This window comes from Phasianus colchicus, chromosome 3 (genome assembly GCF_987193195.1).
Source record: "Phasianus colchicus chromosome 3, bPhaCol1.hap1.1, whole genome shotgun sequence".
Classification (NCBI taxonomy): Eukaryota; Metazoa; Chordata; class Aves; order Galliformes; family Phasianidae; genus Phasianus; species Phasianus colchicus.
Genome location: NC_143438.1, coordinates 26016467 through 26276981, shown reverse-complemented (window position 1 = coordinate 26276981; position 260515 = coordinate 26016467). Strand labels below are relative to the sequence as shown.

General features: G+C 37.5%; 1 protein-coding gene across 3 annotated transcripts; it reads left to right on the top strand.

Moving 5' to 3' along the window:
• The first annotated feature begins 34869 nt into the window (after positions 1 to 34869).
• On the top strand, positions 34870 to 258553 carry ADCY2 (adenylate cyclase 2). Of its 3 annotated transcripts, XM_090137122.1 has the most exons (27): positions 34870 to 34896; positions 35806 to 35926; positions 45864 to 46072; positions 71228 to 71425; positions 115981 to 116142; positions 149172 to 149321; positions 182412 to 182560; positions 183837 to 183948; positions 184988 to 185115; positions 190253 to 190411; positions 190768 to 190900; positions 191227 to 191403; positions 192758 to 192801; positions 195386 to 195466; positions 199833 to 199902; positions 203214 to 203311; positions 209849 to 209933; positions 220334 to 220471; positions 228786 to 228905; positions 233664 to 233848; positions 234939 to 235023; positions 241956 to 242114; positions 248764 to 248910; positions 250427 to 250534; positions 252553 to 252667; positions 256713 to 256837; positions 257775 to 258553. In XM_090137122.1, the coding sequence occupies exons 3-27, from the start codon at positions 45968 to 45970 to the stop codon at positions 257925 to 257927; spliced, it is 3186 nt and encodes a 1061-aa protein (XP_089993248.1). In that variant the 5' UTR covers positions 34870 to 34896; positions 35806 to 35926; positions 45864 to 45967; the 3' UTR covers positions 257928 to 258553. The 3 variants fall into 3 exon arrangements, with proteins under 3 accessions (XP_089993248.1, XP_089993247.1, XP_089993249.1); XM_090137121.1 differs by lacking the exons at positions 34870 to 34896; positions 35806 to 35926; positions 45864 to 46072 and adding an exon at positions 54578 to 54910; XM_090137123.1 differs by lacking the exons at positions 34870 to 34896; positions 35806 to 35926; positions 45864 to 46072; positions 71228 to 71425; positions 115981 to 116142 and adding an exon at positions 54580 to 54910 and having other exon boundaries at positions 257775 to 258551.
• Positions 258554 to 260515: the final 1962 nt, after the last annotated feature.

Genomic DNA, 260515 nt, shown 5'->3' with positions numbered 1-260515 from the left:
TCTGGCTTTTCATTCATAAGGACCTCCAAGTCCTTTTCGGAAGAGCTACTCTCAAGAAGTTCTTTTCCCAGTCTGTATACATAGCTGGGATTGCCTTGTCCCATATGAAATCATGCACTTGTCTTTGTTGAACTTCAGTAGGTTCACAAAGACCCAACTTCCGAGTTCATAAAAATCCCTTTAGATGGCATCCCTTTCTTCTGTCATATCAACCACACTACTCAGCTTGATGTCATCAGCAAATTTGCTGAGGGTACACTCAATCCCATCACCTGTATCATGAACTCCTGGGGGACACCACTGTCACCAGCCTCCACCTGGACATAGAGCCATTAATGACAGTCCTTTGGTTGTGACTTTCCAGCCAATTCCTTATCCACTGAATAGTTCACCCTTCAAAACCACATCTCTCTAATTCAGAGATAAGGATGTTGTGCAGGACCACGTCAAAGGCCTTGTTATATTGACTAGTTTGCAAGTTTAGATTCAGCCTTTAAATTTAGAACACTCACATTTGATTGTCCTGGAGTGGCAAGCAGTAATGACCACCACTGATGGCTGATGGCTTCAGCCCTGAATTAGATCTGTGAGATAGAAACAGTTTAGATCATTGCATGCTGTCTTTATGTTCTCAGCTGGCCCGCTGTGCTCTCATCCGTTAGTCCAGTAGCAATGTGAAATGCCTGTTTAAATGTTTACTTCTTTTGCATGTTAAAAGGCTATAATACCTCATTTTCAATCATATTTTCTGTTGTGCCAAATTAGATGTGATTTATCTGTAGGTGTTATTTCCAGATGGGATGGCTCAACCCTACAGATCAAGTGTGAAATGTAACAACAAAATTTTAAAAAAGAAAAAATACCCTAAACCAATTTTCCAGAAACTGTAAGATTTTCCTGCAATTAGGAGACAACAATACCAACTAAATAATAGTCCGGATTAATTTCATTGCAGTCCTTTTTAGGTGGATTAAATGCTTCTGTTTTGAAAAGCCTAACCAAGTTCCTCAAGCATGAAATTACTTTGACCCTATTAGAAGTGTTCTATTTCTGTAGGCAGCTATTGCTTTTCTCAGTTGTCCAAGTTCAGTGGAAATATTTTTTTCTGTTATGCAGCTACCTATCTTAACAGGTGTCTATCTGCTTTCCCAGCATTTGTTTCTCACCTCTTCCTCTCTCCAGAATCAAAGCTGTAGAGGTGGCTTAAATTCTTATTTGGAGGAGCCGGTCGTCTCTACCTGCTTCTCCATTGCTCAGATGTTGCTGTATTCTTGAATGGATGTTGTGTAGCTCTATAGTGGCAATAGTAAATATGGGGGGGGAGGAAATATATATAGGAGGCAAAGAAGTTTTGGAAGGCAACTTTTCAGTTTGTATCCTTTGACAAATTTGACAGCTTTCTGTGGGATAGTTTAAAGAACTTGATTTTTATTTACTCTCCCCACTAAAATAGGAACTTCTGAAAAGTTTAAGACAAAAAAAAAAACTCAGTTATGTAATTTCAAGGCTTTTCAAAAACACTTAAAATCAAACTATTTTCTCTTGGGTAAGTGAAATGACACAAAATGCTTAATTTCAGGCTTATATAACATTAATCTTTATCTTTCCTTGTAGCATGTGACCCTTGAGGAGCAAGGTGATATCTAGGGTAAAATCAAGATGGCAGATTTATGAAACCTCAGACACTGTGGCCAGACAACAGTGCCCGTTGTGCACCTACAATCTCAAAATTTCTGCAATTCTCTGGAACTCTTTATGGTCCCATCTGTAACTCTGGAGACAGACCAGAGGGTAGAAATCTAGCACAGGAAACATTCTAGCTAGGATTAAAAGAAACCAAAATGAAGTATCTGGCTGTGAGATTTCTGATGGAAAATCAAGACTTCAAAAATTTTCCCCAAGTAAAATGCATTTGGTACAAAGCACTTGTTGCATCAGTAAGTCATTTCAGCAGAAACACTCAGCTAGTTCTCATCACATCTGTTATACACATTCTCTGTTTCCTTCTCATGCACAAACTCAATTGTTTAAAAGGAGACACTGCTCAGGCTGCTTATTTCAGAGGAAGATATTTCAGGAGAGAACTGGAAGATCAGTAGCAACATTTCTTCTCTCATAATGGGCAAACTTAGCAAAAAGTGGAAGTTGGGCATTGAGTCACTGCTGTGTATTTCAGTATATAATTGGCCTTTGATTTGGTATGTCAGTCCACAATACAATTTTTGGTATAGGCTGGATAAGAACCAGTTAGCATTTACTAAGGCTGTAGACATGAGTTTCATTAAAATACTTTTTTTTAAAGTATTTTTAACTTCTTTTTCTTTTCTGTGGATCACAAAGTATTCCCAGCTAAAAACAAAAACAAAACAAACAAACAAAAAAACCCAACAATTTTTAGTCACTGTGAGCAATTATCTACTGTTACCAATTCCAGAGAAAGCTACATTTCCATAATTGATGAGTCTTAATAAAGCAAAAAGAGTATTAAAAGCCATATGAGTATTTCTTGCTTCAGTGTCATCTCATTTCTTGAAAAGGTAGCAGAAATAAGTATTTTTATTAAGCTTCAGTTTTCAGATTCTTTCTGCTTCTTTTAGTTAAAATACATTTTTTTCTATTGTTAACAATTGTTAGCCTTGCTAATGCAATGCAGCCGTGTGAGAATGAATGTTGCATTATCAATATATGTGCTTTTTAGTAGAACTGTCAGAGTTTTAGATACAGAAATAATTGCATTGTCCAAAAGAAAGAGAGTTCAATTCTCAGGGTAGACTACTGTTCAGAGTCATAATTAGCAAAACCACAATAATTTGCATGAAAACTAGAGAGAAGGAGTTTGGAATTTTACCATGTTATTTTGTAAGGGTTTTTTCCCTCATTCTTTTTTTCTTTTTTTTCTTTTTTTTTTCTTTTTCTTTTTCTTTTTCTTTTTTTTTTCTTTTTTTTCTTTTTTTTTCTTTTTTTTTCTTTTTCTTTTTTTTTCTTTTTTTTTTCTTTTTCTTTTTTTTTTCTTTTTCTTTTCTGAGAATGGCTTTTAATATAGCAGAAGTAACTGTACCCAACTTATTCTAAGTGGACTGAAATAAAAACACCTTCAGATATAATAACTAAAATGCATTAAATGTAGAATTTAACATTCTCGTAAGACCTTCTTGTATCTGGCGGAGGCTATGTTTATCTCTTCTGCTCTTTTTCAAATGAAAAACACAGCAGAATTGAACTGTACAGTTTCTTATTCGGTTCTCATGTAAGTAATGCGTGAATGTGGCTCTATGTCAAATCTCTTCAGTGCCAAGTCATTAGCATTCAGAAAGGGAGAACTGGGCTTTGAAAATAGTTTACTTTTCTTGACAATGCAAGCTGATAAGAAACGTTCTAGTAAAGACAGAAATAAATGAAGGAGGAAAGATCAGATGATGGCATCTCATCCTCAGAAGCAGCTTATTTCCACTGTTGTAGCCATTATCATTAAGGTACGCTCAGATAAGAACAGCTAGTAATAGAAGCATTGAACGGTTAACTAAAAGCAATGAAGAATTTAATTTAGCTAAAGTAATATTCATTTCAGTGATCTGGGAGGGGAAATGATGGGGGAAAGGGGAAGCTGTGCAAAATCACCTGTTATCATCTTCACTGTAAAAATCACAACGCAACAGCTTCTAAAGTGGAGCCACTCAATGACAGTAAGGGAAATCACAGAACAGAGAACAAGTCTAGCATTTAGGAAGGAGTGCTTTTGTTGTATTTGCTTTGAATGTTAGAATACTGGCTAGAAAAAAGGAGAGACTGGCATTTCAGTATTCCCAAGCTTTCCAAGACATGGCTGTTTACTCCATCATTTTTGTTGACAGTAAAATGCACAGATGCTTACAGGAGCTAATGTTTCTTCAGCAGTATACTCTGTTGGCACAATGAATGCAACATGATGGGTAAACACAGACGCGGTCATAAGCTTCTTTATTACAGCATCTATATATTTATAGCTTCAGAACAAATGTATGTTTATATTTATCGCTCATTTTGTTGAGCAGCTTTTCATTTTTTTCTTTCCAATTAGTGTATTTCACGATAACATAAATTTTGTTCAGACTTAACAGCTAAACTGGTGCCAGAGCACAGTTGCTCTGTAAATACTGTTTCACATTAGATATATAGTTTTACTAATATACAAACAAACACGCAAGATCAGAATAGACAAGGTACATTTCAGACTAACTTTTCCTCATACTGTAAAGAAAGTAACTCCAGAGAAAACAAAGATTGTTTTTTATCTTATTTTGTTCCATGCATTGTTTAAAATGCAAATATTGTAATTAGTTGACCATAACAATTTACATATTGGTGTTACTTTCATTCAACTCTGGGATGAAAGCTTTTAAGTGTTTTTGTGTATTTATTGACAATTTTATAACATCTGGCATTTTTCTTAATGTCAGAGTTACACGATTGCCTGAGAGTATCAGCTCTTGGGGGCTTGTTGGCTCTTTCAACTGGAATTCTTGTTCTTTAGATTTTGGAGGATAAGCTTGTAAATAAAGTCTTTGTAAACAGAAATGTTAGCAAGAAAACAACATCTCTGTCTTATTTTTGTTTGGATCACTCTTGTTCCAGCTCAGGGTGTGTTCAGAGGTGAATGAGAGAAAATGGAAAACTTTATCCTTTGAAATATTTTTATTCTGTCTGTATTACAGCCGCAGCTGTATTTGCAGCCGCAGCTAAGAAGTATTTTGGTTTAGTATTCTGTGAAGTATGTTCTGTGAAAATTAATGGTACCGGTCAGATTCAGTCAACATTTTTTTCACGTAACTCTGAAATGGCACAATCTTTCAGTATGTTTTATTTTTGATGCATGCAATTATTTTAAAGGAAGATATTATATAAAAGCAAACAAAACATACCCATTTCTGCACCTTGGCCTCAGCTATCCCCTGAAATTTTTATTGCTACCAGTGGTGAGTTATTTTGTGAAGCTCTATATGTAGTAGGTAAGGTGCATTATCATACGCTGCTTTATTCCAACAGCTCTGATTGTTCATCATCCTTTTTCATTTATTCCAGCTACAGTTGCTCCCAAATTCTTGCAAACAGAAAAAATGTTTTCTGTAGCTTTTTCTATGAAAAAGTGTAATTCTTTCATGACCAGTGGATAACTTTTCTGGAAGTTCTCATTTTGGCAACTAATGCTAAATATTGCTATAAGTGACTCACGTGTTCACAGCTGAATTGCTACAAAGAAGTATATGGAACTAAAGGAACTGACCTGAGGCAGTATCACTATACAAATATAATTTTGGGACAAGCCTAACTTCTCTTTTAAGGTGACCACATGAATTGATGCAAAAGATCTACTCGGTAAGGTCCAGGAATATTTTCACAGAGATATAGAGATGTCACCTCAAACAACATATATAAGCCAGCAAGGCACTCCAGAACTGTCTTGCTTTATTTGTATTGCTATGGTATTCTTTTGTGTTGAATTCAAACTCTTAACTAAGGTATTAGGATTATACCTCTCAATTTCAGAGGATAATAATCTAAATATCTAAATTTTTTAATTATTATTTTTAAGAAACATTATATGCTCTCCCCACAATCTTCTTCAAAAAGAGTTCCCCAGTTTTTAAGCTATTATATGGTCTGTTACATTCTATCATTCCAATTTATCTTATTTCTTTCTGTATTTGTATAAACCAGAGTAGCATGAACCACAGCCTGGAGTAGAAATGTATTTTGATTTGAGAATAGATCAAGAATAAATAAAATTCAAAACAAATAAATGACAGAATGATGGAAGAAATGCAGCCAAATCTTTCTGCTAAATTTGGAGATCATACAAAACATTTCAGACTAAAATCTGCAGGTAGATTTGCCTGATACATACAAAAATGAACTGGCAAACAACATGTTATATTTGTTGAGTCAGAACAACAAAAGCTGCATTTAAATTTAGCATTTTAGTTCTGTAATGGATAAATGACAACAGCAGCATGATGCATTATCTTTTGGTTTCTGTTTCTTTGCTAAAATCATGCAATTTTCACTACCTCCTTCTTGTTTGTATGCAGAAATTGTGTGGGCTCTGTACAAGACACGGCACTCTGCCACCTCTTCCAGCCCTGGCTGCATTCAGCCCAACACCATGCAGCTCAGATCGCAGTGCAGAAGGACCAGAAGAGGAACTAGGCTGGTAGACTCCATCCCCTCGTCTGGGAGCTTCAGGTAAGCTGGCCTGTGATATGCTGCAGCTGCATCTGTGTCTGGTCATTTCCTGCTGTCTATGGCATGGACATGAATTCCTGGCTTGAGCTTAGGCCTGCCTCATTGCTACAGACTTGTATGGCCATTGTTTGTGTGCAGGAACCTGATCGCTGCTTTTCATTTTTCTATGGTGTGAGATTGCAACTCTTAAGTGGTGCAACTAGAGCAGACACCTTGCTGTCACGCTTTGCCTCTGATTCACCTTCCCTTTAGGCAGCCCTACTTCTACTGCACCCCAGCAGTAAGAGCCAGCTGAGAGCCCATCATGTTACCAGTGATATTAGGGCTGGGATTGTATGATTGATACGGTTGAACGTTAGCCTACATTTCTCAGTGCTGAAAGATGAAAGTCTGAAATTTGGGGAAATTTAAGGAAACATAGAAGTTAGGTGGATATTCTTCATTTAGAGGATTGTGCCTGTGGTAGCACAGGCTGCCCAGAGAAGCTGTGGGTGCCCCGTCCCTGGAGGCAGGCACTCAAGGCCAGCTTGGATGGGGCCCTGGGCAGCCTGATCTAGTGGCTGGCAGCTCTACCGATGGCAGAAGGTTGGGAGTGGGTGGACTTTAAGGTCCCTTCCGGCCCAAACCATTCTGTGATTCTACAGATCTATAAAATCAGTTCTGTTCTTCATCTCAAAAAATAAAGCAGAACCGGCAAATGATTAAGGATGGTCAAAGGTATAAAACAGCTTTTATATAAAAAATGGTTAAAAGTGCCAGGACTCTTCAGCTTGGAAAGGTAATGACTTATGTGATTCAAGTCTCCAAGTTGTAAATATCCTATAGACCAACCGAGAATAGTGCTGGTAGATTAAAAAGAAATGGGGAGGAGATCGTTCTTGCCACACCATATCACTGACCTATGGAATTACTCGTCAGTAGGCTGTGGACTCTAAAAGCTTATATGTATTCAAAATAAAACAAGGGATGAAAAATCAGGTAAATAACTCTACCAAGACTTTTACTTACTTCCAATACACTTTCTTCACTGATAAAATTCACTGAGTCACAAATCACCAGATGTTTGAAGCATCGTTATATGCTTGTTCTGTTCTCATATACTTTCCTCGGCATCCGCTAAGCTCCTGCCAGACAGGATGCTGGGCTAGACGGATGTCTGCTCTGACCTGATACAATTGTTTTAATGTTCTTAGTGCCACTGGCTGACACTAAGGAGTCATTTGGGCTGTCAGGATTTGTCTATGGAACAAGAACTTTGTGTTTTGAATCTCTAGGGGGAAAATACAAAGTGTCATTTCCTGCAAAAGATTCTGTCTAGTTTTTTCATTTCTGCAGTGCCTGAAGGATGAGAGCATAGAAATCTATTTTTTTTTAAACTCTTACCTGTAGATTTTAGCTTTCAATGACAGTTTAAGATGGACATTTGTAATGCTTTGTTTTTTTTACAAGAAATAGTACTATAAGGATACATATACTTGTGCAAAGACATTTTACAAAGTTTCTCATCAATCTCAATCTCAATTCTGTCCAAGGTGCATGCATTTTGGAGTATTCAAGGTCTGGAAAAAGATATCAGTGTATTTTTTTATACTAAGAGGTAGCACTTGCTCTCAACCCCTTCTACTAAATTCCTATACTTCACTGGGCAGGCTGGAGAAAAACATGAAGGAGAGCTAAAGCTGGATGTTTGCCAATTAGTTCTTCCAACTGTCTGTACCCAAAGAGAAAACAGACGGGTGTCTGTAGAAAGGTGAAGATGAAACTGCCACTCTTGTCATCACAACTCCATTTTCTGTTTGAGTAGACTAGAATACAAATTTGTATCTTCCACTTTTTTTTTTTTTTTTTCAGTTGAATCATCCATACCCCGTGGGAAATCAAATAAGCATTTAAAAGGGGGGGAGGGGGGAGCGGGCTTATTTCAGGAAGCTATTAGAGACCCGGTACCAGAAACACACTGGGGAAGCTAGAGGGGGAAAGTATAAAAAAAAGACAGAGGAAACTATTCAGGCAGCAGTGGTGAATATAATGCACAGAAAAAGGCAGAGCAGATGGAGAAAGTAAAGGACAGTTTGGGTCCTTTAAAATGAGCTTCTTAGATAACCGAACCACGGTGTCCAATGCACTGGCACATTTGAAATAAATTTTAAATAATTATTTGTAAATAATTATTAATAAATCTATTCACATAAATTTGTGCAAATTGTCATGTACCTTGATGTAAGTGTAGTATCAACAGAGGAAGATTAAGAGCATTTATGACACTTTTCTGTCACTGACTAAAAAGATGGACCTTTTATTTATCCAGTCTAAGAAAAGAAAAACAAGCAGCTCCTGATGAGAGAAATTAAGGAAAAAGGTTTTAGATTCTCAGACTATACTGCAAATTAGACTCACACACCAATGTAAGCTTTGACAAGTGCTTATATCATGGAGTGGGTAGAAAGAATCTAGACAAATACCTATTTAATTAGGTTTAAAAGACTGCTGGAATGACACTGAATGGGGACATAAACTGCTAAGACGAGCATTAAAGGCAGTATGTCACTTCAGTTGTGTTCTTGCATTGAAGACACCAGGAGCATGACACTGCCATAGCGGTGTGTACCATCTTTGTATTTCAGTAACCAGCTGGAGAAGCAAGTTGAGTTGAGTATTTGGAAATGGTTCTTCCCCAAGAAAACTGGAACAGGATTCCCAGGGAAGTGGTTCTACTACTGTTGGGTAAAAAGATGCTACTGCACTCTGCCATTCACTTACTTTAGAAAGTAAAACAAATGAAGAAGGCTTCTTTTCATAATCTCTTACTCTTTCTCACATGCATACTATTTTATTATAAGGAGATAGAAGAAAAAAAATGTAATAAATTCACATTTGGTATAAATTGCAATCAAAACTGCTACTTGGAAAGGAAAAAAAAAAAAAAAAAGCTTCTTATTTTGCCTCTCAATAAGATGCAGGAATTCCACTGTTCGGAAAACTGCTATTTTCTCTAACTTTTTACAGTTGAGAAGGAAGCTTATCCATCTCTGCCAAAAGAAAAGTCAATTACTCAGTATTTCCTCATATAGATCAGAATATACATATATATACATTATCTACAAGTTTTCAGTTTGCTTAGAAATGTCATAAAGGCTGTAAATAGTTCTTTGTTAGGAGTTTCGTATTTGGTAGAATTTGTGCTGCTTGAGGCCATTCTAACCCACTCTTCTACATCCTTTGGAAGTCTTCTGGGTGACAGTGATTATTATAACATTATCTAGCAGTTAAATCAGATGAAAAATACTGCTGACATGTATTGCATGGATATTGAAGTTAAACATTAGCAATGCAATTAACAATAGCACCTTTGAAGAACTGTTGTCTCAGAATTTGCAAGATAAATGTTATTCACTCTAATGCACTTATTATATAGGTCACTGAAAATAATGCCTCCTATTTATTTCCTTGCAAACAACAGCAGATACAAAAAGAGCAATGCCACTGTTTGATAGAGCAAATTCTCAGCACAAAACAGTGTTTTTCAACAGTCATCACCATTGGTAAAACATTTTCACCAGCAATGAACTAGAGCCTGCATGCTGTGCTTATAAAATTCTGCATCAGTGGAGATGACCTGCTGTTTCACAGCTGCTATGACAGCATCATTATTGGAATGCACTGCTCTCCTATGTTCACATCCACTGTGTTCACATCCACTGTTTGGTCTCCACAAATGTTCAGGGGAATGAGTCTTACCTTGAGATGTGGACCCTTTTAGGAGATGATTAGTGATCAGAAACCAACAATATTACTTTATACTAGCATAGTGTTGTGCTCAGAATGACTAAAATTTCAGGGGAAAATTCTTTACGGAGAGAGTGGTGAGGTACTGGAACAGGCTGCCCAGGGAGGTTGTGGATGCCCCGTCCCTGGAGGTGTTCAAGGCCAGATTGGATGGGGCCCTGGGCAGTCTGGTCTAGCATTAGGTGGAATGGTTGGTGGCCCTGCGTGTGGAAGGGGGGTTGGAGATTCATGATCCTTGAGGTCCCTTCCAACCCTGGCAATTCTGTGATTCTGTGATTCTGTAAAATTGCTTTAAATGCCCAAGAGCTTCTTTCAGCTTCATCTACAAATTGAGCCTACCTACTGACACCTATAAGCAAAAATAAACCTGAACTTAAGGTTGGGAGTCAAATCCCTGCACTTCTTTCTCTGCTACAAATCTATCTTCATATAATATAAAGCCAAAACGAGTTTAATTAAACTGAAAACCGATATCAGTTCTGCAGTAGCAGTGTTTGACTATGGACCTTTGTAGCTGGAAATTTAATCAGTCAGAATTTCTGTCATCTCCATGCTAAGAAGTGATGTTATGTTAGTCATTCTGGTTAAAAAGAAACTGACAGTGAAAGTACTTAACAAGCAGCAAAGCATAAAGATCTTATTAGATGCTGTGGAAATGAGACTGCTTGAGAACAGTTGCATGACTCTAGTGTGTAAATAAGAAAAAAAGAGGAGTAAGGAAAAGGAAGCAAGTAGAAAGTCTTGTGGTGATGAAGAACCTGGAGAATGGAGAAAAGAAGGCCCAAACAGCCAAATGCTGTTTAGAAGAAGTACATGGCAGCATTAATATGAAACCTAGTGGGGCAAAGCATAGCAATTCTACCATATTTGTGTCAGCTTAATACCTAAAAATTAGCTATAAACTGAGTATGACTCAATTCAGTACAGCTGCCTCATCCAAGTACTATACCTCAGTTCTTAGAGAAAGAGTAAGTGGGAAATTGCTCATTTACAGAGCCATTAAACAGACACGTTGGGAGGAAAGCAGTATTTGAAAAATCTAGACTTATGCATTGATTTAGATCTGGAATCCCACTGTGGGAATGGTGTTTGCACAGCTTTGCACAGGTTTGCCCTGACACCACACCAAGCAGTATGTGCGAATGAAATGTCGGGTGTGCAGCATTGGCAGCCAGATCACAGACATGCACAGCCCGCTCTGGGACTGCAGTGCCATCTGAGAGCCCATTCTGTTTTATAAAGGAATTGCAGCTTGCTAAGCATTTTTATTTACTTTACGCTCATAATTACATTACTCACTTCATCAGCTGTTTGTACTGTGAATAAGTGTTGGCTGATACAGTACTGAAGTTCTAACTGGAATTTAGAAGGAAATTCTGGGAAAGTCAGTGGATTTACAAGTACTCAGTGGTTGCTTGAAAACCATGCGTAGTATTATTTTTAGTTGTTCTTTTCATTTATCATGGGCAATGACATTTTCTCACCCCCAGTTTCATCACTCACAGTGCCTCTAGTTTTTGAAACCTTTTTAAAATTTCATTGGAGAGCTCCATGGGGAGCTGTGGGGAGCAGTGCCTGAAGGATGGGCCCCACGGTATGGAGCCGTGTTGGGGTGGTGCTGGCAGAGCTGCAGCCTGTGGGATGCCCACGTGGGATCAGTTCACAAAGGATGGCATCCTGTAGGAGAGAGCCCACTGTTGAGCCTATTGGGAAGACAGTACAGAGGAAGGAGCGACAGAGTTGAAGTGTTATGAACTCATTACAGTGCCCATTCCCCATCCCCCTGCACTGCTGAGATGTGAGTAAGAGGTAGAAGAGTTGGAAATAAAGGAGAGAATTTGAGCCTGGGAAGAATGAGGGGTGAAGGGAAATGTTTCAGCTTTCTCTTCTATTCTTCTCCCCATCCTACTCTATTTTTAGTTGTCAATAAGCTGAGCTTATTTTTCACAATTATAGTCTGTTTTGTCCATGATGGTAATTGGTAAGAGATCTCTTCTTTATCTCAAGCCAGTGCTTCTTCACCTTATTTTCTTCCCCTGTCTAGCTGAGGAGGAGGAATGAGGGGTTGGCTGGTTATTGGTCTAGCAGTCCACTAAAGTAATAATAATAAATTAAGTCCAAGTTTAATGTGGATGCTTTTATCACAGCTATCTCAGTTGATCATAATTCAGATTTTTTTTTTTTTTTTTCCAAGAGAAGCCTGAGGAACCTTTCTTGTTATTGAACTCGGTTACTGCTGTTCTGTCATCTATGAGATCCAAAGCAGCAACTTTATCTATGGGAAGTTAAACAAAAGAAACTTTTTTCCACATGCATTTTCAAGCACTTAAAAAAAAACCCAAAACAACAAAAACCAGCAAGTGCTTAGCAGAACAACTTTTAGGGGCCTGAATGTTAAAAAATTCACTGTGGTAGCTAAAGCTGTATTAAGTGTAGTAGTAGACAGTGTCATTTAACCTCAGTATTGTACATGACATAGTAAGTCACTGAATGGATATTTTACAAAGATGTTGGACTGCCTGGCAAAAGCTCTAGGCATGTGTTTATTACCAGGCAGAAGCATTATAATATTTATCAGTCTTCATCCACGCTCTTAGTGTCTTTGCTTGTAAGCTTATTTATAGCAATACAAAGTTAGCTCAACCCTACCTGCAATCAGAGCAGGAAACAGTTTCCTAAGTAAACATGTATTAGTTTCAGTAAACTGTTCATGTTTTCTTTTACTGGCACAATCTAGTTGCTCACTCACCATCAGAATGAGTCATGAGCACCAGTTAGAACCAAGAGTTAACATTAAAAAGCTTTGGCATTTCCACTTCTGCCTCCCTTACATTTGTAAAGGAAATGACACATTGCCCATCCCTTTTCAAGTTACTTATAAGTCCAGTTTAACTAGACTACATAAATTCAGGTTGCTCGTGGCTACTGACATGTCACACAAGAGAAAGGCTGCTGGTTGACATAGAAGAAATAAATTTCAGGGAGTAGCTTGCTTGAATTTATTTATTTATTTAAAGTTTCGTTTTCCATGCGTGACTGAGAAGTTACTCCTGCTTAGAAAACAGTCTGATAACAAGGAAGGACCTGAAGCTTTTAAACAAGGCAACTTTATTCGATCAGCGGTGTTGGTAGTAATGGCCAGTAAGTTTATGGCAAGTTACCTATTGTTGGAAAGCCATTAGTTTGCTTTGCTTTAGAATGGAGTATTTCTGAGTCTGGAGGTGATTCATTCCTTTTTTTTTTTTTTCTCCTTAAGCTTAGTTCCAGCCAATGAACATAGAACCTGCTTTTCTACAGACATTACATTTTGTTTCCTCCAATGTTTCCTGCTAAACACCAAGAACTCACCTTTTCAAAACAACAGCATCAGCAGCATCTTGCTAATGTTTCACTGGCAAGCCAAAGAGGGCATTTGGTGAAAGTCTCAGAGTGTTGTAAGAATAGCTGCAAGCAGTCTTGAGTTTGCTCTGCATGCTATCAAAAAGCACTCTGTGTCAGTATAGATCTAGGTTGAGGTGAAAGAGGTCATGTACTAACTCAAGGACAGTTAATTTAGGTTATGGTATAGAATCCAGAAAGTCTGCTTCAGGAGGAGATATAGGTATATATAGTTCGTAAAGTCTATCCTCAAATGTCTGCCTGAAGGATGAAATGTGTACCTAAAAGCTTAGCTGAAATTCAGGAAAAAAAAGAAAAAAAGAAAAAAAAAAGGAAAAAAAATGTGGAAAAAAGGAAAGAAGAAATCCTTACTTGAAAGAGGCGTCATGAAGGTGTTGGAAACATCCAAATAATTTTTGTCAGGACGGTATCTCTGATAAAGCAGATTTTATTCGCGATTGCAATGGCGGGCATCCCGCAAGCAGGAGCGCACCTATGGACACAAGATGACAGTCTTTATACCCTGTTTTTCCCTTTATCCATCCCCCTGCCCTGTTTCCCCATTGGCTGGGTACTCCAGGTTCACAATCTTATCAGTTTACGTTTGTTGATTCGTGTGTTATCTGGTGTAGCCATCCTGTTGTTTCCAAGATGTCTCGGTGCTCTTCTTGTATTGATATGGTGATTGTCTCCGAAGTCTTCGTTAAACAAAGAGCACCGGGGGGGATGATGCCAGGCCTTCAGATGTCTCTTCAGGACTTCCTCGGCATACCATGCTTTGTTCTCTGGTTTGATCTCGTGCAGGATCTTCTTGCAATGTGTGTGACTAAATATACGTATATAGACCTATATACAGAGCGTGCATTCCTGGGAAGGTTTGTCTAGAGGATAAGCGATGTAAACTATCAGAGTTCTTCCCCAAGTCAAGTAGAAGGACTCCCAAAAGGAACTATGACAACAGAGTTCATGAAATAAAAATATTATCCAATTCTAATGCAGAAACAACATTTGATTCCCACAAAGGCAGCCAGTGTTTTCTGATAGGTTCAAAGAAGGCACTGATTTTACTCTTTGGGAGAAACTTGCACCAAGCCCTAATCCTAATAGCTGTTATTTCAAAACCTCTAGGAAACACCTTGTTTTTCAAATTATCAAGATAAGCCAATGCATGCTAAATAATTGGAAATCTTGAGAATTTTCCAGATTAGTCTACAAAACCAGTGGTTAGATTTTGAATTTAAGAACAGTACAGTTCTTAATGTTTATGACAGTTTGCAAATATGTCTTTGTGTAAACCTGTGCAATCTGTCACATAACTGTTTCTAAATTTACATGCTTGGAGTCAATTATCTTAAAAAGGGTCTTGATTTTTAGAACTGGTAAACATCTGTGGGTTCCAGCTGCTTCACCGTAAGTGATTCTGATTGCCCTTTAGATGTTTACAGATATTTTCAAATATTTACAGATGTTTACAGATATTTACTCTCTGCTTTTATTACAATTACAGTCAGATGAACAGTAGCTTCAAGAATTAATGAAGCTGGACATTTTTTCTTAGAAAAAAACTTAACTCTTCACTGTCTCTGGCTGTCATGTATTTGCAGATCCCTGTATACCATATCATTAAGATCATCTGCCTTTAATGTATTTCTTTTTGACCAATTTATTTGCCATCACATAGCAGTGCTTCTCTGAATATCATCAGCATGAAGTCCATTAGGAATCATAAGGAAGAATATTTCTATATTGTCTTTCAGTCAAGAAAATGAGTGTTATTTATGCATACCAAATAAATATTTTTCCACTGGGCTTCTCTGTCAGCCAAAGTTGTCAATGTGATAAAAGCAAAATTCTACATGTTGTCATTGAACTAAGCATACAGGTCCAAAATGAATTTCTGTACAGTATTTTTTAAGATTTTGATGTCTAATATTCAAAAATGTGGAAATGCTCTACAGCATCTCTAAGAATGAATTAAAAAGACAGTTCTATTTCCTTTGAGAAGCAAGGTTCATTTGTTGTAAAGTTGAAATGGATGAGGAAACAGGCTCTTCTGTCATGTTAGGGAGCAAGAATTTGAATTATAGCAAATACATTTGTTTGTTTTGTTTAAAAATAGTGTAGAGAATTTCATCTGGAAAAAATGTATTTTCCCCAACCTTCTTTTAGCCATGAAACACCCTCCTTTTGCCAATATATTGTCTGGTATACTTGTGAATAGCTTCCCGATTTCACTGTTTTGTCTTCCAAATACTTGTCATGGAAAAAGAAGAGTTGTTTAAAAAAGACATGAGATGAAAGGAGTGATTGTGGAGCAAAGTTCCTTAGATAAATTACCTTTCACACAGAAGTCAAGATTAATACTTAATTGGCAAAATAAAGGATAGATTATGAATATTTAATTAACAGGATTCCAGCACAAAACACAAGCTGAAATGGAGACAGACATATCTTAGTTTGTAATTATACTGCTCTTTCTCCTATTAATTAGAATTCTCCTCAGTGCTCTTTTGTTATGTTTGTACTGTCTTCTGTGTTAGCTGTATAGTTTTAGGCTTCCTTATGGAATTGTAATTTACATTTTATAACACTGTGTACTTGAGCCATTCATCCCAGCCCATATGCTTTGAATTAGAGTCAGTTGTAATTGGATATATCAAGTCTGCTGGAGTGTTATGGTGTTATATTCCTGCATGCTTAATTATTTTATTAAATCTTTCTCAACAAAATTAGTAATTATGTACAAGTTTCAAAAATATGGGGGAAGAAGAAGATTGATTTGGAAGACAGAGAACCTTTATAAGGGAAAAAGTCTTTCTTATCTATTTCCATGATTTTAAGCTGTCCTCTGATCCAGTGTAAGTTTTCATTCTATTCTGCTATTAACAGTTATTTTTTTCTTCTGAAGTTATTTCACAAACCAACAGCAAAACAATGAGTATTTTGTAGATTCTTTTTACATGTAGAGGGAGGCCAGCCATTTCAGTAGTTAAAAACAAAAGACAGCAAAACAAAGAATATAACAAAGCTGTCAGCAGCTGGTCATGGCTGTTTGTCAGAGGCAGCTCTTCTCAATTTACCCTCTTCAATTTTCCATGAACTTTTTAAAGATGATAGAGCCTCTCCTTGCAGTTTAATTTAGCTTCATCGATGATAATGAACAAATGTGTTTTTATAGCATTTCTTTTCCTCCAATCTCTCGAAGATTCAAGAACTTTCAATTCTGATGAATATGTGGCATAAAAACTAGATTGTTTTTTGTTCTATTTGCTCAGAAGAATCAAATGGACAGTTGCTCAAGTTTTGGTTAATCTGTAGGTAGTAATTTAATGTCTCTCTTGATGAAACAATGTGATAATTCAATGTAACAGAGTGGGCAAGGTACTATATCAAACTACAGCCCATGATGCAAAGCAGAATTTTCAAAGAAGTCCCATTTCCTTTTAAGAGGTTTTGAATGCTCTTGGAATCTTACCTTTCATCTTTAGCAAAATAAGAGCTTTATTTTGCAGCATCCATGATTACCCAAATTCTATTGCTGTCATATAGACAAACTGGTCAAACATTAACATAGACTACTGAGGCAATGATAGAATTACTGGTTAGTTATCTTTAAATGCTCTAATAGTATGAAATAATTAAAGAATCATTTATGTTGAAAAGGTACTACCAAGTCCACCACTAAAATGTGTTCCTAAGCATCACCTCCACATGTCTTTTAAATACTTCCTGGGATGGCAACTCCACCACTTCCCTGGACAGCCTATTGCTTAGAAAGAATCTAAAGCCAGGGACTGCACTTGAGAGAGAAAAGAGAAAACATATCTTGACATTTGCAATTCCCAGGAAGAAAGTCAAAAAAGCAAAGATGCAGTGCTTGTCTGTCTAAGGATGAGGAATTAAAAAGCATGGCCTTGGGTAAGGAAAAATTGAGGAAGAAAGCAACAAAAAGAATGGTTTGTAGTTAGAAAGGAAAAAGCTGGTACAGAAAACAGAGAAAAATATTTATTCTGAACTGACTGCTATATTGAAAGCAAAAAAGAGAGGAAGAAGAAGCTGAAGTAGTACAGATATACAGAATTTCTGAAAAGAACTGCACTGACTTTATCTGAAACCATTTCTTTTTAAAATCAGAATGTTATTGTTTTTTTTTTTTTTGGTTTTTTTTTTTTTTCAAATATCACAATCCAGACAACTATGTACATGATCTTATTAATATGTCACTTAAATGAAAATTTTAAGCATGGGCTTCTGGGAGAATAAGAAGTAGTTTGAAATGACAATTAATAACTACATCGTGTGTGAAAAAAGGATAGGGCTTAGAAAATGGTTGATTAATTGGATTGTTGGGTGAACTGCTTGCCTATTTCCTAATTACTGCTTATTCTTTCTTCCCTGAGCTCAGTCATAGCCACACAATACAGTGTCTGTTTCTCTAGCTGAGAAAAATGTTTTCCTACATTTTCGAGGAGCCTTCTGAAGTTGGATGGTTCCTAATTACAGAAGTATACACAATACTAGTCAATAAATTAGTCTCTAGTATGTAAACCAGAGGCATACCTTGTTTCAGACAGTGCACTTCTCTGTTGGTCATCATGTACTCAAAGAGAAAGTCTGAGAGGCAGAGTTAGAAGTAAGGGAAGTGAGTGATAACAGTCTGCTTTGAGTGAGGCTGCAGAGCTTGGTTTGATCTGGGCATTGGAAACTGCTGTGGTGATACATTTGGTTCCTTTTCCCTGTGTTCAGAGACCACACAGGGCTTGGGCTGCTTGCTGGTTGCAGGTGCTGAGCTGTGATGTCTTGCAAAGGTCAGGTGTGCAGAGCATCCAGGGGTTAGTGCAAAAGGAAGGTATTTAACACTGGGCAGGCAATGTAGGTGGTGTCGTGAGCATTTTGAAGATTTTATCATGTATAGCCTTTAACATAATGTATTTAGAAAATTTTGTCATGCTATTAGAGAAAATAAGATATTGGTTAATAATTTCAATTACACCAAAAGACAATTAGTGAGAGAGAAATATAATAAAAAACATAATAAAAAGATGTTACCTCCACTCCGTAGACTTGAAAACTAAGGAAAAGTTCTGAGATAAAAGTATTAAATTCCATACAATGTTGTCTACCTAAGACTAAGAGTCTTCCCTGGGAAGCTGAAAAATATGATGCGGCATAAGCTGGCTAGTTCAGTTTTAAATGTGGACTGACATGATTGTATCTCAAAAAAGAGGAACGAAAACTATATGCATTTCTCTCAGAGCATAGTCTCAGTTTTTTGAGCATAAAATAGAAAAATCAAGTTAGTAAAGGCCTTGTATGTATTTTATCAGATACTTCGTGTTTCAAGAAAAAAAATCATCTCCTGTGGGAGAGGTAAGTTTTAGATTATGACAGCAGTGTCAGTTTTATTTGCTAGCACTTGATCTCTGCATGATGTACCTTTAAATAGGGGTTTAGAAACCTCTAGGATCTCTAAAAACAGGGTGAGGAAAGCCTGTTGGAGATTGTCCTGGGCCAGGATTACCTTAATCTCCCCCAAAGGCATTCCATAGTGGCAGGAATTGGGAGTACGTAGGCTGCTTATTGCTACAAGGCTGTAGCTGTGACAGGTCTATTCAGAGCTCATGCGCTTTTTTATTTTTATTTTTTTCCCTCAGCCTTTACCACTTTCCATTCGTATTCCTATTTCATGTTTGCCTCACAGCCTTTTTTTCAGGCAGTCAGTTTAAAAAAGCACCAGTCTTGCAGCTGTCCATACATCACACAAACAATCTGTTGGAGATGGTTTCAGCAGCCAGTTTCCCATGGTTTCAGCATTATTCCACAAAATGTTAGTAATATTTGGGAAATTGATAGCATATGTTCCCAGAGATCTTTGTGAAAACAATGGGAGACTGCTCTGTTTAGTTTTGTGATGATCATCCAAGTGCATTTTGTTATTGACTTTCTACAGTTCTGAATATATCTGTTTAGAGCTTAGGGAAGGGTGTGAGTCTGTCCAAACCAGCAGTAGCAAATGTATGGAAATGGCCATGTCAGACTAGCACCACTTCAGCCACCTCCTTTTTCACGTATTCCACACAATGTGCTTTTCCTGTTCTGGTTCATCTAACATGTGATGTTTCACTCTTGTTATTTTGGAGACCCATGGTAGGAAAGGGAATGCATTCACTGTTTCATACTTAAGTTTGTTCAAAGTTAGTTCTATAGGAAACAGAAAGCAATGCAAGAATCAAAGCTTTCAGAAAGAAGGAACGGCATATATCTGCTTCATATGACCAGTTTGCTAACTGCAAAATGAGGTCTGTTAAGAATTAGACTGTGCTATTTGATATGCAGAATTTTTGCTACTATGATACACGCCAAGCTAAGTGTATTTATTTAGAACAAAACAGAAGTTAAAAAGATCTTTTAGACAGCCGTCTTTGGTAACTCAACTGAATACCTACATCTCCAAAATGCTGAATAAGTAAAATCAGAACAATTAGTCAAGTTGGAAGAGGCCTCTGAAGATCATCTAGTCTACCTACCCTGTTAAAGCAGGTTCTCTAGAGTGGAGAGAGGAAAGTGTTCTGGAGAGTTTTGAATATTTCCAGAGGAGATTCCACAACCTCTCTTGGTAGGGTGCACACACTCAAAAGAAGCTTTTCCTCATGTTTGTTTGGAATCTCCTGTGTTCCAGTGTTTAACCATTGTCCCCTGTTCTGTCTGTGGGGACTGGAGAAGAGTCTGGCCCCACCCATTTGACCATCGCCCATTAGATATTTATAGTCTTTTCAGAAAACAGATGCATGATTTTTCTTTTTAAAAACTTTTATTTAACATGAAATTCACAGAGAAAGTGAGGGGGCTCAGGGGGGGACCTCATTCCTCTCTACAATGACCTGAAAGGAGGTTGTGGGGAGGTGGGAGTCAGTATCTTCTCCTGGGTAACAGGAATAGGGTAGGAGATAATGGCATTGAGTTGCACTGGGGATCTTCTAGTTGGATACAAGGAAAAATTTCTTCTCAGAAAGAGTGGTGAGGTGTTGAAACAGATTTTCCACAGAAGTACTGGAGTCATGGTCCCTGGATGTGTTCAAGAGAAGCAGATGTGGCATGTCTGGAAAGGTCACAGGAATGGGTTGATGGTTGGACTAGATGATCTCATTGGTCCTTCCAACATTAATGGTTCTATGATTCTATTTCAGTATATTCTATAATCAGTAATATACCATCATGCTGTTTCCCAACGGAACGTAGTTAATTAGAAAAAGTTTTTAATTTATGTTTGATGGTGTTAACCATATTCATTTATAACTATATGAGGAGGAAAATAATGAAGCAAAGAAATAAACTTCTGAAATTTATACAAAAAGATGAATATGACATTATTCCTCATACCTCAGCATGCTCCAAGGAGAAATAAGGCAAACTGAGTTAAAAATAACATTATACATTGAGCAGTATTACATACGGTTTTTGTGTGTGGAGGGGGGGGACTTTTTCTGATACTTTTGGAGAAAAAAAAATGGGACAAGAGAAAGGAAATTGGAAAACTCTTTTTTCTGAAGCTAAAGTTCTGCTAGAAGATGGTACAAAATGTGTTTTTGTTTCCTCTCCTCTGATTCCTTCTGAAATCATCACATGTAGCTTTTGCCTTTTTTTTCTTTATATGTACACGCTTCTACAAAGAATTTACCATACCTGAATGTACAGAACTTCAGAGCTGTTGAGTGGCAAACCCCATGTTCTTCTAGATATCATTAAGAGAAAAGAAAGCTGTTTTTGGCTTGAGTCTTATCCAGTACAACTATACTACATTTTACTAAAATTGTGAAGTTTGTTGGTGGCCAATATGAAGCTGATGGTTTCTAAGATGTGTAAATATTTCTACTTTCTATGACAATACCTGAAGGAGAAACAAGTGAAAAAGTGATGTTGTGCTATGAAGTTATGATGCTTGGAAATATCTGGACATGGAACAAGATTATTTTACTAAGAGTCCAAGATCTAACAGGCTGCAGAATGTAATGCATTTACAGAGCTGTGCCCAGAAAGGAAAAATGCCTTTGGTTTTGGATGATGAGTAAGAAGAACCTCTCTGTTAAAGATTTTTCCACTCTTTTTTTTTTTTTTTTTCTGTATGTGTTTTCTTTGTCATTTGAGGGGAAGTATAGAATAGCTCTATGTAGTATTTTGGTATTTAATATTTGCAACATTTCTGCAACTTTTAATTTACTTCAGTTTATGCCCTTCTTGGAACTTTGTATAGTTTTTGAAAACCGTATGTTCTCAATTTCTTATTTTCTCCTAGTAGAAAATAATCAACTGTTGATGAGAAAAACATCTTCTCTGTCTCATAAACTCTCTTCACTACAGGATAGATACATCTTATCTGTACTTATTTCATCCATAGCTACTTGGACAAAGCAATAAATACATCTTGATAGTTCAAGTATATCTTCATCATTCATTCCCCTGAACGAAACCTCTTCCAAAATCCATTAAAGCAACTCCTGCGTGCTGCTGCATACAATTCACTTATTAGGCTGTCTCTATTTGTTCAGAATTATCTAATCTATTTGTCCTATGAGGACTCATATTTAACTGTTGCCAAACCAGTAGAATGATTTCATCTCCTGAATTTAAGGGCTTAAAGTAACTTCTTTTAATGATGGAAGAAGCCTCTGCTGCTTCCAGTATCCAATGCCTGTTTCATCTAAGGCAAATGCTTTTAGCCTGAAAGTAATACTTCCTTTTACTTGAATGTATTAATTTATCAGTCTTTTGCAGTTGCTTCATTCATCCTGGCTAGATAATGAATATTCATACTACTGGTAAAAATAAAATTTCCCTGTAAAAACCAGTGAGATGAATAGATTTAAAATAGCTCCATCAACCTTTGCTGCTAAGATTCTTCAGTGCTACTTGAAAATGAGTTTGGAGGTGAACACATGTCCAGAAAAAAAAAATATAAAAGATGCAGTATTTTATAGAAAAATATACCAGCCAGCTAAAGCTGAAAAACAAACCACCAAGAAATCTACAAGTGAATAGGAACCTCAGAATAATATACTGCTATTTTTTTTTCCTAGTGTAGACTGCTCTTTCTACATGTGACAGCATTGCTTATGTTCTTCTGCAACAAGATGTTGCAGGAGATCTCATATACATAGTGCCTGAACATTGATGTTTGCATTATTTTTTTTTTCCAGCAATACAACACAGATCAATTAAAGATTGCATTGGCTGAATTGTGGGTTTTACTCAAACAGCTTCTTGGAACATGTGGGCTTTGAGCCAGGAGTATGATCCTTGGGATCACAGGCCTCCCTTAGGAACATCAGTGACACCAGCTCCTCACTAGGCAAGTACAGTTTCTGATGGAAAATGCCTGCTAAATCTCAGAAAGAAGGTATCTGCAGTGTCCAAATTTGTGGAATAACTGCATCTTCTGAGAGGATTACCCTGCTATGATACAGATAAAGTCATTCTTCAGTACGGTAAGGTAAAAATAAAAGTTATTCATAGCCTCCAGAGTGCTTTGATTTCCGCATTCATCAGAGAAAACATTATAGCTGTAAATGTCTCAAGTTTTTGTTGAAGGAAATAGAGATGAAAATAAAATAAAGTTATTTATAGTGAGGTTAGGCAGGAGATGTTTTCTTATTCTGTGCAGTTAGGTAGCTGGTGACTTTTCTGCCTTTCACATCAGGGATTTCCAGTCTGCTCTGTGCTTTGATATGAAAAAATTTTCTCTAAAGGTCAAAACATAATAGTTTCTAATAGCCAATGTTCTAATAGCTAATGCTATAGCACCCAGACATTTCGTCTTTCATTGTGAAACTGGTTGTTCCTCCTTGTCTATGAGATGGCTTGGCCATCCTAAGTCAAAACTTTTCTGCTATGATTTCTGTATTTTGCTTTTTTGCACAAGTGCTGTGGAGCAGGAACAGACAATGCAGAAAGAAGGATGTGGTGCAGAAACACACAAACCTATTCAATATCTATTTGTAGGTTAGAAAAGCAGTCTTGGAAGAAGCATCTAACTCCATGTACTTCACCATCTGCAGCTGGCTGCAGTCAAGGTCATCAGCAGTTTTCTGTCTTGAAATGATGATGTGATTGCTAGTGGCTCAATATCCTTTCTCTACGGGTTCTTTATGGTCAGTGATCTGGTGAGCCTATAACCCATGCTCAGGAATCCAGTACTGGTGACTTTTCAAATAGGTGATAATAAGCAGATAAGTTACTCGGTCTCTTCCACGCTAAGTTCTTGAGATCAAACTGTGTTTTCTAATATGTGCTTTCCCTATTACGAGGGCTGCTCTGAAAGTAATGCCTCCTATTTTATGATGTTGGCTCATGATATCACAGGCAGATGTTGGTGCTATGGCACCTTCCCACCAATACTCTGCTACATTTTGTTGCTGTGGCAGCAGAGGGACACTGACAGAATGGCATCTGTCATGACAGTATGGCTGGAGCAAAAGTGTGTCATTGAATTTCTCAGTGCAGAAAAATGGCACCCGCTGACATTCATTGATGCTTGCTGAATGTATCTGGAGACCAAACAGTGGATGTGAGCACAGTGGGATCGCCAGTGGTGCGTTTCAGCAGTGGCATGTGTGAGAGATTATTCTGTTATGTCATTGCCTCAAAGCTTGCTGATGAACAAGTCCAAGCAAGTCCTGTGCAAGGGCTGTGAAATAGTTTGTCTGAAGAACACGGATGGACAAGGCCAGGGACAACAAGAGAGAGATAAGCTGCAGATTAATGGCTGTGAAGCGGTCTTTTGTGTGGGCTTATCTTGAGGAACATAGCTATCTCAAGAGGTACTGCACAAGACTCTTACCCGAGCGCCCAGGAATGCTATGGCAGAAGAAGTATAAAAAGGCCTACAACCATGAGGTTAAGTTTCTGACAACAGATTCCTCAAGACGTGATGCTTGCATGCTGAAGAACAAAGGTGTCTACCATCAGATTCCTCACTACGGAATGTCTGCATGCTGATGGACTCTTCTGGACCCGCTACTTGAATCCTGCTGCTTTCTCCCGGACTTACCTTGTGGTTTCTGCCTGCTACCTGCTTGCTGCCCAAGGCCAGCCATGCTGCTGCTGCTCTCCCCCTGCGCTTTTGCCTCAGACCATCGGAATGGCGTGCAATGGGACCGCTGCTGGATCCTGGTGGTGGCTATCCCCGCTTTGTGCAATTCTTGCTTATTTCCTATCTTTTCTATCACCTGCCTTCCCTTCCCTTCCCTATCACCCTAATTCATAATAGTCGCTGTCCTTCCCTTCCCCATCTCCCTGATTAAGATTTGTAATAAACTGATCAGACCAACATTTGAACCATTGCTTCTTAATGTCAGATATCAAAGAACCTCCTCTCCCTCCAATAAATTGGAGTGAGACAACATGAAAGACAAGCATGTTCCAGACAGCCATGCAGGTTTTTAAAAGCATGGCATTTGTTCACTGCTGGTGAAAATGCATAGTTAATGGTGATTGCGTTGAAAAATAGTGTTTTGTAACTGAGAATTCTCTATTAAGCAGTGTTACTGTGCTTTTTGTTTCTGTTGTAGTTTCCATGAAAAATGTAAGAGGTATTACTTTCAGACTGAGCTACATACATTATTTCTTAACTCTGGCTTTCTACATTTCTTGTACCTCCCAACCCTATTTTACTCAGCACACACTGTTCTGCTGTGAAGTGGTTTTGCTTACTTGAGTCTGCTTGACTGTGTCAGATATGTCATTGTGCACCAGTGGGTTTTGGTAGATCTCCTTGTGGTTATTCTGTTTTCTTGTTTTTAAGTTAAGTGCTCACATGCAAAATAACAGCTGAGCTGAGATTCTGTGAGTCTGTCTGCCCCTGCATTTGTTAAAATCAGTGAGCACTAGCAGCTCTTTCATAAGCGGAATGTTGGTAGGGCAGCAGACTGGGAAGGAGAGTGTGACTTGATGTTGTTCTTGCTAACGTATACAGCTTTGTATTTGTTCAGTTTTCCAGAGGTCCCTGGGACTTTCTGCAGTAGTTTGCAGGCATTGCGTCAGTTCCTCCATTAGATTGGGAAAAGTGGCTTTCAGAACACAACTTATAAATACTAACTGCAACCTGAAAGATCAGCATTTGAAGTTGTTTAAAGTTTAGCTTTAAAACGAAAATAAGCATTCCTGGATTGTATTCTGAATTACTTATATAAATGTGCATATGTTATTTAATAGCATTACACTTCTGTTAAGAAAATGGCCTGAGGATTTAAACACAGCTAGGGCAATTGCACTGAGATTTCCAACAACCTGAGAAGAGCCTGATTTCAAAACTGTTAGCTTTATTTTAGAGGCTTGCTCTCTTCCATGTGTTCATCTATTTCCAGTGTGGTATTACAGCCTTACAGTTGGGCTCTTCTATAGCAACACTGCATGCAATTGTTCTGGCTGATGTCAATCATATGTTTGGGAATCAGTTCTTTTTAAGCAAAAGAAAACAATTTTTAGATAGAATTGCTAAAATGTATAAGGTCACATTTTGTACCTTCTATTTCAGACTACAGTATTGTATTTTACTTTGTTTATGTAAGTTTCTAGAAAAAGCTGTATTTTTTAAACAAATGTACTTTCTCAGAATTTTATAAATTTGCAAACAGGATTCCTTTAGTCTTTGGTTTGTCATCTTTGCTCCAGAGTTTGTAGGGAAGGATCCCTGCACATATGAGATCCCAGGAAAAACAAACGAGCAAAACAAACAAAACAAATAAAAATAATAATAATAATAATAATAAAAAACCACAAAGATATACAATACTTTAAATAATTAAAATTATTTTAGATGTCATTCTATTATGACCAAACTGCTAAAACATTGTTAATATTTTGTTGCTTGCTCCTACACTTAAGACATTTTTGCTCGCCATTACACATTTCACACTGTTACAAGAACTAACTTTATAAAATAATCCCTTTTTCCTAGAGAGAAATGAGTGACTGTGAAATAGAGATTGACTTCTGGACCCCTAAGGGAACTTTGCTTGAATTAGGTTCACAGGTTATGAATTACTGTTTGCAAAAGCCCAAGGCCATTTTGCAGAAATTAGAGAATAAGACTGAGGTTCAGCACCTGAAGAATTACCAACTGTTAAGGACAGGCTGCTGTTTCCTTCCACTGCGCTGCTGAATTTGACCCACATCTTATTGCTGCATGGTAGTTATCGTGCTAAGTGTTAAGTTTATTTTACTCTTGTTCCCCGGAGAATATTGCTATGAAAGCCGTGAAGCTTTTTGCCACTTCTGCTCAAGTATAAACTAACACTCCAAGGAGAAATTTGAGAGAGAGTGCACACACACAGAGGTACGTACTGCATTTCTCCAAAAGGGGGATGAAACTTATGAATCTCATTTAAATGGTCTTAGCTATATTTATATATTAATTCTTAACAACATCTCTTGTGGGAAAAAAAAAAAAAATCACCCTTAATGAAAGATGGTTTTTCTATGTCCCACCTTTATATAGAAATTGTGCTCCAAAGCAATTCAATCAATAGCTTCTGTCTACTTTATATGTTTCTTTCCAAACACTTAGTACTTCAGATTCCTAAGGCTTCTCTAGGAATAAGGAGTTAGTTTTGAAGGAGCCACATATAGAAATGTGATTAAAATGTAGCTTTTGTTCTTTAATTGAGACTTCTTCCACTTGCTCTGTGGGAGAACTGTTCTGCAGCCTTCTGTGTTTAGAGAGAACTGTTGCTGTCTTCTGTGCAGAGAATCACTGGAAGGAACCTCAGCTATTCCATTACTGGAATAAAGTGCATCTATACTAGTACTTATGTCATTCACACCAGATGCCTGTCGATCCTGATCTGAAAGACCTTTAGTGATGAGGATTTAACACCCACGCTATCCCACTCTTCTGCTGTTCTTAGCAGTTGAGATCTTTTCTGAATATCTAATCAGAATCTCCTTTGCAGAAGTCCACTACTTTGTATTCTATGTGAATAGAGAAAATGAGACTTTGAAAAGTTAAATTTTAGAAAGGAAAAAAGTACAACATGATTTTGTAAAAAGTGTGGAGAAAATGTAATTCAGCAGAAACAACTGAAAAGTAATCACATATAATAATAAACCATGGCATAAAGAAAGTATGGTATCAGTGAAAGTGACTCTCCGGCAGTTATGCAGAACAGCAAATCCCTACTATGGCAAAGATACAAAGGATGATGAAATAACTTGACACAACAGTGTCAAGACAGTGTGAAAAAAAATAAACACCAAGTAACTCTTCTGTGTAGTACAAAGTAAGGTACGACTGGAGCACTGTGTTCTGTCAGAAAAGCCACAATTTCAAGAAAGATTAAAGGAAATTAATGCAAGTTCAGATGATAAAAATGGAAAAAAGGTAAAGTATAGTGCATGTAATCAGAAAAGGCAGAACAAATTTGGATATCCTACCTTACTGAAAGAGACGCTCAAGAGGCAATTAACAGTGATCATCTGATCAACAGTAATCATCACAAGTAGGTGAAGTAACAATGTTGCAAGGAGAGAAACTATAGAAAAGCTTGTCTCTGTCAGCTTGTTCTATCAGGTTTTGCATCAGGAGCCAGTGATATGTCAGGAGTTTCAGGACACACACTGAGGCTGACTTGCCATCCTTAATGCAAGCATGAATGTGCCTTAGGGGTGTCCTCAGAGTAGGAAATGCTTGAGTGAGTTCATCTTTAATTGGGCATCCACAACCTTGGTCCCTATGTGTCCTCAGGCATTTCCCATGATCCCCCCTGAATTCTGAAACCAGAACTCTTAAGCAGGTCGTTATCAAGGGCATTGGGCTGTTGGTTGGACCATACTGGCATGAATAATTCCATTATTGATTCTTTTGCTGTGTGGGTAGTTTCACACATTGTGATCCTGGCCTCACTGGAATAAACAGCTGTTAATAACACTCAAGATTGGACAAAGCCACTTAGGCAAAAGCTCATCAAAGCTTTAGTACGAACAACCAAATTGCATTCTTACTCCATTACAATGAAATACAATTTGTTTATAATACCCACTTCTACATGCTCAAATTGTGATGAGATTTATATGTCCAGTATCCTGTGCTCTCAGTACAATAGGGTACATGTGGGACATGGGACATGACATTCTTTCATCCTTTGTCTTAGAACACTATGTCAGAAAAGGAAATGCCCTTCATATCAGGCAAACTTGTAGTTTTATACCTAAGATCTCGCATACTCATTCTCTATACTATTTCAGTTTCTACAATTAAGGAAAAAAAGAAAAGAAAAAAAGAAAGTCTTTTATTTTGTAGAGGAAACAGTGAAGAATAATGTTTCAGACTTAAGAGTTAATGATGTTTAACTAAAGGTTTTGCTAATTGAAGATAAATATTGTAATATCTAAATGTCTGTATTGACCCTTTTTTCTTCTTCTTCTTCTTTTTTTTTTTTAACTTTAAACCAATGATATAGTTTTACTTTCAGACACAGCCTCTTAACAAAAAAGATTTGTTTCCTTTAGACACTTCCCAGATGACCAAGCTAGTGAAAAATCTAAAAATCTAAAAATCAGAGACTGGAAAGAAAGCTTAGAAAATAGAACCAGATGATGTCTAGAGATATCATTCATGTTTAAAGTCATTGCTGTGAATAATTCTGATAGATTAAGTGAAATTGCTCATATGAGTAAATAAAAGGATACATGTTTGCAGGTCTGTAACCTCATTTTTTAAAAAACGAAAAGCAGTTTTTGATTTTGCTTAAATACTTTAAGGTGTTGATTTGGGGAAATCTGAATTGGTCAATGCTTTAAAAACTAAAACATATACATACTTACCAAAAAGTAATACATAATACTATTTCTGAAAGGGGACTTGCAGTTATATAAAAAGCATTATTTTTAAGCATTAACAAAGCAGTACTTGTTAAAAAGATCTATTATAAGCTAAGCAGTCACTAAATAATTACAAACTTCAGAAGAAATGCTCTCTCAAGAATGGACATTATCTGTTTCTTTTTTAAAACCTGCTCTTGGGAGAGGTAATGTAATCAGCAGAATGAATTTCAATTGCAGTTTCCTCCCCAAGAAAAATATTATATCCACCTTGAACCAACCCTAAAAGTGGAAAGAAGCAATGTGATGGCGTGTCAGGATCCTAGAAGCTGCTGCCATAACTTGGATCAAAAGAAGTCAAGGAAGAACAAAGAGGTCAGAATTTGACACAATACTAATAAAAGTAGTACAGCATGTTAAAAGGACTGTGTTTTCTAGGGCAAGGTTCACCTACCTGGAAGCTTGCAAAATTTTCCCAATTATTCAGCTGGATAATTATTTCCACATGTTTATCTGGTTCTCATGGCAAAGTCAGCTGTAAACCAAGTGGGAATTGCCATAATGGACAATTGCCTTTGATATTAGACTTTCATCTTACAACTCTAGATCTGAGCTGTACTTCACACAAGTCTCTGTGTAAAAAGCTATATATTTTTAGAATGCATTCACCTTCCTCAAATCTGCGAAATAGAGTTAATAGTTAGTATCAACTGTTTCTATTCTATGACATGTTTAACCTCAGAGCTAAGCTGTGAATTCTTCTTTCATTCCAGTTGACAGTAATATACTAAGGCAAGCCTACTAAAAGCAGTAACAGTTTTTTAGAAACTTTCTTAGGGGTCTTATAAACCAAACATCAGTCTGTCAGTTCTCTAAGCTTATATTTGTAGTCTTAATATTTGTAAAATATCTTAATATTTGTAAAAACATCAAATAAACAAGTTAAAACCTTCCAAAAAACAACAACTAAAAAAACACCCCAAAACAACAACAAAAAAAACAAGAATCACCACAATTAACAAACAAAAACAAAACCCACACAAACAGATCTAGATTCTTCTCATGATACTGACCATCACAAGAAACTACTTGTTATTTTGAATAATGTGAGATGTTCCAGAAACTTCAGGTGCATTTCAATTAGGTTTTCCTGGATCTGGATAATGTACAAATTTATAATTTCTGATCTGTACAGAACCATTGTTAGGCTATTCCTATTCCAGTACCAACACTACTCCAACAGATTTGCTTTGTTTCACTTCTTAGATTTAGGATCTATTTTTCTGTGCAGACATATTCTTCCTCTTCTGTCCATCAACTGGTCCTTAACACATTCAAACTATTGGTTTTGTGAAACCTCCTTGACAGTTTGCACTACCTGATTGGCTTCTTCCAGCCTACATTACATGTGATAAAAACATGAATTGTTGCGTATTCCCAAATATTTATTTTTATACACATATTTAGAGATAAAAATGCAGGAGTCAGATTGTAATACGTGACCACATTCTCTCAGAAACAGTGGAATAGTTCACAGAAGTAAAAAAAAAAAAAATAAATTAGAAAAAAAGTCCACAACCATACAGGAAAAGAGTTGTACTGCTTTCTTGTGCTACTAAAAATGTCTGAAGACAGTTTAAAAGTCCTTAGTTACACAGCTCACAAAAATTAACAAATCTGTGAAATTTATCCTTGTGCTAAAGTACAGCACAAAAATCTGCTTTATTATTATCCCACATAAGAAATGTTATGGAAAAAAAAATATTTAAAATCATTTAGTATTTTTCAGTGATTGTGGTCATGAACTAAAATCTTGGGCATTTAGTGTGATATGTATTATTCTGCTTTCTTTGTATCCAATAGAATAGGACAACATTTTCATAAGGTGATAAAAAACATCTGAAAGTTCTAATGCCACTATGTGTATTAATTTAGATGGAGGAGTGGGATGAACTTTCACAATGAATATATATGAATAATATACTAAATTTATACTACAGCCAAATTGTAAAGAGCTGGAATTGCTAAAACTACTCAGGATTTAACAAATATGTAAAGTATTAGCAGGATGCAGTTACTTCTGAGTGGGTATTTTAGGTGCACTGAGATCATATCTGTAACACAATTAATGCCTTTAAAATCCACGTTGTATAATCAAAAAGCTAAGAAATATGTACACGCAGTTTAAACTGGTAAGAGACACAAAACTTTCAGAAATTTAGTGTTCATCTTCCCTAATAGACTTTATCTCTGAAAATCTTGCTAGGATACTCTAATCAATTTTTTCCCATTCTTTCCTAAAGAGAAAATACACAAGCTTAGTTTCCCATGTTGTCTTGCTCATTCATCTGTGCAACCCCATGTGGTCTGTTATCTAAGCGGAATTTCCAACCTCTAAATAGCTTCTAAAATTCCCTGAATGATAAGTGAGAAGCGTTCATTCATCCTAGTCCTAGAAGAAGAACCTGTCATATGAATAGAGGCTGAGGGAATGTAACTCGTTCAGCCTGGCAAAGAGGTCGCTTTGGGATCAGTTGGTACCCATGAGGTGGAGATAAGCTATTCACAGTGGTAAGAGGATGAGAAACAACAGCATAGTTGTTGAAGTAAGAGAAGTTCAGACAGAATGTAATATAAGGTTTATTCACTCTGAGGACATTTTAGCAGTGGATCTGATCACCTAAGGATGCTGTGTGTAGCATCCATTCCTGTAGGTTTTCAAGACCAGACAGGATAAAACGCTCAGAAAAATGAGTCTGAATTCATAGCTGACCCTGCTTTGAGGTTCAGCAGCTTTTGACCCTGCAGAAGCTGATCTTTTGAGATCCCCTCCAATCTGAATTGGTCTATTATCCTACAGTCCTTTTTATTTAAACCTTGAACAGAGAAACAGAATGAATAATTATTGAGTTGTCTAACTTCTGTCTCTAATTCAAAGGTTAATATGTTTTCAATACACTAATAAAGCAAAGAAAATAACACCCAGATTCTTCCTAGAAAAAAGTTAGAATGTAGATCTGCCTTTGGTGATCAATGAACGAACTAAGAAAGATGCTTTGTTGTTCAAAAAAAAAAAAAAAAAAATTGCCAGAGGGGTGAAAGGTGAAGCTTTGTCTACAGTGATAAAGAAATTTTAGTGTAAAAAACCCTGAGAAAAATGTACAAAAAACCCAGCAAGATCAGAACGACTGGCTTCATGAGATGGGTTTTACCTTGTTCAGTGATTTGTTTGTCAAAATACCACTGAAAAATGCTGTGAAGGGAAAAGGATACCAAGATAATTAGTTATCTTTAAAGATGCCCTCCTCAAATAACAACAGACTATTCAATGCACTATGCACAGGAAGAAGATCAGAATGAACAAAGACCTACAGCATGATCTCAGTCTCCAAAAAGAACTCAGTGTCAGTCAGAGGTGAGGATAGGGTACAGAGGAGGAATGTCACCTTAGGGACATGGTTTAGTGATGGACTTGTTAGTGTTAGGTGAATGGTTAGACTTGATGATTTTAAAGATCTTTTCTGACCTAAATGATTCCATTATTTTTAACATAAGGATAGTGAAGCACTGGAACAGGTTGCCCAGAGAGGTGGTGGGTGCTCCATCCCAGAAACATTCAAGGTTAGTCTGGATAGGGCTCTGAGCAACCTGATCTGCTGTAGGTATCCCTGTTCATTGAAGGGGAGTTGGACTAGATGGCCCAGGTCCCTCTTAGTGCCCTTCTCCCCTCAGGCAGATCAATATACTCCCCCTCAACTTGGTGTTGTCTGCAAACGTACTGAGGGTGCACTCAATCCCCTCATCAAGATCATTAATAAAGATGTTAAATAGAAGTGGCCCCAGTACCGAGCCCTGGAGGACATCACTCATGACTGGCTGCCAACTGGATTTAACTCCACTGACCACAACTCTTTGGGCCTGGCCATCCAGCCAGTGTTTCACCCAGCAATACAGTTAATATCTATAAGTAACAAAACTTTTTTTTTACATATTTTTTATTAAACATAAAAGAAGAGGGCAAGAAAAACATAAACTAGTGGGATATTTGACCTTGTTTTTGTAAAAGTAATGCAGCAGTGTCTGGTTTGGCAGAAGTGGTTGCAATTCCTAGTGAGTTCTCAGGGTGCTCATCAGAAACTTTAGATTTACTTTTACTATTCTTGTGCTTCATCCTTGAAAACAGTTGTTCACAAATGTACGTACTGCCAAAAAGTGATGACATGAGTAAGGTGTGGTCGTGAAGTGAGGGATATTTTTCTCTGGTAAGAGAGGGCTTGTAAAAGTCTGGTAAAGAGATGTGAACAAATTTTTTAGTTGAATGTCTGATTGCAACTCCATACATACCATTTGAAAATTTGCAGGTAATTGCTGACCAAAAAGCGAATCACAAGTATACCATAAAATTGATTTTTTTTATTTATTTTTTTTTCGATCTTGAAACCTGCTCTTAAATTTGTCAATCAAAATGATATATTTTTCACTGTTCACAGGACTGTGTTTACCATACATATTTAAGTGCATAAAATTATTTGCCGTAACTTGAGCTAGCCATAATTTAAGTTTATTTTTGAATGTTGTTATGGTTTGAAAAATAGAACAGATAGTTTATTTTCACCTTGAAGACATGCTTAACTCATTTAAATGAGCTGCCAAATCTACCAAAAAATGCTGAATCTGTAAGCTATTTTTTGTCTTCAGGTTCTGGCATAAATTTTCCTTCTGATTCTGTAAATGACTTAACTTCATTTTCTCCATTTTGTAAGCATTTGGGGGTGTTGAAAATTACAAAATCTGTCAGCACTGCACAAGTATTCTGGCTATTTCTTCTGCAGTGAACATGTTAGCTTACTAAATAATTTTACAAAATAACACAGTTCCAACTTTAATAATTAAATAAGAAAACATGTCTGTTTAGTAACAAAAACTGTGTGTCTTCACAGGCACACGTGTGCATGTAGGTGGGTTGAAATATTAACAGTAATCACTACATTTTACTCATCAAGTGGCACAAATGCATGTAGCAGGTAGTATATGCATTTCAATTCAACTGTGTATGGAGGGTGTGAGAAATGGGGTTAGCACTGCACTATGCCCTCCCTTCCTCAGCTTTCTATTGTTGTCCACGCAGTTCACGTTTGAGCTTCATGCAATTGACTCATGAAAAATATCGCTTAAAGTCTCACAAGAATGTTAAAAATTTATGATCCTGTGGGCCTGCATTGTGTCCCGTGGCCACATGTTGGATACAGCTGTTCTAAAAGACAGATGGAGACAAGACAAGATATACAGCAGGAGCACAAGCTGCATCTAAATGATGGTGCCCCATTGCAGTGAATCCAGTGGGGCTGATTAGGGGCTGGAGCTCATGAAATATCAAGAGAGGCAGAAAAAGCTGTTTTTTTAAGCCTTGAGAAGTCACCAGGACTTCTTACTGCTTTTTTAAAGTTCTTAATAGAGGAGTATAGAGAAAGTGGAGCCAGACTCTTCTCATATGTGCAGAGTGGAAACACAGGGGTGTATGGGAACTGTTGAGTACAGCCTGAACCTCTGACTGATCACCTGAAACAAGGACTGAGTCAGCCATGGGAGTACAGGTGCAGGCAATTCAGCCTCTCCTAGACCCCATTTAAGGGCTGATTGGGGAAAGAATCTCTTTCTGGAGATCCTTCCCTTTGGAGTTTTCTATGGCCTAGGACATGGGTGAGCATTTCATTTTTGATTATCTCTTTCCACCATGATAATCTAACTATAAACCTGCAAAATACCATCCTAACCACGCTACTCTTCTAACTGTACATTTGTAAATTGTATGTGGGGCAGTGGACATAAGTAACAAAAAAGCAGTTGCCATTCAGTTGAAGGAAAGCATTTTATTTGAAGGTTGTTAAACACTCAAGCAATTTGCCTAAAGAGGCTGAGAAACATTCATCTGCTCTCCAGGTTCTGAGCAGTCTGTGTGATCCTGCTCGATATAGAAACCTTGGATTAGATGATTCAGAAGTCACTTTTAGCCTGTATCTTTATTTTGTGATTTATTTTTTTCATAGCTATTATGAAAAACTGTGTAATTGTTATATTGCATATATGTTATATGTATATTTTATATCTCTCTCTATATATACACATAATAAATGTCGTGGTTTTTTTTTTTTTTTAGGAAAAAGGAAGTTTAGAAGAAAATATATTTTAAAAAATGTTTATAGAATGCAGAATCATATAGTCTCCAAAAGAATATTGTTGTTTTATGTAAGTGTAAAGCTTAACTTTGCTATCCATAAACTACAGAGGAGTTATTTATCCCATAGAATAAAAATAGTCCCTAAATGAATCTTTCTAGGACTCTTACTTCTGTACCAAAAGGCGATTGTTTAAAGCAATTCTGCCTCTACAGACAGCTTTGCACAACCCACAGATGTTTTCCTAAGACTGCCACGTGCTCAGGTGGTAGGGGAAGGTTTTGAAGGTTATGTGTTACAGCACCACCTGGTGAAATGTATTTAAAGTCTACAGAAGACACTGCTAGTGGGCAATAGCTTATGAAAAAATAGAACAATGTAGAACTAAGCTTTTCACGATTAATGTTTTTCCCCAATTTATTGCATATTTCAGAGTTGCTTGGAAGATCTCAAGTATTTAAACTACTCATTAAGTATGGAACTTGCAGTTGTCTGAATTTCATGGTCACATCACTGCAGCGATCATGATAGTACTGGAGGAGCAACCTCAAGAGGTCAGTTAGTCCATCCCATGGCTCAAGATAAGGAAATTTATCATTGTGCATATCCTGTTATCTACTCTCTAACTTGTTTCAATGGTGTAGATGTGAGAACCTTTCCACGCACACACAAAAATCCCAGAGTTCCTAAAATCTTCCTTCTTAAACCTAAATCTGCTATTTCTCTCTGTTTGTCATATTATCCAATTATTCCTTTCTTTTAAATTTTTTTGTCCTCTTCTTCCCCACCTGAGACACACAAGTTTTTCTGGCTTTTTGCTCATTCCCATTTTTCTTTCATAGGTTACATTTAATCTGGTCTGTTTTCTCCCTAAACAGCAGCGCCTGACATCGAACATTGTGTGCTAGTTGCTACCCTACCAGTGCTTAATGGAGCAGCAGAATCACTGAATATGGTTTACAGGCTGTATTTCTGCTTATAAAATCCAGCTGGTTGTGTAGCTTTTTGAGTGACTGTATCATGCATGATTCCTATTCTGTAACAACCCTTTACAGCCTTCATCCTTTTAGGTCTATATCAAACAGCCAATTTTGTTTTTTACATGAAGTGGATTACTTCTGCCTACACGTTGTAGAACTTGTTTCTCCCTGCTCAGCAGAATCCTATTTTTCATAATATGTCTTCAGTTTCTTCAGTTTTAGTTCTAGTTCAGATACATATGACTATTCTCCCAGCTTAATCTCCCTTACAGATTTAAAAAAAAAAAAAGTTCTTGACCCCAGGGTGTGCATGAAATATGATACAGAACCAGATTTAGGACAGACTTGCACAGCACCTTCCTAGATCATTCATTCAGGTACTGAGTCAGAAATAGCTATTCTTTTGGCTATTATTTTGATTTTTCTAATCTGTAGCAATTCTGTACTCACTCTATAATATTTTAATCTGTGGACTATTTCCCTAGTTTGCTATGGGAATATCATGTGGAACAGTATTAAAAAGTTCATTACATATATCTTCTTTCTCAAGAGTCTGTTACTCTGACATGGACAGAAATTAGATACCACTAGCCAGTGCCAAGGATGAAATTAAATCAGGTCTAGTTGATTTGAAAACATCTGTTCTATCCAGATATTCCCTCTCTATTAACGGTTGCTTGAATTGACCTTGGAAAAAATTATACCTAACCATTAATCCTCTCCACAGGGTATGCCACAGCATCCCCTCATACTCAGCAGATCTTTAGTTTTGGTTACATGGTTTTTCAGAAAGTCAAAAATCATTTATCATGACAGGTTTTATTGTCATACTTCTTATACAACATCTCATGCCTTGGTCTTTATGCCTTTGTTCCTTCCTTTTAATGCTGTTTTACTCATCTGTTTCATCTGTTCCTGTATTATTTCTTCTTTTTATTTTACCTTTTCTTGAGAAAAAGGGTCTTTTCTAAGAGCATAAAGCACTTCTAATGTTGGTATCAAAGTCAACAACAAAAAGAAGTGAAAAAAAATTAAAACAGAGCAAAGAAGGAACCTTATGGTTAGCTTATATACCTGCAATTAAATGCATGAAAGAAATCCTGGGACAAAATGGTACCACTTGAGGAGACTTGAGTTGGAATTGTTAGGCATGTGGGGTAGAGACAGGTGTGAGAAGAGAGTACAATGGATGTTTGGCAAGACAAGCACAGCATTAAAGCAAAATAATAGAAATAGCAGAAATATACTAACCCAAGAATGAGAAATGAGTTCCATCCTTCCAAGAATAGGCAACTGTGACTGACATCTGGCAACCTTGTGGCACTGATGGATGTCTGTTTTTGTGCTTACACCCTACTCTGCACAGTTCATCAGGAAATGTTGCTTATTTTGTATGTATTCCAGACCAAGAAGGCGAGTGTCACTTTTATTGAGACAGTTTAAACATTATAAAAGTAGTGCTTTCTGCACCATTCTTAGCAACAGCACCATCAGTTAATGCAATGTACTCCAGTAGTAAACAAATCTATAAATTTTCATGACAGTTTTGGGAAGCTAAGAAATTACTTCCCTGAAATGATACAATTCCACAAATCTATAACAAATCCAGAATTGCACCACTTTCTCGGGCTCCAACTAAGGCTGTTAACCACAACCATCGTGAATGTTCTTCTGAAAAATGTGGGTTTTTGTTCCCTGAGATGAGCTGTAGTGATCCCAGGAATACACAAGCTTACTGCCTTTCCTATAAGTAGCAGCCATATCAAGACACCAGGAAGACAGAGTCTTTGCACCATCTATGTTCCATGTAATATACAACTCTCAACACTTTATCTGTCCTTGTGGCAAAATTATTTTACTGTTTCTGCCAACATGCTAGTGGCAAAGCATTAAGTTGTATGCCTTACTCTTTCACAGTCCAGCTGACTGTATGACACAACCTGTAATTCATACTGCTGTGTATTTTGATACCAAATTTATCTTATTTTTCTTGATACTTTGCACAATTTTGTTGCTTGCCTTCAACTTACATAATTATTTGGCACCAGCCTACAGATACATTTTTCTCTGTTCCAAGTTAGCAGCAATTCATTCACATAATACATCCTACTCACTTTTTTGGACAGAATGCAAGCTCCAAATATAAGGTTTTCTTAAATTTTGGCTTAACTTTTCCTTTCATTCCCATATTCAACTTTTCATAAATATGGCGTGCTCTGTAGATCACATTAGTCTGTATAGCCTCCAGATTGATGGAAAAGGTATGGGTTTGTTATTCTACATAAGGTATTCCACGTTATTTAATAATATTTTACTGTTTCTTGAGAATGCAGATGTAATCTGAGGTGTGGTTAAGGCTTTCAGCTTTTGCTCTGGCATTTTCGGCACTTGATTTTTCAACTTTGTAATTACGTTAATGCTATTGCCTTGCTTACATTAACAGTAACAATGTTATGGTAATCATATCCCCTGCTTTAGCAAAGTGAAGCAATGTTTTCAGCAATAAAGCAAAAGTAAAGCAATTATTTATAGATGAGGGAAGAGGAAAATTCTATCTTGGACCAAAATGGCAGTGAATATTTTATATTAGCAATGACTGTATTATCAAAAGAATATATTTAACTAAGTGGGATTTCAGTCAGGATAAATGTTAAATCTGAGCTAGATCCTCTGGTTTAAATCCCCATGTACCCTGGTAAATTGAAATCAGTTCTATTCTCAGGTTGAAGGCATCACATGCTTTGCTTTTAATTTGCTTTCAAGCGAAACCAGCACTCACTGAACATACAAAGGTTTGAAGACCTTCAAATTCAGTAATGCTTGTTGTGGTTCCTTCCTTCTTATGCATAATTTCCTCTGACAGTAAAGAGGCCCTCTCTGTTATAGGAAGTCCTGTTGTTTTTTTTTTGGTTTTTTTTTTCTTTTTCAATCTATTGGCAACATATCATTTATTAATCATTCTTTTATTTGCAGTTTCTCTGCTACATATTCTTCAACTTTGTTTGTAACGTCAGAAAGCATGCAATATTAATTAGAGCAAATTCTTTGACATTTTCACAGGTTCTGGTCTCACTTAAGAGCTCATTAAAATAATAGGTATTTAGTAAACATTCTGTTACAACATCAGCTATATAATAGTGTAATAAATACTTTCAGTGCTTTTGGGAGCTAGGAAAAGGGAGCAGGGGGTGTGAGATAATGCAAATCCTCTATGATCTGCATTGTTAATGTTCTTTAGATCAGAAATAGAGAAAGGGAAAGCAGAGTGAGAGTGTTGACAAAGAACTGACACATGATTCCTTCAGCAATGATTGTATTGCTCACACCATGTTTCTGGTTTTCCATGTTTAAAGCAATGATGTCTTCTCCACTAGAAATGGCCTGAATTGTTAATTAATCTATTTAAAGAATCTGACTTAAACAGAAGAATAGATTCAGTTACTTCTTACAATTTAATTTCTGTGTTCCTCTAATTTGCATTGCATTTGCATCTCACAAATGTACTTTTTCTACAGTTCTTTTACACTATCATCCCACTTGTTGGAAAATTCTCAGACTCTGCCTTTGCCATTGGAAATTCCATATTTTCAGTCTGTAACGAATGGCTGTGATCATCAAGAGCATATTCTCAGCTAGTCACCAGAATAGCCTTATGTATCATCTGTGCATGTAAAATGTTCTGGTATTTTAGAGGAATTCATAGAGGTGAAATTGTTTGCCAAGGAATGCTGTAAGTGTTTATAAATTGAATGATGTGTAATATAGAATTTACTCAAGTTAATTTGTAGTGTTAATACAAAAGGATTTTAATTTTATTTTACTGTTGTGAAATGCATGTAGCTGAATGAATAAGCCAAAGTAGAGCCACCTTTCTTCTGATTCAATGGGTTCTGTAAATCATACCCCTAGGAACACTGAGCATACCTGCAGTCTGTGTGAAGTTGTTGTCCAGTCCCTTGAACTTTGAGGACTGTGGGACTTATTTCAATTGGAGCTATCAGTATTTAGACAGTCTTGGGAACTGACTCAATAATAATAAGAGTGACCTTATTTCTAAATCAGAGCTTCTAGGAACAATTGTGTAATTTAGGTTGTTTTGCTTTTAACTGGCTTTTCACATGTAAATCTGGCTGGCGTAGTGCTAACACTAATATTTTTTGTGCTTTTTCATCATTGTTATGGATGCCTTCCTTTTTTAGAGACAAAAGACCATTCTTGTCGTGTCACAACTGTTTTTATGTCATTTCAGTATAGAAATTGTCTGAAAGGAATATCTAATCTAAAATTTTCTTGGATGACACAGTCTCTTAACTAGTGAAAAGTCATCTGGTCAGCTTCAAAGTCAGATCTTCTTCAGCTTCTGGACAGGTTCACCATCATTAAATAAGGGCTGTTCTTCCTTATCTCTCTGTTTTTATTTTGCTTCACTAGTTAAGTAATTGATAATGCTCTTGCAGAAATGCAAGAAAGAGAGGGAATGGTTCTGTAGCTCACTTTCCAGTGATGCATATGTGCTACTATGTTTAACTACTGCTTTAATACAGTGGTAGGAATCAAAGTGGGGATTGGAATCAGAATACTGGGTGGGTGAAAACTTAAACTGAAGTACTTGATCTATTTGTTGAAAATATACATATTTGCTATTACCAGTCTTAAGATGTCCTACAAAATTTCTGAAACACTCCAGAGTCTCAAATTATAATGGCAGAATGTGTTACAGTGTATGCAGATTCCTTCTGTCTGAGATGAGAAAGCTCTGAAACGGATTTAGGGGATGAGTTAACACACAATGTTGAGACAGTTCTCTCAAAGCTTCTTTTTGTAATAAATTCTGGTTACCTCCCTCCAACACTGTCCCATAGTGGATGCTTAGTATTACCTGCAGAAGGTCACGACAGGGAACCAGGAGACCATGCTGCTTGCAAGGATCCAAGGCCAGCATTTACTGGTAATCTAATGCTTTCACAGCCTAATCAAATACAGCAGCCACTTATTTTTAAGCTGGTTATAACAACCCTACCATTTATAATCCAAATCTCTTAATTCTATTAAAGGTCATTAGTAATATCCTTCCAGTGAATTGTTACGGCAAGCTGTGTATTGGCAGTGGAAAGAGGAATATAATGTTGAAGGCTCATTCTTAGACTTGGATTTGCTTTGAGTTACTTTTCAGCCATGATTTCGCTAGACTTGGTTATACTGCAGTTACTTAAGTTTGCTATATCTTATTGCCATGTTTTCTCCATAAGCAAAAGAACTACACAGTTTCTCAAAGCTACACAAAAACTAAGATAAGTCAGGTAACATAATGGAGAAAACAAGCTTTTATTTACAGGGCAGGCAGCACATGCCTGGCAGCTGAGCAATTTTGCTGTTACAGCTGAGAAAACCTGGATAATCATCTGACCCCAGAACAGAATAATGTTTTCACATAAGTTTTTGCACCTACACTAAAAAAAAAAAAAAAAATCTAAAGTACCATATTGGCAGGACTATAAGGTTACAGTAATAAGTATATAAAAAATGAATAAAATATCTTGATGCTTCCTTTAAACCCTCCTTCAGCCTTCAGTAACTTCTAGCGATGAAAAGGATTGTTCTAGAACTTCCCGAAGTTACAGTTGTTTCTGAGTCTATTAGACACCAACAGATTCCCCCCATCATCCCACAAGCTTGTGAAGCTCTTGTTTGAACCCTTGGAAAGATTTAGTGCTCACAGTCTCCTTCAGTAGAGTTCCATGTCTTTCTTACGTCCAATATAAGGAAATTACTCATTTAAACTCAGGACAATTCTTGCAGTCTGTGTACAGTGTAAGTTCTGCAGCTTTTGATTCAGACCTGAGAACTGATGTAGTAGGCAAAGTATGTTTGCCTGAAAGGATTTCCAGTTTTCCCTACTAAATCCTATTAGCCTAGTAATATCAATGAGGTTTAGATCAAAGAGGGTCTGTGGGAGTATATCTTCCAGAGCTGATTTTCTTTAAATGTTAGGTTATACCACACCCTCTCTCTTTCTACAGTGTCAGAGATCATTAGACTAATGAAAAAAATGATTCATTTCCTCTCAGCCCTGTTAATTTGGTAAGGAAAGGGACACTTGCATAGCTACTTCATTGGCAATGGCAGAAAAACAGTTCCCTAGCTTAATTAGGTATTGATAGCAGACAAAATGAGTGCTGATCTCCCTACAACCTCATGATGTGTATTACCATGACCTTTCTTAATCAAAATACTTATGTAGCTCTTATGGATTATTTTTTCCAAGCAATCAATGAATGGAGCATGTTTAATTTAAAATTTAAAACTTTTCACAGATCCGGAAAACTATGTTGTTTCTCTTCAACTTAAAATTTAAAACTATTATTAAAAAAATAAAAATAAAAATAAAAATAAAAAACAAAAAACAAAAAACAGGATTTTACAGTCAGGAATCATTGCAAACCTTTTTTCCTAGTGTTTTTTTTTTGTTTGTTTTTTACATTGTTCTCCCTCTCTCCCTTTCTTTCTTTCATCATTCATTCGTTTCTTCCTTCCTTTTCTTTCTTAATCAGGAATGTTTTATTCTTCATTCCTTTGGATATTTTCAAATTTACAGGACAATATAATCAATTTATGAACTTGCATTACATTTTTTCTCCTGCTATTAGTACTTCCATATTATGAACACTTCATGCTTTGCTCCTGGGAATTATGATAACGTTTTGAAATTCGTACTTAATCTTACACTTAAGAATGTTATTCTGTCCTTACTGTTTCAAGTGTCTAGAAAATGGCCAGTTTTTGTTTTTGCTTTTTATCTACTTCACTATGAAGGAGCTCTCTGAAGTACTCTCTTAATTGTTTTATAATTGTATATCATTTGTAACACAACAATTTCTAATTATGTTCTGTATTAGATTACCTTATAATTCTTACTCTTTTCTCTATAAATTGATAACTTTCCAAAATATTCCTACACTGCTGTTACAGCTGTCTTTGAGTACTCTCCACCAAGTCATGTAATCATTCTATTGTATTCCTTTATCAGACTATTGCCCTTTTTTATGACTTTGCTGCTCAACACGAGACTGTTGTTGGATCTACCTATTTCCCACTTCTCTGGCTCTTTCTACCCTATCTTTAAAAGTAACAGTGACTTCCTCTCTAAGTTCTACTTCCTTTCCAAAGACTCATATTTATTTTCAATTAGAACTTGATGTAGACTTCTGGATTTTGTATCCTTAAAGTATGTTCGTAACACATTTATGTAGTTCCTTTGGTTACCTTTAGCCACCTTTGAATTTTAGACGCTACATTATCTTGAATCAGTAAATAAATGATCAGTGTAGTACCAGTCTGAACACTCCATTGTTGGATAATCAGACACTTACCCATTTTCTAATAATAAAATGAATTGCTAGTGGAAAACATGTGATTGGTATCACAAAGGCTTCACTTCTTCAGGATCATAAGAAAGTGTTTTATTTATTTATTTATTTATTTTTCTCAGGTGGATACTTTTAATGAAAAATTAATTTAACTCGATCTAACAGTAGGAGCTTATAATGAGAATCATTCACAGTAAAATACTGGAATAACACTATAGTAATAGGACATGCTACAATTATGACTAAGATTTATCTCTTTTTTGCAAGTATTTAAAAAAAAATTGTAAAATTGTTCACACTGTCTTGCAAATATTTCTACCTATGATAAGGCTTGGTATGTAAGGTTAGAGAAGGCACAGAAGAACAGAGCATGTATAGAATTATACTCCTTCTGGGGTAACTTGTTAGTTTCCACAGACCAACATGCTTGAAGCTTCCTGAAATAGCTTTTATTTCCTGATTATTGTGTTTAATAACCCTTAATTAACTAATTCTTTGGTTTTTTTCTAGTCCAATTTTAATGCATTTATACTTGGTTTCCATAACAGTGACTAGCAGTGAACACTGCAATTTAATTATGTTGTGGATATTTTTTCATTCTGAAAAGAAGTATTTTGCTTTAAGCTTGCTTGGATGATAGTTTATCAGGTGTCTCTTATGTCTGTTAGTCTTTGTATTGCAGAGAACAATGGATGTTTTCTATCTGCTGCCTGGGTAGCTCTCATATTTCGTAAGTCTCAGTCAGAATTGAAAGAAATGTCCTCTTCTGAATAGAGTCTTAAATCTCTCCTTCATCATCACTCTTTTCCATACCTTCTCATGCTCAATGCTTTTTTACTTTATGGCTTTTTTGGAGATGGGAAATACGTCAAGTAATGAAAATTGTGATGAGGATGCATGAACATACACAGTAACATAATGGCTAGATGCTAATGGGTATTTTTGTTTGTTTTCTTTTTCTCCCTCTGTGTATTATCTTCAATTACCTTACGCATAGAAGTATGCAGTTTCTTGGTTCAATAGTTTTTGGTTCTACCTTAAAAGTGAATGTGAGGTACTGCACAAATATTCTATTAAATTAATGTTGTGATAATTATTACATATAATTTACTGCAGTAAGCAATATCGTGAGCACAATAATCCAATGTTCATGTAATTAGCATGACTATGAGCAATTCATTATGTGGTTGTTTCAAGCTACATGGGTGGTTTCTCAGTAACAATGTAAATAACTCACATGACCAATAATTATGCATGTGAGAGGCAGGAGATGACAGCACTAGTAGAAAATTCATGATCGAATTTGTTTTCTGTTTAAAGTAGAAGATTCATTTAATGGATGCTTTCTGTAGCACTGCATTTAAATATACTATAGAAAGTGTTTAATACAGTCATGTAATTTGTAAATGGCTATTAAACCAAGAATCATCCATCTGAATAATCGAGAGCCGTATTGGATCAGAATATGCACCACAGCATATTCTGTTCCAATTGATCACTAATATTTACACAAGTGCTTTTTAAGAAAGCAGTTTAGTGCAAGCAACAGGTATCTTTTGCTATTTGTGTACTGGATACTGACAAGAAATAGAAAAGCACTTTGTTATGCTAAGCATTTGCTGAAAAACCCCATGGAAAATGTTTTAACTGCGTACAAATAGGAAATAGTGTCTATTATTGTGTTATTTTTCTTTTCTAGCAATCCCAAAGAAATTCGGGATTTGTTCATAACTAGTTGAGGTAAACTGGAAGTGGTATTTAGTAAGCATACCTCCTTATGGCTCAACAAACAAACAAAACCTACCAAATTTAGAACAGTTTAGGAATATTTGGATTGGTAAACCAGTTTTTTCTAATGCTGCTATAATGATATAATCATTTAGGATACATTTGAAGATCCAATGGGATTTAAGAATATATGGTTTGTTACCTGATACCTACTACTAAGAGATATTAGTCTTGTTTTAATTATGATGCACAATTAGAAGTGATAGATTGTAGGAAGGACACTTGATCCTATTTACAGTGCCATCAAAAATATCAGGAAGTCAAATATGCAACGAAACACTAATATTGATTTTTCTTCTATTTTTAATTCCTCAGTGATTGTAAGTCTATCAGATATTATTTTATTTTGTTCTCAGATATGTCCAATTATTTGGTCCAGGCTTATGCACAGCACTTCAATCCACTTGGAAAACTTCGGTACAACTGGGTTTAAGGTGCTTTCAATAATCTCTGAAAGATCATGATGAGAGAAGAAGGTCTGGAGGAAAGCAATCATTCCTACTTTCAAGAAGAGAAAGGAAAGCATCCAGGGCTGATTGGAGTTAATCACTGTGGTTTTATAAAGGTAAAGTACTTGACAAACGTCATAATCTTCCTACTGTGAAACAAGCGTTTTAGTGGATGAACAGAGAGCAGTGAATGCTGTTTCTCTTGACTTTAGGGAGGTTTTTGATGGTGTCTCACAAAACTTCCTCTTAGGCAAGCTGAAGAAGTATGGGCTAAGTAAAGCAGAGGTGTTTTGAAAACAGAATGACTTTCCAGGCACAAAAGGTTGTGATCAGTAGCACAAAGCCTAGCTGGCAGCCAAACACTATCAGTGTACCCCAGCAGCTGACACTGGGATTAGTACTGTTCAGCCACTTTAATTACATTGATGATGGGATGGAGTTGATTTGTGGATGATACAAAAATGGAAGAGTGGCTGACATACCAGAGGGTCATGCTGCAATTCAAACAGTCTTACTAGGATCATGAATTTCATTAAGTTTAGCAGTGGCATACAGGACCCTGGATCTGGGAAGGACTTAATTTTGTACACCAGTACATGCTGGTAGCTGGAAAATAAACTGGTAAAAAAGCAGGTCCTGGTGGACAAGTTGAACGTAGCATCAATGTGCCTTGTGGCAAAGCTGGCCAGAGAGCGTTGCGAGCAGGCTCAGAGAGATTATTCTTGCCTTCTACTCAGTGCTTCAGATGAGATTCCATCTGAACATTTTCTCCATTTGAGGACTTCTTAGCACTACAGGGACATGGACATACTTGGGCAAGTCCAACATGAGGCCATGAAGTTGATTAAGTTTCTTCCTGAGGAGGATCTTTCACGTGAGGAAAGACTGGGGTTTTTTGAGCTCCAGAAGATTAAGGGAAGATCTTAACAATGTGTATAAATACCTGATTGGCGCATGGAGCAAGGAAGATGGAGACAGACTTCTTGGTGCTGCTCAGTGAAGGGGAAAGCAGCAATGGGCACAAAATATAAGATAGCAAATTCTTTTCAGAAAAAGTTTTACTGTCAGGATGACTGACCACTGGCAGAATGTCCAGAACAATTTGGAGTTGTCTTCCTTGCAGGTGTTCAAAATTCAACTGGACATAGTTCTGAGCAACCTGCTCTAGTAGACCCTACTCTGAAAAAATGAAAACATTTACATTAAGCCTCTTCATGATGAGGTGGTCCTCAAATATATATCTGAAATGTTGATGTAGAAGTTGTCTATAAGCTTCTGTTCCGGAAATGCATCAGCAGTGCTTGAATTTCTATCAATGGGCAGATTTGAAGAAAACTTCTGCAGTTGGAATTTATTTTTTAATTAATATCAATGCCTTTTCTCTAAAAATAAATTAGATAATTCTCACATTCTTTAGAGAAGCATTTCCAAACGTCAAGTAGGCCTCACTAACAAGGGTGAGGGCTGGGCTGGGTTTGCCAGCTACATTTGCTCTGCAGTTCTCCTTTCCTTACTGCCATAGGATTAAGGTATGCTTTCAATCCACAATCACTATGTTTATAGAGTGTGACACAGAGCCAAGACCTGACTCAGCTCACACACCCAGTCTCTCTCCACAAAACCATTCCAGGCTCTGAGCTCCAACACCTCTGTCTGTCATTCATCAGGAATCACTGGATTTCATGACCAGGGGTATCTCTTGTCCATGGTAGTGGTTGAGTCCCTCCTGCCTTGATTCAGAAGCAACACTTGATCTAAAATCTTGGGAACCTTTGCTCTTGGCAGAATTCCCCAGAATCCTGGATCATTACCAATTCTTACAACTTTCTGATGTCAGCTGGGCATTCTTATCAAGTATGTAATAGAAACCATTGCCACTTACTGCTTCACATGAGTCAGGAAACCCTCTTTGTAGAACGCAGTCTTTTAAGGTCACTGAGTGTTTCAACTGAGATCTGTTTGAGAGGAAGCAACGCCAAGTCCAGCTCTGAATGGAACATGCAGTGTTCATCAAAATGTGCTCAAGATGTGCCATCAGAGAATGAAAAGATGAAATGCAGGACCATTGCAGGAGCAGCATTGCTTCTGTGTTTGCCAGTATAGATCTGGCAAACAAGTAAACTATGGACAAAACCTACCTGAGATCCAAATCTAGAGTAATGTTCAACTTTTCTGTAGTTTTGTGCTTACGTCAGTTCAGGCCAAAACAAATTTAAATACTAACTTATGGATAACATTTCCTAGAGTATTCCATCCTCAGTTCAAGCAAAATAGTAACTGATGATCATCAAATACATAGTTGGATAACTATAAAAACATGTGCCCAAACAGACTTTTTTGAAGCCAAGAATACTAGAAAACAATAGGAAACGTGTCATTTATGAAAAACCCTAACTATTCAGAATCTTATTTCATCAATTATTTCTGAGTTTTTAAGAAGTGTCACAGAAGTCTTGAAAGTAGGATGTATATACTTCTGCTTATTTCTAAGTATTTTCAGAATTGGCATCATATCTTGACTTTCGAAAGATTAACTTCCAAATCATTTGCAGTTCCTGGTAACTTCCTTTAAAATAACTGTAATAGCTACTGAGGGGAAAAAAACTAAACCATGAAAGGACTTTCTAAAAGCAGATATTTAGGTAAATATGACCATGAATTTCTCGGATATGACTGCAGTTACACACATCTTTAGATTTAAATGTTTCTGTCCAGTAGTAAGGGTTAAACTGAGTAACCTGAATAGGTTACTTATGAATGTATATAATGTAACCTATTATGTAAGTTATTTAGTGGACAGATTTGATTATTGCAATAGCTTTTGAAGGACTGGATATTTACAGATTTCCTTTACATGCACTTTTTATTACTTTCAGTGGCTTTTGCAGATGGAGTATATCATAATAGAAGGCCTACAAACAAAATAATGTTACCATATAGGTGTCTTTTTTTTTTTTTGTTGTTTTTTTTCCAGAGTGAATATGAAGATTGCACTGCATGAATAAGTAGACTTTTAGTCAGTGGTCTTGAGCTGCATTCAAATAGGAACTTGGTATCTTCTTTTTTGTTTTATGAATTAAAATGATAGGTACAATCTATACTGTAGCAAAAAAAAAAAAAAAGAGAGAGAGATTAAAGAACCGTCTAGTCTAATATCCCACTTCTTTAAAAAAATAAATAAATAAATAAAGCTTACCCCTTCAAAAGCCATATTAGGATCTAGTGGAAGATGTAGGAAACCCACTGTTTATATCTGCCTTTCATATTTTTGTCTCATCTCTGTGTCTACTGTCTTGCATTGACATTAGTCATGAAACAATAGGATCGATATTTCTCACAACATATGTTGTTATTGGTAGTTATCAGATGTATTTTGACAACCATTTAAAAACAAATCCATTTCATCACCCTGTTAAATTCTTGTTCTTAAAAGCCTCCTGTGATAGTTCTTGCAGATTAGCTAGAGGCAACGTGAAAGAACATCTCACTTAGTAATTATGAATTTCATTCAGTTTATTGCAATTTTGTCTTTTTTTTTTTTTTTTTGAGATAAAATGTAAGATTCTAAGCAGTCTTTCTGAAGTATTCATGATGCATGTTATATGCAGTTACTATGTTCCCTCTTATGTGTTTCATCTCTGTGGATTACAGTCCTAAATTCTAAGTAGAGGAATCTCTTGTTTGTCTTGGATTACTTGTGTTCTGAGGAATCTGTCTCTAGTTCTACAATATTATTTACAAGGCAAATAGAGTAACATAGCTCAAGACGAAGCTGTATGGCTGATCAATAAAAGGCATTATTGTATTTTCTGAATTATTCATCACCCTATTCTTTATGCATTCTAATGCTGTTAGAGTATTTGGACTGTTATTGTATATTGAACAGGTCTTTCCTGACCTGCCTATAGTATTGACTTTGAATTTATCCAGCTGGAATTTTGTAAGCTACTTGAGCCATTTTAAATTTCTCGAGAGTGTTATTCCTTTGCTTCCTCCTTCTCTAGATCTCCTACCTGAAAGCAGAATGTTATATCAGCAAGTAGCTGGCTTCCTAAAGAACACTACCAAGTTTGCACAAATGTTCAAGTGCAAACTGTCTTAATATGAGTGAAAGATCAGGAAACATAATGGGAGGTCAATGTCCTGAAAGTGGAAAGGGATGAGATAGTTCATAACTTGGAAAATAAGTGAAATTATAACTGTGAGTATAAAAACCAGCATGATCAAAATAAGGGGCAAGTTACAAGAGATATAACTAGAATATGCTTATGGATAATTTTATATTCACTCCCTTCTTGAAATATACTGTGGAGTTAGCTGACCCACTATTTAACTAACAGCTGATACTAAAACATCTAAAATAAAATACTAATCTATTTTTTGCTCCAATCTTAAATAAAAAGATTATCTATGGCTAAATGGCCAATATAAGTTCTATCTGTATTGAAATGGGGAAGATCAGAGACTACTGTGGTATCTTCTGATCATTTGGATCTCAAAAAGTTTCTTTGGTAACTCCAGACCTTATTAGACAAAACTTTTAAAAGCGTATGGAGAATGAGTGAGGACCAAAGTTAGATACCAGATGTAAAGAGGAGGAAGGAGAAAACTAAAAGACAGGGAATTACAGATCAGCCAGACTGTAATTCAAAACAGTGCTGAACAACTCAAATGATTATTTATCTTTATAAAAAGTGAGTTTCATCAGATTCCAGATATGTGAAATCAAATATATTTCTGTAGCAAATTCTGACATCATTTTTTGAAGAATAAAACACAGCTGCTAGGGAGCTGCTAATGCTAGGGAGAGCGAGTCCTAATAAGTAAACTCAATAAAATCAATGGAGAAGAAAAATCCAGTAAAAAATAGCAGTCTTCAATATTAATCAGTAAGAAAAAATTGTGTACCCTTGATGGAGAAGTTAATGTTGTCAGGTAATTGTCCAATGCTGATTTGATGTTCTTCAACCTATGGCTTTCAAGATCATAAGGAAAGGCAGGCTCCTTACACCAAGTTTAAGCCTAGAGCTGTGGACAAGCCAGATGTACTGAGGAACAACTGTCATTGCTATCATAGCAGGGATGGCTCAAGGGCTGCTGTTCCCAGGGTAAAGCAAGCTTGTTGACCTGCTTGTTGACCATGCTGCCACAGACAACTTTTGGAAGCACAGGTTGGCCATGTGCTGTGTATCATCCTGATGGAAGGGCCTCTTGTAAGGTAATCCAGTGTCCCATGTAGGAGAAGACAATAGGGATGGGAAAATGAAGGATGGGAGTGATGCAGGCTTATAGAGTTTCAATTGAGATCCCTGGTAGCAAAGGAGATATGCAAGGAACAGGAGCGTTTCCTGCATCTCATGTTCCTATTTTGCTCTCTCCCTAAGACCTGTCACAGATCCCTTGATACCAATAACAAGCTGTGATATCACAGTCACAGAGTAGTTGGGGCTTGAAGGGAGTTCTAGAGATGGTCTAGATGGAAGTTCTCTAGGATAATCTGCTGCTTCAAAGAGTACTGCCTCTGGCATCTCTTTGCTTAGACAAGCAGTTGTGGCCCTCGAGATTTTGTCCTGTGTTGCTCTGCTTTTACAGAGGGACACAGTGGATGGTCAGACACCAGATGCTCGAAAAGCAAAATCTTCAATGTTGTTGGAGTTCCAAGAATACACAGTGGATAGCTTTTGACAACGCTATGTACTAGCTTTGTAACTTGCTATTTTACCTTTTTGGAGAAATAAGGGGGAATACAGTGCAATATAGTGCTTCAGCTATTTTCTAAAGTCATTTGCTCTTTAACCCTGGACTTTTAAATTCACTGCAGCTTCCTTTTCCTTCACAGCCACTTTCAGTTAGAGCCTGGTAAGCATGCAGACTGTAGGCTACCTAGGGAAATTGGTCTCTAAAAACATATGGCATTTCAACTTCAACAATGTCAGAATTATCATTTGACTGTAATGATGCTCATTTAATTAAGTGCAACCTGAAATAAAAAAAGTTAATATGTAGTTTAAAAAGTAGAGCATTCAAATTAGAAAGTCTATTTCTGTGTGGATTTAGGTACTATGACATTTTAAATTACACTGCTGATGTATAGAATGCTGCAGTCTTTAATTACATAGCAATGTTATTTGTATACAGAACCCTTTTCTTTATAACTATAGATATGCTCTAAGGATTATTAGGAGTTCTAGGTGTTAATGTGTGTGATCTCAGCTGGAGTTTGAAGAATGAATTGAAAGATGTTGGTTTCAAGTGAAGGGAGGGAAAGTAGGTGAGTGGGTCCATCAGGTGGAACAGAAGATGAAGTCAAGTGCAAAGTAACTCAGTGCTTCCTTCAGTGCCTTCAGTGTAGCTGCTGAAGCACCTGATGTCGAGTCTTTCAACATTTGAGACAGGTTTATGCTGAACTCATTTTTCTGAAAAGGCACAAGATATCACTAGGAAACCTTCAGGTTAATTAAGTTTTTTGCTGTGGAATTATAATTTTATTTCCTGAGAAATTGCATGAGACTAATATGATGAGAAATTAGTTGTTACAGGCATGATATATTACTAAAAAACCAACCGAACAAAAAAACCCCACCAAATCAAACAAATGACATAATCATCATTGTAAACTCCTTGGAAAGGCTTTTTCTGTTGTAGTTCAGAGAGGTGGAAAATAGTGGAAAGATATTAGAGCAGAATCAACTTGAGGAAAAAAGGCAAGCAGTATCATCATTTGCATTAGCATACTGTGTAAGCCTCAAATATTTTTCTGGAAATGGCTGTTGTTCACATGGAAAAATGTTTTATTTTTTCCCATTCTGATTTTTCACACTTTTGTGAGTCCATGCAAAATCATGTAATTATTCGTATATTTAAAATATGTGTGATATTGGTCTTCCCACCCTTGAGAGATTGACACTCAGAAGCCTTCAAATCCCAAATATTGTGATCTTCTTTTAAAAGAAGTTTTATGTTGTGATTTTGGTTTGTCTTTTGATACATATTTTTTAACCTCCCCTTGCTTATCCCACTAGATGTGTGTATGTGACAGTGAGGGTGGCCAACTCGACAATTTCTGAAGTGACTGTAAGTAAAGCTTTTTCATGTTGCAAAAATTCTCACACCCACCTCTACTAACTCCTTCCCGGCAATTAATTCTGCCAGAATGTTCTCCCCACATAAATTTGTGTTCATCCTTCAATCTTATCACTGCTGCTCTTGAGAATTGTTCCCCCTCTCTTTCCCAGCACAGTGGGCGCAGTTGGAACTTCTTTCCACTTCTTCCTCAACTGTGCCTGCTGCCCAGCTGTGCATCTCAAAAGAAGAAGAGTTCCTCGACTTTTGCTCTCCTTCCTTCCAGCAGCTGGAGGGAATGGGACAAAGAAGGTCAGACCTCATCCTTGCTTCAAACCCCAGGATTCTAAGAACCGTGTCTTAACAGGGTTTAAGAGCTATATATAGTATAGATTTCTCTGTTTTCTTACAAAGCTACTTGATGTACCACTTCTTCCATGTGAAGATGTGAACATGGCAGAGGAGAAAAGCAGCATCAAGTCCTAATGGGGAAATTTCAGTCCATACCATTTTAGCTACCTGCCCCCTCTCCTACCTGGCTTGTGGTCAGCCATGGTTAGCTCTAAATCTCTCATCTATAATCACTCATAACAGCCACAGTTTTACACTTTTAGTTGTATTATAGCACTCCATGTCCCTCTTGCTGCTGGCTTTTACTCCAGTCACCAGGAGCCACCCTTGTGGCATTGGGACCCAGTAATGTTCCTGTTGCTTTGGTGTCTTCCTCTCACTGTTGAGCTGAGGCAGGCCTGCATCCCGTGGGAGGTCTTAAACTAAAAGACGAGAGATTTAGATTGGGGAAATTTCTCACTGTGAGGGCAGTGAGGCCCTGGCACAGTCTGCCCAGTGAAGTTGTTGTGCCCCATCCCTGGAGATGCTCAAGGCCTCGATGGATGGAGCCTGGGCAGCTAGGCTGGTGAGTGGTATCCCTGCCCAAGGCGTGGGCTTTGTGCTGGGTGGGCTTTGTGCTGGGTGGGCTTTGTGCTGGGTGGGCTTTGTGCTGGGTGGGCTTTGTGCTGGGTGGGCTTTTCCCTTTGAATGCAAGCTGCACTGTGATGATTTGTGCTGTGGATAGGGGCATTCAGTGGGTTGGGGAAGGAGAACTGCTTCTGTGTGAGTGCAAAACTTTAGCTGGTAAACACTGTGCACGATGGACGTGAAACTTTAGTGACAATACTGCAGTTTGTTCTGAGTGCCTGCTTTTTAGGAGTAACCAAGTCCTTCAGAATAAGGCAAGGGGCCACAATTAAAGGCGGGGAAAAATGTGTTTTGTTGCTCCAATATCGAATTTTAACAAAAATCGAGGTATGGCTTTAAACCAGAGATTGATCCGTGTGGAAAAGCATCTCGTGGAACAGACCTCGGCCAGTAGGAACCACACGAGAGATCCTTCCCCGGGCATCTCCCGTCGCGCTGAGGGGACACGGGGGCAGCGCGCCCTCCGCCCGGAGCAGCGGGCGCGGCATGTGCGCGGGGAGGCGCTTCCCGGCGGCGCCCAGCCCCGGGTCGGCAGCGCGGGGCCGCGGCCGCCCGCCCGCCCGCCGCACCATGCCGCCGCGGCTCCTCCTCTCCGCCTCCCGCGCGGGAGCGCGCCCCGTTCCCCTCCCCGGCTGCCTGCAGCAGCGGCGGCGCTGAGGGAGTTGCGCGGGCTCTGCCCGGCGCCTCCGATGTGGCGAGAAGCGATGATGGGGCGGAGGAGACGCCGTTACCTGCTGGAGCGGGCTGAGCAGGCGGGCGGCTGCGGGGCGGGCGGCGAGCAGTCCCGCTCCCGGGACTGGCTCTACGAGTCCTACTATTGCATGAGCCAGCAGCACCCGCTCATCGTCTTCCTACTCCTCATCGTCATGGGCGCCTGCCTGGCCCTGCTCGCCGTCTTCTTCGCCTCGGGGCTGGTAAGGGACGCGACGGGCGCGGGGGACGGGACGGAGCGCGGAGCTGCTGCGGGGCGAAGTTGGCGGCGGCGGCGGGGACCCCCCGGGCAAAGTTGGGCGCCCGGTGCGCGCGGGCGGAGCTGGAGGCAAAGGGAGCGGGAGGGAGCGGCGGGCGCTCCGAGTTTAATTCGCTTAATTCGCTGACTCTGCTTCCTTCCAGCTGGCAGAGCGGCCAGCTGACCTTCTGCTTTTGCTGGCGGGGTTTAAATTTTCTCACCAAAATACGGGTAGTCACGTTTGGACGGCAAGTAGGCAGCTGGCCGTTCTTAATACCCCCCCCCCCCCCAACCCCTACAATGATTCAGTTCTCCAGCGTTTGACCCATTTTCTCGAGGGAGCCTTCGTTGCTCGGGGAGGCGAAGTTGGCTCTGCGCGGTGCCCCCCGCGCGGAGGCTGAGGGCTCCCGGCCCCAGGAAGGAGCGCGTCGCGGAGCCGCTGACAGCCGGCATCGCGGCTCTCGCTTTTAAAGCCGGGCCGCTCTGCCCTTGTGCCGAGCGCGAGGGAGAGGCTGCAGAGGGCAGTAACATTCTTGCTCCTCACGGAGTTTTGATGTCGGTAGTGATGAGGATCTGCTTGCACAGCTGTGGGCTTCGGAAGTAGCGAATGGGGATTTGAGGGGTCTCGGGTTTTGTTTTTTACTTATTCCTATTTAGGTATTCGGTCTTCTGAGGAGCTTAATGTTTATTGAATACAGCTAACGGTCTGTAGGAGCGAGGACAAGTAGGTCAGGTGTAGCCTGCTGCCTCTCCTAGAGGCATTGCACATAACGCTGCTTGAACAGACAGAGAACCCTGCTTTTCTGCTTGTTTTGACCAAACTTTTGTCTTAAAACCTGCGGGAAGTGGTTGCAGGACTTGCTATACTTAGAGTTAATTGCCGACTTATTTCCTCTGGGTATTTGTCTTAATGTTTTCAGTGCTTTCTTTTGTAAGCACTATTCCTACTAAGTGCAGAACAGGTGTAAAACAGCTCAGGTGAAGCCATAATAATAGAAGTGGCTCCAAATTCAGTTGCTTAATGCTTAGATGTTTCAGCTCTGTGGAGCTCTGTGTACCCAAATGCAAATTAAACAGTGTTTAATTAAAGTGCATTGACCGGGGGACTTATCCATCAGGGCTGGAGGGACTAAGGATGGCAGTGGGAGCACAGCCAGGCTGAGGCAGGTGTGAGAGGTATGCAGTACTAATTCTAACTAAGGCAGCACAACTTGGGTTTGACAGCTCTTAGCACTGAATTTCAGCTCTTTTTGTCATGGCACGACCTGTAGCTTTTTGTCACAAGTCGCACCTGCCTTTTTCGTAATTCCATTTCTCAAAATAAGTCATTTGTAGTAACAACACTGGCACAGTGCTGGTTCTCAGAGGACTAACTGAAAGTTCTGGAAACAAAACGAAATCTGACTGCATCTTGCCACGCACAGTGCTACAGAAAGAGTGAATTTTATAGTTCAGTCTGCATTTGGAATTCCAGACATACCGGAAAATGAAAAAAAAAAAAAAATGCTTTTAGAACCTTTTTCCTGAGCCTTTATCTTCCTGTGGCTCATAACTGAGAGGGTGAGTGGAGGGAGAGGTGGGGTTTGTCCTTAAAGTTTCCAGTCAGCGGATGAGAGAGACTTCAAGCGCAGAGAGAGCTTGTCTGTGCTGACTTTCAGCCGCAGGATGTTGGGCAAAATCCCTTGGAGGCCTGCCCAGATGTTCACCTAAAAGCCTTTTATTATAGTTGAGCTCTGGTTGCATTTGAAATTGAAAATATTTCTAAAGGTTTTAGTTCTGTTCCTCCTGCGTGTGGCTGAAGAATGCTCTTTTTGTACAGCTGTGGAACCTTGATTGAGTTTTTGTGCCTGATAATATTCAAGCGTCAAGCAGTTACGAACATCTGAGCTAGGAGAGCCAGTGCTGCTATCCTTGTCTTTATTTTGCACATCTTGTATGTATGTGATTGCACTGACAGAATATTTACTTCTGTAAAGGAGGCACAATGGAAGTGAATGGAAATAGTTCTGTGAAGGTCTGTGCCATGCATTTGAAGTTAAAGGAAATCTTTCTCAACAGTTGTTTCCTTTAGATTTCGTACAAAGCAGTGAAGATTTTACTGAAAATTACTTAAGCCTGTTGTGGAAACAAAATTCCAAAGTGACTCACTGCAACACTTGATTCATATTTCTCACTTTTATTTCAAAGCACAGTTTAGGATGCAAAATGTGGGATTTAACGTTGTTAGGAAAAAAATGGATATATGTGAAAGATGAACCGTTTTTATGTTCTAGGCTTTCTTATGAGAAGATGAAACCAATGGAAGTGAGAGATTTTCCTTCCACTTAATTTTAATTCAGTTGTTAAAATATATCTTGGTGAGATCTGAATTTTCTTTTTAAATTTCATTTATTTATTTATTTATTTATTTATTGGGGAGGAACAAGGTCTGCTTAACTACTCCCCAACAGAGCCAACCACACTGGGATGCATTTCACTTATTCAGCACTTTCAACCTGCTGGAATACCAGCTGTAGTCTTCCTGGTTTCAGATGAAAAATTTATAAAAGCTGTTGCAAAATTACAGTAAACAAGATTACTTACAAAGTGTGCCTGGAAATCAGATTACTTTTCTTTCAGGCAGCGTACTGCTGTTGTCACTGAGACTGGTTTCTTGGGAGATTTTTGGTTTTGTTTGTTTCAGGAAAATAATGTGATTTTGACCTTTGGGATGAAGTGCTCTATCTCCTCAAACATTTGATACGAGACTCTCAGAGTCTACCTGTAAGATGACCATTCAAATCGTGGAGCTTTGCATAATGTAATGATAGTATCAGCCTTTGTATTTCCTGTGTCAAAGTATCCTCTGTATTTCTCAGTACCTGGCATGAATAGAAAACTGGCAAAATGAAATCAGGCTTCCATGTTTAGCTGCTTTAATCGATAGAGAGTAAATTATTTTCCCAAATCTGTGAATGCTTTCCAGTGCTTAGAAATGCCAGATGTCAGGTTCATTTTCTGTCTGGTTGCTGTCTTGCTCTTTTAATAACATAATGTGTAGAGCAAACTCATTATTTTCCTCCCTCACCCTTTTTAGTACTAAAAACATCTCACCTGTTAGTGGTATCTAGAACAGCTATGTCCCTGGTGAAAACATATCTATGTTACCTGCAATTTATAGGAAAAAAAAGATTGACTAATATTTTTTAAAATATGTAATGTAAAATATCAGCATATCTGAAATATCTGCTGTTGTGATGTTTTGTTTCTTATGCAGTTAAACAAAACTCTGGTTGAAAACAGGGTCGATGCCTAAAGTGTACAATTTATTAGAACACTAACTTTCACAAATATAATACATACATGAAATACATATTTTCTAGACACAAAGACTGCACTGTGCTGTAGATAACAGGCTTCAATAAAAGCAGTTCTGTAGTATCTGAATCACTTAGCACTGCTAAGGACATTGTGGTGAAATGAGACCCAAGTCTGTTAAGACTTTTCTTCCTGTTTTCCTGAAATTCAAGGGCCACCAATCTGCTGTGAGATATATGGTTCTTTCAGTCTGGTCAGTGGTCTTTGTTGAAACACTGCAAGCCTGAAGTGTAGGGTTATATTATCAGTAGGTTTGTACTCTTATCTGCCTTCAGAATTCTTGCTGCTACATGTGACCGTGTGAAGGCTCTTAAGATGTGGTTGCTGATATGCTGTGGAGCTGGAAGGTATCGGTGGTCAAGTGGATCATGTGTTGAGTGAAGAGTCCTTCCACGATGTGACGTTGGGATGCATTCCCTCATCTCAAGCGCTATGAAATCACTTATTGTTAGCTGCCCAATTGTCTACCAGTCTTCCAAACCACTTGCACAGAAAGAAGGTCAGAAGAGTCCTGTAAGCATCTCAGGAGAGTGCCATTTTTTTGGGCCCATGATTAGAATGACAACAAATCCTCCCTTTCTTTGATGAGTCTAACTCTGTCTAAAAGAAATCCTTGTACTTCTGGCAAAAACTGGCCAATCAGCCAAACCTAGAACTCTTCCAGATTGCCATGATTAGAATCTCATCCTAAAATAGAGGGGGAAAAGTCTTCAAGTCCATGTGGAAAACACAGCTTAAAATAGCAGAAAGGAGAGACGTGTTCATTCTCATCACAGTGTCTCAAGTGATGAGGTATCTGCTGATGGGCATTTGCTGCATGATTCTGGTAGTGTCCTTGTCAGTACTTTGGATCTAAAAATTCGTTCATCCACACCAGCAGGTCATCACAGTGGTGCTGTGGTGATGTTATTCCCTGTTAATTAAGTGCTCTGTTATAACAAATTGTATAGAGTAATACAGCTGTGTTGTAGGTTCACTCATAATAGAAATTTCAAGAAATCTTTTAGGATCAGCACTGTATAATTTATAGCATATTTGGTTCAAGAGCAGCAACTGCCTTCCCCAAATCCAAGAATACTCAAGCCTTTGAAAGCGTTCCTTGGAATCCCTGCAGACTAAAAGTGAGCCAAAGCATCTGCTGTACTGTTTTCAAACCCCAGCATATCCATTCCTACAAAAAAGAAAACTAAGGCACAGCAAAGGTAATGAATGAGCAAAATCCTCATGAGTTGAAGATCAAGCTGAAGGGGCCTGTTTGCATATTTGTTGTGTCCACAGTGTATGCTATCTTAAGCTCATTCTGACAGATTAATGCAGCTAATTAAGATGAAGAATTCAAAGCAAAAATTAGTTTATTTATAATGTCTTTCAGTAATTCCAGCTGTGAACTTACAGTTCTGCTTGAAAGTCTGCTGTATATTGAACTGTTCTGTAAGGGAATCCCATGTTTCAGGTTTTTTCTTATCTTTAGGCACCATAAAATCACAGTATATTTTCCAGGTATTGCTGCTGGCTGTCTGATACAGTCTCATGATTTGCCCACCCTGCCCATTGTTTTCTCCAATAATATTTTTATGTGACTTTTGTAGTCAGTATTACTTCTTGTATTGGTCCCATAAAGGTTGGTGCTTCTTCCTATCTGAGTCAAGATTTACCTTGCTTTGTGTCTGGTCTAGTTCCTCGGTACTATATCAGCCTGAGCTCTTGTTTCATTTATTAATGATATCCTAGTACATCTGTAGTTGCTTTTAATGCTGCTAAGAGCTTGTCTCATTTGCCGCTTTCTAACCAGCCATCCAGATAATGAGGTGCCTGTGGCAACTTCTCTTCACCTAGCTTTGTATTATCCTTCATGTTGAATAACCTGAATACTGAGTAAGAGCTGGGTAAAAATATAGGTGTGGCTACACTGGCACCACATTGAGCCTTGAACTGTAAGTTTACCAGGTGAAAGCTTTGTGGATACTCTATCAATGGAAAGCTGATTTAGGTCACCAGCTGTGACTCAAGCCATGGATCCACAACTCCTAATCATTACTGCAGCTGACTCAAGCCATGGATCCACAATTCCTAATCATGACTGCAGCTGACACAAGTGGCGACAGATAAACCGACTACAGCTGCTGTTTACTGAGGTGCAGTGGGAATTAGGTAGGTGGTGGATGGGCCGTGATTTTCTGCTGTCTTTATCAGCATCGAGCCAGGTGTGTTGATTCACAAATCGTCTATGGCAATTTCATGGTGGATTTGCCATGAACCAGTGAATATCCTTCTGGTTATCTTGCTTAAAACTTTTAAAATTGGTTTCAAGTTTCTTGTCATGGATGAAGCTATCTGACTCATTTATAGGAGTCTTAAAACTGTTATCAAAAAGGTAAATCAGTTTCTTAGGTTGTGCCTTCATGAAGTCTCTTAGAGAAATTAGCTAGACATCCCAGCTGCAATGTTTCTGCTGTGAATGGGAGTACTTCTTGTCATAGTGATGGCAGTCACTGGACTTATCCAGATTGCATGGAACATCACTCCAAGGCGATGGCAGCGTGGACTTTTAAGTGGTCTGCAAATCTCTGGATTGGCCGGGCATGGGAAAAACTGCAGCTGAGCACCTTTAATCTTTCATCCTGTGCTTAGTTCCCAGCAATAACCTGGTGGTGATCCCAGTTGCTGGCACAGTGGCTTCTATATATTTTAGTAAGAACTGAGTCAGCTCAAGCCATATTGATATGTTAATAGGAGAATCTGTTGATTGATCAAACTTCTGTTTTTAGGGTTCTGAACCCTGAAATCAGCGAGTCCCTGAAATCAGCAGAATTTTGTTCCCCTTTCCGTCACCTTATCTTTTTCTTGGATATTTATCTCTTGATCCTACTAAAAAGAACAGCTCTACACATTTTCTGCTTCAGATGTTCTATTTTTATTTTTTAAATAAGCGATACCCAGACACTCAACCTTGTTTAGACTGTGCTGAAGGATCAAGAAACCACTGACCTGTCTGTATGGAGGGGCACGAGGCAGTGTCTACGCTTACCCACCCAGTTGTCTCTTTCTCCAACTTGTATCAAAACATTTACTTAGTCTCTTTCTCTAACCAGAATTATTTTGTTCTTAGTGATCTTTGCATCACTCTTTCTGGTGAGAGCATGTTCCAGGCAGGGATTTGGGAAAAGCAGAGGAAGCTGCCCTCAGATCTGCCGTCTCAGCATCTGCTCCTTCCACCATCCGTGGTCCCAGTTCTGAGGTTTGTTTAATCCGGAAGATGTGCTCCGAGGTGCTGGAGCAATGGTTTCTGGTTCTGCTCTCAGGGTTTGACTGACAGGCATGTGAGAGAGTGGAATATGTCCTTAGGGGAGTAAACTTTAAGAACTTTTTCTGTCATAAAAATAGCTGTGTTTAGGAAGTAATTGCCCAACCTTTGGAAAAGCTTGAAAAGTAATTACACAATGACAGTTGTGACTTCTCAATATTAAAACTATTTTTCATGTGACCTTTTAATGCTGATATGTAAAAGCTGTGGAATATTCTTGCAAAACGTGTTTTTAAAAGACCCACTGGAGAAATAAGCCTAAGCCTACCTTTTTCTTTATTAAACAGACCTTTAAAATGTGCACTGTTTTCTCCTGTGTTGAAACTCATATGCTCCCTGGTTGAAATTCTGTGATTCCTACTTTTAAACAATTCCAATCTTGGCATTTGTTCTCGATTATGGCCAGATTCTCAAGCTACCAATTTGGGACTAAAGTGTGTCTGTGGGGGGGGGGCAAGCTACCCTTTAGCTTCAGTTTGACAGTGACTATCCAAATACAATTGTCAGTACTGAATAGCTCACAGGAGTGAACCAATATGCCAGTATTTCCAAGTTCCATGAGTCTGTATGGATATGAGGAAGGGCATAACTTCACTTACAATATGTGCTACAGTGCAGTTAAGCTGGAAAACATGTTTTTGAGTTCTGTAAGTAATGTACTACCCATAAAATTTAGTCATTGTAATGCCTTCAACTATGTTACGTTTTGAATAAATTTCACTGTAAAACATATTTTTTAAAAAAAAAGCATTCACCTTCACCTATCCAGATTTTTGGATTTTGCATAAATAATAGTATGGATTGGAGAGTTCCTTTAAGTTCATTTTGATGATAAATGTGGTAAGGATTTTGAGAACATCTCAAAAGATCTAAAGAAACTAAGTTATTAAACCACATTTATGGAGATAAATTCAGAATCAATATGTGCAGAAATGCAGCATGCAAGGAAGATATGTTGATCACTACGCTTACTTTAAAAATAGTCTGAGTGATGTGCATAGACACCAATTAGCCCTGGAGCCTGAAATAATTGCTTTCATCAAAATACAAACTTCTACTCACTTTGCTGCTTATTGCCTCAACTCTCTCCTGTAAGGTACACTTGAGGGAGTAAAACATAATTAACTGTCATTGCTCTCTGGGACGTGGCTTATCTTCTGTGCTTGCCAGAGTTATTGTATAGGACAATTTTATAAGTGCAGGCTGCAGCCACCAGTAATTTTGTTTTGTTTTTCACAGGCTAGTAAATGAGTTAGGGGGAAAGGCAACTTTTGATTATGCCCAGCCTGAGAGAAGATTGAGGTGGTGCAAGGTGGCTGAAAGGCATGATGGTCCACTTCAAGTTCCCTGGCCCCCTGGAGGCCCTCTAAAGCCCATCTTATTTAATAAAAAGTTGTAAGCACTGTCAGATTGCTTATGGTGTAGTTAATAGGATGAGAGATTATGAATCAGTGAAAACTAAAGAGAGAGAAAACTGCCAAAGTGATAAGAGAGAATTGAAAAAATAAGAAAAACTGCTTACCATTGGGGTTGGGTGCGTGGGGTTTGTGCAGGACATATTTATCTGTATAAAACACATAAGTACCAGGCTCTGCTTCTGTTAATTATGTTTCTGATTGTGATTGGTGTCTGTCCTGTATTCCCATCCACGTAGGAGAGGTCTTAGACTTGTGGTATTCTCTGTCTATGTATTTTCATGCAGGTTATTCAAGTGGTTGACACTCTTTGTTGGCCTGGATGGACACTACCTTTAGAAATCATAAGAGCTGTTTCAATGGACAGCTGTGTTTGCTCCGTGCAGAGAAAAGAGAAATTGAAAGCAAACATTATTCCAGTATCTGTCCACTGTGCTGCAGCTTTGACCCTTACAAGCGTATCTTTTTAGTTCTTTTCTATTCATTTTGGAGTGGTGGCAGTGGGAGGACCAGAACTGCTGACGGTATTCATGATGCACTGAGGTAGCATTATGATATTCTCGCTTGTTTATTCTTCTACTAATGTTCTGGGGTTTGGGTTGCTTTTTAACTGCTTGTGAGCACAGAAGTGATGTTTTCATGGGCTTTCCTATTATAAGTGCCAAATATCTCAGTTTCACAATGTTAATAGTCAATGAAGTGCCTATTATCAAGTGTACAGAATTATAGTTGGGCACTTTTGGGTGAAGGGTACATGTTTTTGCAGTTTCAGCTCTTTCTTCCATAAATCCAGTTGGTCATTTCTACAGAACCCTATCTCCTTCTTCTGATTTTTGTTTTTATTCTGTGATTTTTTTTTTCCTGTAGAACTCAACACTTATCTTTAGTTTGAGACAGACCCTTTGATGTGTGATGTATTCTGCAATGAGAACAACTCCATGATGTACACATTTTTTTTTTTTAAAGCCCTGCTACAGTTTGATCTTTCCATTCTTTTTAACACCTGGATCATCTGTTTGCTTGTGTCTTTTTTAGCAGGCTTCCCGCTCCTGATTAAGATTTAAAATGAACTTGCTACTTATTTTTACCCTCTGAAAAATGATATCTCAAATTCTTTTATTGGCCGATATTATTGAGTTTCTGGCTTTGTTTTGATCTTTCTCAAGTCATTTTGGGGAAATGATTAGCTTTTGGTTTGAGCATTTGATTTTTATAGCTGTCTATGAAGATTTTAATCTGTAAACTTCTAGCTCTGCCTTTCAGTTTTAGTGTTCGAGCTTTGTTTGTTCTTCAGTTCTTCACTGTTACAAGGCAGTTCTCAACAGTAACATTTTATGACCCAGGCTCTTCCTACTTCTTGAGATCAGATGAGTGTTTTCTCTTTCTTTGTGTGACCGTTTTGTTGTTATTGTTTGTTTTTTCCACCTCTTCCATGAGCCAGACCTAAACAAGTGTCTTAGCTTCTGTCTGCTGATGTGTTCCTTAGCCAGTCTGGCTGAGAGTCACTGAAGTATCCCATTACCTGTTGTGTTTTCTTACTTGGCAGCCTGTCTTTACCTCTGTATTTCATAAAATCTCATACAGTTTCCATCCTGATTGGATATTAGTCTTCTAGGTAATATATTTCAATAAACCTTTGCTGTTCAGCTTAGCGTTTTGATTCAGAGGGACTTAATGTTATTTATTGATTCTCCTAGATTATTAATTGTGTTTTAGCTTTCTTCATTCCATTTTGAAATATGACTTTCTGTCTTTTCATTACACTTTCTATCTGGAGCAGCAATATTCTACTCAAGGTCTTTTTTCCACCAAGTTTTCAGTAGGACTGTTCTGTAAATAATGCCATTTAACGACAGGCATTTTATTTTTTCCACGTCTTTCTTAGGCTTTTAATGTTTATACAGAAATGTGTATACTTTCACATGGCTGTTTCATTTCTCTGCAAACTTTAAAAAGAGAATCTGTCTGTTACGGCTTTTTTTGCCATTTCTCTCCTGTGTAAGTTTAATAAACTTTTGTCCTCTGTAGCTGGGAGTTACAGATCTCCACAACATTATTACTTCTCTTAAATCATGTAGAATCCTAGAATCACTAAGGTCAGAAAAGACCCCCATGATCATCTAGTCCCACCTACCACCAGTATTTTCTCACTAAACCATGTACCTCGATACAACATGTAAATGTTTCTTAGACACCTCCAGGGACAGTGACTCAGCCACCTTCCTGGGCAGCTCATTCCAGTGCCTGACCACTCTTTTGGAGAAGAACCTTTTCCTAATGCACTATGTCCTTGTAACCTCTTCAGTTTGAATGATTTCCTATGACCTATGAAGTGCCAGCAAACTCATTCTTTTCTGGTTTAGGTTAAATTTAGCTACCTCCCAAGAGCACCTTCCATGTACCTAAAGATTCCTTGATTTCTTCAAATTGCCTTTTAAATTCATTTTCTTAGCTGCTTATTGAACCTAGGCTTGTCAACCTATTTTGTTTTAGGAACACTGATGAGAGAGCTACTACAGTCTTCAATTTTTCCACTAGTGACCAATACTTTGCTTTCAGGACTTTTCTCCTAGCCTTCCTTATGTTAGTGTTATTTGCACAGGCCATAGCCTTTGTTTGTTCCTCACTACCTCTGGAGATGACATCCAAACCCTCTGTGAGGTCTGATGTTTTTGCATTAAGCCAAGAAGCCTGCGTTCTCTGGTATTTTAGATTTTGTGTTTCTGATCGTCATTGTTACAACGCTGAAGTAGATGAGCTTCCCTCATTCCTATTGGGCAAACTTGGAAAAATTTGGGTACAGCTGCTCTGTATTAAGTGAGGGAGAAGGTGAACAGCTAAACTCACTAAGAATCCACACGCCAAAAGTGCTTGATACTACAGTCAGTAACATAGGTGATCACAGGGGTGTTCCCAGGATGTAAGTTGTTGGTCATTTTATTATCACTATTACTGTCCTTGTGCTAACTGGGACAGATGTTATGAAGACAAAGAATAGTTCTTGTTCGTTTCACAAGTATTGCTGCATTGGTGCAAAATGCTGAGCTTGTCATACAGGGAGATTTTATAGTACACATTGTTCGTTATTTGGAAGTTTGAGGAAATGATCAAAGTGTCACCTGAAGGATCTGAAGGAAGTGTTGCTATACTGATAACGTCCCAATATACTGGCAAATAGAAAATGATTTAGAATCTGCCCATGAATTTAGAACTGTTTCTTGTAGGTTATGTATATGTGTGTGCAGCAGCTTGGAAGCTATAATGACAATTAAATTTCACTGTGCACGTGATATGCAGATTGCTGGTCTGATTGCTGGTAGGCGAGTAGTCAAATATCACTGTCTGCTAACAGCAGGTGCAGAATGTGGTTCTGACTCATTAATGGGGAAGTGAATTTCTCAAGACAATAATCTCCATGAAGAAACTGGATGTTGAGCCTGATGTTGTTATCATTGATGTACCAAGCCAAAGAGGGAATGTTGAATCAGAGGGAGAAATCTCTTGGTGAAAATCAAGCGCTTTGTCAACATAAAAGTCAGGACAGTTTGATTAAAAAGTACAGTTCAATTAATTTGTTGCTAATGTCCATGAACATGCTGCGGAAAGTTCAGTAAAAGATTAATCAACTAAAATATAAAGGCACATGAGAAAGCTTCTAACCAGTAAGGTAAGAAAGAAGCACGAGCAGAGCTTTGAGTTATGAAAGATAAAAGTAGATGTGAAAGGCAGAGAAGTTTTTCTTAGTTGTGGATCCAGAAAATACCACACAGGCTTGGAAATGGCATCTGGCCTTAAAGGCAAATCATCATGTCTGGAGTGAAGATGGTCTCATAGTGATGAAATTGATGGAAAAAAATTCTGCAGTGGTCAGTGAAAACTTTTCAGTTGTCCTAAATGATGAGATTCTAAATGAAGCTGTACAGCTCCTTGGCTGGGAGCAGCAGTGTCTCCCAGTAAAATGGGGATTTTTCCAGCTGCCTAGCATATGACACACTGCAGTCAGCTGTAAGCAAGTTCACTAAAATATAAAAATACAGGATAAAAGTTACAAGCACCCGGGAGATTTTTGTATCTTCATCTTTGGAGAGAACTGTTTCTTGAGGTGTTAGAGAACTGAAATGCTGTGTACTTCTATGAAGAGAAAGGTGATGACATCTTCTGAAAATCATTGTAGTTCTCATTCTCACAAGACTTAGAAAGGATTTTAAGGAAAAAATGGCCAATTTTTGCTACAGAGGTAACCGAACAGATTCCTGCAGTCAGCCTGCTTAAATGAAGATGTCCTACTTTGTTAAGGAGTTGGGTGAGCTAATAGTCCTTCAGGCCATTTTTTTTTTTTAATGCTCAACACTTTTTACAGTAGTTATATGAAATCTGATATAGGTTCAATGTTTGAAGAACACTGCTCACTTTTAAAAAATATTTGTATTCTCATTTAGAAGCATTTCACTGATCTCAGCAAAAAGTCATTTTAGTAATGATTTAGTATAGTAAATGGTTTGAATTAATTCTGACTAAGCATGCAGTATTTCAGATCTCAGCAGGGGTCTGCTGTCTGTAGACTGGTGTCACATTCCATTAGATGACAAGAATAAAGAAAAAAGCACCAAAAGAATGAGAGAGATGATGGGAGGAGATTTTATGCTGAGACTGTTATTGTAAATGCTTGTTTGTTCATTTTTATAGGGTGCTTCATCTAGTTGTGTGGCTTATATAAAAGAATGAATTGCTCTACAGCAGCTCTGATGCTTAAAATTAAACAGAAGGCATGCTGTTATTTGGAAGGGGAGGGAACAGGATGGGGAATGAGAGAAGGTTGTAGTTTTTGGAAAGATCAGTGAAAGTGATTCAGATTTTAGAGATGATAATATTATTACGTACTTATGCATTTATGGGGGTTAGAACAATTTATAACGGTAGACTTTTTAATTTCTTCAGTGATTGAAAGGCAGCAAGATAGCAAACACTCAGGAAGATAGAGCTGTCAGGCAAGATGCATGTATTGTAGGCCTAGCCGTTATGTTTGAAAGTGTCATGCTGATAGTTTAATTCCACTACCTCTGGTGTATTTTAATTTCTGTGAGTAGCAATAAAAAAGAAGGAAGGTGTTTTGTGTGGGTTCTTTTTCCTTCTTTTGAAAATAGTTAAAGAAACAGAACATTTAATTATTGGGAATTCTCCTTGTACCTGACGTCATCTTGTAACTTGCTAAACACGCTGATAATTGCAAATACTGATAGAGACATTCCAAGCTCTAAATGTCCTCCTCTTTGAACATTTCACTTCTTTAGAGTAATAGAAAAATACTGTTGAAAGGAATTTTGAGGATAAAATCCCATGTCAGGCAGCCTGCCTCTGTTGACCTAAAACTAGCACATATTTTACAGGCAGTTTTGTGAAAAGTCCCCTGTATGTGTTGAGGCTTTCCGGAACGAATTAAAGTTGCAGTAATTATTTTCTCATATGTATACTTTAATTGCCTTCAGCTTACCCTATTCTATCATTAAATTCATCTTTTACTTTAGATAAAAGATGCGTATGGTGAGATGTAAGCACCTTGGTCTTCTGGAAGCTGTGGCTTAGTCGTCGGCTCAGCTAGGGTGAAGTCCCACTGAAGCCAGGGAGGCTGCTTTCATATACATGGAATGAGGAACTGATGTAACTGGGATCTATTTTTTATTTCTTTTACTGCATATATTTAAACCAAACCAAAACTTCAAAACTTCGCAATAGGCAATCAAAGAAGGGAGGATAACAGGAATAACTTTTACATTTACTGATCAAAATGGCTCATCTAAGTGTTGAAGTTGGTTTACACTTAAAAAAAAAAAAATGTTTTTTTGGTGATTAGCTTGTAACGAGAAACAAAAGTTTGATAGACTGATCTAATGATAGAATATGTATATATGTAGATATGTAACTGTGTATGTATACATGTGCTGTAAACTGAAAGCTGAATGTTATTCACTTGTTATAAAGTGAGATCATCCTAGAAGGCAATATGTACCCATACAAGACTGAAATGGAGAAGCATATTTTCAAATTCATGGTAGTTCATTAATAGATTGATTGTTATCGTGTTATGAATTTGATGTTATCAAATTTGACATCATTTAAATCCAAGTTTCCTGAATATTAGCTTTCTTCAGGATGGTGTGGGCTTCTCTTCATGGCTGCAACCTCGACTGTATGATAGACAGTGTTGTCATCTCTCACCCCTAAGGGGAGGAAAGGAGTGGTATTGGAAAGGAGGGGTCTCACCTCTCAGTGTATAGCAGGAGTTTTGCAATCTCACCTGGAAGTGCAGGAGTGAAACAGTTTAATTAAATGCTTTTGATGAAATCTGGGCATGAAACTGATCATTCACTGAAACAAGGTGAGGATGAACAAAACCCCATTTATTATTATGGATTCATACACGGAACAAGATAAGGTAACTTAAATGTTTTAAAGGTGAGAAAGGGAAGTGTTAGTTCTGGAAAGTACTACTGTCTTTGGCTTTGTGGTGATAGCTGAGGTACAGGAAGGATAACCCTCAGCCTGCCCTGCCTGATCAGAGGTAGGCTCTCATAGCTGTGTTTCCACCGGTTTCCAGCAGCCAGGGAGTTTGCCGCTCTGCTCTAGGAGCCGTATGGCTGAGGGCTAATGGCATGAGCCATATGGTATATCAGCTAATGAGCTTGGCAGAAAGTCGATCAATTCTTCTCCTGTCCTGTCAAAGTCCAGAGTCTGCTTTGGTTATGTGTATGCCTGAGCTCGTGGCTCCTGCCTGGTGTGGTGCTGACCGGAGGCGTGGGGACACTCGTGGCAGTGGGTGAGCACACTGGAGGCAGCTGACAAGCATGGAAGTGTGCAGAATATGCACAGTAAGGTCACGAACAGCTGGGGGAAGATGTGAAAGAGTGCTACACCACTTGTCTCTTATAGATACCGGCTTGTGTAGTTTGTCTTTTACGAGGGGAAAAAAAAAATGCTGAAATACGTTTCTAATTTATTTATTTATTTATTTATTTATTTATTTATGCACTACCTGTAGAAGGTTTTATATAAGTAAGAAAAAAAGCCCACAAAAGATAAAATGTTAAGTATTTAAGCTGACAAGCTACCAGTAGGCAAAAAGTATCAGACACTAAGAAAGCCATTACAAAACTAGGGGAAAATCAGTTCAAATCAGCGTTGAAAAATGATCAAATAGGCGCTTTCAGATTGTCCCCATGATTTCACCAACAGAAGAAGTAGAGGTGAAGCATTTCTGTATGCAGTGTGACTTGTGGAGGACATTATACTGCTGCAACAGCAGCATTTGGGCCCTTTTGCAATCCTTTTTTTTGCTAAAAATTGCTGCTAGAACCCCTAACAGCTTCATGAATGAATGAAGGTTGTACAACCAACCTTTGATACAGTGCTGCTGTAGTTCAACCACGGATGCTTTGGAACAAATACAGTAATAAATATTTTCTTAATGTTTCTATCACTAGATGATTTAAACACGTTAGTGTAGTAACTTTTATACAGATTCTGTAAATAAATTTAATTCTGCTTTATTCTGAATCTCTTTTTGAGATACATTCCAGTCATTACTCTGTATGTTGCCTGCACCTTTCAAAGTAAGCACTTGCTAGGAAAAAAATGGTGCATGTAACCCATCCATCCAGCTGAGTGCTTCAAAAAGAAGCAAGATAGATAGCACCTGATAGATATTGCTGTCAAAAAAAATTAGGCTCTAATGGACTTAGGGACAACATAGTCATTTTGGGAGGTGTTTAGACAGCTGCATTCTTCAGTGGAGATGCTTCAGTTTAACCTGCCAACCATACTGACTGCAGAGATCTTGTGAATTCAGGAGCAGAAAAGCTGCTGCTGCTTTCTGCAGATTGGATTTGCCTTGCCTTTTAATTCACTTAGTCCTTTTTGCCTATCACATTACTGCTGTGTGAGTTAGTTTTCTCAATCTACTTCAACTAATATATATCTCAATTTAACAAAAGAAGTATTAGGGTGGCTAATGGTTATTTATGAAGTTAATCCAAGTTACAGCTTCTTACATTGACAGAAATCCTGTTTCGATTCATATTGCTTGACATTTGATTGATATTCCCATGTCTTTCTGAAATATCAGTGCACCATCAGTTAAGAGTATCTTACTCTTGTCTGACCTTTAAGTACATCAGTTTTTAACTTCCTTTTCATTTTCCTTTGTTTTCAGGAAATTGAAGACCACGTGGCATTTTTAATAACTGTTCCAACAGCCCTAGCAATTTTTTTTGCTATATTTATCCTTGTCTGCTTAGAGCCTGTCTTTAAGAAGCTGCTCCGTGTATTTTCGTTGGTGGTCTGGGTATGTCTTGTTGCCATGGGATATCTCTTTATGTGTTTCGGAGGAATCATCTGTCCCTGGGACCAGGTAAGATTGTCATTATTATTAATTTTATTTCTACTGGCTGGATTTCTAGGAGCCATACTCTGCAAAAGCGTCAACATTAGTTTCTGTGGGACGTCTCATGAAAAGTTTTTGTGACCAGGTGTTTCTGTGCTAAGATTTCCTGCATCTATTTCATTGATTTCAGTCCCCCCAACTTCCTTATATAGTGGACATTTGATTCCAGTGACCAATTAGCATGTTGGAAGTGTGAGTTTTGTTCAAATCTGCTGATGCTGTCTTCAGCTTGAAGTGTGAGAGCTTTCTGTTCAGTGGTCTTCAAGGTATTTTGTAGCAATGTTTGAGAAAGAATGATTGATAACTTCCTTATGTATCTAAGGAAATACATAAGTACAGAAACAGGGAATTACCATTTCCTTAAAAAAAAAAAAAAAAAAAAAAAGGAAGACAAAGCGAAGTGTAGTTGCCTCTTAATTGCAGCATTTTTGAAATATTAATAAATGATATGTGATATCCAGAGCTGTACCCAATAGATTCTTTGGTGTTATGCTACATCCTTTTCCTTTTTTGCATTCTCTCAACATGGAAATGCTGTTGATGTAATAATCACTGCAAACCCCCCTATAGGATAGAAGAAATCCTTTAAATATACAAATGTGTCCCCTGAAAATTCTGTGTTGAGTGTTTAGTGTAAGACTTAAATTGTAATAGTCTATCTATGGTGCCTTCTAGGTCTTTATCTTGAATCAATTTATCTGACTTTCTATTTGCAACTTGCAAAGACTTATGCAAATATTGAACTTTAAGTATGCAACTAATTCCTATAACATCGTTGATTCAAATGATTTAAATTGCTGATGTATGTTGATAATATTAGTTTTGGAGCCCTCATCTCCGTGACTGACTTCTGTATTGTCATTTTCTTGGAAGTTTCAGAGATTAACTGTCCACGAATCTCCTTTTTTATTCTTCCCCTTTTTTTTTTTTAAAAAAAAAAAAGTATTGGGAACTACCAAACCAGGCCACTTCTGAAAGTGATAAAAAGCACGCCTGAATGTGTTATTTTTTTCTAGATACCCATTTCACTACAGGTGTCTCTGTATCTTTGTGATATCAAGGCTACGTACTTCGCTTGGCCTTACTTTGTTGATTTATTTATTTATTGCCAGCAGTGAGATGTCGTGCTAGAATATTTCAAGCTTTCAAGCTTAGATACAAATATAGTTAGCCATATTTATCTTTTCATTGCAAATTCTATGATAATTTTCAAAAGCATGTGGCGTGAAAGATATCTAAAATGGATGCTGCTGTTGCAGTCCTGGTGTTTTCTTGAGTCTTCAAGGAGGTTTGTCCTACCATGCTTCTTTGTTAGCAAACTGTAGGAATTTCCATAACATCGTGATGACCGGGTTGGCCATCTACAGCAGGAAGGGCTGCAGAGCTCTTGGAAAAGACATGGTCCTTTAGCAGCTTGCTAGGACACAAGGAGTCAGATGCTTTGATCTGCTCCTTGGTTGACGTGCAAGAGGTTCTTGGAAAGAGGATTTGAAAGCAAGCAGCGTTAGTTGATCTGCCCAAAGCAGCCGTTGTCTCACTTAGTGGACAGGACTTTTCCAAACAGCATTGACCCTACTGCCCGTATCTGGCTTAACTGGAACTTGCTGGTGTGCTCCTGCTTATCAGCAGGAGAGGGGCTGGGGTGCAGCAGCCTTTGACCACTTCAAAAAGTCGCTGCCTCAGAATACTTTTTTTTTTTCCTTGGAATAGCAGTGCTGTTTTGGTGATGCTGTTGGTACACTTTTACCTACTGTCAGTTAAGAGTAAACTACAAAAATATGGAAATCTTTCTGGGAGTTTGACATCATACAAAGCAGGCTGATCCCACTTTTGATGGGAAAAAAGCAGCCAGCAGTACTGCTGTGCAGTCCTATAGTGTTGGTGTTTTGATTGCTCTGCATCAGGAATACGTAGGTCAGCAATAGATGTTCTGCCCTACAATTATACATGAAAGCAAATCTGAAAAAATCCTTCCTCAAAGATGACTGACAGATCCTTTCTTAAAAGTTTACGTTTTGTGAATTTAAAACATGTTTTGCTTCATTTATTAGGGTCTTTTTCTTGTTCCTCTATGCTTCTTGTGAGAGAAAAGAAATTGATATAAAATTTAAATCAATTCTGTTTCAGATATATCCTTGTCACAATAACTAATTGGAAAATGATCAAAATACTAATTAAAAAAAAAACAAACGTTCGTGCACCAAGGTACTTCACTTTCATTTTCTTCAAACTACAAGCTAAGTTTGTTCTTGTCTAGCGGGGTTTAAAAATACCCTTTTCAGCACATCTTTCATGTCTTCCAAATCCTGAGCTTGTAAAAAATATGGAATTTCTTAATTGTACCGGTAAACAGTTAAAAGATAAATATACTGCATACCATAGTTTATAGAAAGAATGTGTTTTTCTTTCACTTGTATACAAACCTTTTCCCTTTGAAAGACAACTGTGCATTGTTTATGTTTTGGCTTGATGATTTTAGTATTCCTTTTGGCTGTTTTTACGTGCTAAATGCCAATTTTCTCTGTTGTTGGAAAAACCTCAGGTGTGAACTTTTGCAGCTTTTGTTTACAATAAAAATACCACTTCAGAGAGAGTATTTTCGTTATGAATTCAATATATATTTAATGTGAAACAGCTCCCTCTGTGCCTGCAGGCACATAGCTCAAATAACTTCCATGAAAAATGGGGAATTGAAAATGAAGCGGGCTGGTCAGTGCCGGTGTTTTTTGTGTTAGTCCTGTGGGCTGGTATGAAATAAGTGCAAATCATAATTGGTTTCAGCTTGCTTTTGTTGTCCCTGCAGACTGCTTTTATCTGTCTGCATTTCCTCATCTCTTGTTCAGCCGTAGCTACAGCTTTGGAAAGAAAGCCATTATTGGGTGTGTGGATCTGGCGGTGTTGGGAACGGCGTGCAGGCGGCTGCAGGCTCTAACTTCGTCCTGCAGGCCTGTCTGCAAGCCCTGTGCTGGCCCCATAATTGCCTGCTGAGCCTTAGCCGAAGGCTGGAGCTGGCATTTAGCTGCACGAGCATCATCAAACCCATCCACCAGAGGAGACAAACTGCAGGATTGTTTGCATTATTAATCTTTCCTGATAGCTGAACTCCTCAGTTAGCCTGAGCTCTCCTCCTCCTAACGGATGGTTGCAGACAAGCCAGGTGCGTTGGAAAGGAGATGGAGAGCACCACCTACATGGAAAGCACCACTTACTTGGAAAAATTTGGACAGTGGTGACAAATACCCTTCTTGTCTGACAAACTGTCACTACAGAAGTGTGGCAGTTCCCCCTCATTGCCCTGGTGGCTCAGGGAAGTGGGATGTTTTGATAGAGTCTGTATGGATGAGACTGACTTACAGCCCAATGGAGGAAGGCTGGACTATCTGAAATGATAGGATGTCTGTATGAGAGGTCTGGCAGGAGGCACAGGGCATCTCCCTGTGATGGATAGGAAAGAAGCAAAGCAAAGGAAGTCATGTAATGCCTGAGAGACAGCAGTTGTCTGCTGGCAGGTCTTTCCAAATCTAAGGTGTGAGTGATAATGCATGAGGCTGGCTTCTATGAGGAAGGACCCAGGGAAGATGTTTAGAAAGATCTATGCCAAAGTCAGTGAATGATATATTTGGTGGAAAGCCGAAAACACAGGTTGGACAAGCTGAGGAAGAAGTGCTGGTGGAAGACGGTGATTTTGTCATATCCGGACTTTTCTTTACTGACGGAAAGGTTCAATCTTCTAACAAACAAAAATCCAGTATCCACCTGTAAAGTATATGCCAGGGAATGAATTTAGTTTTGTTTCCTCTTGATTCACTGGCAGTGCAGTTATTATACAATGATTGCTTTTCCATTCCTTGTCATCTTCTGACACATCTAATACTTCCTCAGCCTTTTATACAGGATGTGTGTAAATATATCAAGGGATAAGAAGAGCTCTTCAGGCACATAGTGGATGATTTAAGAAAAAAAAAAAAGAGAGTAATTACACAACATTATACTGGTCTAATGAATTCTATCATTGCTGGATTTTGGTATTCAACTCCAGTTATAAATGCGTTTGCACAGCCCAGGCACCAGATGTGATCCTCCTTGTCTATATTGAGTTACAGCACAGAAATTACTACAAATTACTTCAAGCGGGATTTGACACTTCTGATTTACAAAAAAAATTATCCGTGTAGCCTTGTGTTTAGAATATGTTTGGCTATTTTATTCTAATGCTAGTTTTTGAGCTGAATCTAAAGAACTTGTTTTGTTTTAATGTGTAAGTAGAATAGAACAGTTCAGTTGGAAGGGACCAGCAGCGATCATCTAGTACGATGGCCTGACCGTGTCGGGGCTCAGCAAAAGTTAAAGCACGTTAACGAGGACATTGTCCAGAAGTCTCTTAAACAGACACGGGGCAGCAACCACCTCTCTAGGAAGCCTGTTCCAGTGTTCGATCCCCTCCATCATGATAAAGAATTTTTTCCTAATTTCCAGCCTGATGTTCCCCAGCTTGTATTTGCACTGTTCCCACACATCCTGGTATTGGTGACCAGGAGCAGAGCCCGGCACACTTCTCTGCTTCCCCTCCTCAAGCAGCAATGAGGTTGCCTCTCAGTCTCCTCTAGGCTGGACAGTCTAATCCTCCTCATCCTCTCCTCGGAGGAATTACTGTTATGGAATGTTATGCAGGAGGAGTTGTTGTAGAGTGGTTGAATTCCAGCCTCGGAGCAATAGTTGTGTATGAAATCTAGGCCAGATTTGCAGAATTAGTCTTTATTATTCTCATTTTCTTTGATATTTTCTTGTCATCTGAGCATATAACTCTGTTGTGTGCTGAGGAATAGAAGCCTGCACAGTGAAAATTCTGTGGACAGTCATGGTAATTAGCTCCAGTGTTAAGCTGAGGGGCTGCAGTCTGTCTGGGGGCTCCTGAGGCAGTGTGGGTTCTGCATTTCTGACGGAGGACTTAGAGCTGTGTTTGGAGGTGGGCAAAGCCAAGGATGCAGAACTGGAGAGGAGTGTGTAGGAGATCTGAGCTTTCAGAAGACAGCTGTATCTGTGGCAAGCTGGATGGGTTCATGGAAAATAAAGAATTTTGTACAAAATTGTCCAGGGTCTCATTTCCACATCTTGGTTGGGACCTGCGTTGTCTGAAGTTAGCTCTGATGTAAATTACTATTAAAATTGCCCTTAAATGGTGCCGGCACAGGTAGATGTTTGAGAAGGAGATCAGGATAGATGCCAGGGAAGTTCCTGCAGCACAGGAAAGCATGGATGAGTTATTGTGAATCTTGCAGAGGTCTCAGGATCTGGAATATGGAGAAGACTTACAATTTTTTCAAGTTCAAGGAGAATCAGACTATCAGGAATGAATATCTTAAGCAAAGAACTGAATCTTGAAGGAACGTGGTTCGGTACCTTGCAGTGTGAATAGTCACCTGGTAAAGGACCAGGTGGCTTGTTTCAGAGGATGAACTACTGGGTAGCAGTTGATGCTGTGCTGTAGGAGCAGGTGTGGGAGAAGACAAAGAAACCCATAATCCACGAGTACAAGCCATTTTTTTGGGGTCATGTTAGATGAAGGAGAAGAACAGATGATTTTTATCTTAATATTCTTTTTTTTGTTTTGTTTTGTAAAAAACATACGAAGTTACAGGCTAAACATGAGGACATTTTTATGTGTTTATCAAATTCAGGTGTGACTATATCTGACTACAAGACAGGAAAAAGCTGAGCTACTAGAGCCCTGCCAGCTTGTCATTAAAATCAGTAGTGTAGTAGATTAATATAGCAAAATAGGGTGTAGAGCCTTTGAAGACCCTGTTAGCATAGCTAATGTGCCATTGTTAACCTTTGGTATGTGATGGAAGTGTGTTCTGATAGCTGTTCAGGGAAAGAAAACTGATTTATCTTAAGTAAGAAAAGCTGTTCTGTTTTTTTTATTTTTATTTTTTTTTAAAGTAAAACATCTGTTGTGGTGCCAAATGGAAAAGAAGAAGCAAAACCGGAGGAGATGGGAGTTATTAAAATTATTGTAAATACAGGCAAAGGGAGATGGCAGCTGGAGTGACTTCAGAGAGCATCAGGCCTGAGGAAAATTGCTGGTTCAATTTCTTGGGGTGCTCTCTGGGGAATGATTCCCTTTATTAGTGCTTTCTACCAGTTATGGGGCAACAGAATGTCTCTGCTATAATGAAGATTGTTGATGGCACAGTTACGAGCCCTGCAAAAGAGTGGGATGTTATAGGGCGAGAACAGTATGACCTTGAAGACTGAAATAATAGCAACTAGATTAAATTTAATAATACAGAGTACTAGGTGGGCCTGCATTTGGGAACTAACAGCAGAAAATTCAGCTGTGAGCCAAGAGATCATCAGTAGAAAATGAGCAGGAATAGCAGAATGAAGAGGAGGTGCGTGAAAAGGTCACTGCATCACTGGGGTAGCAGAATCAGTTACAATGACAAGAGATCCAGATCAGGTGAGGTTTCACTGGTGGCTTGATCACTATGCACATTTTTGGTCCTTTGCATTCAAAAGGATACACTGAAGCTGAAACAAATGCAGTGACTGAGATGAACATGAGAAAGGAGAGAGCCCATTTTGTGCGGGAAATTTGAGCTATAGAGGAGGAGGAGAACAGAGGAACACTGAGAGTGATGTGACTGCCATCTACAGATGATACAGATGATACATCCACAGATAATGCCACTAGGGCACTGAGTACATAATGGGTCTACTGAATTAGTCCAAATGGAGATTTACTTTGCATCTAAAGTGCATATTAAAACTAAAGAGAGAGATTTTCTAAGTTATAAAAGTTCATGGCTTTTTATTATTCAAATGTTTTTTATCCTTCTGGAGAAGGAAGCAGTAGTCTCAAAAAAAATAATATGGGAGTATAATAACCTAGCTGTATTTCTGATCAGGCGGTTATTTTAGATCATATAATTGAGGTTGGATGTAATATGAACACGAAGAGGCTGAATGTCTCCTACACCTTTATAAGAATAGCCTTTTGAAATCCCTGGCTTTCTTCTAGTTTATTTTTCTTTACTCCATTTCCTCTAGTGATTTTTCCATCTCAAATCATAAAATTAAGTATGAAGACTGAACTGATTGCAGATTTCATCAAGATTATTACATAGTTTATGTGTTGTGATATTTGCCGTGCAAGTCACGTGGATCAATTTTGCTATGGAAAATATTAATGTAGCTCCATAGGAGTACAATAAAAACTTATGTCTCAGATAAATAAGCAAAATTGATTGTGACACGCTTTCCTCTCCATGTTGGCAGATTATGCTTATCAAAAAATCCCTTAACAATTCTTAGAATTCTGAAAATAAGTAATTGGAATTTCAAATATCATCATATTGTTCTAATGTTGCTGATATCAAAAAAACAAATGAGAAATGGAAATTAATGATTCAAGCCATTCATAATGGTTTCTTATATGCTTAGTAATTGATTTGACATTAGAAAATAAACATTTTAATAATTTTATAGTACATGGTAATTAACAAATACTTGTATGATAGAACTATCTGAGAACCTTTAAAGAAGTTACCCACAATTTCTTAGCTAAGCATACTTTAAGCCATATAAGCCTTTACCTTCAATTGAAATTGTTCTCTACTTAAAAATTTTTCAGTTTGCCTGACTTCCAGGATTGGATTTTTTGGCATGACGCTGCTTGAGACTTTTGGTCTGAGCTCTTTGCTTAAAAATTTGATCTTAGAACTGAAGTAATTTTGTGGCTTTAACACTTAATTCTTATTGATGTCAGAAAAGTTTTGTGCAGAGAAAATGCAAAGTCTTCCGGTAGCATTTACAATTGATTCATCAGGGTGGTTAGACCCTCTTAACACTTGGTTGAATTTTATGAGAGCGGGAGACATTAGGCAGAAAAAAAAAACCAAACTTCTGCTTCAGTAAGGCTGACTCAATATGAGTTGTAGGAGATGTATGTTTACATCTCAAGTTCATCCATATTTGTGTATGTTTTATGTATCCATATGAATAACATAAATTATAAAATCTGTGTGAATAACACTTCAAAAAATCTTAACTACGCAAGTATATATTTTCATAAAATACTATTATTCTGAATATACTTAAATTTATTTTTTAGAGAGTTACAATCTAGCTAAAATTTAAATTATATGAATTATAGATAAACTGTAAATTTTTTGGGAACAAGAAGACTTAGGTCTGCTTTCAAGAGGTTATTCATGTTAACTTACTGTTTTGGGGATGGAAGAGACCTTAAGACTGTGTAGTTCCAACCCCCCTGTATTGGGCAGGGACACATCCCACCAGACCAGGTTGCTCGAAATCCCTCAGTTTGGCCTTGAGCACTTCCTGCTATGGGGCATATTGACCCATTGATTAATTTGAACAGTTTCAAACTTGACTACATATTCATTGTATTGCAGTCTAGATTGCATTTTTCTTATTTGCTTCTTATACATCCATTTTGATCTAAGTTATACATATATAAAAATGCTCTATTCATAATTAATTTTATATGCCTTGTTTTCAATGCATTATTTTGTGTGTTTTACTTTCTAGACATTATTCTTACTCAAATAGACAGACCTGAATGTCTTTTTAAATGTTCTTTTATGTATAACATTTGAATGATTTGAAGGTATCTTTTTTTTTATAAGAATCATATTTAAGATTGCAGTTGGAGTGATGACTTAATACTACAGTCTGCATGTCTCATGTTCTCCTGTGCTACTGCAAAGTAATTTGCATTTTGTAATCTGCACTGCCTTTTTCCTCAATGGTGGTTTCTACATTTCTTTCTTTTTATAATAACTCAATTTCTGATTTTCTGTAATCTACTAGTTATTTAACTACTGCGTATTTGCAGTATAAGTGTACACTGAGTATTTTAACCATGCTTTGCTTATTTTGCAATTCCTCTGTATTAATTTTTTTGTACTTCCTTTTATAATTTTGCTTATTTTTGCATCTTGTATTTAGCATCGTACTTGTCACCTCTCCCATTTATTCATGAGGATTGCCTTTCTCTAGCACTTCATCATTTTTCATCATCTTGTACTTTTCGTAGCAACATATTTTGTCTCCTTCAATATGGATGAGTTTATGTATAAACCAATATTTTTATGCGTCATCAGTGGCAACAATAATGTTGCAAGTTCAAATTTCAAAGGGCTCAGTTATAGGTCTGTCAAATTCCCCTTGACTACACTTTCAGTTCTGCTTTAAAAAAAAAAAAGCTCTAATTACTCATTTTGACTGTATACATTACCTAACGACAGCTCCTGTACACATTACTTTCATACATATATAAACAAGTACAGTGTGGTGTTTTAAATCTCTTCTGCAGTTTTTCTTAGATGCATCTGGATGCTGTTTTTTTCCCCTTTCTAGTAGGAGCCTGAGTTACTCAGTGTCTGGAAACTTATCAAATATGATTTGGGGATTTTGTCGTGTCCAGTGGGATGAAAAGCCAGGTCTACCAAATGACAAAGTTTTGACAAGGGAGGAAAGTATAGTGTCCACATACCATTCATTTGTATTGTATTTTTTGTAGCTTGTATTTATTTCCATAATACCACCTATACCACCCTGCTATAGGCAGGGACACCTTCCTCTAGACCAGGTTGCTTAAAGTCCCATCCAGCCTGGCCTTCAATGCTTCCAGGGAGGGGGCATCCACAACCTCACTGAGCAACCTTTTCCAGTGTCTCACCCCCTCACAGTGAAGAATTTCTTCCCAATTCCTAGTCTAAATCCACCCTCTTCCAGTTTAAAACCATTTCTCCTCATCCTGTGGCTATATAGCCTTATAAAAAGTCCATCCCCAGCTTTCCTGTAAGTCCCTTTCAGGTACTGGACAGCCACTATAAGGTCCCCCTGGAGCCTTCTCTTCCTCAGGCTGAAGAGCCCCAGCTCTTTCAGCCTGTTACAGGGTATCCTTCTGTTCTGAAGCTGTGTGAACATCCTGCAAGCTGCATTTTACAATATTGTGGAGATGTGTAGTAGCCACTGAAGTGTGCTAGAAATGGAAAATCTTTTCAGATCCACAAATTGCATACTGTTTATGTAATTAATTGTTAGATTAGCAGTAGGAAGCATAAATTACAGAACAAAGTGTTGTAAGCTTTGTATTCTTTATTTACCATGCTGACCATCCATCTATGATAGGAACATATAAATAAAATGAGATTTTTTTTTCAGTAAAATGTCAGACTTCAGTCTTCGGTATCTTTGCAATTGTATTATGTTGTTTATTTTAACCTATCTTATCAAAGCAGAGGGAGACTACCATGCCAGGTGTACCCCTTTGTTTGAGATGGCTGCAGTCTCTGTTATAGTGCTAGAGGACTGAAGTCAGAATAGAAGCCCGCTACTGCTGTGTCTGTTGTTTCCATGAGATGAAGCCTTTGCCCATGGGCAAATAGCTGCCATTTGGCATCCTTGGTCTGAACTCCATGATGCTGGAGAAACGTTGGATTTGCTGTTAGTTCGAGGGCTGCAGTATGGAAGAAGATGCACTTGAAGAAAAAGGTGAAGAAATAAACAGGGATTGAATTAAAGCCATAAAGGAAATATAGTCAGCATTTAAGGATAAGTTAGTATAAAATAGCTCAGTATAAATAATATAAAATACTCAGTTGATTAGACAGGGAACAGTGAGCCTTTTGCTCGAGTGAGGAGTAGACTTTCAGCTCTTGTTATTTGTGTTATCAGTGGCAATGAGTAGAGATGGGATGACGAACAAGTATGAACAAATAATCCATGAGCTCTAAAAAGCGCACCTTCTGTGGAATAACTTTGAAGTATGGAAGGTCAGCAGTATTGTATGTTCCAGACTGCTGGCTCATTGTCATGCTGCTATAGTAAAGTTTCTTGAAGCTAGCTTGAAGCTATTGCTTCTTATGTACATATATCACACGTTACATACTGAAATGAATCTTACATATTTTTATATGTTATAATTTAACACTTGGCACACTGATAATAATATTATGACTCCTCAAGCATTTAGAGAAAAAAATTAATCTAGCAAGAGGAAGGAGTGTGCATGTTTTGAATTAATTAATTTTAATGCAGAATATATATGAGGAAGTCATTCTTTTTAGGCAAGGTCAGTTGATGAACTCATGTTACATGAAAAAGCTTGTAACAATTTTAGAATCTTTTTTTTTTTTTAAGCAAAAATTTTCACCTCGTTCCTTCTAATAGCTCCTTAACCTTGAGATCCTCCAAAAGAAGTTATCGCCTACATTGCAACTTCACAGTAAAGAGTCATAGTAGTGCCTATTCATTTAAAAATACTGCTCAAGGTAGGTTTCTTCTTATTGTTAAGTAAACTGTTAAGTAAATTACCACTCAAAGATACTGTTTTTCAGTTTTCAAGCTATTTTTTCCTTTTGTCACTGTTTTTCTGACTAGAGATACTGGATTATTTTTTGCTTTGAATCGGTTTCATGTAACTTTAATCTTTATGGCTATAAATTATTCACAACTGATGCCAAGAGTTAGGGAAGAGACAGCACTGGGAAAGCTCTTGTGGAGGTGACAGTCCTATACATCCTTTCCTGTCTCCAAATCAAAGCAATGCATTAGGCTGACTTGCTGCTGTGGTGGGTTGAGAAGCCACAGTAACTCTTGTTCCTGAGCAGGCAGAGTTGCACTGTGTAATCCCTAGGCCTTGAAATGTCCTCTGCTGCTGGATTCCTGACCTAGTTCCTTGAAATCTATGATCTCTCATTCCTTCAACACACCTCAACTTCTATACCCAGCCACTTCTGTTCCAAGAAATCTCCTAAATTATCCCAAATTTTCTCTATGCAATTTCTCCTTTTCCTTCCGTAATTCCCTTTTAACTCATCCTAGGCAGAAAAGCCGTGGTCAAGGTTCTCTTGTTCTCCTGGGCCCTCTCTCTATCTCTCTGACTTTTTAGGCTTCTCATCCTCAGTTTTTGCTGCAGTTTTGTCAACTCAAGCACCAATGCTACTGTAATTTCCCATAATTTCTCATCCTACGGTGTCATGGTATTCCATTGCTTGCCAGTAGATTAACAACCTTAAAAAAAAAAATAAAAAAAATAATTATCCATGCCTGCTCTGACAGTTGGATCTTCAAAGAAGCATAGCCATAAGTTCTGCTTTGATATGATTTAAATATCTCAGGTGCATGTTATGTATCAAATCATTTTGGACAGGACCCTTGAGGGCAGGAAAAGCAGTGGGGCATGGCATGTCTATTCAAGATGCATTTAAATGTGTTAATTGCTTCTAAAGTGATTCATTCTGACTGTCAAATTACTATGCCACTGGTTTAAATGAGAACTTGTTGGATAGTGCTTATTAGAAATATTTAGGCAATTTTAAGATAAGAACCACTGATTTGTGAGTGGCTTTTTCCCCACCTTGCTCTCTCGGAATTTATGGTTGGCAGCTCTGCCTGGTCCAGGAGCTCAGGGAATAACTGATGGTGGACCTTGTCAGCATATTAAATCCTGCTGTAGCATTGTGCTTAGCACAGTGGTGCGGCCTCTGGTGCTCGAGTCAGTGAATTCTTCTGCATTGTTGCACTGCACTGCATTTTGTAGTGTAGGCTTCATTATAGCTGAAAGGACGGCCTATTTCTACACACCTCAGTCTGCAGGACCTCAGAAATAGAGCAAGAATGGTGTGGGACGGGATTCTTTCCATCTACATATCCAGGGTGGAATCTCCCAGAAATAGACTTTGTTCCTCCTCCAGTCCAGAAAACTGCTTAACAGCTGCAGTGAAGCTTCCTGGAGGGTTGTTCATGAGTGCTTCTTTGTAACAATTCAAACCTCTCGCAGTGAGGTAACAGCGCTACAAAGATTGTAATCAGATTACTACAGTTAAAAATTCTCGGTTGATGTATTGCTGTTGCCCACTTTGACATTTACATAATTTTAATGGTGTCAAACTACCTGAGAAGAGCTCAGAGCTCAGCTGGGAGTGAATGTGTAGCGATCATTAATCCATTGTACCTGGGTAAGCATTTTATCATGATTATCAAAAGATATATTTACATGGAGACAGGTGAAGGTGACATATCATCTAGCTTCTTTGCCCTTGGGAGGTGATGGCTGCTCAGCTTCCTCTTAGAGAAGGGAGAACAGCTGAGGGACTTGCTGGAGCAGCTCCAGCACTCAGCAGTGTCTGAAGCTGAGGAGATTTTTGCCTGGAGCTGAACCCCTTCCAAGCAGTTAGGAATAGCATTTTGAATCCTCTCTGATGCATTTCACACCCCTATTTTGTCTTTTTTTTTTTTTTTTTTTAATTTCTTGAATCTTAGTGTGGTATTTTTAGATGTAATGCAGTACCTGGTCTTGTGCTGTACATGCTTATTTTTGTTTTAAATATCTGCCTTTCCTTGAATTTTGAAGCATGCAGGGTGCATCATGTCCCCATTTGTTTAATAGGTCATCATGTAAGTAATACCTAGCAGGGATCATTAATGGGATATTGTGTGTGACAAGGGGAAAGTTATTTTTAACAGCAGGACTGAAGAGCACTCTCTTCTATCCTAGTCCCCCAAAAGACAAAAATGACTCATTTACATTTCAGATGTGATGTAGATACCAACTGTTACCAACTTCATTCAGAACTGTGTTGAAGCCTTCAAAAAATTTCCTTTGGATGAATAGAAAAATGACAAGTTATTAAATATATCAACAGTAATAGTTGTTAGGCTGGGATTACACTGAGTTTCCAAGAGATACTGTTTGGCCGAATATATAATGCTGCATTGCAATTTTAAATTTTTTTCCAGTCCTTTAAAAACAGTAAGGAGCATATAAAAGCCTTACTTTCTGAAGCCAAGAACTCAAGTTCTGTACCTAGTGTCTCAGCTTCCCACTGATGTTTTGGTGAGAGAAAGAATTGATTTACCACTTGCAGAAAATATAATTTAACAAGATATATTCATTCTCCCTTGAGATAGTGTACTTTTTGAGACAACATAGAATAGTGAGCTACTTTATCTAGCATCTTCTGTATATTTCTGTAAAAGATGCAGCTTTGCTGGCTAAAAACTGCCGTTTTGTCTATGCTGATTATCTTGGGAGAGTCATTTCAGCTACTTGTAACAGCTGTTGTGATTTTGGTGGAAGGACTGAAAATAGCTCTTTGGATCATTTCTGTGCAGTAACAGCCGTTAGGAATCGGTATCTCTCAGACTTTTCCAGGGAGTCCTTGTGAAATTAATTCCACCACTTGTCACAGCAGTGTTTCAGTAACTCCCTTTTTCACTGCAGTTCTGTAGAAGCATAAAACCTTCCAGGGCCACTTTGAAGTGGATCAAGGCAGCGCTGTGGAGCCCAGGCATCACTGCTGGGCAGTGATTTGGGAGAACACACATCATGTTGAGTATAACCTATTCCAAAGTAAGAAGGGCTCTGCAAAACCAAAAGGAGCAACTGTGGAGTACTGCCGGAGCTGAGGAAGGATTGAAGGACCTGAAGTGCTGTCGCACAACCTGTGCTGCTGTTTGCCTGATCAAAAGGAGGCTGACAGATCTTCCAACTTATCAGGCCTTTGCCTGTTTGCATCAGATGTGTTCATGGTATGGGCTGAAATTAAGTAGTGCAGATAAGAAAGAAATTTGAGCAGTCTAATTTGGACAAGGTCTATCAGAAGTATGATTTCTCACCTGCTCATCGTTTTAAAAATTGCAACATGTATAAACTATGGAACAGAAAGGCTTGTCTGTGCAGCTGGCTATTCAGACGGCAGCTACAATCTATGTTTTTTAGGTCACAGGATGTTTATAATGAACTTCCATGCCATCAATGCAAAGAGAAAAGGAAGAGTATGTTTTATCCTTAGAGGTACTTGAATTATTATCTGGGCCTCGGAATTGGGTGCTTTTTGCTGAATCAGAGGAAATCTTAAATAGCAGATACACAGCCTAAATGCATATATTACACTGTGAGAAGAGCATGCATTTCGGGAGCTGTCTTCTCTGTCTCCCTGTAAGCATTACCAGAACTGATCAGTTCTCACTGCCAGTGGAGATAGTTGGGCTGTAGGTGATTTCATAAAGGCAGTTCTACTCTGTTCTTGTTGAAGTAAAGGTTTTCCTCATGAGATTCGTCTAGCACATTAACACCGTAAAAAGTGACATGAATGAATACGTCTGGTATGGTCTTGGTGAATGCAAGGATTATATCCAATTGCTTATGTAGTGTGAAAATGCTTGAATGTTTGTTCATGTTAACTTCATGTGATGTTTGGCAGTGATGGTAACAAAAATCCAGGAGTGACATATACAGATGTACAGATTTTCAGCACAAACTGTGCCATTACTCTAATCAGAAGCATGAGAGCATTAACTTCATGTTTACTTTATGGATGTGATCTTTATGTAGATATATCATCTGTTTTCAGTTGTATCAAAAATCTAAATGAACATGCATATAATTTTGTGTCATGTGGTTCCTAGATCTTATAATGATAGAAGTGTAGAATCAGAGAATATCCTCAGTTGTAAGGGACATACAACGAGTCCATTATAGATGGGTGATTTATATTTATCTAGCTGTCTATACTTCTGTACTTGACTGAAGCTTCAGAAATGTAAATCGCAGTTAGAGATTTCTTCCCTCTCAAGGACAGAGAGGAGATGCAAAATAGAAGCAAATAATGAGTTTCCAGTCAATGTACAGTTTTTTTTTTTTTTGTCAGCTCTATCAAAACAATACCTTTTTTTGTAGAGGTAACCTTTTTTTTTTTTTTTTTTTTTTTTAAAGTAAAAGATAGAGGAAATTAGCATATATTTTATGTTTATTGTCTCAGGTATGTGATTTGCAAAGAGCAAATTAAAGTACCACATGAAGAAATGTCTTCAGATGTGGAAAAACTGATTATGTAAATGGTATTTGGGTAATGCAGTTTCTTCCCCCATAGCAGCACTTCAAAGAGGCAAACCAGCACTGCGGGATAAATGGGATGAAGCAAGAGCATATTCAGATCTTCCTCCATCCACCATCCGTGGTTATAGCCATTCTAAATGTTCATTTGAGTACTTCTGAATTTGCATTTTTGTCACTGAGCAAATCTAAATCTGATCCAGGAGTAATCAGCAAAATAACACGTCAGGAATCAATCTGAAAACATCCTAATAGTTACACTGCTGTAATATCAGTGTAATGGAGACTACAGTAGTGTCTCGGATTTTGGTTACTTGAATTTACCCACGTGAAGGAATTAATACTTTCTGAATAGTCTTGCTAATAATAAAGTGTTTTGTGCTGCCTTGCATAGGGCTGGCTGAATTGCCACAGAACTGATGGTGTCCTGTGCAGGAGGAAAGCAGCAGATGTTCCAGATGCCAATTTGTATATTTGTAATTTATAGAACAATGTTTCTAAAGCTCTACATCAGGCTTTTTAGAGCACTCCTGCCTGAGTGCTTTGTCTGGCACCAGCAGCTCTAGGAACAAGCATCTTTTGGGGAGTGTTTCTGTGCTATCTGCTGGTTGCAAGCTCTGGTTCTCAATTTGCTGGGAGTTTAACAGATGAAAAATTAAGAGCAAACACTCATGCTTTGATTTCACAGGCACAGTCTTCTTAGGGCAGTGCTCCTAGCTTTTCTTCTGTGCTAGAAGAAAACAGATTACACGGTACCCACTTGGAAAAATAAACCAATCTGAGCTTTTATTAATTCTAAAATAAACTATCAGATACCCAAACACTGTATAACACAGTATTTTCCATTGTGTGCTCATAAGTATGTGACCATCATTTAAAGTGATGTGGGATGTAATTTTTCCCATGTTCCCCAGTTGTGTTTGCTGCTACTTTTGTCACTATGAGCATGATGCATCAGATCCTCCTGTTGTCTTATTTATATTCTTCACAGGCCTTGTTAGGTGCAACTGCATTTTTTCAGATTCAAAATATGTAAACATTTAGATATATATGTATATACTGTCCAGGTAGATTCTAGCTACCTGAATTAGAAGAGTTGTCAGAAAGAATCAAAGATATCCTCTGACTAATGCCAGATTTGTTGGGAATGCCCAAGCTTCTCACTCTGCTTTCCTGGGCAATTTCGTTCTGCCTTCTCCTCATCAGAGGTGGGGAAGAATGCCTGGTTCTTCTTATCATAGCACTTGTTGCTTGAAGCAGTGTCAGAGCTGCTTTGCTATTGCAGTTAGCCTTCAGCTATTAGAGACCTCTCACAACAGAGAGACCTTTTTGTTGGGCACTTTTAAAAGAAAACCGTGTGCTGACATCACAAACTTGATTCAGAGTACTAGGTCATACATAGACTCTGCAGATCAGCACAAATAAGTCCTGAGGTGTTAGCAAATTAATGCAAATATGTTTTTGTTTTAGGGAAAATCAAGCAAAAAATATGACACTGAATGAGGACAAGGTGTTACTTCTTTTACTGTTTCCAAGGTTTGTTCTCTGTGGCTGTTCCCTTGTATAGCCCATTTATGTTTGTGTAAATGGCACATATCCTTGGCTATAAATAATGCATTTGAGATCCCAATGTTAGCAGGATGGGTGACATTTTATTGCAGCACTGGTCAGTTATGGAAAACAGGACTGCCAAGGAATGATTTCTTTGAGAGCCACGTTTCATTTTAAAAAGGAGGAAACGAGCAAAAGCTGGGAAGATTGGGCCAAGAAATCAGAAGGCTAAACAATTATTCTGTCTAAAATTTCTGACTGATTTTAAACATCAGCTTTTAGAAGAGAATGGGACTGCATGTATCATTCAAAACCAGTTTCAGAATGCCAGCCTTAAAATAGAGTTGTTCCCAGGCACTTCCAGAAGGATTTTGTGCGTTCAGAAACTTGAATTGTTTAGAGAAATGGCATGGGCCATTGCTTTGCCTGAATTTATGTATGCCTTTTTGTAAAATCTTCCAAACCACTGAGGACTGAATTCCTCTGTAACAAAATACCAGTGTAAAATATGATAGATTTTGAAGGAGACATTTTATCTTGTGTTTAAATTCACATTTCATGAGCTTGTTGAAGTTGAAGACCAAACACCAAGTGTGCTTAGACTGATATAGTGCTGTGGCTTTACTGAGTGAATACCATACTGAAAGATGTTGTACTAGAAATGAAAGCCATTAGTCGTGGAAATAGGGTCAATGAAAGAAGTTAGACTAACAGCAGCCATTTATGAGAGACAGGCATCTTTTCATTCACTATGGGCAGCTGCACTCCAGACAGCAAAATAAACAAAGAAAACTGTGTTAGTGCCCAGTATATTCCTGGATAAGACTGACTCTATTGCTAATATATATTGATTTAAATCTGGAGGACTCTGAGGGAGGAGAAAAACAACCAGGAGTGATGAGAAAACTATTATAAAACCCATCATAAATAAATCAGTCACATAATTTTAATTCTACCTGAGTGACTGCTAATTGCTAGTTTTTCACCAAAACTCTTATACTCCTAGTTTGCAGAAGTGTTATGCACGTGTTTTTCTTTTCTTCTGGACAAATATTACCATTTTCTCAGCTTATTCAATTTAATGGGTAAGCAGCAGAGATTTTAAGCACTCATATAAAATGTAAATAAAGACGAGCAGTACTCTTCTCACAAAAGCAAAAATTGGCCTGAAGTGTAGTATGTTTTTTTCTTTTTTAATATAATTTCAGTGTTGTTTTCATATATGTAAACAGCTCCTGAAGTTGCTAGGGGATGTTTCACAGTTGGGAATGAATTTGTGCAATTGCATGTAGGTGAGTAACAGCTTTGTGAAACAATCCATACCTATTAAGAAGGTATGGATTGTAAAGATGTCTGGGAAAGTTCTGCAAAGCACTGAATCTTCCCATTCTCCTAGGAAAACCTATAAATGAGTGAGGCTTCTAATTTTAAAGAAGTTGTTATATTGCAACATATTATTTTTAAAAAGAATAACCGCTTGAAATTGTATATTTGAGTATATATTTAATAGTTTATTGATTCCTTTGCAGGCTAGCATAATCAGTAAAAGAAAACATTCTTCCCTTCTATTAAAATCATCTCAAGTTGATATGGTTTACTTAAGAGTTCTTTTTTTGTCTGATTGTATAAAAGTATTCATTAGGCAAAGAACTGGTCTTTCTGTTACTTAGAAATACACTTACATGACATACATAACAAATTTTTGTTACCTGTTTTTGTCAGTGTTGAAAGGCTGTTTGGCATCAGTCCTATGGGGAGTGTTGTTATCACAACTGATGTTCCTAACAGAAGGGAAACAGAAGTGCAGCATGTGTCAGCACTGTATTGATCTTAAGGTTAACGTTGCTTGAACTGTTTTGTAAGTAAGGTTTTAATTGCTTTTGTTGGCTGTAGATTTTTTTTTTCAAGATTTGGGTGGAATAAATTGGTACTCTCAGTGGACAGCTGTCATGAATATATGAGAGGAGGGTTGCTACATAACTGATGCTCTTACAGTTGATGAGAATTTAAGTAGGAGGTTTCATGTGATTAAGCCTAGGCAAGTTGATGTGATATTTTCTGTGTAGTCTGCAAGGAGCTCAAAAATAATGTTTCTTGTAATACTCGTTGTTCTCTATAACTCTTAATTACTAGGTGAAAAATCACCATTGCTTAAGTGTTCAGTACATCTTATATATCTACGCATTATAACTACTTAAATGGTTTTGAAAATTTCAGCTGCTGTTTTTTCTCCAAAATAAGTTCTTCAGAGTCCTGAATGGGTTAGAGGTTTCTGTTTCTAATGCTTATTCTGTTGTGCTTGTTGGTGGTTGAAAGTTTTCTTTTTGTTTTGTTTGTTTTTCTATAGACTTCTCTGAAGTTGTTCTAAGCCCACTGATATGGTACAGCTGTAGCAAGTGGGATGTATGTTTCATCATCTGCCTCAGAGATGAGCCATCATCTCTCCCTATGTTTATTCAAACTCTTCTGCTCCTGGGTGGTCTCCTGGGTCCTCCTATGTTCAAATCATTTTATGTATTCTTTAGTTTCATCTTTGAGAAGTCTGAGATTCTTTCTGACAACAGGTTGAGTCTATAGGAATCTTAGCAATATTACCTAGATCAGATTGTTCAAAGCTCGTATGAGGTTTCTCTCCCTATTTTCTACAAATGACTGGCTGTTGCCACATTGCAACAATGTTTATTTAAATGCTTTTTGTTGTTTTTGCTGTTCTTAATTGAGAAAGAATCTCAGGAAGAAAGGCAGGCAGCAAGCTGGACTTTACATGGCTTAAGCCTGATGGTCTGTGCCTGATTTATGATATAGTATACCTTTGTAGACCTGATCTTCAAGTGTGAATCTTGGTGAATGGTGTTTGGACAAGACCTGGGGGGCACGTCATTCTTTCTAATCCCTTTGGAAGAAATTCAGGGATGCGGCATCCACAGCCTCTCTTGGCAGCCTATGCCACTGCCTCACCATCCTCTGGGTACTCCTTTTTAAAGCCATCCTGCCTTGTCCTGTCACTAGAATATGTGAAATGTCAGTTCCCCTTCTGTTTGTAAGTTCCTTTCAAGTACTTGAAGGCCACAATAAGGCCTCCCTGGAGCCTTCTTCAAGCTGAGCAAGCCCAACTCCCTCAACCTTTCCTCATAGGAGAGGTGCTCAAGCCCTCGGGACCTACTCCAACAGCTCAGTGTCTTTCTTGTGGTGGGGACCCTAGGCCTGGAGGGAGTACTGCAGCTGGGACCTTACAAGGGCAGAGTAAAAGGGAAAATAACAGTAGAGTTCAGTAACTTGCTCAGGAAGGGGCAGTTTGGGTAGTAATCAGGATACACACACAAAAAAAACTGTTCATGAGAAAAATAAACCAAAAAATAAATCACGAAAGACTGGGACAACTTTTAATTCTGAATGAAATTTCATTCTCTTCTGCAGTTCTCATTTCAAAGGATAGAGATACTAAGGATACAAATACACGTGTTCTACCACAAGAAATTTAGTTGGGTGAACTAGCAAACACACTATGCCACTGAGTTTTTATTCCAATTCCAGTGTTCCTTAAAACATTACAGAACGTAAAGCAAGGAAACAAAAATAGAAAGTGATGATATGCAGCACATTAAACTGGACCACGCAGTAGTTAGTGATTTGTCTTCCACGACTAAATGAATAAATAATTTTTCTTGGTTGCCTTAAGTTGTGGATAAGATGTTGTCTCAGGAGTGGAAGCAAGAGGAATGTTTGCATCAGAATGAATTTGCTCTTGGCAGAACAGGGAACTTGCTGACAGAATGAATAGCTCTGAAGGCTGCATCTTAGTTCCTGATTCTCAGAAGATATACGTGGAAGAAAGCAGTCTGAAAATGAAGTATCAATAGAATTTTGAATTGCATTAGCACTATTTTTTTTTGCTGCAAATTACAGTAACATTTCATTAATATGTGCCTCATGAGTTACTGAAATACCTTGATATTTATCAAGAGCATGTCATCAGCCTCACACAACTTGATTCTTCTCATACATCAGTGGCAGCAGGCAGCTGCTCTCATTCCAATAGTGCAAGCATTCACTGAGCTAGGGTAAATAAGGAAAGGAACTAGATCTTTCAGCAGATCCTTTTCTCCCCAGTGGTCACTGTGCATATTTTCACGTGCCCAGAGGCACTGTAAAATTCTTTCTGCCCTCTAAAGACTATTTCCCCCAAACGGCCATCTCTGAGAGGTTGTCCTTATGTGCTTTAGGATGGAGACATACTGTGAAACAAAACTGAAGGCTCAGAGAGATAATTTTTATGTTGCTGCTGCTTGAATGTAAACCTGAGCTGGCAGTGTTTGGGGAGCTGCTGCTCTGATTTACCCTGAGGAATGATGATAGTCATGTTGAAGGAAGCAAGGTAGCAATCCTCAGGACCCTTCCTCTCCTCTTCTCCTTTCTCCATTTCTGTTCTTGCTTCAAGGCTCTTTTTCTGTCTTGACACCAAGTCTTCCTATTTATATGCGGGCCTTTTTTTCTGCACAATCTAACCCCAGCTTTCAACAAAGCTTCTGTAGCATTTAGGCTTGGCAGGTTTTTTGAACAGGAAACTATGTCAGAGGTAAGATAAAAAAAGGCTGGAAGTGCTACTGCAGTGTCTTGTTGTCACAGTTCTGCTTTTGTCTGAGAACAACTGGTAAGTGTGCTAAATGTTCTCTAAGAAAAAGACAAGAAGGAGAAAAAGATGCTAGGATTTGCTGAAGCAGTAAAAACAGCAAATTCAAGGCCAAGGACCTGTCTTACATAAGCCTTTGAAGCAGTAAATTACTGTGAAATGTTTCTAAAGAAAGTAGGAATAAATAGTAAAATAAGAATTAGCCATATTGTGTGCTTCTGGTAAGCATCTAACTGTGTTGTGGCATTTCTCTTTGTGGACTTGAAATTGTATCAAATAACCTGGCATTCTGAGAGAAATGTCTTCATTTATCCTTGTTGCACACATCTAAAAACAAATAGTTAAAAAAAAAGCTGAGAAAAGCACTGAGAAACATGTAAGAGAGAGAATTTCAAGGAGCTGTATCACTGTTCCTGGAGAATTGCAACTGCCTGTCTAATATTACTGCTAAACATAATCCTTCAGAGAGAAAAGCAAATTTCTCTTCAAGATTTCAAACGTTAAAGTGAAAATTTGCCAATGAAAGTGAAAATCTTTGATAGTTTGAAAGGTCTTGTAAAAAAGAAAAGTGAGATTTCACTGAGAAAAATGAAAGTAAGAATCCTTAAAAGCAGAATTGATATCTGGGGGCTTTGTTAGCCATATATTTCAAGATAATAATTTGAAGCATTATTGAGTAGAGCTGGGTGGTTTGGATTTAGCGTTGGGCATGAGTATTAAGAAAATCTGTTTTCTATCCTCATTAAAAATTGTGACCACTGAGTAGCACATTTAATAAAAGGCAAAAAACCTAGCTGGTAGCTAAGGGAACGGCCTTGAATGTGAGACTGTTTTCTGGCAGGACATTAATTACTATTTTTCCATAACCTACCCAGAGGATGGAATTAATGACACATCAGGAGGTGCAAAGTGTTTTATTTCTAAGGTCAGTGGATCTGCTTCGTTGTCTAAGAAGAGTGCTTAAAACAACAGATTTTTGCTTCTCTGAGGGAAGCTTTTAAAGGAGCAATGCCATTAGAAATCAGACATACAAAAAGTGTTAAATTATTTTCTTAGGCTATTAGTAATATAATCAAACATAACGTAAGCAAACTATTTTTAATGTAAGCAAGCTTTGTTTTGTTAACAATAGATTTTTATTTGGACTTTCATTTCCTTATTTATTAGAATTGAAAAGAAAGCATGGAAGTCAGTCTGACTCTTGTTTGTTTTAGTGGTTAATTTCAGAGTTTCTGGACAGACAAGGTCACCTTGCTGGAGTATTTCACCATGAAAAATCTAAGTGTGTTTTTAAGTTTGTTTCTACAGCATTAGCGGGTACTTGCTGTAATTGTTGAGCTAAATGAGTAAGAGTTGCGGCTTTGCCACTGAGGAATACATGTTTAGTTATGGTTTGTTTGGCCTAGTGAGAATCTTTTTGTATAACTAGTGAACTGGATATATGTATTTATTTGTAAAATGTGTATTAGGGGGTTTTGGATATGAAATTACTCATCCAGGAGAGAGTAGCTTGCACCTTCCAGCAGGAGGAGCTTTTTGTTATGAATGAGAACCAAGCAGAGGAGGAGCCCAGCACTATCCACTGAAATCAGAGGTACAGACTTCTGCCAGCACAGACCTCATCCATTTGTATGCTTTTCTGCAATACAAATCACTGAAAAATGGGAAAACAAATGCTCCAAGATAGCACTGATTTACTCATTGATTTTAAGTAGTGCTTTGAATATGTAGTGTTTTCATTTTTGGGCCTTACTGGAGGGCTTTTTGTCCTGTTTATATTCCTTTCCCACTTCACTAGCGTATGCTCAGGTGTCTGTATTGCAGCATATTTTAAAATGTAGGCATGCTTCTCATGGCAGTTCTCCTGTCTAGTCTCAGCAGCTGCATAATTCTTATACGCTTGTGTAGGAAAGCACTTGAGAACTTTTACCTTAGTTTGAGCATTGGCAAAGGTACAGGCTTTTGTAAATATGTATTTGTACATGAAATTGTTTATAAGTGAGATCAATCATGTCTGAATGAAATCAGACTTGTTTTTTTGAGGAGGGAGAGGCTGTTATGAGGCATCTGTCTGGAAGTGTCTTCCTGGAAGGACATGCTAGCTCCATCCCAAATGGGAGCCCTTCCCAAGAGACTGTGACTTGCTCAGGTTGTGGATGCTGCAAAGGTTAATCTAGACCATTTTGACTGCAGCAAAAAGATTAAAAGAATTGCTTATAAACATAGGTATCTCAGATCCTGCCTGTGGCCATTAAAAGCAAGTACATTTCTCTTTATATTTACTGTGAGGTAGTCTGGTAATGCCAGGTTATTTCCTGGTTATCCTTTCTTCTTCCCTTTTAAGCAAACTACTTCACCTTCTTGATTTTTTCCTTTGTTTTTTTGAGGCAATGTTAAACATTTCTAGCATTCAGTTTGGTGCTGTTGCCTGTAAATCAAAGCAAAAAATGCACCCCAAGCCCATATCAAACAGTGGGTGGAAAAAGCAAATATATTATACTGTCATGAAGGAAGGACAACACTTAAAAAGAAGGATATCTGGCTGCTTCAGTGGCTTACTGTCTGGTTTGTTTCTGTTATATGTAGGTATTTTCATATTTTCACTTAAAATCAGTAGCAATAGCATGACTGCTAGTGAATACCAGTTTCCACAGGCATTTCCAAAGTCAGCATTGTATTTAGTCTAAATATTTCTTTGGAGGAAAGAGGTTTGACTTTAGTTGTTTTTCTAATTTTTTATTTGTTTGTGTGTGACATTAGTAAGCACTTGGGAATAGAGAGTAGTATTTTTACAGTGAATATCATATTCCTCCTTATTCTTAGGTTGAAAATGCAGAGAGATTTTCTGTCTATATGGAATAACATACTCAGGCTAAAAATAGTTATTTATTACCATTTGAAAAGGGAGGCTCCTGGTTTTTGATTACCACTCAAAATCTGCGTTTAGCCCTAGCAAGGTCGAATGTGTTCAACCTTGAAACTCCGATGTTAGGTATGGATAACCCACTTTTGGTGGCTACATAGGAGCTACAAAACCTATTTATTCTCTGTTTAAAACCTGTGCTTGTGATCATATATGCAGAAGTCTATCGGGTATCTTTAAGATATTTTTCTTAAAAATGTGGGATATTTATAGTTGGATGAAATCACTAAATGTTACTACTTAACTGAGAGGTGAAGTTTGCCTAGGTGAAGTTGTGAAAGCTTTTACAGCTTTTTGGGCTGCTTTTTGGGCTGCTTTTCAGGCTTCACGTTAGAAATTATATAGCTGCTCCTCATTCTCATTGCTGATTCTTTTGGTAATGTTTGAATGTTTGGATCAATAAGTGTTTCTAAATTGAAACGGTGTGACAAGGGAAAGGAGAAGATAAAGTATGTGCAGAATGTTTGGTTCTGCAGAAACTGATGTGCGTTTTCATTTACTCCTAATTCTAAATCTATGAATAAATCTGTGGCTCTAAAGAAAAGAATTTAGAACAAAGATAAGTGGATTTAAGGAAAAGACACCACAGTGTATTACAAAATATAAGCATTATTGCCAAAATCATGCTCTAGCTAATACATACTGTAAATTCTCATTGATTTTAAACATAGAAATTACATCGCTTATAAATTTTATTCTCCCTCAACTGACAGCATTTTAACTTAAATGTTTTGACCTCTACTTATTTGCATTCTGAAGTTTGGTTGGGGGGAGTGGGGGGGGCAGGGAGGGGCAGCTGTGCTTCCTCTTAGCTTCAGCATCATTTTATCATTTCTCTAGAGCTTTTTTATCTCTTGCCCAGTTACCAAATGAGTTAAATGAGCATACTAAAATATGTAAAGTTAGTACAATAGAAAAAAAAAGAAAAAACATGGAAAATTTGACTGCCCAAATCCTAATCTGTTCCAAATTTATCAAGCTTGATTCTGGCCTCATTCTAGCTATATATATAAAAAAATTACTCCCCTACTGTCAACTAAATGTAATCAGATAAATGGTTAGGAAGGGCAAATCCTGCTTGACCAGCCTAGTGGTCTTCTATGATGGTGTCAGTGCATCAATGGACAAGGGAAAAGCCACTGATGTCATTTATTTCAACTCCAGTAAGGCTTTTGATATGGTACCCCCACAACGTTCTTCTTTCCAAATTGGAGAGGTATGGATTTGATGGATGGACTGTTTATTGGATGAAGAACTGGCTGCAGGATCGAGTCCAGAGAGTAGTGGTCAGTGGTTCAATGTTTGGATGGAGATTAGTGATGAGTGTTGTCCCCCAGGGATTGGTGCTGGGGCTGATACTCTTCAGTGTCTTTCTCAGTAACACTGACAGTGGGGTCAAGAGCACTCTCAGTAAGTTTGTTGATGACACCAAGCTGAGGGGTGTGGGGGGTGAGATGCCATCCAGAGAGATGTAGGCAGGGTTAAGCAGTGCACCCAAGTGAATCTCATGAGGTTCAACAAATCCAAATGCAAGATCCTGCACCTGATTCGAGGCAACCCTCACTACCAATGCAAGCTGGGGGGCAAAAGGATTGAGCACAGCCCTGCTGAAAAAGACCTGGGGGTACTGGTGAATAAGAAGCTGGACAGCCAGTTCTGTGCCCTTGCAGCCCAGAAAGCCAAGTGTGTCTTGGACTGCATCAAAAGAAGCGTGGCCAGCAGGTCTAGGGAGATGGTCCTGCCTCTCTGCTCGGCACCGGTGAGACCTCGCCTGGAGTACTGCATCCAGGTGTGGATTTCTCAGTTCAGGAGAGACATAGACTTGTTGGAGTGCATCCAGAGGAGGGCCACAAAAATGACCCATGGAATAGAACACCTCTCCTACAAGGACAGCCTGAGCGAGCTGCGGCTATTCAGCCTGGAAAAGAGAAGGTTGTGAAGTGACCTCATAGAGTAGCCTTTCAATAGCTAAAGGGGAGCTACAGGAAAGAAGAGTACAGTCTCTTCAGCAGGGTCTGTTGTGATAGAACAAAGGGAAAAAATCTTTCTACAGTGGGGGTGATGAGACACTAGAACAGGGTGCCCAGTGATGTGGTTGATGCCCCATCCCTGGAGACTTTCAAGGTGAGGCTGGATCAGGCCCTGGGCAACCTGATTAGCTGTGGTGTCCCTGTTCATTGCAGGGGAGTTGGGCTAGATGGTCTTCAGAGGTCCCTTCCAACTCTAAGGATTCTACAATTCTATGAAATGAAAACAGAATTAGGAATGTACTTTTTCCTTCCCTGTCAAAATTTTCTGTTCTGCTGTTTGAATATTACAAAATTATTATATCATGAACAGTGGCACGTAGAGTACAAAAAATGGCTGACTTATTTTGGGATAAGTCAAGATGGTAAAACAGCTTCACTAAAGAGTTTCAAAGAGCATGAGAGATTTTTTTTTAATGCACAATGATGGAAATACTGCCTTCTCAGTATTTCCTAGTCATAGATTAATAGAATTATTAAGGTTGGAAAAGACCTCCAAGATCTAGTCCAACCATCCACCTATCACCAGTATTTCCTCACTAAATCATGTCCTTTAGAACAGCATCTAAACATTTCTTGATCACCTCCAGGGGCGGTGACTCCACCACCTCCTTGGGCAGCCTGTTCCAGCGCCTGACCACTCATTCAGAGAAGAAATTTTTCCTAATATCCAACTTGAACCTCCCCTGGCACCTCTTCATTCTACTCCCTCTAGTCGTCATCCCATTTAATTCTACCTGGATTAAATTACACTTTTCTTTCTCATTACATAGTACGCAAACATTTTCAGAGTGTGGTAGTAACAGAGGAACAGTGCCTTTTCTTACCCCTTTCTATGGGATGTGTGCTGTTATAAGCCAAGTTACTTTTTTTTTTTGATAGAGATACATTGTCTCAGGAGGGCATAGGTTTTATGTTTACAGAAAAAAAAAAAAAAAAACACCAACAAACCTCTCTCACACAGCTAAGATTTAAGAAGAAGTGACTCAGAAACAAGTACATATTTTCTATAAATTTTGTATGACAGCAAGGAACAGTGACATATTCCAGTAACATTAACAGGAGTGAAAGGAATCAGCAAATTTAGGATTAATTTAGGCTATGAATCTTCAGGAAATCTGAGGGAAAATCCTTGCACACATTGTAGGGATATTATCTGATATTGTACTAAGAGACTTTGATGCCAGGAGGCTTTTTCTTACTGCAAGAATTTGTGTGTATTGTAGAGAACGTATTCTCTTTTACAAAGATGTAAATGCAAATGCTCTGTTTTAGAAAAAAAGCATTTGTGTGGCTTTCATAAAACCTAAAAATGTTCCAGAATAAATATTGTAATCTTTGTGGTAAAAAGAAAATTATAATTGGAATAATGATAATTTCACCTAGAAATAGATGAGAGGATACATAAATTACCTTTTTATTCAGCTTCAACACAGTGATGACAAATATTTCCAGTCTTGCAAATGTACTTAGTTGTCTCTTGTGGGAGCTGTTCTTTAGAAAAGCAATGCCTGTAAGAGGTGCCACTGAAAGCACCACTTTTCTGTTTTTGTGTTTTAATCCTGTCATCTTTAATTCATTCTTCCTTCCATTTGTAGCTAAAGCTTTCACTAAACTATTCCGTTAGGAAAAAAAGCCACTTAAAGAGGTGGACTGGAGGCAGAGTAATGATGAGATTTGCCCATTATTACCTCAAAGTGTATAAAATTGCAACTCAGAGCTGCTGAGTTCTATTTCAGATTTCTCAAGTCATATCAGGGACATAATTACAGTGTCTGTAAGATATGTATAATTAGATGTGGTAATGGGAGTTCAGAAGTCCTTTTATGAATGTTTAGAAGGATGAGTATGGCAATGCTGACGCCTTGTGATACCTGATTTTCCTTCTGCTTTCTTTTCTCAGTAAGTGCTGGCTAGTTCTTTGAGATGCTATCATAGCGTTATCTTATAAATGGGCTTATTCCAAGAGCAAGGAAAATCAAACCTGTGACTTGTCAGCACTTACCAGCCTGTAAATCATCCTGGCACAGCTATGTTGCACTTTATAACAGTAGCATATATATAACCTGGAGATAATGTTACTTATTATCAACTGGTTGGAACAGCATGTGGAGTAGAATTAGCTGTTGTGTCACCTGCTTGGCATTTTGGCGCAGCTATAATGCTTTCATTGACATCCTTAGCATGAATGGGCAAAACAGAAGTGAACTACATATAGATTAAGTAAATTGAATTGTCTTTGTAGTTGCTCCAAACTTGTTAGAAGACTCTTGAGGTAAAGCCATCGCTTACGTCTTTCAGAAGCCATTGCCTTCTGCTCATCTTGGGAAGACATCTCTTCCTTAGAAATACCTGTTCTCCCACTTTCCAAGCAGCTGGCCTGGCTTAATACATGTGTTCTCTGGAGTTTGGACTGAGTGCTGAGTGCCGTGATAGAGTGTTTCAGTATCTCATTGTTAAGGATAATTGCTGTGACAAGGATGGTATTTTCAATTTACCTACCATTCACTTTTAAAATAATACAGGTTAAAATAACTGTACGAGAGCTGCTCCAGAAGTAATGCCCTCTATTTTATTATGTTGGTGCACAATATCAGAGGCAGGTGTTGGTGGTATGGCAGTAGAGACTGAACCTTTCCACCAACGTTTTATTACATTTGGTTGCTCTGTGACAGATGGCAGCAGAGGAGCTGTCTGGCAAAACGGCATCTGACATGGGAGTGCAAATGAAACAAAGATGTGGAACTGAATTTCTCCATGAAGAAATGGCACCCACTGACATTCATCAACACTTGCTGAACATTCGTGGAGACCAGACAGTGGATGTAAGCACAGTGAGGCTGTGAGTGGTGTGTTTCAGTAGAGATAACAGCGACAGTAGGTCACCTTTAATGATGCAGATTTTAAGAGTGGGCATGCAAGCTCTTGTTCATTGCTGGTGAAAATGCATAGCTAATGGTTTTGACTGTGTTGAAAAATAGTGCTTTATAAATGTTGTAGTTTCCATGGAAATAAATAGGAGGCATCACTTCTGGAGCACTTCATTTTTAAAACAGGAAACTATTTTTAAATCACAGAATTGTAGGGGTTGGAAGGGACCTCCAGAGATCATCGAGTCCAACCCCCCTGCCAAAGCAGGTTCCCTACACCAGGTCGCACAGGTAGGCGTCCAGGCGGGTCTTGAATATCTCCAGAGAAGGAGACTCCACAACCTCCCTGGGCAGCCTGTTCCAGTGCTCCGTCACCCTCACCGTACAGAAGTTCTTGTGCACATTTGTGTGGAACTTCCTATGCTGCAGTTTCTGTCCGTTTCCCCTTGTCCTGTCTCCACACACTGCTGAAAACAGTCTTGCCTCACCACTCTGCCCCCCGCACAGATATTCATAGACCTGGATCAGGTCCCCTCTCAGTCTTCTCTTCTCAAGGCTAAACAGACCCAGATCACTTAGCCTTTCTTCACAGGGGAGATGCTCCAGGCCCTTCACCATCTTTGTGGCTCTCCGCTGGACTCTTTCCAAGAGATCCCTGTCTTTTTTGTACTGAGGAGCCCAGAACTGGACACAGTACTCCAGATGAGGCCTTACCAGAGCAGAGTAGAGAGGGAGGATCACCTCCCTCGACCTGCTGGCCATGCTCTTTTTAACGCACCCCAGAATGCCATTGGCCTTTTTGGCCACAAGGGCACACTGCTGGCTCATGGCCAACCTGTCGTCCACCAGGACACCCAGGTCCCTCTCCACAGAGCTCCTCTCCAGCAGGTCATCCCCCAACCTGTACCGGTGCATGCAATTATTCCTTATTATTCCAATTATTCAGTATTCTTGAGATGTAATACAAGAAGTAAGGAAAATTACACTTTTATTTATCCTTATATCAGCTCCAAAGCTTTTCTCATTCTCTCTGATTGTTTGTGGGATTCATCTTAATCATATGGCTGGGTGTCATGTTCTTATGCATAGTAATTGTTTTCTTACGCAAATTCAACATTTTTATTCATGGTACCAAAATCTTATCTGGACACGTATGTTTCCTTTGTACCTAGTCTGGTCTACAGTTTTACTCAGATTTACATCATCATCCTTGTCCCCATGATTGCATGGATAAAGCAGTTCTCACCTGATGGCTGTCACTGACTGTGGAATGACCCTGTGCTCTATTAATTTGTTACCCTACAAACTAAGAACGGGCTGTGAGGTTAAACCTCTGCTTTGTCAGTCAGGATGGTGTTTGTGATGCATGCTTAGTGTTTTCATTCTTTGAATCTGACACTGTATTAAAGCTGTAGCTTGTCTGTCTTCCTTTCTGTCTTCCTTAAGGAAAGAAGCACTGCTGCAACCTGTATAGTTGTCATAACTGAGAGGAACTCATTTATATTTCTTGTCTTTTTCATCATCTCACCCAACAATATCTAGAAATTCTTGCTTGTGTTTTCCATTTGCTATTTCATGGAAAAAACTGTGCAGTTCCATTAACTTGTTAGACTGTATATACTTTAGGTGGAATGTGATCATTTCTTTTTAACCCTTTTTGACACTTCTAATTTTGAAACTTATTTTGATATCTACTAAGATCAGGTGCTTGATTGGTTCTGGGGTTGTGGCTTTGATAATAACATGGCACTGGGTATATGGGGAAAAAAAAGTATTCTTCTCATCACCTTGTTTTGTTTACCTACAAAGTTGCTATGAGAAAAAAAAAAGAATAATTCAACTTTTTAATGCTTTTCCATTAATTAACTCACTGTGTAAGAGTATATGCAGTTTTGGTAAATGGTGCATCAAGATCTGTGCCCATTATATGAAGCTTGTCTATCTAACCAGCCATAATGCTGGATTGGATGACCTCCAGAGGTCCCTTCCCACCTATTAGTCTATGATTCTGCTAGGTGCAGAAACAAAGTGTGGTGCCAAACATTTAACTGTGTAATTCACCTAAGTTTTTCTGTGATGTTTGTGGTATGTAATTAGACACATTTCACTCAAAAAAGGTACTGTTCTAATTCCAGGAAACTTTACAGAAAAATTCGGACCATGTTTCTGTAATGTGGAATGCACTGCTGTTTCCTGTGGGGATCCAAATTTTCATAAAATTGTTCTACTGAAAACTTTCGAGGACAAAAGTTTGTGGTGTGAAAGGTGTGAAAAGGAAGGTGTGAAACAGAATATCACAGTCCTTTCAGCAAGTGAAGGCTGAAACCTTATGCAAAATAATATGTAAATTAGTTGTTAACTAATTTTAAGACTTACATGAAACTTTATACTTGTTAAGAGACTGGAATATTTTTTCTCTATATTCATCCTGCTGGGATTAATTAAGTTTACCATATTTAGCTAATCCTACAGCTAAGTAGCATTAGTTACTGTTTGCAATTAGAAGATAACCTCAGACAGGAGTTTAACATGAATTCACATCAATAGTCCATGAGTGTTTGGGCTGACAATCTCTGTTTAAATTTGGAGTTATTATAATTATTAAGTTTACTCAGGCTAAGTATATTCTCCAATGATACTCTCTTTCAAAACTGCTATAATAGGCAACTGCTATAATAAAGTAATATAAATGAAAACTTATGCACTGAAATGACCAAGATAATGTTTTTCAATTCTGTAACAAAGTGCATGGGTGGGAAATCATGGAATTTCTCAGCACCGAGACATAATCTGTAATACAATTTTTTAATTGATTTCCGCATTGCTATACTTGAGGTTTTCAAAGAAATTCACAAAAGAAGCTCTGGAGAACAACCTCAAATACATTATGACAAGATTCTCCCAGTAACAATTTTCCTACAGTGACTGTGTGATTTTCTCTGGGACCTGCTCAAAATCCAGGGTTGCTGTGCCTGTGTATGATGCTACTAATCATGCCTGGACCATGCTTATGCATGGCAGATGCTGCACGATACTGTATGCATATTATTGGGTCCCCTAGTATTAACCAAACCCAAAGAAAGAAAAAGAGGGGAAAAAAGAAGTGATATTCATATTAGCAGCAACCCTTTCCCGTGAGAATTCGCCTTGGCAATGCGGGATTTGCATTTGCTATGGGCATAACTACATGAAAGCAACTGAATAAGAATGAAGAAAAATATTGCTGTGGAGGCTCTGGAAGTGTTTGACCTGGTAGTTTGGGTATAAAGTTGCAGAGCTGCTAATGGAAGTCAGGTTTCAGGGTTGCAAATAGAAAGTTCTGAGTGATACTGAGATACCGAAGTCACTGCGCAACAACCACAGTCGTGGTAGATCTGAAAACCTTTGTGAAAAGCAGTTGTCACAGAGGGTAATATATAGTTTTAGTAAGTGCTGTAGAACCCATTTTAGCATCAAAACTATTAAATGCTATGTTTTTGTGGGTTTTTCTTCCCCAAAAGTTTACCAAGTTTTGTCTGTTTTTCTGATGTCATACACATCTAGGCATTTTGTTTCCATTATTAGTAAAATTTTCCAGGGATTTGTTACGTCATATTTTGGCAGCTCTCCTAAAGAAGAAATCTCTTTCCTTCCTTTCTTTTAACATCATACTATTACAGTTCTGTACACAATCACAATATTTCATGGCAGTCACTGAGAGGTTTTTTTGTTTGACACTTTCTTGTGCTTCTTATGTAGTCTACCCAAAAATATATGCCTGGGGAAAAGCATAGTCTGCAAAAATGAGCCACTTAATCAGGTTTCTGGAAGTCGAGTCAAACTGCTCAGCTATTTCTATTTGCTGCATCTTTCCTTTGCAGCACTTTCTGTCTTGAGCTGGTAAATGATGTTATTGATCTGTGCACTGTTGATCTGCACAAAAGAAATCAAAGCTTAATTTGTTCAGGCTCCTTACTATTCTATTTTTCTCTAACAGACATGCCCCACTCATGACCCTTTTTCCTTCTTGTGGTTACTTGCCCCCTGTTAGGACAGCCACCACAGAAAATGTCAGCTTGCCAGGTATGCTGCCCTTTGCTGACTACCTAGTCATCCTTTGTGTGACTCAAGAAAAGGAGGAATTCTGCTCTCCAGAAGGAGAGAGTATTCTTCTCCATTATCATCTGCGTGTTCCTGTGTGGTAGTATATAAAGGTCAGGAAGAGAAATACCTTTCTTCCCTGCAAAGCTTTGGAATACATTTTGCTCTCTGAAACATCTTGTGTACATCAGCATGTGCAGTTACAGTTACTGCTCTGCTGAGCTGCTGTACATTTTTTGCTTCTCATTATGGCTCCCTTTTCCCTTCTTCACTTTCAAGCATTGATCTTGATGGGTTCTCTGATAACCACTACTACAGAGGATTTCCAAGGTTGCCCACTGTGTTGTTCAGGCCGCTTTGATGATTGTAATATGTGACAGTAGCACATATCTATCAGGACTCAGACCTCCTCAGGATGTTTGGATTGTACGTGTTTGTGTCCTGGCCTACATCAGGAAGAGCACTGTCAGCAGTTTGAGGGAGGTAATCCTTCTACTGCTCAGCACTGATTAGACCAAATCTGGAGTGCTGTGTCCAGTCTTGGCCTTCTTAGTACAAGAAAGATGGGAACTGATTGGTGCGAGTCCAATGAAGACTCGTAAGAACAAGCACCTGGACTGTCCTTCATGTGAGCAGAGGCTGAGAGCTGGGACTGTTCATCTTGAGGAAGAGGGAGCTCAGGTGAAATGTTGTCTGTGTTTCTAAATACCTGATTTGGATGAGTGAGAAAAAGAGCCATGTTTTTTTCTCCGTAGTGCCCCTTGACAGGGGAAGAGGCAATGGATACAAATTAAAACACACACAACTCCATCTGAATGTTGGAAAACACTTTTTTACTGGAGGCCCGGTGGTCAAACAGTGGAACAGATTGCCCTGAGAGGTTGTGAATCTCCCTCCTTGGAGATCCCCAGAACCAGCTTGGACACTCTCCTGGACAATCTGCTCTAGGTGGCCCTGAATGATCACAGTGGTAGGCCTGATGACCTCTGGAGATCCTTTCCAACCTCTGGTTCTGTGATTCTGTGAAATCTCAAATAGGTAGCTCTAGAATGCTATTTAATCATCTAGTGTCTCTGATCTTTGCTTTAAAGGTACCTTTTTTATAGACAGATCCAGCATGAGGGATTGATAAAACTGTAGGTCTGCTGGTATATTGGGAAGGGCTAGGAGAAAGAGGGGAACCCAGAGAGTCCCTTCAGAGCCTGAAGCATTCATGGCCCTGCTGTCCACATCGATGAGTGCATCCACAGAGATAAGTATATTTATGCAGAAGGGTTCTGAGTGACCTAATACGTAAGCATTTGGGAAAACATGACTTCAGGGAAGTCTGGGGAATGATCTGAAGTGAGCAGATTCATCCTGTTATTATGAGCGAGGATGAGTTTTTACAGGCTCCTGGCACGACAGTGCTGCCAGGCTCTGATTCAGATGTGAAATGGAGGCTGCCTCTTAAAGATAACCTCTTGATGTGCTCACGTGTGAAGTGAGTATTGAGTGCTCTTGAAAGTGTTGTTCTGCTGGAGGACCTTTGCTAAGAAACTCCTAAATTCTCTCTCTCCTCCCCACTTTCAAAGAATGTATTCTATTTTTTTCATCAGAAATGCTATTTCATATAATTGTTTACATTTTTAAAGAATTTATAAAGTGTCAGTCTTCAAAGTTTTTCTGATTTATTTGCTACTGTATTTCAAATGCATATATTTATTCCTAGTTTTCAGTCAGGCATTATATCTGCCAATTTTGTTTGATACTTGTTATGACTTTCAGACTTGTTTGCATTCATTTCCAGTGCAAGTCCAGTAGCTGCAATAGAAACTTTGAAGCACTTTGGAACAGTCTTTGAGTTCCCAATGATGATAAATCCACTGCAGCATTGTTTTTGCTGTTCCAATGGTTGATTTCCATTGTTTTTAAAAGTGTACTTGTTTGTTTCTCACTTTGAATTTGTCTGTCAGTCCCCACTCTTCAGAATTTATTATATTTTTCACTAGATTGTTTGTTGCCTGTTTTGGTAGTTACCAAGTTTTAGTCTTCATATAGGTTTTGATTTACGTAACCATGTCTAGAAAAACAACTACCTATTTCATTATTGGAAACTAGAAGTAAACACTTCTGGCAGAAAAACAAGACTGGAATGGGAACATAGGGAAAAAATGATTATTGAATAATGATGATACCGATGCTGCAGTGAAACTGTGCTTTGTAATTTTAAGCATCGCAATTAATTGATGGGGAGAAAAATGGTAATTTAAGACTATAATTCCAAGAAGAACATATATAGAAGTTCATACTGTATAATTGTTTGGATCTCTCTTGATTTTCCCCTTTAGAAATCCATTAACTACAGTTTACTTCAGAATTCTGTGCTGTTATGTAGCATCCTCCTGAAGATGATGCAGCTTTGACTTGGCCAGGGTTAGAGGAATTGCATTGGACCAAATGTTGTTCTAGAGAATTAGAGAATTGGTTCTCTGGACTACTGATGGTTCCAAATCCTGTATGCCATTTAGCAATCCCATTCAATGAAAGAGAAGATTCTGAGACATGGAGAGCACCAGATAGTATGCAGTCAGTACATTCATAGGTCCATTATTGTGCAGTTATCTTAAAGTTTTCTTTTTCTGGCAGTCAACCTGTTTCTGTTCTAGTCTCTTTTCCTAATGGTTGTAGCTAATTTTTTGGCAGAGGCTGTAATGAATGTTTGCTTCCTGATGCCATTTAAACCCAGATTTCTAGACAAAAGAAATGAATTATTAGTTTGAAAGCTTCTCAGGAACAAGAACAAGTGATGATTTACAGGGTTGTTTACTACCTCTATGACAGTCATTAAGAAATAAAAGTTCATGTTTGGTTAAAATTAATGAATTAAGAGTTTATTGTGAACATAATTTTGTGAAGTACATTACAGCCACATTTTTCATTCTTGATTTTTATTCTCAAGGATGTACCTAACACACAAAAAAACATAGTTTTTATGTAAACTAAAATTTAGTTTCTTGTATATTATATCTTGTTGCTGCTGACAATTGGTATTTCCTATCACAACTCCCTTCTATCTACTAAATCTACAATGCTTTCTGTTCATAAATTGGTTGAACTTTCAATTTTTGTTCTGAAACCTAAACCTTACTTTATTCTAAAATCAAGGAAGATATTGTGTCATAAATGCTTCTTTTTCTCTCCCCCCCCCCCACCTTTTTAAAATAAAGTACCTTTGATTCTAAGCATAAGAACATAAATAAAATTCCTGCAGGGTCAGAGCCATTGTGCATCTGTATTCTGTCTCCAAGGATGTCAAGAGGAGCTGCTATTAAAAGACAGCACACAAGCTTGCTCACTTCCTGTGGTCTGTTCTTTTCATATTTCCCCAGTATCCACAGTTGTGCTAGAAATGTCAGAGGGTCCTGCCCTGTCTTTTTATTATTATCTTATGGACAGGTAGTCCAGGAATTTGCTTAATCTCTTTTGAACCTGGTGGTACACTGTGACCTCCTGTGGTGGTAAGTTCAAGAAGTTCACAGTCTGGTACGTAAAGATGTACTTTCTTTTCATCAGTTTTAAATCAATTCTGTAGTATCACTGAGTGCCCTTTTGTTCCATTATTGCAGGGCTCAGTGAACAATAGGCCCACCTTTACCTTTTCTAATGCTTTCATAATTTAAGACTTTCAGAGGTCATTCAGCATAGAAGGTCATTTTAGCACTCAAAGAATTTTTTAAGTGAGGAACGTTTTGTTCTTTGAATGTTGCCTGGCTTTTTAAAGTCCAAGTCAGAGGGTTTGACTTTTGGTATTCAAAACATGTGGACTGGCAAAAACCTTTTATGTATTTGCATCAGTTACTCTCTCTACAGAAAGTTTTTACATACGGACTGTAGTTTTTATAAATACCCTTCTGACACCTTAATACATACAGTGTATTAAATCATAAACATAGTAATTGCAGAAAATTTGTAAGATTAGTAGGTCCTGTCAATTATGTTATGAAACTTAGTTATTTGTTTAGAGAAACTAGAGTATCTTCTTTTGTACTATTATATGCATAGACAGCCTTTGAAATCAGTAGCCGTAATCCAAGTGTTATTCTTTCCAAGAGAAAATTCTTTAGTTACCTGTTAATACTCCTGTTACACAGTTAACGTCTGAAAGCAATCTTATAATGTGTTGGCCCACTTAGTGTGAATATTTGTAGTCTAACCATTTAACTGTGGGATCAGAATCTTTCTTGAATATACTATGAAAAGGTAGTGCAATTTCCCTAAAAGTTCTCCTGTCATTACATGTTTGTAAGAAGCTGTGCTGAACCAGAGATATTTCATTAATTATTGCCTTATTAATGCTGTGTGTCCAGAGCAGCACTTTTCCATAGTTCAGAGTGAAATAGCACAATTAGATTTACGTGCATATGTCAGCACTGAAATATCATACTCCTCAAGGGGAAATTGTTCTGAATAACATTGAGTGATTCTTCCATATTCCGAACAAGTGATGATTAACCTGTTAACACAGCGTTATGAAGGCTGACTAGCTGTGGAAATAGCGAGTCATAGTTGGAACATAACTTGTATAAAATGAGTGATTAGTGTATTTGTGATACAGTTGTTCTCAGTGAAAGAAGCAACAACTCCTGTGTTACTCCATTTGCAAAGAAGCACAGCTTAGAGTGGAAAATATGTTAAATTTTCAACTCCAAACACCTGTCTGGGTTAAGGCAACGTCACTTGGAAAAGCAACTGTCAACACCAGTGGGTTGTTCCATGGGCTTCGGACCTTCTACAGTATATGGCACTGGAGTCCAAACCAGGGATCTATCCAACAGTCATATCTGTGAGCCACTAAGTATTATCTACTTCATGCCAGTTTTCCTAGGTCACAATCATTGGTATGGTTCAGAGCCTGAACTGGCTGGCATATGTCTGGAGATACTGTGACAAAATAGCCATAGTTAACAGTCAGATTAGGTTTGATTTTTAAAAAAAGAAGTACTGTGCAATGAAGATCATTCCATTTTGCTAGATGTGTAGAAATGCATAGCTATAATTTTATGCTGTGTCCAGTATCAAGAATGAATTTCTGTGAGTGATCATGATCGCTGGTGATATCCCACACTGGACTGTCTTCAGGCCTATTAGTGAACATTCACTCTAGTCGCATCACTGCAGCAATCTGTAATTGGAAGTTTCACTGCGCTTCTGAAAGTAACTGCATAAAATCTGCAGAAAAATAGTCCATTACAAACCCATGTAGACAGCCAAATTATGGCAGCTCATCGTCCTTTAGATTGCCGTGGAAAAGAACACCCACTTACATAATTGAAGAAAATCTGGCACTTCTGAGAGAAAAGATGCCCAGAGCAGCAAACACACTCAAGGTTGGATAAGCTCTGACAGCCAAGAATCATGGGCAGAAGTCCTAGATACCTCTCAGTCAAAGCTGGAAAACCACAGGCTTCCCTGCAAGACATTAACTAAAAGTGAATGCTGTGTGCCCTGATGTGTAACATCAGTGCCCAAATACTCATCTCCAGGGTATGGAAAATGATAAGCTTGTCAGAAAAGCTTGAGAATAAAATTTCTAAAGCAATCCAAGTTCAGATCAGGACAAAAAGGCATGTTTTGACTAGTTAGTGGCAGTGATGACTCACATCAAATATTGCTTCCAGCACAATTTCAGAGCAGCTACAGGCTTTGTGGTTATGGCATACTTTGGTGGAATAGTTTGCTTTTAATAGTGTCAAAAATACTGCACTGTAAATTAATACTGCATTTACTGATGGGTACACATGCCAAGTATAGACATGCAATGACTCCTATTAGCAGTGATACTCTAGCTTTTGTTTGGCCCTGAAATGGTCAGGCTGTTGGACTTGATGGTCTTTGAAGGTCTCTTCCAACTGAACTATTCTATTCTGTTCACTCTTTCGGTGGGATTGTTGAATTCTTCAGAGCTTGGCATCACTTTGTGTTAGTATTTATATAATATTTATATATTCTGTCACTTCCCAGAAAAATATCATGAAAAAAGTCAAAGATTGCTGTACATTCTATGATTCAGTCCTGAAATCCCAACTCTTTCTACCTGAAGAACCACCACCCTACACAGAAGTCTTTGAGTATCAACTTCTGTAGTATCAAGCTTATATGTAGTGACTTCTGAAATATGTTGAGTATTCCCAAGCTTTACGTATTAGTTGTTAAGTTCTAAAGATGAAGGGTAAAGACGTTATATTTCATGGTACCTGGGGAGAATACTTTTGTGCCATGGTGAAATCAAAAAGGAATCTCTGTGATTAACAGAGTTCTCAACTTCTTGAATCATTAAACCACTGCTGGAAATAGAGAACAGGAATGTTGCCAAGAATCAAGAATGCTCGTGGATATGAGCATTTTAGGTGAGAAATTCTGTCTTAGCAATGCAAAGATGACTGATACCTCTTATATCTTCTCAGACCCAAGTTCCAAAACTGCATGTTGGCTATCTTCTGATGCACATTAAGCATCTGGTGTTTATCTATATGCCAGTATAAGAATTTGCAGATCAATTTGTTTTCAGTTGTTCTTTAACATGATTCTAATCCAGCTCAGCCTATTTGATGCTGAGTAACTGAGCATTTGAAGTCAAAGAGCAACTGAGGTCATCCCTGTGGACTGTGGCATGGCCTTTGATATGGTCACGTATTGGAGGGATGTGGATTTGAAGGGTGGACTGTTTGGTTGAGTAATTGGTTGGAATGTCACAGCCAGAGAGTTGTGGTCAGCAGATGTGTCCAGGTGGAGGCTGATGATGAGTGGTGTCCTCTGTCCTTGGTACCAGTGCTCTTCAACATCTTCATCAGTGAAATAGACAGTGGCATTGAGTATACCCTCAGGAAGTTTGCTGATGTCAAACACCAAGCTGCGTTGTGCAGTTGATACAATAGAAGGGAGGGATGCCGTCAAATGGAACCTGCCTGAACAAGCTGGAAAAAGGGGCCCACATGAATCTAGGTGAGATTTGAAGATGACAAGTGTAAGCTGTTTGAGTTGGGGCAATCTAAGATGTGTACAGACAGGGAGAAGAGCAGCCCTGCTATAATGGACTTGGGGCTCTCAGTGGATGAAAAGCTTGACATGAACCAGAAGTGTGCACTTGTATCCCTGAAGGCCAAGAGTATCCTGGGCTGCATCAAAAGAGAGTTGATTGTCCCCCTCTGCTCTGCCTTGTGAGGCCCCACCTGGAGTGCTTTGTCCGGGCCACAAGAATGATGTAGAACTCTTGCAGAGGTCCAGGGTGCTGGAGAACTTCTCTTAGGGAGAAAGGCTGGGGGAGTTAGGCTTGTTCAGTCTGGAGAAGAGAAGGATTTGGGGAGACGCCATTGCTACCTTCCTGTGCCTAAAGGGAGCTTATAAACAGGAGGGAGATGAACTTTTTACACAGGCAGATAATGAAAGGACAAAGGGGAGTGGTTTCAGAGTAAAAGAGAGGAATTTAGATTAGATGTTTTGAGGAAGTTCTTTACTCAGAGGGTGGTGAGGCCCTGGCATAGCTGCCCAGAGAAGCTGTGGGTGCTCCATTTCTGAAGGCACTCAAGGCCAGGTTGGATGGGGCTCTGGGCAGCCTAGCTGGTGGGTGGCAGCCCTGCCCATAGCAGAGCAGTGGAGCTAAGTGATGTTTAAGATCCCTTCCAACTCAAGCCATTCTATGATTTTGTGATTCTACAATTTTATGATTCTGTGAATGTGTATTAAGGGGGAGCTGAAACTTATGTAAAATCTTTCTGTTGGCAGTAGTGGAAGATAAAAATTCTGCATTTATTTTGTGTGGAGTTACTGTAAGTTTCTGTAAGTTACTCCATTTAAGCATATCATTTCTGTATTACGAAAGTGGAGCTGATGTTCTAGGCGCAGCTGAATATCACAGAAAATATTGCAATGCGCCACATTTTTTTTTCTGTTCTTAGTAGTATGTTTTATGTTAAGTTGTAACAGCATCGTATTTTACCTTATATCCACTGATGAGTTTTAGTGCCCGGCATATACCTCATGAGTCAGGTGGATTGTGTAGTCTGGCTATATAGTCAAGCTATATTCAAATGTATAAAATATTCAGGTCCAGTTCAATTAGAGAAGAATAACTTTTTATTTTCTAATAACAAAATTATCACAAATATGCAAATGACTTCTGCCCCTAGGTCTAAACTTGGGAACATTTAAACCTTGTTTTCAAAGTCCCTGGGACGTGGAGGTATTTGGAATATTTCTGCCAGAACTAGAGCTCAGGGTTCTTCTTAAACCAGTTTTTTTTAACAGGAGATGTGTCTGAGACAGCTGGTGTTACATGCCTTTCTGGTATTTAGCCTCTGGTCATGTTATGTCTATATTACAAGACCTTTCACTTTCGTTCTTACCACCTAACTAACTCAACTTCCTCCCCAGTGCTGATACCTTTTATCATGACATAGAAGAAAATGAGATTGCTTTAACATGATTTATTTTCAACAAAATCACATTTGCTTTCACATATGTTTTTTCCTAACTCTTAATATACTCGCTTATGAGTTTTTTATTATTATTTGGTCTGTTATTGCTCCAGGAATTGAATCTAAACCAACCAGTTCTTATCTCCATTTTTTTTCCCAGCCTTTCAAAGGCATTTCCCTATTCCAGCCTGACAGAACATTCTACATCTTTCCCAAGTTTTGAGATGAAAAAGTTAGCGCTCTCAGTATTACAGCTGATTTTTATCAGGCCAGTATAATTTGAAAACACCATACTTCCATAATCGTCTTCTTACTTAGAAGTTTTTAAAACCTCTTCCTTACGGTTAGTTTTATTAGCATCTGATCACAGTTAAAGCTTTCAGAGAGGATTGAAGAGAAATATCAAGTGCTTCTGTTCTTCTGTTTTCTTATACTAGCAGCTGATAGATTGAAAGAGTACAGTAACAAAGGTGTGTGTGTTTTTTTTTTTCTTCTTTATTTTCCTTTCAGTTCCTCATGGTTCTATTTTGTTTTGTGCCCTTAACATTTTGACTCTGTCCCTGTTTGCATTTGCTTCCATGTGATGTCTGAAGAGCTTGAGCTTCTGTCAGATTGGTCTTTTCCTGCCCTTCCTAGATGTGGTGATAATATGTTTTTAGGGTATGCCAGGTAACATTTATGTGTCTGCATACGGTGCAGGTTGGGCAGGAAAGCCATGAGGTACAAACATGTGGGCTGCAGAAGATGCCAATGAAAAAAAAAAAAATGATAAGACTGTGAGAAGAATGAAACTGCAGTACAAAGCAATGAGACTTGAGCATAAGGGATGATCGGGCAGAACCAAAAGGTTATCAGGAAGGAGCTGAATTAATTTTAATGGAGTAATTAGGGAAAGATGAGTGGAGAATAGAAATGGAATTCCTTCTCCATCCAGTTCCTTTTCCAAGATGGGGAAGAAGATGCCTCCACATTCTGGCAAGTACACATACATTAGGGTTCAGTTTTGGTTATGGAGTCATCAAATGCAGGAGTGAAGGAAACAAACTGACAATGAGAGAAGTAAGTAGCAAGTTATTATTGCTGATAGCCACTTGGGTTCTGTCTGAGTTGAATACTGCAGTTGTAGATGGTAGATGATGAACAGACTGATAAGTCAACTAAAACAAATGGTAAGGCTTACTTAGGGACATAATACACGGGCTGCTTACATTTACAGAAATGCCTACTTAAGTATGCAGAATCTTTCTCTCAAATCCAGTTGTGCTTGCTCAAATATGTGATGGAGTTTGGAACGTTTGTATACCATCAAATACAAAATCTTTTGCATGTGTAATGAAGGAGTACCTTGTGCTGGTTCAGTCTGGGATATGCATATGAAGAATTAGTTTCACAACATTAGTGTGGATACTAGTATCCTTTTCTAAGAAGCTATTAATAAATTCTGCTTGTGGACTGTGATTGTCTGAAGTTATTTTCCATGTCCAAATATATGTAGCGTTTTAATGGAATTTGACATACATTGTGTAGATGCACAAAATGCTTGTCTGAATTGAGGATTTTGGTACAGTCTTATATAACTTTACTTAATCTATACAATACTGTGTATTAAATTTTGATGTTTTAGTGCATCAAGATGAATGAATCTTTCTGCCTTACAATTCCTTAGACCTGTGGAATGATTTGGCAAAGTAATTGTTTTGCAATGCAGCTTTTAATCAAAAACCACTAATCACAGGAGAACTACACTCTTAACTGTAAACAGGATGGCTAATACAATAAAACCTTGAAAAAATAAACTTAAAGTCAATTTTGAAACGTTAGAATGCTTGACTTTCTTTAATCGTGAAGTTGAATCTTGAAACTGCACTTTTAAAATTATATATAATGCAATTTCCCCAAGATTTTCTTAAATTAGTTCTCCAAAATCAACCTTCCTTAGTGGTAAACAGAAATTTTCTTGTATTTATTAAACAACAACAAAAAAAACCCCAACAAAACTAAACAATGTATAACTTTATTCTGATGAGAGTCTAAAATTAAATGTTATTTTTTGAATGCTATTCCAGAATGAATTTGACATGCTTCTTTTTTTGTCTTGCTGTCTTGCACAGGTATCATTTTTCTTGTTCATTATTTTTGTGGTGTATACCATGCTGCCCTTCAACATGAGGGACGCTATAGTTGCCAGCGTCTTGACCTCTGCATCTCATACGATTGTCCTGAGCGTCTGTCTGTCAGGTACAGCTGTTATAAAGGAGCACTTGGTTTGGCAGGTAGGTGCTTTGTGAAATTAATGATTAATTGCATGCTTAATATCCCAGTAAGTAAGACCATGAGTTTCCCAATTGGTTCTTTTCCATTTCTAAATTGTCACAGACTCAATTCATAGCTAGCCACTCTCTAATCCTGAAGCTGTCAGCAGTGTTATGTCTTGCTGAAATACACCCTTAAGTGGTAGAATCTACAGCCACACACACAGTGCTTAACACTGTTAAAATTATCATTGATAATAAAAAGTTCTGTGGTACAGCCATACTCTGGTAGGTGCATTGCCACACATCTACATAAAACACGTTTCTTTTCTCCTAACCTCATCAAAGCCTAACTTGCTTTAAAAAAGAATTTTTTCAAAAAAAAAACCAACCAAACAAACATTCCTTAGAGTAGCCTTATCTGGGTTTGCTGCAAGGAAATTGCCCTCTTGAAGTCCAGCGTAGGGCTTGTCCTCCTTCTGTATTTCTCAGCCTTTTATTGGAATTTTACAGCCTCCTCCTGGCCAGGCTCACTGATTGAAGAGGGCAGACTGGCTGCAGACATTATGACATTTAGAAAATGCACCTGTATTTGCAGTTGGGTTTTGGCTTGTAACTCAACTCTAGCATTTTGCTAGAGGACATATCACAGAGGAATAATTAAAAAAAAATAAAATCCAAATAGTGGGAGTTGTTTTTCCTCTCTGTTCTGGAGAATATCTTTCAAATGGTGAAATATCACTTTTTTTTATCATGGTACTGTGATGAACCTAGGTGTCCTTGTTAGAGATCTGTAAAAAAAGAGTAAAATGTAAAAAAGTAAATTTCATTTTGAAAAGCATGTACATGCTTTTTGTATGTTGGTATCATCTCAGGGAAGCAAAATTCTTTTAACTTTTGCATTAAAATTGCAACAAGGCTTAAAAGTAAATTCATTTTTGTAAATCTATCAGAAGAACAAGGAGGGAAGACTTTGTCTTATTTCTACCAAACAGCATGAAATATGAAACAAGTAGTTTTGACTTACTGTTTAAGTTACACCATCCTTTTTTGAAAAATGTGCCTCAGAACATAACTTCAAAATTACACTGATTTTACAAAAGTAAATTGCCTTGTAATTAGTGGTTCAGGAAAATGCATTTTATTTCCAGACATGGCTGCAGACCCGTGTTATCTGGAGTATTGCAGTTGAAGTTCAATAAACAATAGATGTTCTCTGTAGAAATATTCAAGTGGTGAGATACGTGGCTTTGCATTTCTCCACTTAATTTAGGTTAGTTGTTAGTTGTTGCTGAGCTTGCTGAATTGTGCTGTATGCTAAGCAAGAACCATAGTCATCTGCAGTCAAAATATAATTTTAATAATTCATTGATATGGTATTGTTGACTGTATATAAGCTGAGGAGAATTTTATTCATGGTTTTGTGTTGACGTATAGGTTAGGGTATCAAAACATATTAATGCGTGTGCCACTCTTTCCCTATAAACGTTTTAGAGATGCTGTTTGCAGAACTTATTTATTTTTTCTGACCATTATAATCAGGAGCAACTAAAACAAGACTTTCAGAAGATGTTACATTTTAGAGACAGAATATCTCTAGAATCAAAAGAAATAAATTATGGACTCTGTTGCATCTTTGAGCTCTTCTGTAGCCTCCGGTTTCTTTCAGAAAGAGTGGAATCTTTGAGCAGTTTGTAGATTTGTTACAAGTATTTAACTTCAAGGATATTATTAATTTTCTATTCCCTCTTTGTGAAATGTATTAAATGTTGTATGTGCTTTGGCAGTTGATGAAAGTGCTGAGTGCACTGAGCTGTCATGGATATTGGACACGGTCATGGAAGGGACTGAAAGCCATTATCACAGCTCAGTGTGCATTTAGATGACTGTTTATACTATGTGTAAGCAGAAAAATGCTTTGTGTCCTTTTATTTGAAATGAATAAATACAAAAGAAACAATTGGTACACAGATATTGATTATAGTAAAAAGAGAAATAATGCTAGTCAATGATATGCCTCAAGTTATTTTAGGATAAATGTATGCAATTAATAAAAAACTGAAGTGGGATATAGTTATTTAAAAGGCTTGAAATGTTGAATCTTTTTTTTTCTGACCAAAAAAGGATGTTGTTGAGGCCTGAAATGAAGTTGTTTCACAGAGCTCAGTCACTAAAACCCCAAGATGAGGAACTGGCGGTATACTGACATTTGAAAGCTTAGAAAAACACACTCAGGGCTGAGCTCAGTAAATCCATGGTTAGGGAGCTGCAGTGAATTTTGACAAAAATATATTATTTTGATTTCAGGGCTACCGGTCCATCTCAGCAAAATAGGAAAAAGAAAAAAACAAAACAGGCAGTGAATGTGGTGTTTTTTCTACTATGTGCTTAAAAAGCAGAAAACTAGTAGTATAGCAAATCTTCCAGTGGGTAAATAACAGATTTAGCATACATGTGTATATATAGCGTGTATCCTTTTGTAAAGAGTATGTGCATCTCCTTTGGAACTACTTTCTGTATATTGGAAGACTCTTTAATTTCCTCTGAGTTTTCTGTTCTCTGGCCTGAAGAAGTTCTTTCAGTCTTTTTCAGATGGTGAATTCTCCTTGGTTTCTCTTCCATCTGGTAGCCCCCTGCTGGACTTTATTCAATTTTTCAGCATCTTCCAATCACTCTTGCTGGTAACCTGTAGCATTTTGGAAGTTATGCATAGCTTTAGTCCATCAGCAGAGGAAAATGGGTGTTTATGCTGAGCTTAGGCAGATCCTATCTTACTGATTTTGCCACTCCTTTTGTTGTCTTTTGTCAAGTGTTATACCTTTTTTTTTTTTTTTTTTTTACAAAATTGGCTTCAATAAAATTGAAGGGCTTAGTATGCTTAGATTATCAAGTGTTGGTTGTGGTCAGAGGTAAAAATTTCCTGCTGATATAAAGAATTCAACTCTCTCTCCTTATTACCTGACCTGTGTGTGTTTTCTGGGGAGGTGAGATCATCCCTGTGTAAAAACTGGCAGTAATGGAGACCTTCTTTCACAAGTCTTGTCATTTTTTTTTCCATTATTGCTGAATGTTAGTGTTAAAATGTTCTTCTTCTTTCCTAGTAGGTATTTGTCTGGCCTTGTTATTTAGTTTTCGTCTGCTAGACTTGCAGACCCAGTAGTATCCAATTTCTTTATCTCTCATGAGAGTACTTCCAGATTATCATTAATTCACCTCATAACCTTTTTATCAGTAAAATATTTATTTTAGGCAACTTTAATCAGTTGCCTGCTTTTATACTAGCTCACCCCTTCATCATTTTCACAGCTCTTCTCTAAGTCCTTCCCTGTGTTTCATCAACATCTTTCTTGCAGCGTGGATGTTAGCGATAAGGAACACTCAAGGAGCAGCTGCAGAGGTGCCAAATGCTGATGGGGGCTGAGCCCACAAAGGGGTTAGTGTGTGCTGGTGCTCAACACAGAGGCTTACAACTCTGTGCAGAGCTGAATGCACAGGAATGGGATCTGAGACAGCAAGGAGGAAAAAAAGAGTCCCATGTGCAAGCTTCAGCTTATAAAAAGCAACTGTGTATCTGTGTTCTTTTTTTTTTTTTTTCTATTGACAAAATTAATCCTATCCCTATCTAGGCACATAGTCTGGAATCCAGGACTCTCCCTCTTTCCACATGAACATCCTATACAGAGAATCCATACTATACAGGGTTTTCTGTGTGCTCCTGCCAGCCTTGTGGTCAGGACCACTGCAGAACACATCTCCATTTATGCTGTTAAGGCATTTGGCTCGGAAGACTTCAGCGGTTCAACATCCTTTTCAGTTACTGCTGGAATGAGAAGAATTTCACTGCCATCCCTTACCGTAAACACACAACCTATTTCTCCCAAAACCAGAGCAGATTCTGATCAAATAGCTGTGGTTTTCCTGATTTATTATCAACTACTCAGCCATTCTGATCTCACAATGGGCTGATACTATCAATAAAGGCCATTTCTTTTTAATTTGTTAAAAATAAGCTAACCAGTAACTTTAAATGTGCCAGAAGGTTGTTGTTTTTACTCTCTCAACAAAAGAATTTATTGGTTTGTAATCCTTTTTCCTAGCTAAACATAGGTATTTTCCAAACGTTGGCTAACTTGCTACAAAATGTCACTCATGTTTTTTGTTTAAACTAGTGTTCCTGACTTTTTTGATTTTTCTTGAAGGGGGGCTGTTGCTGGCAGCATTGAAGATGTGGTCCCTTCTAAAGATACAAATCTGTATATGTGTCAGCATACATATATATATATACACACACATACGCACATTGTTTTAGTCAATGTTCAAGAAAACGTACAGCAAAAAGCAATAAATTGTAATAAATTTTATTTAAGTAGTGTTTGATTTTAACTTCTGTTTCCAATTACTTTCTCCTAGGCTGGGTAAATTCTAAGGCAGTGTTTGGTCCTGGCAGACAAAACCAAATGCTAAATGAAAATTATTTTAGTTTAGAGAACATTTGAATTGGGAAGTGCAAGGGCCGCATACACAAGCTTTCTTTTTACAATCAACTGGTTTGAGGTCTCCTACTTCAAGATGAATTATATCCCATATGCTAAGGATAGATAAAAATGAAGCCACTGCTAAATACTTAAGTGATCTGCTGGTATGTGCTAACTAGAACTCTTAGGGTTATTTTCTGTTTCACTTCTGATTTGTGAGCTTTTTTTTTTATTTCAAGATTTATAGTGACTAAGGAATTGGTAATGGTATTCTTTAAAAATAAAGCTGCATTTCCTGTTTTTTTTTCCACTGCTTATTTCATTGTGTTTGAGGGAGAGGTTTTTTTTCTGTTTGTTTTATTTTCCTGAATAGGCCATGGGCATTGATTTTTTTAACTTTGCAATTAGGCAAATCATTCCTGCCTATTTGAATCGAAAGCTTTTTTGCTCCCAGTTCCCAGCAACCTCCTTGTTCTTGTAGAGAGGGGTTGGTGGCCCAAGAGCATCATTTTGAACCCAGATTCTGCAGGCTGGAATGGGATGCCACCTGTTCAGTGAAAACATTTGTAGATTAAATCTTGTGGGTTCTCAAAGTTTTGAGGCAGGTAGTTTTAATAGCACGTGGCAGATGTTCCTCCTTTTGGCTACTCAACAGTCTGCTGCTGGGGTTGTAGTGGTTGGCTCATGAAGAGTTTCCAGCCTCCGCAAGCTTTTATTGGGTACCTCAAAAAGCCACACTGGTATAGCTGCCTCTCTGTTACTCCTGAGACTGTTGTTACTTACGCAGTCCTGTCCCAGGAACCCACAGCAGTGCAATCCTTTTGGCTTGTATCTTTTCTCTATCTCTTCAGAAGTTACCAGTGGTTTTCCACTGTGTCACATTTCTTCTGAATTTTTAAAAACAAGATCTTTGTGGAAGAATCATGTGCTTTTTCAAGGGAAAGTGGTTAGTCTGATATGATCTTTCTTGCACAAGACTCTGTCGTACTTTATTCTATTTTCGTTTAACTGTCATGCTTTTCATGATCTTTTTCCTTCAAAAATTGTTCAGAAGTCTGACATAACACTCAAGTGAGTGTAGTGGGGCTATAATTCTTTAAATCTTCTTTCCTCATGCATCACCAGATTTTGTGTTCTTTAATTGCTTGCTATCATGTTTAGGTCATGCGCTGCTGCACCTGTTGCAAGGACCTACCACTGCTCACAGCATCCCTCTGCTTCCCCTGTCCTGCAGATAGTTATTGTGGTGTGGAGGATGACTCCAGTAGACAGACAAAGATGGCACTGGCAGTTGCATCCTGCTCCTCTCTTTAGAGCCAGGCACTGTGGATGTCCACTAATGAGAACACAACTACATTTGGATGTCACGTGTGCCCCCACCCAGCAGCTGAGCTCAGACTCTTAGCAGCTCTCCTGTGATCCCAGTCTCCCCACTGGCTGGCACTTGGACACAGGTGCCCTCAAGTCTGCAGCCCTGCTCCAGTCAGCCAGGACTCCCCTGACCCCTCTGTAGCATGGTATGTCCATTAAGGACACCTCACCTTTCCCAGTTTCCAGGCCACGTCACAAAGCTGGCTCTGGTTTGGCGTGTGCTGGTGTTCACACGTGTACTTGCACACCTATGCTGACTTCAGTTGCTGCCAGGGGGCCCAGTGCCTATGGCCTGGCGCCAGACCTGCGTACACACAGTTGCACATAGAACAGAGTATGCTTCATACAGGAAAGGAAGCAGAAATTAAGTTTAATCAGCAGACAGGACAGACTGTGCTGACCAGGCAAATGTATATACCAGCAGCTTGCTTACACACAGCTGACCCCTTTTATCTCCTTAGCCCTCTGTTTTTCCATACCTGTTCCTCCCCAGATCACCACAGTGCTTCTCTTCCTCTGCCTTTGGTTCCTCCCCTAACCATCCTATATTAAGTCTTGCATCACCCTGCATCCACTGATGCATTCCAAACCCCTGACATTGACCTCTCTTAGTCAGAAAGTTGCTCTGGAGAGTTGCTTTCCATGACTTGTGGTGATAGATGTTCCATCTAGACACTGGGACTGAGGCTGCCCTTGAATGGTGCTGGGATGGACCCAGGCAGGGTATCCCATCCTCTGAGCCCTTAATTTGGGCTCTCACCTGTCTTTGTGCCTTTCTGCTCCTGTGGGTTTGTGGTAGTAGGGTGATGGTGCCTGGGGTGAGCCTGGCAGTATGGTGGTGTTGCTAAGGCTTCCATGCTGTTGACAGTCTGTGTTCTGCCATGTGCATATGTGCAGATTTTTATCACTTAACCATAATTACATATTATTTCTAGCAAGATTCATGAGCTGATGTTTAACAGGTGCTTTGCAATTCATATATGGAATCTCTGAAAGAAGCATTCTTTATCTAAATTACAAATTTTTACTTTGATCTAGTTAGCTTTTTCAGCATTAATAGCATTTTTTTCCCTGTTAATAGTACTGCTTATGTTTCTATATCTCATCAGCTCCTAGAAATAGATATAGCTGTTGATATCAGGCAGTAGACCACATTTTCAAATGTGGGAAGCTTTAATATGGCATGTATGCAATATATAATATGCATTGGGATGGTCTAAGCAGCGTGCACCATATAGGTGCACCATATGTTTTGTTTAAACCACCAATTTAAATTCTTCTGTTAATCAAACATCTTTAATGGGCATTGATATTTAGATCAAATGTTTTCTGTAGCATGAGTGGCATGACAGCAAAATACTAAATGCAAAGTATCAGTATTGATTGGATAAAAAAGAAGAAAATGTACCTCTCTAAGGCTCAGAAATAGAAAGCTGGTTTATGCTATCATGCAGATACAAGACAACATCTTTATAGAAGAAAAGGCCAGAGAGAAAGATAGTGTCTTTAAGTACGTGCATTATTATGTAACCTGTAAGGCTGAAGCTACACAGAGAAAGCATAAAGCACACAGGAATTTTAGTAGTCTAAATGGCTAAAGGCTGTGAGTTGAATTTATCTTACAGTATACTTCTACCTGGAATGCCACTTTTTGAAGGAGAATGGCTTTTGAGGAAGATAATGCAGCTCACCTCTCGCTTTCTACTGCAATTACACAAACTGAGTTGCTGTTATTGCTGCAGGAGAGGCACGAAACAGCGACTGCTAGTGAAGAAGGAAGGCTGTATTTATTTTTTTCATCACTGCTGTCCCATCCCTCGTGCTTTTTTCCATTCTCTCTTCCCACCCCAGCAATGCTCTGTCTCACCAAGTTGTGCAGCAGCTGCCAACCTGTTCCGGGGGGAATGCTGTGCCCTGCATAGTCTGATACAGTAGGCAATTCTTATGGCTGCGCATTTCTTTGCCCTTGATTCTGTGCTTAAATCTGGGCAGGTATAGAAATGTCAGCTGCTATGTTTTTAAATTCATTTTTACAATCTGCAGATACACTCTGGATTTCACTTCTTCAAGACAATCTGCACAATTTAGATATGCTTATGAAGAGCCCAATTGCCTAGGAGAGTATAGATATGTAGGAGAGTGCATAATTCCCTTTCTTACTATCCAAGCATTAACATGGTAAATGTGAACATCCTCTAAACGGCTGTAACAAGGAGACCTGCAATACTTCTCATCCTAAAGGTTACAGGTTTATTTTAGCATATTTAATTTTCCAGTATATGAACTTATTTGATCAAGAAGCCCACAGTCCTTCACTATCTTAACTACATTGTAAAATGTCAGTGTTAGCAGACTTGCTCTTGAGGCTGTTACTCTTCTGTAAATGTAAGCTGGTGATGATTGGAAAATCCAGTACAGTACTTCTAGACTGGAACAGAAAGCAGTGTGCTGTATCAGCCACACCTTCCTCTCTTACATTATAGTGCTATAGCACCAACTACATTCTCACCATGCTGAATACATTTTGCAAGGGAGTTGTATGTTATATCCTCTTAATAATGATATTAACATAAATAGCTAAAAAGTAAAAAGATAAAATTCCTAATTTTGTTGCAGTGTCCTTCTAGGAATTTTTTCTAGAGAGGAATAGTTAATTCCTTCAATTAAGTTGTTATTAGATTTGCTATTTGCTTCCATTTTCACAGATATTGTCTAACTTTTTCAGTTACGTCATACTTTTATGGCTTGGTATTCTGTGTCCGATTTTAAGTGAATTACTTCTTACAGCATCTGAAGCATAAAATTCTGAGTACGATACTCAATGTAGACATGATGCCTCCTCATTTTGTATAGGCATAGGGTCATTATCTATCCTTACACATTATTTTCAAGAATGCAGGAGTAGAAAAATGCCTTTCTCTGTCAAAATGTGGATACGCTTTCCTATCACGTCAGCTGTTTCAGTGCAAAATAAAGCAGGCGGGATGGGGAGCACAGACACCTTGTGCTGTGAGTTTAATGATTAAGAATTCAGCTGGTATACCATTTTCCCCAAATGACTGACTCCCCGAAGTTGCATGGTTCAGTCCTCAACCTCTCTGGAGATATCTGGAATAGATATGGTCTTATTTACCCTCTGCTTCCCAGCAGCACCTTGGTTCTCAGCTGATGGCTAGGCAGGGGGATTCCTTCCTCTTGCAGTCGTCTTCCAAGAACTTGCACTTCTCTACATTCTTGCAAATGTCCACTTATGCAATTCCTCACTTCCCTCACCCTAATTTTACCATATTTTAATCCTCAATCTGTTTCAGAAAAGCTCTGACTACAAAAGTACCTGACTTTTAATTAACTACAGCCTCCGAGCACCAATTTTGTAAGCACTGTGGGAAAAGTACTGAAGCCAGTTAATACTCAAAAATAAACAAACAAAACAACAACAACAAAAACAACAACAAAAACAACAAACAGACGAGAGAGGCAAACAGATTAACACAAACTGTTTTTTATTTTCTTTGCAGCCTTAACTCTTAAGTCTTAAAAACCTTCTTCCTTCCCAAAACAGCATGGCCAGGTCTCAACTTTCTCCAAATAATTCCTGACATGTTTTTTCCCCTAAGGAATGTCATGGCTCTGGGAAAATGGTGGTTAGCCCAAAAGAAAACTGTGCAAGATAGCAGCTGCACAGCCATAGTGGTCATTGTGCACATGACTGTGTTCCAGCCTTGGTTTGTCTGCTAGAAGAGACACAACTGGAGGGTATAACCTAATAACCTTAAATTAATTTTTACTTTGTCCAGAGAGTGATCTATTGCTTCTTGCAGAGCACTTTCTTTCCCATCTTAGGTTACACCTATTACTGTGTGAATGGCATCAGCATTTGTTTGGTATGGATCAGCTTGATGAATCGTGTCTGTCCCAGTAATAGCTACTCGCTAGTTATATATGTTAAATTATATGTATCTGCTGTCAGTTTGGACAAGTTCTCCGAGTACTGAAGACTTTATCCTTGTCATAGTTTCATCTGAGACAGAGTTGTTTTCTTCAGAGTGTCTGGTATGATGCATGTTTTTATTCTAGGAGAAAAACAATGTTGACAACACACCAATGTTTATAGTTACTGCTAAGCAGTGTTGTACAGAGCCCAGGTTGTTCCTGTTCGTCAGCTCATACTAATGAAGGGCTGAGAGTGGACAGAACTAGGACAGCTGTCTTAAATTGGCCAAAGGGATATTCCATACCACATGATATCATGTGGAAAGAGGGGAAGGAAGGGGATGGGAGTTCAGCTCGCTCTCTTCAGCTGCTCAGAGGGCTAGCTGGGCATAAGTCAGTGGTGAGCAATTGCTTGTGCATCAGTCATTATATACATTCATATATATATATATATATATCAATCATAGTTACTATCCTTTTCCTCTTCTCTATCTTAGTAAATAGTTTTATCTCAAACCATGAGTTCTACTTTGTTGTTTTCTTTTTCCCTTTTGATTCTCTCTCCCATCCCATTGGAAAGAGGTGGGGGGGGGAAGTGAGCGAACAACTGTGTGGTGCTCAGCCACCTGCTGGGTTAAACCACAACAATCCTACACACTTGCTGCAAATGTCACCCATATGGACTCAGTTCTTGGTTTCTGGATGAGACATTACTAGCTACAATTGTTGTTCCACTCCTTCAGTTACTGCTTTTATTCTATATTTTAACCTTGATAGAATTGGAACATAAACAATGTGGTCTGGTTTTTTTAGACATATTGTTATGTTCATTAATGTATTTGCTGTTTTAATTTTAGTTGTTTTCTGTCACTTTAAGAAAGTATTTTCTCATAAGTGAGTAGCAGTCTAGCAGCTCAGAACTACACGAATCGTAGAATGGCGTGGGTTGGAAGGGATCTCAAAGATCACCTAGTTCCAACCCCTTGCCACAGGCATGGTTGCCAGCCACTAATGGGACTGCCCAGAAGCTCATCAAGCCTGGCATTGTCCACCTCTAGGGATGGGGCATCCACAGCTTCTCTGGGCAGCCTATGCCAGTGCCTTACCACTCTTAGGAACACAGGCTTGAAGTAAACAAGTGGGCTCTGGGCTGAGCTAGCTCAGGTCCTCAAGCTCCGTGAATTCTGACTGCATGAAAGCATCACTGCTGCTTTTGAGTCCAGTTTGTCCCTGGAAACAGAGAGCTGTGTTTGCAGAGCTGCATTTAAACCTTAGACTAACTCCAGTATCACTGGATGTTGGATATAGAATAGCACAGTTAATCCATACCACTCTGTGTTGTTTTAGGAGAAAATTAGAATTATTGACCTCCAAACAGTGTGGCTATCCAGAAGATTAAAGAGCTTATAGATGAACAAAACTAAGATAGACTGGAAGATGGCCAGTAATTACTGGCTTGTAATTATGGTCTCAGCTGGACAAGAAGCATCTGAACTAAATCACTTTAACTGATCCCAGCTGATGTCTGTTCTCAGTGCTGCAGAAGAGCATAAGTGTCTTCCCCACATCCTATCCAATTTGACCTGGAGAAAACATTCTCCTTGGATCTTAAGCAAAGATTAATTGGTTCTGCTGAACGTATAAGTAGGAAGGCTTTCACGTATGCAAAGGTTGTACATCATTCCTGCTCCTATCCTCCCTATAGTTGCTCCTAATATCTGTTACTTTGGAAGAAGAAAAGTACATGAAAAGAAGAACTTAAGTGCTCATCTGACCTGTTTTAAGCTGCGGGAAATAATCTCGTCTGGTCCACATGAAAGTGAGTAGATGAAGCTGTGGAGCATGAGGTTTAGGATTCTTCAACATAGAAATGCAGTTGTTTGCCAGAAGTTAAAACTAAGGTTTACTTGGAAAAAATAGAAAGGAAAGTTATGTCTACGTAAAAAATATTGAAGATTCCTTTTGAACTAATCTTCTTTGTTTTGAATACTACCTTGCCTTACATGGTGTTCATTCAGCAATGGTTCTATCTCAGCAACATTCATTTAGGACTGACATCAGGACTTGGTTGTTGTATTTACCAGAATTATTTGCCAGATTTTGTTGCATGAAGGAGCTTCACAATTTAAATGCAAACTTGAGGCATGCAGAAATCCTGTTTCCTCTAGTATGTAGGTGGTGAGACCTCAGCTTCTGCCAGGGTTCTTCTGGGATTTTGCAGATGGCTTTGGAGTTCAGGCTGTGTTTGTCTTTTGCATGCATACTCCCTTTCTGAGAGAGACATTTTGGATGCTCATATGCTGTTTAGCCTGTGGAAAGAATCATCATTAAAATTTGGCCTGTGGAATGAATAGCTCATGGTGACAAGAAGAAACGCCCCAGGTTGCCTGACTGCTACCGCCAACTTGTGGTGTCCAGGGGGCAAGAACAGAGAAAGGAGGTGATGCATTTCAAAATGTGACACCATGAGAGGCTGTTGCTGTAGTGACAGAGTCCTCTGAGCTTAGTTGGACATTTTGTTGGCATTTTGTTTCTGTGCTAACGTCCTATTTAGGTCTGCTCACTTGCGTTTAATTTCATAGCATCAGACCCACTCAGCCTGGTTAATACCCTCAGGACCTGTGTTTGATTTTTTTTCTGTCTTCTTTTTAGTAAAGTAAGCATAGGAAACACTTTGAAAGTTTTCAAAGAGTAGAAATGGTCACAACGAAATAAATGAACAAGCAGCAAAAAGAACAAGAGGAACAAGAAGAGAGAAGTTATCTGTGTGAAAATGGTGAGAAAAGCATTAAAGCTAATAAGCAAGAAAAGCGGAGTGCTGAAAAATGAATGAGTAGATAACAAAGCACATTTGATAGTACTGCTCCGTAGCCTGCCACTGTTTGCTCTAAGATTTTGCTTCATTTGCTGCTCAGTTTTCAGTGATGACACCTTCTATTCTCTAGCCAGCAGTTTAGACAGTGAATGTTTTCCTTAGTTTTTGGGTTAACTTTCTCACCTTGTTCAGTTTACTGATGCTGCGCTGGGTGACCTCTGAAGACAGAGATAATTCTTTCTCTACTGTTATTGGTAGTAACTGTGTCACTTCACAGTCTCTTGTTGATGCTACGTGCACAGTCTCCTTCACTATCCAGTTATTTTCTCTTTGCTAGATCACTTCAGCTTCTCTGGAGCTGCATTAGCTAAAAGTATTCCCAACTGAATTCTCCAGGCTGTATGTGATCTGGGCTGGCCTTGCCAGAATGGCGGGAGAACAGACAACAATCTCTGCTCGTTCTTTTGTAAACATGTTCTGAATCCTCACTGGACCTTGCTACATTGACAATCCTGAACTTTGTCAACAAACTAATCTGTTGAGTTAGACTGCAAATAAAAATTCTACTTTACAACACCCCTTTCCTCAGCAGAGCTTCTGTAAGTCCAGCTCTGCATTTGAATCTCTGGTGCAGAACTGAGCTGCACAAAGGAATGGAGAAACAATGATGGAGGAATGCCGCATTCAGCAACCTCTCACATAAACCAGGGCCCTATATTCTTAAAAAGCATTCCTTATGTTTTAAAATAACATTATGGCTTTTGCATGGGAAGTAGTTTTCTTTATGATTTTGATGAAGATTTAACATTATTCTCTTAATGAAACAGTGTTTTAGATGTCTTGCACTCTCTTCTGGCCATTCCTCAGAAAACCAGGTCACAGAACTCTTTTCTGCCTAAATAAATCAGTACAATTATGCGTGCTGTGTAAATAAAATCATATACTTTTTCATGAATACTGCATGCAATTGTTTATTTGATTAGAAAGGCTGTGGACTGAAGTTTGTTGTGGTCTGTTTACACCTGCAGAAATCTCTAAAGAGATCCTGTTCTTTGGTGTTACTTAGATTCATAGATTCATAGGAAACATTAAGGTTGAAAAGGACATCTAAGATCATCTCGTCCAACTGGAGACCCATCCCCACCATGCCCTTGTGGTGTGCCATTCTCAGGTGGCTGTGTAGGTTTTTTTGTTTGGTTGGTTGTTTTTTTCCTCTTCATGGGCAGTGAAAGAAATGTAAAGAGCAGAGGTGAGCCTAGAGTGTTAGTGTCAAACCAGAGGGATCATTACAGTTCTTTTTGTGAGGGACGGATTGAATAATAAAGCTTCCTGAAGGGGATCTACAATTATGAATGCTGCTTCTGTCCCTGAAATGATTGGCACAGTTCCTTCCATTCTCATTTTAAAATTATACTCAGTTGATGACTAAATTTATAATAAGTCTGTGACAACAGTAGTAGGATGGTAGCAGTGTCCAGACTGTCACTGATGTTAAGAACAACTTGGGTGTTTTGATGTGAGGCATACCAGGGCATGTCAGGGAGCTGTGGAGTGAGGAGGTAAAGCAGGAGACAGAAAACTTATGATTGCTTACTTGTACACCTCCCTGCTTCAGAGTGATGCTCCTGTATATCTACAATACTCTTTTGTAGTTGAAGTGCATGCAGTTATGTTGGCTTCTTCCGTGTTATGGAAAATGAAATAAATTCTCCCTTCTTAGAAGTTGTGATGGCTGGCCTTCATGCTCATAGCCCTGAAAATGGTACCTTTATTTCATTCCAGTTATAAAATAGCAAAAGTCAGAAGTTTATAATTCTATTATAGCTTTCTGAATTTTATGTTTTTAAGTTGCTGAAAGCTTTCGCCCATTATTTATTTCTTCTTTCTTTCCCACCATGGTTTTTAATAAAGATTTACTCAATTTCTGACTTTCTCACAAGCCTGTTTCTTGTCTCTACTTCGGATCTGGAGGGACCTTTTGTTTATTTTTCAGTTTTAATTTGGGGATTTTTTTTTTTTTTTTTTTTTTTTTTGTCCTTCAGTATGCTACATTTTGCTTAAAGCTTCTTGTAAAAGAATTCAACAGCTTAATTGCATTGTAGGAAACATATTTTGCTTTCCTTCAGACCTTCCATTTTGTTTGAGTAACTCTTACACTGGAACAGACTGAACAGCTGATGGTTGCTCACTGACTCCAGGCCACCTGTGACTTTATGAGTCTCTATCAGACCTATCATCAATTTCCAGGCTGAAGGACTGTAACTTAGTTATCTTTCCTTATTTAAAGTCATTCTATACCTTTGATCTTCCTTGTTACCTTTCTCTGATCTGAAAGGGGTTTTCATTTACGCATCATGAAAGCGGAGTAAGACAGAAAATCCATTAATACTTCACGGCATGCTTATTTAGTAAGGAAGTAAGTTGTTGTAAATTCTGATGACTCTGAATAAAGAGGAGAGAAAAAAAAGAAAAAAGAAATACGAGCCTAATCCTCCACACGAGTGCAAATTATTTGAAGTGTTACTGCCAAGGTAATGAAAAATCTGTCCTGAGGAGGACCCATGCAATTTTGAAATGAAGAGTGTGGATGTTTTACTTAAAAAAAAAAGCACATTTTTCTGTAATGTGTGAAGGAAGCTCAGAAAGAATTGTTACTCATCAACTTAAATAAAGTAAGAGAAATAAGTATTTGAGAGTTCCTCCAAAAGTAATACCCTCTATTTTTATGGTGTTGGCCCACTATGTCAGAGGTGGATGTTGGTGGTATGGAGGTAAATGTTGAAGCTTCTCACAAACATTCCATTACATTTTTTATTGCTGTGTGACATAGCAGCAGAGGGGCAGTCTGACAGAATGGCGTCTGACATGGAAGTACATACAAAGGAAAGGTGTGTCCTTAAATTCCTCCACGCAGAAATAATGGCTCTCATTGACAGCTGCTTGAACATTTATGGAGACCAAAGAGTGGATGTCAGCATAGTGAGGTGGTGAGTGGTGCATTTCAGTAGTGGCGACAGTGACATTGGGTCACCTCCACTGGTGCAGACTGTTATAAGCACAGCATGCAGGCTCTTCTTCATTACTGATGAAAATGGATAGCTAACAGCAGTGACTATACTGAAAAATAGTGCTTTTTTAGCTGAGAATTTGCTCTGTAAATATAACATTACTGTATTCTTCGTATCTGTTGTAGCTTCTGTGGAAATTAACAGGAGGCATTACTTTTCAGAGCAAGCTGTGTGTTTGTTGTTTTAATCACAGAATCACAGAAACACCAAGGTTAGAAAAGACCTACAAGATCATCCAGTCCAACCATACACTATCACCATTTAATGTCAGAAATTAAAATGTTGAAGTCTGTTTTTATTAACACAGTCAGTTTGAAGAAAAGAGTGACTATCGTGATACTGCATTACAGGGAGACCTGAGCAGTTAGGGTTGTGTCCACAGTGCTGTTTTTTTTTTTTTTTTTTTTTTGTGGAGGCATAGAATTTCTTTTTTTGTTTTGACTTTAATTTTAGCAAAACCACTTTAAGGGTTGAGAAGGTGAATCTTTTATTTTTCAGGCTAACTGGGGAGGTCTCAGTTGACTGGAATGTGATTCCACTCATCAAGAAGGAGAATCCAGGGAATTAACAGGCCTGTCATTCTGACCTCAGTGACAGGGAAGGTTACAGAGCCGATCATCGTGAATGTCATCACTTGGCACATGTAGAGCAATCAAGTGACCATATGGAACCAGCTTGGGTTTATAAAGGGCAGGTCCTGCCTGACTAACCTTATCTCCTATGGAAAGATGACTGGCTTAGTAGATGAGGATTTTAGTAAAGTATTAGTAAAATGTTTGACGTTGTTTTGCACAAAATTCTTCCTTCTGGCTGCTCGTGGCTTCAGTAGGTTCAATAGGCTGCCCAGGAAATAGGTGGAGTTTCCATTCCTGGGGGTATTTAAGAGGTGTGAACATTGCCCTAAGGGACATGATTTGGCGATGGAACTTGGTAGGCCAAATTGATAGTTGGACTGGATGATCTCGAAGGTCTTTTCTAACCTAGATGATTCTGGATTTGTATGTGTATGTGCATATATATGTACCCATATTACTTGAGATCTGGGAAATCAAAATCCATACTCAGAAGCAGGGAAGACTAGGCGGAATAACTTAGTATTTCTGATCATCCGAAGACAAGCATATTTCTCTTTTAAAAAAGAAAAAAGAAAAAAGTAACTGCCAAAAATAAATGGCCATGAATTCAAAAACAGAAAAATGGCAGTGCATCTGAGTGATAATGCAGTTACTGCCTCATTAACTGGATGGCAAAAGAAGGCATGGTAATTGTGTAGCTGCTGATGAGAGAATTCTCAGAATGCATTGTATATATATATATAATGCATGTATATTTTTGCCTCATCCTAATAAACTCAGTTCACGAAAGCCTAGGAACAATGAGCAGTGTCTCAAAGGGGTACTACATTTTATCTATTAGACCCTTCCTTTATCAAGCATTGAACATATAGATATGAGAAGAACTGGAGCATGTATAGCTTGAACCTCATACGTGTTCCTTTAAAGCCAGGCTTGAAGATCAGTTCAACTTTTAGGACCCAGATATTTCACTATTTTTCAGGTAAAGATCATGATATATTGTGTGGAGTTAATCTTTTTAACTTTAATGGCATTTTCCATTATATAAGGTCTTGACAGTATTTGTGTTTGTGTATGTATAAATGTGTGTGTAAAATTTCATGTATAGGTAAATACTTGTATTTTTCCTTCTTCCTAAATGTGGAATTTGAGAAGCAAGTCAAAGGCTCTGAACTGTGTTGAGAATAATGCTTCCATACTACACTGCTGTGTTTCTGCTGTGGCTGATGAGGTCTTTTGGGTATTAGTCTAAGTTAAGTTCCTATGTAACTATCTTCCATTTTAGTTCCTTGAGTCCAACTAGAGTTAAGGACGTTTGAATATCATGGGACCGTGTATGAAGTCTTCTTTCCTTACAGTGTGTTTATTAAAGGCTGCACTTTTCCATGAGACTGTCGGGTTAGATTATTCATAAATTAAAACACAGACAATATGATGAAACAAAGTTCATTCTGAAAGCCTGATTGTCAGGAGAGGCAGAATTGTCTTTAACAAGAAACTGTGTATGCATGGAGTAAAGGTATTGATACTTATTTTCCCTGTATCGACATTCATACTATTTTGGGTTGAGGGGTGAAGGATAAAGGATAGCAAAGGTAAGGGACAGTGCTAAGCCCTAATGTAAAAAAAAAAAATAAATAGTTATTCTTATTAAAAAACCCAGATATTTTTAATTAATCCTCCACAAGCTGATAATTCTCCTGCACACATACATTTACATAACTATGCTTTAGTTTGTTTGAAAAGAGGACAAAAGAGGACAGCAAATATGATTCATATTCTATTTTGGCAGCCAGATTTACCTGTTCCACTGCTTTGGTTTGTTTTGTTTTTCCTTTTCCTTGTAATGTTAAAGAGAATCAAATTAACAGACATTCAGCAGAAGCTTTTGTAAGAAGTTTGCTGACCTGGATAAAATAAACAAATCCAAAGCTGCATTCGGTTACATAACTATTTTCAACTTTGTGTTATCTGAGAGTAGAGCAGTGATAAGAGTTAATCAGTGCCAACGTACAGTTCTTTGTTATTCAGAAGAGCTGACCCGTATCTCTGACTCTGTCTCTTGAAGTATCATTTGTGAAGTGTCATTTTTCTGCTCAGTTCCTCCATTTCTTACATCTCATTGGTGAGATGCTAATTTTAATATTTGTCTTTATACAGTTTGACCTTAGACATGCTATATAATGTTTTTTTCAACATGCAATATTTGTGTGAAAATACAGGTTTTGAGAAAGAAGTCAGATCTGGAAGAGGAAAAGAAAGCCTTAAATTTAGCCAAACTCTAGTATACTCATAATGGATTTAATGAATATCATGAAATAGTGTGTCATTTTAAAGTACTTTCATATAGTTCGTATAAGTCATCCTGTTTTCTTAAAGTCTTCTAAAAATCGATGCAACTTGAGGTGTTTCTTTATTGTGATTTTGTCTATTGTTTCCTGCTGCACTATGAGGAATTTAATTAATTTTCACCTGGAATAGGAGGTGCATTTTATCATCGGTATGAGCCTGGAAATCATATAACTTTTATTTATCTAGGGCCAGAAAATGCCTCTGTGAGCTGATCAGTCAGAAGCAGAAGTTACTGTAAGGATTGAAAAGCCAGGAGGAGCTGTGAGGTTCACCTGGTCCTATGTATTATGTGCTTATATAGTTTAACTGAATCAAGCTTTCATTTTCTCTATAGCAGTGTCTCTTTGCTCTGAATCTTGGCATACTGTGGACCCTTGGTAATTCTTGTGAGCCACCACAGACCTTTGTTACCATACATACAGTTTAAAAGACTGTAAGATCTGGCTACCAAGGCTGCCTTTTGAGCATCTTAACTTTGCAAGACCACCGTTATAAATGGTTTAAGAGAAACAGAATGGTTAGTAGCCTTTTTGCCACAGCTGTGAAAGCAAGCAGCTCCCACAGAAGATACCTTGAAAGCCAGTTTTGATCTGTTAGTGACACAATGCTCCATTTGGTTGGGACCATTCCATGACATGCATAAAAACTCAAGAAGGAGGAAGTGGTTGGCAGAAGGAGAAAGGATGAGGAGAGTCTCGTGAGCTGTTGGCTGCCAAATATGATTGAGGTGTAAATAGGATATTTTAACGTAAATTAACTAGGACCAGATTTTAAAGGTGTTTATGGGCCTGAGGATTCACTTACGAAGATTGTATCGTGCTTTTATTTCCACAGTAGAAGGAAATTTATTGCTAGGTAGTAAGGTGTCTTGCAAATCCATTTCCTCTTTGCCTTGCAATGAGTTGTGAGGTTTCAGGAGCTAGTGTTCTTGGAGTGGAACATCATTGGTGTAGGTATGGTGCTGTGTGGGCCTTTTGGTCTGCTAGGGCTTTGAATACAAAGCTACATAAAAATGATGGATGACTAGAGGAAAAAGAGTAGGGAATAATCTAGGGCAGCATCCTTTGAATCTTGCTCAGATCAATATTATATTCCTAACCTGACAATTCTTATAAAGGTTGCTGGCTTTCCCCCTCCACAAAGTAAGTGATAATGGTGATTGCTTTGACAACCTTTGAAACAGCACAAAGAGAAGAAAATAAAAATCTATTTCTACTCTTATGACATGGAGCTTCTAAAGAGCCTTTCTGTATCTACATTGGCACCATTACACCCTTGCTTTAAAATCCAAATTGATTTATTTTCTTTAACATAGAGGAAGCTTGATTCTATCTCATGAGCTGATTCTCCTGTCACAATTACAGCTCGGAGATGTTTGCTGTGATCTAGGTCATGCTGACCTTAATTAATGACCGATTCACCGTGTGTCAGGTAACATCACAAACTGTTTCAGAGCCCTCTGCTGCAGTAGTACTTGAAAAAACTAGCAACAGAGCACAGCATAGGCAAGCTAAAACACATGATGTTAATTTGTTTCCAAAATATTTTTATTTGAATGTGATTTAAATTTCCTTGTTTATGAAAACATTTCCTATGATATGATTGAAGTTCCTGTAACTACCATAAACAGGCTAGATTAGAGACAAATATGGAGTACTTAATTTGTTTTGTTTTGTTTTTAACAGTAATAGCAGACATATCTAGTCTAAAATGCAGTATGTGAAACTTAGTCATTTGCCACCTACTCTCCCTTTTATGTATTTTTCTCTACAATTCATGTATTATTGTTTATTGTATAGTCTGTAATTTCTCCTTGCCTGGGGATCCACTCTGCTGTAGGATCTAGGCAAACTGCCTGGAGATTATATGAGAAAAGTGGGGAGTCATTCCTCTGCTACAGCACAAGGGGGGGGAGTATGGTCCTTGGATACCATAGTCTCTAGCTATTGTACATCTATACCTGACATATGATGAAGAGGAAGATAGTTGGCAGCTGTGCAGTTGGTTAATTTTTTTCAGCTTTTCCTGCCATGACTGTGATGTCATTGAATTTCATTGGGGAAGAATAGGGACCTGTGGAAAAGAGAGGTTGATTGATGGAAAGCAGCATATGATACTCAAATATAATATTTGAAATATCCAGCCATTAAAACATGCTATCAGATGTTAATAACATAAGAATAATTTGATTATGTTAAATGAACCATTACTTTGGGAGATATTTAGGTTTAGAGCTTTATCTGTAACTGTAATGCATTTTCTTAAAAGTGTCTATGACAGTCTTTTTGCTTCTATTACCACCTTGATCAGCATCATGTTTCAGCCTGAACACTGTCTGGTCCTACGACAAGAAGTTCATTCATTCAATATTTCTTCAGAGTATGAGTAGTACAGAAGCTACTATTATGAATAAAATCATTTTTGTACTTTAAAATTTCTCATATTTTCTTCTGCTGTAAGGTAGTTTCTCTGTAATTATAACTTTTAAAAAACTTATAGATCTGTAGTTGCACTAATTTTTGTATTCCATTTGTACTTTAGTCCTTAATTAACTATTTGATGCTAGTCTTTAGCCATCGTTGGAGAATAAGGTTTTTTTTTTTACATCCACAATAGAAATTTTTAATGAACTTTCTCTACTGTATTTAGTTGATTTTTAATGATATAAAATGATGATATGCTGGATTTTGAGGTTTTTTTTTTTTTTTTTTTTTTTTTGTAAAAAAATATATATTTTTATTTGAATTACCTACTGGTAGTTGTTTGGATTTATCCATTAAGCATTTTCAAGCTGACAATAAGCATGTTACTTATTATGAGCTCTGGATTGAATATTAAATTAATTCTGGAGGATTGGTAGAGGATCATTTAAATAACAGTTTAATACTGCCTGCAATGTAAAATAGCAGGCAAAATATACAAAGCAATTGTGGAAAAATAGTCTGCTGAAGAAAAATTCATTAAACCAGCTAGATCCTTTTTGAGATGCATTTAGAATCAATTTTAATTTGCTTTTAAAATGTATTCATTAAATGTATTAGTGAGCTGTTCTAACAGTGTTTTTATTTCTTACTAGTTTAATTCATACCGAATTCTTTGTACGATTCTTTGTGTATTTTAGCATTAGAAAAAAAAACCCACTTATTTAAATTAATTTAGTCATTTGTTGAACACAGCAATTGCTAGGAATGTTAAAGAAGTGCTAGTAAAACTTAGAGTATTTTAAATGCATGAAAGACTTTTTTATTCTTCAAACCCTTTTTGATTATTTAGTATCTGAAAAGTGCAGTATGTGCGTCCTCTCTTCTGATATGTAATAGTTGTGTATCCATCACAAAGACCAAATAGTGCCATTTGTCTGCGTACATTCTGTGGTTAAAACTGTTCTTGGAATCCAGCTAGTAGCTACTAGCCCTCTCTAAAACATGGCTGACATCCCTTTCTTTCTACTTGCCCAACTCCTAGCAATTCCAAAATGAGAAGTTGCATCTTTGTATTTTATAAAATTTGGACAGTTATTCTCCCATAAGTTTTTCCAAAGGGCTTAGGGTTAATAAAAACATCAGCTTCCCCAGCATCACATTTCAAGGAGTATAGTTCTTTCATTAATATCTTCTAGATGTTTTGACTGTTTACTATTGCTGCAGTAATCCCTGTATTTTCTGTTCTCTGTCCAGGATGTGTCAATCTGTGAAAATTTCCCAAAACAGTGTCCTTTTTCCACACTGAAAAGTATTCCTCATGGCTCTTTTCCTTACTCCCTTTTTTTTTTTTGTCTACCCTTTTTGAGAGGAGTGTACCACCATTGTGTGTCATATTGAAAGGTGTGCTCTTGCTGTCCTTTTGTACAGTGGTCTGACTGCTACCAACTACATTGAGCACTTCCAAGTTTGGATTGTTCCTGGTATGGCAGTAGTGTGATTCAGGCTAAGCTATTCTCATTGTTCTCTTGAAACTTCCATAAAAGAGTGTTTTGTATGTCTCTCACTAATTTACCTCATAACAGAAGTGAGTGACTGAGCTACAGCCATAACTGCATTCCAGACAAGACATCATATATCCCAACATGTTCTCTGTGACATCCGAAAGGACACATGAGAGGAGAACTAAGAGGTCTGATAATAGAATTGAGAAATGCTTGCACTGGAGCAAGTGACGCAGCGCAGGAAGGATTATCACTAATGCTGGGTGTGATAAATAATTACTCTTTTACTGTTTACTTTTGTGTCCTTGATTGAAGAAACAGGTTTTTTAAGGCATTAACCTCTGAGTTTTGGTCTTGCAGCTTTGTGTTCAGCTATTAAAAATACAGAGGATATAAGGGATATCAAGTGCATAGGAGACAAGTAATGCAAAGTGTCATAACAGTGTCTCTCAGTTATCACTCAGGCTCATTAGTTGTACTAACTTGTAGTTTCTGTCTTTTCATATGTAGCAAAGCAGCTTACTGTTTGCTAAAATGTTTTGTCTGGGCTTCTACCAAACTGATGAAATCATGCTGTTTAATCAGAATGTTTTGATTAAGGTAAAACGACTATCGTTCATAAATGAGAATTTTATATGTAATTTGCTTTTTAGAATTGTGGGGTTTTATTCACAGTAGTATTAACTGTTCTTTCATTAAGTATGTTTAAGATGAAGTAGGCTTTTTTTTTTTTTTCAGATTTGTTTTTTGAAACTAAATGTGGCATTTATAATATCTAACATAGTGATATAGAAACATTATTGTTTGCAACTAGGGCTGAAGTTAATGACATTTACATGGAAATAACTGAAAGAATAGTTCAATTGGAAAGGACCTCCTTCAGGTTTAACTGCTGCATCTCTTCAGCGCTGACCAAAAATTGAAGCATGTTACTGAGGTCATTGTCCAATTTTCTCTTGAGCACTGACAGACATGGAGCATCAACCACCTCTGTAGGAAACCTGTTCCAGTGTTTGACCACTCTCATAGTACAGAAATTTTTCTAACAGTCAGCCTGATCCTCCCCAGCGACAGCTTTGTACCATTCCCATTTTGCCATCTATTCGAAGAAGCAGAGCCCAACACTTCCCTCTGCTTCCCCTCCTCAGGGTGCTGCAGTGAGCAATTTATTTGCTATTTGAATTCACAGAGATAGACTGTATTTTCATGTGCTTCTTTCTATTTTATCAATAGTGTTCCAACATTATTCCAGTAAAATTTATAACAAAGTTTTAAATTAATAAATATAGCAACAACATGACTGTAATCATCTGGAAATCGTAATATTTTCTTTATGTTGCTGTTTTCTTCATATGTAGGGGGGCCTGTCAGTTTTTGCAAAGTGTCATGATGAATTTCAGTAATAGTCACACAGCTTGTCTTTTGTAAAATACTTAGAAAAGGAATACACAAACTGTACATGAACCTGCAGTAAATGCAATAAATGCAAAACCTACTTGGTAGGACAGTGCTGCAGGTAATCATAATTAAGGTTACCCTGGAAATGACATTGCCACCAATTTTGTGTATTTTGTCTTCATGTTCACAATATTAAAGCCATTTGATTTCTAAAATTCATTCCTCGGAAGAGAAGACTTTGCCATGTTCACTGTCATTTCATTTTCACAACATGCATTCATAATATAAAATCTATTTTTTTATATAGTATGCAGAATTTGCAGATTCATTTCTAAAGCAAAACCTCTAGATAGTATTTTTGATCCCAAGAAAGAGGAAATTAAAATATGAGCAATGAAGGTATTTGAAAATTTGTTGAAAAATGATGATATGGAAATCTGTTTTTTTTTTCTTCAATTATTATATATACTATGTATAAGCTATTTAAGAGTGAATTACAATTAACATTTGTGTTGGATACTCAGTAGCTTAGCTACAAAATGCTTACAGATCTATTTCAATTTACCTGTTGCTGTGGCAATTTTTACTGCTAGTGAAAGTCATTCTGCTTATTACCATGTGATCAGACTTGCATTATCAGCAATTTTGGAATCAGTTTACCCCACTGAAGTTCATCTGCCAAAATGAAAACATTTAGTCCATACAAAAATATTTAAAAAGATGTTGCAGAATGCTTTTGTGTCCAAATATGCAGTTGAGAAAAGAGTTTGAAGAATGTTTAGATGAAAGGATATATAATATTTTGAAAGAAGGGAGGTCTTCACTTTAAGAATATTTGAAATTGTTTGAAGGCATCAACAAATGTGAATGAGGTTGATTTAATTGATAGCTCTGTTTGAATTACCATGACATTTGAAAATGCTTTGCCCAAGTATTTTCAGGCAACTGAACAGCCAGGAGGAAAGATAAATGCTTGGATAAATACTTCTTTAAAATATATGAAACAGAAGATAAGGATGAATGGTAGGTTCTTACATTTAAAGAATCAAATAAACGTGGAAGCATGGAATTTGTTTCTTTACTGGGCAATATCCAGTTATCATTTGTTTAATGATTGCTCCCAGCTATTTTAAGAGTAGCAGCCTGTTCTTTATAATGCTATGTAGTATTTTAGGCATCTGTAATGTGTAACCACATGCTGCTCTGCGGGGGTTGTCGTTAGTACTGCTGTGAAAGTGAGGTACTGTGTTGATCTTTCAGATGTTAGTCAGAATATATCCCACCATGTAATTTAGAAAATACTTTCGTTCAGGATATCCAATGTGCTTCATATAAAGACTTTGAAAGAGAAAATCTGATGTGACTAATGACATCTCTGAGGTCTGAAACATGACGTAGAGAAAACAGTATCTTTTGTGTGAAGATTAATACAAATGGAATGAATTGGAAGCAGCAGCATAAAGACCTTTCAGTGTATACCTCATAATATAAACCAATTATAAAGTTTTTAATCCATTTCTGTAGCTCATCTCTTTCCCCAGTTTTACCTGTACGTCACCATGTATATTCTTTTGCATATTATTCTTCCTAAAGTACATAGGCAAATCCCACTGTTTCCTAGCACAGGCTGCAAATAAAGAAAAATAAAGTTGGCAAAGATTGCCTTAGTCATTAGACAAGCACAGCAAGTACCTGAGGACTGAATCTTATTAAAATCTTATCCAGTTCATTAGGAATAGTGAGAGAGGAAAAAAATTCCCTAAAACACTAGTCTCATATAAATCATAATCTCATTTAGAGATAATATAAAACACTATTTTAAAATGTCTAATTACTGTTGTCTGTTTATTAGTTTAAATCAAAGATATTAATTGCCAGCAGTTTGCAATAGGATAGAAGGATTTTGTAGGTTGTTCATGTAACACTAATCTCCACTGATTTTAATTTCATTGTATATTGATAACTGGAAATATGTAGCTTATACTTAACTATTTTTTCTCTCTTTTTTTTCCCCCTAATCTCAAGTACAGAAACTAGATGGTTTTAATTTCAGGAAGAGTTGAACTTTGGAATTTTTATATATTTAATTTTGTCAGTAACAACTGAATATTAAGTTTTTAAATACTTGAAAAGAAAATAACCCAAGAATCACAAAGTGATTTTCAAGATATAAAGTCCTGAATTCACAGAATTATTTATTCCATCAGCTACTAGATCTTCTTACCTCTGTGACCTGCTTAATTAAATAACTTTCTATCATTCTTAACATGTTAATGATATGTGAATAAATTTTAAATTAAAATTTAATTATGTAGCATGTATTTTGATTTTTTTAAGGAAATAATAATGGTAATAATAAGTCTTCAGTCCTCTACCAAACAGTTAGTTGCCTCATACTGACACTGATCATTTGCTATTTTAGAACCAGAAATGGCTGTTAACATACTACAGTTCTGTCTTTGTGCATCTAAAAATAAGAAAGGTGAACAAAAACTCTAGAAATTAGGGTAGTCCAAATAAAAAGAAGATGGAAGAAGCCTTGTAATGAGTTGTAGTGAGTATGTTGAATAATTTAATACATTATTTTTAGCACCATTTATTACAGAACTGAAGCTTAAGTGATTATCAACTCATTTTCATGTTAGTCTATCCTTCTTCTGACAGCTTTTGAAACTTTTGAATCATTTCTGCAAGACTGACCAGAATGGAAGGCGTTTAGAGAGATTTGTTTAATTTGAAATTTCATAAAGACTGGTAGATAGAACAGTAGGGCGATTATGATAATAGTCCTGTTGTCAGAAAGGGAAGAGAAATCTTTTGTTACACATTTAACTTGGCAGCTGGTCCTGTAAGGGCAGATACACATATGACAATTTTCAGTCTTTTACTAAGTAGTGAAGGAGATGAATTTCTTCGAGAAGACCGAGGCTGTTTAAAAGTCAGACATGGAGCTCTCTCTTTCTGGGATAACACTTAAGATTTTATTCTGGATGAAAATAGCAGTTGTTTACAGATTCTGGTTTCAAAATATTTAATTTTACCTAAATATACATCAGAGTAGGTTTGCAGATTTCTTCTTTTTTCTCTGATCAGTCACATGTTCAAATGTGTTCAAGCAGTTTTAGTCATAAAAAAATAAAATGAACCATGAGGCGCATGGAAGCACAAAATAACTTTTCTCCTTGAGGCAGAAAGGGGAGTGCAGTGGCTGTCTTTCTCCTGAGTGAAGAAAATGAGTTTCCTTCTGGCAAAAAAGATTTTAATATTTTAAAAGTATGAGGTCATCAATCAGTCAATTATATTGATTGTGTATTACACTTAAGTGTTCTAAAGGAACCATAACTCTGATTCTTTGTGTATTCTTTTTTTGTTTGCTTGTTTTGATTTGGGAATTTACAGTTTATGATCTGTTTTCATACACACGGGCATATAGATAAGCTCTCTATATGTGCAGAACTGAACAAAATAAATCTAGTCATTCCACAAAGCAGCCTGGAGCAATGAGAAACCTCAGTTCTATAATAATGATAAAAAGAAAAACACATCAAATAACACAGATACTACAGAAAAGGAATACCCTGCTGATGTCCACAATGCTCTGATTGCAACAGCGAAGAAGCACATTACGCAAACAAATTAGACAGTGCCATGTAGTCACAAGTTTGTAACTTCCTATCCTGTAAAAGGTCTTTGCGCCCATCCACAAAGGGGCCTTTTATATTTTTTTGGTAGCAGTTGAAAAATATACAGAATTTTGCTGGTATCTGGAATAAAATGTAATGATTTTTTTTTTTTTTTTAGTCTCCAGTTCCAAGTAAATCTTAGCTTTTTGTTCTTAGCTTTTTGTTCTAATGAGCTGTTTCTTGCAAAATTGTGATTTTTTTTTTTACTCTTACTGATCCTCCTGAAAAAAGCACTTGAGGTTCTGCTTGATATAGACAAAGGATCTTAGGATACTGAAGCTTTCTGGTTCTTCAGTTCATTCATTGCATGTTTTTATTGTTGTTTTCATGAGCATTTGAGGATTTAAATACCTCAGTGTATTAGAACATGTTATTGTCATTAAAGAATTGATTTTTTACTTCCCAGATCTTCATGAGCCAAACTATTGTGTGCAATAGATGGAGAATCTTCTGATACATTTACTAAAATAATGTATCAGAATAATGGTATTTGGCATTGTGTGTGGTGGCCATGCTCTGTGGCTAAACATATCCTTTTTAAGTGCTGCTTATGGAGCGGATTGTCTTGAGGGAGATCACGCAGCATGTGCAGGACTACCAGGGAACATGCCTTGCCAGCATGGATTCACGAGGGGAAGGTCCTGCTTGACCAACCTGATCTCCTTGTATGATCTAGTGACCTGTCTGGTAGACGATGAAAAGGCTGTTGATGTAGTCTACCTAGACTTCAGCAAAGCCTTTGACATTGTCTCCCACAGAATTCTCCTGCAGAAGCTGGCAGTCCAGCTTGGACAGGTACACTCTTGGCTGGATGAGGAACTGGCTGGAAGGCTGGGCCCAGAGATCAGTGGTGAATGGAGCTAAATCCAGATGGCGACCTGTCACGAATGATGTTACCCAGGGGTCGGTGCTGAAGCCTGTGCTCTTCAATATCTTTATTGATGACGTGGATGAGGGCACTGAGTGCACCCTCAGTAAGATTGCAGATGACACCACGTTGGCTGGAAGTGTCGATCTGCCTGGGGGTAGTGAGACCCTACAGAGGGAACTGACAGGCTGGATGGCTGGGATGAAGCCAGTGGGATGAGTTTCAACATGGCCAAATGCTGGGTCCTGCACTTTGGCCACAACAACTCCAAGCAACCCTACAGGCTTGGGGCAGAGTGGCTGGAAAACTGTGTAGAGGAAATGGACCAGGGGTTATTGATTGATGCTCGGCTGAACATGAGCCAGCAGTGTGTCCAGGTGGCCAAGAACGCCAATGGCATCCTGGTTTGCATCAGAAACAGTGTTGCCAGCAGGAACAGGGAAGTGATTGTCCCCCTGTACTCAGCTCTGGTGAGGCTGCACCTCGAGCACTGTGTCCAGTTTTGGGCCCCTCACTGCAAGAAAGGCATTGAGGCCCTGGAGTGGGTTCAGAGAAGGGCGACAAAGCTGGTGAGGGGTCTGGAGCACAGGCCTTATGAGGAGCGGATGAAGGAGCTGGGATTGTTCAGTCTGGAGAAGAGGAGGCTCAGGGGAGACCTTATTGCACTCTATAACTACCTAAAGGGAGGTTGTAGCGAGCTGGGTGTCAGCCTCTTCTCTCGTGTGATAGGACTAGAGCGAATGGCTTCAAGCTGCGCCAGGGGAGATTTAGGCTGGACGTTAGGAAATACTGCTTCTCTGAAAGAGTGGTCAGGCACTGGAATGGGCTGCCCAAGGAGATGGGGGAGTCACTGACCCTGGAGATGTTCAAGGAACGTTTGGATTTTGTGTTGAGAGACATGGTTTAGTGAGTACTGTTGGTGATAGGTGGATGGTTGGACTGGATGATCTTGTAGATCTTTTCCAACCTTGGTGTTTCTGTGATTCTGCTTTTCAGTTTCTTTTAACTGCGAAGAGTATACTTTCTGGCTGAATTTTGCCTGAATCTAAAACCTTAAATAAACCAAGCAAGCAGACTTGTTTCCTGACTTGTTTTGTCACACCATCCATCACTTGTTTTGTCACACAGTCCATCAAAAGAAAGATCCAATGGAGAGAGAGACGATTTGTCTTCGCACAGCCAGAGAACTTGCACCTTGGCAGTGATACAGTAATTCTTTGTCTCCCATTAATTTCCACGCAGACATTATAAATTATACTCTCTCTTGTCCATCCCTCAGCTTTCATTTAAATCTTTACTCTTTATATACCATAGTACTTACTTGTATACACATACATTTGTATGCAGCTTTCATCAGTTGAAATAGGACATTGTACTATTACAGTGTAATCTATATAACAGACGGCATTTTGTAAACATCTCAGTTAACTTTACAACTCTCTTGAGAAATTAGTCATAGCTACTTTACTTTACTTTGTCTTCATTTGCTTTTAAATATAATCTATTTTGTTAGTTAAGCACTAGACATCAGACCATTTTGTATTCACTGTTATTGAGAAACACATTTGCTTGAATGTAAAAATACAGTTCAGAAAGTGCCCTGTTGTCTGTAAGCATGTATAGTTTTTAGTATATCAAAGAAGGAAGAGAGATCAGGAATGGTAGATCAGGCATCCTTGAAGTGCAGGCTGGCACTTGGAGTATATGAAGACACTTCTTGGTGGTGCCTTGTCAGTCTTTGTTTTTTTATTCATATTTAAATCAACTTCTATAGACATTATATTTAGGCATTAAGTATGAAGTGCCACAGTATATACAGTCAGTAGATATATGTAAAGGGATCCAGGCAGCCCAAGAAGTGGACTTGCCTCTCCACTGTATGTTCAGAGATGGTAGGACTGCTGTGTGGCTCAGTATTTCCATCTAGAAAATGGAGTACAAGCTTTCTATAGTTCATGGATATTACTTGGGGTTGTTTCATTTCTTGCTTTCCTTCTTACAGTGTCTGTTTCTGAAGATGAAATAGGTTCATGTGTTAGAAGTCATCCAGTACTGTTTCTGCTGTTGTGTTACAATCTTTTCTGTAGCTCAGTCTTACTCTGTTTGACAGGAGCCTTAACCATGTTGTGTAGGCTATTTGGGTGCCTTTTAATTCTTTTATAAAGGCTTTTGATGATAATTTTGCATGCACAATTGATGAGAGCTCTCATAGCAAAATGCAGAGTTTCTTACCAGAAGGGCTACAGCACTTCTCTTTTTCGAAGTGAATCTGCTGGAGGAAAGGAGGGATATAGGATATAGGAAGAGAAATATAGGAAGAGAACAGGATTTTTAGAGTTCTAGCTCAGAGAAATGTCAAGGCTACTTTAACTTAGGAATTCATTCTAAGTACTTTTATCCAGGAATGATTCAGAGCATGGAATCTTCTTCTCAGAGCAGATGCCTGACAGAAGAACAGGAGGAATATTTCATATGCTTGCAGACTGATTAGAATACTTGACTAGGAAGCAGCAAGCTTAGTAAAGTTTTCATTGGTCCAAAAAAATTGTGTCTTCCAGGAGAATGCATGTGAGACTTTACTGCAAACCTCAGATGGTGCTCATCTCCAGCTCATATGTTGAAACTGGACTGCTGTTCAGGGGAAAAAAAAAAAAAAGTAAGATTTAGGAGAAGGGAGGCACTCAGCAAGTATTTTTATTTTCCATTAAGCCTTTTATAGCCACTTTATGTTTCACTCAATAACTTACTGGCAGAAACAGAAATATATGCTCAAGCAACACAGACAAAATATCTGTTGCTCTGGGCAAAAGCCCATCTCACCCATTTTTTGTAAGTTTTCTGTGTTAATGGCTTAGGGATACATTTCTGAATGAATTCTGCCTAGCCACAAGAATTGAGGTTGTTCTCAATATATTTTCAATTACATATTCACTTACACACTTACGTGTTACATCTCCACTGTGTATGGCAAGAGGCTTTAAACAGCCTAATTCAGGTACTGCAAGCATGCACAGAGCTTCATGTGGGCTGTATTACCCCATTGAGAATCTGAAAAGCCTGGTTAATTAGCTTCCTTGCTTGTCACTCACTTGTTTCCATCTATTTTCTCACTTCATCTGGTTCAGTTATAAAACTGTAATCTGTTTTTCTATGGCTGCGAAGATGATACTCATAATTTACTCCTCCATCTAGCTATCTCAGTGTATTTTTTTTAGTTTTGGATGGTTATATTCCTGCAGTTTTGCATTGAATAGTCTATAGCTTTATGAATCTGGATAGTACGTTTAGTAAGTGCATGTGCAGCTTTTGAACACAGGTCTGTACATACGGATTTGTAATGCTGCACCTGGAGTAATTTGTCCCATTCTTATCTTCCCAGAATGAGAAACAACTAGGCATACTAGAAAGAGTCCAATGGAGAGATACCAAAATAAGGACCGAAGAAGCTCTTCTTATGAGGCAGTGAGAGAGCTGGGGACTGTTCAGCCTGGAGTAGAGGATTGGGAGGGTTGTATCAATGGGTGTGAATACCTGTAGGGGAGGTGCAAAGAGGACAGAGCCAGGCTCTTTTCAGTGTGGCCCCATGATAGGACATGAAGCAGTGTGCACAAACTGGAACACTGGAAGTTCTGCCTAAACATCAGGTAGCACTGCTGTACCATGTGAGTATGCGAGTAACGGAGCACTGACACAGACTGCCCAGAGAGGCTGTGACTGTGGCTGCCAGTTTGCATACATTACCCCTCCACTGTAATCTCTCCATAAATTTTTGTTCACTAATCTATATCTGTTGAGAGTGCTGTGACATTACTGATATCAAACATAAAACAGTATTGAGCTCAGATTTTCTTCTTTGCACTGTCATCTCTTTGTCATCTAATTCAAAATAAAAGTTTCATTTAAACTATTTTCATCTCACTTTAAAGAAAACTTATTTCTCGTATTCATGTGTTGTTGTGCACTCTGAGCATCTGATGCTCTAAGTTCAAGTGTAAACTTTATAAATTTAGTCTTGTGTTTTTGAGGTAAATGCAGCAGCTGAAAGTATATTCTGGAAGAAAGATACCATGTCTCACTATGTAAATTCTCAGGAAGGCTGATGTTTATAGCTAATGCTTATAGTGGTCCAGGGTGAGATAAAATGCAGGCCAGGTTGTTGATGTTGTATTTTTACTCCTTAATCCTATAGCACTGCAAAAGACAGTGTCTTGCCAAAAGAGGATGGCAGTCACTTGGCTGCTGGTGGTGCTTCTAGGAGCCATAGCTGTCACTTTGCAGCAGTAGATCCCACCTAATTGGTGTTCAGCAGTGGATGTAGAACATGAACTGAATTTATTTTTTTGTTAAATGTCTGTCTCACAGAATAGGCAAACATTCGTTATGTTCTTATTTCATACTCAGTGAAAATGGTATAATTGCTTTGCCATTGAATGTGAAGACTTTTTAAAAGGTGAACCCTTGCTAGGAATCAGACAAAAGCAAAATACATAACTGCAGCAATCTTTCACTTCAGGTTAGGACTATATTCTGCTAATTTATTTGAATAAGTTCCCTGACAGCTATTTTTTTTTTTTTTAACCTCCCTAGATATTGGCAAATGTAATCATTTTCATCTGTGGAAACTTGGCTGGAGCATACCACAAACACCTCATGGAGCTGGCACTGCAGCAGACGTATCAGGACACATGCAACTGCATCAAATCCCGAATCAAGTTAGAATTCGAGAAGCGCCAACAGGTAAGGTTACACCCATGTTTGATCTGTTCTGCTGTTTTTGTGCTATCTCCTGTTCAGTGCTCTATGGTGTGGCTTGCCAATGGAAGAATGCTTACTGAAAGTTACTTCATGAAATACACAAAATCTTTTCAACAGAGTTTTGTGCAATTTGTATCTAAGAAGGCATTATAATCATTTGTGTTGTCAAATACATGTTTTCTTCTATTTGTTTTATGAAAATATTTTGTATAAGGAATGTTGAAAGTGCTATATAGATTCTGTTTTACTTGTCTTTTTATTTTTATTTTTTTCATTGGATGAGAAGTGTTATGTACATATATGCTTTGGGAATCATTAGTTCTTCACGCCCAAGACCAGTATGGTAAAATCATTGCCAGAAAATATTACTGCAGTGTTTTTGAGACTACAATACTGATGAATCATGTGATATAGTTCCAGAGGTCAGGTGTGTTAAGAGGAGCCAGGGGAATTGCATAATGAGACTATCTGTCATTTACTGTAGCAGCTGAATAAAAGGCTTCTCTGATTGCTTTATATAGTTCTTTGTCTCTTTGCAAGTTCTTTACTGTGCCTATCATCCTGACAGATAGGTGCTTCATTTAAGAAAATTTGAAATACAAATTAGTTTATGAAGTAGTAAAGAAGATGGGTATATTGTGCTCTCAAGGTCACCAGACTAGAACTTTATCAACTGTTAAGGGTCAGAAAAGAGAGCCCTTACCAACAAACTGACCTTAACTGTCATGTCTGTCTCACAAATATCTGCAACCATTTTAAATTACTTTTAAGATTCATCAAGAACATTTTGTAAAGCAGAAAAAGTGAATGAATTGTCTATATTGTGACTTTAACAGATGTTATCTGTTCAGAGGACTAGCCTTATTCTGTGTGCATTTCGGTCATATATTGGCTGAAGATGCTGCAAGACATTAAAGGTAGTCCTTAAGAGAACACTTCACAGTAAATAAAGGCACTGATCAGATTCAAAATCTGTGTAAGGTACCATTGCACAAGAAGTTTTGTGAACATATAATTTTCTGCCTCTGCCTCCACGTGATGTGTAGAGTGAAACACTAGGCTAAATAACTGATACTGTGCAATGCACATTTTCCCATCTGTTGAGCACATGGGTCTGCGTTTCTCCAAATGAGTTCCAGTGAGACTGCTTGTAAGCAGAGTGCAGGGCAGCTAATGCCCTGAGTCTTGGGAGCAGTACCACTCTGATGGGATAGTCTTCAGAAACATGAGGATGATGTGATTGCTTCTAGACTCATGGCAACTTAGCAGAGGAAGTTTAATGCTGTCCTCTGTGCCCAGGTTCAGCTGCTGTAATCGAACACTACAACTCATAGCAGGCATCAAAGTCTCTTGTTCAGGAGAGACCTGAGCTTTAGCTTCTTGAGCAGAGTTGTAAAGATTTAGGCTTTTGTTATTGATTGTTTTCCTGTAAGTACAGGAAATGCATTGGTGTATCTGTAGGAATCAGGATAGAGTGTAACTGGACACGCTGACGATTGGTGCTCTCAAAAGGGTAAGGATGGTGCTTGCAGAAGTCAGTACTGATGGAGTAGAAGTGCTGGCTGGTGATCTGTTTAAATGTGTATTGTTTACTTGATGCTGCTAACTGTTATGAAGAGACATCACTTTGGCTTCTTAGAACTTATGAAGGTATTGTAAAAATGATTGAGAGTCTGTCAACAGAGAGAAGTAAAATATTTGGAATTCTATGCTGGATGCTTCCTCTTTGTTCTTTCTAGGAGTTGTGTATCTCTTACATGTTAGATTCCAGCAGGATAGAAAACAGAAGCAACTGTTTTTCATTGACAGACGTATCAAATGAATTAACGTATCTACACACTTTTTAAGTGGTCTATTGCAGGTCTGGATTTGGGCGTTTTCATTATTAATAGATAGGGCAATGGCTCATTAAGCTGGAGTAAATTAAGTATTCAATAAATATTAATGATTTGTTTTTTTTTTTTTTTTTTTTACCTCTGATGAACAACTAAATCATCTGATCTCCTTATATATATTTCTTCAATCTTTATTACCTCAACCTCATAATATGTATTTTAACCCATGTCACTGTTTTTCTAATAAAAAAAATCCAAGGGGTTGTAGATCTGTAGTGGAAATGCTAAGTCACATCTTGAACCAGTGATTGAGCACCTGGTGGGAAGGCAGGGCCAACACAGGGGAACTCAGCTGCAAGCAGTGAACCTAAGTGACTGGAAGGGATGGAGCCAGGATCCACCCCTTCCCAGAACTCATTTAAGGGTTGACAGTGGAGGTAAGGGTTTCTTACTGGAGATCCTTGTATGCCTGGGGCTTCTGGAGGTAAGCAGCTTATTTTCTTTACCCCTGTGCTCCTGGCTGTTGTATTTGAGCAAATCCTCATTTGCTGTAGCCTGGGACTTTGCTGCTCTGATGTCATTGCTGCACTTTCCATTTCATTACCAGATCATTGCTGTTATACTTAGATATGCCAGATACTTAAATATGTAGAGGTAAATGGGGATTCATTTGAGAAGGAGTCTCTTCTCCAGGATGATGTACTTACGTGTCTGCTTTAGTTTAGTAAACTTTAGTTTAGAAGTGATTTTTATTAAGTGATAGAAAAGATCATCCCCATTGTTAGTATTCAGGTAGCGAGTCAATGATATTGCTGACTGCTTTTAGAGAATTGAGTCGGGTACCCTGAAATAGTAGTAGGAGTGTGTTAAAAAAACATTGACTTTGATCAAAGCCTTTATTAACCCATACAGGGTTGTAGTACGACCCTTAATTTGACGTATTGTTCACATGCAAGCACAATATTAATTTACTTTGGTGAGAAGCACCACAGGCTGCTTTCACAGAAGTGTTGAGTGTAGGATGTGCTACTAAATACTTAAGGCTCCAGATAAAATTTGCATTCACTGACCTCATGTCCTTTGTAATCGCTTTCAAAAGACAAGCAATTTATTTCAAATTCAAAACTCCATGTATTTCCACATATTTTGTTTGAGAATAGGACCGTACAGATGTAGTCTATAGCTGTTGTTTTTCAATTTTGTTTTCTTTGCCTTTGAATAACCTTTTGTGAAGACCACTTTGATTGTATCAATAGATAAGCATATCAGGATACTACTTGACAGTTACACCAAAGAACTCAAGAGAAACACAGCATTCAGTGTTATTGAGGGAGACAAATGCACAGTGGTATCTGGTGAAAAAGGAGCGTGCACATATATATATTTCAGATATAAGTTAGAAATATTGTACCCATGCTACTCTGTATTTCTGTTAAGGCACAGCTGTACTGCAATGAATGGAAAGCCACGCATGATAACATCTCTCTGCAGGGCAGAGACCTCACCAGCCTGGGCTTCATCCTACAATACAAGCTGGGCATACTCAATGCTGTCAGCCAGTGTTGAGCAAGAGTCCAGAATACCAGGCAAGTTTGTAGTGATGTGGCACATTTGACGCCAAGGAAGTTGTTCCACAGATCGGTGTTAGGTCTAATAGTCGCTAGGCAGGTCTAAAGTGAAACTGGAAAGCCAACCAAGAGTCCACAGCCATTTCTTACACCATGGCTCAGGTTGGGTCTGAAGAACCATGGGTGAGCTGAAATGGGTCTCCTGGGCCTGTGGATAAGTGGCGGTGACTGGAGGCCCAAGTTACACTGGTCAGGGCTGATAATCAGAGCCCTTAGGATCTTTACAATTTCGTATGATTTATTGCATAGATGTATTATCTAGGCTTGGATTGGGTTTGCCCCAATAATGGTCATTTTCCTATGTGTGTGTATATTTAGATGTTTGTGTATTGTGCCTTTTTATGAACTGAGTTTTTGTAGGGTTTTCTGCAGGTTTTAGTTTTGCTGGTATGGTAAGATTTGTTAACTCCTGTGGCAAAAGACATTATTTCAAATGCCTACTTTGGTGCTTCTCATACAGCTTTTCTATCTTTTCAGTGTATATAAAAGCATTGTGAAACTATTCCTATTCTGACCTTAGATTTACAGCCTTATTTCAAGATATATATTTAAAATAGTCTCTCATAACATTGTTTGTCTCACTGATGCAGCCTGGCTGACAGTTTGTAGGGGTAATGACTCACTAGCACTGAGTGCAAGATTTTAACTCTGGCAGGTAGTTAATGTAATTGCTCTTTTCTCTACCTTCTAGTGCTTTGCATTATGAAACACAGACGAAGAAATTCTTACAACAGCAGAGAGATGTTTCTAAGGTGTTGGTGTTCAGTGTGTTCCCTAAAACTCTGTCTTTACAAAGGAGGCCGCTGCATGATGGTTTTAGAAACAGCACTCAAGTAGCAGGTGAAAATGAATGAGATTTTAAAACATTGAATGGCATTTTAATTTTTTCACTGAAACATGGTGAAGCAATACCATTCATTACAAGCACTGCAATACTTCAAAACTGTCTTAAAATGAATCTAAATGAGAGAGACGTCATACATTTCTCAGACCTGAGGCTGTTAGTGAAGAAGTATTTTAAGTACATTATTTGGAGCTAATATATAAAATGTGGGTTCCTGGATGTTCAGTGAATGCATTTTAAAATGTAAGCTATTAATATTGTTGTGAACATAGAATAGGTCTTCTGAGGGCTTCCTTGTTTTTGGTTTTCCCCTCTTTGTGCATCTTCAAGGTTAGTAAGCAGGCCTGTTTGTACGCATACACACAGATGAGGTGCTAGTCCTTTCTTTTAATCTATGTATCATTACCAGAATTAAAGGCTGTTGTGAGGAAGTGCCAATTCCTGTGAGGCAAGCCACGTGGAAGATGGCTACAGTATTCAGGATTAATGGATAGGCTATGGGATTAATTAGGGAGCTGGAGACTATGATGGATAATGAGAACCTCAGAGGAGCTGGGAATGCTTGTCTACAGAAGGCTTGGTGAGGACCTAGCAGCAGCCTTCTGCCTGAAAGTTGTTTATGCAGAAGATGTGGTCAGTTTATTCTCGGGAACAGAGAGTGAACAGATGAGAGGCTATAGGCACCATTTGCAACAGGAAAAATTCTGACTGGAAGGAAGGATTTCCTCCTCAGGAGAAGGGTTAAGCATGGGGGAAGGCTGGCCAGGGAGGTGATGGATCTGGGTGCTGTGAGATCTTCAGGATACAGCTAGGCCAGTTGTTATCTCTCAACTCTTATAGTGGGCTGAAGGGCTCATATTGCAAGTACAGAGCTCAGAATCTACTCTAATGTCTTAATCTAACAGAAATACGACAATCACTGGTGTTTCAGTTACAATAATAGTAATAGTCATAGTCCACATTAATTAACACAGTCTAATTAATGCAGAAAAGTGTAAGCACAGTTAAAACTGTTTGTCAGAAAACCTTCTGGCATCTCCTCTTTCTCTGATACTGCCCTCAGCTTTATCACAGAATGAGAATCCTTAGAGTTGGAAGGGACGTCTGAAAACCATCTAGTCCAACTCCCCTGCGGTGAACAGGGACACCACAGCTAATCAGGTTGCCCAGGGCCTGATCCAGCCTCACCTTGAAAGTCTCCAGGGATGGGGCGTCAACCACATCACTGGACTACCTGTGCCGGTACCTCACTGCCCTTACTGTAAAAGACTTTCTCCTTACATCTAGCCTAAATCTGCCCTCTTTGAGCTTGAAACCATTTTCCCTTGTTCTGTCATCACGTACCCTGCTAAAGAGTCTGTCCCTTTCTTTCCTGTAGCTCCTCTTTAGATACTGAAAGGCTGCTATCAGGGCACACTTAATATAACAGTTTCTATTGTATGCTTCTGTAGTCTGTAACTTTAATATGATGCGGAAGAGAATTTGCAATTATTTAATTCGAAAATAATTGCATCACATACACCTTTGCTTCATTAGATCTGTCAAAAAAATGAGCAAGTGCATAGCAGTACCACAGTTTAATTATTTTGAAACGACAATTATTCTTTTACTTCTATTTTATTGCTGTTAGGGGTTCAAAGATAGTTATTTTGGAACTCAGATGTCAACATTTCAGCAGCTGGAGAAATACAGAGTTTGCAGTATTTTTGCTCAAACTCTTTGTTTAGTCTAATGGGTTTAGCTTTTTGTTCTAAGGTTGGGATGTGATATTCTGCTGCCTCGTCTACTAGGATTTTTACACTTGTGTGATACCTAACAGGAAAATTATTTGAAATAGGGTTTTTTTCTTTGTTTTTTTGCTTTTTATAAGAAGTTTAAAGAATTTGGTGTGGGCTGGACAAATTCTGGTAATAAGATATATTCAGAATGGTACTGTGGTTTAGTTCCAGTTTGCCACCACTTCACCACTTTCTTACCAGAGGTATGTTTACAAAGCCCAGTGAAATGAGACTAGACAATCTGTTTTTCAGTTCTTTACAACACAGTCTTGTGCTCTCTAAACCTATTCTGATGGACTGGTTTGCTGTAGAAGTAGTGACTATAGTAGCTTTCCAATTTCTAGAATATTTGATTTTTGAGTGTCTCTGGAAGGTAAAAAAGAAAAAGAAAAAAAAGTGTGCTTAAATGCATGTAAAGAAATCATAGAGCATAATTAGGATTCTCCCAGTAGTGGTTGTAGAACAACTGAGACTTGAACCATTATTCATTGTGACTGTGAATAGCTACTGGATTACCCTGAAGAATTTTTCCAATTTTTTAAGTAATCTAACTCTATTACTAACTCTATTAATAGCATTGTTATATGCACTGTAAATTTATTCCTAACATTTACTCTGCTTATAGTGACTTTACTGTTCATTCACTTCTGTTGTACTGGAGACATCTCAATATGGTTGTTTCATTATGATTTCTATTATTTAACCAGGAAAATGGAAAGGGGAGGTGCTAAAGATTAATGTGTTCTGCATCTGGTAACAAGTAGGTCAGTGTAATATTATTAAACAAGTGTCTGCTGTTTGTGACAAAACAAAGGTGCTGTGAGGCACTTGAGATGCATTGAAGTGGTTGCATTTGTTCTGTGTTGCTTTGGATATACCGTATAAGTATATTATTTCCCATACGTGTATTTTGTTTTTCTTCTCATATCCATTGGATTATAATTCCTGTGCCCTCCTCTTTACTGCTGCAAACACTTCAATAAATTCATCAGGAAACTTCCAGTTTTTAAGCAGCAATTGCTTTTTTTCTCCTCTCTTGATTCTTGCTCATGTGATTTGTTGGTACAGTCCATGCTTTTATAGTAATGCAAAATGCACTGCTGTGATTTTCTTCAAGGGCCCTGTGGCAGTGGACTAGCCAACATACCAACTATTGGCAAAAAGATCAGTCTTAACAGCTCAGGATGACAAATAAGACATCCAGGCATGTTTTATCTGTTGATTGCTCTGCTTTAGTTTTGCATCATGACCATGACTTGTGGATTAAAAAAAAAAAAAAAGAAAAACATAACAAAACAACAGCAAAGGTAGTGGTGGAAGGTTCACAGCTACGTACACGCTTGATGACAGGGATGAAGAGGTATTCAGTTTTTTGCCTGTTCTGCTTCACTGTTTCAGAAGTTGCTTAGGAGCGTTGTCCCTGTTGAGCTGGAGTCCTGGGTGGTTGATTGCACTCTGAACTTTTTCAGTTTTCAGAATAACTCCAGATGTCCATTGCCTATGGGATATTTCCTATTCAGTATTTTTTCTAAAGGTCAGAGGAATGACCTAGATTTGTAGAAAAATACTATTTTATAATACCCTACTTTTCTTGCACTATTTTCAGATTTTTGTTCTGCTGAATGATTTGTAGGTCCTGTGAGAGATCCCTTGAGTAGGAGTAAGGCTTACAGTGTTTTCAAGTGTTATAAACTGTGCCTTTCACCAAAGGGAATGTATGTTTCATTGTTAAGAGGGAGAGGTATCGTCACTGGCTGTCTAGTTATATATACAAAGACATTCATGAGGTTCATTATTTTTAAATGAGTAAGATTTTTGCTAAGCCATTCAAGTGTCTCCTGCACTGCTCAACAGAGACATTGCAGTTTCTGCTTGTCATGTTTGTGCTTACCTCAGCACTTTGTAGAGTGAAAAGGTTACTTACTATTTTGCAGGAAAATAGATGAGATTACAGCTGCTTCTCCATGTGTTGATCTAACATGTAGCATGTGAGTCATACTGCTTTGCTTTCATTTAAAGAGAAATGTGTAGTTTAAACAGGTGCTGACACACTTTCATAGATACCCTGATAATCCTGATGAAATACACAGCTGGCAGCAAATCTCATTTTTGTCATGACACCTGTGGTTTTGTCAGCCTTATCACGAGAACTAAAATTAATAGCTAAAATGTAATTCTCTTTCTAAGAGGAACATCTTTTTGACAAGCAAGATCAAAGTTTTCAATTGTTAATTATTATAGTTAATTGCATAATTTCTAAAATTGTTACTTCTATCTACAAATTATTTAAGTTGAACTGGATCCCTTTCTTCTTACCTTCCTTGATATGTCATTTTCCATTCTCTACGTGAAAGCATTCTTCTCTAAAAGTAGGGATTATAACATTGTGTGTGGAGTATCTACACAATTTTGTTGACTTGGAGGCCTCATCCAATCTTTTCTTTAACCTGTAGTATATCTCAGTCATGCTATAGAAATCCTCACGATAGTGTAAGTAGCTTGAACATCGCGGTGTTCATGAAGAACATCTTAGTCCATGAAGTTTCTGTGTGTGGCAGTGTGCTTTTTTGGCTTGAATTGTTAGCTTTTCCGTATTTCTTAAGGAAATTGCTCTGCATTTTATTCCAGAAATGGCTTCAAGAATTAAGAATAGAAGTCCACTGTCTAGCCAGGAAAGCTTCATTTACAGTTATTTCAAGATTGTACTTGCAGAAATGATAGATCTAACTTCTCCCATCTTTCTGCAGGATACATTCTAAGCAGATTCATTTGGGATTTTTCACTGCACAGAAATCTGATTTGTGTGTGATTTGATTTTGATTAATGTAATAGGAAAATCATTATAGCAGTAGCTTCTTGTTTCCTGCTCAACCTCTTCATCAAACTGTTTTTGTTATGATTCAGACAAAAGTGTAGAAAAGGTGAAGATCAGTGTGTGAAGATCAGCCCCGTTTATACCAGATTGTACAGGACAGAATTAAAACCTGAACACAACCAAGGTTTTACCTGATGTCTCTTATTTCCTAGATGGCATTCATCCTCAGTGCAAAGTGGGTATGGAAATGTCTTTTTTTTTTTTCATGCTGTGTGATTTCTCAAATACTTTTTTTTTATGAAGGAAAATCTTTTCGTGACCACTGGAGAAAGCTCATTAGTTTTAGCAGTTTGTACTCAGACACTGAGATTATAACAGCATTTTCTCTTAGGTTACCAGGCTTTTCTTCAGGCAGCCCTTTGATATTTGCTTAGACTTCTGTGTATAATGTGCATGTGGATGCTTACTCAAATGAAAATGAATTACGAGAAGTTCCCTGAAAGATGTTCGTCTGTGTGCTTTCCTGATTCAAAGGACTACAGTTTGTATTGTCATATTTTGTATCTTTCTTTCAAATAAAGAATCACTCAGGTTGAGAAGATTATACACTACCGGTGTGGCAGGGGCAGGCAAATGATACAGGCCTGCCAAAACTCTTACTGATTGAACTGAAAGGTTTCTGTTAAACCTGAGGTGCTTTGGCCTGTGTGTACCTACAACATATTTTCTGAGCGTTGCTATTCAAAATTAAGGACAGTGAAGCAAGTAGTTTCCTGATAGTAGCGTAAAATTTATTTTCCTGGCTGATCAAAAGCTTTTTTATCAGTATGAGGTATCCTGTGATGTTTCAGACATGTTACTCAAAACACTAATGTAAATACTTTTCTTAGTAAGCTGCATTTTGAAATCTGCCAATTAATTGGATTGAGACCCATTCACTCTGTGCTAAATTTTAAACCACAACATTAAATAACAATGCTACATTTTGTTTTTTTTTTTTAAATCTACATTATAATGTGAACAATTATCCTTATCAACAAATGTCTTTGTTTGTGGTTGTTCTTTTTCCTAAGTCTGGTTGCTAGCAGATGCAGTACAACAAGAGCCAAACTGAAAAATTGAGGCGACTGTGTTTGAAAAAGAAGCTTTTTGTATGATCATAACTGAAAGTCAGTTTTTCATTGTAACAAAAAATTGCTTAACTTTTTAAGAATGCTGTAGCAGGGAAAGTAAACACCATCCTGAACTTCCACTCCAAGGATTTCCTTATTTCATGGAAATCTGACTTTCCTTCTAGAGCCTTACCAAACCCTCTAATGAATTCTTTCTGGCCTCCTCCAACTTGAATGTAATTTCTGATGATGGAAATCAAAAATCATAAAGCAAGAGTGAAAAGAAAAGTGAGATGGAAAGCAAAAATGCATAGATCTAATGGTTTACCACTTTTACATTCACCTCTTATCTACAAATCCATTTGTAAACTTAATTTGCTCCCTTTAAAATGAGAGGTTTGTGTATAATGAAAAATACTCAACCAATTTTCCTGAACAGAAGCAGACCTATTAGGTCTGTTTTCAAAATATAAATTAGTAGAAGGTTTTGATCTAATCTCAGAATGCTTTTGAAAATGCAGAAAACGAAGTTTCAAATGTGAAGAGGTCATTTAATGCTTCTCCTTGGGTGGCAGGAACAAGTACACTTGAATCATTCACAGGTATCTGTCTAGCCAGTTCTTCAAAATGTGGAGCTTCTACACCTTCCCTAGGCAATCTGTTGCAATTAGTTCTTGTTTTTGGAGAGTATTTTCAAAGTCATCCAACTTAAATATCCTATAATGCTTTTTAGGACTGCTAGCACATTTCAAAGAGGATGTGAATAGGCTTCATTCCTTTCCTTGTTGTTACAGCATTCTGTGCACTTGAAGATTATTGTCCCTTCTCCTGCCAGTTACTTTTCTAATGGAACAAACAAGGCTTGTTTTTTCTCTATTATGACTTATAGGCTATATTTTCTAGCTCTGATATTCTGTATTTTCATGCTTCTACCCATTGATCCAGATGATTTTCTGTAATGTTAAAATGCTTTGGCAACATTGTTTTATGTTAAGTTCAATTTGACACTTCAGAAGACCTTGAAATAGGATGTGCTATTACCCTTTCATCTTTGCAATTCTTTAAGTTGGTTTGAAAATCTAATTCTCGCAGGTCAGGTAGAATTAATTCTATTCTGCTCTTTACCAGTGCTGGATTGGAACTGACTTCCCTACTTAACTCATCTGCCACTACTCCATTCTACAAAAAATTTTTCATACTCTCAGAATGTAGTTATATGAGCAGGTAACAAAAATGAAGATCTTCATTCAAAGGCAAGTTCTTTCTACTCACTTGTTGCAGTTAAAGTCTAATAAGTCTGCTGTATTTTAACTCTTTTTACTCTAGAAGTGAGAAAATCACCCGTGGCACATCATTTAAAATGTATATTATCATTTAAAATACTTCCATGTCTTAAATATTTTTTAATTCACATTAGCTGTCTGTGTAGGACATTACTCTGATGCAGGACAAATTGGTTGTAATGCTCGTATCCTTGAGCTGATTACTGTGAAGCCAGCTAGGTTCCTAAAGTCTTGTACCCTGAAATTACAAGTCAGTATGTTGTCTCAGCAATTTGGTAATCTTTTATGCCTCTCTTGACTCTAGCTAAGCCTTCAATTGCAACTGTCTTCTTTCTCTTCTGTGTAGGAGTCTTCTCCTACCAGCCATGCATTCATGGCTGCAGTGTATTTTAATGAACTGTTGCCTTCCTCTCACGCTGATATTTATATCCATTGCTTTGGATTACCTTTTTCTCTGTTGAAGTAATGAAATCTGGTGGAGCCAAGAATTGCAGCTGACTTTTCCCAGATTCATCGTTTTGAATGCTCAAAGCTGTTCTCTAAATAACTATATCACGAATCGTTCCTTTTCCTCTGTCATTGACATTTGAGGCATCCATACTCTTTGTCAGATATTCTTGTTAAAAGGCCCTCAATGCATTCTATACTCTAAAATATCATTCAGTTTCTTTCTTCCGTGTCTCTACCAGTAAACTGGATTTTTCTTTCATGCCTCTTTTACTCTATAGAAAGCAGGGCATCTCCTGTACTTAACAAGTATTTTGTTCACTTACCATTTTCTAAATAGCCAGTAGTAGCTGGCCCTTTAGTAAAAACCTCAAAAAATGAAAAACAGCCTGCCTGCTACTACCTTCTAGATGGTGCGAAATAGGATAAACTTTCTGAAAACAGTATAATACTAAAATCAAGTCCTAGCTATTCTCGGGGAGGTGGGAGTATTTTTCACTGTGGCAAACTCAAAATTGGAAGGAGACTCTAGCTATGTTCATATGGGATGGGGAAAAGTCACTATGGAGTGTGGTTTGTTATGTGTTACAGTATGTCCTGAATAGGAATGCAGGCATAAGACCTTAGAAAGGTCAAATTTTTAAATTAAGTTTCTTGTTATTTTTTAACTGATCTGATTAGAGCCATCTCACGAGGACTTCCACCTATAGATCTCTACTTAATCCAGAGTGTTGTATGTGAGTGTCTCTGGAGGGTTAAAAGAAGAAAAGAACAGGAAAAAACGATTCCTAAAACACAGCAGTAATGTGAACTTTAAAAAAGGAGGTCTATGCTAAAGTAAGGGAACTGAATAAAACAGTATTTAGGGAACATCTTGAAAACTGAAAAGGTAGAAAGATGAGAGAGAGATTATTTAAACCTAGTCTCCTAGTACAAAAATAATATTTAACGGATTCTAAATATCACTCAAAGTAAGAGTTGATGGAGGGATTTCTAGGAATAAAAAGTACAAATGCAGATACTCTGAGACAAATGAAATTACATCTATCCCAATATTTTCTTGCTTGATAGTAATTTGTGTGTGAAGTGGAAAATACGCTCATGCATATGATGATACTTCTTCAACAATCTGTCTCAGTACAGGAAAACGTGTGGTTCAGTTGTGTAATGAACCAGAATGGATGTTGTTGCATTTAAGTGCTTGATAAATTTTCCACCTATAAGTTTTCCTACTCTTTTTTTAAGGCAGTGTAAATTTCTGTTGATTAATAGTCCTGTGGCATATTGTTTCAGCTAAACTGCATATGGTGGTGTGAAAAATGGTTTTGTTTAAGTCATTGTCTAGGTAGTTCTATTGGATGCTCCAGTAAGTCAGTCTCAAATAGGAATCCAGTGATCTGAGGTTTAGACTGTTTCAAAGTTTCTTCCCTTGCCATTGAAGTTTTCAAACTCAGCCATCATCAGATTTCTTACTTCTACTCATCAAATGACTGTTCAAGCAGTAAGGCAGGGCCAAATCTGTGCAGCAGTTTTTATTTTCTGCTTTTAGAAGATAGCGGAAAATCACTGATTGATGACTTTACACAGCTGAATGAAGTTTCAGGCTCTAAGGATGGCTGACAAGCAGAAGCATTCTTGCTGCGTTGAGCAGGAAGATTCCTGCAGTATTTAGCAAACTGTGTGATACTGTAGTGGTTTGCCTTGTCCCCCAGCCAAACTCCCACCCAGCTACTCATTTATTCTCTCTTGCTTGAGCAGAATAGACAGAAAAATAAGGAAAAGGAGGAGTAGAAAGTTTGAATTTTGAAGGTTGAGGTAAAGACAGGGTAATTGCTTACCAGTAAAGGCAAGAGAGACTAAACACAGGAAAAAGTAAATTAATTTTTTTTGTCATGTAGGATAGCTTTGGGTAGTGAGGAGCAACAAAGCCAGCAGTGAAACAGCACCTTTCATACCTGCTTTCCCAGGCTCGGCTTCTGTCCTTCACTCCTGACTCCTCTCCATCCATCAGGTGGCATGGAGCTGTGGAGACATGGTCTGGAGCTGTTCCTCTCTGCTTGCTCCTTCCTCCTCAGTTTTCCTCTATTTCAGTGTGGGATTTCCATAGGTCTTGAGGCCTATGCACTGCTCCAGCACAGGCACTCCTTGTGCTGCAGTGAATATCTGCTCCACCATGGAGTACCTCTTTCTCTTCTGACTATGCTTTCTCATCCTTTTGTTCCCTTATGCTCTCTCTGGACGCTGTTTTCTGCTCTTTCTTATGTATGCTTTCCCAGAAGTGCCACCAGCTTTGCTGTTGGGCTCAGCTGTGCCATGTACTTTGTCTGTTGCAGAGGTTTCCTGTGCAACTCTGCAGTTCCCCAAACCTTGCCACTTATGCCCAGTGAAAATGTGGTTCTCTCTGAAGAGAAGTGGGGAGTGTAGTGATTGGCAGTAGTGGAGGAAGCAACAGAGGAGGTCTTGGAAGCAGCCGATGGGTGAACTGTGTTGTGCTGGCCTTGGTCTTCTGAGGCCCTTCTACAACTTTTCACAAACCACCCTTCCTCTAGTTACTATAAATATCATCACAAAAATCAGCCTTGTTAGTTGTTCCTGTCAATTCTATGCTTTTTTCTAAAATCTAATCTGTTGTGACATTAGTTTCTATATTAGTTCCTATAGACCTTCTCTAATTTGTACCATCAAGTCAAATAGTTTCACATTTTTCTGATCTCCTGATCAGAAAAAATCTGAACGATTTTATGCTTTTTCTATTTTCCATGTTTGCAGAGAGTGGCAGTTTTGGAAGATTGCCTTTACCCAGCAGAGTCTGTGATCCTTTAGAAGTACTCTTGTTAGAGTAGGTCCCAGTATCTGCTTTCCATCCCAGCTCTTTGCTGTATTGAGTACTGTGGTATTCAGAATATGGGAAGTCTGAGAGAAAATCTATGTATCATTTGGCTTTGTTAAATTCCCTTTGCTTTATAGATCGCTTTGGTCACGAATTAATTCAGTAATGCTTTTTAAATATCTAAGGGAATCCCTGTGGGCAGCCCAGGACTGATATGTTGCAACAACAACTGGAGTTATACATCTTTTCATAATTAAAACTAGAAAAAAAAAGGAAAGTAAACCTAGTACTTACACGGGTTATGTACAGCTGTAATGAGATCCATGATGATAATGCTCTTTAAAAATGCAATTGCAGTAAAAAGGTTTACTCCTGAGGAGTAACTCGTCTGTATTTTATAATTTAGAGGCTGCAGGACCTAATCTATCTGTGAATAATGAATTTTTTTAAACAATAGCTCCATTTTCTTTGTATATTTACTGGTAGTCTTCCTTCCTTTTAAGATACTCTTCCAGGTTATTTTAAAATGTAACCTTACGTGGTCACTGTATATTAAAACTGAACACTTGTTTTCTGGTATCATAGGGAAAACAAGTACGTTTGTGACAGCAGTTATAAAAATAGAAGATGGAAGTGTTAGTGTGCCTGCAAATGGTATTGTGACATGCAAATAGTCTGCAAATGTATCCAAGGATGTCTGCTATTTTACTGTACTAACAGGGTAATTTCAACAAAATCACAAGCTTCTGTTTTCTTTTCATACTATTTTTTTTTCTGTAAAGACTGCAGTCTTTTGTTGTTCTGTTAATATCTGTTTTTCTAGTTAAGTTTTACTGCTTATCTTGTGGGTGTCCTCTGATAGACTTACTGTCCATTTTCATAATTCTGTGTAAACTGTAGAGCTAATTTTTCTTCCCCATATGTATCTTCTGGAGTTTTTGTAAATTAATGTATGCATCTTCAGTAATTTTGAGAAACAAATGATATGTCAACCCAATTTAGAATCATTAGCATATGAATAACATATTACTGGTTGCTGATTTCCCATTAATTTTTGCATATAAAATGTAATTATTGTCGTTAATGCTTTTGTCCAAGCTCCATGCAGATTCTCTGCAATGCCAACAGACTGTCATTACAAGGCTGTGCAATGCCATAAATATAGTATAACTTATTCACGTAACTGATTGTACCACAGTTTTTTTTTGTTCAATTATTTTTTTGTTCAATTAAATCATTATCTGGCCTGTCACAGGCATATGTATACTGTTGCATAGCATACATTAGCATTGTAAAGGTATGATGGGCTGAAGGTAAATTGGTTAATAAATGTGAAGATGCACCGAAGAGGAAAAGGAAATGGTGATGCCTTTGTTTAATGTGCAATACATCTGGAATGCAATTTTATATAAGCACAGAAGGTGAAGCTCAGAAAGGTCTGATTATGTTTAAGTAGAACTGCATGTTTTTGGAGTGACTTAAAATGCAGTTGTATGTAGAATCTGAAGTTTTCAGTTCAGCTGGATGCATGTTGAAACCTTGGTAAAATGAAAAATTGTCAGTTTTGGATATGTAGGAAATTTGATCATCCCTCCATTTTGAAGAGAATAGATTACTACACATGCAGAAGTCATGTAATAAGCCTGCGCTAGTCGTAATAGTGATTTACATTGACCTCCAGAAAAAGAATTGTTTTGGTTGTATTTTTATTTTTTTTTACCAGTAGGAGTTAACTAAGAGATCCGAGTCTCAGAAACACAGTGAAAAATCCAGCGCTATGTAAATGGCTAAGAACTTCAGTCCTTTTGAGACCTTACTTAGGCAGTAAGACAGTATAACTAGTTAACTAAACATTGAGCTGTAGAGAGCTTTGGAGGACAGAGTGAACTTAAAACAGATGGAGAGAGCTGATGGAGTGGCCCCAGCATGTCCACTACTTAAAACAGATTGAGTTTCCTTCAGAGACTGAAAGAGATCCAATATCCCTTCAACACTCAAAATTGAATTAAAATGTGGTCTTTTTCACTGGCATCACTGCTAAAATCATAACAGCATGCATCAAAGGGTTTTCTTCCTCAACAGTATCACTAGATGTCCCAAAGTTCCCAGCAGTGTATAGGAGATCTCTAAAACTGTTTCAGAAAGGTCAAGTTGGTTGTACATTGATCTTATTCGCTCAGTGGTACTTTGCAGATATGACATTAACATACCTTTGTTGTGTGCAAGAGAGACCAACCATTTGGTCTTTGAAAGTACTTGACAAGAGTTCTCTCAAATAGCTAATGGTATTCATCTCTACCTCCTCCTCCTCCTGTCAAGCTTATCTGGCTTTTTTGGTCCTTGTATTTTTTTCTTCAAATAATTTAGCAGTAGAAATAATTTTCAACCTTCTCTTCTGGGAGCTCTTCTTTAGTCACTATCTAACATCTTGCATTTCTTGCAGTTAGAGAGGAGCTCTGCAGCTCCTGTTTGTGAAGTGAGAACATCTGCCAAAGCATTTGGATCTCTTATTGAGTGTAACCATAGACTTTGCATGCTTCTGTCTTCTTTCAAATGATTAACTGCATTCCTCTCTTTCCAGACACAGTATCTGAAGCTTTCTTGCATAATTTTTCCCCAAATTGCCACAACTGTTCATTTACCTGCTATGAGACACCTACTTGTTTGAGGAGAAGAAACAGTGAATAGTGTAGCTTTGGAAGATGTAGCCTTTGTTGACAAGTTGTTACTTTTGAGATGTTCATTAATTGCAGTTCCTCAGTACTGCTGTTTGTCTGAAATGATGCTAGAATTTTAACTCGTCAATATGGGAGGATAATAAGATGCACTTTTAAAAGGAGGCAAAGAAAATAAAATCACATTATGATCTGATGCAAGGGTTTCATTCCATGGAAATGTGTGTTTGAGCGGATCAGGTGCTTAGCCTAACCCTAATGAATGACTCACTCTCTCAGTCTGAAAAGCCCACATATTTAAACACATTATTCCGCTGCCCTCTGAAAAGGCTTTTATTTTGTGAGGTAGATGTGGCATTGGGAACATTCAGGCATCAGCTGCAGAGTGAGCACTGTGACAGCTGCTTCTGAGTCACACTGCCTGCTTTAGCACGGATGTGGGGTTGTTTACTCCTCAGTGAGATGCACCGGTGAGCAAGTTAGTAAACTGGAAGGGCTGCTATGACCCAACTGTACCCATCAGTGTCTGATAAAACTGGTGCAGCATTGCCATTCTGTCCCCATCGCCACAAGTTCCCACCTGTCTTGTTTCCCATAGCTCTATGAGGGACAATACATATGCCTGCAGTGTAAACTTAATTAGTTTCTTCATTCAGAAGGGTTTATTTTAGCCTTTCAAATCCACAGCTGTGGTATGGGGTTAATTGCTTTTATTGAAGCAGATAGACACTGATATAGAATAACTTAAATTTAAAAGTTATGTAGCATCCACTGTTAAATGCATTGGATCCTTGGAATGAAATGACTTATGTCTATCTTTAGGGTATGGCTGCAATGGATTACAGCAGAATGTAAGAGTGATATGGTGGGGTTCAGTTAACTTATTTTGATTTTGTTTTAGTTTCATGCTATTAGTATCAACTTTAAAAAGTGTGGAAAATACAGTTTTAAGGCACTCTCTCATCTGTGCCCATTCAACTTGCAAATTGATATAAGTACTTCATTTAATAAACTACAGACATTAAAGTTAGGCACTGGCTCATGAAGGTGCTTCTGATCATGCTTAAGCGACACGTGCTTATAAGTCGTGTTGGGTAAATTTAAGTGCTTTTTGATATAGAGTGTAATTAAATGTAAAAACAAATAGTAAAAGTCTTAAGGGTCTAAGCTGTGTTATGCAACTTACTTGCATTGCCTACCTGCAAATGTACTAGAATGTTCATAATCAAACCTAAGAAAGCTAAGGACACCACCTTTGAAAGTAAAGTATTTATTAATGTATTGGTTCTAGACCAGGTTTGTGTTGTCGAGCACAGAGGGAAAAGAAAATAAGGCAGATAAAAGCATTCCATGTAATCCATGTTCTTATGAATGCAGATTGATAACAGTAATTTTAAATGACTGCAAGAACTCCTGAAGTTGGTAATTTGTTTAAAAAAAATAAAAAAATAAAAAATTAAGAAATAATTATTTTTTTCTTGGGAAAATGAAATTATACTTGAGATATTTCAGTGTTAGTTTAGCAGCAGTGATTAGAAGGAACAAGGAGGTATGTTTTCAACTGTACTGAAATGAAATTTTTTTCAGAGTAAAAGCATGTTCAGAACAGAGGCCATATGATTACACATAATAAAGATAGTGATTACTTTTTTTATTCTTCTGCATTTGTTGTGAAACAAAAGTATCGTGTGTTTGTGACTCATTACAGCATTTCTCTCAAGGTGAAAGGTGAGAAGAGGTCAAGGAATAAATAGAATAAATAAGATAACCAGTAATAAGTCTTCACATCCATGTGTTCATCTGAGAGATCTGAAGAAACGTAGAAATTAAGCAGCTGAAATGCAGTTGTGTAAGCAGCTTGCCAAGACTTGTGCCAAGTACAGCTGGGCAGGAGGACCAGAAGAGTTCTGCGGTAGACCGAGGGTCTACAAACATAGGAGTCCAGTGTCAGTTTTGGACACATGAGTGGGAGTATAGAAACAGTTTGCAATTGGGTGAAGGTGATGCATGGAAGAAGAATCAAGACAACATTTGTGGAGAGACGACTAAGAATTAAGTCTTCAGTGATGCTGGGGGTGAGCATGATGGGCTTGATACTGGCTACCTGTATTTCTGGAATGCAAAATCCCTCACAAAAGAGCCCTGATAAAATTAAGTAGGGGACAGGCCAATTGTCTCTGTATGATCATATATTTTAAGTTCATCAGTTCCCCTCTCAGGAAATTTAAATCTATGTATTAAAAAACAAAATCCCTCTGAATTCTTTTAATTTTCTTGTATGCTCAGATTATTTTTAAAGTAATAGTTTTCTGCATTTTTCTCAAAAGAATAAAGATTTACGAGAAAGTTACTTATCAACCATAAAATATGCACAGGTCCTAGGCACAAAGAATTGCTTTTGGAGCACAGTGTGCTGAGGATTATTCACAGAAGCGCTTTAGTGCTGTGCATTATACCACAGTGTGGAGATCTGTCTGCTTTTACAGTGAGCTTTATGCTACTACAGATAAATCTAGAAATAAATTTGATTTATATATTTTCAGATTTTAGCGTATAAAATAAATCTTGAGATGCAATTTTGCAGATGGCAGCTTATGTAAATTTCTAGAAGATGAAAAGAATACTGCAAGAGTAATTTCTCTGGAATTCATGAGGTGCAAAATTGCTGTTTTGTTTCTTGCTTTGTAGAGGCCAGATATGTTTATGGAATAACACAGATACTGAGGGTAGATACAAATGTTATTATAAATTCAAAGGTAGGCATTTTCCTTCCTCTTTCATAAAAAATCTTTTAGCATGAAAATAATACCTGTGCTTATTATTATATCATGCAGTATAGTTTGAGCCCCAGCTTTTGGTGAAGCCCCCCTAGGCAATCTGTTCTAGTACTTGATCTAGCGGTTGACAACTCTCCCTATGGCAAGGGGGCTGGAACTTGATCTTTGAGGTCCCTTCCAAGCCAGTCTATGATTCATTGTTGACCATTAATAACTGAAACTCACAAACAGACGTATCAGATTAATGTATTTTTTTATTTGACTACCTGGCACTGCTATTTTTCCTTTTTTTTTCCTAGCATAGTCAAACCTCCTATATGATATTGAAGAAACATGATATATTACTGGTCTTTCAGTTCCTCCTGGGCCATATGTTCATGCTTTATTTAATCCCTTTTTTTTGTTTGGAAGCAAAAACCTGAAAATACCATATTCCACATGCTTTGGATTTCTGTCTCCCTTGAATACTCACTGGGGAGTGATCCTTTTGATGCGCTGCTGTTAGAGAATAGCAACAAACATCTGTAAATGCAGATTTACAGATGAGGAAAGTTAGCTGAAGCTAGCAGCAGTCATTATCAAAATGTCATCCTTCTCTTAGTTTTGAAAGAGAAATGAACTTTGAAGCTGTTCTATAAGACACGAGGTGACCAGTATGGATGGCTTTAACTGTCCCAAATACAAGGAAGGATGCTGGAAGAGCTGTAGGTTCACCAAAGAAGGATGGAGCAATGGCAAGCAGCTGTCAGTAGTTCAGCATCCAGTCTCAATTCAGAGCACCAGGCTTCCTTGGAGACTTCACAAGTAAAAAGATACAGGAGAATATCAGAGATCACACCAACCAGATAAGATGCAGACCTCATCTGTTAAGCGTTAAATAAGAATTGCTTTGTGTATATGCTGTGTCATGATTTGAATAGCAGTTATTATAGACTGTAGGATGAGCTCTGGCAGTGAAAGCTTCTCAAGCTTTTTCTGAACATGAAACAACCTTTTCACCCCAAGTAATTTATAGAACTTGTTTATTGCGTGGGCTGCAATCCTTACAAGGCTCACATAGCTGTAAGAGCTTAACCTTCCTTGGATCATTGAGAAAGTTTAGTCAAACTTTATACTGGATAAAGCGGAGCATGACTCATATCAATCCTTAGGCAGAACAGTTGCCAGTTTCAAAATAACTAAAACTGGGGGGGGGAGGAGAAGGAGAAAGGGAATTAACTGTATCTGTGCTGTAAATAACTTCTTAAAAGTCAGGTCTTCAACCAAGGAAAATCAGAATACCTGGTGAAATAAGGGAGATATCGAAACTTGAAAATAAATTCCTCACTGAATCCTTGCAAGGCAGGCTTTCCTTCAGCCTTCTGCTAGAAAGCCCTTTCAATTCAACAATAACCAGCAGTTTCCAGCATTGAAAAACCTGAAGTCCCTTCTAAGTCTCTAGGAAATCGTCCTGTCACCTTCATGCTTGACTGACAATCTTCTCTTCAGAAGTTAGTTGCACTGCACGTGTGCTAATGCCTGACTGAAAAGGAGATTGGGTTCTTTAAGCTTATGAATAACAATAGTGTTAATAAAGTAACAGTAGTGTGATAGTAAAAATCAAAACATATATTTTGTAGATTTCAGCTACAGGTAACTGAAAACAGAAGTCTTATTTTTTTGGCATTTAAAAAAAAGCTTGTTTCTAAATTGTGTGAAAAGCAACGCTAGTGTGAAAAAGAAATACATAATTGTTTTATAATCTTTGCTAATATCATCCAGAAGGAAGATTTTTAAGCAGTATGAAAGCTTACTAAGAAGTAACCTGGAACAGGGGGTCAAATACAGAAAATAAGCATCTTAGATTAGAAGTTTGTTCTGCCTCCCATTCCAGGATTTATGGTTCCTCTGTGCTAAATGCACAGCATTAATTGTACTGTATTGTTGAAATTTCAGTGCTCAGTAATAAGGTACAGTTTTATGAATTATGTGGTAGAATTTTGGCAAGTATTTATTCTTGGAAAAGGGTGCATTCATTCAGTGCAGCTTTGGTATTGTTTCTACATTGTGTGTGTATATATATACATATACATATATATATCCATAGACATAGCATAGCATCTTGACTGGGCTGTGCTTGCTGTAGAAGAAAGCACAGTGAACTTTGTGCATGAACTCAGGATTTCAGGAATTCACATGAAGTGCCCTAGAGACAAGTAACCTAGTATGTTTTAGTGACCACTAAAACATTTCATTTTTAAGCAAAGAAACTTGAAAAGGCTCTATGGAATCTACCTCCAAAATGACTTTAGGCTCATTAAGAGAGGTCTCTTGGAAGAGGCCTTTCTAAACACAGGTCAAAAGCACATTGTCCTGAAACCTCAGTTAAAACATGAAAATTTCTACACCTGACATCATGTTTTCTGCAGCTTTAGTAGCTGTAAATCTGCAGTGAGCTCATTTTATCAGCTGGTAATGGCAGTGGTGGTTGGAGAGTGATCATAAGTCACCACATGACAGCCAAAGCTGTCTCCAGACTACCATGGAGAACATTAAAACTGGGGGGGGGGGGGGAAGTTTTTGTGTGCATGAACATTGCAAATGAAAACTTCTAACCAGAGACACGCTCTCCAGTTGCCCAAACATAGTTCAGAAAGGATCAGAAGGCAACTGGAGCCTGGAAACACACTCTTGCTGGAGAGTCCTCCACAACCAAAAGGGGACACCTATACCCTGTTCCAGTGGAAAGCCCATGATGGAGGAGGGACCCTGAAGACAGAGGCATCAGAAACCATTCAGTATAGAGCAGCAGAAGTGATTAAGCACAAAGTGCTTAAAGCAACTATCCCAAATATCACCTCCTCTGGAACTGAATATTACTGTGCCACAGGAATAAGGAAAATAGTGATGGGAAGCAGGGAGGATGGATATTTATGTAAGTATTTGAATAAGTATTTTTTTCCAGTCCCTAATCAGCAGTGGGAGGTTTGTTTTTATTTGCAATAAATTAATTCAGTTCAATTCCCTGACTCCAGACTGTTTTGCCTACAACAGTGTCCCAAGCAAATAAAGATACCTTCTTATATCATAGAGCTAGGTACCTCATGGTTTTAAGTATAGAATTGTAGGCAATGTTCCTTTCTGATTGTTTCTCTCTTGTGAGCTTCTCAGCTGTAATTTTTCAGTCTTGTTTTTAGGATTTGGTTTTTCTCTGTGCATTGGATGTGGTCTTTAGTGGGGATCTCTCTTGGGGATCTCTTTCCCCTAGGTGGCAAAGCACTTGAAAGTTAGGCATTTACCACATTGGTGTTTCTTAGGATTAAGTCTGAAATTTCCCTCTGAATCTTTGAATGCCTAAAACAACTGTATAAAACACTTTGGGAGTTATATGTGCTCTAATATTGAAAATGTTACTTGGAGCTTTTTGGAAAATAAAATGAAAGTAATTTGAAAGCTTTAACTCTTGATATAATTTACATAATTTAAATTCTGTAATGAATGAGCACCTTGTGACAGGTGCTCATGAATGATTTATCACGTGTGTCTAATCTTCTGGCTTGCCTGGGCCACACTGAGTAAAGAGGAATTGTCTAGGGCTACATCTATGAAAGTTGCTCTGAAAGTCGATTGAGTTGGCACCGCACTGATCTCTGCACCCTGGTTTCAGTCCAGGTAGGATGCTGAGTGGTGGGTGTACACCCATGGCTGGGCTGGGCTACTTGACAGGAAGAGCCACTGCTGTGGTGGAGTGGGGCATGCGGGGGTGGCTGCAGTGATATCTGTGCCAGGCCACAGGTTGCACGTAACTGGTTTATTGTACATCTGCTGTTTTCTTCCTGCTAAAGTTCATCGGAATACAAAGATTTCTTTTCTTCATGCTTGTTTTTCTGTGGGAACATAGTTTTTCATTTAAAACTTTATTTAGTGAGTAGCAAAAACAATTTTGAAAGATCAGATGGGAGACTTAAGTGGATATAAATTAAGTCAATAAATGAAATAGAAACTTTAATTCCCAGTTTACAGATATAAACATTATTGTTTCCTTTTCTTTAGACAGTTGTAACAGAAGGTCTGATTTATAAGTGCAGTAGCAGAGTATACTGTTTTCTTATTTTTTCTTAGGGTGAGTCAGCTTTTTGTTCTTGGAGGTTAGAAAGTGAGCTTTGAATGAAGTGATGCTTACTGCTGCTCTGTAAGAAGGTGTTAAAATATACTGCTTACATCATTGAAATTTATAATCCTTGCATCACTAGGAGTAGTACGGATTTTACTGCAGGCTTACTTTTCATTTATATTTGAATGACATGTATCTTGAAATAAATACTACTTGAATTACCTTTTTCCTGCATTAAAATAAGTCATTCTGTAGGTTTGTTATTACCTGCCTCTACTTCTGATGAATCCAGTGAAAATACTGATATTTTTTGTTCATTTTCATTGCTGTCTTACTGCTTGTCTGACCCATTCTGAAGTGTTTATGAGCCCACAGTAGGTGTAGTTGGGTGACTGATCCTTTGTTTTCATCCTTTTGTTTGGCAATTATTTTTGATCACACAAATGTCAGGTATCTATGTAGTATCCAATAAATATTGGATAGTGTTATCATCAAAGACAGAAATTCATTCTTCCATGTGCAGTTGGTATTCTGCAAGCAGAATGTTAAAACATCTTAAGAAGTCTGAGAGAACCACCCATTTCATGCTAACTAGAAGAGCAAAGAGAACTTACGCTGTTACTATTCTTCAGATATTGATCTGCTACTTAAGTGCTGTAGAAATACTTTTGCTTTGGATTTGCTGCTTTTAGCAGTGAGGTTTGACCCTAAACTGGACAGCTGGAGACCTCTGCTTTGGGGAAATGGTCATTTATACACTCCACAAGCAATACTCTAGCATATGTTTTTTGATAGCTCATTTAGAAAAATACGAAGACGTGAAGAGAGAGATTTCTCATTTCTAATGAAAAATTCATACGAATCTTCTCATTGAAATGGTAAATAAAATGTATTTGGAGTTAGTGCTTAACCATCTAAAAGAAAGGGGAGGAAAAGCAGCTTGAATATTTCAAATGTTATTTTATTTGAAAAAGGTAAAGAAAAAAGACGTGAACAGTTAATGATATTTGGTACTAATGTGTCATTGACGACCATTTATAGAGATTTTTTCATTATATCACTCAAACTCCCTAGCAGAAGACTTCCAGACCCATTGATGTTAATAAACCTCATGGAGCAAAAAAGTAATCTTCAGTTGCTGCTTTGGCTTATTGCACTGTCAAACTCTGTGCCTGTGACTTCACCATGTGAACATGCTAGCCTACTGTGGTAGGCTTTCATTCTTACCTGTGCAGCTTCTGACACACACTTTCTTGACTAGTTTCTTTGCCTACCAGGTTAAGAAAATGAAACTGCATTTAATGTATGTACTTCCTACATTAAGAAAGTGACTTGATAAGGAAAGTGTTATATACATTACATAACACCTTGCACATCAGTAGATTGGCTTAGTGTCTGTAGAAGAAATTTCACTTCTCTTCTTGGCATTGATTGATAACCTAAATGAAATTGCTTTTGGCAGCTGATCATACTTCATTCAATACAAACACCTCTTTACTAACTTATATTAGTTTTGGAGGGTGTTTGAAAGATATTTAGTATATATCCACAAAGAAATGAAGGTTGTTCTTGCTCTTGCAAGTTTTCAGTGGCTTTTTGTGTGCTTATCATGCTTTGTAGTACTTTGCCACTGTTGAAGACTGACACAGTAATGACCGTTAATCTTACCAAACATAATTCGCAGAATGCTCCTTCTGGACATTCAGCAGTAGCCTTGATTCATAAACCTTAAAGCAAGACTTAACAAAATCAGTCTGAAGCTAACCTTGAAATCATGTCAATTAATTAAGCAGCTGTGGCTATGTATGTCCTTATTTTCTGTTTTTACTTTATTGTTTTATTGTTTACTGACTTGGAACAGGAAGCAGCAGCAGATATGCATGTATTCTGAAGATGTAATGATCCTCATTTGCAAAATTAGTCATAGACAGCCAGCATATGCAAAGGATAATTTATGCATAAACATTAAGCATCCCTCAAGTTCCTTGAAGGAATTTGTCTTTGCCAAATACGTGGTGAGCTTATGCATTTAAATGAGGTTTCAGATCCATCCACTGAAACTGTTGCAGAGAAGTGGTGCTTTCAGATAGTTCTATGGTATGTGAAGATGAAGGTGACCAACTGGGATGTTAACAGCACAGACACAGAGCTGTTCAGCAACAAATGGTCTAGGCACATTGAGTGTGCAGAATGGTGCATGTTTAGTGTGAAAATCAATATTCCTATTCCTAACAAAAGCCTTGATTGGTTCTACCGAGTTCTGCTCTTGCTGAATGAATATGCCCTGCTGCAGGTGTTTTGTCTTTGAAATATTATTGACTGCACTCCCTTCTGGAGGCTTGGGTGGGAAATCAGAACTGGCCTAGGGGCAGTGCAGGGAGGGCAGCCAGTTTCTCACAGCGGCACTGGAGAGAAGATCCCAGGTTACGTTGTCACTATGTATGTGCCTCTTCTTCCAGCCCCTGCCAAACCCCTGACCTGCAACTGGTTCCCTGAGGTGACCTCATTGCCACTGTGTAGTACCTTCCTGTAGGTCACTATGTGCTGTCCCCTGCTCCACAGCCCTGACCTGTTCACGGTTCCCTCATGGACATGTCCCCTCACCGTGGACTGGCCCGGAGATCGGGCTCCTCAGCTGCCACCCCAGGTTGCCATGCTGACTCAGCCATGAGCCCTCAGTTAGGGCCCAGTCTTCTTGACATCCTGTATGCTTGGCTTCCTTCTGGCTGGAGCGGCAAAGACGGGAGACACCTGTCATTCTCCTTATGTGAAAATAAATTTGTGTTCCTTGCTTGGTGAGGTAAAGAGGAGCAGGGGGACAATGCTCTCATTCAGCTTATGTGTCTAAGTTTTTAGGTGTCACCAACCTTAAAGTTTCCCCTAAAGGAGCATGAAGAAATAAAGTCTTTTGTTGTTATACTCAAGAATTTTTTTAAGAATCCTTTTTTACTTGAGGGAAAAAAAAACCATGGATGAATTTTGTTAGCAACACAGAGCCATTTAGGAGGCTGTTAATGTATAGATTCATATTCATAATACTGTCATCAGAAAAGATGTTACCTTTGGCTTAAAATCTGTATTAACCACAAGTGATAGGAGAAGCAGAAATTAGAAATCTAAAAAATGTTTATGTATTACAGAGGTTGTGATATATAGGATTAATCTTTTAGTGCTTTTTTTCAAGCCTTAAATCAGCTTGAAAGTATTAAAAAAGAAAAAAAAAAAAAAAAAAGGAACAGACAACAACAAAAAAACCTATACGAAGAGATGGACTGTAGCCAGACAGGAAGAGTAAAAATAATAAGTCAATATGAAATAATAGACTTCTAGGACAATTTTGTATTTGTAAATAAATAGAATGATATACTTTACTTTGCAGGGAATTAAGTCAAAAATGTTTTTAATGGGAAAAAGGTTTCTTTTAAATAACTTTCCAAAATTAATAGATTTAGTAAGATGTTTGATGTAAAGATGTTGAATATGCCCATTAAAAAAAAAAAAAAAACACTGCTACTGCAAAAGAGCACAATCTTGAGGGTTTTGAACAGTGTAACTGGAAATTGTGAATGGAAAGATTCAGTGAATTGGTATGTGATAGTGTTCTGCAAGAACCAGTTCTCATTCTTTTTGCTATTACACTTTTTTTTTTAATTAATGAGCTAAGAAATATGTACAAAAATCATCACAGACAGTAATTGTTGCAGAAAAGCCAAATATTGGGTTGTTAGTCAAACAGTGAGATGGAATACTTTAAAACTTTATTCATCGAGTCAAAATGCTCCTTCGTAATAGCTGTCTTGAAAGTCATCATTCTTAAAGCAATGAGTGTAAGTCTTAGCTAGAAAACTGGAAGGTTGCAACTTTGAAAAATATTTTGTAGCCTCAATGGACAGGAAGCTCCAGCAGTGTTACAGCAGAGTTGTGTAGTGTAAGTCATGGATGTCTTGAGGGGAATAAGGCGGCAGCAGGGTGTGTACACTGATGTACTGGAACACTGCATAAGAAGTTGTGTTAAATGAACTTTCAAAAAACGTCTGAAGATTGTAGAGGATTTAGAGAAGAAACCATAGAAAATAGTGGTAGGAGATTTAAGAGGCTAAGTCTGTTTACTTGTTAAAAAGAAAATGAAGTTATCTGATTATTTAGTTTCTTTACAGGAGAAAATGTAATCTTCATCTGAGAAAGCTGCAGTGGGAACAAGATTAAGAAATAAATACAGAATACGTTTTGAACAATTTTTACCAGTTCAGCTAATCAAGCAGTAGAACAGATGGCTAAGGAATTGATGGATTCCACATCTCTTGATATCTCTATAATTGAGATTAAATACCTTCCTTTAGTGCATATGAGTAAAACACAATGTATTGGTCTCAGTGCAAAGGTTATAAGGCTGGTGGAAATTACTAACAGACTGAATTTAAGGGAATAATATCTCTACTTAGTGAAACTTCATCTCCTTTTCCAGTTAGGAGTCCGAGTCAGCTTTAATAAAGAAATGTGTTATAGGTGTTTATCCTAGTAGGTATATTTAAAAGACTTAATGGGAGCTAGTAAGACAGAGCCATAACTTGCCAAGTAAGCATCCTGTTGATCCCTGGCTTCATCAGACAAATGGCAGATTCATCATTGTGTGATAAAAAACAGTGACTCCCTTTATTGTAGATTATTTATTGATACATTTCAAGGGCAACCAAAAATTTGCATTTATCCTTGTTTACTTGTAAACTTTGTTGTGAAGCTGGATGGCTAATTTCTTCTAGAGCTCTCACTGCTGACTTACTGACCTAGCTTGTCACATATGCCACATCATTTTGATAACGTGATCTAGGCTACAGAAAATAAAGCTGTATTCAGTGCCCCCAGATGACACTAAAGAGATATAATATCTCTATGTTGGAATATATAGGACAAAAATGTCTCTATACTATTTAATTGATCTTCACGTATGTCATCTGTATACAATGTAAACAAATACATAATATATATGTAGTTTATATATTCAGAGAGAGTGAGAGGGAGAAAGAGAGCCGTATCAGAATACTCCAGTTTCTCCATGACTGTGTTCCGTTATCTATATTATTCTGGATATTGGAGTAGAGGGAGAACTGTTTTTTCTTTTTGGCCTTTAAATCTATAAGTTCTTTAAGTCACTTTCACTTAAGTGAAAAGAAGAGTCGAAAGCCATGAAGTCTTGTACAAATGAGTGAATCAAAATTAGTAGTTTACATAATGATATAGTAGTGAGTAGATAAAGTACTATTGCCTTGGGCCAAAAAGAGTTTGATTTGTGAAATAAGCACTTAAGAAAACGTACTGTTCCAAGCATTTGAAGATATTTTTTCTTGCTTATGGCATAAGTCCAACATGACCTCCATTGTGCAAAGTACTGCAAATTTAATTGCTACCTTGTAAAAACTGATGTAGAGCTGTGATCTTTAACAGATGCACTAATTTATTCAAAGAAGAATTTATCAAGCTTTAGGTAAGTGATGTGTACGTGGGAATAATGGGCAAAATCATCTGTGTAATTCAGGGACAATTCTAAAAAGGAAGTCTACTTGCATATGTGAATTTGGGAGTAATGGTTTGTTAGATATCACTGAAAATTCAGTTAAACAATCTAGGGATGATGGCTAGTTGCTTGCCGTGTAGAGGGATCCAGATGAACATGTTCAGAAAAGAACATAGCAGTTAACACTTTCAGTACCTATAGATATTAAAATGTTGAATTCAGTATGGATTGTGTTCTCGATCTTATGGTCCTAGAGCTCAAAGTTCTCAGATAGAAGAGATTTGAGTAGCGAGCCATAGAAAATACTGATATTCAAAGAGCTTTGCGTATATGAAACATGCTCTAAAGTTATGTTGGTAATAATTCAGTGAAAGGTATTCTTGAGAAGATCTTCACTACTGTGATAGAACAGCAGTTTCTCTCTCAGCACAAATGTACACTGTTGTTATTTTTAGTTTGAAGGCTTTTAAATGCTTCATCTGGACCTGCATTAAAAATTACATTTTTTCTCAAAGTCATCTAGTTTGTCAGTTAGCGTTGATTTTATTTTTGAGAGAACGGCACAGAATGCATTATCAAATAAAAAGCCATCATAAGCAGCATTCTTGATTGATTGCGTTCTTTGCACTGTTCCACCCTGCAGAAGTTTCAGTGTGCAACATCCAGTGATACAATTTGAATAGTAATTATTTTTGATCCTTCTCCTGTACTCTTTATAGCCATCAGAGATTACAAGATTGGAAGAGGTTTCTTAACGATCTTTTAGCAGAAATAAGAGATGACAGTGCATCTTGAACCATTTTGTATTTTGCTAGCTCACTAGCCCAGTTGAGATTCAATTTCTTTCATAGTTGTCTTTCAGTGAAAGATACCAAAACTAATAATCTACATGTAACATAATTTGTGACTTGATAATGCATTGTCAGAAGAGAGACTAGTTGGACTGCGCTCACTGTGTGTGATTGACAATAACATTTATTTTGTACCACTGAAAAAGTGGAAGGAAAATTTTCTTTTGGAGGAGAGTTCTGACGTGATGAACAGTTTTACCAGAAGATTTGTGCAGAATGAGATAGTGGTCTGGAATGAAGAGAAGAAGATAGGAAATGTCCCAACTTTCCTGCTGTCTCCTACAAAGTGACAACATTATGTTTTCCTTTTCCTCTTAAGACTTGTTAGCTTTTAGTTGGTTTTATTCTGCTTCCTGCAAAGCCTTTTCCTATTGCTTTCTTAAAAACTTCTGTTTCTGTTCTCTTTGGCTTTTTCTCTTGCCTCTCTGAGATTTCCATCAGTAGCAGCCTGGACACTAAGTGTCTGCCTCGCCATCTTTCTGGAATCATAAGAGTCATAGGAAAATAGTGATCTAACTTGAATTTACTAGCTGGATCATAACAGTAGCCCAGTGAAGTAAAACTGGAGTTAAAATGACTTAGCTCTTTGTTGTCTGTTTAATGATGAAAGTCCTAATCTTTTCTGTAAGTCACCAAATGTATGGTACCTTTCTGTTTGATAAACAGCAACTTGCAAGAGTAAGCCTTCTTTATGGAAAAAAATACTACTGGTTTTGGAGACATTCTTTATAAGCTAGCAAAATATATTCACCAAAGACTGGTGGACTATATTAAAAATGAAAATCCATTGACTTATTGGGTGTGTACCTCATACGCTGCCTAACTGTACTGAAGTTAATCATTCATTTCAAGAACTAAGGCTACATTAACATTTTAATGAAAAGTCAACTGTAGGTGCTCTTCCCAGTTATAGTATGTCAAATCTGAGATTGTGGTGATGGGAAACAATATATAGTATATATAGTATGTCTTTTACTTCTTGCTTCCTGTAGTCAGACTAGAGACGTGTGTTTGCTTTGAGGATTTGCCTCATGACTTGTCTTACTATTTCATAGAATCATTGAATGGCCTGAGTTGAAATGATCATCCAGTTTCAACCCCCCTGCTGTAGGCAGGTTTGCCAACCACTAGACCAGTCTGCCCAGAGCCACATCCAGCCTGGCCTTGAATGCCTCCAGGGATGGGGCATCCACAACCTCCTTGGGTAACCTGTTCCAGTGCGTCACCACCCTCTGTGTGAAAATTTGTGTGATGTCACTTAGTATACGAAGATTTTCCCATACGTATGTGAATCAAGGTTACTTCTAGAACTCAGCAAAGTTAAAATTATTAACTACGTAAAAAGAAAAAGGGGGGGAAGAATTGGTTCAATACTACTTAGCAACGAAGCAAGATTCTGTCTTGATTCATTGGAATAGGAGGTTATTTTGCCAAGTGTGTGCAGGATTGGGTCCATAGGTCTTTTGTATGCTAATGTTGAACTCACAGCTATTCAAATGCTATGGGGAATGGAGGGTCTTCATTACGTGTTACAGAAATAGACAGCCAAGTGAGCTGTAAATTTAAGAGAGGCTCTAGCACTGTTAAAACTATGATCTTCTCAAGGCCATTAGACCTGAACAAGAACAATTATCCTAGACGGAATGTTGAATTAATGATTGCACTGCTTCTGGTTCCCTTGGATAGGACTGCAAACACTGCAAAATTATATGTTGTGAACCACAGAAATGCATCACTATGGATAATACCTGCAGAACTTGCACATTTTGAGGTTGTCCTCTTTTCTGGCACAACTATTTTTCTCTCCGATTCCATCGTGGGCTTTTACAGGGGCCATCTCCACATTTGTTTAGTTTTCTGTTTTTGTACTTAAAGAGGTTTAGCCTCTCCCCACTGCCTTACCAGAAAGTAGAGAATTCCCATGGGAAGTTCAGTTTTGAGGTGGAGTATGATCAAAGCTGAAATTGTTTTTTTGCAGAGTTCTAGCCATTCTTTGGTTTAGTTCAGTTTGCAACTGAAGTAGAAAATAAATGAAAAGCTGTCATGGGTAAAGCAGGCAAAATTAAAACGTACTTAGGTAACAGAGCTTCTGAAGGAGCAGATTGTTAAGTGTAATATGAAGAAAAGATCAGAAAAAAAATGTGTTTTTTTTTTTTTTCATATAGCTTATTTCCTTTTTTGCTTTAGAATATTTTCAAGTTCTTTAGAATATTTTTCTCAAAATTTCAGTTTGGAAAATGCCAAAATAAGGGGAGAATATGTATCAAAGTAGATAATTTTGTATTTATATAGAAAAGTCAAACATTTTCTATATGTTCTGCATCTGAGTTTATCTTTTTAGTCTAAAACTTGCTGAAATATGAATAGGTATTAAAAGTACACCTAAGAAAAAATAGATAATACCTGTAAATATGTGTATATTCTGTCCAGTTCTTCAACAAACTGATTGATTTTGGAGGCTGTATCAGGCAAATGCAAGCTTCGTGGAACTGTTATAGCATCTTCATAATAAACAATGCCTTGCACAGTATTGCTTCCGTGCTGATTTTGTTCTTCTTGAAGAAATTATGGATGTTTCATTTTAAATTTTAGGAGCGTCTTCTTCTTTCTTTACTGCCTGCTCACATTGCCATGGAAATGAAAGCAGAGATCATTCAGAGGTTACAAGGTCCCAAGGCAGGTCAGCTGGAAAATACAAACAACTTCCACAACTTGTATGTCAAACGACACACCAATGTAAGGTATTGTACTGGGATAAAATTTATTACAATGTTGAAAAGAAGAGAAAATACTGAGTAACCAAGAAAATCATTGTTTTAATGTATTTTTCAACAACTTAATGTTCAGCATCTAGCATATTTTTATTTATTAAATGCTGACAGCTCCGTGTTCCAGAACAGCAAAAGTGATGATGCAAAGAAGGTTTGTTTAGAAGATGGATGCTTAGTAAAAGCATAAACAGGCTTTCTTCAGAACATCTTAATTCTTCAGTTTAAAGTACCAAATCCCGCCATTGCTTATTCTAGTTGAAATTGTGGTTTGTAATTTATATTACTCCAAATTAGTAATTGTCCTAACTAGAGCAATTTGTCAGGTTATAAATAATGTAAGTAGAAACTACTGTCTCACATACATACTTTACATATTATCTAAAGATAAAATATTCTGCTGACAAATCTAATTACTTATTCATTATGAGTTTCTAGAAGTTTAAAAAAAAAAAAAAAAAGATGGCTTCTTTGCTAAAGACACAAAAAAGCAACACACTGAGATAAGTGAAAAAATTAACCATTTATTTCAAGTATTCCTTAGTATTTAGAAATGATTTTCAGGTTTTTTTTTTTTTTTTGGACTGAGAAGGTTATTGAATGACAGTCACAGAAACTACATTTTTTAAGCAAATATTGCAGGATGTTGGAGGAAGTTCCTTTTCAGTTGTAAGCAAAACTGTTGTTTCATTTCTATGAATTGACCAGTTTTTCTTGTTGAGAAGAAATATTATGTGTGATTTGAATACCTTAACAGTTGACCTTTAATTTAATAGTCTGAGTATTAACTGAACAAAGATGTAAATTACTGATAGTAAATCTTGACAAAAAAAAAAGTCCACAATGATAAAAAGTTATTAATTCTGATAACAAACCTGTTTATTGAAATTACTTCTATTGTTACATTCTGAGCTAGTGAGTCAGAAAAAGATTTCTATTTTTGAATACAGTATAACATATATACATATAGAATGCCTATAAATGCCCATTAATATAGACATATGTAAGAAGATAATACCTATTAAAATAGGTATAGGTATGTATCTCCTACAGCTGTAACGTTTATAAAAGTAAATGCAGATGTGCCTGTAAATACAGGCATACTTATTGCTTTGCATGTAAGAGTGGCCATTTTGATTACAGGCACGACAGTGCCAAGTCCTGAATGCTTACTTTCAGCTTTTGCTGTTCATTCATAAGTTCACATTTTGCAAAACTATGATGAAGCTTCTGTTTGTTTCTGTTGTAGCATCTTGTATGCTGATATTGTGGGATTCACTCGCCTGGCCAGTGACTGCTCACCAGGAGAACTGGTGCACATGCTGAATGAGCTGTTTGGCAAGTTTGATCAAATTGCAAAAGTAAGTTTCAACTGGATTGCTACTGTTAATTTAAATATTGAGTTTAATTCTTAATTCAATTCTTAATTTAAATCCAAGTCGTCTTTAAATATTTGTTCATCTTGAGTGCTCTTCTTTCTCTGAGAAGAAGCACTTCTTAGGCTTTCACAGGAAGATTAGTCTCAAACCACGTGAATTAAAAATCTGGCCTTGGTCTTACAGCAACAATGTGTTTCTTCCTGTGAGACAGTCTGTGAAAGCCAAGAAAGCTCACTCTGATAGGGCCAATATAAACAGATCTTGGAGCCCTGGAAAGCTTAATTGGATGATGAGCAGCACTTTAAGTAGCATTTTGACAATTACGAAGATTAAAGAACTCAAGATAGAAAAATGTTTACATCAGTTTTCTCTGGAAAAGCATATAAGAGACCGGATGACAAGAGAGACAATATTGATCAAAGTAATTTTAATTACTGACTGTAGCCTCTTGATTACTCAAGAAAAGATTTGAATATAAACATTACATCAAACTTGATGCTGTGTTTGACTGTTGTGCTAAAACAGACAATATTTTTTTATTAATTTGAAATCTAATGTCCAGCTTTGATTATAAAACAAAACAAACCATTGTATTGCCTTACAGAGAGTATAAAAGATAGAAATAAGATTATGATTGCTAGTTTCAGCAGGTATTTCATGATTTGATTTTATATTTCAAATAAAGTAGTTTATATGAAGAGTGTGTGTGTGTATATATATGTACACACTTCATAATATATGGTGCTTCACCTCAGTTCCTCAGTCTAATGTGTAATGTGTATTTTGCAGTGGACTTTTTTTCTGGTTTAATACATTAAAGACCGTAGAAGATGGAGGAATCACTGCTACAAAACTCTCTGACAGTGCTTTTTTTTTTTTAGCAAGCCAAATCCTTCTCTATTAAAACAGGCGTAAGCAGAATAGTTTTGATAATATCACTTAAGTCAGTCTTTTTAGTAGTAACACTCAGTTTATGTAAATGAAGTTGAAAGTGATTATCCGATTTTTCTTTTTCCTTCAGGAAAATGAATGTATGAGAATTAAAATCCTAGGTGACTGCTATTACTGTGTTTCTGGACTACCTATATCTCTTCAAAATCATGCCAAGAATTGTGTGAAAATGGGACTGGACATGTGTGAAGCCATTAAGTAAGTGTTGTGGTTTTATTAGATGAACAATATTCTGCCTCCCTCTACCTGTAGCTGGTGGTTGAAACATTCAGACCTGCCATAGTTGGCATGTTTCAGTACAAGGTCAAACATGATAATCTTGATCTTGGCCTCAGCAAAGAAAAATGTTGGGTTATGCCAGTCTATTCTGTCACTTCTCTACAAAGATGACTAAGAAATTGGAGGATCTCATGAGAAGAGACTCAGAGCAAAGACTGTTCATCCTTAGAAGTGAAGGCTCGGGGAAGTTATCAAAACATGTAAGGGCTTGAAGGGAAGATATATAAAGGAAATGGATCAGGCATTTTCAGTGACACCCAGTGTCAGAAAAATAGGCAGTGGGCACAAACTGTAACACAAGAGGTTCCTTCTGAACCTCTGGAAACACTTATTTAATTTGCAGGTGGCTGAGCACTGCCACAGGTTGCCCAGAGAGATTGTAGAGACTCCTTTATGGGAAAAATAATTGAAACCCAGCTGGTACAGCCCCGAGCAACCTGCTCTAATTGGACTTCTTTTGAGCAGAGTTTGGACTAGGCTGTCTCCAGAGGATCTTTTTGATCTCAACTAGTCTGTGATTCTGTCAAGATAAGGTGGTAAATATAAACATCACTTATTTGGGAAGCTTTGGCTTTTCACAGTCATGATGCTGCCACCCACCTGTTAGTCAAATGGCTCTGTTCAAGGCTTGAGCTCCTGATTTGTAAGCTTGGAATTGTGCTGATTAGGAGTGGTTGCCACTCTGCAGAAAAAATGTTATTAAGATGCCTCAAGCACTTAGCCTGCAGAGTGATATTGAAAATATATACTGAAAACATCTTTAACAAGTTTGTGGACCTTGGGCTGAGAAGTATACCTTCCATTTTGTTGTATAAGCAATAAGATGTGTATGTCTTAATAGACCTGAGGTTTAGGTTTAGTTTTGACTTTTTCTGTAATTAATTTTTTTAGGGGAAGACTTTTTCTCTATATATTTTTTCAGTTAATGTGTTAAGACACCGTTTAGAATTCTGCCCTTTTCAACAGTGCTTTGGATTTGTGGGTTCCTATAATTGTCCCTTACTTCTTTCCCATAATTGTTGCACTTGTTCTGTCTTGGAACAAAGTATGTGATAATCATAACATGATTTCTTTTGAAATAGCAGTTGCAACTTACTTCAAGTAATGCAAGTAACTACAGGAGGCTTGATGTGATTGTGAAATAGGAAAAATTGTTTATAGCTGTTTTGAGTTACCACAGTAGGTTATCTGAGGATACAGCTTCAGACATGCTTGCGGAATACCCTAGCTTACTACTGAGGTATAGATTGAGAACAGGGTATAGGCAGTTCTGAAGGTAATAGGACTTCAGAGATGTCATGCAAGAGGACAGCTTTACTCCCTAATACCTCTCCTGTCTGGTACCTCAACTAAGTGAAGCACAGAAATAATTCTCATGTAAGCTACCTGCCTTTGATGAGTTCTGCCACTGAAGTTGAACACATTTCAGCATGAAGTTACTTAAAATTTTGGTGACTGCACATCATCCTGAAGGGTCCTACATCTGCCAATCCAAACACTTCAGATCCATGTATTACAGGTTATTTACTAAGCAAGGATCTGGTTCTGCTATCCTGTTTAGAAAACCTTTTGAGAGAAGAAGACAATTAAAAAAACTTCCACTTTTATTTAAAACCAGATTGAGATAGCTCATTGTGTATAATTCATACACGAAGTTTTTATCTGTTAGGAGTTAAAATACTGTAAGTGCTTGCTTATAGCAAATTTATTAATGGCAAAAATATTTTTTCAACTGGAAAATGGTTTCCTTTGATTAAAATTGTAGTATATCTTGGTGACCTTCACTTTGAAAAAATATATGTCATGTGGAGGCCTGTGTATTTGGTGGCCACCTGTTAGATTTGTTTTTTGTAATAATTTGATTTTGGTTTTAAAATCTGTGATGTATATGTGTGGTTTGCACCTTATCATGAAGTGGAAAGATACATAGAACATTACCTCAGTGATTAGCTAAACAGGCCTACAAAAAATGATTCTTCTGATGCTTCTATACTGCATGTGTTTGTGCTTATAGCCTTGAAGATTTTTTTTTTTCAGTTGCCTAGTCTTGTGATTCAGTCGGGTAGAATTACTGTACGAGTTTGTTGGTTAATTGAAATTTTGTTTTTCAGTGTTTCACTGAAATGGTGTGGTATTTCTTTAAACAAGGACGTACCTCTCCTTGCTTTAGGGATCTTTTGTGAAAATAGCCTCAGTAAAGGAAAGAAATTAGGTTGCTGCATTTTCTAAAATTATTTTTCCTCATTCAGTTATGGTTGTACCTTACACTGTGTCCAAAGAAATGTATTTTTATGACACTTTCAGTACTTCTACTTGGCTAGCATTAAAACTGCAGATTGGATTGTTCCCTCTGTTGCTTTCACTGGATGTTTTCTCTTTTTTATTTAGGTACAAAGAGCAGCATTATTATAATTAAATCCTTCTCTGGCATATTAGGAATTAAAGTTGATATCTCTTCACTAGAGTTAAAAGAGAGTCTGTCCCTAAATTCTGACACTGTAGTCATTGGTTTGGCATTTTTACCGTGTCTTACTTTCTCTTTTTCCCAAACTCTCAGTGAAAATGAGAGCTTTTTGGTTTGCATCTCAAAGGATCCAGGTGCTGTATGATAGATGTGTGTTAAAAGCATTCACTTGGAATTTCTGTTCCTTTTCTACTTTTGAAGAAAAAAATGTGGAAAGTTACAGGCAAATAGAAAAAACAATACAAAGCCATAACTGCCCTTTCCAAAGAACTAGAAGTATAATTTTGCACATCACAAAGCAGTACTTTACTTGAACTCAGAGAGCAATCTTTCAGTTCATCACACTTCATAATTTCACTGTTTTTTTTTAAAGTGATGTTCTTCTCAAGCTGCTCACAGACATGGTCACTGCTAGTGCTAGTTGATCAGGTCCTCCTTGTAAGTTCAGGTTTGTAGTCTCAAAAATTATATTTCAGTTGTGTAGCACATTCTGATCTAACTTAATTGCTGTAGTCTGAATTGACAGTGGTTGTGGACTTGGTGCCTGAATTATTACAGTCTAATTGCATCAGTGTTAAGATATGCGGAGTCAGTACCCTATGTTTTGAGATGCTTTCAAAATATTATGTCAAGTACGGCCTCTAGAACAAGAAGCTGTAGTAATAGTAGTACGCTTGCTGTAGGAAGTGTGTAATATGATATATTTTGGACAAAATATGTTGAACATATGTGCTGTCTTCCTTCTGCCATACTTCATCCAGTTCTCTGTCTGGTGACTATAATTTACATTATTCTCTGTTGCAAATTCTCAAAGGCTGTCTTTGATTTGATAGTGTGAAATGAGTTCCATTTTAGAGGGCCGAAAGTGAAAGAAAATATTGGATGAGGCTGTTGTACCAATTTGGAAGTTCCATTTCTTAATTCATGAGAACTTATTTTACTGCAGACTTTGTGACATCCTCTGCAGGATATGGCAGGGCAGCCTTTAGGAAAGCTCTCTTGAAGGATAAATGTTCCTCTTCCACGGAGACCAGATTTGTAAAACATGTTTTATCTGGAGTGTTAAGCTTGTATTTCATCATACTGTGCACAGCAAAGTCGTGTTTGTCATTTGTGGACTGCTTGAAAAGGTTATTTACAAGCAGTCCATTTTCAAGTGTGTCAGCTACAAGAACAGAGTAAAATGGTAAAGTGAAAAGAGATATTAATAAAACTTGCTAGAGATTAAAGAGATTTAAACAAAAGTTTTCGCTTTTCTTTTCAATAATTTCAAAACACAGTTTAACAGAATACTTCATAAAATCAAAGAATCATTAATGTTGGAACAACTACCAAGATCATCCAGTGTAGCCATCAACCCATAACCACCATGTCCACTAAACCATATCTCTCAGTGCCACATCTCTGTTTCTTGAATGCCTTCAGGGATGGTGACTTCACCACCTCCCTGGGCAGCCTGTTCTAATACCTCACCACTCTTTCTGAGAAGAATTTTTTTTCCTAATGTCCAACATGAATCTTTCTATTTATTTTCATTTTCCACCAAAAGAGCACTTTGAGTGATTAGAAGTGTTATTTGCCTTAACAAAATAAGACCATTAAGTTCTATGTTTCCTTTCAATAAGGAGGAAGAAGAGGCTAGTTTAGTTCTGTAATTCCAGAGGCATAGAGCTAATGGGTATTGTCACTGAGACTGAAGATGTTGCTAGAACTTTGAATCTGACCCATATGCAAGAAACCATTTGGATTTATTATTCACTGTTGGTTCCATCAACAGAGTTCTCCCAAGATAAATGTTACATGTTCTTTATTGGCTACAATTTGGTTAGTATGAATTGGGGTTTAAATTAGTAAATCCAATTTAGTTAGAGTAATATGATCTTCCAGTTTCTTAGAACTGCATCTGCAGACATATGAATTAGTTGGATAGCTCACTAAATATGTAGTTAGATACCCGCGTGACAGATGAAAATGTTCTAGCTGTTTGGCTTTAGTCACCCACCTGTTACTCAGGTGTACATCTTCTGGAAAGATTAATACTTATCTTATGTGTAGGGCTCTTCCGTGATTTCGGATGAACAGATACCTCAGCTCTGTCACTGGAAGGGTCAGAGCTTTACATCTGCTATCCCTGGTGAGGGCAGCCTCTCATCTTCTGCATAACAAGCTATTGGGTAGGGCACTCAACAAGCATGTGGGAGACTGTTGAGCCTATATTCTTCATAGCCTGAATGATGCTGAGCCTATTTCCGTAAAAACTCTACAAGCCACTGTTTGTATAGGAACCTGAAGTACTGCTTTTTTCCTTTTTGCTGGAGAACCATTTGCAAGAAGGCACTCAAGTATATTGGGACCTGATAGAAGACAGATATGAGAAAGGCTGTCCCTACCCTAGATATTAGGGTCTTCAGGTGGAAGCTACTGTAACAGTAATTCCAGCTTTCCAAAATCTTCATTAGATTGTTGTTGCATTAAAAACCAAATCAAAGAAATAGATGGTATCACCATTGTTCCTGTTAATTTGTGTGTCAAATTAAAAGAAAGCAAAGGCTTTGTTATGTATATTAACACAAGTTTTCTTCTCAACTACAGGAAAGTGAGAGATGCAACTGGAGTCGATATTAACATGCGTGTAGGAGTGCACTCTGGAAATGTACTTTGTGGAGTTATTGGGCTACAGAAGTGGCAGTACGATGTGTGGTCGCATGATGTCACTCTGGCAAATCACATGGAAGCTGGAGGGGTCCCAGGGTAAGAGGCTTCTCTGTTAGCCTTTGTACACACGAGTCTTTGTTCTGCGGAGGAATATGCAGGTACCATGTCTTTGGTCATCAAACCTCATGAAGAATCCTGGGATAATTCTTAGCATGTCTTTAAAGAAATGGATACGTAGCGTTTCCTGTGATTTAAGGAGTATTTTTGTGGAATGAAACTGTTAGATTTATGTCCATTAGAACTTCTGAAAATGAGATTACGGAGATTGCAAATGAAATAAGCAGTGCATCAAAAGTATTTCAAAAAGCTAGTAAAAAAGAGGTTGATGAGCTTCCAGTTATACTCTTGATCAGTGTTCGTGATTCTGTCATTCTTTTAAAATATAATTTCAGCCGTGTTCACATCACTTCAGTCACCTTGGCACATTTGAATGGAGCTTACAAAGTGGAAGATGGGGATGGAGATGTGAGGGACCCATATCTGAAAGAGCATAATGTTAAGACTTACTTTGTAATCAATCCTAAGGTTAGTAGTACTTCTGTTTTGTGGCCAGTCCTAGTTATTTTTAAGCAGGACCACTAACCTGTTTATTGAGTAATTTACTACCATAATATATTGATCAGAGCTATTACTGATTTCTTCAAATGCATGTTTGCATTGCCAATCTTTCCCGCTCTTCAGAAATAAGTCTCTGATATTTCCCAGCAACATCATTATGAATTGCAGATTCTTAGCTTCTCTCCATTTTGAAGTTCCTAAGCATGCAGATAAGTGGTAGCAGATGATGCATTAGTGCTTCTGAAGGTAATGGACACCAAGTGTGATATCATTTTTTATTCTCTGTCAACCAGGGAGAGAAGCGAAGTCCTCAACACCACATTAGACCTCGACATACTCTTGATGGAGCCAAAATGAGAGCTTCTGTCCGCATGACCCGGTACCTGGAATCTTGGGGAGCAGCCAAGCCATTTGCACACTTGCACCACAGGGACAGCATGACCACTGAAAACGGCAAGATTAGCACAACAGTAGGGGCCTACTTATGTCATTTCATACAATTTAGCAGTATTTGAAAGAAAAAAAGGTGCTCACTGCTAAATACCTGGTTATTTCTGATGGAGGAAAGTACATGCATTTGTACTGGACAAAAGCCCAAGGAAGTTTATAGGAGATTTTCCACTGGGTTATGAGTTTTGGATTAGACTTTGAAGAGCCATATTTTCCTTTTAGGGCATCTCTGAATCATAAGAACTCAAGTATACTTAACAAAATGCATGATTTTGCCCTCTGAGCTTGTGCCACAGTCACAGCATGTAAAATGGCTGCTGTTCACAATGTGGAAACAGATTCTGAATGCGAAGCCAGATTGCAATACCTTTAGGAACAGATACTTTTCATGCAGAGACAATTCCTGAGATTTAATAATTATTTAGCAACGTATTGCATTTGGGACGTGGCCAAACGCGGAGCAAATGCTATGAAGTTAGAATATTCCTGTGGTACCTGGGGTGGACTTTTTAAGAACCAAATCTTTGGGAACCAAATCGATGTATACTGTAACATCAACCTGTTGAAAGTGTACTAACCAAACTGTAAACTGAAGCAAAGACCCTGAGTATCACAATGCTATTGTATGTCACATCTCTTACACTGAGCAGAAAATATTTTTTTTTAATTTTATCAATACTATCTTACTGCTGTCAGTAAGGCAGTTTCTATCTTGCACATCACATTATTCTACTTCTAAAAAGCACAAATTTAGAAATAAATTCTAAGTGTTTTAAACATTAGTGTTCACTCCTATTTCCATTATATATGAGAGCATAAAACTGAGCCACCTAAGCAATCTTGTTCAATAAATACAGTGCATCAGAATGTGGATTGTGACATGCTCATTATAGAAAGTACCCAGCTGTCACTATTAATCACAAAATAAAGGTGGTTGTGATGGCTGCTATTCCTCATCAATAATAATAATGTCCATAGCTTGTACTTGGCCACTCAGGTCTGTTTTTTCAAAAACACTTAGTATTATTTTTTTGCTGAAGCTGGCAGGAATTTGGGCTGTATTACAACAGCAATATATAACAGTTACTTTGAAGCAGTAACTTTCTAGTAAAGAAAAACATTTTTGGATTCTGGTGGTTGTATTGGTAATTTATTGCTTATTATGATGGATCATTTTGTGTCTGGATCATTCCATCTTCACCACTGGCTGGATTTTTCTTTTAAGAATTTTAATCTAATGCTAAAAGTATTTATATTGGAAAAATTTCTCCTCACTTGACCCTGTTTTCAACACTAATTTTAAAGTGAATTCACATTAATTATGTTGTCAAAGCGTATTATAGTTATGAGCTATTTTCTTTTGTCTTTTATTAGGATGTTCCCATGGGGCAGTATCATTTTCAGCGTTGCAGAGAGAGGTAAATTGATTTTAAAAAAATCAATTATTCACATAAATTCCATATATATACATATAAAATGTATATTTGCATTTTTATAGGTATAAGACATACTTTCAAGAGAGAGCAATTTCTTATCCAGATTACTTTCTGAACTGACGCCTCACAGATAGAAAAGAGCTATGAAAACAGATTTTGCTGATATTTAAGAATTGTGAATATACTTCCTTCTAACAAATAAGCATTATTCAGAATCACTATGTCAGTGGCCTCCTATTTACTTCTGCTAACATTTGGCTTGTTCTTTGTGCGGAAAATGGTGTACAGGAAAATTAGGAGAGGAGATAGAGTGGGGAAGAAAACAGAAGTTGCGAAGGATTTTTAGTAAATTGTGTTATAACAGCTAATAATATGGACTGAAAAGCATATTTTGTTAATTGCTTTGTATTTGCATTGTTTATTATTGTTTCAAAGTTTATAGTGTTTGCAGTAGTATTTTGTAGACCTTCTGTAATACTTTCGTTATGCAAAATGTTTGCACAATCACATCAATTTTTTTCATTCCCCTGCTTGTTGTTTCAGTGACTAGGCCAAAGCAGTGAGAAAAGGTCACTTTCTCTAAAAAAAAAAAAAAATCAGAATTTTAAATCAAGAAAAGAATGACTACTCTTTAAAAAACAAGCCTAACATTGTCAGGATGCTGAAATGTTTCGTTTTTATTTAAATGACCTGATAAGACTTTAGATAATGCCTTTCTTTCAAAATTATAAGAAACATTGCAGATACTGTAGGAAAGTTTGAAAGAGCCATTGAAAAATTTCTATTTTTATTATCTTTGGTTATGCAGACAAGTCATTCTATCTACTCCTTCCCCATCATGAACAGGTTGCCCAAGGAGGTTGTGGATGCCCAATCCCTGCACGCATTCAAAGCCAGGCTGGATGTGGCTTTGGCCAGCCTGGTCTGGTGGTTGGCACATAGCAGGGGGTTGAAACTAGATGATCATTGTGGTCATTTTCAGCCCAGGCCATTCTATGATTCTGTGATCTGCCTACATGGTGAATATCTCATTAACCAAAATAGAGGTTACTGGGGAACAGTGCAAATACATGAAGTATTCCTAAATTTCAGAGGTTGAGCAAGTTTTGACCATGTATGCATTATATTAATAAACACAGTCTCTGGTTTTTAAGCCCAGCATGTATGTTTGGACAGTATCTCCAGAGAATGTGAGTCAGCCCTGTAGTAAGAAGTACATTCCAAAATGTATGAACAGGTACAAACGTTGCCATGCTTGTTGATAGCATGCTATTGAAACCAGTTTCTAGAAATGATTACTAGAGTCTCCTGTCTGTACTGAGGTATATAGCTAAAATTTTAGGTATGCAAGTTGGTCATTCCCCAGGGATAGCGCTGAAATGATTATAGGCCATCTGAAAATCAGTATTTTATCAGAATATGAAAATGTGAGTTTTGAAGCCTGACTGTAGGCTTCCATTTGTGGCAGTCAATCTTACCCACAGTGTGTGTATATTGATATACACACACTGTATATTGATAGGGGTATACCAGGAATGCTAAGTGTTATTAGATAATGTCTCCTCCTGTGTGGTTATTCCTCATAGGCAGAATGGTCCATATGTGAAAAATGAGCTGTGAACAAATAGTCAATCTCTGTAGCATTGATTAGGGCATGAAATCAGTTGGGTTGTTCAAAGCTACTGAAAATACATGAATATTGGTTTCTCAGCGCATGTGAATCCTGCAACAAGTTATTGTTTATTGGAAAATGACTCAAAAGCTTGACGTAGAAGTTGTTTGTTGCACCTTTGAAAGTTTTGAATTTGTAGGTTAAGGAAATTCTGGTAAGCTAGAAGTCAAATTTCAGATCTGATTGGTAAAACATGGTTATTGGGTTAACGTTAAATTTTCAAGGCACAGAGATATAATCTAGCAATATTTGAAATATAATGGCTGTAAAGACTGTTGCTGCTGAAAGAATCGATGGTGTTTGTAGTAATGTTATCAAAGGCAAACCCTCTGCTGGGTTCATGCTGAGTGTAGTGAAAATAAGACTTTTTTTTGTTGTGTTCTAAGTTATAGAAAGAGGAACAAGGCACATGCTTAAAACATTTCAGACTTGATGTTCATACTTCTTACTAAAAACAAAATATTTCCAAGATAAGAACAGTAAGCAGGCTTTCTGTAGGGAATGTTTATTATACAGTAACACACTATTGGTCATCATACAGTCCTGACAAGGATATTTAAAAATGGTTGCAATAAATGTTTTCTGAATTGGAGCATATTTCTGTTGTTTTTATTAAATTCATGCCACTGAGGAGGGCTTTTTCTCAACTTCAATCTCTTATCTTTTCTTAAAGAAGTTTCATATTCTTTTTAAGTGCTCCCAAATGTTTATTGATTGACTGATAGAGGGACAGGTGGAGCAGACTGTTTTTGTCAAGTGCTTATGAGGCTCAAGTTGTCTGACGCCTGTAGAAGCTTTTGCAACATAAATGTTGACCAGATAATTATACAGATGTTTATTTTTAAGGTTTATTAACAATGTAATGATTTTAATTTCTCACATTTTTCATTTCAGAACAAAATCTCAGAAAAGAAGATTTGAAGAGGAACTAAATGAGAGGATGATTCAGGCCATTGATGGAATTAACGCTCAAAAGTATGTTTCTATCCTCTGTTGTCTACTTGATTCAGCTTTGACATAAATCTGTAATAGCGGATAGCGTGTACTATTTCTCCCTCCCACATTCACAGAGCGTTCTTGAATGAGTAAAGGTAGCACTGCTACCAGGATAGAAAGCTCTGCACGTTGTAAAGAAGGATGTATAGTACCACTTAATACTACATAGATAAAACATTGCCTGTGAACCATGGTATGACAGAGGTTTTGGCTTACCTTGATTTTCATAACAAAGGTATTTTTGTCTCTTTAATTGTACAATCATAGCTGTTACTCTACTGAACTATGTCATCTGAGAGCAAAGAAATATGACATAAAAATAATCGACTCAAGAATCAGAATGATGTGAAAATTAATGCTTCACGATTATTACAGAAACATTTCCTCAGAATTACAGACTTTCCCTAAACTTGTAGTTTAATATCTCCCTCTTCCAGTTGCATAGTTGAATTCTTAGACTAGGCTATGCTTGATGGTGTATTGAAATGACTGGGAGAGGCAACATGCATGTGCTGCTTCTGTGTCCTAGGAAGTACTGGAGGTGGTGTTGATGTCCTCTGCTGGTGAATGGATAAGACTGAGAGAAAAATCAATACCAGTCCAAAAGAAGTGTGCAGATTTCTTTTATGTATCTGATAAAAATAATTACTCTCAAAGTGTGGATAATGATAGAGAAAAAACCGCAATTCATCACTGTATTTCTGTTACTCAGAATCTTAATTAGCTAGGTATTACTCCTAATTATTAAATGTTCATATATCATGTTTGTTTTGTTGCTTTTTGTTGCTTTTTTTTTTTAACATCTGATAATTCTGTTATAAGATGCTTGCTTTTAGGAAAATATTTTTTAGTCATTATTTATAGGTCATCCAAAAATACAGAGAAAGAGGAGTCATCTAATAGACAAAGACTTCTTAATATACCAGACTTGCTTAAAACATCTATGCAAATTTTGACAGCTTTCACGTTTCTTCAGATAAATTTCCTCAGCTAAGTGAGCTCTAAAAATGATGGTTTGATATCAAAGGATTGTTGTCTTGGTTTCAGCTGAGACAGAGGTGTGTTTTTTTCTTCATAATGCTTAGTATGATGCTATGTTCTGGCGCTGGGAGAAAAACAGTGTTGATAACACACTGATGGTTTAGTCATTGCTGAGCAGTGCTGTATGGAGTCAAGGGCATTGAAACTTCTTGTACCCTCCTGCTGGTGAGGGGAGTTGAGGGGCACAAGGAGCAGGAAGGGGACAGAACCAGGGCAAGTGACCTAAAATGCCAAAAGGATATGCCATATGACATCACATGAAAAAAACAAACAGAAAACTGAGGGGAGTTGGCCAGGAGGACAGCTGCTGCTGTCCACGGAGTGGCTGGGCATCACTTGGCAGGTGGTGAGCAATTGTGTTGTGCATCACTTATTTTGTAAATATTTGTTATGTTACTGTCATTACTGTTATCTTCTTTTTCTTTTCTGTCTGTAAATAGTTTTTGTCTCAACCCACTATTCCTAATTTATTATTATTGTTATTATTGTTATTATTGTTATTATTCTCTCTCCCATCTCACTGGGAAGGAGGAATGAGTGAATGACTGCATGATGTTTAGCTGCCTGCCGGGTTAATCCACAACAATTGTACAAATACATTAGGAGAAATTATCATTATTCCCTGGGAAATCTGTCCTAAGTGGCCTTGCTTGAGAAGGGGGATTGTACAGGATGACCTGCAGAGGTCTTTTGCCTCAGAGAATCTGTGTCTTACTGAATTCTCAAAAAATCTGTGGCTTACTTAATTAGTGAATGCATTCAGAGACTTTTAGGAACAAGAGAGAAAAAACAAAAGTAGCTGCAAAAGCTTCAGTTCATTTTGTGAATTACACAGGGAACTACAGATGGGTAAGGAATGATTTTACATATTACACAGACAGCATAGATGCCTTCCAAAACTAGATTCTCTACCTTGATCTTGGATCAATATATCACTTAAGACAGATTATTTGATTGGTTATTCCAGAACAACTATGGAAAAGTGTTAATTACCCAAACAGGAAGTTAATTCAATAGTATTTTAACTATATGAATCTTAATCAGAAAAAAAAAAAAAGTATATTAAAACATCATATATTTTGGACATGAAACTAATCACTTTTTAAAAAAATTATTTCACTTTATTTGTGCCTGTGTAATGTTTTTTGGGGACTCAACCACTGCCTGCTCTCCTGCCGCTTCATGCAACACAGCTGTCTTTGCATAACTCTACCAAGTGCTACATGTACACATCCGGGGTGACTAGGGCTTCTGCGTTCAATTTCATCTTCTGGGATGCAGATGAAGCCGTGATCTCTAAGAAGCAGGGTCATGGGCTTTTAGGATGATTGAGAGCAGTAGATTTAGTTGGCATTGCTCCTTGAAAGATCATGTGAGGAAGGTTAGGACCTTCTTATTCACTACTATTCTAGATAAAGAAAAGTACAGATTTTAAAGGAATAAGAAACACCAAGTTTTTCTCTTTCAGCCATGTACCATAGCTATTAGATGTGCATCCTGCACAGGACGGGTTGGTTAGCCCTGGCTATGCCACCTTGGTGGTTAGGGGACTTTTGTAGGATGTGTGGTAGATGGATCAGAATCTAAATATATATCTACAGAGAGAGCTAAACTAAAAATATTTTGCTATTTGATAAGTAGGTGACTATGTTAAAAAGATCCATTCTCTTTCCTTTTTCTGGCTGCTGTGGTTTAAGCATGTTGTCTACCGGAGTAGGCCTTTAAAACCATGCACCCTTGTGGATATGAGTCTGTCTTTGTTGCTCCTTGAACTGCAAGGGAATCCAAACATAATTGTGTTAGCTTCCTGGGTGGCATATCTCCATGTAGCTGTAGATATTTGGGACTTCTAGGCTCATCAGGGAGTCAGACAGCAGCCAGGATTTTGCAGCCCTTATTACTCTGCTAAAAAATCCTTATCTTTATGTACCATCTCCTAAGCTTATTCTTCATTTATACTTGTCTGTGCTGCACTCTGATCTCTCAATAGTACCTGCTGAATCTTTCTGTTGCCTCTCCTATTTTCCATGTCTTCTGGATGATGCCTTGCCTGCTTACTTGCTTTTCATCCCACAAAACCTTTTCTCTAAATCTTGCTCACTTTTTTTTGGTTGATGTCATTTTTCTTCTTTCTTCTGTTCCTACAGATTTTGCTATAGAAAAAAACATTTTGTCAGTATGGATGGATAGGTCTCTTGCTTTGATTTCTGGTGCCTGCTATGAAGATAGCTGATAACAGTAGTGATATGGAAATTGGACATGCAGTCCCTCAGTCTCTTAAAAAATGGTGTATTTGAAGTCTGTCTAGAAGATGGATGTGAAAGGGTAGAACACGTTTGCTGAAAGATTCTGAAACCTATTTTTTTTTACTGAAGTGAGAAATCACTGTTGAGTGTTTGTGAAACTGAGATTTTTCAAAAGACAGGCATAGTCAATTATTGACCTTTTTTCACAAAAACAACAAGAGAGCTACGATCTCAAGGCTACCTATCAGAAAAAAACTGAAGTTGCAGGGCAGAAATGCAGAGTTACTAAAGCTTTCTAGAAATTCCTACAACCACTTTAAAAGAGATACAATCAGTATAATTTTACTGAGCTCTTGAACATGTGAGCTAGCTGTGGGGAGTACAAGGCAGCATTTGCTCTAAGTGCCATTAGTGTGATCAAACGTGTACAGACTGGATTAGGCCTTAGAGAGCAGCTCATGCAGGTCATGGTCCAAGGACTAAACTGGTTAAATACAAAAACAGTCACTTTTCTTTAATAATGTTTTTTACATATGCTTTTAGAATAAGAGTGTAATTTATCTGCCATTCTTACCTATTATAAAAGTATATTTTTAAAAGGTACCTTGTGAAGATGGGAGCAGATGGCCTCCGGAGGTCCCTTCCAACCTAAAACTGTTCTGTGAAAGTCATATATATCAGTGATCTGTGAAAGGTCTGCTTTTATCTCTGTGCACCATTTTCTTCTGTGCCCTGCAGTATTACAGTATTTTGGACATGAGTGGAATGTCATTGTGAGAATTATATCATGTAAATCTCTCCCTTGATTGTCTTTAGCAATGATCCGCAGAAAAACAGCTCATCTGAACTTTTGTTTCATGAGTACATTAGCAATGGAAATCAAAATGCACAGGATTTGTAGTATTCTCTTCTAATTTTAGTGTGATCCATCAAATATGTTCCAAAGCCCAATAACTTTCTTTTAAGTTATTTTCTAAATTTGCAGCATTTCAGTAGTACAAAAAAGTGGGGCTACTTTATTCTTGTATCATTTATAATGTTTTCTTTTTCTGTTCTAGGCAGTGGCTTAAATCTGAAGACATACAAAGAATATCACTTCTTTTCTATAATAAGACTCTGGAAAAAGAAGTAAGTTATTTTCACTGCAAAGTCATGATTGATTCCTTCTCTGCCTTATCCTAAGTGAGGCCACTATACCTTGCCTTTATAACACAGAGCACCTCCCCAGTGAGAAGCGCTTAAACATTTTTGCCTCATTTGTAGTAGAAGTGTTTTGAGTATGATGTCCAATGCTGCTTCTCTGTTTGCAAGGCAGTTTTTACAGTGTTCAGCAATTCTGAATTTCTTGAAGCTTTCAAAATCTTATAGAAATGAGAGGAGGTTTGATAATCTTGATTTGCTGATGCTGAACCAAAAGATTCCTAAGTTAATTACCTACATGCTCAAAAGATATTTATCAAACACTCCTATTTTTTTCTTTTTACCACGTCTCAAATACTCCACCTCCAGTCATGATAGTCCTGCAGTAATTTCAGTTCATCTGTTTTCTTCATAAGCACTTGATGCTCACTGTCATTCCAAGGAAGTGATATTGTAAATGTTATTTAAGAAAGATACCTGTCTGTATTGGGTACAATTCACTAAACGTTTTTATGAGTAATATACCTAATAAAACATGTTTGAGATGTATGGGCAGATGAAGTAAATTATACTGTTTGCAGTCCTTGTAAAAAAAAAAATAAATATCAAAATGAAAGTTTCTTCCCTTATAGGCAACTGTTGTGACTACCAGCCCAGGAACTTAGGTGTTTTCTTTTTGTTGTTTTATGGCCTTGTGGGGCTTGATTATGTTTCAGTATATTGACTGTTATAAAGTTTCAGCAATAAAACTGGAGTGTTGTCTCTTTCCCCACCTCAGTAGGCATAGAACAGCTGATAGCTGAGAAGTTACAGTGTCTTTCAGTGAAGTAAAAGGTAGATCAGACCAAATTGGCTTTGCAAATGAGTTAACCTGATAAGAACGTAGTAGGGGAAGCATTACTATGCTATGTTTATACTGCGCAACAGAGGTAAAGGCATCATCTGGGTCACACTTGGTGCTCAAAGACATAATTAATCATTTTTGCACGTACCTTCAGTTCAAAGTATCTGAAATAATTTTCACAACCTCTCTCAACTCAGCAGAATGGAGTTCTTCTGGCAGGCTGCCAAAGGCATGTTGTATGACCTTGGCAATGCATTGTGGTGATAAAAAATTCAAGGCTTGTTAAGGCTGTGTAGAGGTGGCATAAGAAAGAAGCAGCAACACCTGGTGTGGTCTCACCCACAGGGTTTAGAGATTGCACTGAGTGGGAGCACATACAGATTTCAATGTGTATGATACTAACTGATTAGTTCTAAAATAGAACTTGAGAGCAAGCCATTATATGAGCTGTTTGGACAGTGAGGGAATCAGAATTCAGAGAAAATCAACCAAGTTATTTGGCTGTGTGGATGCTCCCTAATAGCCTAATCTCTTTTAGACTGTTGAGTGTTACAGTATGACAAAGAACTCATTGTTCTTTTCAGGTCTGGCTTTTTAAGGTCTTTGTTCCCTGTCTTTTAATGACTCACTAGTCCAATCTTGTCTTTAAAGAACTCAGTAGGAAGCCTGAGTTTGATTAAGGAAGGAACTTTTCGCACCCTGCAGGGCCTGAAAGTACTGTAAGGTAATAAAGCAAAAGAATTATTTAACCTAAGAAGTGAGTTGCCTGGCTTTGTTCAGAAATGTCTGGAGAAGCGTAAAACATTGAAAAGAATTTACAAGTGTGTTGGAATTTTTTGAGATTTTAACAGCAACTCAAGGTCCAAAATTGTTGGACAGGACCATTGAAATATAACAAACATTCAACAGATGGAACAACAAATCTTGCTGCAAGCATAGTGATGTTGGTGCCTCGGAACTCAGTTAGGTATGTGGGAAGAATTGCTTTCAATTTGTCACAGAATTTAAAAAAAAATTGCTGTTGGGATGCTAAACTCAATTTCTGCACGTTCATTTAACATAAAGTGCACCAGTTTCAGGGGAAGAGTTTGGCACTAAGCATGAAGACATCACCATTAGAAAGCACAGCTCATGCACATTTTATGTTTGCACGTTGAGAACATAGTAACGCAGAAATAATTTTTGATACTTTTTTTTTAATAAATCAGATCTTGGAGCTCTTTACCCTTTTAATAAACTTTGATAGTGTTACAGTCAGAAAGATTAGTGCAGTGGAAAAGAATACAGGAGTGGAATAGCTAAACGACAAACAGGAAAGGAATGCTCACCCATCTCCAAAGATCTGGGCTTGTGGGGAAAAACACCACTAGGGAGGGATCTCCAACCAGAGATCCTTCCCCAGTGGCAGTCAGCCCCTAAATGTGGTCTAAGAGAGGTGCAGGCTCCATCCCTTTTGGTTGCGGAGGTGATTTGTCTTCACCTGTGCTCCCAGGGCTGACCTGGTCCTTTCCCCAGGTGATCAGTCAGTGGTTCAGGCCATGACTCAACAGTTACCATACTGATAGGTTAAGTAACTTCAATAGACCCAATATTTAGGTCATTTCCTTTTGAGTACTTAATTGATTTCATTCTGTTATCTATATGATCTAATAATATAATCTAATCTATGTATCAATCTCAAATTACAGAAAATTTTTCAGATAAATGTTTCACTGCTTAATTGTTGTGTTTCTGAACAGACTAATTAGAGAATTGTAAATAGTATTTTTTTTAATTAATGACAAAGTGGATGGAACCAACTCTCTCCTAATAACAAGTTTTTATTATTATCAGTGGATAGATAAGGCATTTTTATACAGACTTTCACTGAAGTAATAATGTAGCGTCACTAAATATCAGCATGATAGTGAGCTCTGCTATTGGAAAAATAAATTTTATACAAATCGTTTACACTTTGTTGATTCATGTACTCAGGAGTCTCCTGAATAAATGACATTAACAGTTTCTTGTAACTATTCCAGCCCACTCAGTATTTACTGTTAACTCAAAAAACAGTTTGGGGAATTAGTGACTGAGAAAGATTGTGTGAGCATGGTCAGCTATTCTTAATAATAGAAATACTTCCACTTCTTCAATTAAAATTTTTATGATTATGCTATTTTTTAATTTTATATTTTTATGATTAATATGAGATAGTCCTGTTCTGAGGAGGAATGAGACCAAACCATTTCTCGTGGCTATCTACTCTGTCCTTTGAAAAGTGAAAGGCTTCACTACTGTGCCTGATAATCCCTGTCCTTATGTAAGTGGATATGATAACCTGTGAACAACAGGAAACTTACTGTGGCTGAAATCAGCTTGTGCATATCTACATCTTAAAACTGGAATTTCAGTTGGGTGATGTTTTATCTGCTTTGAAAAATGTGTTCGTAATATTTGCTCTTTCTTTTTCCAGTACAGAGCAACCACTCTGCCTGCGTTTAAGTACTATGTGACTTGTGCCTGTCTCATATTCTTCTGCATTTTTGTTGTACAGATTCTGGTATTGCCAAAGTAAGTGGTATTTTAACATAAAACTTCCTATGTTTATTTGCATAAAAAAATAAATGAGTAAAAGTGTTTTGAATTGTCAGATTATAGAGATCAATTAATGGAAAAAAATTTGGACAAAGACTGAGGCTTGTAGCCAATTTTCAATCTTATACTTGTTTCTAATTTTAAATGCTGCCATTGCGTGGTGCTCAAATATTAGTAAAATTCTTCATTGATTTTAGTTTTTCTATTTAAAAATGTGTGATGATGACACGAATCCATCTGTGCAGAGAAAAGTAATACAAACTATGGATTTATGAGATTACAATTGCATGTTAAATAAGCCTGAGCATTGGGCTTTAAAGTGGGATAAAGTGGATTGCAGAATTGAGACTGTGATCAATTAGTTGCATTTAACACATTGCTGTGATAATACTGCTCTGTTCTACATACAATTAGTGTTACTATTTGAAGAATTTCTCTTTTTAAAACTATTTTTTAAAAATAAGTTTAAAAAATATCAATTGATGAAATAATTATTGCCATCAGAATTTATTTATATGAGAGGAATGATTGTGAGATAATTTATGTTTATATACCAACCAGAATCAACTATTCTTTCTGTCTGCGTTTGTTCTAGAAAGTCCAAGAAAATTGGAAGGCAGTTTTCCAATAAATAATATTTTACTAGACTTCTTAAGATGGAATTTTGCTGTTGATTTTTCCATAATGGACACTTGATGTTTGTTAGTTTGATAGCAGTTGTCTCCAAAGTCAACACTGCATATTCTCTCTGACTCAGATCTCAGTATTCAGCCTTTTTTTCCTGCACAGTGCTTCTGGGAGAAGTTTTTACAACCTCAGATGAGTGACTGCTCTCGTGCTGTAGTACTTGTGTTTTAATTCAAAGCCAGAAGGAATTTTTATCCTGCAGACTTGTTTTATAACATGTATCAATTTTTACAGGCTTCTCTTCAGATGTTACAGCATTTTCTTTGCAATGGGTTTTCCATTAGTGCCTAGTTTACAGACACAGGCCACAAAGGGTCAGTCTTAGAAGGAAAAAGTTCAGCAATATCCTTTATATGGTTCACTCTGAATTTAGGTATCATATCAAAAACAAAACGTGAATCTACTAATCTCTTCTAATATTATCACTTACATGTTTTGATTTCAGTCACAAAAACAAATTTAACTTTATTATTTACCATATATGAAGTAAGATATTAATTTTACTATATGCTTATTAAATCTATTGAACCAAACGTGTAGCTCATTAAAATGTATCAGATACTTGAAATTAGTGAACACATGGGAAATATGTTCAACTAAGGAAAGTGTTCTATAACTTGTAAAACCATACGCTGTCTTTCTAGTATCAGAACAGAAGATACAATAATTTGTCCTTTTCATTACAAAAAATGTAAATTATTCATAGTCCTTAGATAGGGCTGCTTGTTAAATTGGAAGACCAAGAGTATAAAATCACGGAGCGTCTGAGATTGGAAGGGACCTCTGGAGATCGTGTGGTCCAACTGCTTTACTCAAGCAAGTTAGAAAACAGATATTAGCAAATGAATGATGTCCAGTTTCAAGGGCTCTGTGAATTAATTTAAAATAAGCAAAAATTGTAATAAGAAAAGCAAGGTTTTATACAAGCATCTGGAGCTCTGCTGGAAAATCTCAGTGCCTGTTTCAAATTTTAAAAAATATTTAAAAAATCACTGGTGCACATAAGGGTATTTTTGGAAAGTAAAATGACTTTCATTATATTATAATTTTACCTGAGTTGCTTAGAGGCATGTATTTATTTAAAAATTGTATAAAAAATCAGGTGCAGATCAATTTTCTTCTGGAATATTGCAGAGATGTAGATTGGGCAGACGTGTCTGTCTACTTGTCCATAAGTGAGTAGCAGTAATAACAGCAGGTGAAAATGGTAGGCATTCTTCTTGACAGTTTGGTGTTCTGCACTGGAAATAAAGTTCAAACTCCAGTCAAACAGACTCAACTGCTACAGATTTTATTTCCTCCCAGGAAAAACAAACATGCACACATGAAGAAAACAGCATCAATTATTGGTTAGTTTAAAATTCTATCTAGTATTTCTTTCTAAAAATTCTGCAGAATTTTTAAATGGTGATTTAATGAAGACAGAGAGAAAAACTTCATCTGTCATTGGGTTTTATGGATTCACTATTAATCTGGTTTTACAGCAGTGTAATATTATTGATTTCTGTGCGTGTACACCACCTGCTGCTTTAAAGTAGATTTGGAAATGCTTGATAATGAGTAACATCCAGCATGTTGCAAGAATATAAGCGATGTCTGCAAGATCATGAGACAGTTCTTGAAAGGCTGGAGTCATTGATTTATGTTTCATTTTTCTTGTGGTCTAGAAACTGGTGCAATGTTTTCACAGTAAACTTAAATTAGTAATTACAAATAAGAGCAGTATCTTGGACTTGAATGTGTCGTGGTGTTTTTATTGTGCCATTACAATGTAGCAGATCATTTCCTTGGAACTGGCTTTCAGTGGCTTTTTAGTGTCTTGGCTTAGGAGGTGGTAATTACCTGTGGTAATTCACAAGAATCCTGACTTCTCTATTTAGTGAAACTGTCATTTGATGTGAACTGATAGTGTTGTTTTTTTTTTTGAAATGCATTCTGCTAAATTGATACAAGTACGTTTCTATTGACCAGGAGGTACTTGTTGTGCTGTTCAGGTAGGGAATTTGATTGTGCTGACATTTTAAGATTCATCCCAAGTTTTCTCTCTCTCTGAGGCTGCTGTGTTTAAGAACTTGTGTCCTTTTCTCCTGAATCATGACAAGCTAACAATCATCTATCCTATCCCTGGAAGAGGGTTAGGTCTTGATGTGGTATTTCCTATTAAACACAGGTGAATTTCTTTCCAGAAAAAGGAGGTCCTTAAAAACTTTATCTGAAAGCAGACGTGTAAAATTTGAGACATTACAACAGAAAGAAAAGCACCATTACTGCCTTTTTTTAATGCTGCATCCAACTAAAAAATAAACAGCTACAAAAAGAACACCCTGAAGTGTTATTATGATACTTAAATTATTTTTCCTTAACAAAGAAACTGTCATGCAGTCAGTCTGCATAGTCATTGAGTCAATCAGTGGCATCAGTCAAATCAAAAAAGGTGTAGCTACTATTAGTTACAAAAAACATCTGAATTCAATATTGTCTTGTATAATTGCTTCATCATGATTTTATCACCTCAAGAATTTACAATCAGGCAGTCAAAAACATGAATGTCAGTATCCTGGAAAGCTGTGTCTATTCAGGTGCATGAACCATGGGTCACATGTTTTCCTAAAAGTTACAGAAGTGAGAAAGAATACATTATTTTCTCCATGATAACATTCTTTTCTTCTTTTTTCAATGCATTTGTTTTAATGATGAATCTTTATTTTTCAGTTCATATGTTATAAACAAGAGAGAACTATGCATAAATATATAGTTTTTCCAATCACATACAGCCTCGTAAAAATAAATTATTCAAAACATATTTGTACTTGATGAAACCAGAAAAATATGTCCACATTTTAATTTTGTTAACAATTAATGATTTAGACTTAGAACTGTCTGAAGCCTGGGAAATTCTTGTGTTTAATTCTCTCAAGTTCAGATTCTGACCCTCAGTAGATTATTGTCAAGGTTTGTCCTGTCAGCATCCCCAGCAGGTACCGTAACAGAGAGCAGACATTTCACAAATGAAGACACTGAAGAATAGGAAGAGGCAGGTAGAAAGTCAAGTCTTTTGGGATCCCAAGTGCTCCTGTGACACAGTAGTTTGTGTGCATCTGTCAGTGCAATGCATTGCAGTGATTCCTTTTTATGACTCTACACAATAAAGGCAAGAATAGTTTACTGTTTTTTTAATGTTCCATTAAAAAATAGTAAGTGCGTGTTATGACTTCCCTGTGGTCATTGCCTCAAATGAGGCTTATTTATGCAGGCTCTTAATTTTTAGTATTTTGCCTCCCATTATAGCATCCTCATCCCACTTCTTTCCCTCTAGGAGCAGCATGAAATCATTTCAGCTTAGCGTAACTGAAGTGAGAAGTCCTGCTGTTCCCAGAAAAAAAGGGGGCGTGGGGCAAAAAGCTTGGAACTGTTTTTCCTCTGTACTTGTTGCTCTGGTCTCTAACATACCCTTTTTCCTTTTACAAAGCTATCATTGGCCCTTTTCTCTTTGCCCCAGTGATCCTTCTTGTTCAGCTTTCAATGTTATCCTTTTTCCTGTACCACTCTGATAACATCACTGGTCTTTGTCATTCTGTGTAAAATATCTGCTCAGACCTGTCTGTTGCACATTGTTGAGCACTCTTTGCATAAGCTTTCCTTCCTGTATGTTCATTTTGTTTCTCCTGCACTCAAGTTTCTCTAGGAGCACCTAAATGTCTCCTATAAGAAACTACTCTAAACTTAACTGATAAGCCTGTTCTTGGGCTGAATCATTACTTAAGGTGCACGACTTCATTTTCTGTATCTTCTGCATCTGACAGAGTGCGGGAATAATTTCGAATGCAGGAATGGTTACTTGGTACTTATTGAGTAGCATATGTGACTGGGAATGCTTACACACACAAAAAAGCATGCCTGCTAGCTGTATTCCTATTCTTCTCCTCTGTTGCTTATTGGATTTTAAATTTGTAAGGGTGGAAACTAGTCTTGCATGTGGTGTTATGCAGCTTAGCATCTCAGTTTTTATGAGACTGAGCAATAAGGATTTTCAAATAATTTCTAAAAGAAACATCATTTCAAGGTGAACATGGTCTGTGACATGCCAGTTGTTTGTTTTCATCAACCAAAAATTTGTTGAATGCTTAGCATATAAAAGGTTCTCTGTGTGATTGGCAGGGAAGCTCATAAATTATTCTCCAAAATGCTCTTAATGGCAGCAATATGGCATCAAATTGGTTTGTGAAGTTAATGCCTTTTTGTTCTTTCCTGAAAATAGCTCAACGTCTATAACACTGTCATAAAAACAGATCAAAATATTTTCCAGTATTTGTACATAATCTAAGAGTTAACTCCAAAGAGTTCTACTCCTTCATTTTTAGTACTGTAGCATCTAAAATGTATATATTTGAATTCAGATGTCATTTCTAAAGAACAAGGATGTAACCTTTTATTAAGGATATCTTTAAAATCTGAATCATAGGTTTATGGAAGAGCTGACTTAAAATATTATATTACTGAATTAAAATTTAGTAATTAAAAGAAAATAAATGTCAAGTTTTGCTAAAATAAGATATTTGCTGGGGCTAAAAGTGATTGAGAGATAATTTTAAATTTTGCAAAGATGTCAAATCAGTGGTTAAAGCTGAAAGCAGGCACTCGGGTGAAGACTGTCATGACCATGTCTGATTTCCTTTCTCAAAAAACTCAGTTGGTCTAGAGCTTCTCATCTCCTCTTGGCACGCATTATAAATGTAATTAGGTCTGACTGCATCTTTCCCTAGGCAGTTATGTTAAGTAGCTCTCACATAGCTCCTGGTGGAGCAATTATGCTCTGCTGTGGTGTTTGTATAGAGATATTCTACATTTGCAGAATGCATGCATTTACAGATTGTTTCTGCGTCCCTGTTTCTGGTTACTGAGTCCCAGTGCTATCTTGATAGACTTTCGTGTTAAGAGTATGTAAGAAAAGGGTAAGTTAGGATGCTGAATAAGGATGATTTCAGGTCTAGATTGTTCAGTTACGTGTTTATTTGTTGACCTGTTTTTGTTTGTTTTGGATTTTTCTTTTTCATTATAAACCAGTTTGTTTTTCTTTTCTTCGTGGTGTTGTCTTCTATCCTATCATGCTGCCTGTGCTTTGATACTTCAGAACTGGCCAACCAGTCCGATATGGTACAAAATGGAGTTTTCAAAGGTGTTGAATTCCTACTCATTTGGGAAATGAGCTAACAGGATGTAGAATCAAAGGTGTCACAGATGCCACAGTTTCTAGCTACAAGACACAGAACACTGGATATAATTCCCCCATACTATTGCTTTTCCAGCCTTCGGGGAGGAGTTACACACTATAACAAATTTATTATACAAATCTAGCAGACTCTTCTATTTAGAAAATCATCAACAAAAAAATACAGCATTAAAGGTCTTCTTTCGCACAGTTTTTAAAGTAAAACAAACCAACCTTGATGCTGTTAATGCAACTCTACCAGTTAAATTATCTGTATGAAAATTACTATCTATCCATCCTAATGGTTTTGCAAAGTGATAGAGAATACTGATGTGAGTATTCTTTGACAAAAACTTTAAAAAAGAAAAGTACAGTTTTAATGGTGTTATTTTGAAAGCTATTCTTTGATATGTGGGAGATTTAAAAAAAAAAAAAAATAGTGGGAAAAATGCATGTCATTCTAGTAAGAACTGAAATGGTTTTTCCATGGTTTTGATGTTTGGAGTTTCAGTCTACACGTGGGAATTTTTGTATCATTATCTGCATTATAAACAAAGAAAGGTTGTGCTACAAAGGTGTACCTTAGAAATTAATATATGTTTTCTTATTTTTTGCAGAACATCTATTCTTGGAATTTCATTTGGGGCTGCGTTTCTCTTGCTCTCTTTCATTTTATTTATCTGCTTTGCTGGACAGCTTTTGGTAGGTATTAAAGGAACCCAATCTAGTTGTTAATAGTTTCTTTTAAATGACATATCCAAGTTTTCCCAACTCACTCTGCCTTTGCAGAATAACATGCGTCCTGAGGCCTCTGAGCACGTGGTTTTGTTCCTGCTAACTTGTAAATTGTCCTCATTTATCTGAAAATCAGAAAATGCCACTGCAGTGATTGTCTGCCTACCTTGATACTCTCTTTCCCCCATAAAGATGGATCCTCTGAGAGGTCTGCGTTACTATTTGGTTGGCTTTTCTGAGTTTTTTGCTATTGTCCTTGTAGGAGATGACCTTTTTTAAAAAATGCTTTAAACTAGGGCACTGCATATTTGTTTATTTTTAAGTATTGTAGAAGACCTTTTCTGAGTTTAGAGAACGTTTCACGGTAACAATTTGATATATTGAATTTTTGTAGTAAAATGATGATTTTGCTGTTGAGTGGTACATGTGTTGTTAAAATGCCTCCTAGTGAACCTGGTAATACGCTCAATTTGAGAATCCAGGATTTGTGCAAACCTTCAAAATTTACACTTCAGAGTTTATTTAACAAGTATTACTTTCCTCCTTTTAGTAATTCTCAAATAGATCCAACATATAAATCCATCAAGAAAGAATATTTCAGAATTTGTGATAAAGTAAATGCAATTTGAATTTGACATATAATCTAGAATAAGTCTATGCCTGTATTTGTTTATGTTTACTGTTTACTTATTATTTAAGCTCATTTTAAATCTTACTTGAAACTGTTTTTATCATGTCAAGTAAGTGACATACTACATCACAGCAGAAAATCTTTCTACTCACGTTCCAAATTATTTTTTTCTTCTTTGGCCTTTTGAAGCAGAACATGCAATTACTTTCCCAAGCCTCAGACATGTGAGTCAAGATGAAATCCAGTTTCTGTTTTGTGTCCAATTATTGACTGCAACTGATGAGCAGTACAGTAAGCTGGTGTACCGAGCCTTAAATTAGGAATGCTGTCGGGTCATTCTGTTGGGAGAAAAGAAATCTCGGAGGCAATCTTATCAGTCTGTCTAAACACCTGATGGCAGGGAATGAAGATGAAGGAGCCAGGCTCTTTTCAGTCATGCCCACCGGCAGGGTAAGAGGCAGTGCGCACACATTAAAGCACGTCAAATTCATCTGACCACCAGAAGAAACTTTCTTGTGGTGAGGGCTGTCAGACATTGGAATGGGGAAAACAGTGCTGTGCCACTGGTTCTGTCATTGTGATCCATGTTAACAGAGACAAGAAAATGAAAGATTTCAGCTTTCCACTCTCCCGTTAATTAAAGTGATATGCGTTGCTACTATCTCTGAAGGCGAGTTAATCCTCGCTTCTTTACCATCTTTGCATTTTTCACAATTTCCCATGAGAAAAAGCTGAAAGAACTTTCATATAAAGAAGTGAAACTTGCACATGGGAAAGGCAATTAAGTCATTACATAGTAAAACAATAAGGAAAGGTGGTTTGGCAATGGAACCGAGAAAGGGAGAGTGTAAGACTTTTTAATTTCTACTTCTTCCTCTTGTAAATAACCAAGACACGTTTCTTAAGAAAATGTAATTACTCTGCATTTCAGTTACCTTTCCAATGAGGTAAGGAATTAATCTAAAGTATAATGAAACAATATTTTCAAATGGTTTTAAATTCTTGGAGTGAGGTCCCAGAGGTATTGTTATTGCAAAAATTAGTTCTCGTGTCATGTCATGCTTGATTGCTATTTGTTTGTTACTGGCATAACAAAAAAACATGGAGTCAGGGTGATGCTGTTGAATAATGAAGTGAAAAAGAAAATGTACTTCAAGGGAAAAGCCAGTCTTTTCTGCCTAAAATAAAAAGATGCCAGAGAACTGGTATCAAGGACGTAAATACTCAAGGGGATTTGATTTATAATGTAGTTTAGGAGGAATACAAACATATTTCTTCTGCTTTTGAATGGATGGCTAAGCAAATTTCTCAACTCACAGTTGAGGAGTTGTGCCACTTGAATAATATGTAGCACCTAATTTTTATGGGTGTCTTAAACAATTCTCAGAAATTGAGACCTATTACAACATTTCTGTTGACCTGTAAGATGCCATGTTGTAACCTAAACAGCTTGATTGTTTCTTGTTTTGTTTTTTTCCCATCTCTTTTTCTTAAGGGATGCATTTTTGGATTCCCTTCCAGAATGCATGTACTTAATAGCAGCTATGTTTATGTACACACACCTGCACATAATTACAGAGTTTAGAATTGCCAAATATGTCTCTTTTTAAAAGTCACAAAAAAGTACAGGGTTTGATCCTGTTTGGAACTAAAGAGCTGTGATAAGAGAGCTCTGGATAAGGGTGAGGCACCTACCTCACCTCCTCGCTTGACTGGGGAGAAAATAGGTTGAGACAACTTGTGGGTCAAGATAAAGACATGGAGATCTCTTACCACCTGTTATCATTGACAAAACAAACTTGACTTGGGGAAATTCCTCCCAAAAACATCTTCCTTCCCCCAAACAGCACAGACATAAAAGGGTGGCCAGTAAGCAGTGTTTTCTCTCTGCTTCTCCTTCCCTTCACACTTTTCCACTGCCCTGAATTAGACTCTTCATGGACCACTGTTACTTCAGGAAATATTCACCTGCTTTGACGCGAGTCCTCCAAGGATTGCAGTGTGGGTATCTGCTCCACCACGGAGCACCTCCTCCTCCTCTTCCAACCTTGGTGGTCACTTTGCTGTTTTTTCCCTTATTTTCTTCCCCCTCCTCTCTGTTTCTTATCCTTTCTTACCCTTTCTTACGTATCTTTTCCCAGAGGTGCACTCACATTAACCCACCTACTACCATCTTGATAGCTGCATCTGATCCAGGAACTTACATCAGTAGTGTAAGAATTTACAAGGCTGTTACAAGATTCTGTAGTGCTGGCAAAATCACCAAAATCTAAACTCAAACTAGGACACGTGGCTTTTACTACATTCTAAACTTGTCTCAATATTTGCCACTTCACCCTCTCAGTCTCTGCAGGTTATAAATGGCTGTCATAACTGCAGAGCAAGGCAAGCAAAAATCAACCTTGAATAAGCTTGTCTGTTTGATTTTAATTTCCTAGGTAAATGAAAAAAATGCAGGCTGTACTGTTGAAATTACTAGCTCTTCCAGAATTTAATTACAATACTGTAAGAAGATATTTGTGCTCATTCTTTCACTTTGCGTTTATTATTAGTTGATTTTACTGTTCAGCTGCACTGCAGCACAATTCAGCTCAATCTGTTACAGAGTGATAATAGTGGTGATTAAATAAGAATAGAAATGTTTCCATCAAACAATGTGATAAAGTGGTAGCAGAAATAATAAGGTTACAGACTTGAAGATTACATCTTTTATGCATATAAGCCAGTATCAGTCTCAGGCAAACAGACTGAGAGCAGGAACGTCTGAGAATTCTCATAGAAACACTCATCCATGGACATTAGATCTTCATAAACCCTTGCTAAAATTGTCATATATCCTGAAATATGTCTTTTACACACTAATTACCTATTTGTCCCTATGCATGTTTCTTTTTTCCCCTCCTTTTCCTTTTTTTTCCCCTCCTTTTCCTTTTTTCCCCTCCTTTTCCTTTTTTCCCCTCCTTTTCCTTTTTTCCCCTCCTTTTCCTTTTTTCCCCTCCTTTTCCTTTTTTCCCCTCCTTTTCCTTTTTTCCCCTCCTTTTCCTTTTTTCCCCTCCTTTTCCTTTTTTCCCCTCCTTTTCCTTTTTTCCCCTCCTTTTCCTTTTTTCCCCTCCTTTTCCTTTTTTCCCCTCCTTTTCCTTTTTTCCCCTCCTTTTCCTTTTTTCCCCTCCTTTTCCTTTTTTCCCCTCCTTTTCCTTTTTTCCCCTCCTTTTCCTTTTTTCCCCTCCTTTTCCTTTTTTCCCCTCCTTTTCCTTTTTTCCCCTCCTTTTCCTTTTTTCCCCTCCTTTTCCTTTTTTCCCCTCCTTTTCCTTTTTTCCCCTCCTTTTCCTTTTTTCCCCTCCTTTTCCTTTTTTCCCCTCCTTTTCCTTTTTTCCCCTCCTTTTCCTTTTTTCCCCTCCTTTTCCTTTTTTCCCCTCCTTTTCCTTTTTTCCCCTCCTTTTCCTTTTTTCCCCTCCTTTTCCTTTTTTCCCCTCCTTTTCCTTTTTTCCCCTCCTTTTCCTTTTTTCCCCTCCTTTTCCTTTTTTCCCCTCCTTTTCCTTTTTTCCCCTCCTTTTCCTTTTTTCCCCTCCTTTTCCTTTTTTCCCCTCCTTTTCCTTTTTTCCCCTCCTTTTCCTTTTTTCCCCTCCTTTTCCTTTTTTCCCCTCCTTTTCCTTTTTTCCCCTCCTTTTCCTTTTTTCCCCTCCTTTTCCTTTTTTCCCCTCCTTTTCCTTTTTTCCCCTCCTTTTCCTTTTTTCCCCTCCTTTTCCTTTTTTCCCCTCCTTTTCCTTTTTTCCCCTCCTTTTCCTTTTTTCCCCTCCTTTTCCTTTTTTCCCCTCCTTTTCCTTTTTTCCCCTCCTTTTCCTTTTTTCCCCTCCTTTTCCTTTTTTCCCCTCCTTTTCCTTTTTTTCCCCTCCTTTTCCTTTTTTTCCCCTCCTTCTCTTTTATTTCTTTTTTTTCTTTACTTTTATTTCTGATAGTTACCACATTGAGAGTTGAATCTTAAGGTTATGAACAATTTTTGTCTTAAAGGTCTACTTTGGTATATATTTTCATAGTTGAGATGTAGAATATGCATTTGTATTAGTTTTGCAGGTTTATGCAATTGAACCATAGAATTAGCATAATACAATGCCAACAAACAAATATCAGAAAATAATTGGATCTGCAGTTAAGGAAAAGGATCTGATTTGAGTTCATTGGAGCATTTTAAAAAGTGCAGCCAATATGTGAGCAGCTCTGTCCCTCCAAGAGAACTTGTTATTTATTAGCTGCATTACCATACCACCATATAAAGAGTGAGACACAATCTTTATCTTTGTGTGCATAGATCTGTATTTTACTTCAAGGCAATTGACACTGGTACTTAATAGTCAGAAAGACCATGTACGCTCAAGATATTTACAAGATTTTTTATTCCTGACAGCAAGGACAAGATTATCAGTACAAGCACTTTTGAAAATTATTTTCTCAACCTGGAATCTTACCTCTAAAGTGAGTGTTTCTCTTACGCAGGTAGAAATGAAAAGATCAAGGCCTTTCAGTTTCACTGTTCAGTAGTAGTCTGCTTGTAAATTAAGGTTAAAGAAAGTGGAGGAAAGACAGGGAGAACTCAGAGAGGCACTTTGGCAGCTACAACAAGATCCAACAGAAGCTCTGCAGTGGCAAGTCTATCATCATTAAGGTACAATGTTCAGACTTCTCAGGGAAATACCCTATCCACTAAAACCAGGGGAATTGAACATTCTATCCTTATGATGATAGATGAGCCACCAGTGTGATGCTAGGAGGGAAGGACAGGACTTGATGTGCTGCAGTGCTTTATGGTTCCAGAATTTTATGATTCCAGGACTGTACGTTCCCAATGCATCTTTACTAGCAAGGAAGTTTGGACCAGTTACCTGTGCTTAGTGTGAGCAGTTCAGAGTGTAGAGAGCTAATTGCTGGAGCACTAGTTCCACAGGAATGACAGCCTGGTCAATGACCCCATTGTTCCATGGCCCTAACACTCCAAACAAACTTGCAGTGTCCATCACTCTCCCAAGAGTGGGTGCAAGGCACTGCACCAAAGAAGACCAATTATGCACACTAAAGGAGTAGAGTTATTTAGAATTATAGAATCATTGAATCATTAAGGTTGGAAAAGACCTCTAAGATCATCTAGTCTACCTGACAACCCATCACCACCATGCCCACTAAGCCACATCCCTCAGTGCCACATCTACAGGTTTCTTGGACACCTCCAGGGACAGTGACTCCACCACCTTCCTGGGCAACCTGTTCTAGTACCTCACCACTCTTTCTGAAAAGAACAATTCCTAATTTCCAGCCTGAACTTCTCCAGGCACAACTTGAGGCTGTTCTCTCTTGTCCTCACTAGTTATCCGTGACAGTAGGCCAACCCCCCACTTCACCACAGCCTCCTTTCAGAAGATTGTTGAGAGCGATAAGGTCTCCCCTGCACCTCCTTTTCTCCAGAAAAGAGCGTACTCTGTGTGTCCAGAAATGTGCAAGTGCTGTGAAGCCAAGGAGAGCATTTCTGAGCCTCATCATAAAAATACTTCAGGGTTTCCAGTCAGTCTCTAAATAATATTTCTACTTTTAAACTGTGCAGGGACAGGTTAATAAGCAAATAGTGCAGAAAATAGAATGTGGCATTCAGAACTCCTTCCTTTAGCTCAGTGCCTTAGGCACTGCATTTAAAAAGTCATTCAGATTTGCTCTTTCTCAAAGCCAGTGGCTCTTTAAATATTTCATGTGCAGCAGAAAAGCTTTGACAAGAAAGATTAAAAATGTCTTACCTTAAAATAGTGTATAGTATGATGATTGTACATTTTCTTGAATGAGGAAAGTACCACAGGAGAGATTAGCACTGAACTCTGAGAGCCTAAAGGCATATTTATATGGCTCAGTGCAGTGTTCTTTCCTTTGAACATGATAACTGAATTGAAGCTCACAGCCATTTTATTGTGATCCTTTGTGAAGGATAATAAGCATTGCAAAGAATGGTAAAATTAAAAATGCAATAGTGACTTGAGTTTTTCCTGTTGATTCTTTGTTCGTTATTCTACCTTTAGTAAAAACAGTTAAGTACATTGTAAGTTGAATTGACTGTTTGCTTGCATGTGTTCTATAGGAGTTTAAACTCCTGATTTAGGCTTATAAATTATACCACAGAATTCAAAGTTTGGTGTTACAGTAGCCATTTTAAAAGTATTATGGTCCCTTTAATCAACAACAGGACCATCAGAAAGTACTTAAAACATAAGCTTGGGTCTCTGTCAAAAATCAGCCTTCCCTAATCTTAGATTAGTGTGTTCCCTGTCAGCCACTCAGTCTGTTTCTTGGAATTGAGTTTATGGCTCTTCAAGTCTGAGTTTAAAAAAAAAAAAAAAAAAAAAGAAGTCTGTGGAACAAACCTCCAAATCTGAGGGCTTCTTGTTTCTCTTGATTTCATTTTCTTGTAATATCAGTGTTAATAAAATGTTGTGTTTGAGTGCAGAATGAAAAGAACAATGACAGAACTATAGAGGATATGATTCATTGTCTTTGTGTAAACAAGAGGTCTGCAGTCAAACATTCCAACTTCTGCTAGCACGTGAGAGGGAAGTGTGACAGCTCTTGTGACACTGTCTTTCATCAGCAACACAGCTGTCACAATTAATTCTCACACCAATTCTTTGCTCTTGCTCAGAGAGACAGTGTTCAATTTATTAAACTCTGAAGCAGGTTTTTGTGTGTGAAAATACAGCACAGGATACATTGTAATAAGTTGAATATTCAAAATAAGTTATTAGTCACAATCGTGCTGGGCAGATCTGATATCTGTCATATCAGATTTAACACATTCAGATGAAAAAGTAATATGTTAGTCACCTTTTATACTACAAATGCCTATTATTTCTACTTGGGAAATTGTAAACACTGAACCGTGTTCTGCCAGCTCCACTTAGAATGAAAGCAATAGTTAATGCTACTGAGATATGTTTTGCTCTTCTTGCATGCTTTCTAGAAATGATTACTTTCTATCATCTTATTATCCATTTTCTTAAGAAATACGCAAATGAAGCATAAGATTTACCAAAAAATTGTTGGGTGTAAGGCCAGAATAGTGAAATAAATCTGCATAGTTCTGCCAGTACTGTTATGGATCTAAATTTAATGATCACACCCCCCAACTGCAGTTCTGCTGCCAGCAGTTGTTCCCTGAACTTTCTGCAGGGCCAAACTACTAGAGTTGTACCGGACATGGGGTGGATTTGAATTGCTCACATTACAGAGAAAATGATGTTCAGCATGTTTGCAAACTCATATAGAGAATTACTAGTCAACAATCTTTTCTTAAGTGTTTTCCAAGGAAATTCTTCGCAATGGTTTGTCACAGATTTTGTCACAGATTTTCCTTCCACTACTCTCACTGGTTTCACCTCTGTAGGCTGCTCTCTGTGCTCTTCCAGAGACCTGCCATCTACTTAACAGACCAGGTGGGCATGATAGATTTATCAAAGAGTGGTCCTTCCATCCTTCCCCTCCAGAACTCAAGAGCTGTGTGTTAAATAGCCTGCTAGGAAACGTTTCACCGAGTTCTTTTGATGCACATCTCATTTACAGGTGGAAAAAACTACCTACAATGTTCATTTTTAATTTGCAGTCTAACAGCACACATTTTTCTTCAGGTCAGACCCAGAAATATCTGTAATTTTAGCAGTAACAGCTAGAACAATGGAATCTCCTGATTGATGATCATCATACAGACTGAATGATAAATTCTTACCTGAAACTTTTTTTTCCCCTGTAGTTCTCTAAGTGGTAAATTTGCTCAGTGAATGTGAAAACTTCCTCTTTTTTTATTCCTTCTTTCTAAAATACATCAGCAAGTTGAGCAATTTTGATCAGAAATCTTGTTAACCAAGGAAATTCTGAATTACTGCTTGAAATTTTGCTACAGAAGTCTGTTCAAGAGTGTACAAATATATGGTGAGCACTTAAACAAACGTCATGAGTAAATACAATTCTCAGCGTAGCAGCAATTCTATACTTTTTTCAATGATTTCATTTTAAAAATGAAAAAAAGTTCAAATGTAGCAATTATAAAGATTGATGTTAAAGGAGGAAAGTCAGAAAAGTGTCCATCGGTTGACATCTATCTAGGGGGAAAAAAGTCAGCAAAACAAACCAGAAAAGTTATTTTGAGAGCAGTTTCTGTTCACAACAGAAACTTTCGCATTCAGTGAAACAGTGACTAGGTGAAGTTCTGTTATTTGCAGCATTCAGGGCATTGAACTAGATTGTTGCAGCTCAAGGTTCATGCATTTAGATATTGATATTCCTGTGCTAAGCTGAATTTTATCTTTGGAATTAGCATAACACAAGTTGTTCAGCTGCGCAAAGGAACATAGCAATTTATTTTGCTTAGCACTAGAAAACCATGAAGACATCTTTCAGTGGCACTTTTTGCATCTGATAATGAGACATTTTTTAAAGTACTGAAGCAGAAAATAATAGCTGCTGGTGCGTATTGAAAATATGGAACTCTGGAGCCAGTGTTCTACCTCTTCCTCTGGACCTCGGTGGAATTAAAGTCCCAGGGATTCCTTCTGTCCCACTTCCACAGATGGCAGCTTGTCAGTACCATGCTGCAGGTTACATTAATAGTATAATCTAAAGTGATGTCCATATCTATTGAGCCTGAGCTAACTGATAAATGCTATACATTGAAGTCCTGCCTTTGGTTGTTTTTATTGCCTGAGTTCTTGCCTCAGAGATGTTCTGTGCCTATATCCTTGTCAATTGCTGTGGCTCCTTTTGTGAAAGTTTGGGATGAAAAAAAAATATGTAAAGTGATCTTTGATAGCATTAAGTAAGCAGAGAAAATTAGTTGATAAAAAGTGAATACTTTTTGGGGGCTGTCATGTTCCTTAACTTTTGACTAATGTTTTTACAGAAGTATTAGTATAGCTGAGCTTGACATTTGGAAAGAGCACGATATTTCTAGGCTACCTGATCTCCTCAGTGCTAAAGTTTACAGGAAATTAATAGTTGGATGTGCAACAAATCATTATTTTGTGTGAGCATTTTTTGCCTCTAAGCACAATGGGTATATGAATGGAAATTGGTATTCTTGGAAGCAGGTTACGTGAGCCAGAAGTTTTGGCTGTTTCTTTTTGCCATTAAATGAGAAATATTTTCTGCTCAATAAATAAACATTTCTTCTGTCAAATCATAAATTCAATTTTGTATTAAATAGCTGATTTCCTGATATTTTTATTAAAGGTTGTTTTATTTTTTATTTTTGCTGAGGTACCTTTAATTTTAAATGAATTATCAAAAAATTCTCAAAACAAACAAAAGAACCAGAAATCTTTCTTTTCAGTACACTGTCGAGGATATATTTAAGGTTTTAATCCTACCAGAGGAGCCCTCTGTCTCTGCATCAAAGGCTTTACAAGAATCATTATTGACATTTTGAAGTTTCAGCTGGGGAGTTCAGTTTATTTGCTTGGTTTTATTGATAACAGAGCTGATGATGACACTGTCAACAGAATTGACACTAGGGCAGTTATTGCAAGTAAATTTGTGTTTATTATCATGTATAACTTTGATCTGTAAATATTATGAGAATATAACAGTTGAACACTTCTGTACAATGTATCAAGATGAATGCTACCCATAATCTTAAGCCTTCATAATTCTACCCATTTATAGTATTAAATACACTAAAGCTGTACTTGTTTTATTTTTTTCAACTTACTGCACTTAGCAATGTAGCAAGAAAGCATCAGCTTCACTGTTGTGGATCCTGAAATCATCTGGAATAATTGCAAACCGTCCTTGGCCACGGATCACTCTCACATTGACAACAACTGCTATAATATTAACTATGGCTGTGTTCAACATGGTAAGTGAAAAAGGGGTGATTTTTGGTTTTTGTTTAAGATCTTTTTGCTTGTTTATAATTTGTTTAGATAATATTTCAGATTTATCTCTCATGGCTATCCTGGATGAAAATGATTGCCAGACAGAAATATAAAGCAGAGCAACAGAAAACATGCTGTACAACAAGTACTTCGTTCAGTGCACAAGATGCTCAGCAAGAGTTCAGATAGTGTTTCTTATTAAAGAAAAAAAATGTAATTTATAAGGAATAGAAGATAGTTTGTATTGTTCATCTCTTACTCCTCTGTGCATTGATTTGAAAAGCAGAGTAGTGCTCAAAGAGAGCAGTATCTTCTCATGGGATGTGTGGAAGACTTGTGCAAAGGCAGCTGAGTTTTTTTCTTGTGATGCTCCTCTTATGATCACTAAATGATCATAATTTATATATTATTGATTTTCATGTGCTTGTCTTTTTTTTATTTGAAAAAGGACAAAAATGAAAGTTACATCAATAACTTCAAAGGTACTGATCTAGAATTTTGCTAGAACTTAAGAACTTACCTGTAATTTAGGCTTTTCAACTTGTGCACTTTTCATAATAGAGAAAATCCAAGTAATTCTACTATTCTTTCATAACTGTGGCAAATAAGAAGTAAATCTGCCATTACTCTGCATAAAGCTGGAATCTTAATAACCTCATTTATAATGAAGTATGTGTGAAATGAACAGTGTATGGGATCAAAAAGTGTTACTTGTTTTGCCCCATGGGCTGAGCCTACTGTTCATAAAAAATCGGGAATTTATTCCAGATCAGTTTTGCATTTGAAAAATGGGGACTGTAGTATTTATTCAAGTGCTGCTTACAAACATCACTGCATAGGTATTACTCACTTTTCAGATCAATGAGATTTGCACTTCAGCGCTTTTGAAATTACAACTCCAGCGCTTCGTTGAGTTGCTGATGTTCTTGAGGTTCATAAGGAACTTAGAGATTGATAACCTACTCTTTATGTATTTTTTCTCATAACATTGCAGGGGGCACTAAGGAAGAACTAAATCCATCAGAGTGAAGTAATGATGTAATGTGGTCTTTTAAGTGTGAAAGTTCGACATATCTGTTAAATTCTTATCTCGTTTTTTTTCAATGTTCTTGTTTTTGTTGGTTTTCTTTTCAATAGGTATTTTCCTTTCTTAGAGAGGAGACAGATTCAAAAACAATTCCATGTTTAGGAATTTAAAATGCAGCTAATTTAATTTCATATTTATTTTTTTGTAGAGAAATACACAAAGAAGCAGTGACTGAAGCACTTTTTAGCAATGAAGGCAGTTAGCAATGGGAAAAATGGTTCTGAAAAGTTACTGATTTGCTATCACTTCTTGTCCTCAGCTCAGGACTATATATCTTTATCAACAATAAAATTTATCCAAGCAAATGTTAATGGGCATAACACATAGTGTGGCTTGTAGAATGGAAGTCATGTTAGATTGTTCCTCCTGTTTTGAACTAAATGAGATAAATGAGTAGAAAGAAATTAGATAACCCACTTGAGTGCAAAGTATAGTTTGTGCTGGAGGTTGTGCAACGTATGGGTTTTTTTTCAGTTAGTGTAAAAGAAGATAGAGTCAGCAACTGTCTTTCTTTAGGCTAAAGTTCTACTGTTGTGAGTAGTCCACATAAAATTTGGCATTCAACTAGTAGAAGACATTTTTAGCAAAAAAAAAACACCCAGTTGTTCACTACATCATTTTTAGAAAAAAGAAAAGCTTTTAATTTAATTGGTTCAGGTCCATTTTTATGTGGACTGGATGTTATAAAGCGTAGTATGCTGCATTTTGAAGTCTTTGTGCCTTATCAGTAATGACTGCACTATTACAAATAATCATGTCCTATGGTATTCATGAGATGATAATTTTAAGTACAATTCCCATCTTGAAACTAAACCTTAATAGTTTGACTATTGAAAAATGATTTTAAATGTGATTGTGAAATTTGCATTTCCTCAATATTAATAGCAAATTGTGGGAGAGACTCTGAAGTATCATTATTATATCTCCAAGCAACATGTACTTAATAGCAGAGTCGATTAACTGCATTTATTTCCATGAACTCTTTCAGTAGAAAAAGGCAAAATGTAGCCATTAAGATTTAATGGACATAAAAAGTGTCTAACCATCCCACACCTGATAAATCATGATTAAGACCAAAATGTCAAATAAAGCTCAGTCTTTGTGGTCAAGGGGGATGAGAATGGAGTGAGGGTGCAGTTTTATTTTAAATGAGTAGTTTCAGAAGACATCTGAATCTAGTCTTAATGTTTGAGAGGTATATAGTCATGATTAGTGAAGTTAAAAACAACTAATGTGACGTGAAATATCAAGTACCTCTTAGCTGAAGGAGAATGTGACTAATGCTGCTTCCACTGAGTGTTAAATTTGAGGCCATGAAGAGAGCAGTGGCTGAAGAAGACTTTTTTTGCAGTGTTGATCTGCATTCTGATACATGAGAAAATGTATTACAGGGAACAATCCAGACAGTAGGACTTTGTGACTGCAGTGGGTCAATTTGTGGAAGCTGTATATGTGGTTGTCTGTGGTGATGAGGCAAATGGCTGTGCCTCATCACCCTCTTGCATTCATGTGATCTGAGGGAGCATGGATTGGTGAAAGAGCCAATGAAAGAGCATTTTTTTTCAGTGACTTTGCATCGGATGTATGAATAATTCTTGGCAGAGCAACGGTATCACAGAGCTGTACTGTCCAGAGAAGGTGCCCTAACTAGCAGCTTAAAATTTATGAAGTTATTTGCTTTTCTGTCTTTCATCTAGTAAATTTTGAAGTACTAGAGTATTTTCTCAGGGGGAAAAAAGAAATAAAAAATATATAAGGTGATGGCTGACACGTTTGATGTCTTTGCTCCTTTGTTTAATGTACCTCAGTGAGTACACCAGCAACATTGGCTTTGTGGTTTTTCTACTGGTGGCTGATATCCAGTGTTTTAACAGTGGTAAGTTCTTGAGGAAACTTGTTTCCATTTTCACATTAGAAATTTACTTTCTTGAGTATACTTTCCTTTGAAAGTAGCTAACTCTGTTCATAGAGCTGCTGACCTTGCTCAGTGCTTTATTTTAAACAAGCAAGCTCTTCTGAAAGATACATTCTAATTATATGTCCCTACAGTGCCTAGCACATTAAATACCCTATTTTGGAGGCTGCCTAATGTATTTATTTAAAAAAGAATAAATTGACACTGCCTGGAGCTTGACCTAGCCTTGGAGCTGGGAGGAGGAAAGGTAATGCCCAGCTAGAGTCATCTCATTGAAGCTTTACATGCAGGGCACCATCACAAATACATTCTACATTATAGACAGAATTTAAGAAACTAAGCAATGCTGTCACAAATTCTGCTCACAGTCCAGCACAGAGCTGATAGAAGTGAACATCACTCCACACCTGTCAAAGCCCAGATGGTATATGAGTGTAAAGGCCCAGCAGGTTCCTTGTCTCTCCATGGGCCCTTTGAAGAAGGCGGTTGCTTGCTAGTACCTCTGTAGGATGGCTGGGCCTTTAACACAGAAATACATGTATAGATATGCATTTTTACCTGGCTTATCAGCTTCTATAACAAATGAAATGGAATTATTGAACAACTTGATTAAATACTTAGCATTCTAGTACTTAGCCTATGTAGGCACTTCTGAAAGTTTGTGAAAATGAGGAATGCTACTAGGATTTGGGATTTTTCCTATTGCTCTTGTGCCATTCACACCATGTCAGCCAAACTGGTGTTCTTCAAATGAAACTGTGATAGATTTTGAGAAGAAAGTTCTCTTGAACCACATGGGTATTTGGAAAGCTGATAGAAAAATAAGGAATGAACAAGAGAAGTCCTGCAGGTTTGCCTTAGAGCTTCATGCAAAAGAGCAGTGCTGGACAAAAGCAACATTGCTTCATTCGTACTTTAAGAAAAAAGCAAATCCTCTAGTTCCATTGGTAATACCAGACTTGCATGCTTCCAACATACTTTAAAAGTCTACTCTTCTAAATCTGTCTTTTGTAGGGCATAAAATGTACTTCATTTACAACAGTCTAAAAAAAAAAAAAAAGCTGTAGACCACTGTGTCTCAAAGAAATGGCATAGTTCTTATGAAAACTACTCTAAAGTGGAGTTGCATGTTCATATGAAGCAAGGACGAATGGAGAGAGAGAGAGAGAGAAAGTGACAAAAGTATTTCTTTGGATTTTTCTTTATAGTCTTCACAAGTCCATCTCCAGGGTAATTTTGTTTAAGGAAAAGAAGACAGTGATGGGATCAAATTAAACTTCAGCTGTAAATTTAGATGTGTTGCCAGACCTTTCTTTTCACTGCATATGTATTTCAATTCATTACACACATCTCTGCCTTGGAGCAGCTACTTTACGTGCAGCTTACCTCTGTGGTATGAGGTTTCTTGCTGATGCACAAAGGCATACTTCCTAAGTTTCCAATTTGCACAGAAAATGATCATAGCATTGCCCTTACAGGTGGATGCTGTAAGACATCATGCTGCCCCAGGTCAGTGACCACAGTTGAACTATCCCTGGCAGATAGTCAGATCAATTAATTTTGCATCTTTTTCACCCTGTGATTCAGTAGGTCAGTGGAGGAGTACTTCCCACCTCTGTTCCTCCTTCCCACCTCTCATGGAGCCAAGCTGTTCACATACTACCTAATAAAAATTTTACACATCTTTTTTTTTATTCCATAATTCAGTGTGCATTTTGATAAGTGAATTTTAATATTAAATCCTGCCATCTTTCCTTCTTCTTAGTAGGAAGCTATTTTATGTACATTAATATGAAAATCAGTAAACCCACTTGCTTAGTAAAGTGAGATATACCCATTCATCTTGATTGTGTTTACAGTCCATTAGAACAGCAAGACAGGAAGCCTTGCTGCTGGTGAATTGTGCAAAAGTGTTTAAAGTACTTTGGTGAGAAAGTTGACTTTGTTAGTAAGATCCAAACAAATGTGTTACGGTCTTGTGCAGATTCCTGGTCTGGTAATAAGAGAGATGCATTAACGTGCTTATCCCATGTTGTCAAGGGAGGATCTTTCACCATTTGGTTCCTACTGAAAGACATAGTACCACAGCAGGTATTTTCATCATGTGAGATAAAAAAATTCATGGTGGAAGATTGCAGATTATACAAACACAAGAGAAGAAAAAGCTGCTAGAATATATGAAGATAAAATGAGATTTTAATGGTAGTGTACTCAGATGTTCCCTGGCAAACATTGGTATTCATAAAAAATATTGCTTCCATTTGAGTCATTTGAGTAGGTGTGACTGCTTAGTAGGACTGAGCTGTCTCTTAAAATACTATGTTGAAGAACAATATATATCTCCAAAGCGTGATAGCAGATGTAGGTAACTGATAAGAGACAAGAAAGACAAGTACAAACACATCATTCAGAAATAAGTGTTGTTTGGCTCATGGGAGATGGCAACATTTCCATATTCTTTTTATTCCTTTCTGTGCTTATTTATGCATTCATAGATGCACCACATTTCATATAGCTTTCTGTATATACATTTACACGTCTGAAGTACCCCATACAAAGTTCAAAAACAAAATGAAAATGCCTTAATAGAAATGAATATGTGCATATATATGTCTGTATATAAACTTACACACATTTATGTATAGGATTGTGCTGCAGATCTTCATGATACATGATCTTTTAGTCTGTGGGCATGCCTGGGATAAGATTCTGAAATTAAATGTAATTATTTCATGTTTGTAAGAAAAGTCAGTGCACTGTGAGCAGGATTCACTGTGCACCCTTGGCAAATGACCTGAGTGACAACACTTATGAAGATGGGGATGTTAATGCAAATAATTGGAGGCAGGCAGGGGGATTACATTTTTAAAGTGTTTTGGAGGACCCTTGCTTCAAACTGCTCGTGTTGAAGAGAAATACAGGCATCGGCTGAGTTAAATAGTAACCACAGGGCTTCAGAAAGAATTTTAAACCAAATGAATTAGGAAGAAGTTTATGAGAAGTATGAGTATTTGTAACAGGAAGACCTTGTTGTGGAAACAGTGACAGTCAAAATCTTGTTTGATACTGCCATTAGTCACACCTCTGACCCACACCTCGGGTTTTTCTGCACACATGAACTCGTGGGGTACTTTCTTACCAATATCAGCATCAAAAGATTGTGCAGAGAACCTTAACATTGAGCTGTTGCACCTACATCTCTTTGCAGGAGGGGTGTGGAGGTTGGTTCCCCTTCTCCCAGAAGAGCATGTATACATTTAACCTAGTCATTCTGTTAATAGGGGTAGATGTATGTATAACTTAGAGCTCTTTGGGCTGAGTTCTAGAAGGGCAATTCAAAATGTATAGATGTTTATTAGCATTTTGTAGGGACTTTTATTGTGCTTTATTTGTTATACTACTGATATTGCACCTGAAGGAATGCTGGCTAATTAGCTACATGTAAACAGAGAAGCATGCTAGTGGAGGAAGACAACCTGAAAATGCAAATGTACAAAGGAAGGTGAGCCCATTCTGCGTGTAACTCTGGGGGGTGTGACACTGTCTTGTAAAGCAGTCTTCATAGCACATGGTACAGCAGTCACCTTTGTTGCAGTTAGTCCTGCATCTGTGGAAAGGCAGTTTCAGACATAATGGTTTCAAGCTCTTCTCAGCAGCACCATGAAACAAATCAAGGAGTGCTGACCACAGGTGCTGCCTTGCACCTTGATAGTCTTTAAAAAAGAAAAAGTCACTATGCATGTAGTACAGAGCTGGCATATCTTGCCAAGGGTGACTGTGGAGTCAGCTTGGAATCTGTCAAGACTTGGCTATATAGAGCGGTGACTGATCAGATCTAGTGTTAGTAAATCAATAAACCACTTAGATCAAAAATGGATTAATCTGAGTAAACTGAGCAACTTTTTTCCGTCTGCTGTGGATTTTCATACACAGTGAATGAGAGTGTGAAATTTGTTGATAGAATAAAAGTGTCAGGCAAGGTCTGTGCAGGAAGGTCAGAGATTTTTGAAAGGAAGAAGTCAGCTAGAGAAAAAAGGAACTAAGATGGGATTTATTACTACAGAGTGCAAGATTATGGTTGGTCCAACAGACTCATAACAAGAAGACCTGATAAGCTGGGAGCTCATCAAATGGGGATGAATTAAGTTCAGGATTTTGGTTAGTTACCTGAGTTTAATGAGAACTCAACTGAATCTCAGTAAGCATTCATGGGACTGCTCTTGTCTCAGGGCAAATTGAATTTATCCAAATGTATCCCAGTGGAGGAATATTATCTCTTGCTGATTATAATTATAGTGTCTTTTATTACATCAATGTAGCTGTAAGCGAGAGAGTTGTTGCTGTGATGTACAAAAACATAATTCCTGCAGAATTAGTATTAATGTTATTGAAGTACTCAGTCAAAATCTGGAAGAGTGATTTCAATTTTGGTCATCTAAAAGGTTGAACTGAAAGAGGTATGTACAGAGGGAGACTGCTAGAAGGGTCAGGGGAATTAAGAACACATTTTCTCAGAAGAAACTGGAGAAGCTTTAGGAAAAGCATAGATTTCTGAGCATCATGAAGGCTGAGATAAGAGAGCTATCTGGAAGCTGAAGATTAGTACCAGAACAAAAAAGTAGGAATTGGCTTTGAATGAACAGAAGCTGATAAACTTAGAAGCACTGGAATAAATGTTGTCAGAGAAATCTAACTCAGAACACACTTCAGGAATACATCAAACATTACTGTCTGATGGTAGTTACCCTTCACTTCAGCAGGCTGAACATGGTACTCTAGGAGATACTGATTCAGCCCTTCTCTTGCAATAATATGATTACTATTATTATTATTATATAATATATAATATATAATAATATTATATTATCCTATTCATGATTACTATGAAAAGGATTACACTTCAGTAAATCAACTTTAGTAAAGACTTCTTTTTTTAACTCTTCCTATATTTAAACAGGAGATTCAGTTGAGGTAAAACAGAATTATTCATTTTGAATTTATGTTATCATTGTCTCTCTTGTGTATGAGCTTCTGATACCTGAAGGTAGCACAACAAAGAACCTTTTGTTTTTTCATTCAAATGTGCCTTATGGAGATTAGCAAATTCGTTGTCTGAAGCATTCAGGATCCAAGTAATCAAAGTGATGTCATTCTGCCTTTGCTATTTCAGTTTGCAGTGAAATACCAAAGTTAAATGATTATTGGCAAGGCTTTCTCCACTTCTCCATTTCCCTTTTCTATTTTGACCTTATATTGCTGACAAGCTAATGGATTACATGTTGTTTTTCTCTAGTTTTTCCCGGATAATGCTGTGACAGCTTTTCCCCCAGTTCTTAATTCGTCAAATGCAAGTTTTCCTAATTTGAGTAATCAGACACGGTGGTGTATACAAAACAACTGTTTTTTCCTACCGGTAAGTTGATTTACATTTATTTGTTTGTTTAGAATCATTTCTCTAAGTAGAATTTCTATGGATCTCTTGGAAGTTAAAGACCAACTAGGTTTTTAAGACTGCTTTGAAAGCTTCTTTATTTTCAGTCACCTGCAACTGCCTCTGAAGGAAGTAGGTTGTAGAGGAGTTTAGTAGTTCTAAATATTGAGGTTATAGTGAATGTCAAATGAAAAATCAGGTAGTAGCCTGATAAGAGCCATAGATTATCCATCCTTACAAGTAGGCATTATGAGGTGTCAGGAGAAGACAGTGACCATGGAGGCTGCAGTGAGCACAGTGTAAGGGGCTGTCAGTGAGGGAGCAATGTTGGTTGGCCCATAGATGTATTTTGCAAGGACCAGTGCTAAGCTTAAACATACTCACCATTTTCTTTCTTCACCTGGCAGTAAAATTGAAATCTGTGGTTCTAAACTTGTACCATTATTGCATCATGGAAGGGGGAAATATAGCACTCATATATCACCACATAAACTGTGTAAAAAAGATCTGAAGCCGGTTTGAATAAGATGTCTTAGTGTGAACAAAAGCACACTGGCATGTGAAAAGGGAGAAGAACATTCCTACAAAAATGGGATCTGTATCCCACAGAGAATGATTTTTAGAGAGCTTAGGAAAGATCTGCATCCGAACATAACAAGCTGCATTTTGTGCCAAAGTAGATCAGCAGTGCTTGAATGAAAAAGCAGGAAGCAGCAAGAGAAGGGAGAATATTTTGTCTCTATGCAGAATTGATGACACCAGTAACAGAGTAGTATGTGCTGATTTCCACATAATTATGGGATCCTAGAAGCATGGAATGGCTTGGGTTGGAAGGAGCCTAAAAAAGCACCTAATTCCAGTGTCCTGCTCTGGGCAAGGACACCTGGAGATGGTTACATAAATGACTATCAAACTGAACAGTCCCATGCACACCCAAAAGCAGGATGTTAATTTTGTATAGAACTCTTCTGTAAAAAACAATTATGCTGACTGTAGCACATGCAAACTTTCAGCATCTCCTTGACAAAGCAACAGTAGGACATGAGTTTCTTTTCATTTTCAAGTTTACTTAACTTAATTTGGTACTGACAGGTGCCTCTTTTGGCCCCAATGTGAAGTTGTCCTTGTAGTCATAGAAATGAAGCAATCCTTCTCCCAGCATCCACACAATACTTGCTCACAAGCACATAGAAATTAATTGTTTCCAAGCATATTCATATTTGTGTTGATTTTTTTTAATAATAACAGTGGATTTTCTAGTTCTTTTTTTTTTTTTTTTCTTTTTTTCTTTTTTTACTTATTACTGTTTTAACGTTCTTGGAAAACATTTTTTTACAATGAAGCTCTCCAACAAGCATCTGAATGGTACGTTTTTCATGAACTATATTTATTATTACATTCAATTTCTTTTTCTTAAAAAAAAAGAAAAGTGTATTTCTCCTGTGTTTTACCTTGTATAACTGTCAGCTCTTCCAACAGTGACCAACACATTCAGAACAACTGATGCTTTATAAGTTTGAAAATATGAAAATGCATACTTTCATCAGAGAAACTTTGATAAATTGGCACAACAATTATGTTAAAATGTCACTGCTGGTAAAAATCATGTAAAGTTTAGATTGGCTGAAGTATTTAAATACTTTTTCCCTCATTTTCTTTATTAAGCAGTTCTGAAATGTGCATTATTTTCATCTTAAGACACATCTCCTAGACTTTCTAGCTTCAAAAAGCTGAAAATTCCTTTTGGGTTACTATTTGTTATCCTTATGAAGTTTTCTAAAAAACTGAAAATAGAATTCTCTCTTTCTTGAATGAGATATTGAACCGTTGATAAATGCTTGCTTTCTTAAATTGCATATCAATCCTTTTTTATCTGCTTTACCTTTAAGCACTTCTTCCTGTGATTTATAGCATTGGAGCTGACAGATCTATTGATGACATAATCTAAAATGAATGAATAAGAGATTTTTAAATTATTTTAGCCCCACTAGCATTTAGTTCATCTGGAAGCATATTGATTGATTCTCTCCCTGCTCCACACCATAAAATAACTGTTCTGATTTGTATTCTTTGTTTTTGTGCTCTTTTTTGAAGACTTACCAAAGATTAAACAGTAAGTTACAGGAACTTTGCTCATGGTTTTATTTAGTTTTGCTGTGAATCTTCATTAGCTTCTATATAATAGAAGCATCAGGCAGAGGTCCAGTCAAGGATGGTGCAGATCCCATATGTGGAGAAGTTATCCTGCATCTTCTTTTGAGCTCTTACAGGATTTTCTTAAAATCTTTCTATTTATCATTTCTGCTGTCAGACAAAACGTTCACACAAGCACTTGATGCTGCTCAGTTAGATAAAGGAAAGGATGTGCAAGTGGCATCATCACTAGCTGAGGCTTCCGTATGGCCAGGAGACACTCAGAGCATGGCATACACCTGCCTTGATGGGGTGGGTGGTTACCTGAGTTGCTAATTCCTCATTTTACCATCATTGTCTGCAAAAGCTCACTACAGAGGTTTGATATCATAGCAACTCTGTTGCATTAGTATCTCTGTAGTGTCCTTGTTCACTAGGTCAGTCGTACAGAGGTGCAGGATGAGCATACCTAAAGTTGGCGTGTTTGTTAAGAAATGAGTCCTGTACACTAAAATTATTAATTTTTCCCAGCTGTGCACTAATTCCTCTCCAGATTCATTTCATCAGCTGAGAGAAGACCCTTGGCCAGCCATGACAGCCAAAACAGGCTGCCATTTGTCAGTTGCCTTCCAATTTACATGCTGTGACAAAGATCAGTGCTTTCATGCTACACATACAACAGCAACTTCACTAGTCCTGCTTTTCTGAATGGTTAATTTGACTGTTTCTTCACTGAATTTGTACTGTTTTCAAACTTTTTATTTTTAACAGAGGATTCAGGCAACACAGCTTTAAATAACTACTAAAACTTCCAAGTTTATTTTTATTAAAAAGGGGAAAATTCAGTTGATATGACAGATACTTAAACATTCATTTGCAGAATTGGGCACTTAGAAGCAACAGTTTTGAGTATATGTTGTACGATTGAAAAAAGATGAATTGAAGGTAGCATTTTTAAAAGGGCATCATAAGCCAATGTGGCCATTTGAGTAGAATTTCCCATGGTGTCTTTGCCAGAGCTGTATGGTGCTTACTAGAGTTTGCATTGCAATATGCAGTATCATTTATCATTGTGAAATTATGTCTGTGCCACTGTTCTATCAACAATCCACCCACCTCTGAAGTCTTAGCCAGTGTTTTCAATCTGGTTATACATTCCTGTGGAGCACTAACAGGAACTTTATTATGCTTGGAAGTTTCATGGTTTTTGCTTGGTACATTTGTGGATTTGAGACAGCCTTTTGTTTGCTGTAAAACTAATTTCACAGATAGAATGCCCTCAGGATTAGAAAAATGGCTACTGCTACTTTTATAAAACACTGAATTCTGAAAATACTGTGTGAGCTCTTGAGGGATGCAGCCAGCAGAGAAATCTGTTTTGTTTTGTTTTTTATCCTGAACAGCAGTTCTTTGTATTTCTTATTTCAAACAGATCTGCAAGGAAATTACAATAACAGCAAAGATTTAGATGGCAGATCAATTCTATCTGATGAGTGCCATGAAAGTTATTATTCTTAATGATCCTTCAGAATTAGTATACAGTGATTCAGGTTCTGTCAAAAGTACTGTTATCAACAGAAGTCTGAAAATCAAATAGCATATCTAGAAATAGAATGCTTTGTAGCTTAAGAAAACATAGTATCTTTACAGGGTATCATTTTCGGGAATGATATTTGGCAAAGGTTCTGTATGTTAACAACTAAGAAAATGATTCTAATGGGAATGTATTTCTGTTTTAGCATTGGTTTTTATACTATAATCCATTTTAAGAGAGTATGAAGTTATTATTTTTTTTCTTTTTACCCCAGTAAATTAACTTCAACCATATATATTTTCTGTTGATAGTGGATAGAAAAGGCTTTTTTAAACAAATGAATGTATTCTTATACAGTCATTACTCAAGAAGATGTAACATGATTATTTTTTAATATTTATGTAGTTCATAGGCCGTGTTAATCATTTTCTATTCTTTGCCTCTTAACTGTATTTCTAAAGTCTGTAAAATTGTGCATCTGTGAGGTTCTTAACATCTGTGTGTATTGCATCAGTTTAACAATGCTGCAAAAATAGACAACGAAATTGTTTACAGATCTTCAGGCATTTTGACCTTGATCTTCTCTTATTCTCAGTAATAAATACAGGGTAGTTTTTGTATTCAAGTGTGAGTGAAAACTATACAGAGGCACAGGAACAAATATTATGCTGGCAGTGGGCTTTCATACCAAACTTCCACACCAGCACTGGTTTCCCACATATAGGACATACTGCTACTGGAGATGAATAATTCAAAAGTGGTGAAGGGTGAAAATTAGAAAGCGTAAGTGAGGATCATAATCTGAATTCTGCTGAGTTTAGAGAGAATTTAAGCCTAGTAAGAAAGAGTCTATTTTATGAAAGACCAGCATCTGGTTGTTACTGTCTGTAAGCCATAAGGTGCTATGTACGATGATTATTTACGCATTGTGATAAATAACATGCTTAAGTGTTATTAATGGTAATGTTTTCTTAAAAGCTAGTATTCTATTAAAAGCTATGTATTTTATTATGTATGATATCCCACTCGACAACCAAACTATAAATATTTACTATGCGGTTTTCCTTTCCCAGTATTTTATATACAGCTGCATATTAGGGCTCATTTCCTGTTCCGTTTTTCTGAGGATAAATTATGAGCTGAAAATGGTCATCATGTTGATTGCATTAGTGGGCTACAATGTTATCCTTCTGCACACTCACGGGTCCATGCTAGATGACTACAGCAAATTTATGTACGCAACAGCGCCTCTAAAAAGGTAAGTTAATAATTTCCGTCATTCTGAAATTAATAGAAATAAAATACCAACTATGGAAGATGTCATGTAGCATTTTTATTTCTTATGTATTTGGTTCTATATCTACAAGTCACAATTTAAAATTGTTGTCACTGTCGAGCATAAGAATAAAATACATAAATCTGTGCTGAATGCATAGACCACATATTACAGAAAGTACAGTTTGGTTTAATTAAGGACATCAGGAAAACATGGTTTTGAACATTATTAAGGCTCCTAAAGAAAATTTGCTGCAAGCCAAATAAAATCTACTTTTTCAGAACTAGTGTATTGTTGTAAAACTTTACAAATGCAGTCTTTGCCATTGAAAAACAAAACTACAACCAAACAGACCTACAGTTTATTAAATGAACAGAAAGAGATCTTTTATGTTCCCATTGGGTGAGTGGACAGAATACCTGTGTAGTGGGATGAAGAACCACATGACTAGTTACATTTATCTTGTACTTCTGGTAGCCTTCATTTTGCCGGTCAAGCTTGTGCGTCTCTTGGTTTTTCCTTCCTAAATCTTTCATCAGTATTCTTCTTTCAGTGGCATCAGTGGAGTGCTAGTGTGAGCTGTTCCCCATTCTTTATAGCATCTTTCCCCAAAGCAAAATTTTTAATAAAAGATCTCATTTGTCCCTACTGTAATTCTGAATGAAAAGACATCTTGGGAGTTAGCTGCCTCAGTATCCATTTCTTGACATTCATTGGTTACAGGGTCAAGCTTTCCATTATGGAAGTCATGTATTATGTAAAAACTGTTTTTAATATGCCTTTATAGCACCAATCAGTTATCATTTGCTAGCAAAGAAGAAAATTATTTTTAATAAATCCTCATGTTAGTACTGGACTTCAAAATGTGGGTACATTTGCACAGAATGATGTAGAAGTGAAGTTTCATTATAGAAATAATATTTTGCCAAATAATAAAGCATGTCCTATTTAAGTGGTCATAGTTTACATACCAGAAGGTAATATAAATTGCAGTCTTTCCCTTGTTCTTGTGCTGAAGTAATTTTGTTTCAACTTCTGAGCAGCTTGGTTTACTTACGTTTTTATTTTATAGGCCTGGAATACTGAAAGACCTGAAGACAATGGGCTCAATTTCTTTGTTTATATTCTTCGTCACGTTACTGGTTTTGGGTAGGCAGGTAAGATGCTCAGTTCTTTCCATCTGCATCAGTGGACGCACTGCCAACCTCCTGCCTTCTCAAAGATGTTTTAGATTTTCTGACAAGTACCTGTGTTCCTTTTTGCCCCACACCCTTTCAAAGGAGTGTCAGAAACATCTAAAAAGCTATTATTTCCTTTATTGCCTTCCAGTATATCCTTAAAACTCATCAGTAACTCTGCAATAGCTGTCATTGACACTGTAGGCATTATGCTGATAATGCACTGTGACTATTGCTTGTCATGTTGACCAATATTGTCTCATAGCTTCCCAGCGTGCTCCCATCTGTCCACATCCATCTGCTGTCGCCCTAGTTGCTTAATTACAAGCTATTTTCTTCACAGTTATTACCATTTGAGGCAGACACAGAAACAATGTAGCATGCACACAGCAGTGTAGCACCTACTGAGGCCACAGTTGTATTAAAACAGTGAACTGACAGGGATCTCCTCTTTTCATTACCCAGTTGTGCTTTTTAGGTGCTGACATGGTGTGGGTGGCCTGACACTACTGCATGCTGTGGGCAGGGTGAGGCCACTAGTCTCTCTCTCCAGCTCCTTGAAGTTGCCCATGCTAAGCTGGAAGCTTGTCATGCCAGGAGTGACGTGGTGCTCAAGGCAGGGCTCCAAGATGGAGGAGACGAGCCATGTGAGGTCTCATGAACAGCCTGTACACATGTAGCCTGCAGCCTTGGGAAGGTTCTTCTGTCATACTGTCTTTAAATCACTTATTTACATTACAGTTCCCCAAAACTTAATGACTGTCACTTAAACTGTCAAGCAGACCCTCCAGGTTACTAGATAAAAAATTCCTATCTGGCATCTTCTTTAGTTTTGCTTAGGGGAACGTTCTTGAGTTTCAGTAAAATTCATCATCGGCCTTACTACCAGCACTGTACTGGAGATTGCTCATTTAATGTTAACAGCAGAGAGCAGTGCTGCAACACAGCTACTTCCAGATATAAACAGGGTTAAATACTTTTTAGCACTACAGAATCCCCATTTATCAAGGTGACAGATCAAAGGAGTAGGCACAACATCAGGAAAAAGTAGAAAAGGAGCATGATTTTTACAGAGCAGAGAGTATTTCTTTGTGGGCTCAGTCACATCCGTAGTAAAGTTTCTGATCTGTATACTGCAGCAGTGCATACTGGTTGCTTCCTGGCTCACACCTATTGAAAAAATGAGCTTCAATGGTAACAGTCTTTTGCTTTCAGAGCTGTAGGTTTGAGATCTTCATTGTGGTATTGCTTGTTTGTAGATCTTCAGTCTGTTGCCTTTGATTTTTCTGCTAATTTTTTTTTCTTCCTTAAGGAAGATGAAGGAAAATAGTGTTTTCAAACATTCTCAAGCAAAGTCTAAAAGGTAACAGATGTTACAAACTAGTTTTAATATATTCTTGAACTAAGACCTGCCATTTTAGGTTACTGCTGGTGATACTGGCTGGTAGTGAATGCCTTGGAGAAAAACAGGAAACTCTCCTGCCAGCAAATATATCCTGATTTTCCCTCCTGTTCCTCCTGCATTGCCAAAATCTGTGCCAAGCCCATGTTCTAAACTCTACTGTGAAAAGAGGATACGGAAAGAAGTGGGACTAGAGGAGGAATTCCTGATGAGCAGTGTCACTTCTGCTTCAGGTGTGGACCATAGCCTCTGCCACTCTCTGGCATTCAGCTGCTTCTCAGTTCTACTTCTGACTACTGTTTGTATTATTTTAGAGGTAAAAGGAACAAGGAGTGGATGCACTTTAGATTTGGACAGTGACAGAAAGCTGCTTTCTATCTATTCTGAATTCCTTTTCTAGTAATGTCTACAGTAGCATTGTTTCTCTAGTAGTGTAAGAGTTTAACAGGGCCAGTTTTTATAAAGACAGGCATCATCTTTTGGATATATTTTTAGATCAGCTGGTTAAATTAGAAAAATAGACGAACATTTGGATAGATTCGTATCTATTATTCCTGATGCTTCATCTATCTTAGACAACTTTTCAACCTTTACAAATTGATCATAAGGAATAAGTAAAAATCCCATATCCCAGAAAGCACACAGCAAATCTTACATTACTTTTTCACATTAATGGTTACCCATCTTTTCATCTCCCTTTCAGGAGAAATGATGAATGGCATTTATTCTGCATGCTTTTCCCCAAGATACCGGATGCATCTCATCTCAAATGTATTTATGGAAATTGGAAGAAACCAGTACAGTGTTACTCACTAGCATCTACTTGGGCAAACATGTTGAAGGGAAGAACATTTTTCCCAAAATGACAGTAGTCTCTGACGTTGCAGTTTGTGTTGTAAAGGGCAAAAAATCTGGGAAATAATGTTCCCAGCTGTCATAGGGCAGCAAAACTCATGAATTTAGTAGGCTGATTTTATGGCCTGTTGCAGTCTTCCTCTTGCTATAGTTCTGGTCGAGCTCTTTCCTAGTTCTGCACTCTTCTTCCACAGAGGGTAATACACAAATCATTTTTCTCTTTGTTACTGCATTTCTCAATTTTACAGATAATAGCTTTTCTTTTCTTGACTCTTAGTACCTGTATGTTTTAAGAGTGTTAAAGACAATAGCCACTCATAAGAAGGGATGTTTCTTCCACTTCCCTTCTCCTGGCACTGGTGCTCCTCTGCCCCCAAGGCAAGTTACCAGAAAGTTCACCTAAACAAAATCTGAGTGTTTTCTTACAACCCAGCCCCATGAGTTTGCTCACTGCTGGCTGATGCAAAAGCAGCAGAAAGAATGCATGTATGGTGGAATGGAGGTGGAGGGAGGCAGAGCTAGTGTTTCAGTACACCTTCTATGAGCAAACTTAATTCCCAGGTAATACTCTTAAATGCACAGCTGAAAGAGCTGGCCTTCCCAAAATGGGGAAATGGTCTGGCTTAAAAATCAGCTCTGAAAAAATGGTTGGTTTTCAGCCAGATCTTTTTGCTGAATTTTTTTTTATGGTGTGGCATCATCAATGCTTGTACCAAAAGAATAATTGTAGGATGGGCATGAAGTGGAGAAAGTAGAATTGCTTTTCTTTTCCATGGTCATGTCAGCATAGGCTATAAGTGACACATTTCAGTCTGCGTACATGCCATCTAACAGTCAGTACTGAAACAGTCAGTACACAGGCAATGCATTGAGAATGCAAACACTCCAACTCTGGCTGCAGATTGGCATAGGCTGGGCTCTATATAGAGTGTGCTCATATTTAAGCCTTAAACATTGTGAATTGCCAGTATCAATGTAGCATGTGAATTTTTTTCTTATCTTTATATAATATTACATATACCTGGTTAGTCTTTGAGTAAATATTCTGCTTCTCCCAAAATTGATTATATTGTGTTTATAAACACTGAGTTTCACTGGCTGTTTTAGAGTCCAGATGTGTGTGGCAGTGAAAACTGTTTGTAGTATCTGTTGTGGTTTTTAGCCAAGTGGTTTTATTCCATTATTTCTTTTTTTTAGGTACTGTAGACTTTTAAAAAGCCTCTTCTGAAAAAACCTGATGAACATTTATTTAGAAGTTCACTTCCATTTACAGACCATTGGTGTATTTATGACTGATGGAGGCATGTTTACATAGGCTGTCTCAATAATTTCTCACTATATTAGCTTTAGATGACATGTCTAAATAGCTCCTTAACACACCTTTGTCTGTGGTTCTCATTGTATGCTCAGTTCTTTTCCAAAGGTTTGCATTATATCTTTGCCATTTGTCAATACTCCAACACATTGGAGGTTTTGAACAATAAGGCGATGCACCACAAATTTCAGAGCAGCAGCTTTTCATTTCAGTGACTTTTCATGCTGGCGACTCCCTGCTTGCTTACTTAAAAATATGCTGTAAGAAGACACTTCTACTAATGCTCCATACTGAAACAGTTCCTCAGACTTGCTGTCTATAAGTAATGGTCGTGGAATTTTCTTAACTTCCTCACCTGAATGAAAACCCACTTGCTATTTTCTGGAAGTGATCTTATCTGCATTAGTGTTACTGTCACTCTGCCCCTTCAGCACGTGTGCATCTCCTGTGACTGCACACATGGATGGCACAAATTCATGAGCTGCTTATTTTGGCTTTCTGTGTAACTTTCTGCAGCAATGAGAGAAAGTTCATTTAGTTTGCTGCCTCATTCTAGGACAAATACTGAAAATAGGTCCAGATGAATGTTGCACTAGAATTTAGAAATACAGACATAGCCATCTCTGCCTCATCAGACGTAAGTTTTTGATACACCTGACTGTTTTTGCCCAAGAACAAGTTACCACTGATCTGAACCTCTGGGGCTGCATTGCCTTACATGCATTGATAACACGCCTGCCTATGTACAAAAGCCATTCTGAGATATTTTCATGGTGAGATGTTAAAAAGGTTCTGTAGATTGCATGTAAAGTAGGAAGAAATCTTGGTTTTCAGATGACTAAAGCTTCAGAGTTTGAGCAGGGTCTTCAAAGATGTTTAAAATAAATTGGATATTTTGTACAAACAAAAAAAACCTCACACTCTAAAATAAGCTTTACTAAGATAGGGCTTATGTGTTTTTAAAAATCTAAATACGCATTTTGAAATAACCTTTGACATTTTTAATTACAAATCAAATTGTAGAGTACATTCTGCTTTTTTTTCCCCATTTTCTGAGTTCTCTTTGCCATTTGTTTTTGTATCCTGTATTTCAGTAAATAACAAAAGTGTAAATACATTATCTCCTTAATATTATCTCGTAAAGAAGAAACATCGTTCTGAAGACTAAGCTTATCTCAGTTTGTTTTCAGTACAAATTGGATACATTGTATGGATACCTAATTGCTGTTTTAAGCCACATGTCCACTTTGCTTCAGACAATTTATGCAAATGATTTTGGCATCCCAGTGTTTTATTGGATTTTTTCTACATGAAGACAGTTTATTGGAATTGTTCTGCATTAATGCAGATGTGGTGGCATTAAGTTTATCATCTTTGTGGGGAACTTGAATATATAAATATTAATAGAAGAATAAGACAAACATTCTAAAAAAGTGACTGTATATATTTTGAATCACATGATCAGTTTTGAACAAAAGTATTCATGACCTCAAGACTTACAAGAGAGAGAACTGCAATTTGGTACCAGAACAATGACAGAACACAGTGACCAGAACAATGACAGTTCTGTTTCCAAGTTCTAGCAGAAACCTGTTTTCAAGTTCAAGTTCAATGTCTTCCTTCATGCATGTCTTTATATGTATGTAAGTCTGTGCCTTCTCTTCATTTGCTTAAAATCTGCAAATAACCTTAAGTAATGTAATTAATTGAAAATAGCCAGCTTGCTTACTTATTTGACATACCAAGTCCAGACTTCTGAGGCAAAGCATGATCTACTATGAGACATTAAGACCCACTTTATGTTCAGAACAGTGTTAACTTTGTGTTAGAAGAGCCAGAATCTTTCTTTGGCAGTTCATTTGAGGTATGCATTCTATCCTTCCTAGTATATCACAAGCAAAGTGATATACTTTGTATTCCTGGTGCAGCGCAAGAAAATATAATTGCTAAAGCATGCTGTAATATGAATTATCCATTTATTTATTTATTTATTTATTTTAATTTTCCAATTAAATGTCTAAACAATACCCACACCTTATCAACCGATTTAAAGCAATGTGTGGAAGTGTGGTTTCTCTCTTAATATTTTTTTTCATCCTGCAGTTTCTCAGTGGATCCATTTTTTGCTTCACCAGTTCTAAATTCCATGCTTTTTGGAAGCTTGCAAAATTCATTTCAGCTTCCTGCACTATCTTTGGCTGTGATCTCAACAAAATACTCATGAATCATTTTGAGCTATGACAGCAAACATCCAGTCACAAGGACTATTGTCATGTTTTTATCTAAACACTTAGTGGCTGCTAATAATAATGGCTAGTATTTTCAGGATTTTACATAAGAATGTGAACATAATCATGTTCTCCTGATTAATAACTCAGCCTTCATTAAGGCTGCAGTGTAGTGTTAAGTCTACTGAGTTAAACTACACTGATATATTGACTTACATCAGCTCCAAAGACATAGGCCAGTGGAGTCTTTAATGTAGAAATAATGCCATAGAATTCACCAAAAAGCCTTGAAATTATTGAAAAGGAGTACAGAACTGCACAAAAAAAATGCAACCAGATCTTCAAAAATACTAATATTTCAAGATTTTTATACATTTATATAATGAAAACTGAGGTACAACAAGAAGAGAAGGGTAGAATCATAGAATGTAGCATTATATACGTTTCTAAAGACAAAATCAAAAAGGAACATGATGGGTCATTTTTGATAATCTCCAAAACATTCAAATTTAAAAATCTCTTGTTATTCTAAAGAAGTAACGTTTTTGCTGTGTGCATACTACAGGGAGAAAGTTTGTCTCCTGAACAACGAATGTGTATCAGTAGGCTAAATTTTCTTCTGCTACCTTTTTTTTTTTATCAGAAAGTTTGTATGACATAAGTTAAAGCTGGTGACATTTCTTCCTGAAATGCCCACTAGCATAAGTGAAATTCTCTTTAGATAAATTAGATATCATATTGCAGAACTGCAAATTATTTGCATAGCAGTGTTTGATTTGTAGAGTAAATTTCTTCCAGAGCATGAGAGTACATCAGGAAATCTTCCTTTGTTTCAATCACCCTGCATCTTTTGGCTTATTTCTGAGCTTTTTTCTTTCCTTTTTTTTTTTTTTTTTTTTTTTTCATGTGGGGAGCATTTATAAATTCAGTGAAATGTGTACCATATGGTGCGTGCTTGGGGGTTAATTTCTGTGGAATCTGGAACTGTACTTGAATGGACAAATAATATCCTTGTAAAGGTGATGTACTGTGTTTATTTTGTCTCTTAAACCTGTACTCCAGCAGGACAAGATGCCGATTGTTTCTTTACCTCTGTGTCCTCTTGTAACAGAATGAATATTACTGTAGGTTAGACTTCCTGTGGAAGAACAAGTTCAAAAAAGAGCGGGAGGAGATTGAAACCATGGAGAACCTAAATCGGGTGCTTCTGGAGAATGTGCTTCCAGCCCATGTAGCTGAACACTTCTTGGCAAGAAACCTGAAGAACGAGGTCAGCCATCTCTGTATATTCTCTGTTCTGTACTAAGGCAGTGTAGTGTATCATAGAAATAGTACTTAATACTGAGTTGAACAGTAGATCCATATAGTCAGGTTATAGATTTACAGTCATTTTCCTTCTCCCCTGCTTTTCTGAGCACTGAATCACCTTAGTACCTTGAAGTAAAAAATGTGAAACTGTTTTAAGTGGCAATATACTTTGCCTTGTGACAGAGGAGTAAAACAGGGAGAAAATGAAAAGGATAATTGAATCCACAAGGATTTAAATTTGAAGCATATGAATTCAGATACGTTTTTCTTTGTGATCAGAGTGGAGCTGCATCCAGGTTTTGAAATTGCTTGTGGTGACTGGAGACCTTGCTTATAGATGTGAAAATTAACCTCTTCCTTGAAACAGTGCCTATATTAATTCTGGAAGGAGGTGCTGAACACTGAAATAGCTATTTACTCATGCACAACAGACTTAATCCAGGCTTTAGAAACGTCTACCAAAAGACTTGTTGCCTTAAGTGGGAGTTAGACCTACTCCTAATGCTGCTTTGTAGTTTTAACAGTGGAAAAAATGATGAAAACAAAAGAAAAAAGCCAAACAGATTTAGAGGGAGTAGTAATTTCTGTATATCTTAAATGCAACAGTTAGAATTACTTATGCATAAAACAATTGTTCCAAAACAGACAGAAGAAGGGAGGGGATTTATTTTGATCTCCTGAATAGAGAAGGATAACATTTTCCCTTTCACTGTGGTTTTCACTAAGCAGTACTGTAACGTAGTTTACATCGGTACTTTAGTACTACCTGTAAACATTCATTTGGTAGCTAATGCTGAATGAAAACTGCTGTGGGGTTCCTTTGAATCCAGTGAAGATGTTGGCTGAAAGCCAGGTTGGCTCGGCTCCAGCTCTCAGTTCAGGCATTAAACACAGCAAACCATCAGGAGATTGCTTTCTCATTTACGTGCTATTCCATCTCTGCTCCCCAGCAGAGCAACACCATCTGCTCACCCTTGTATTGGCAACTGGATTTATATTGTCACCCCTCAAGATTCTTGGGCTGAAATGAGCTTCAGTAAATTTAGTGAAGATGAAAAATGGTAGTCTGCTGAACTTTCTGGTCTTTCATGTCAGCTAAAATTAGAAGAAGTTGATGTGATTTTAGTGGCATCCCATTAACAAAAAAAAACCCTTGAGTTTGCTTTGTTTATCTTTAAACACAGTTTTCAAAGAAACAGGAACCTCACAAATCCTTGGAAATATTAAGGAATACAAACATCAGTCACGTCTTGTTTTGGAATCTGTAAGGACATGTCAAGCCTTAAAGCAGATTCAGTATGGGTTTTTTTTTTGTTGTTTTTTGTTTTTTTTTTTTAATGTCTAAACACCAAAAATAGATGACAGCAGATCAAATCTTGGTTTTATTTCTGTGGATGTTTAGATTATCCGATAATGAATTGAAATTTGTCTGCATCTTCCTCAGAGGCAAACACTCAATATGGCTATATATATCTACGGTTTCCTATCTAATGGATGAACGTTACTTATCCCAGAATTTTTTGCATGCAATTGTATGAAGGAAATGGAAGACTAAGTATGCTGCTGAATGAAATGCTGCTGGAATGAAAGAGATTTAAAAAAAGTGTGGATAAATGGTAATTGAGAGTACTAACATTGTACTTTCAAAAAAACAACTAAGGTCTTTTCATAACAGCATATAAGTTGAGTAATGTTGATGTGGTGAAAGTGAAATTATTTCAAAGTAGGTAAATGTAGTAAAAGTTTGTTTGCTTTATCAGTCTCCAGAATTGGGTTTTTGCTTATTGACTGTATGCTGGATACCAAATAAGATACTTTCCAGTTGAGAGACACAGGAACAAACATAAAACAAAAAGCAGGATTCTACTGCAGCTGGCTTCTGCACCCTTCTCCTCTGTGCTCTAAGCATCCAGCTTCCCTATTACTAAGAAGCACTCAGGAAGCTTTCTTGCTGCAAGCTAACTTGAAAGCATGTTGCTGAGTTGAATACCTAGCAAGAGTAATCCTGTTTCATTAGCTGCAGAATGGAGCCAGCAGAAATTGTGCCCCAGACAAGCCAATTGCTGTATCCTTCCATGAGCCATATGGGGTGGGGGGCCAGTTGGCCTCCTTCATCCTCAGAAGGTCTGCAGGCACTGGAGAAGATGGGACAGTACAGAAAGCTGACCAGGAAGAATTCAGAAAAGAAAAAAAAAAGAGAAAGAATTAATGGTAGAAGAGAGGGTGATTTTATTTGTGCTGAAAGAATGCAATTCCTTCCTGGAGTTATATTGCATTTAATTTTCTGATTAAACATTTTGGAGAGTACTCTTTCATGAGAAATACTCATAGGAAAATTAAGACACCTGATTACCATAGCCTTTATTATTATGAATGATTGCAATAAACTAGCGGGGAATGTCTGCTTAAAATTGCCTGACATTTATTATGACAGCTGCAATTACTACTCATGGTTCTAAACAGTGCCATTTGTTGTTTCTATTCTGGTACTACGCTACAAAGCATTAGTAGGGATGGATCTTGACTCACTGTTAGAGAAGAAGGAAGAGAAATGGGACACTTGTTGTACTTCATCACGACTGGTGTTCATATACAACTTTGTACTTGTTTTTGAGGTGGAGGAAAGAGCGATAACTCTTTAGAGGAAAGGAGGATTTTTCTTTGTAACACTAGGACATGCAGCCCTTTCTTACAAGCTGCACAGCCACCCAACAGTGTACAGCACATTGACCCTTTCTGTGTCACAACAGCACTTCTGTTCCTATCTATGCTCCTGTTTTTTGGTTACTCATATCATCTTCCTTGTGATTGTGCATCATACGAGTTGCCATGATTTTTTCTGGGCTACGCCTGCTTTCTGGGTAGACAACAAAGGCACTTCCTAATAGCTAGTGCCATCTGGGTTCTATGTTTACTGTCTGTAAGACACTTTTTTCAGTGGCAAAGAAGGCAGGCATTGCCATCCATCAGCAATCTAATTACCTGCCTGGTCCAGGCAGTAGCCTTCAGCAGAAGTTCTGGAAGCAGCTGCACATTAATGTATTATTCACCCATTCTGCTTTTGCCTGTAAATGTTAGGGCATATTTTCCTTCTGCAAACACCTATTAAACACTTCACAGTTAGATATTTTTCTAGTATTCCCATAAATACTAGACTTTTTAATCTCCTAAGCTCTTTCATGTTGGTAAATAGCAACAAGCTATACATACATATACATACACTTTTTTTTTTCCTTATTCAAACTGTAAATTTCCTATTTGTCTTCTGGTTCCTGAATTATGTGGAGGTAAGAAGAATCAGTTTTCTATCACTTGTGCTTCCTATACATGTCCAGAGAAGGGCAACAAAGCTGGTGAGGGGTCTGGAGCACAGATCTTGCGAGGAGTGGCTGAGGGAGCTGGGATTGTTTAGATTGGAGATGAGAAGGCTAAGGGGAGACCTTATCCTTCTCTACAACTCCCTGAAAAGAGGTTGTAGTGAGGTGGGAGTCAGCCTCTTCTCCCATAACTAGCAATAAGAGAGGGAATGGCCTCAAGTTGCACCAGGGAGGTTCAGGATGGATATTAGGAGCAGTTTCTTCTCAGAAAGAATGGTGAGCACAGGCTGCCCAGGGAGGTGGTGGAGTCACTATCTCTGGAAGTGTTAAAGAAACGGGTGGATGTGGCACAGAGGGATGTAACTTAGTGAGCACATTGACTGTCAGTTGAACTACATGATCTCAGAGGTCTTTTCCAATCTTAATGATTCCATGATTCTGTGACATTATTTAGTAGTATGTTTTCCTTGATCATATCCCTATGTAGATTTCCTTTCTCTCTAAGGGTTCACCTCTAGGATGTAACAGGTATGAGTTATTATGACTTGAATTTATATTCTCAGGTAAGTCATGGCATTCACTTCTGTGTACTGTTTCAAATAAGATGGTCTTTGTGACAGACTTTTCACAAACTTTATAGCCTGTATCTATGAGCAATTCCTTCAGGTTTTACTTTCTTGGGATGCAAAATCAGTGGGATTCAAGAAAGTAAACAAAACAGAAAACTGCGATCTAATGTTTATTTGATAAAATAAAACAACCCTTTTCTATTAATTTACAGAATTGCTAGGATAATAGCATTGTGTATTAATGTTAATGGCAGCATTACTATTAATTTGGATGGATTTAATTTACTAGATTTGTAAAGATGATAGGAATATGAACAGTTTTTTTTTTTTTCTGTGAAAAAGTTCTATGATCATGAACGTATATGGTTTATTTTGTTAGGTCAAGTTTCAAAAGTATATGTAATACCCATATTTTGAATGTTAATTATCTACATTTGTATGTGAGTGTTCTCTTATCTTCCTCTGGTCTTCTATATAACACTGTGAATTTCTCCTTCCATTGCCACTCCCTGTATTTTTTTGTGCAATTTCTTCCCAGTTTTAAAAAAAACATATGTGTAACCTAGATTCCTTCATCCGCCACTGAAATCAAGATACTGGGAAGGTGACTTGAGGAAATGGATGGAAAAATGAGATGAACCACATCATGTAACCTGCCTATTCTGCTAGATTAGCCTAAGATGAGCACTCAGTGTGCCAGATTTTAAGTTTTAAATATATTTAGAAGCAAACATTACTGTAGCTTTAGTATAGACATGCCTGAGGTAAATCTGCAGTAGGTAGATGTGAACCAGAATGCAAAGGCTAAATATTTGAGGAGCGGGTCTGTAAATTTGTTCTGATGCTCCACTTCACTAATTTTGAGCTGGTTTGAGCTCCCATCATAAGTGCAAAGACACTCAAGAAAGCAGCTGGTATATGTCACTTCAATGTTACAGAGTCTGGACCTGGGTTAATGTGGGGAGCTGGAGCAAAGAGATGCTCAGGCTTAGAGTCAGAGTCATCCTGCGTAGTTTCAGGCACTCCTCTTGAGTTCTTGCATTAGGAAAAGTGACCTCAGTAGACTTTTTTTTTTTTCCTTATATCCGAGAGAGAGAAGCACTGTCTGAAAAGATTGTGCCTGTCTGGCAGGAAAATGACTTTCCAGATACACTTGTCCTAGAATGTCACTAGACATTATACGTAAGATGACATAGACGCACACGTAAGATGACTGTGCTCTCAAATGACATACTTTATCCAGGTGTATTGCTCAAATTCAGTTGATATCATCTAGCCAGTGGGCTCTCCTTTCCCCTGTTTTATTGTACGAATTAAATTGATTTTTTTTTATATAGACTTGAACACTGCAGCAGGAAATACACAAATTAATCCAATGTTTATGGAAATGGAACAAATAGATGACAGAGAAGTATTACCAGGGCACTGGTTCTTTTCAATGGGCAGGATGCATGAGGAGTTTCAAGGACATTGTGATTATATAATCCTTATGAAATAAAAGAGAAGAAAAGTCTCATAGTAAACCATCTAGCTTCTCCAACTGCTCATGCTCCTGTCTGTCTGTCTCACACCTATTCTGGGCTGAGACAGTCAACAAGTTTTTCCATTTACCATGACCAGTTCTGCTATTTTTCAGTTAACATCACCAACTTGGATTCACTGTGTCTGTGCACACTCACATAGATTTACCACGTTCTTTAAAAAAGAAAAATATACTGCAAGCAAAATTGAAAAAAACAAACTTTGGATAAGTAAAGAGGGAAAAAATATCTGATCCTTCTTGAAATTATAGAATATTCGTCTTATTCACAAGAATATTGAAATCCATGCTCTACTCAAATACCTTTAACAGACTTTGGCTTTATACTAGCTTACAGCATCTCTTATTATTATGGTTACCTTTGTGTATGGTTTTCCATACTTTTTTTGTTAGTTTAATAAATAGTCCTCCTTTTATTTTTTCAGGACATAAATTTGTCCTGAAAGCAGAGAGATTCTAATGATAAAGGACATTGGAAAGGAAACTGAGGGAAGGGATAAGGGGATTCGTTTTTATCATCAGAGGTTTCCTGTGGAGCAGAGATGCTCTCATTTCAGTGCTCACAGAATGCTATAGAGAATGTGACACATAAGTAAGTTTAAGTTCAAGTGACTTATTTATCTCATTAAGCCCCTTGTTATGGAAAAGAAAGGACAATTATTTTGTCCTATTAGGCATCTTATCATTTTTTATTAGGATCTATCAGTGTTGTGTCATACTATGCTTTTGTAGTGCTCTACTGTTGAGATTTTGCTTCAATTTTTTTAGTTCTTTCTAGTGATTATAATGATACAGCTAATAAAAAATTAGAGACTGTTTTGCAAAAAATAGTCTCAACCATGCAAGCCAAAACAAATTCTCTACAAATCTCAGAAGTGATCCTTATCTAATAAATTAGTGAACATTTTATGCTTACTGAGTAAATATTCAGGCAAAAAAAAAGGGGTAACTTTACAACACAAAAAAAATTTCAGCTATGTTGACTATATTTAACAAGTCTGTATGCTGTTTAAAGATCAATAAATGTCACTAAATGCAAAAAATGCTAGAACATTGTTTTAGAAGTTTCCATTCATGGCATCACCTTCCTTTTCAGAACCAGGTCGCTGCCTATTTATCATAGAACCTTATTTAGAGCTGGGTTTAACAAGGTTTTTTTCTTTTTTTTTATTTTCTTTTGGACAGGATCTATATCATCAGTCATATGACTGTGTCTGTGTCATGTTTGCCTCTATTCCGGATTTCAAGGAATTTTATACAGAATCTGATGTAAATAAGGAAGGCTTGGAATGTCTCAGGCTGCTAAATGAGATCATTGCTGACTTCGATGATGTATGTACTTCTAACAACAATCAACATATGGTTTCAATCTTAATAACCCAGGGTATGCAACAGTAAGCAAACATACTTGAAAAGGAGAGTGGAAGAGCTGTCGGAAAAGAACTTTTGTATGTCTGATCATGTAGAAATTGTTTCCAAGGAGTATTAAAGGAAAAAGAGATTTATGTGGAATAAATAAGCTATTGATCTGACATCTCTATCCAGTGCATATACACGATGGGGAAATTCTGCCCTTTTTCTGCAGTTCACATAGCACATTACATGCTGTATACTAGCTGTTCCCAAATACTAATGCCAAAGGTAAAGTTTCTGAGTTTGTGCCCTAAATTTTTACATCTTTGGAGAGCATCCAAAGCAGGGCTGTGAAGGTGCTGAAGGGTCTGAGAGCAAGATGTATGGAGAATGGCTGAGGCCACTTAATTCAGCCCAGAGCAGTGGAGGCTGAAATGAGGCCTCATGGCAGCTGCAGCTCCTCACGTGGAGAGTGGATGGGCAGCGTTGAGCTCTGCTCTCTCGTGTCAGTGGCATGGCCTGAGGGAACAGCATGGAGCTGTGTCAGGGGAGGGTCAGGCTTGAGATTAGGAAAAAGTTCTTCACTGAGAGGGTGGTTGGGCACCAGAACAGGCTCCCCGGGGCAGTGCTCTCAGCCCCAAGCTACAGGAGTTCAAGAAGTGTCTTGATGATGCTCTCAGTCGTGTATCTGATATTTGGGTAGTCCTTTATGGAGCCAGGATTTGGACCTGATAATACTTGCAGGTCATTTCCAACTCAGGATATTGTATGATTCTATAACCTGCATTGTTTTGATTCTACAACATGTTGATCATTTGGTATATGAATGACTCATAGGAATGTATAGGTTTTAACATTCCACTCTCCAAGCTACGGGCAAGTGCAGAACGTATAACTACAGATAGATTGTGAAAAGTCATCTCTACAGGTCTCACTGAGAACAGTATTTGTCTTTAAGTTGCTGGTGATAAAGATACCCAAAGAAGGTGTTAAGAATGTGTCATGATTCAGAGAACACAGTCTGGACTTGCAGTTCTGCAGCTGTGGAGGGAATTTTAGCAGCAAACCCATTTTGATAACTTTGGAATGTTCAAAACAACCTGGGTTATGAATTAGAATTCTTACCATCTCAACTAGAAGAGATGCTTACTTTCAGAAAGCTGCTTACAGCTTAAACATTGGCTCGTGTAGTGATTTGGTTCCACTATCAAATGAATTTAGTCTACTGATTTTTAAGAGCTATATGGACAGTAAGGTGAAGTTCAATCTCACTAATGGAAATCTAGTCCCTTTATGATAAAAGGGTATTTTAGGAGACATGATTTTCCTTTTTCTGGGAACTATTCCTATATCCATTGTTTTGTCCATCCGTAAGGCCATGCTGTATATCTTTGTGAATTACAGTACTGATGCTCTTGAATTCTGTTAGAGAAACAAGCATTTAGAGTAAGAATGCTGTTGATCCCAATAATGAATAACTGTTCTTGTTTTCCAGTTATTGTCTAAGCCAAAGTTCAGTGGAGTTGAAAAGATAAAGACCATTGGAAGCACGTATATGGCAGCAACAGGATTGAGTGCTACACCCAACCAAGAACAGTATCAGGTACAGAAAAAAGTTCATGCTCAATAAAAATCATGCTTAAATGAAGCCTAAAATTCTGTTCATTAAACAGCAGCCTACATATAACGCTCTGGCCTCAATTTTACTTATTACTGATCAAGTGTATGCTTTTATTTAGAAGTCTCTGAATTATTTTTTTTCACATTGCAGTTTTAAAATGCTGCCTCTTATTTGTTAGGTCTAAATTTGGCCTTCTACTCTAAATATAATACTGCATTTTATTGCTACATGCTGCAGCAGAAATAACTGAACTTAGATTCTAAAGGAGAGTATTGGAATCCGTATTTTCCTTTGAAAGTTGATAGTGCAGGGTAGCCTTATTAACCATACACTTGAAGAACCTTCAGGCTCAATGCTTAAAGCAGATTCCTTTGTTTCTGATTTATTTAATGTAGTAGGATTGAGAACTGTGTGCAGTCAGTAGAAATGAAGTTCAGAGAAGCAATTCATAACTTTGAAGCAAAAGCCTTCATCAGATCACTGGTGAGCAACAGAGACGGCAATAATGAATCAGTATATTCCCTGATAAGGATTAATGTCTCCTGACAAACTCATGTTCCTTCTAAAGAGAAGCAATTAACACCTGAACTATAGACCTTAATAATCTTGAAGACAAAAAAGAATAATTTCAAATTAGCCCTGACATTCTGTACAGGGAGGTGAAGAAGATGAAGGAAATGCAAGACCATAGTCTGGAGAATACACAGAGGAGTTCTTAACCAGTAAATTTAGTGTGTGTGCTGCAAGAAATCTATTGTTTGAGTTATTTCTGTAAATTATAAATCAGGAGATCCAAGTCTTAGTGTTCCTTTGGTCATTTAGTACACATTCTGAAATCCATCAAATCTTAGGTCTCTTCAGTCCAGATGCTGCAGACCACAGATACTGCCATACTAGTGTGACAATGACTGACAGCTAGGCATATTGCTGAGCACAGTCCCCATTTCAGTACAAGAACTCAGGGAAGACTAAGTGCCTAAAGACAGGGTCTCTATATATCAGCTAGGTAGGAGACCATCTGTCTTAGCTAGGAGTGAACTCCAAAGGAAACAGAAAGGCTTCATTCAACTAAACAACAGCTGTGGCAAGAGCTGCTGTCCCACCAAGACTGATGTATGTACTCTATGAATCATCTCACAAAGTTGTCATCTGTCCATCAACTCTGTCACTTTATCTCAAGGAAGATTCAGTCATTTCTCATAGAGATCGGTAAGTCCAACTCTTAAGAAATCATTCTCTTGTCAAAATCCTACCCAGGGCTGAGGGAACCTGAAAATCAATTATCTCCTTAGCCTAAGAGGACTCAAACCAGTACTTAGAATCAGGCTACACTGTCAGTATATGATAAAACATTAAGTCTATAGCCTTAGAAACTAATGTGCACCCTGGAATAGCAAATTATTGAACAGGGAATGCGTTGTCTTTTCCCCTCTGTTCCTCCTGCATTTTGTTCATTTTCAGGTCTATTACAGTTCCCAGATATGCCCCCTTATCTATCTGCCAGATGAGATCAGCTGAGGAACTATTAAAACTGAATCTCACTGGAATGTAAGCATTAGCAAGGGTGCTGAAAAGTGCAGCGGTGAAAGGGAGGAGTCTCTGTGGGGCTGACCACAAGCACTATTTATTATTAAGAGGCATAAAACAAAAACAGACACTCAGAGAAAATTAATGTACAAATCCTTAGGCACACATAAGCAGTGAGTGCTGGTAGAACAGATAGTGGCTAATCAGTTGCTTGACAGTCAAAACTTTATACTGAGTGTATCAACTCTGTACTGCCTTATCATGTAAGTAAAATGCAGCATGGTCTATTGGCCGTTGTTTGATTGAAGTGTTGCTGGAGAGGAAACCATCTTATACAATATTTTTCTGCTGCAGCCACCCTGGCGTTAGGATATCCCTGAGAGTTTAAGTGCTTTCGTGTTCTGTGGATTTTGGATGTGTTCTCACAGGAACTAAAGCTACATAAAATGATTTTATTCTGTTTGGCAATTCAGGAACCTGAACGACAGTATATGCACATAGGAACCATGGTGGAGTTTGCATTTGCATTAGTGGCGAAACTGGATGTCATAAACAAGCATTCTTTTAATGACTTCAAGTTACGAGTAGGTATGTATTACAACATTTGAGAATATGGAAGAGGGAGAGAATGTAGCATGGTGTTCAAGCAGATTAAAGCATTACTAGAACTGACCAACAGGGCCTGGGAAGTAAGTGGCATCACCTTTACCCTGCTTAAAGGCAGTGTCAATGGCTTTGCCAGTGAGCACAGCTGCTGTTGTGGCAAGACCTGTTTCAAGGCAGGAACTCAGAAGAAGCAGTATCACTAAATAAAGAATGCTTGGAAAATACAGTCCCATGAGTCCAAGTGGTTCTATGTAACTGTAATAATTATTCCAGATGTTGTTAACTATATACATTTTTAAAGCTTTTCAGTACCAAAGGAGATACTAGGCAGGGCTTTGCAAAACTGTGAATGGCTTTGGACAGTACCTAAAAGGCACAAATGAGGCTGGAATTTGAAATACTTTAGATGTACTACACTCAAGCAAACATATAACAGTGCTTCCTTCCTGCTGTTAAATACAGGAGGATCTTTCACTTCTTTGTTACTCTGTGTTTTTTGACAATAAGAGCAAAGATGTCCAGCTGTTGATATTCATTAGGATATTTATTATATCACTTACCTTTCAGCTTCTAATTGCTTCCCTTTGTGCTCCACAGTATTAAAAAAAAAATAAATACACAGTTGCAGTAAGTCACGGAAAGGATGATGAGATAAATGAATTCAGATCTGATCAAGAACCATATGTTCCAAGATGCTTATTTCCTGATAGCAGTACATAGCAGTTTTACAATGCAATATGTAATTTGGAGAGTGTGAAATGAAAGCTTTAAATAACTACTGGATACCTACAAATCTTATAAACATGTCTGAAGTATCCAACAGTTATTCTCCTTGCTTGTTTTACTTGCTGTGTTGCTTGCTTTTCTTTTTGCTCTTACATTTATTTCACAGTGCCACCCACTGGCTATGCCTGCTACTTTCTGACCTTCCTTCTTGTTTCATATTCGTTGCCATAGCTAAAAAATGAGAAAGCACGTCTGAAGCATGCCCCATTCTCATTGTGTTCCAGAACTTGATGAGTTTATAAAAAATGTGTAGAGATAGTATATTTTTGTACAGAATGAGTTCTCTTCTTGCCATATATAATGCTACATACTTGCAAACAAAGTGTTATGTCAATATACATACTGAGTCTGCAAACTGATTATATCAGTGCTGACTCTTATCAAGTAGGGATTAAGAGGTGAACCTTCTAGGGAAAAAAAAATACCTACTTGTGATTTAAAAACATTTGCTGTATGCTATGTAGAAATTAGACTCCTTTGCTTCATGAAATAAGGAAATGGAAAAAAAATAAACTGTCAAAAGCTGCTTTTGTAGCATTATACACTAACAGAGTTTGCCTGAAAATCATTTTTTGTGTGTATACCACAATGATGTCTCAGTGGGGAATGAGTTAAGACGAGTTAAAGAGAGGGTAAAGTGCCTGATGGTTTTTGAGCAGTCTTTTGTGGTTGTTCTGCATTGTGTTTTCTGGACTGCACACAAACTGTATGTCTGTTTTCCAAGTGGTAGCCGTCTTATAGTATCCTGCATGCATCATCTCTTCAGGATCTTCATCTGGTGAACCAAAAGTGATAAAAGCAAAAAGAAAAAAAAAATAAAAATCTTAAGAATCTTATGACAGGGTGAGTTGTTGCTCAGGGTTTTGTTTCATTGATTGGATTTATTAATTTATTAATTTATTTATTTTTGCTAAATGAGTCTAAAACAATCTCTGAGAAAACTTTAAAAAAACAACATGTTTCAAATGGAGGCTTAAAAAAAAAAAAAAAAAAAAAAAAGCAGCATCAAGGATTAAATCTTCAAATGTACACAGGTCCCATACTGGCACTTTTGCCACCTTAACACAGTATAGACACCACTGAGCTATTCATGCCAACTTACCACCACCACTTATGGTCATGAAAGCACCTGATATCCATAGGAAGTACAACCACAGAAATGCATCTTCCTCTGATGTAATCCCCACTTTAAGGACTTAAACCAAAACTGCCATTTGTAAAAGCTTTTCTCAGCCAGCATTCAACCCTAAAATTGTTGCAGCTCACTTGACGTGTTGGTTTCCAACCTTAATTTGCTGTAAATGCCAAAAATGCTACTTGTGCCTTAGGAGGTACAAAGCCTGATGTTCTCAAGCAAAAGAGCGCCTAGGTGATATTTCAGGCATTTGTTCCCTTCTGTTAGTATACTTCCAAGGAAACTTTTGCAGAAGTGCTACTTCTTTTCAGACTGGAATAGAGTCTGACATATTGTTTTCCAGATAGGCTGATAGTTAGGACATTTCTCATTGCTGTAGGTGAACAGTTTTGTTCCTGCTTTTGTCTGAGGCTTCTCAAGCATGGGGATCAGTTCCCTGGAGAATTCCATGAGCTCAAGCTGTTGGATGCTTTGGAGTGAGATACCTACCCTCTGTCAGTCCTGCTGAGTAGTGCTTGCTGAACAGTGTTTTCATTTTCATGGAATAATTTAACCTCATTTAATATGAGAGAAAAGGACAGGATGCATTGTATTTTGTTAAAGAATTCACTTTCTGTTCCATCCTTTGCCTCAATAAGTGTTTATGTGTCACACAAGGGAGATATGCACTAGCAAGAGTCACTTAGAGCAACACATCCCACAATGTTTTCATTGCCAAATCACATTCCTAGGAGGTACTAGAAATCTTCATGAAGGAGGAGGAATCTGAACCTGGTACTCCAGCCCCAGAGGATATCACTCAGACCATGAGCAGAGATGGGTCAGGAAAAAAGAAAAAGAAGTCACTTCCTGCTCATTGCATTCTGTGGGAAAGTCACACTGCACCATCCTAATTTCTAGGATTTCTACCTAGCATAGTGTATACCACGCACATCTTTTCAATATCTGGAGGCAGGAAAACACACCTATGGCCTGGGAGTTAATGCACTGTTGCGAAGCAAGTCCCTCCTTACGTTTCATCCCAAGTGCTTAGAGAAATATTTATCAGTTTCTATGTCATGTCCTTTAGAGATTACATACTGTTCCATTTTTCTCAATTTAATTGGTACAGAACCTTTTTCAGAGTTTTTACAGCCTGGTTGTTACCCAAGGTGCTACATTACCTGTGGTCTGTATTAGATGAGCTAGCTCTAAGTTGCCTCCGTGCTACAGCTGTACTTTAATTTCACTGCATAGATATATCCCTATTGCTGGTTTCTGTCAAGTCAGTTATGATCTTTTGATTTGGGGATAATTTTAGAAATCCAGACTGTTCATCATGGCAGGGTACATTTCTCACTGAGTATTTCCTGCTTGTTGGTAAGTGTAGTTTTAATTATAGTGCATTTGATGCTAGTTGGTGATAGTGCTTTTGATATTGCCTCCTGCTTTGCTTCCATACTAGAAGCATATACATCCCTTAACACAGGATGCAAACTGACCACAAGAGAAAATGTGCCCAGGATGGAATGGGAACTATACTATGTTGTTCTTCTCTCTTAGCACCTGCATTTCAGAACTAGCAAATTGTTACTCATACCCCATGCTTAAGGAATACATTTACTACAACTATTGAAGATATTATAGACAATCTAACCTCCAGAACAAGGATGCAAATCCTTGCAATTTATTCACCGTAATTTATTCTACATGTATGAAGCAAAGATTACTGTAAAATGCATTTGATTTGACTATTGATTATTTCAGAGAGAAGTCCTTTTCACTGAAAGTAGAAATAAGAAATTTCAGTATATCTGTTTTCCTAGAGGAAGCTGCTCTTCCTACAGAATGTTTCTCATGCCATGTAGTAAGGTTGAAAATATCAACATTATTCAAGATAGTAAGGAGTTGTAAAACTAAAATTAGATGAACTTTTGACATTTCTATAACATCCTCTTGCCATAAGGGGTTGAGAAAACATTTGTGAACAGGCTATTGGTTGCTGTACCCATTAATCAACACGGACCAAATACTGTTGTGTCCATTGACTTGATAAGTTGCCAGGTGCGCTACTTGTCATCATCTGGTAAATATTCTTTTATAACATAAAGTTCTTATGTTTTTCAGGTATTAACCATGGACCTGTAATAGCTGGAGTAATTGGAGCTCAAAAACCACAATATGATATCTGGGGTAATACAGTAAATGTGGCCAGCAGGATGGACAGCACTGGTGTCTTAGATAAAATACAGGTAGTCTTGCTTTGTGCCAGTATTTATCTTAACAATGCTTAAAAATTATCATATGTTTGTACACCAAAGGAGTTTGTATTTTTGGGGCTGGAGATGCCTACCGTAAAAATGACCTTTCAGAAGAAATGGATCTCAGTCAGGAACATAAAGAATTAAAATTCACAGAAGAAAAATGGGAAGAGAATCAAAACTTTATATTCACCCTACAGAGGAATACAGTGGAGGAAATTATGCATTCCTAGAAGCGTAACACCAATTTAAGAGGGATGTTGGGCAAAATCACATTTGTATTCTCTGAATTTCTAAACTGGTAAAATATTAGCTACATTATTTGTGAAAGGTATTCTTGATGTTAATTATTTCTAAAGGAAAAATGTCCATAACTACATATATCAAGTTAAATCCATTAAAGCAGTTATGAAGTGTTATTTTGTTGAAACATGCAGATTAATAACCTTTATGGTTTACTATCTGTATAAATTAGAGACAGACCTGTATAGAAAAGACCTTCCAGAGTCTATTCAGGGATCACATTTTAATTTTCTTCCTGGTATGCTTGCAGCACTTTGGTATCCCACCAGGTATGTGATTGAGACCATTCAGAAATAAACAGTGCAAAAGTAGAGCTACCTACCAGGTATTGGCCAAGCCTGAAAATAGGAGGAAGCTCAAAGCAGTGATATCTACAAATACTTGTTTGCTTCACAAAGAAACACAGCTAGTCTGAGAAAGCTGATTTTATTGATTGATAACAAATGATTGTTAATTAACAACCTCTGCCCTGGTGTACTTGCACCTGAAATGGCAGCACTGCTTCAGTTTTGGTTCACAGTCAGTTAGACTGACTAGTCCTGTTAGTCAGGACAGATGTTTTCTTTATATTCTGCAAGATGATTCTGCTTCACTCTCTCTCAGTGTTGGTTTTGTCTTGTTGCAGGTTACAGAAGAGACAAACAATGTCCTTCAAACACTGGGGTACATGAGCACTTGCAGAGGAATCATAAATGTAAAAGGAAAAGGAGAACTGAAGACATACTTTGTACATACAGAAATGACAAGATCCCTTTCACAAGGGAATGTGGCATCTTGAAGAATGCTTGTACATGTCATTGATACCATATTTTCAGGAAAGTATCACGCACTTTTTAACTACATTTTGGCCCTTAACATGCGTGCTATTTTCTGATATGTGGCACTTATTTTAATATGGCTGCATAGTCCCATGAGCCATCATTTTGCACCTTGATATTCCTATGTTCAAGGACAGTTGTGATGTACACTATAGGACTGGAAGATTGTACTGCAACTTGCACAGTTATTCCAAGACAAGAAAGGAATAGGAATTAAAAGGAGGTAACTCATCCTGAAAGGACTAAAAAGAGATGTTGGTGACAAATGTGGGGAAAAAAGGCAATAAAGCTAGGGGTGCATACTATTTCCTGATGCATGGTGTTTTCTGGAAAATACAGTCGCTCCCCAATAGCATCCACTAATCTGGTATTAAAGCATACAGTATTTGTAAATAAGTTTACTCGATCCACACATGAGTTGGATGTGATCACCAGTTGCATCTCATAGCCGGGGACACGTTGGGTGGCTTGCTGGCATTCTTTCTGAAGAGAGAACTAACAATGCTGGAATAGTTTTGTACAAACGTGTCAAATGTTTTGAAGCTATTGTCTTTTGTAAGGTTAATTCATTAAAAGTTTATATGTAATTTGTCTTACTGTTGCTGTCTCTTAGTTTTGCTTCCTTCTGTGGCTTCTGTACCTCTACACCTGAGCATCTTCTGCTGCAGCTGCTGTATTTTATTCAGTGATTAGATATTGAAGCAGGCTGTGGCCAGCTATCTTCTTAGCTTAGGTCGTTAATATCTGTAAGATTTGCTACTGCCTTTCAGAAATTGAATCAATTCTATTGTCTTCAGTCTTTCTTAGTATCCTAGGCACTTTGCAGTCATTTGGTCCCTAGGTGACAGAGAAGACTTCAAGTCCACAAACATGAATGAGAACGAAGTGGAGGATACTGGAGACATAACCAGTGTTGCTGCTCTACAATGGGCCTGCAGTGCTTAAACAGTAACTAAGAGAAGCTGTAGGAAAGAGGAAACATTGTGTTTTTACTTTGACCACCTCATCTGCCCTTGCACGCCTTTCACTTATCTTTACAGTGCCCAATTTCATTTAAAATAATCAAATTTATCAGAACATAATTGATACAGTCTGTCTATTTTTGAAGATACAAAAAAAATTGCTATTTTGTGGATATTCAAGATCAATTCAAATCTTGTTGAATAGTAACTTGCAGATTTTCATAGATGAGCAAATGTGAGAGACTGAAAAAGGGTAAACATACTCCTTTGAAGGTACTACAAAGATTATTTTTGTCTTGCCATTATCAGTACTTGCTATTAACATGTTTTTAGTCATCATAACAGGCTAACAAACCAAAATTAATAAAAGTCTCATACTCAAAAATATAGCTATAATATTTTTTCTGTTATGGTATTGAAATGTAAAGAGTATTCATTAAACAGTTTTCAGATTTCATATTCGTGAAACATTTGTATACATTTGTATTGCATTGGTGTCCTTTCAGAAGGATTTCCCAAAATATTCCCTATATAAATGGCATCAGGCTGCACAGTCTCATTGAGTGTGGCAAGGTTACCAACAGCCACCATCTGCCCTCTAGCAAATTGGAATAGCAGTCAATCTTGAAATGTCTACATTTGGAATAAAATAGACACCTTGAATTTTTATTTCTTAAATTAAAAATTAAATTAAATTGGGAAAAATAGAAAACAACTTAGATTTTGAATGTACTCTGAGCCTTTAAAACCATTCTAGTATTAGCACAGGTCAAAGCAATCATTTCTTACTGTAGATGAAAACTCTGTAAGTTGATTATATTGTACTGTCATCTCTGTGCAGCTTTCAGGTATAACCTGTACATTCAGGGTTTTGTTTTCATTTGTATTCTTGCACATTCTGTGCACCATTAGTAAACTGTGTATCTAATTTGATAGACTTGTTTCTATAATTTTTATAAAAGTTAAAGTATATTATATTTCTGTAACCCATAAAACGTTAAATTATTTGAATAGCTGTGAGCTGACCGGTCCAATGAAGTGTAAAGATAAGTATGTGCCCTCCAAGAACGTGTTGATAATGCCCTTGTCTGTGACACTCTGGTGCCCTTGTAATACTCTGGTATTCTCTCATTTTGTACTTGCATTCTAACTCTCGCTACTGTGTAGCCAAATTCTGCTAAAGAACAAAAAAAATGGGCAAAAGATGAATATACGTGTAGTACGATGCCCAAAGAAAGGTGCATATTATCCTTTCTCCAGCCTTTAGTTGCTGAGTATTATTATCTTTCTAGTGCCAAGAAGCTATTTGTATCCAATAAATATTTTTTGTCTTCCAAAGCACTTTACATCTACTGTCTATACTGTTTTATTCTTTCCCTGTCTAGACTGACCCAGAGATCCTCTTTCTTCCTCTCTTGCAGAAATTTTATATTCCACATTAACTGGATATAACACTACTTGAGTGTCACTGTATAACTTGAAAGTTTTCTGATAATCATATTTTCTGCATAACTTTAAGGTTCGAGTTCTACAACTTCCATGTTGATGCTACAGTTCACAGGTCGCTAGCAAGTCATAAACGTCAT

Coding starts and splice junctions, on each gene's coding strand:
- ADCY2 (XM_090137121.1), top strand. CDS start 54,686: ATGTGGCGAGAAGCGATGATGGGGCGGAGGAGACGCCGTTACCTGCTG. Junction 116,143..149,171: donor AGGAGCACTTGGTTTGGCAG/GTAGGTGCTTTG, acceptor TAACCTCCCTAG/ATATTGGCAAATGTAATCAT. Junction 248,911..250,426: donor TCATTGCTGACTTCGATGAT/GTATGTACTTCT, acceptor CTTGTTTTCCAG/TTATTGTCTAAGCCAAAGTT.